General features: G+C 38.1%; 1 protein-coding gene across 1 annotated transcript; it reads right to left on the reverse strand.

Annotated features, from left to right (window-relative positions):
- Positions 1-791: 791 nt before the first annotated feature.
- Positions 792-237,215, reverse strand: KCNMB2 (potassium calcium-activated channel subfamily M regulatory beta subunit 2). Its single transcript, XM_079156379.1, has 5 exons — positions 236,912-237,215; positions 35,382-35,504; positions 17,738-17,908; positions 15,114-15,309; positions 792-2,525 (listed from the first exon to the last, which is right to left on the reverse strand). The coding sequence occupies exons 2-5, from the start codon at positions 35,435-35,437 to the stop codon at positions 2,241-2,243; spliced, it is 708 nt and encodes a 235-aa protein (XP_079012505.1). The 5' UTR covers positions 35,438-35,504; positions 236,912-237,215; the 3' UTR covers positions 792-2,240.
- Positions 237,216-288,358: the final 51,143 nt, after the last annotated feature.

The raw sequence follows: 288,358 nt of genomic DNA on the forward strand, positions 1-288,358 counted from the left end.
AATCCCTTGCAAACCTCAGAATCCTTCAGTGTAATCTGAAGACACCAAAGCCATGGAAATCCCTGCCCTAATGGGAAAGCAAGGTGACAAGTCTATCTCAGGGTCTCAGTTCTTGGTACTGTGACCTTGGGGAAGTGATTTAACATCTCTGAGTTTCAACATTCTCATCTGTAGGATGAGATAATACTAGTGCTCCCTCTAATAGGGTGTTATAAAGCATAAATCAGTTAAAACTTGCAAAGAATTTAAAGCACTATGCCCTGATCTTTCTTCTGGGTAACTATGCACACATCTAAATCACCCAAAGGGGCTCTTGTTGTTTTGGGACTCAAGAAGGTACTAGTTAATATCTGTCTGGTGTCATTCTTTTGAGATTCCTACATCCTTATGTAAAATGTCAGTTGGGAATTTTTAATAAAAATTCAGAGGAAAATTTTTAAAAAATCATAATAGTTTCACTCACACATTTCACCCTTGGATCACTTGAAGGGATACCCAGGGAACACTAAAGATGAAAAATTTGCAGCCCCATTGACCCAAAGATTTCTCTATTATCTTCACAATTGTTTTTAAGATAGAGTAGAAATAGTTTTTTTTTAAAGTGTTTAAAACATTGTATGTATGTGTTTATGTGTAAAAAAAAAAAAAAAGGAAAACTTTTTAATCTCTTAAAATACCTAAAATTACAAGTTTTTGGACTACCATGGGTTTGCCAGCTCAGAATGCAAGAAGTATTCAAATCTTGTGAGTAATGAATTAAAAAAAATTTTAATTACACATCTGAAGTCCTGATCACACCCTAGGGATTTATTTGCTTATGAAAAGTCAAACTATGAATTACAATATTGCAGAATAATTTTTACATCATCAGATTATTTTTGCCATTCATTCCACAAGTGATTTGTAAAATTTTGCAATACCTAAAAAACTTTGATACTACATTACAAAAAGGTACTTAAATATAGATGAGAAAGATAGATGTTTGTCTTCTCCTTTTGACAGTGATAGTAAATAAAAGATGGAATGTTTTTATTTAAAACGAATCCCTCATTTCCCCCCCCCCAAATACAATAAGTAAATAGCAATGTGAAGAAAGGCTTCCTTTAAATCTGTTATTCAGTTCAAATGTGTGTTAAGAAAAAGGTCTTTTCTGTGTATAAAATATAACAACAAAAAAGGGGAATTATAAATAGAAAAATAAAACATGTAGAGGAGACAAATATTCTGTGTACATAGCTTTAAAGTCCTGACAGAGAACACTTGTCAGAGGACAGACTACACATTCCTTAACTTAATCATAAATTTCCGAAGAATAATTCCAATATGTTAATTTACCCCAGTAGATTTACCCATTGAAACCAGTTCACCAGTCTTTACCAGCAAACAGCATCTTAATTTGTACCACCAAACAGTTCAGTTGAGATGGAATAAAGATTTTCACGCAAATATCTTAGTACCACAGATGTTCCTGCATCTTAGAGGAGCACCCACCAACACTCACTCAGTCCAAAGATAATGAATCCTTTGTTGGTATCATCTTTTCACACAGTAGCGGGTCTTAAAATGGAAAAGGGCTCTTAATTTTCTATTTAAATCATAGGAAGCAACTACAGAATTAGCTAATGAGAAAAGCTTATTTTTTATTTTTGGAAATCAGTTTAAAAAATCTAAAGTTGTGAATAAAAAGTAATGAAAGGAAAGTAACTGGCTAGATTTCCCTTCTTTTTAGTCACATGGTAAAAATACAAGGAAAATGCTTAACACCCTAATTAGAAAATCCAGTCCCTTCACTTGCTACAGGGCTCAATTTGATTCAGAAAGGGAAAAAATATTTTTGGCTATAGCTTTAGTAAACAATTAATGATGAAAAATCTTGTCTTTAAGAGATCTGATACCTCAGAACACAGACCTTAGCACATTGATGTTGCTACATTCTTCCATATAGCTTGGCAAATAAATAACTGAGCCCCATTTTGGCGGAAGGAAGGAAGGACACACTAGTTCCAGCAACAAAACAAGACTATGAAAAGAACCAACCAACACAAAACAGTGTTTCTTCTCCTGAATAATAAAGACATCATGTTTGCATATAGAACAGCTTTTGCATTATTGCTCTACACATAATAATATATTAAGGAACTTATAACAGACTGCACGTTACAAACTTAAGGTTCTTTGGTGAAGAATGAAAGAAAACAGTATTTGAGCTTTAAAGAAAACTATTTCATCCATGTTTGCTTTTATCTATTGATCCGCTGGATCCTCTCACAGAGCAGGGAGAGGTACTGTGTGAGTTTCACCATGGCCACGATCACCACGCCCCCAGCCATCATGCATGTGGGCCAGAAGAGTGAGTGGAACAGCACGTTGGAACTGTAGAGTTTGGTTAGGATGACATTCTTCTGGTTTCCTTCTGGGTCAAAATAGCAAGAGAAGTGCTGGTACTTCCTGAAGTTTTCCATGACGACGTTCACCAGGGACATGGACTCTTCAAAACTTTTTTCACACTTGGGTATGTAGGAACACTGTAGAGAATGAGGTAAACTGTTACCAAAATGTGTATGTGTGTGTGTGTGTGTGTGTGTGTGTGTGTGTGAGAGAGAGAGAGAGAGAGAGAGAGAGAGAGAGAGGGAGAAACAGACAGACAGACAGTAGGAGGGGTAGAGTACAGCAACCAACTTAATTTATCAGTGAAATGACCACTGTGGTTATTTTTTTGTTTGTTTTTTTGTTTGGTACTAGGGATTGTATTTAGGGGCACTCAACCACTGAGCCACATTCCCAGCCCTTTTTCATATTTTATTTAGAGATGGGGTCTCACTGAGTTGCTTAGTGCCTCACTTTTGCTGAGACTGGCTTTGAACTCTCCATATTCCTGCTTCAGACTCCCATCTGCTGGGATTACAGTCATGCACCACCTGGCCACTGGGGTTATTCTTTTTGTATTCAGAGTGGTTCCTCTAGAAACTCTAAGAAATCCTTACACATTGCTTAATGTACTGTTTTAGAGTATCTGACCAAGATGTTCCTTGATAATCCACCTATGTATTATTAAATTATCGATTAAAATAAAATCAGGGAAATATTAATTAGCTTGATTTAATCCTCCCATATTACATACCACACACACACACAAAGAAAATGACTCCAACTAGGCTCTAGGGAAGTGTGCTGGGTTTTCATCATTTCCTATTGAACATCCTTCTCCGTGGAATTAGAGTGTTAACTCTCCTGGTTTTGTCTGCTCACGTCTGTTCATGTAATGCCTATAGTTTGCAGTCATACCAATATCAAAAGTAGTTTGTTCTTTTATTTTGGCATGGCTTCCTTTGGTTCTGCCAAGTCACTTTGGTCACTGGTTGCCATCTCTGCCGCATGATTTGCCAAAGAAACTTGCCCCAAAGCAGACCCCAGTCACTCCTAATTTGAGAACTCACTGTGTCTTTCCTTTGATCTTTTCTCCTCTTACGCTTCTTGCTATCAGATCTACACATCACTCCTCTCTATCTTTCTGCACAGTTCTATCCTTTGATCTTTCTCCTCCATGTATCTCTTCCCTTCCTAACTTTATCTGTTCCTCTCTGTTTCCTCTTCCTGTCCTTCTCCTTCTCCATTTTTTTGGATAAAGATGGAATTAAATAACTTTCATGTAGTTTTTAAAATTATGCATTAGGCATATTTGAAGACATTCCCTCCAACTTAAAATGATCTCTGAGGACGTGAAATCTCTGTGACCTGTGTTCCTTGGTCTGTACAGGTACAGTGACAAAACTGACATCATAATGTCAACAGTTTTTTAAAAAGTTGGGGAAAAAGGTGATTAATGTAAGGCACTTTTCTGGGAGATACAAGGCTCCTTGGTTAACTCTTCTCCCCTTCTATGTTAAGCCTCTCTCAATAGATTCTCTGTTTCTTGTCATGTATATTATCAAATGATTAATCCAATTGACTTTCTGAATTAAAGTGATTTCTGAACAAATCACCACTAATCTATATAGTGTTTTAGAAAACTATGCCTCATCTTCAAAACACTATTACTTCCGCTGGAAAATTATCTTAATAAACTGATTTTATGAAAACTACCCATATATTATTGTTAATGGTGACCATAAATACTTGCATCCTTAACTTACAGTGTGATGGGTATCCTCAGTGTTGTGCAGTGCACAACTTACAATACTGTATTCAGAGACACAGATAAGGTGGGCTATGGGTAAATTTTGAGGTACATTGATAGGAGATTTGGGGTGAGGGTCTTGAATTTCAGAAAAATATAGACCTATAGATTTCACAGAAAGATAATATGAAGGAAATTAGATGAGTTCCTGATAATGGGGTGTATTTGAATTGGTCTACCTCCTGACTTTATTAGTGGGTACACAGGCACTTTACTTTGTTTGCTGAGCTATAATCATTGGATTATTTGACTATAAGCAGCAGGAAGTTTCTTTGATTAGTTAAGAATGGAGCATGGCATGCCAGCATTATTATAAACCATGCTTAAAGTGATGTTCTTGTAGCCAGGCCTGGCTGACACCTTGAAATTCAACCATTGAAGAATAAATGTGAGTACACATATCCCTGTGAGTACAGCAGAGTGCTGGTGTTAGCACAGCATGAAGAGGCTGAAAGCATCCTCAAGAAACCAGAAGTTCACAGTGACTTATAACTGAGCATGGTAATTGGCCTGTGACTGCCAGGAAGCAAATTCTCTACCAGGTGGATGCCTCTGGATCAAAAGGCTTTAAGACCTTTTTTTTTAAAATTTTTAAAAAAATTTTTAATCTTTTTAAAAATCTTTTTAAGTTTTACAGATCATGTTTTTAGTTTTTAAAATATTTTTTGAAGAAAAGTATTAAGAAAAAAACAACAAATATGGATAAGTCATTTATGACTGAATTCAAACTGAGCCAATTTAGATTATAAATGCCTCAGGCCCCCGTATATTTTTGTGCCAAGATAGTTTATAGGAGTTTCAGTGGCTAACAGCACTGAGTTATTGAATTGATCTCAATAAAAATGGCATTCTATTAAAAATAGAGGGTTTTTTTCCCTTTTCTTATGCTCTCATGTATTGATTTGGCTTAAGAAAAAAAAATTTAAATGAAACATTTTTTCTGCTGAATGGCAATAATTCTCTTACTAGGTAAGATTCTTCCAAATAAAATTAGATATAAACTACCATTGAGACTATCTAGCAAGGTTGTAATACAGGAGCTGCTTATTAAAGTTTAAAGATGTCAGGGTCTGAAATGTGCACATGTAACCTGGCTATTCCAAACAAGATCTGACTGGGGTCCTCAGGACCAGTGGCACATGTAAGTGAAGCAGGCAGGTGCTTGGAGAAAGGACCCTCTACCCTGATGTTTTTAGCTCTTCCTAACTTGTCACCTGCAACTTTTCAACACACACATTGGCTTCTGCTAGACTGTTAACCACCCATGAAAATTCTACCATATGTCAATCATTCATTTCTTTTTCTTATTGATTTTGTTTGTGATAATGAACGTAGGCAGTGTAAGAAAGATCCTGAGTTGTGTTTAGGACAGGTTACTGTAGGAAAATTGTATGGTCCCTCAGAACCAACTTAATGTATAACAAGGGTTTACTAGAGATTTCCTCAGCAGGGTTTCTGTGAGCATTAAATGATAAATAAGCTATAAAGCCTCCATAAATTTTAATTACCACATTTTCTCTTGGAATATCATATATGTCCACATGATCCTTTAAAATCTTCATGTTCTAAGTCATGAAATGGCTAAGAATGGCTAAATTATCAGCTGCATTATTTCCACAGGGGCAGCTCTGTTCAGTGGTTCCTGTCTTGTGTCCCTATCTTTTTGTCCTGTCCTATCTGCAAAACACAGAATTCTACCTTTGGTTTCTAGATTTCTGTTTGTTTGGCTCAAACTATCTTCCTGAGGCTGGTAGGAATTGGGTGTAAAGATTTACTTGTCTTATGATTTCATCATGTGTTAGGAAGATACTTTCATGTGATTGGTTAGAATATATGGAATGTATTTCAGCAAATGATATTGATCAACACAGTTGGAAAATGTAATGTAGATTGAAAAGATAAAGACCTTAGCATTTTTAGATCTTTTTATTGGAAGGTATGGGAATGGAAAGATTTGACTTTTAGACTATATGTGATATATAACAGAAAGGAACATATTGGTAATTATTTTATATACACAAGTACATTAATATTTTTGCTCTGGTCATTGGTAATGATTTCTTTTGTGCCTTAACATATAATATATAAATCTACCAAACCTCTGAAGGACACATTCTGCAGAAGATTTAACTCACATCTCTCTTCTTAATCTTGAGTTTTGTTAATCAACTTTACTTCTTTTCCCCAATCTTTTAGATACTTGAAAGACAGAAACTATTTTTTGATATTGAAAGCCATAAAGTTGTCCCCTGGCATGACCTTTCCTCTCCTACGTATAGAAACCTGGGTCCTGAATGTGCCTTCTCTGGTCACTGAAGACCCAGCAATTGTATATTCTGTTCAGTTCTTTGGAACATGACGACAATTTCTTAGCTTCACTTCCAGGATCTTTTACATCCACAGTTATATTTTTTTATTCTCATGATGGACAGAAGTTTTGAGAAACTACCTGTTGGGGTTTTCTTATCAACACGCTTCACTAGGCATGTGTGAAGCAGAGTGACATGCCTTCATCCCAAAGATAAAAGATGCAGGGAGGGGCGGGAGCCCTGGGAGTGGGATCTGGTTGAATAAGCTCACTGTCACTGTCAGGAGGAACGGAGTTATCAATTTCTCAGGACCCCGCAGGGGAGGAGTTTGTCCTTCTTTGGCTTTTTTTTTTTTTTTTTTTTTTTTTTTTTTATAAAAAAGAAAGTATCTTATTTCAGAAATGGGTCAGAAGTTTAATGAAACCCCAATCAATATTTATTGAGTGGCAGTAAATATTGTGCCAGTGTGCCTGGTAGCACGCTAAATATAGGCATCAAAATGATAAGCAATACAAGATAGTTAGAAATAGAGAGCAAAAGAAGGGGTGGTTGATGAGACACGACAGGAACGTGTCTAAAAAGGCTTTCATCAAAGGCTGTCCCCTCAGAGAGGATTACAGATTTGTTCTCAACCCACCAGTAACCAGGGCATCCTACTACATGATGTCCGTGAGTTAAATAAACAAACAAAATTGATAATGTGAATACACATTTTTTTCATTCCAAAGTAAGATGGAATTTTTTCTACTGTACTTAAACAATGAATGTGTCATACATATTCATGAAGTACACACAATTTACCAGACTTTGTGTTCTATGCTAGAGAATAAGACATAATCCCTATACTCAAAAAATGAGCTCATCAACTGGTGGCCTTGGGTTACTCTGGCCCACAAGTATATTTTGAACTTTATAGAGTTTTTTGAACACTAGTGATAGACTAATGTTGAGAGAGCAATTGGGACTTTATTTTTCTTTCCTTTTATGAGACTTCCAGATCTTTATCACTTTTAGAATAGTGAATCCTCAAGCTTACCCCTTTAGTTTAGACCTGATTAGTTTGTACTTGACGTTATCTGCTTGATGTTGGCAAGTGGGACTGTTGGAAGTGTTTGGTAGAGAAATGAAAAACAGAATTCATGCTCTGCTATGAAAGTCCATTTTTTTCCTTTGCTGTATTTTTCCAAAGTTCTTACATTTATTATGGCATTTCTGTTTGACTTGGAGTAGAGAATTAACTTAAAAGATCCAGGGATGAGATGGAAGTTGTCTAAAGCCTTGGAATTATTCAATATCTGGAGTAGCCTATGCAGTAGAGTCCCAAGGTCTGCAATGTATCTGATTTGATTCAGGGTGAGTCAGATATCTAATCTGACCTTGACCCTTTGCCATGGTCCTCTTGGCATTGGGAAGCAATAGTTTCTTTTCCCGGTTTTTCTTCTCCATGCTCAGTAACATAAGGTTTATATAAGCTTCTTACAGGCATACTCTTCCTTTCATTTCTCCATGAAGGTGTACCCAGCTGTCTCAGAATTCAGTTTTGGTGAGGATTAACTTTGTCAATCACAGAAGTATTTCTGAATCTGTGGTTGTTATAATAATGTGAGGTGTCCCCCAAAAGCTCATGTATGAGACAATGCAAGAAGGGTCAAGGAGAAATGATTGGGTTGTGAGAGTCTTAACCCAGTCAGTGAATTAATTCCCTGATAAGGGTTAGCTGAGTGGTAACTGAGGGTGGAGAGGGTGTGGTTGCAGGAGTTGGGCATTGGGTGGTGTGGCTTTGGGGTACTATTTTGTATCTAGGGAGTGGAGTCTCTCTCTCTGCTTCCTGATCATCATCTGAGCTGCATCCCTCCACCACGATCTTCTGCCATGATGTCATGCCTCACCTTGACCTGAGTAGTAGAGCCAGCTGTCTATGGACTGAGTCCTCTGAAACCATGAGCCCCTAAATAAACTTTTGTTCCTCTAAAATTGTTCTGTTCAGGTCTTTTAGTCACAGCAAAAAAGCTGACTAAAACAGTGGTCCATAGGCAATTTCAACAAAAATGTAATAAATATCTCAACATTTAACTTGCTAATTATGGTGATGTCAGAGGTCAAGTTTTAGGAAATGTTTCCCAACTCTTTTGTACCATTTTCAGAGTGAGTTTTGCTCTATTTTATATCCACTGTGTGTACACTGGCACTGTATACACAACCATTACCTTCCCTGTGGAGCCACAGAATTATTTACACATAATTCAATTCCTTGCTTATGGTCTTTTACTTGATCCTATGAACTTCTTGGAATATGATGGAATGATACAGATTATCATCTGCTCACCAGAATATGCTAATAGAAGAGTAAATATAAATAAGAATAATAGAATATGGATTTCCAGAACACTTGTCTTTATTCTCTCAAGAGGATTCTCTGAAGTTTTTCTCTTTAGGAGATGGTGTGATGGAGTAGAGACATAAGTTTTAAATTAGACCTAATTAATTGGGAGATGCATAACTGAGGAAATTCATTTTCTAAACTCAGCATCATTACTGTAAAGTATGGATAACAGTAGTACCTAACATGTGTGATTATTTCTACAATTAAATAAGCTAGTTTGTGTAAGATATTTGGCAATACACAGTGTCTGGCACATTGTAAGCTCATGATAAAATTTGGCAATTATTATTTTAGGGGGAATAAATGAGATATTCTTAGTAAGATTTTTAGCATAATGCTGGGCACATAATACATACTGGGCACATAATACATACTGGGCACTTAATAAATGCTGGATCCCTCTTATTTTTCATTTAGAGTCTCAAATTTACTTTCTTTATTCCATACCCTAGCAATGTTGTGCAGAGGAACTTAGGAGCTTTTCATAGAATTTCAGGATTTCATAGCATCCAAAAGCAAAGTTAAATAAAATGTAAGCAGTGATTCTGCCACTGTCTGGAAATATTCTAGTTGTCACAACTAGGCTTGTCACCTAGTGGATTGCTGCTACACAGCTGGGCAGGTCCCTACTTCACCTTCACTGAAAACAAAGAATTATCCTACCCTAAAATCCATAGTGCTGAGTTGAGAAACTCTGGTTTAGATATGTACATTCTCTGAATTTAGAGAAGCTATTAAAACTTTAGAATGAGCAAGAAAATGAAGGGTGATGCTGTTTGGGATTATAAATATTTGGTTAATTTATGAAACATATTCTCCACTAAAAATCATTATCTTCTCCACAAAAGTTATATAAAATATCATAGATGGTATTATACAATACATCAAAAAATGGATATATTTTAATGTTTTACACAACACTACATTTTGAATCCACCCTTAAAACAGATGGGCATTTTTTTTTGAGAATCCTTCTTTAAAAGAAGTTAAACTCCCAAAGAAGATCAAAAGTGAGGAATTCACAAGCAACAATCACAGTGAATTAATACTTAGCTGCTATTTAGGATTCTAGCAACAGCCTTGTGGCCAAGGGAGGCAGGGGCCCTTGAGCCCATTGCAGCTCCCAGAGACCATTAGTCAGCCAATGGCTCCACAAGAGCATGCCAGCTTATCAGCTTAAGCAGCTTTGGTTGTAATGTTGACAAGAGGCTGGGCACAGGGTTTAAAGGCAAAGAAAAAAATATGAGAGCGTGAAAATTTAAAATTAAAATCCATTTGAATGTTTTTCTACAAAGATACAGACAGCTTAATTGAATCCTTTTGCCTCCTGGTGTCTCAGGTCAAACCTTGTCAGTAGTTCCTTATGCATCTCAATAACTGAGTTCAGGGGCTAGGAATGTAGCTCAGTGGTAGAGTGCATGCTTAGCATGCAAGCATGAAGCTCTGGATTTGATCCTCAGCACCACAAACAAAACACAACACACACATACATGCAACACACACACAGACCTCTACCCATTATAATTGACCATTTCTGGTCAGGTTGTGGGAGGGTAACAGAAAGAGAAGGTTGACATTGAGAATACTCTTTTGGCCAGGAATATCCTAAACATTCCTTATGTTGCACAAAGATGGTTAAATGACCTTGTTACATGGAGATAAGTGCATTTTCAGAATGTATATTTCTGATTAAAAGGAGAGGCTATGCAGAGAGTAAAGAACTTCTGGGCCAGGAAAGTGGGTTGAGTGTCTGTCTTTCCTTCAGGAGTGTTGCTCATTGTGGAAGGTAACTAAGAGTCTAAGATCCTGGATGGCACTTTTGAGAGCCTTGCAGAGCTATGGGTAGGAATTATCATTGAAGGCCTATCAAGTGGGGGCCCAGAGAACTCCCCTGCATTCACTTTTGGGTTAGGTCTCTGAAGGTCTACATCTTAGGCACAATCCTAGGAGCAACTTCAACAAGTCCTCACAGGGACTGCACTCAGATTTGAATATCTCAATTTATGAAGTTAGAATGTAGTAGTCCTAAAGGGTTGGTGTCCTCAGGGACCAGGCAGAAACAAATGGAAACACTTTTTAGAAAAGATGGCATCATGACATCATCCCATGTTTAAAATTATTTTTATAAATAATTTAAAAAATATGATTTCCCAAGCCAAAAATATCTAGAAAGCACAAAACAACATAAAAACATGAAAAGAAGAAAAAAGTAGAACCATTACATGGGGACTTCAGATATTGAAGTCATCAAAACAGACTTTAAAACAAATATACTTTCATTTTTTACAATGAAATATTTAAAATACAAGAATTATAATATTGCAGGAAATAGGAAATGATAAAATAAGACCCAAGTAGATAATCTAGAGCTGAAAATAAGAGACATGAAGAGCTTTAGATGAGATTAATAGATGAAACTTGTCAGAGTTGAGGAAAGGATTGCTAATCTAAAGAATTGCTAAGGAGAAAGCCTAACAGATGACCATCTGGAGTTCCAGAAGGAGAAGAGAGAGGAAGTGAGGATGAAGATTGTTTGATGAGACAATGTCTGAGCACCTTCTAAGAAGGACATCAAGAAACAGGGCAAGAAACCTGAGAGCTAAGAAGGCTAAACGAAAATAACCATACACTTTGGCATATGGCTATTAAACTGTAGAAAGAAAAAGGAAACGATCTTTAAAATAGGCTAAGATTACCTTCAAAGAAGCAGAAATTAAGCTGAGAACTGATTTCTGAACAGTGACAATGTTCAATGTTCACCAGATGACAACAGAAACAAAAGAACAGCCAGAGGAGGCATCTTTTAAGAATAAAAATGGAATAAAAATATTTTTAGAAAAGTGAAAACTGAGAAAATTCTTTAGACAAAATATTGCACTAAAATAAATACTAATTAGAGAGTATTCTTCAGGCTGTGGAAAAAGCATCCAAGATGGAAGCTCAGAGATAAAAAACTGAAGAAATTAAAGTGGAAAAATGTGGGAGCCCATATAAATAAATATTTATCATATACAATAAATAAATGTTCACATGAGTATATCTATGTATAATAAAAATGATAATATGTAAGTTGAGAAAAGAACAAGAAGTTAAAATAGTTTAACATTCTCAATTAGTCAAAGCTGCCATTATAATCTCTAGGCTAGATGCTAAAAGAACACTTGATAAGATTAGGTAGTTTCTGAGAAAACAGAGGGAAAAGTAGAATTATAAAAATAATCCAGTGAGAACTTTAAAAATATGTGCTGGATTAGTGGCTGTCCTTACCAAAAAAGAAAAAAAAAAATTATGAAGAAACTTGACCCTACACAAAAGTCCATTCCAGGTGATTGTAATCTATTTGTGAAAAGAAAAATAATAATGCTTCTAGAAGAAAATTAAGGAGAATGACTTCATGACCTCAAGGTAGGCAAAGACTTATTCAATAGAACAATAAATGTACTAAACAAAAAGAAAAAGGTTGACAAATTTGAGTTACCTTGAAATTAGACACATCTTTTATTGAAAGATATTATTCAGAGAATGAAAAGGCCACACAATGGGAGGAGATGTTTGCTGCGCTTAGCCAGCAGAGGTTTCTGATTTAGGCTTAAACAATTCCTACAGTGAATATGAAGAAGGCACAACCCCAAAGAAAAGGAGCTGAGGGACTTGGGTGAACACTGCACACAGGAGCATAGCCAAGTGACCAATAATTAAATGAAAAGGAGCTCGACAAATGTTAGTGATCAGAACCAGAAGGAACCATCAACACATTAGTGAAAGTTCAAATTACAGAAGATTCCAAGTGTCTGTGAAGATTTGGAGTGATAAAAACTCCCATATGCAGTTGGCAGGAATATGGATTGTTACAGACATTTAGAAAACCATTTGTCATTACTTATTAAACTTTAAGATATGTAGACTCTATGATCTCAGGAGTTCATTCCCAGGTTTATACCTGACAAGAAATGTGTCTGCTCGAGCACCAAGAGATATTTAAGAAGATATCCAGGGCACTGTTATTTGTAATAGTCCCAAACTATAGTTAACTCAGAATTTCTATCAATAGTACAATTGGTATATTCATACAATGGAACATCATACAGTCATGAAAATGAACTACAACCAAATGGAATTACTTTGAAAATACACTGTATGAAGGAAGTCAGATATAAACAAAATTATTCTGTATGATTTCATTTATATAATTTTTAAAAATAAGGCAAAAATAAAATATAGTTTTTAAGGATATATGTTTAGGTGATAAAACTACAAAGAAAAATAAGAAAGCAGTTGCCATAATAGGCAAGACAGTGGTTATCTTTGGCAGGGGGCAGAACCTACGGTTATTGAGAGAAGGTATAAAGGGTGTTTTAGAGTGCAGGAAATGTTTCATTTATTTATTTTTTGTGGTGTTTACATGGGAGAATTTCTAATACATAAGCTGTATATTTTCATTTCATTCATGTTTCTGGTTGGGTGTTATAATTTCCATTTAAAAAAAGGTAGTGGGACTGCGTGTGGTGGTGCACACCTGTAATCCCAGTGGCTCAGGAGGCTGAGGCAGGAGGATCGAGTGTTCGACGCCAGCCCTAGAAACTTTGGGAAGCTGTAAGCAACCTAGTGAGAACCTGTCTCAAAATAAAAAGGGCTGGGGATGTGGCTCAGTGGTTGAGCACCCTTGGATTTAATCCCCAGTATCAAACAAACAAATAAAAAACCCAAGGTAGTGGGGCAAATAATCCAAATAATGACCTAGAACATTCTGACAGCAGACAAAATACTGGTCCTAAATATATAACTGGGACTTTTAATGGTAATTTTGCTTCCTATTTATAGCCTGGATAATGTGTTCAGAGGGCTGCAGTGATCCAATGTCAAAATGAGAAAATGGAAAGATTCCTACTTTTTGGTGCCTATTTGAATTTGGCTCCTTTTCAATTCCTTGGATATTTGAAAGTTTTATAGGTATTCATTATTACAGGTCAACTTTGATTTAAAAATCTGACTTGAGGGAAGATCTTGATAAACAAACACTTTGTGAGGGTGTTTGCAGTAGAGATTTAGGATTGCTATTGTTTGTGGCTACTACAAATGAAAGAAAATCAGAAGAAACATTTTCAAATAACATTCTCTGAAATATTCATTAAGGTGAATCCTCAGAGATAGTTGCAAGAATTCTCTGAAGTTTTTATAACTAAAATGCAGGGTGAATTTCAGATATATTGACATATATTCTACTCACTATGTTTTAGTATTGAACCTCCAAGCTACTGCACACCCACCTCCTCCAATAACTAGAAGCTATATTATTTCAGTCCTGGCAATTGTAATGAAGTTTTTATAAGAAAGATAACAGAACATGAGGATTGTATCCTGGAAATAAGAGCTCATTGTCCTATTGGAGAGTGAGTGATATTAGATTGTCTTGGCATATGAAAGTATTCTGCACATCTAAATTGCTACTATAAAACTAAAACTCAATATAACTTAAAATTGATAATGGCAATTTCTACTGAAACTTACTGGTTATCCCAGACCTTCTTAATATAAAATTTATGAAGACCTTTTAACACAATACACACTGTTGAGCATGATTCTATCAGTGCTGGCAAATCCAGCCTCTAAGAACACAACATATATGAAGAAACACACACACACACACACACACACACACACACTTTGACCATGGGTTGAAAATCTGTCCTGTGCTAGGTACTGGGCTCTGTTTAACACTACATGCTCTGTTCTAATTCTCACAATGATCTTGCAAGGTGATTATTTGTTATCATCTTTTTAGAGAAAAGAAAGCTAAGACTCAAAGAGGTTAAGTTATGCCCCCAAGGTCACAGAACCAATTGACAATGATTGTGGAAAAGCAAAGTATAGCAATGCAATTTTATCCTTTTGTTCCTAGGTATATGACAAATACTTAGTTTTCGGTATGCACATCACTAACTAAGCTCTATTACTACTTTGAAAGACCCGGCCTGCTTGTGTATAAATATGAACACATTCTTTCAAATGGAAGTCAAGGCTAACTCTGCACTACTGCAAATTGGGGCATGACTTGTCTATAGCTTGCACGGAAAAAAAGTACTTTCCAGGCGGAAGTCAAATAGTGAGTTCTGTGAATGGAGGAGGCAGGGACTACTTCCTGGTGGTGTTCTTTGAAATGCTGACAAAGGGGAACTTCAGAGAGAGATGAGTGGGGCATGGAGCTTTGTAGGGGTGTGTGGATGCAAGTGTGCCAAGTTCCTACCTTCTGATTGATTTTCATCGTCTCTTCAGTGTGGTAGAGAAGGAGCTTTTCCCCGGAAGAAGTCAGGTTCACGTACACCTGGAGGCAGGGGTACTGAGAGAGTTTCCAGCAGTCTGGCCCACAGCTGAAGGAGCAATTAAATGTCTCCGTGATCGACGCATTCAGCAAGGTACATTGAGTCTCTTCAGTCCATACACTAGAGAGAAAAGGAAAGAGTGAGCATAGGCCAAGTGCTACTGGCAAGGAAGATGTGAACAGAGGGGATGGTTGCTTAGCTCCTGGGCCTAAAGTCTTTTCCAAATCTATAATATGATCTGTCTGTGTAAAGTTTATGCTTTTGAATAGAGCCGCTTTAGGAAAACTCTAACATAGCGTTGGCAAACTTTGGAACCTGAGAATTTTCTCAGTGACTTCCATTGGACATAATATTCTCCAAGGCTCAATTTGTTAATTTCCTTATTGAATTTGCTGATAAGCACAAAGGCATATTTCTTTTTTTTTTTTTTTTATTGTAAACAAATGGGGTACAACTTGTTTCTCTGTGTGACAAAGACACATTTCTAAATAATGACCTGTGCTCGCCCTGTCTTTCTGACGTATCACTTCTTGCTTTGCCGCAGTCCTTACTTCTGCTATGCCTCTCTCGGGGCTTCCTTCACCCCAACCCCCACCCCCGCCCAGTTCGTAGGCAGAGAAGGTGTATGGGTAGAAGAGAGGAAAGAAAAGGGCAGAGTGGCTTGGGGTCCAACTTGAGAGATGGGAGGACAGAGATTTAGTGCCTTAAGGTCATTCTAAAAAGGGAAAAAAGATAACTCCTGGGTTATGCTAAGAGCAATTACTTATTTGAATTCTTTTAATTCCAATTGGTGCTTCACATAAGTTATCTTCTTTTGTTCTCCAACAATCCTGCAAGTTGGGTATTAATTCCTTTTGAAGGAGAGTGAATTGAGGGTCAAAGAAATCATGTAACATGTGCAAAGACATGTAGCTAGTAACCGATCAAAGTTGTGATTCAACACCATCAGGGGTTTCTGTAAGCCCTCACTCATTCTGTTGTGCTGTGCTGCTTCCCCATAAAAGCAGTAGAAAAGAAATCCTTCTGTGCAGACTAATGGGTTAATAAGGATGCCCCGAGGCCTCTCAACTGGAAAGAGTCCAGCTGCCCCTTGGTCACCTTTTATTTTAGAATGCCTTTACTTTTATGATCAAGGTTAACATTTGTAATTAGAAAGTAACACACCAGCAATCAATGCTTTGCTTCAGGATATAAACTGATTACCATAGTGATTGGAAAACAATATGTTTTTGTGCAGATTAATACTCTTTCCTTTTGTTGGACAGATATCCACAGCTTCCTGCACTTTTGCATGTGTGAAATTCTATGACAGAGGCAGGATACTAGACCTGCTCTCCTCTGGTGTGGCAAAACTGTATTTTCCTGGAAAATGGATGGTCATATTTTACTTATACAATGAGGAAAAAGTCATAGATGGTTCCAAGCAGATGTGAGGATTTGGAAGGGGTTTTGGAATCAACAAACCCTGGGGTCCTGAGGCATCAGCGCTTTCATTGAGAAAGAGCACAGCTGAAGGCCATCAGAGAAACAGAGCAGAACAGCCACAAATGTGAAAGACGATGCCTTTATTTCAGCAAATTACTGTATTTCGGCTACATTTTTGCTTCTAAAATGAAGCTGTTAATTTAGATTGAGAAATGAATGCCCCAAAATGGTTTGATTTTCTTTTGGATGGAAACTTCAATTTTTTATTTGAAAGGGTCCTGTTTCTTTAAGCTGAACTGTTGTGAGACTTCCCCCATTAGTTTTAGTGATGCTGGGCTCACCTGTGCTTCAAGTGTCCAATTTATGGTCAACAGTCAGCTAGAGATGCTGCTGGGATTTATCCCATGGCTAACTCAGGAGGGAACATACTAACTGTCTCACTATTTATTTGCCTCCCTATCTATTCAGTAAACCTAAGGGCATTAAATAAAAAGCGTTCAAAATCTGTTATTTTAAAAGGTCGATGCACAGCAGTTTCTCAACCTTGACAGTATATTCATATCCCTTGGGGAGTTTTAAAAGATACTGATGAATAGGTCCCACTGCAAACCTGTTTAATCTAACTTTCAGGGATGATGGTGGGGGCTGGGCATCAGAATTTTTAAAGTTTTTATGGGCTGTGCAGTTGAGACGTACTGATGTGGAGGGAGATGGAAGGGCCACACGGTGGCAGAGGAATGCAGGTGGGAGGAGGCAGATGTGAAGGAGCAAGAATAGGGATGCCACCATGAGCGGGCTATGCCTTTGCAGGCTAGGGCATGGCCACATGCTGAAGCTAAAGCTCTCTCTCTTTCGAACCTCGGTTTTCCTATTTTTATGATAAGGATATTCATACTTACAGTGTAGTGATGAGACTAAAACATTGTAGGAAAAACCTTTGACAACAACAGGCAGCTTACACATAAAACTATCATTATTATTATTAGGTGGCATTATTAAAGATATGTAAGAGGTACTTCTGGAAGTTTTCATTAGGAAAGAAAGTGAGGAAGATGACCTCAGGGTTGACTGAGCAATGGGGGAGGAGACTAGCGGCAGTGTCCCCCCAGCCCAATGGCATTACCTCTGCATATATGAGCGCAGGAGTGTGATTCCCAGAAGGAAGTACATCATGATGGAGCACACCATCATAGCCAGTCCCAGGAGAATGGCTCGGTCCTCTCCCGCCTTCAGTGCTGTGACAGTTTTCCTTTTGTCCAGGAGGTCGTGGTCCCTGATTTTTTGGTAGATATTTCTGAAGTTGAAAACAATGCAGTATTATATAAAGTTCAGAGTGGCATGCCCCTGGAGAGTGGGTAAGTTTCTACCCCTGACTTGCTGGAGCTGAGAGACCCAGAGGAACCTTCTGCACCTGCCTGAGTGCGATCAGATCCCAGCACGTGCCCATCCCCCCACCATACATGTGTGCCCTCTCTCTCTCTCTCTCTCACACACACACACACAAAGCGCACATGCACACATCTGCACCAACCTGAGCACACAGGAACCTTCCTTCTTTACCTTGGGACTCCCATTTAACAGTAATTTAATTTTCCTTTTCTTCAATTCTAGAGAAAGAAAGCAATTCCTCAAACCTCAAAATAACGCTTTGGGTTCATTGACTTTACCATCTATCAAGTCATTTACATTGATGTCTTTAGTAATTTCTGCATACCTAATTGAGCATTAATTCAAATAAATGGCAGCATACATCAGAAATTATCAATTTAATCATGCTATTTCCTCAGCAGGGATAGACAGAGGCTATTTTGATTAACATTTTTTCTCAAGCTTAGGATTGCTTAGGGCTCTTTTGGCTTGAGATTTATAAGCAACATGAAGATGTGGGTTGGTGACCCAGCCTTTTTCTTATATGTGTAAATACTCGGGTGAGTTAGAAAAGTTTTAGTCAACCAGTTTTAGCTGGTCTCCATAACTTTGTACAGTTTTATTAGTACTTTCATTTTGGGTTTTAGAGCAGCAACATAGGAACATGAGACTGATGTCAAATTGTGTCCTGAGTTCAAATCTGAATTTCACTGTTTATTAACTGTGTGTTTACTAATGGTTTCCTGCAAAGTGTGAATAACATTTAAAAGCTTTGTAAGGGCTAAATGGGATATAGATAGGTTGATCATCTTGAAAAATGACTGATGTAGGTATTCAATAAAGGTTCTCATTCAAAAAATGGGGTGGACATAAAATCAATAAAGATATCTCCAACGTAAATAACACTGTAAATCAAATGGACCTAATGGACAACTACAGAATATTCCACTCCAAAACAGCTGAATTTGTCTTTCTCTCATCTGTGAATGGAACATTTTCCAAAATAGATCATATTCTAGGTCAAAAAGCAAGTCATAGCAAATAAAAAATGTAATTTCATGTATATTATCAGATAATAACAGAATGAAGCTAGAAATCAACAGAAAGAAAAATAATAAAAACCACAATAAACATAGGGAGATTAAACAGTACTATCTTAAATGAAGAATGGATCAAAGAGGAAATAAGAATAGAAATCAAGAAATTCTTAAAAATAAACAGGTACAGAGATACAATATATCAAAATCTCTGGGAGAGTATAAAAACAATTCTAAGAGGAAAATTTATAGCATTGAATGCCTACATTAAACAATTAGTGAGGCCCCTCAAAAATAAGTTTATGTTCCACCTCAAGGCCTTAGAAAAAGAAGAACAAACTAACCTCTAAACCAGTAGAAGACAAGAGAAAATTAAGATCAGAGCCAAAATCAATGAGACTGAGAACAGGAAAATAATATACAGGATCAACGCAATGAAGAGTTTGTTCTTTGAAAAGATAAATAAGATTGACAAACCCTTTACCCAAAGTATCCAAAAGAAAGAGTGAAAAGTGGCAAATCAACAATATCAGAGATAAAAAAAAGAGACAGCATTATAGACCCTCCTGAAATCCAGAGGATTATCAGAACTATTTTGCAAATTTATATTCTAATAAACTGAAAAATCTGGAAGACATTGACAAATTTCTAGACACATATGACCTCCCCAAACTGAATCAGGAAGATATAGAAAACCTAAAAAGACCAATATTAAGTAATGAAATTAAAACTGCAATTAGAAGCCTTCCCCAAACAAAACAAAACAAAACAACAACAACAACAACAACAACAACAAAAAAAACCAGGGTTGGGGATATAGCTCAGTTGGTAGAGTGCTTGCCTTGCAAGCACAAGGCCTTGGGTTCAAATCCCCAGAACCGCAAAAACAAAAACAAAAACAAAAACAAAAACACAAAAAAAACAAAAACCAGAAAAACCCAGGACCTGATAGATTCTTAGCTGTGTTCTAGCAGAACTTTACAGAAGAACTAACACCAGTCTTTCTGAAATTATTCCATGAAATTGAAAGAGAGAGAATACTTTCCAATACATTTCATGAAGTCAGTATAACCCTATTAACAAAACCAGACAAAGATGTATTAAAGGAAACTATAGACCAATACCCCTGTTGAACATAGATGCAAAAATTTGTAATAAAATATTAGCAAACCACATTCAAAAACACATAAAAGAGATATTACACCATGATCAAGTGGGTTTCATTCCAGGGATGCCAGGTTGGTTCAACATACACAAATCAATAAATGCGATTCATCACTTATACAGAATTAAGGACAAAAAACACATAATTATCTTGAGAGATGCAGAAAAGTCCTTTGATAAAATTCAACACTTATTGATGTTAAAAATGCTGGAGAAGTTAGGAATTGAAGGAACATACCTCAACATCATAAAGGCCATTTATGACGAGCCCAAAGCCAACACATACTAAATGGAGTAAAACTAAAAGCATTTCTCTAAAGTCAGGAACAAGATAAGACTGTGTACTCTCACCATTCCTATTCAATTTTGTCCTCAAAATATTAGCCAGAGTGATCAGGTAAAGAAAGGAAACAAAAGGGACACAAACAGGAAAAGAAGTCATCAAACTATCTCTGTTTGCCAGTGATATGATCCTGTACCTAGAAGACCCAAAAATCTCCACCAGAAAACTTCTAGAGCTTATAAGTGAGTTTAGCAAAGTAGTAGGATACAAAATCAACACCCATAAATCAATAGTTTTCCTATATTCCAACAGTGATTCAAACAAGGATGAAATAAGGCAAACCATCCCATTCACAAAAACCTCAGTAAACACACACACACACACACACACACACATAGATATACCTATATACACATACATACATACATACACAGACATATATTTGGGGATTAATCAAAGGTGGTAAAAGAGCTCTACAATGAAAATTATAGAACACTGAAGAAAGAAATTGAAGAAGACCTTAGAAGATGGAAAGACATCTGTGTTCTTGGATAGCCAGAAATCAATTGTCAAAATGGCCACACTACCAAAAGCAATATACACATTCAATGCAATAACCATCAAAATACCAATGACATTCTTCATAGAATTAGAAAAAACAATTCTTAAATTTATTTGGAAGAATAAAGAGACCTAGAAGAGCCAAAGCAATACTAAGCAAGAAAAGCAAAGCAGAAGGTATCATAATACCTGATCTTAAATTATATTACAGAATTCTAGTAACAGAAACAGCATGATATTGGCACCAAATGGACATGAAGACCAATGGAACAGAATAAAAGACACAGAGACAAATCTACATACCTATAGCTGTCTGATATTTGACACAGGCACCAAAAATATATCTTGGAGAAAAGACAGCCTTTTAAAAAATGGTACTGAGAAAACTGGATAGCTGTATGCAGAAAAATGAAATTAGATCCCTCTCTCTCACCCTACACAAAACTCAAATTGAAATAGATCAAAGACTTATGAAGTAGACCAGAAGTTTTAAAATTGCTAGAAGAAAAGATAGGGTTAATACTCCACCACATAGGGGCTGGTACCAACTTCCTTAACAAAACTCCCAAAGGGCAAGAAATAAAGTTAAGAATCAATAAGTGGGATGCCAGTAAACTAAAAAGCTTCTGTACAGCAAAGGAAATGATTAAGAGTGTGAAGGAGAGAGCCTACAGAATTGGAGAAAATCTCTGATGGGAGATTAATAACCAGAATATATATAAAAAATACTCAAAAATCTTAACACCGAAAGTATAAATAACCCAATCAATAAATGGGCAAAAGAACTAAACAGAAACTTCTCAAAAGAAGATACACAAATGGCCAACAAATAAATGAAAAAATGTTCAACAACTCTCACAATGAGGAAAATGCAAGTCAAACGACACTAAAATTTCATCTCACTCCAGTCAGAATGGCAATGATCAAGAATATGAACAACAATAAATACTGATGAGGTTGTGGGGGGAAAGGTACACTTGTTTATGGTTGGTGAAACAGCAGACAAGTACAACCACTCTGGAAAGCAGTATGGAGAGTCCTCAAAATACTAGGGATGGAATCATCACATGATCCCACTATCCCACTCCTTGGTATTTTCCCAAATGATCTAAAATTGGCGTAGTATGGCAATACATCCACCTCAATGTTTATAACTGCACAATTCCCAATAGCTAAATGATGAAATCAACCCAGATGCTTGTCAACAGATAAATGGATTAAGAAATTGTGATTCACACACACACACACACACACACACACACACACACATATAGAGAGAGAGAGAAGGGGAGAGAGAGAGAGAGAGAGAGAGAGAGAGAGAGAGAGAGAGAGAGAGAGAGAGAGAGAGAGAAAGAGAGAGAGAGAATTCTATTCAGCCATAAAGAAGAATGAAATTCTGGCATTTGCCAGTAAATGGATGGAAATGGAGAATACCATGCTAAGTGAAATAAGCCAAACTCAGAAAGGTTGAATATTTTCTCTCATATATGGAAGCTAGAGTAAAATTAAGGAAAGGGGGAGGGAAGGATAGGATAACATAGAGAACCAATTAAATACAAATTAGGAGACAAGCAAAAGGAAGTCTAGTAGAGTAGAGGAAGGAGAAGGGAAGAGGGGAGGGAGGGCGGGAGGGAAAAAAGGGGGATGATGAACTAAAATCAATTTCCATACATGTCTGAGTTTGTCAGGATGAACCTAACCACTGTGCATAACTAAAAAAAAAATGGGGTGGGAGCTATGGCTTAATGACATGAATGTTGGAACATCCTAAAATTTCTACTGTTCTCCGAAGAATATCTGCAGGACGGAATGGCAAGGAAATGAATACTATATAAAGCTTAGAAATGGAGGATTGGATTTGAAGCAAGCAGGAGAAGGAAGACAAGGTGAGAAAATTCTGGGGGTGTTGGTGCTTGGGGAGATGAGTGAGAAGTAGGGGTAGGAAGGCAAGGCTTGGGAATTCCAGCCAGACGCACCTTGGGCGCTCTCAGTTTCTATTTTGATAGGGAGCTTTGTGTGGCCAGGCAATGGGAGTGGGAAAAGGAACATTGCTGGCCTATTAGATCTGGAAATAGGACAAATGGAGCACTGAAAACAGAGAAGGAAGCTCTCGAGCCATTTTTTAAGCTTTAAACAAAAGTCAACAAGCACAAGACAGACCACATTTTCCTTTAATATTATTATCACTGTTTACTCATGTTTCTTGGGAAAGAAACCAGAGTAGAATCCAATGTGGAATTTGCAGGGGAAAAAGAGACGCCCGTTATTTGCACAATTGTGTGTACATTTATGGCTATATTTAACTTTGTGCTCCAGAATGACCTTAGTGTTGTTTATGGCTAATGTCTGTTCTGATTGGCTGGTTCATTCTGGAATGATCGTTAAATATTTTGGTTACCTGTAAAAACTCGAGAATGTGTTTAATATATTTCCAGAAGGTTTTAGGGTAGAGTATTTATTAATCTAGTTACCAGTGTGTATGAAATTAATTGTTCAGCTAATTGTTGTCAGCATTATTTTAAAGTTCTCTTCATGAAGTAGTTTATGAAGTTTATCTTTCCTCAAGGAGTGAGGAGGGAGGAGAGCTACAGTTACTTCGATGTCTTCATTCATCATGTTTCATGGCCTGTTCTTCCTGACTTCCTGCCACCCTCACTCACTCTAGGCTGTTTGTTATCATTGCCAGAGAGACTTGGAGAGAGCACATTTTTCATTATCCTCTGACTCACAAGCTCAATGCCCTTGGATTAGCTGGCCTGCCCTGCTTTTGACTTCCACAGACTGGCAACCACCCGCCTTCGGTCTCCCCATTCTTTTTTGAGATTTTCTTTGAAAATTGTACGGTTTACATCAAAGCTCTTTAAACTTGACCTTTTATGAACTTGGGAAAAGAAATCAGTTCCCATTAGCAGCTAAAGCCAGTGGGCAGGAAGACTTCTGAAGCAGGAAAAGATAGGCTGAGACTGAGTGGCTTCAAAGACCTGCTGTAAAATAATAATCCGATGTTACTTCACTATTATTTATCAACATGTATTTAACTCTGATGGCTGCCATTGAGATTTGCATTTCCTGCAGATGGAAACCAGCGAGGAGAGAGCAATAGTCTCCTAGTTCTAGAGCATTAGGCTGTCATGCAGCATTTCTTATGTCACTCTATACTCATAAAATAGATGAGGAATAATCAGTCAGTATGTCACCAGAGCAAGAACCATATAAAAATGATTCAAACAGGTAATATAAAAACAAATCACTATTTGAAAATGATTAACAAATGCTCTTCATATATTCTGGAGTCAGTGAGTTGGGGAAGTGACTGGTTTCCACATGGCTCAAAGGCATCTGGGAAAACAGGATCTTACCCCGTGATATGAAAGTGGTGAGCAGGGTGAGCCACATCCAAGGAATCGATAAATAAATAATTATTGAATTAAAGGATAATTGAAAGGAATGAATGAATAGTTTGAAAGATCAAAATGTTCAGTTAGATCCATAGATTTATCTTGAATGCTGGTAACCTCTTGTTTCTGGGAAGCTGGTCTTTGCCCAATTAGAAGAAAGACATAAAAATAATATCAACATATGGAGGTAAGTTCAATGATGGAATTACTCAGTATTCCCCTTATTGAGGGAACAGGATAGGGAGTCAGGATTGTGGTTTGGGAAGTTTTCCTGGAGTAGCATCCTAAATAGACTCTTCAAGTTTTGTTTGGAATTAATGCAATGAGACAAGGAGTTGAGGACAGTTCAGATGGAAGGGATCACATGAACAAATGGTATGGAGCCTATCAGAAACTACAAGTCTGTAGGTATCACTGGGGTGAGTGTGGGTTAGAGGAAATGGGGTAGATAAGTTTGGAAAGGTAGGCTGTTTAGGAAGGGTTCTGTAAATCCTTCTAAAGAGATTGGCCTTTGTCCTGTAGTTAAATGGGAAGCTGTCAGTGGGTGACATGAGCAGAATTGAGTTTCAGAATGACCATGGTGGCTGCTGTGTGCAGATTAGATTATCAGTGGAGTAAGACTTAAATCATAGAGAAGAATTGGGAGATTGTAACAGTAACGTTGGTTAAGGATGATCAGGCCTAATCCAGGATGGAGGTAGGCTGGAAAGAAGAGGATGTTTGGAGAAATATCTTGGAGATAAAATGTCAGAATTTGGTGATTGATAGAATGTAGAAGCTGATGAGGGAGTGAGGAAAAGGATATGGCCTTAGATCCATGTCTCAGTGCCCAACTCGGACAGCTGGGGTGGGTGGAGGGTGGTGAGGCAGAACCCTTATTTCCTTACACTTTTCAGGTTTCAAAGAGAAGTTTTTTGTTGATCTTGCTAAGTAAGGACGGAGATGTTGATTGCACATTTGTAGATTCTCTCCCCTCCAGGCTTCGGTGTCCTGAGCTCAGGGGGAGGAGTAGCAATTTGATTGATGAGATGGGTGATAGCCTGATACTCAGGGGACAAAATCTATCTCTTTTGGGTGAGTTTGAAGGTCAATGCTCATGTGTGGCACAACCTTCTATTATTTAGAAAATTTCTTCCACACTCTCCTTTGTCTTTCAGTATGTGTGCATCCTGAGCATGGATGGCTTAGAGAAGTGGTCCCTTCCCCACCCAGTTGTCTTCAGTTGTATGTGGAAGGAGCGTGATGCTATGTTTTGGGCCTCAGGCCTACGTCTCAGCCTTCATACTAGGAAGTCTTGTACTTTGGGGGTTGCAGTGCCAATAGCTGAGCTGTTGTTTCATCTTCTTTTAGCTCTTCCTGTCTATGCTCTGTGAATCAACTTGAGAGGAGAGGGGATAGGGCCTTGGTGTGAGACATAAGGGAAGGAGTGTCAGTACAATTTACTGAAGTAGAGAGCTCAAGAGGAAGAATGAGTCTGGGTCATGATTGTGAATTCAGTTTTGGGTGGGTGTGCTGTTAGTAGGTATAGAGAAGAAATTTGACTTTATAAATTTGAAGTAGCAAAACTAAATTTAAGCTCCTTTGAGGTGGTGTTGGCTCCCTGGTGAACCATAAATCAACATGGGGCATAAAAGTGAATATTAATACATATTGACAACAAATAACAGGTATGTAGTCTTTACCACATACACAGGGAATCTTCTGTCCAAATAATTTTAAAGACTGGGAATTATTAATAAATCTTACAAGTCCAAGTTAAACAAAAATCTTTGTGATAATATTCTTGTAAACAAAAGATTTTCAAGTTGGGCCCAATGGCACATGCCTATAATTCCAGCAACTCAGAAGGCTGAAATAGGAGGATCACCAGCCTGGGTAACTTAATGGGACACTGTCCCACATAAAAACTAAAAAGGGTTGGGGGTATAGCTCAGTGACAGAGTACCACTGGGTATAATCCCCAGTATTGCAAAAAAAAAAAAAAAAAGAAGAAGATTTTTCAATTGTCCAATAAAATTTCATTTTTACCCCAAGCGCAATAGTCAACACAGTATGATTGTATTTCAATCACCATATTGGGCACTTCCTTTAAATTTGATGTTTGGACTCATTCTATAATTCATAAGAAATTAGTTATGAGGACACACATACACACACACACACACAATGGACATAAAGAGTACACAGTGCAATAAAGACCTCTCTTTGACCCTCATTCATTTAAAGTCAGATTTCCTTGGTTTCCATTCTATAAGGCGAAAGGTATTCAGGTTAAGGCAGGGCAAAGGCCATTTATGAATTCATTTGTTAATTTGTTAGTCAACATTTTAAGTCTTCATAAGAAGAACTACAAGGAGCTAAGTCCTGGGAACACAAAGTGAAGGAGCCTGACATCCTGAAAGAGCTGAGTGAGATATTAATCATTACAAGGCCTGGTAATGGACTGATTAGAGAGGTGTACAAAAGGGAAGAAAAGAAAGCCAATACGCTGAGGGCCAGTTTGCCAAAGGGTCAGTTACTGAATGGCTAATTCACAAAAAGTCAATTTACTGAAGGATCAGTTCACTAAATGAGTACAATTTGTCTATTTTGCCATACTTTAACAAAGATTTATTTTAAGCAGCATTGTTTTAAATATAATACATGGTATGAATAAATAAAAGACTGTTTTAAGACTGCATTTAAAAAATGCATTTAATCATCAAGTCTGTTCTTACTAATATATTCCTCTTAGCAGTATTTTAAAATTGGCCTGATTTTTTAAATAAGCTGTTTCCTAGTGAGGTTTAGTTTCTTTATAAATATATTAGTCAGAATATATTTATAGATACATCTTTCTTGAGAATATGAGTAAATGTATTCTGTTAATAGATATAATAAACACTTAACATTTCATTCAGGAGCTTTTTAGTTTATACTGATTTCTTTTTCCAAATCCTTTTTAGAGGCATTTGCTGTTTTGTTAACACTTAGGCATCACTCAGGTTGTTGTGGCAATTTCACATTGTGACAGTTTTGTGAACCTGTCAGCTTTATCCATTAACCAAAATTTGTTTCTTTTACCTATTCACAAAGGACATAATAATTGATTTGGGATGGGAATATTTAACAGCTTTTTCAAAATTCAGTGAAATTTAATTTTGTCCTCATGATGTCAGTTTCCTGAATGTTCAGTTTGTCTCTGGTCCTGTTATCCCAATGGGGGCATCTGAGTGAGAATGGTGGGACCTTCCAAAAAAATGTTGAGGAAAACCAACAAAACCCACAGTCTGGCCTGCTGGCCTAGAGAGAGGGGAAACCCAGGCAGGGGAGGGGAGACCAGCAGCCAGAGAGAACAGGAGGACATGGCCAACGTGGGGGCTGAGGGAGGACCAGAGGACAGAGAGAAGATAGGACTGGAGACAGAGGGTGTCTGGGACACAGAGAGGAGTGGAGAGAGACAGGAGGAGTCCCCAAATAGGGGCCCTCTACGGCCTTTCTAGTCTTTGTTAACCAATTTAATGTGGATTATGATAGAACTATGTAGAGTCACAATGATCATACGTAATTTTTGGTTCATTACCAAATTTAATACATTCATCAAAATGATTAGTTGGGAAACGGCATCTTTGGCAAATTGGCTTTAGCCACATTGACTATCTCTGCACTAGGCATCCCTTGATATGAACATTCATGGCAGATGAATTGGCCCAGGGTTACGGTTAGACAGATGAAATGGTTTAGAAGACTGTCATTGGGAGCCATTGCTTGATGTAAGTGATAATGGCTGAGGGTTCTGCGATAAGACTGAATTGGGTCTTGGAAGAACAAATAATTGAGAAGGGGGAGAGGATCTGGGAAGAATGTGAGAGAATGGGGGTAGTTGAGTGTGACTGGATTCCAGGATCTGGTGGGTGGGGGATGGTAATTAGCTAGTTAGATTGAGAGGGGCCAAGAATAAAGGATCTATATGTCCTCTGAGGTTATGGGAGACATTGAGAGAATTTAAGCAAGTACAATAATTATATTTTCACTTTAGAAAGTTCGCTTACATTAGTGTTTGTTGTTTGTTATCTAGAAAGGTTCATATCTCAAGGCAGAGATTGATTCTGAAACTCTTCCAATGTTTTAGATATTAGTTAAAGAGGGATTTTAAAAAAAGAAGTGGCAGAGGAGATGAACAATTAGATCCGGGCATCATTTGTGTTCAGGATCAACTGTTAACCCTGTGGGTTTTAATGAGACTCTAGCTAGTAAGAGAAACAAAAGATGGCTTGGGTACAAGAATATGGGAAGGACAAGAAGACAAGTCTGTGACGGATCCTGGCACTGTCAGAGAGGTGTGGAGGTACCAGATGGGTATGGAAAGAGTCTAGGGAAGATATGAATTAGAAGAAAAGAATTAAGTAGACCTGAAATTACTTGGCTGAGAGCTCTTCAGGAACTTACACATAATATTTAATATACTGAATATTTATATTTATGTCTCTATGGCCCAATGAATATTGAGTTGCTTAAGAGATAGAGACAGACCCCATTCATCTTTGTAGACTCAATCTCTTGCACTTATTAGGCTTATAAAATATGTTTTTATGTGGACTGGAAATAGCTACAATAAGCATAGATCGTGAAGTAACCAGCATAGGGAGGCTGAATGGGCAATTAAAATGAAATAAATCAGAAACCATGGCTAGAAAAGGCTCCTGGTTTCTTGCTTCCCATCAGTGTTCATTGGATTCTACCACCAACAAATTTAGTAGCCTTCCAGAAAAAAATCTTTCCAGGTACTGAGAGCTCTAGTTTCCAGACTTCAAGGAGGATCTCCTTCTGTGGGAAAACATGCAGGGCAGTGGGATACTGGATACCATCTGAGCTGAAATGAGCAGAACTGCTGTCCATTTACGCCCCTGGAGATCCCAACCTGTCATTTTGCATGGCAGAGCAGGAGTGGCCTTGACAATCACAGACATGGTTCTGCCTTCTGTCCACTGAAGTCTCCCACTTTCCCAAGATGTGCTTCTTTGTATGTTTATCCTTGTCTTCCACTAGTTCCAGATTTCATGGATGTTCTTCAAGCTAGTAGGTGTATGTTTAAGGTCCAATTTGAGTAGTTTAGTTACTGTCCTTTTTTAACTCTTTGAACCTGCACATTCCATGGGGAACTATGTTGTTTTGAGTTTGGGAATAAATGGAAGTCATTCTTAACATAGTCGTTAACATGAGGGCTTTTTTTTTTTGTCCATGAATTTAATGTTATTATTACCAATTTATTAATTTGTGAGGCTTTCCAGGAAGTCTCGTAATATTATGAAACTTATTAGATGGATAGGATACTAAAGGTGAAAACAAATCATGAAAAAAAATTAGGAGTTATCTTTTTAGTTTTGTCTTATCAGATCACTTCTGCAATGATATCGCTAATATTTTAATTCTTATTTATTTTTATCTCATTTATTAGCCTATTAATTTTTTATAAAATATTTTAGTGCACAATATAGAAACAGAAAATTATATGAATTGTTTAAATAAATTAGGGTCTCTTTATAACCTAAATAGCCTTTCAGAAGCATTACCTTTATTTTGACCACATTATATGATTTTAGTGCAATAATGGTAGATACAAATAATGAAAATAACTAGAGGGACTATATGTACAGAAATAAAAAGATGGTACAAAGAACTCATAAATCATAGGATAAAATCTGATAGAAATTACGAAGTATTTAGGACTGGGCACTATGGAAAACACTATGGTTCATCTAGTAGATGCAGTTAAGTAATACATAGATAGGAACAAGTAGTTTTCAATGTTTATATTAAGTAAGGAGAAAACCTGAAAATCAATATGGTAGGCATCCAATGAAGGAGGTTATGAAATGATTAACAGAACATACTGAAGACAGTAGAAGGAAGTAAAAATGAACAGTAATAAATTTATTGTTTTTTGCTAAAATATGAGTTAAGACAGATTTCTGAGTCATTGCTTCAGGAGTTACCTTCTCCCTTGGCAATATTCACTACATGTACTTGCTTGTTTTTCTCTTGTTACTCTGTCTTTTGTTACAGGAATCTGTCCCAACTACGAACTTACATGTGTTAAAAAAAAGTTTCTCCTTCATAGGGAAGACTTCAATCAAGGTAGATATTAATCCTATTCATTCAGAGAATGACTCTATGGCAGAAAGATGTAAATTTTTTACAAATGCATTAATAGAAATGTGGTAAGCATGACTTAACAAGTTTATTCTAAAATCTACATGAAGTGCAAATAGCTAAGAAAAGCAAATAAACTCCTGGTTCAAAAAGAATAAGATGGGTATCTTGCTTGATAAAATCAATATATAGAATAAACTAAAATGTGAAGACTCAATTGTGGTATTTGTCCAAGGTAGATACAATTGATTAACAAATCAGAATAGAGATCCAGAAACATATCCATGCACATATGGATATGTAATATGTGTCTTTAGATCAATGGGAAAAGAATACATAGTCCAGTAATGGTGTTGGGGATAACTAGTTATCTTTATAGAAAAAAAGTTGGATGCCTACTTCACTCCTAACACAGAAGTCAATTCCAGATGATTAAAGACTTAATTATAAAAGGTAAAGCTGCAAAATATTTAGCAAATGGTATGGGAAAAAATCCTTTTGAACTTGGAGTAGAAAGGGATTTCATAATGTTCAAAACTGGGCTAAATGAAAATATATTAAAATTAAGAACATATGTTTATCAGAAATCATCACAAAGTGAAGACAGGCCACAAACTGAGAAAAGCTATTTACACACATATAGCAAAGGATTAATGTAGACTTTTGTAAAGAATTTCTACAATCAATAAGAAAATTGAGGCAAAATCCAGTAGAAAAAATCCAGTAGAAAAGTGAGGCAAATATTTAAGCAATCATGTCACAAAGGACTAAAGAAATAGACTCAATCTCATTACTAATCTGATAAATTGGAATTAAAATTATAGTACCTTCTGGATTGAACAAGGTAAAAATTATGCACTCAAGATGAGCTGCAGAAGCAGTGGAAATCACATGTATTGATGTTGGGTATTGCCAGGTAAAGGTGAGGCTGTGTCTAGTTTTGAAGGAACCATTCCCATGTTGGGTAAATAATCCTAAGAATTTCTTATACGCATACACAAGGAGACATGCATTGTTGGTAATGATGAAAAACCTTAATATAACACAGATGACCATTAGAAGATGGAATGAATACAGTTGGTGTATTCATGCAAGGGAATACTACACAACAGAGAAAAATAACTACAGTTACTGACATCAGCATTTGTAAATCATAGCAATGTAATGTTTGGTGAAAAAAACAAGTTGCAGAACAATATATTTGGCATAATTCCATTTATATGAAATCTTGAAAGACTCAAGTAAATATATTGCTTAAGGATTCAGATGAGATAAAAGTCATGAGGAAAAAGTAAGGGAAACACAAAATTTAGGTTATCTTTGAGTGGGGGCGAGATAGGGGTTTTTATGATATTGAGAAAGCATTTTCAAGAGTTTAAAAATTTCTGATTGCTTTATTTCATAAGGTCCTTGGAGGTCATGATAACATTTTTTGTATGTGATAAATATTTCTTTTTGTCAGTTCAAGAGTTAATAAAAATAAACCAAAGAATATATAATAAACACTCAGGTTGCAATGTTCTCAGCTCAGTAACTCCTTTCTTTGTTTCTAAATTAACTTCACTGCTCTGACTTTATTTTGTCACCTGAAATTTATGGATTGAAGTAAGCTCACTTAAAGGAATTTGCTTAGAGAAGAAAAAAATATTCCTTCATATTGTTGTGGAATGGAGGCTGAGGATAGAAATTAGTGTGGTACATTTAGCAGACGATTGGAAAAAGGGCTGGCTTACAATTAAAAAAAAAAAAAAGTAAAATTGACTTGAACTTCTTCCGAGCAATAAAATGTTTGATTTCAGAATTTTCAGTGAAATTTTCCTTCCAGTTATTTGTTCTGCCTGTGTTTAGGCTGGTTTCTGGTGTTGCATTCTCACGAATTCCAGGAAATCCAATATCCCGACAAGTTTGTCTCTGCCATCAGGAAGGGGCAGTGTGGTCTCTGCTTCTTGAACCCTGGCACTGCAGTACGGACGTAACTGAAGAAACCAGGCACACACAGAAGCCAGGTTTGCAGAAGGAAAACAGGGTGGATCAATTACCAGCAATGTGGGGCAGCACTGCCAGACGATCCTGTTAATTTATTTCCAAATAATTAACTTGAAGACCTGAATTATCTTCATTCATTATTGGCCATTATCATCTTCATTGTCATCATGATTACTATCACCAAAAGCATCTTTTTTTTTTTTTTTTTTTTTTTTTTTTTTTTTTGACGATACTGGGAATCGAACCCAGGGTCTCAGGAATGTTAGGCAAGCGTGCCGCCACTGAGCTACTTCCCCAGTCTCACCGTAAGCAGAACAGCAGTTTCTGCTCCAAGTCAGCTTTACAGTTTGAGTCTAATCATTTAGAGTCTGTGAACTAGGCAGCGAAGATGAAGACGTGGTCAAGAAAGAGGCGTGGACCAAAGAACCAACATTCCGGTACGGTCCCCAGCTTAGCGGAGGAGTCCATTGCTTGTATTCGTTGGCTGTTTTTCATTTGTTCCTGTTAACTTTATAGGTCAACCAGGCACACCAATTTCATGAGCTTTTGCCCCCCTGTTCCATGTAAAGCTTGCTGAAAATGATTTCTTTATAGTCAGTATTTTAGTTATTTTAAATCCCATAGTTATTGAAATCATCTTTGAAAATAAAAAAAGCAGTAATTTGTCATAGAATCTTATTGATGCAGAACACTAAGCTAAGTATTTACTCCTTTAAACTTCATAAATATTGCCAACACATCATCGTATGTTTATTATCTTCTTTGATATATAACTTCAACTCTATTTTAATATGATGTCTCCTTGTGAGTTTGGCTGTTCATTGTTACTCTGAATATCTCATTTTTGACAAGAACCTTCGTAAGGCAGTAGGGTACAGGCGAGAGAGTTTGAGCTTAGTTTCAGATTCGGATTCTAACTGAGTTAGTTGTTGGACCCTTAAAGTTATTTCAAAACCATGACCCTCCACTTTCTATAAAATGGGCATAATAACAAGATATTTTATGCAGAACAAGCAGGACACAATAATTTCTTCTTACTTAGTTTCTTTGTAAAAATATCAAAATGTATTTAAAATATTTGATGAGAGCAAATAGAGGGTGAAAGAAATATATAACACTTCAACCACTCTGATAAAGCCTTCAGAACTTCAGGAGGACTGACCATGGACAGTCAGAATATTTCTGTGGGGCAGCAAAACCCTAGGATTTGGTTATGACCCCTGAATTGCAAGGCCTGCTCTCTTACCCTCTAGCACCTTCACTGATAATGGCCTTTTAAACAAAACAAAACAACAAAGAAAATGAGGAAAATTACCAAAAAAACCATGGAATTTTAAAATAACACATGAACTTTTAAAAAGTGTTCCAGCAACGATTGTGTTGAAAGGTGATTCAACTTGAAAACAAATGAAAAGTAATTTGATTAGGCATTGAGAAAAAGCTTGTGAAAACCTAGAGATGAACAAAGAGAGTGGATTTTCAGGGATCTGCTTGTTGTCGTGATGAGCCCTGGGACTTTGTGCAAACACTGGTTGCCTTCTGGGTTGTAATTTTACTTAAACATCACATAATTATTTTTCCACAATTAAGGAAACAAAACATATTACAAAGCATTTGGGAAATAGAGAAGCAAAAACTGTTTTCCTTCAGGACTTAGGCTTGTGTATGATTTTTGAGATTGCAGTAATTGTTTATATGCAATTTTTACACTTTTTTGGGGGTTAATATTATGTCCAAGCACTTTAAAGTGCTCAGTGATTTGTTACACTGTTATGACTTAGCATGCTTTCTGTCATGACGCCAAAGTGGCTTCCAAAATTTTACTTGCAATAATTATTGTGAACAGCTTTGTTTTTGGAATTTTTCAAAGGAATTTTATCTGTAGGGCCATTTGGGTTTTCAGCGGGAAAAATAATCCCTCCAAACAATATTGAGGTAAACCTCCCTCAGGTCCTTCCAGTGCCCAGCCCCATTTATCAACCCTGATTCCTCAGGTTCTGCGTGGTGTGCAACTTGCTTCAGCTGCTCTCTGCCCGTAAAGGAAGCGAGGTTCACAGTTTAGCTTCACCTCAACCAAGTAATTGTACAAGGTCAAAGGGGAAGAGAGAGGAGGAAGAAGACAACAAATGGAGAGAAACTATTTAAAAATGCTTCTAGAATTTTATGAAAACATCTACTCCCTAAACACAAATGAGACAGTTGGACAGATCTGCAGAGCTGTCACCCTGTCTCTCATGAATGCTGCACTGGCCCCTTTGCCTTTCTTCTTGCTCCCTCAATCCTTCCTCACTCCCAGGTTATCCCTGCAACCACTCCGAGGGCTCTCTCAATTTTGCTGCCCTTTCTGAGTCCTCTCGCAGTTTCTGCTTTCCTTCCCTACCACGCGTCCAGTGGTACAGAAACCTGACTTCTTCACATCATTCAGTGTTTATTGAGCATCTACTGCATGCCAGTTAAGGTGCAAGGCTGTGGAAATTCAAGAGACTAAAACAAAGTCTGTGTGGGTAAAGAGGATGATGGGGCTGGGGAGGGGAGGGATTGTGACTGGAAATCAAAAGGCAGAACTGGAGTTAGCTAAGAAGGTCACATGTTTGTGTGTGTGTGTGTGTGTGTGTGTGTGTATGAAGGTCATTTCTGATACGGAACTCACAAAGCTGTGTAGTGCATGTGACGTGACAAGAGGAGGCGGGTCAGGGTTGGGACCCCCTGCTCCTTCACAGTAGAGTGCATTCCACATCTCAAGAAACAAAGCTCAGTTGCCTACTGTTTCCCACTCACCATTCTCTCTGCAGTCAGGTAAAATCTTCTGACAAGCACCCAGGGTCCCAGTGCAGTTACCTTTTCTCATCGTGTCTGTAAGATGAGGAAGTCCGGCCACTGGTCCATATGAACATCTTAGAGGATGGTGGTCCAGGGTCTCCTTTCCTTACGGTGGAAGTCCTGGAGGGATGGCGAAAAGACCTAGAAGAGGTATGCATTAGGGTTAAATCTATTCCTTTGAGTTCTTTGTATTAGCAACCAATAGCTCTCAGAGGATTGACTTTCTTAAATAACACCAGGGTTTTGATGCCTCAGGGACAATAGCTCTCCATGCTGGCTGCACAATAAAATCAGCTGGGAATCTTTTTAAAAACACTGATGTCTGGTCCCTCCTTCAGAAATTTGCATTCCATTTTTTTTTTTTAAAAGCTCCCTCATTGTTTCTAATGCATTGCTAGACCCAAGAGCCTCTGCTTTTAGGGAGGTATGGTTTGGATGTTAAGATCCTGTTTCCTGTGGGTTTGGTGGCACTTTCTGTAATCCTATCGGCTCAAGAGGCTGAGGCAGGAGGATTGCAAGTTCAACGCAAGCCTTTGTAACTTAATGAGGCCCTGTCTCGAAATAAAAATAAAAAGGGCTGGGGATGTGACTCAGAGGTTAAGTGCCCCTGGGTCCAATCCCCAGTACCAAACCAAACCAAACTAAAAAAAAAAAAAATCCTATTTCCCCTATATTGTCTCCTTCAAAATATAATATTGGTATGGTTTCTTACTAGATAGTGTGTCATATTTCCCTCAGAATTTTTGTTCAGATTTGGATACTAAAATTCTACTTCCCCTTTCCTCTTCAAACATTTTTTTCTTTAACTGAGAAATGTGAGAGAAAAACTGTCCTTTTTAAGTGTGCTCTGCTGTTGCCAGTGGGTTCGGCTCTGGAAGCTGAGTCTCTGCCTGAGCAGCAGCAGCAGATACTCAGTGGCTCCTAGGGATCAGGCTTGTAGAATCCGGAGGCAAGGAATTATAAGAATGTTGCATTGTTTTGGTTATGACTTGGCTTTGGGAGAAGTTCTTTCACCTCCAGAGAGCACCAAAGAGTTAGCTATTATTATTATTATTTTCTATATAATAACTTTCCAAAGAGGTAGAAACATGAAATATCAGAGATATATTAATCAAACATAAAAGTTAAGATGATATTTGATGTGGAGTTTCAGTGGTTGTATATCCATATATGGACAAAGGAAAGTTATGTCCGATTCATTCTACTCTTTCCTATTCCCATTCCCCCTCCCTTCTCTTCATTCCCCTTTGTCTAATCCAATGAACTTCTATTCTCCCCCATCCCATTATTGTGAGTCAGCATCTGCTTATCAGAGAGAACTTTGGGCCTATGGTTTTTTGGGATTGTCTTATTTCACTTAGCATGATATTCTCCAGTTCCATCCCATTTACCCACAAATGCCAAAATTCCATTCTTCCTTATGGCTGAGTAATATTCCATTGTGTATATGTACCACATTTTCTTTATCCATTCATCTTTTGAAGGGCATCTAGGTTGATTTCAAAGCTTAGCCATTGTGAGTTGAGCTGCTAAAAACATTGACGTGGCTGCATCACTGTCATATGCTGATCTGATTTTAAGTTCTTTGTTTATATACCAAGGAGTAGGGTAACTGGGTCAAATGGTGGTTCCATTCTGAGTTTTCTGAGGAATCTCCATACTGCTTTCTAGAATGTCTACAGCAGTTTGCAGTCTCACCAGCAATGTATGAGTGTACCTTTCCCCCACATCCTCGCCAACATTTATTATTACTTGTATTCTTGATAATTGCCATTCTGATGGGAGTGAGATAAACTCCCCATCATGTTCAACTACAAAAATGGGATCCTAATTAGAATCAGTTATGCTCCATGTATGTATAATATGTGAAGATACACTCTACTGTCATGTATATTTAGAAATAATAAATAAAGATAAAAAATTAAATTATTATGAACTCTAAGAAAACAAAAAGATGATATTTGACACATTTGAACAAAGGAAGGCAGAGAGGCAGTTCCTTCACAGGTGTAAGTCAATAGTGTATTGATGATAAACATGAGACTAGAAATAATATTGGTGACTGTATACTATATTAGCTACTGTATTTCAGGTGCTTTGCGTCTGTTAGCTGTGCGTAGAGATGAGAGGCCCGTGCAGATATCCATGCTAAGCTTACATCACGAAAACCCTGGAAGGTGGGCAGGGCTGTTATTTTCAGATTATGAGCGATGCTCTCAAGAGATTCAGATGTTTGCTCACATTTAGAAAAGGTGGAACTGGGCTTCAAACCCATACCCACCTGCCTCCCACTCTTGCCCAGTTCTTTTAAGCTGTAGTATGCATTGGGATTGGGACTCTGTGCCAAACCTGATCCAGATTCAGTGGGTCTGTGGCAGGGCCCAAGGGTCTGCATTTGTAACACGCTCTCCTGGGTGCTGGTCTGCAGACAACACTGGGCAAAGGCTTGGAGCCTGTACTCAGAGTCTGTTGTTGGTCATAGGTCCAGTTTCGTCATTAATTAGCTGTGTGACCTTGAGAAAGTCACTTGACCTCTCCAGGGCTGAGAGTTGTTTTAAATTCATACCTGGAGAGTTTGAAACAGATAACCTCTAAGGTCGTTCTTAGCTCCAATATTTTGTGATTCAGTAAACTGAGGAATGAATGTAAGCATACATTAAGTCATGGTGCATTCACTTCCTGAGAGCAGGTCTTGAGAGTGGATCACTGTCTACAACTGGGGTCATCACCAGAAGCACAGGCGCTGGAGCTGTGAGAGGTAGCAAAGCCTCAATAGTCAGTACAGATACAAGAAGTCCTCTTTCCTCCCTTGGTCTCCTAGGGTGACGGAAGGATGAAAGGACTACCTGAATCGATGCCCTAGACAGTCGTAGGAAGATTTAGAAATTGAACCTGCTATTTCTTTAAATGACTTGGATCTGGGTTATTTAAAATTATTTATGTTCCTTTTTGAACATCTTTAAAATATCAAATAGAATAGGGATGAAATGAGTTATTGAAACCAGCTAGCCTTCGGGAAATAAGAATGATTTTAATCTAAGTTGACTGAGTTATTTTCTAAGAAGGAGGATTGGTATAAACTTGCAGGAAGTTTTTTTCAACATGAACTCTGGTGGAATCTTCTGTTCACGTTAGTTATTCCTTCAACTGAGAGAGGGTGTGTGACAAAGAAAAATGGCACAATTTGAGTCTAGGTAAAGCAATAAATTACTAAGGACTGTCCTGCTACTGGCTATTAGCCAGCATTTAACAGACACACCATAGAATTGTAAATGGTTTGAAATGTCAAAGCGAAGGGTTTCAGCGATTTCAGTATATTTAGGATACTTTTCAGCTGTGAGCCATTACTCCAGTGCTGAATCTTGGCTCTGTTGTTTTAAGATGATGGACAAAGGAGGAGATGAAAGATACATTTATTCTAATTGACTGTCGAAAGCTTGTTGGAAAGGACTTAACATCTCCTCAGGTCATTCCAATAAGTAGATTTGGAGTTTCTCCACCCCAGTTTTCTTTCATAAAGCAAACTGTTATTTAAAATCTGCTAAGTTCATTGTTAATTAAGATGAAAGTGTGTAGCTGCTTTAAGGCCAAAGTGTAAAGATTCTGTGGAGGTTGAGGAAAAATTCTCAGGCTTCAAAGAAACTCCCAGAATTCAAGCTATGTTAATGGAAGCTGGTTTGGAAGTTCTTCCCAGCTCAAAGTCCCCCTGAACTCCTTAAGTAATTAGCTCAACTCTGCTCACTTTATAAGACAAGGAATATTTCATTTGAATTGTGATTTGGAAAGTGATGCTGAGAAGCAAAAAAGTACTTGATGGAATTTCACGATTTGGAATCCTAAGAGTGAAACAGAGAGAGACCTGCCGTGCCAGTGGCTGCAAGGACAGTGGGGCAGGCGGAAGCGTGGGTCTCAATCCTTCACTCACCCGTCTAGGAATGGGGTGAGCCTGGCAGAGCCATGGCTGTGTGATGAGGACGTGTCTGAAAATCAGAAGTCCCAACTGAACATAGTCATCAGGGAGAATGTGGCCATTTCTTTGGCTCAGGAATTTATAAAGGGTCCCTTTCACGTCTCAGCACACTCCTTGCTAGCTTCTGCTTCCTGGATTCAGCTCCTGCCATTCCCTCAGCCTCCCTCCCATACTTGGTGAAGGAGCTAAGCTGTTTCAAAGCCATCTCGGATGTCCCCTCTTCTTCAAAGCCACCTCTGACCCACACAAGCAGCTTCCTCATCTCCACTTCTGTTAGAACAGGTGCAATTTCTCTGCCATGTGCACAAATCTGCCTTCCCTGGTAGTTAGGCTGAGCATCTCCAGGGAAGGTTGGCCCTTATGCACCTGTGGTACAAGGCAGGACACAGAGCAACACACCAGTTGTGTTTTCTGCCTTGAGCTCTAAGTATGCATTGCATCAAGCGACACTGGGACTGTGTACTGCTAACCTTCCTCCTGATCCTTCCCTTAGCTTGGAATGTCATTCCTTCTTTTTTAATTTTTTTTTAAATTTTTAAAGATTGCATTTTGATTCACTGTACACAAATGGGGTACAACTTTTCATTTCTATGCTTGTGTACAATGTAGATTCATACCCTCCGTGTAATCATACATGTACATAAGGTAATGATGTCTGTCTCATTCCACTATCTTTCATACCCCCACCTCCTCCCCACTCTCATTTCCCTCTATGTAATCTAAAGTTCCTCCCTTCTCTTGGCACTCTCCTTGCTAGCTCCCACCTCCATTATGTATCATCATCCACTTATCAGAGAAATCATTCAGCCTTTGGTTTTTTGGGATTGGCTTATTCCACTTAGCATAATATTCTCTAATTCCATCCATTTTCCTACAAATGCCATAATTTTATTCTTCTTTATGGCTTAATAATATTCCATTGTGTATATATACCACAGTTTCTTTATCCATCTAGCTATTGTGAGTTGAGCTGCTATAAACATTGATGTGGCTATGTTACTGTAGTATACTCATTTTAAGTCCTTTGGGTATAAACCGACGAGTGGGATAGCTGGGTCAAAAGGTGGGTCCATTCCAAGTTTTCTGAGGAATCTCCACACTGCTTTCCAGAGTGGCTGTACCAATTTTCAACTCCACCAGCAATGCATGAGTGTGCCTTTTTCATTCCTTCATTTTATACCTCACTCCTCTTCCCTTCTCCTGAATGTCATGTTCCCTCTGTTCCCTTCACTGATTTAGAAGGCAAGGTTCTATTGCTTGCTGAATTATCATTCAACAAAGCTTATGGAAAGGGCAATGTGGCCTAATGAGAAGAGAAGCAAGAACACAGAGGGGGCTTTTGTTGGTTTGCCTCCCGGCGTCACCACCTACCAACTCTGTGACTTTGGACAAGCCAATTTATCATCTCTGGGTTTTAGTTTCCTCAACTGTAAAAATGGAATAATAATACTTGCCTTTTAGGGTTGGTTGTAAAATTAAATGGGACAATACATGCAAAAGAACCTAAGTAGATCATGGCATATAATAGGTCCATACTAAACATCAGTATACTTATTTTTCCCCCCTCCCTTTTATTATACTTAAAAGCAGATGGATTGGATTTTTCTCTTTGTAAACAAAATTCAATTAAGCCTCTTTGTACTTGTACATTGAGAGTATTGATTTTTTTTTTTTTTTCTGTCCAATGGGTCTGGTGGCAGTCAGAGGAAATACTGAGATGATAAAATCTGTAGTACTTCCTCCTTCACCTAAGTTCTGATACCCATCCCGGGCCAGTGCAGCATGAAGACAGTGCCTCTGAATGCTGGTCACACATTAAAATCACCTGGGTGAACTTTTGAAAAATACTGGTGTTGGGTTCATCCCCGAGCAATGAGAACCTCTGTGGGTGGATCCCTGATCTTGATTTATATTTTTAAAAAGCTGTCTAGGGATTTGTGATGTGCAGCCAGGGTGAGAAAAACTGCTACAACCTCTCAGGTTTTAAATTCACATAAGAAGGATTCTTTGTGGATACCCCTGTCTCTAGAAGCTTCAGTTAGAGAGTAGTGGTTCTTCAAGTGCAACTCTGTGCAGTGACTTCTCGATTTTTCTCAGTGCCAGGCCTCGAGGTGACAGCTGCAAGGACAAGTGAGATATGGAGCCAGGAAAGAGCAAAGTGGATGCAGTTTTCTGGTGTCAGTGGCCTTGAGCTAAGCATATAGGAGACGCTTAATGCACTCTCTTTTATTGAATGAGAGAGCAGGAGCCAACAGAACTATTTAACACATAATTACATGCCTAATCTTGCATAAAATTGTAACACTAATGACATCACAGTGGAAGCCCAAAAGGTCACCCTAAGCACAGAAATTTAGGGTGGCTTCTAATGTGTGAGACTTTATTTTGCAGATAGCAAATTATATGTTCTTCCTAGGAGTCGAGTTGTTTTGGCTTCAGGGCTTTTGGGGGAAAAGCCAAATGTATGGTGATAATTTTAGATCTAGGGATTTAATTTAGAAAATGGTACTTATTAGGAGCAGTTTTAATGTCATTTGGATATTTTCCTCCAAAATCAACTAGACACTTTACCTTATTTTAGTTCATTCATTTGTGCATCCATTTGCCAAGTATTTATTAAGTGCCTCCTACGCGCCAAGCATGGTACTGCTTAATGTGAGCGCGGAGATATTCAGTCCTGCATCTAAACAGTGCTTCGTCTGTAGAGGAGTCAGAATAGCAAGTCAACATCTGCTCTATTCTAGATCCTGGACCTGCTCTAGTCAAGACTGCTGTGACTTCCCGGTGGGAATCCCAAATAGTTCCTTTTCCCTCCACATCTTACTTAACCTCTCAACATGCTCACATGCTCAATTTTATATCACTGGTCATTTCCTTCTTCTAAAAATGCTTTCCATCCTTGATAAAGAGGATGCCACTTTCTTGGTTCTTCTTACTCTCCATAATTTCTTTTGTGGGTTCCTGTTTTTCTACCCATCCCTTAAATGTTGATGTCATTTGGGGTCTAGTGAGTACCACTGGACAATGACTACTGGACCATGCCTCACAACAGGAGTGAAGGTCTTTCTCCCCATTTGATGTCTAGGAGACTGAGTAGCCAGCCCATTTGCAGAGGTGAGGAGGAAGTGTATTGCTGAATCCCGTGTCTCTTTGAGAAGAATCAAATAAGAGAATAAGCAATGTTTTAGATTTTGATTGCAAATTGCCTTTCAATTATTGGAGTAACTGTGAATGGACTCCTCTGACTAGAGGTGGGGTGATGGTCACTTGTGACCCTTGTCACATGTGACATAGATCAATTGCTGTTCATGTGTTCATCACGTGTTTGACTTTAGTTCCAGGAGGATGGCAGCTAAGTATTGTACCTGCCCCTTAGCCTGCTAGTGATTTGGCTCTTTGAGCTCAGCAATGGGCTGCTTCCACCGTCCCAGAGGTTCAGGGGTTCCAATCTTCCTGCTGTCGCTGAGTAACTCTTTAACTACAGGTAAAACACTGTCCTGCCCCCAGCATCACCATCTGCGAAAAGATGGCCAGCGAGTTAAACCCTATTCATTTAGTTAATTCAGCTTTTACTTCTCTGACAGGTACTTGTTGAAGATGTTGCTCTGTGGCAGGCACTGAGCGTGGGGTTGGGGATGTGGTGATGGACACAATAGGCTATGACCCTCCTCTTGGGGAACTCATGGTCTAGGGAGGTGACAGACTAGTCAGACAAGTGTGGATGTGTGTTATCAATAAAAGGCTGTTAAGCATATTTGCTAGACAGTGAAGTAAACTTGGCATCACATCTACAGTCACAAGTCAATGGGAAATGACCATCTCAGGGTTTGGTTGATAAAGCTCTGAAATAGTTTCAGGATGAAATCCCAACTCTATGATATATTAATTATGTAACCTAAGTACATTGTTAAATTTCCCTGAGCCTCCTTTTCCTCATCAAGAAAAACAGAGTAATAACAGATATCGTATAGGATTGCCATGCGGATGATTTGAAATAATACATGGCATTAAATAAGCACTCAGTAAATGTTGTTTTTTTTTTATCCCCCTGCCCCAAAGTGGCCATACTGATACATCAAGTCATTCTGTTTGATTCATTTTTACAAAAAAGAAAAAAAAAAAACTTTATAGACGTGGAAAACACATTTCCACATGGTCTTAATTAGTCCACTATTCCATGATTCATTTCTTAATGAGTTTTCAAGTGGATAATCACAACTGAGGTTCAGTTTCATTCCTTCCATGCTACATATTTAAAGCTGGTTTAACTGTTGAGCATTTCAGGAGATTGGGCATTGCACGTCCACAGCTGGTGTGAAAAAACCTGCTCACAACTCACGTGTGCCTCTTAGATTGGTACAAATGACAGATTTATGCTGAAACCCCCGGTTCCTTCTCAGTGTCCATGGTTTAGCTCTTCTATTTCAACTGAGAATCAAGGGCATTAAACTATATGAGTTCCTTATAGAGAAGAACCAGAGATGGCAACAGTACACAAAAACAGGGGCGTCACTTCTCTAGACCCATATATAAATAATGCGCTTCTATGCATTACTTCATTTAACACTGAGAGCAACTCTTACCAAAGCCCTTTCTATTTACCAGACAAAACATATATTCAGAAAAGCAAGTAAAATTTCCCAGGCCATGTGGCTATTAAGTGGTGAAGCCAAAATTTTAGTGCGAGCCTGTTCAAGTGCAAAACCAACGTTCTCTCACACTGTACATTTTTGCTAGGCTCACGAAGTAACAAAATTCGTATCAAAGAAATTATGCTCGTTCAACAACAGTGGCAACATTTAGCTTATTTATTCCTTGTGGATTGCAGTTTTTATTCACATCACCTTTGGAGAGAGAGGGAAGAGGAGATGCAGGAGAAGAATATGGCAGCAGGGAGGGAAAGACAAGAAGCTACAGCGCAGAGATGCAGGCCAGGCCCCAGCCTTGCTCCTCACCGTCTAGGTAGCCTGGGCAGCTTTCTAATACCTGTCTGCTATTGTCTTGCCTTTTTTTTTTTTTTTCATTAAAAAAATTCAGATTTGTTCTTTTTAGTTATACATGATAATAGAATGTTTTTTGACATATCATACATGGAGTATGACTTCCCATTCTTGTCGTTACACATGATATAGAGTTATGCTGGTCACATATTCATATGTGAACATAGAAATGATATGGCTGATTCATTCTACTGACTTTCTCATCCCCATCTCCCCTTAGTCTAATCTGGTGAACTTGCCCCCCACCATCCCACTGCCCTGCCTATTGTGAGTGAGCATACCCATATCAAAGAGAACATTTGGCATTTGTTTTTTTGAAATTGGCTTATTTCATTTAGCATGATAGTCCCCAGTTCCATCCACTTACTGACAAATGCTCTAATTTCATTTTTCTTCATGGCTGAGTAATATTCCATTGTGTATATACACCATATTTCCTTTCTTTATTCATCTGTTGAAGGGCATCTAGGTTGGGTTCCATGGCTTAGCCATTGTGAACTGAGCTACTATAAACATTGATGTGGCTGCATCACAGTAGTATGCTAATTTTAAGTCCTTTGGGTGTATGCCAAGGAGTTCAGTAACTGGGTCAAATGGTAGTTTCACTCCAAGTTTTCTGAGGAATCTCCGTACTGTTTTCCAGAGTGGTCGCACCAATTTGTACTCCTACCAGCAATACATGAGTGTACCTTTCCCCCCACATCCTTGCCAACATTTAATGTTACTTATATTCTTGCTAATTTACTGCTATCTTTTATGTTACATATACATAATGTGTATATGCAATATTTGTATACCTATGCTAATATATGAATATATGTAATATAATGTATTAAAAGTCTCTGCTACATGGGAAGCCTTATGTGTATACTATACTATATCATTACTTGGGAGTGGTTTAAGTACGTATTAGATCTGGAAGATAATTGAGTCTGTATCATACCACAGTTAAATATGTTCCATAGACAATCATAAAAGTGATCTTTAATTTTTCATGGAGAAAGGAGTGGAGGAAAGGGTCAGCCATCTAAGCAGTGTGATCTCTGCCATAAACTCTTGGGTAATTGGCTCACCTTTACTCCTATTCCTCATTCTAACATGAGGGAATTGAAAGAGATGATTCCAAGGTTCCTTTCATTTGAAAAATTTTATTTTGTTCTGCTTTGGAAAATTGCAATCAAGGTCTGCTCCTGCGACTTATTTGACTTCTAATCTGTCTTTGGTTAAATATAATTTCTATTTTACATTCTGTTGATTTCTTAAATGAAGTGTTCAGTAATGCTCATGGGAAATTCAAGAGAGGGGAGATTAAGCACCAAATGGAAAGGCAAAGTGAAAACCCTCATTGATCCTTGTAAATGATTTCTACAGACCCACGTTCCTACTGACTTGGGCATCTAGGGCACAAATCTTGTCTCGTTTCATCATCTCTTTGACCTTATTTCCTCTACCCCCTGTTCTGCATCTGCTCGGATCCCTATCACTAATCCAATAATTTAACTGCTGCTCTCTCCCAAAGGGGAGTTAATGATCTGATCATGAAGATTTCAAGTGTTAGAGCAGCTTGTGAGGGAGATATATTGAGGCCAGGAAAGTACGGTTCACAGACTTGCTCTGTCCCACCGTGGTGGCCATTGGGTGAACTGTAATTAAATCTGTCCACAGTCTCTCCCAGGCGTGTCTCTGCACTGACTGCTGATCATATGTGTAAAGCTCTATTTCTGGAGGAAACCAGCATTCTGAACTTGGTGTTCTCAGCCTCAAACTGAGTCATCCAGCCTTTCCTTCTTGCCAAGTGGATAAAGATTCCTTTGATTTATCCATGTCTTTTCTTGCTGAGTGAAATAGTGGTAAGAAACCATACCTCTGGAGTTGAAGATGACTGGATCGAGCTCCATGTCTTTCCTTTGCTATCAGTATTGTTCTGATTGCAAGTTCATTCACGTCTGAGTCTCAATCCCCTTAGCTATATAGAATTGGGATATTAATGCAGACTTTAACATTTATTGTAAGAATTAATTAAAATAATAGTACTAACATTATCCACGGCTATTTTATATGCAGCTATTTACTCACACATATGCAAATGAATGTTTGCATATGTCATAAATAAATGTTTGTCTACTTATATGTCCTAATATACCTAATGTGTCAAATCAGTATACCACGATCCTGACTGAAGGCAATTGAGAAGTCATTGAATGCTAGCATTTTAAAACTGGAAGATATGTCAGAGATATTCTGGGCCAGATGCCAAGACTGAGAGTAGGTATTTTTTTTTCCTGGATAGTGTTTTTGAGGCTGCAGGTAAAAGGCCTCCAGGAAGCATATAGGTCCAATAGTAGAAGGAGGTTTTTACAACGCAAAGGGCACTGAGCAGGCAGAGAAAAGGCACTTTAAGTCCTACATCTTGCTTTGCCTCAGTGCAAGGCTGTATTTAAAGATTTAAGGAGAAAACAGTAAGAAGAGTAGAGACTTTCTTTTGATGGCCACAGGTCAAAGCAAAACCTATTCAAATGACTTGAAGTCTATGGTGAAAGATACTTGAAAATATTAAATCAGATGTTTAATTCTTTTTAAAAACTGTTTTCATCATTGTATGAAAAAATATCTGATGTGCTAATGATTTTGTTATTGAGGAATGCCTGTTAATAACATAAGTACCTTGGAGTAGTTCATTTAAAAAGCGCTCATCTCCCACATTTTTTAGCATATAGGTTCTCGGGTTCTAAATCATGGACTTAAAACCTAAGGAAACCATCTGAAAAAGTGAGTATCTGACAGGATCCTGATTTCTTTAGTCCACACATACATCCCCAGAAACTCAGCCAATTTAGGAAGGGGTAGCAGGGATTGAGGAAACATGGAATTCTTTTACCTCTCACTTCTACTCCTTTCTGGCTTTGTGACATGGGGTGAATTAATTAACCTCTCTGAATCTCAATGTCCTTATCTCTAAAAGCCAAGGCTTAAATATCTACCTCTGACAATTGTTTCACTAGTAAGCAGGAAGACATGTTATGAATCTGGGCTAGGCATGAATGGATGTGGATTATTTCCCCAAAGGAACGTATCTGGTCAGTCTGTTCAACATCTGCTATTGAGAACCGGAAGAGCTGCCTCTTCTGCTGTAGGGGAAGTAGCCAACATGTGAGGTTGTTTTCTTGGGAAGATGAAATTAATCCAATAAAAAGAAGTGGTTACTGAAATTGACCTTATGTTACAAGGTGCCAGATGCAGACAGGATGACAAAATGACCCATGGGAAAAGTCTAGAGGCAGTGGTATTCTTCCCTGTTCCTCAAGCCCCAGCCTATGAGCCACAAACCCTGTGCACGTATTATCTTAACAGCTCTAGAGAAGCACAGTCCAGTAGGAGCATAATGAAAGCCACCTATGCAGTGTTCAATTTCCTAATAGTCACATTAAAAAGAATACAATGAAACAGGAGATATTCGTTCTAATATTCTCCAATATTATCATTTCAACATGTAATAAAAACAAAAATCAATAATTATATAGTCCCCCCCCTTTTTTACTAAGGCTTTGAAATTCAGTGCATATTTTATGCTTCTAACATATTGCAATGCATGTTAACCACATGTGAAGTGTTCAATAACCACAAGTGTCTAGTGCCTGTTATTTTAGACTTTTAGAATCTGCTGTCAACAATAGTAAAGTACAAAAACAAATCACTATTTTCATTTATTGAATACTTTCCATGTAAAGGGTTCTGTGTTTTGTATGCATTACATTGATCATCCTATCAGGTATGTGTTATTTCTAACCTGCTTTATAGATGAGAATGCTAAGGCTTAGAGAGATTAATGTGCCCAAGGTTATGTGACTTTTTAAGTGGCAATCAATGCTGATCATGCCACCTCTCTTGCATTACTTGAATAGTCTCCTAACTGGCTGGCCTACCCTACAATAGGACATTTTGACAACTGTGTCAAAATAATTACTTCAAATTGTAATGCCATTATTTTATTATTATTGCCAAATAATTTATGTCAAAGACAGTCTTGATCTTCAGCTATTTTTGAGCCTAACCCCCTCTGTTGTGATGTCTATGAGAAACCTAAAATCCCTCATTGCCCTCCCAACTCTGAATTTAGAGGTATAAGGTTGGAGTGAAGTGCAGAGATGGAATAGACACTGGTTCTGGAACTAGAAGAGAGGAGTTGAAGGAGTCTCAGCACAAGGGAATGAGAAAATGTTTCAGAAGAAAATGCTTGTCACCTGTCACCCTGGTTTAACCTTTACATGCTGAATGCACACTGCATCCCACAAACATCTACAATTGTTATGTGTAAGTTTAAAGCATTTAAAAAAAAGATAATTAAAAAAAAGGATTGTTGGGGAAGATGCTGGCATTGTCTCTAGGGGGAATGAAGATTCTTCAGGGAAAAAACTGGTTATAGTTTGGAACAGGGCATAAGCAAGATAAGCCATACCACATAGCAATGCTGCTGTGAAAGACTGTCAGTCTTGTTTCTGAAGGACTCAGGGTCCAGCTTGAAGATGGGACAAAGTTAGGAGAATCTGAATATCAATCAGGCAACAACTAAAATGGAGGAAGTCCAGAAAATGTATTTAACCCATGATTTCATATATTAGTTAAAACACCTGAATTGGTCACCACTAGAAGATGTCAGGGAACCAAATTCTTATATTTTGAAAATTGGTAAGCATAGGGAAACATCCTTCATTCACTCTACATTTCTTAAATTAACTAAATTACTGTCAAACCAAGTAGTAATTGAAATAAATTTTCTCTTTATTGAGATATTTCACCCAATTAGTGAGGATGGGATAATATATTGAAACTGTTACCATTTTGCAACTCTGAATGAGTTGATGCACTTAGACTTGATAGTCAGTGATTATTACCATCAAAAGAGAGATATAAAAAGTACAATATCAATTACAAATAAGCGTTTCCAAGCAAAACCCCAAAGAAGACCAAATCCCACTCCAAATCTAATCAATCCCCTAGACCCAATGAACAATTTATAGAAAGTCAAGAAAACAGAGGATCATGCTACAAAATACTGTGGAGATGGAATTGGTAAAATTGAAACTATGATCAACTCTACAGGAAAAATGATATGGTGTTTTTATTTTAACTTCGTTTAGTTTTAGTGCAATGTTCTTTTTATTTTCAAAAGAATTTTCCATATTTTTAATTGGTGCATTGTGGTTGTACATAATGATGGGGTTTGTTGTTACATATTCATACATGCACACAACATAACTGTATAATTTGGCCAATATCTGTCTCTAGTGATATGTTGTTTTTTTTGGGGGGGGAGTGCCAGGGATTGAACTCAGAGACACTTGACCACTGAGCCACATCCCCAGCCCTGTTTTGTATTTTCTTTAGAGACAGGGTCTCACTGAGTTGCTTAGCACCTCGCCATTGCCGAGGCTGGCTTTGAACTCACGATCCTCCTGCTTAAGCCTTCTGCAATGTTGGGATGACAGGTGTGTGCCACCACACCTGGCAATATGGTGCTTTTAATAAATAAAAGATAAAATAGAGAAGGAATGTATAAATTATATGTGACTTAAAAAGATGTGTTGACCAATTACAATGTGTGGACATTATTTGAATTCTGATTTACAAACTGTACAGGAAAAAAAAAAATCTTGTCCTCTTCTGTTTTTAATCTTTATTTATCCCAATGCGATTCTTCTAGAATTATTTTTCTAAGTATGCATCTAGTCAGTTTGCTTCTTTATTACATTCATTGATGGCTTCTAATTATCTGTAGGTAAACCCAAGAAAGATTTCATGGTGCCCTGTTTCAAGGAGAAAATCATAAATGTGAACTTTAGGGCAGGTTTTCTGGAAGAGGTAACAAATGATAGCCAAAGAAGATGAAAAATATTAGGCAGAGTTTTCTGGGAAAGCAACTGAACAGGCTCACTGGCATGAGCATTTTGTGTGTGGGTTGAGTAGAAGGTTGGAGCCCTTTGAAGTAGAGAGTCCCTGTGGTGGAGATGGAGGTCTAGACAGCTGTGCAAACCAAGTCGGGCAGATGTTTGGTATCTGGGGCAATAGGCTTCTTCATTGCATGCTTTTGCTCTGTAAGTGCAAATGTGAGATGAGGAGGCTGACTTTTAAAGCAGAGATCCTGCTCCTTTATCACGATGCACCTTCCCTTGCATTCCACTCCATGTTCCAGATTCTGAAGGTCAGGCTGCAGCAGAAGCTCCCAGTTGTGCATCAGCTTTAGTGCTGGGCATTCAGAACCAATCACAGCACAGTGTGTCTTGACACTCTGGCTGAAAACTAATGATTAAATGACTCAATTAGAACATCTCTCTCGTGGAGGTGATGAGGAAGCATCCAGTGTCAGGTCCCAGGAGCTGGGTTTGAAGATGCCAGAGCTACAAAGGAGGGACGCTGTAACTGGCTAGTCCAGAACCAGTGGACAAAGTCAGGTGAAAGAAGGAAGTATAGGCACAAAATCTAACATCCAGAACTGCTTTCAACATCCGGTGTTCCTTGGGGTGAAAGGTGATCCAGGACCATAGAGAATGACACTCTGGCTTCCCCTGCCCTTGAGATTTGAGATATGCTTGGCTTTGTGAGGCAGGGAGTAAGTCTGGAACAAGGGGGCTGTGGCACAATGGTGAGAGCTTTGGAGGCAAAAGCATCCTTCTTCCCAGGTTATGCTGTGTGTGTGTGTGTGTGTGTGTGTGTGTGTGTGTGCATGCTTGGGTGTGGGCATAGGTGTGCATGCAGGCATTTCACAGGGCAATGAGTTTGGCTTTGTACTGCTCTGGGTTTGACTCTGCTTTCCAGATTATTGACCACGTGATTTTAGGTTGACCATTAAGCCTTCCTTAGTCAGTTTCCTTATTTTTAAAATGAAATTATTATTGGCACATAGTAAGAATTCAATTTAGTGGCTCTTTTTAATGAATTTAACTCAATGCTTCAGTTGTGTTAAGGTCAAATATAACCCTATTTCTTTTTTTTTCCTGATATTTCTTACTTTACTTAAGCTGACACTTGGGATCAAAATAAAGCTCCTTTTAAACTTCCTTTTGCTATATTGCTTTCAAAGCCTGTTAATGAATGGAAATGAACACTGCAAGCAAATTGTAGAGAAGGAAAATAATCATTGTGATTCTCAAGGAACTGTTACAAGAAACAAAAGGAAGCTCAGCTGCAACTGTCAGGGGTAGCTGACTCTTGAGGGCATTTGGTGACAACTGCCCATCATGAATCATGGGCCAGGGCATTATTTCAGACAGTGTGGTATAAACCTAGATCTAGAATTTACTTGTCACCTGGTGCTGAGGAAAATGAGATGACTGATAACCCAAGCTGGTTACATAAATATTTAAGCTTTTTAGAATTTACCAAAAGCAATCAAATACTATAAATGCCTATTTGCTGGTAAATGATTTAATAAACCCTTTGTTATCTGGGACTTATAAGACCCTTAGAAATTATTTTTCCCCTCTGCATCTCTTGTAATATGCTCAATGAAGGGTTATCCAGTTATTGATTAAGTATCTCTTGTGGGGAACTCACCCTCTCTGGAGACCACCCTTCCCATTGTTAGACACTGTGGTAGATGGAAAGTGTCTCCATAATTTGAGGTGGGATTGGTCTTTCCAGAGTTCTGCTATTGCTCCTGGTTCTACATGCTGGATTTATTTCCAGATGTTTTAGAACAACTGTAACATCTTGGCAACACTTCTTCACTGTGACCTGCATGGAAGTCCAACTATTCTTCACATGATGTGACTTCAATTCCCCTTCTTATTTTGGTCACCCTCTGAGGCCATGCTCCACATACCTTCTCTTTCCTAAAGCATCATGGGCATTATGACATTTATTATTTAATGGTACTGTATATACTTTAGTTAATTTAGTTGCAACACAACTCCTAGAGTATAGACAATCTTCATTCCCATTCTACTTATGAGGAAGGTAAAGCAAAGGAAGGTTTAAACAACCTGCTCAAGGCAGTAAGTGGAGGAGCCAGGACATGATCCCCGCAGCCCAGGTTAGGAGTCCACACTCTTAAACACTGTTTGATTTTATTTTTCTGAATATAGTACTTCAGTGTCATCTGATTAGTGTTGAGGATGGAAAAGTTATCACCTTCTATTTATTTATCTTGAAGTCACATTAATATTCCTGGCTGGTATGGTTGAGCAGGTATATGCAGGGAATTAAAAGTCAAGAGTCAGATTCTGAATTTTGATACCTGCTTTGCAAAAGGCCATGGAGGGGTCCCAGGTTTTATTTTGAAGGTTTTATTTTGGAGTCCTGTTATGTACTAATCATTATTGTTATTTTAAATGTCTTTTCTGTTTTTTTTTTTTTTTTTTTTTTATATATTGGTTCTGGCTAGGTGGACTTTGATTTTGGGTTCTAGACACCCTCCTGCCTCAGTCTCCTGAGTCGCTGTGACTATAAGAGTCCATCACTGTGCCTAGTGCATTAATTATTAGTTTGAAATCCATTATACATTTTTTAAGCAATGGAATAGGACATACAATCATATTTACATATTTGAAATATTACTCTGAAGGCAGTGTTGAGGATAAATTAGATGAGGTTGAAACTACAAACAGGGATGTGGATTGTGATGGCAATAACCCAAGCAAGCCCTGAAGAGGCTGGGGATGAAAGGGAATGAGGAGATCCAGGCTGTGTTTGGAAGGTGTAGAGTCGGGACTTGGTGAATGATTGAATTAAAAGGAACAATGCTAACGAAGAGAGGAATTAAAAATGATTCCAGGCTTCTCGCTGGGAGCTGTGTGGGTGATAGCATCACTCACCAACAGGGGGAATGTAGGGAAGTGAAATGGAAGGTGCTTTGGAGCAGGGTTTGGCTGAAATGAGTTGTAGGAGAAGCCTGTGAGTAGTTGGGGAGGATAAAGAAAAGGAAGGAAGTATCCTGAGAGCACCGCAGGCAGTGGGCACAGCAGACTCAAGGGAAAGCTCTGGGCTGTGGAACCCTGGGATGAATTATCAGTTAATGGATGCTTTGAAGATTACAGGTCAAAGAAAGATCCCTTGATTAAACCTACTCTGGTGGGTGGTGGTCTTCCTCCAGGTGTAGATAGCATGCTGTGGTTTGGCTTTGTTCTTGGGAACCCAAGAGGATAAAGTCCCTGAGCCGTCCTTGATGTCTTCCTGTGTCAAAACTCAGGGAAAAATGATTCTAATTTTCTTTATTGCCTTGTCAGCTGTAAATGAATTTGCATTTACATAGGGACTCACATGTTTGACAAGAACCATATTCATCATATCAAAATGTTCCCCCAATCTTCTAGAAGGGTAGTTATTTAGTACAAAAATAGAACATTTTTTTGCATTGTATTTCTGATGAGAGTAGGTGATTATCTCAAGAAAAAAATTTTCGATTTTAAAAATCTCAATATTTTGGTGTAAAAATGATAGTTAAAATCTATTTTAGCTGCAACATAAATGTTAGGTCATTCCTCTTCAATACTCTTCTCTTGAGAAGAGTTAATTTCCTTTTCTTTATCACTTAAATAGTCTGTGGGCTTTTCATTTACTGATACATTCATTTATAAAACATTTGTTATATAACAGTAGGTATTAGAGACTCTACTGGATGTAAAAGATTAATTGCCTGTTTTCAGATAGTATCAGGAATATGGGAAGTCTTAAATCAAAGGCTTAAAGTATAGTCACACACTTGGTGAATTGGCAATGAATATTAATTGGTAAACTGTTGGCAATTTTTGAGAGCCTGCTTATTTTCATGTGAATTATATATTGATTCTCATTCCAGAAAGTCAAAGTGCTATGACATAGCTCTGAACTTTGGATGTGGAGTCAGGCTGCAAATATCGTGCCATAAAGAAAAAAAAAAAAAAAATGAACCTGGTTCTGGTAGTTGTAGACCTGCTTTTGTCTGAAAGTGGTTTTGGGAGGACCAGTAGTTGAAATCTTTTGGTACGTTACAAAAGAGTTTGTAGGTAAAACTCAGGTCAAAGGGACAAGGAAAACACTGAGATTCTAGATGGAAGGAACCTGTACCATTTGACTTTTAGAATTACACTGCTTATCCATGGTTTTGAGTTATTTTCCTTCCTATCTGTCCACTATGGATGAATCCTTGGTGGTGATAGGGAAGAGGAGGATGGTTAAGTTGTTTCAAGTTTGAATGGAGGAAAAGGAAGTTCCTGCACTTTCAGAAGCACTTGTTGGCCAGTCTGACACTTTTGTCTCCATTCCAGTTGGAGCTGGGTCCCTCGGTTCCTTCCCTGGCTTCAGTTAATATGGGTCTGGGTTGGTACGTACCCATCTCTCTGGGAAGAGACAGGAGAGCAGAGGACTAATATCCCCACAAGAAATCCAAGCTTACCTCTCTATCTGTTCACAAAACTTCCATCTTAGAGCACCTGATTCCTGGAATTCCAAGATTTTTTGAACTGTCATGTTCTAGATTTAATATTTCTCAAGACAATGAGATGGAAAGAAGACAGCATGTGGACCTGAGACCTGAGGCATAGAAGGTTCTGTATATTTATGTTTCCTATTCTGCTCTCCTTGGCTTTTCTTACCTTCTGTCTCCTGAGGGTAAGTCTGAAGAAAGGTGCAGAAATGAAAGTTAGGACTGTATCTGCTATGGTCTGAATGTCCCCCTAAATTCATGGGTTGACATTTATTCTACGATATGATAGTATGAAGTGGGATGTTGGGTGGTGATTAAACCTTAGGGTAGGTCCTCATGAATAGGATGAAGACCTTTATAAAACAGGCTTTGGCCCTTCTTTGGGCTTCTGTCTTCCACCATGTGAGGATACCACAGTGAGGAGAGGTCATCATTGTAGTTTTGGACTTTCCAGCCTCCAAAACTGTGGGAAAATACATTTCTGTTCTTTATCAATGACCCAGTTTGTGTTATTTTGTTATAGCAGCCTGAATGAGTAAGACAGTAACTTAAGCAGAAAGTCCTGTATTGAAACAAATTTTAGTTACTATTTTTGAATGAGAACGCACTGAACATTTTATCTGTGACTGAAGGGACCATGTAATGACTTTCTGTCTATAAATGAGAACTGGTGAATGGAGAACTCCTAACCTTATTCAGCTCAGCAATTATTTCAGCAGAGAAAATAAGGTATCATAAAATTTTGAATGAATGTCCCTGGTGAATTTCTAGATTTCCCAAAGGGAAAGTTGATGTATATAGTATGAGTTACGGAGAAGATTGGGGAGGAAGAGATGGTGGACAAGCATGTGCGGTAATTTCCAAGACATGCACAGTCTCCTCACTACATTTCAGTAATGATCATGCCCTGAATGAAAAGTGTCCCATTCTGCTAAATAAAACATTTGACTGAACATAGAAAATAAATCTTATTTATTACCCTGGACTCAGATTTTTTTTAAAAAAAATTGAGCCTAATTATAGAGCATTTACTGCTGTAAAGGAATAATCTTCCATGCAAATACAAAAAGGTCATATTTGGTTAGCAAGAAAGCATTAAGTGAGAAGTAAATTGTAGGAGATTAATGAATAGGGAATAATAAATGTTTAGTATGTATTAAGATTGGAAATCAGGGTTCTCTAAGGCTGGAGCAAAGGGAAGGGAGGACAGCAGATCTTCTCTCCTGGTTCTATTCCTAACTCACAAAAGATCAGACATGATGGGTGCTCTGGAACCTGTCTGTGACCCTAAGATGCTCTGGCCCATGCCAAGTTTCCTCTTCCCAAGTAGGAACATGTGAGGGGGTCAGTAGCACAAAGTGATGGACACCTGCTCTTTCTGAAACTGTCCATAGAACTCAACGTTTTGAAGTCTTTGAAGTGACAGAGGCAAGTGCTGTGGATACTGCTGGCTTTGAGTTCCGAGGAAATCAAAAGGGGAGTTCAGGCCAAACTAATTCCCTGATGTGGTATAAGCTGTGGTAACCAAGGGCTAAATTAAGCAGAGATGGAAAGTGATTACCACTGGCTTGGCAAAATACCTACTCACTCCTATATGCTCTGGTTCTTTAAAACTTGCCTTGATAGTCTTATTTTATTTTATTTTATTTTTGGGTACCAGGGATTAAACTCAGGGGCACTCAGCCTCTCAACCACATCCCCAGCCCTATTTTGTATTTATTTAGAGACAGGGTGTCACTAAACTGCTTACTTCCTCACTGTCACTGAGGCTGGCTTTGAACTCTTGATCCTCCTGCCTCAGCCTCCCAAGTCACTGGGATTACAGGCGTGTGCCACCGGGACTGGCTCAAATAGTCATTTATTGAGCATCTATTGTACACAAAGCGCTGTTATCTCTATAAATATATTTAGCAGAGAATAAAAGAGACTTTCATAAAACTTCTGGGTTAGATAACAGGAAATTGTAGACATGTGACCATTTTGGCCTAAATAAATAGCAATGCACATGGTTCAACCTAACACATTCATATGAGGATAAAGAGATAAAGACAGTGAGATGGTGAATGGGTAGTGTCAATTGTTGATAAGCACCTTGGGGAATATTACTTAGGGTAAGAGGTGGTGTGAGAGGAAGGGGAAGGTTTGCATACCTGTGGCCTTGCTAGCAGACTGGCATTTTGCTGAGAGCCTGAGTGGGGTGGGGGATGGAGCTGTGAGGTAAGGAAGTAAGGGTTTCACACTCAAGGCAAAAGAAGGGCATCTGAAGACTGAGGTGATAATGTACTTATGTTTACTTCCCGTTGTGGAAAGGAGTAATCCAGGTGCCAACAAGACATAAAGGCTGAGTCACACAGATCTGGGTTCCAAATCTGCTATTGAGCAAGTGTGTATTTTTCCTGGAAACCTCAGTTTCCTCCCTCAGATAAAGCTAATAAAACTATCTGGAGTGTTATCTGTGATTAAATGAGATAATGCACGTAAAGCATCTCGCAGTAAATGTTTTATGTACATTTTGATGATAATATGATGCATACGGATGCTGTTGGAGTGCTTGGCTGCCCTCTACAATACTTTCACATATTTTAACTGATTTTGACTTTGGGAGGGTTTTTTTTTTTTTTTTTTTTTTAACTGAGAACCATTTTATGGTGGTTTGTTTTATATGTTGCTAAAATAATAGACAATCTGTCTCAAACCCTTTCACTAAAACCTTGTGACATTTATGAACTAAATAAAAGTAATTGAGTGAAAACCATGTTAGCCCTATCTGTTCATTGAATTCTGTAAAATCCACAATTGGTCTCCACCTTCTGCTGGCTCCAGATCTGAGGCACCTCTCTTTACCAGTACTTAGGTGCTCTTGTGTCAAGGTAACTTGATGCTCCTGACACTTGCATTTATGAGTCATTAAAACTAGAGGTCTGCCTTGATTGCTGTGCCCAGGTACCTGCAGATGTAACCTACATATTGTCTTCTGATCCTGAGAATTTGGACCCTGCCTTCTTCTTGTTGCAGCCTCTCAGGGCCTTGGTTCCTGCACACCTGCCTGGTGATCAGAAACACCTCTGAGACTGAAATGAGGAGCTATAAAAGCATGAAGGGACCACCCTATAGATCACCTTATAACACTATGTCTGGATCTGCAGAGGAAAGTCTGATTTTGAACTGTGGTTCTAATAAACCCTTGGTATTGCTTTTTACTCCCAAATTGTCCTGATGGGGCGATAAACTATAAAACTCACTGAGTTATAGGTAGATGTTTTTCTGTTAAAAACATCTCAGAGACTTAGTTTCTCAGAGACTTAGTTTCTACATAGTATTTGGATCTAAGTTATACTCTGGTTCATTTATCTATTTAGTTTATTTTGATATCAATAAAATTTGTTATTGTGACTTTATAGCACATTTTAATATGTTGCATAACTAGTTCATCACTATATTTTTTCCCCTTCAAAAAATTTTCAACTCTTACTTATTTTTTTTTTCCAAATAAACTGTAGAAATAGCTTGTCACATTTATGGTTTAAAATGAGTACCAAAATACAGTGAAAACAGGAGGAATTAGTTCCAGTGTTGTCTAGTACAATAGGGTAACTGTAGTCTATAAAAGTTATGATATATTTTAAAATACTTAGAAAAGAAGGGTCTGAAAATCACCTAATATATAGAAAAGATAAATATTTATTTGAGGTGATGGAAATGCTAATTACCTTGATTGCATCATTACACATTGTGTACATGCACTAAACTATCATTCTGAACCTGACAAATATGTATAATATTATGCATCAGTTAAAAATCCTCATAATTTCAATTGGTATTTCTCTGTTTTTTTAGGGGGTTTAATTTTGGCAGAGTTGATGTTTCTTTCTTTGTTTTGTTTTGTTACTGGGGATTGAACCCAGGGTCACTTAACCACTGAGCCACATCCGCAGCCCTTTTTCTATATTTTATTTCAAGACATTGTCTCACTAAGTTGCTCAGGGCCTCACTAAGTTGCTGAGCCTGACCTTGAACTTGTGATTCTCCCTCCTCAGCCTCCTGAGTTGCTGGGATTACAGGTGTGTGCTGCTGTATCCAGAGAGAATCAGCATTTTATCAAATCAAGTGTTTCTTTATTTCCTACCTTCCTGACCATGTTATTATTAATGTACATTGTACATTTACCCTTCTTCTGCTCCACTCACCTTTAGGGATACGGCACTAGTAGGATTCATGGCCTCTTTCCAGTAGTTATTATTGTCTCCCCATGCTGGATCTAATGGTTGCACAAACTGCACCATCTCTCAGTGTCTTCAGCAGGATCAGACTCCGGTCCTGTACTACACCCCTAGAAGGGCATTGTTATTTCCCATTTTACCCTGTCCTGGTGCAAGAACTGGTCATGTGGGGACAAACCACAACACATGATAGAAATACTTTCATTAAGCAGTGCAAACTTTTAGTATTCTCAGTGAACCTGAAAAAGCATTTGCATCATATATACTTTAATGAGAATATAATAGCCAAAAATATCAAATGGTTCCAATGAGTTCAAGGTAAATCAGAGATCGCGCACAGCAGGAGTGGAGCACTAAATTAATAAGGTCAATGAAGGAAGGTACGTTTGAAAAACTGAAGGTGTCTTGCACTGCAAGGGGCAGGCTAATTTTCAACATTATCCTGGAGGTCAGTCGAATGTTCACAACGGCATAAATGTCACCAGATTGGGTGGTGTCTGTCGGGTTTGTTTGCTTGAACTTTAGACAGTCCCTCAGGGTAACTTCATATCTCTTATCACTTTGCTGCTCAATGCTAGGGCATCCTTTGGCATCCTTTTTCAGTTTCATTCATGCAAAAATAAGAGGAATATGTGAAAATTAAAAAAAGCAACAACAAAGTGATGAGTCGGGCTTAGGTTTTCATTTGCTCTGTGAGATGGGTATGGAGCTTTTTGATTACTCTTACTGTTTATGTGAGGGGAATTAAGACACAGGTCAGTAGGACCTACGAGGAGAAAATGCGTGTCTGCTGCCTGAGCGGCAAGGGCTCATTGCTTCTCCCTAGAAAAGGCAGAGCTCCTTTAGGGAAGTGAAATGGCCAAGCAGGCGTCCTGACTGCAAGGCCTCCTGACCTTTGAAAATCCACACCTCCTGCAGGGCACTTCATTCTATTTTCTGCCAGCCAAGAAAAGGTGGTCAAGTTTTGCCTTCTAGAATGTATGTTATTGAAAACATAAACACATGGAATATACATCCCTGCCCGCCTCCTGTGATTTGTTGGATTTAGGATCACCATTTAGAGTGTAGTGTGTAGTCTTCAAACTGCCCTAAAGATTTTATGACTTTAGAATTCTCAAGGGAGCTACAATTTGCAAGGTGGAAACTAGGAGAGCTAGTGTGCTGAGCTGGGAAGAGCGTGATGAGCTCAGCCTCAGGGGTCTGTGGGGAAGGAGCACAAGTGAGGTCAGGTAGGAACTTACTAGGCAGTTGCTTAAGGCTGTGCAGGGTGTGGGGAAACCGCACAGATGGGGCGCTGCTGCAGTTGTGGGGCAGCAGGTGACCCAGGCAGCAAGGATTGGGGACTGGGGGACAAAGCAAGTGCCTAAGAAATAGTTGCTGAAAGAAGTTTTGAGTAAATGGTCCAGGCTTAAATTTCTATCTGCATGTAGTGGGTATTGGGGAAAAGACTTGGTAAAGACCAGTAAATGCATATACTCATAATAATAGACCATAATTTACAAATGACTAGATCAAAGGAGCGTCCTATCCATGATTGGCCTGATAAGAAGTGTGTATGTGGCTAAGAAAGGCTTCATCTCAGAGAGGAAGAGGTGCAAAGCTGCATTTACTACTCCAGCATTGGGTTGCACACATCAGGTTGGTCTTGGTTGAGACTTTGTGGGTGAAGAGACAGAGAAGGTAGAAGGGGATCACTTTGTCATAGCAGCATCTGACCATAAATGTGAGCACATAAACGAACCCCTAGTCACATTCACAGGGGCTGTAGGTGGATGAAGAGGTTGTGCAGGGTACCGGCTCCTTGCATAAGTTCCCACCTTTGTCATTTCTTCTAGAGTTTTACACATGTAATTGCTTTTTAAGAATTTGATTTGTGTTTCTGTTTTCAACATTTTTCTAATGCTAGCCACAAGATGGACCAGATTTATTTAGGCTCCAGGGAATATTTATTGCTTTTATAAATATAAAGGAACATTGTAAAGTTGATATCTACTCTGTTATTCTCTATAGGTCCAAAATTCTCCTTCTGATCCTTGAAACATCCTGAAATCATGAATTTGATACAATCCTTTCCTGTTCCTGTTCTATATATAACGTAACTTTTGGTGTTTCTTAAATATACATACATACATGCCATTTGGAGTGTATACTTTTTCACCACATTCTTTGTTCATTCAACATTATGTTTTACTAGCTATCCTTTTGATACATGTTGGTTCAATCATTTTAATGCTGTTTCTTTGAGGATAATAGTTTGAATTATATTCAACAATTATTTTTTTGCTGATGAACATTGGGATCAGGGACCCTCAACCTCAGTACTATTAACATTTTGAGCCTGATAATTCTTTGTTTTAGGGGGCTGTCCTAGGCACGGTAGGATATTTAGCACTATCTATGACCTCTACCCATAAAACGCAGCTAACACCAATGATGACAATCAAAAAATGTGTTCAAATATTTACAAATGTTCCCTGGAAGACAACCCACTGGGTGCTTTGAAAACCACTGCTTTAGATCACTTCTAAGCTTTCAAAATGACAGGCAACAATGTACTATTTTCTTGGTGATGTTCCTGGTACACATACATCAATATTTCCTTAGGGTAAAATCCAGGAGCTGAATTGGAGTTTTCAGGGTTTGTACAGTCTTTCTCTCCAAAATTATAACAAATAGCATAGTTCTTTTGAAAAAAATCATTTATACTTTTATCTGACATCACATCTATTCTAAAAATTCCACATATCAAATCAAGCATATAATTGTGCACATACTCAATAAATTGTGGAAAAAGATATTTGTTATGTGTTTCCCCTTAAAACCCTTAAAATCTAGCTGGGGAGATGTGGCAGAAGACACAGAAAATTAAATAACAGAATATGAAAATAAAATGATAATTCAGGTTAATCATGCAGTTGTTATAAGGTTGAATTAGATTAGCAGTGGAATTCCATGTATGAAACTTGTTTATGATAGAACTGGAAGAGGGAGACATCTTCTTTTACCTGCAGGGGTGAGGGGAACCTGGGGAGGTGGGATTTGAGATGGATTGTTTTACTTCAGTAAGATTTGGACAGGCAGAGAGGAAGAGGTATAGAGAGGTAGATATGGAAAGTCAGAAAAACATTAGATGTGTTGCAGTGTTGGTGTACTAGATAAGAAAGAAAGCCTCAGGTTAAGGAGGAAGAAAACCCCCTTTCTCTCACCCTTTGCAAAACTTAACTCAAAGTTCAAGGACTTAAACACTTAGAACAGAGACCCTGCACCTAGTAGAAGAAAAAGTAGACCCAAATCTTCATCATGTCAGCTTAGAAACTAACTTCCTTAACTCCTAAAGTGCTAGAAATAAAATTAAGAATCAATAAATGGGATAGATTCAAATTAAAAAGCATCTTTACAGCAAAGGAAACAATCAAGATTTGAAGAGAGAGCCTACAGAATGGGAGAAAATCTTTGCCACCTGCACCTCTGATATAGCATTAATCTCCAGGATATATAAAGAACTCAAAACACTTAACACAAATACCCCAATCAATAAATGGGCAAAGGAACTGAACAGACACCTCACAGAAGAAGAAATATGGTCAACAAATATATGAAAAAATGTTCAACATTTCTAGCAATTAGAGAAATGCAAATTAAAACTACACTGAGATTCCTTCTCATTCCAGTCAGAATGGTAATTATCAAGAATACAAGTAACAATAAATGTTGCAAGTATGTGGGGAAAAGGTACACTCATCCATTGCTGGTGGGATTGAAAATTGGTGCAACCACTCTGGAAAACAGTATGGAGATTCCTCAGAAAACTTGGAATGGAACCACTATTTGCCCCAGTTGTCCCACTCCTCGGTATATACCCAAAGGACTTAGAAATCAGCATATTACAGTGATACAGCCATATCAATGTTTAAAGCAGCTCAATTAACAATAGCTAAACTATGGAACAGTCTAGGTGCCCTTTAACAAATCAATGAATAAAGAAAATGTGGTATATATACACAAAGGAATATTACTCAGCTATAAAGAAGAATGAAATTATGGCACTTGCTGGTAAATGGATGGAACTGGAGAATACCATACTAAGTGAAATAAACCAGTTCCAAAAAGCCAGGTCAAATGTTCTCTCCAATATGCAGATGCTAATACAATAAGGGAGGGGATAGGAATGAAATACTTTGGATTAGACAAAGGGGAATGAAGGGAAGGGAGGGGGAATGAGAATAGGAAAGACAGAAGAATGAATCTGACATCATTACCCTATATTCACATATGATTATACAACCGTTGTAATTCTACATCAAGTACAACCAAAAGAATGAGAAGTTATACTCCATATATGTATAATATGTCAAGATATATTCTACTGTCCAGTGTGACTAATAGAAACAAATAAAAATATATATATAAAGGAAGAGATTATAAAATTTGACCCAGAAAAATAAAGAAGAAGAAGGAAGGAGTAGAAAGGGGCAGAGGAGGGTAGATTCAAAAATTGAATATTTAGAGTAGGAGAGAGGGTAGTTCGTACCTTATAATCACCATCGTCTCAGTAGAAGTAGAAGAGGCATTTAACTAAAAGTGAGTAGAGATGGGATTAAAACTTGATGAACAGAAAGATGTGGAATAGCAACTTTTGAGACGTTCTAGGTATTAGGGAATAGACAAGCGATCGAGAAAATCATTGCCTTGCATAAAACCTTAGAGGGTACTGTTTCAGCTTCATCTATGCAAACACACACTGTGAACACACATGCACACACACCCCACCAGGCAGGTCCTGGCAGAGCTGGTGAGAGGGCAACTCAGGCACTTGCTGAGGAATTGGGTGGGACTGTGGGAGGAGAACTGGGGACCGGTTTTGCAGGAAGTGACTTGAATCATGTTTACTGGAGTAAATGCCCTTTCCTATATCTTTCAGACTCTTTTTAGGAAGTGAGATGCCAATAAAAAATGGGAGGTAAATAAGAAAATGACAGAGCTGTAGGTCTCCACCCACCCACTCACCCTGTATGTTAAAGAGGGGGCTGGCCTAGCTGGCAGGTGGTGGGCCCCTGGTGACATGTACTAGACTATGGTGGCCACAGCAGTGCCCTCTAAGAAGGAAAGAGTGTGCTCTGGGAGCTCATGCCCATTCTCCCATGCTGGCATGACTATGTTTTGGTGCCTACTTTATGAGGACACAGTCACCATTACCTGATTAGCAAAGCGCAATCTGCGAGCAGTAGGGTACAATTTAGGTTAAATGTGTTTACACTGTAATTTAGTCAGAATTCCCATTCTACATTATTCATTCCAGACGTGAAAGAAGAGCAATAAGTTCTCTATTCCTTTTTCTTCTTGTTCTAAATTTAGTTTATTGTTCTCATTGATTGATTTTCATAAGGTCACAGGAAATGTTCCAGTTTACTTGTGTTGGTACAATTATCTGAGCAAGCAAAATAACTTCTTAAATATCCTTTGCTTCTACTTCTATTTTCTACTGTGGTGAACATAATGCACTGAGTCAAGGGGGAGATTTTATTCTTTTTTGGTAGAGTTTAGTTTCAATATATGCACATCCCTCTGGGTAATGCAAACATAAAAATTCCTAGTGTTCAACTACGGATGGTCCTTGTAATCATTCCAGTCTTAAGAGGATTTGTACTGGGCATTAATACTCAAAATAATTAGTTGTTCTGATTCTCATTCTTTGTCCCAAGAAAGCAATATGCTATAATGGTAGGGCAGTAAAAATGTCTGACATCTTTGACAATTCATAAAATATCAGTTTATATAATTCCGTATGTCATCATGTCCCCTGTTACTATGAGTTTATTGGCACAAAGATCAAAATAAGCAAAGTTGTTTTTAACAAATGGGATGTAGATTTTATGTTTGATTGGTGAAATGATAAATGACATAATGGAAAGAGCGCTAGACCATGAATCAAATAGCTGGGATTTAATTCTGGATGTTTCATTTACTGTCTAACATTGATTGCTTAAGTTTTCTTAAGCCTTAATTTCCTTACCTATATAACAATCCTTATCATGGCTTGCATTTTATAGTGGTTTCCAATGAAGTTAAAGTGACTATAATTATATGACTGTTGATTCAGCTATGATAGTTCCCATCTTTTTCAGATAATGAAACTGAGACACTGAAGGGTTTTCCAAGACACACCCCTAGGAAATGGCAGAAATATAATATGATGTGAGGTTTTCAACTTCCAACTTGACTATTTGTTCCATCACTCCACAGTGGTGTGTTTGGCTTCATTCTGTTACCCAAAATTGCTAAGGATCAAAAGACATGCTCTGACCTCCCTCAGTACCTACCCCTTGCCTCCCCTGTTCACATCAGGAGCCATATTGAAGGATATGGAAAATGAAAACCCCCAGACAGTATGACCCAGGAGGAGGAGGAAGGAAGAAGGCAAGACATTCATTCCTTCCCAGTGACAATGGATCCTGAAGGGAGGAGGTGGGTACTGAGTCCTGGGCCTTGGCTTTCACCCTTTCCCATTGCCGATGAGTCCTGGAAGGAGAAAAGCAAATAGTGAAGCTCTGGGTAAGAGTAGGCCCCAGAGGAGGAAGCCAACATTAATCCTTTCCCAGTGACAGTTCAATGACCCTGGAGGAGAAAGATAAACTCTGGACCCTCCATTCTTGCCCAGTAAAAACAAGTCTCAAATTCTCACGAACTGTTTCCTGATTGCCCAACCTGAAACATTCCGTTGAAGAGATTAAGTCATCTCTCAGGGTAACATAAAAAACCCAGACCCCTTCTGTAACCAGGGGCCATTTTCTACCCAGAAAGTGAGCCCCTCCGATGCCTGGCTGATTGACTCCCCTGCTGAATAAAAGACACTGCTGATCCATGAAGTCTGCTCCCTTCCTGGTTATCTGTGCTCTCATTATGGTGCCAAAACTGTTTTGGTTATTTTTGTTTACACGTATCCTCACCCGTATTAGCGTCGTTTCAGAAACCTTGATTTCCAACATCCAATTCCAGGTCAGTGGCGCTCGCTTGAAGCTTATATGTCGTAGGATCCTCTGTGCAGTAGCTTTTGGTATTTCTGAATCCTCCAGCCCAGTGACGCTGCTGCTGGTCATCACCCATCCACCTCTACGTCCTCTCTTCCTTTCTCTCCTTGCCTAAATTCATTTCATGGTCTTTCCTTATAATTCCTGCCTTACAGGCATGCCTAACTTCTTTATTTCCCTTTCTCTGTCCTTATCTGACTAAATTCCAACTTTGGGTGAAAACAACAATCCATCTTTTCTGATTCTGTTCAGTAACAGCCAAACTTTACTGAAGAAAATCACAAAGCCTGACTTACAGGTTTCATCCTGAAGAATGATGGTCGATTTCAAATGGCACTCAACCACCCGCTGAAGTTCCCTAGTGAGTTCAATTTCTCTCTCTTTGGGACAATTCCTATCTTCACCTCTCCTGTCAAGCCTCTCATAGTTTCCTGTTCTTTAACTCAGGATCTTGCCTCTGTACGTCTGCTGGCATCTGTTCTCATCTCTGCTGCCATTGCTCATCGTACATGTTTCTATGTCCATCCAAGATCTTTCTGTTGTCCTCACTCAGGATCCAGTTCTCCTTCACATTTTCAAAGTTTAATCTTCTTAGTTGTTCTCCATCTCTCCCCACCACCAATCTCTTTCTCTTATTCTTTCCAATCACCAGGGCTCTATGACATTCCATATTAAAAAATAAATAAGCCTGGTAGAGTGGTGCATGCTTGTAATCCTAGCGGCTCAGGAGGCTGAGGCAGGAGGATCAAGAGTTCAAAGCCAGCCTCAGCAACAGCGAGGCTCTAAGCAACTCAGTGAGACCCTTTCTCTAAAATATAAAAAGGGCTGGGGATATGGCTCAGTGATTAAGTTTCCCTGAATTCAATCCTCAGTACCAAAAAAGAAAAGAAAAAGAAAAAAGAAAAAAAGGAAAAAAAAAAAAACCCAAAAAGTTATTTTTCTTGACCCTGAATCTCTCATCAGTCACCTAATTCTCTTCTCACCTTCACAGCAAAACTTTCTGATTAGTTGGCTCTACTTGCTGCCTTCTTTCTATCCACTTCCTTTCAGCCTTCAGATACCACCACTGGAAGTTAATCCTCATCTCGCCCTGGAATCTCTTGTTAACATTCATATATTTGGCTAAGATGCAATATAGACTATTCAGGTTTTTGTCCTCAGTTTAGCTGAACTCTTGTTGGCATTCAGTGTGGTTAGCTACTTTCTTCAGAGCAGATTTCTGTCTAGATTCCACTGACATTTCTCTCTCTCTCTCTCTCTCTCTCTCTCTCTCAGTTTTTCTTCCATCTACCTGGTTGTCCCTTCTTCATTTCCTAAGAAGATTCCTCAGTCACTATCTGTTCTCTAGATGTTGAAGTGACAGGGGACATAACCCAGTAGCTTATCTTCTTTTTCAAGGCTTCCTGGATGACCTCATCCATTCCATGGATTTAAATTCCTTCTATGGCTAAGATGACACACTTACACATTTACATCTCTAGACTTGGGCTCCAGACTCATATCCTCATGCCTGACACATGTAAGTATCTACTTGACACTCAAAGTTGAATACATCCCAACAGAATCTTAGATTACTTCCCTAACGTGTTCATTCCCAGTTTACCCAACTCAGGAATAACATGATGTGTCTAGTTTCTCAAGCCTAACATGTAAGAATAACCTTTTATTCTTTTCTTTATAAAGATTTTTATTTAGAGATTGTATTTGTTAGTTAAATCTGCTGTTTGGGCCAATTTAAAAATCCTTACCTCATGATATACCCATCCTCAGATAACTCCAAAATACTTTTTGGCCATGTCTTATTGCTCCACTTTCCTTTAAATTTTTTTAATGGAAATAAAAATTAGTTAATACTAATAAATACAAAGAAAAATAAACCCAAAGAAAGTGAAAAAATTATCATGAAAAAATCAAGTGCAGTTAAGATTTTGAAATATATATCTCTAAAAGTCCCTTTGCAGTCTACTTAGTACCACTTTTTCACATTTTTTGCATTTTTTTCTTGGTGATTTCAGTGTTTAAAATAGCCCCCAAACATAGTGCTGAAGTGCTATCCTTTACTCCTAAGACCAAGAAGTCTGTGCTGTTTCTTAGAGAGAAAATATGTTAGTATATTAGATCATTTTTCATTGCTGTAAGAAGATAATGGAGGCTAGTTAACAAATAGAGAACAGAAGTTACTTAACTAAAACTTTTGAAGTTTGAAGAACATGGCACTGACATCTGCTCGTTTCTGGTGAGAGTCTTCTTAGTGGACGACATTATGGGAAGTATGTATGAGAGGGAGAGATTACTGGTGGGAAAGGAAATCAAAGAGAGAAAAGAGGGGGCAGTCTTGATCTTTATAACAACCTTTCTCGTGGGAATTTAATTGGGGTCTCAGAAGAGCTACGCTAATCCTTTCTAGGGGCAGTGTTCCCAGTGACCTAAATACCATGCTCCCCCTGTTAAAGGTTCTGCCACCTCCTGGATCACCAAGCATCGCCAACACATGAGCCCTTGGGTGACCCAGTCAAGCCATATCCAAACCATGACCTTTCCTAAGTTCCACTTACATACAAGTTATAGTGATGTTGACCATAAATTCAGTGTTCATGAATTGACAATAGTGTATACCCAGAAAAAAAGAAAAAGAAGAAATTGGCTGGTCTAAATGTGATGTCACTATGGAGAGTAACATCTTTGGTGTGTCATGAAGCAACAGACTAGATGGAAACATGACTGAATTTGTGCATTTGTGAGATGATGACTGATTAAAAAGAGTCAAGAAAAACATTAGGGACAGCATTTTTTTGAGCCTGAAAATCAAAGAATTTGCCTTCACCTTACCGAGGGTCAGGAAAACGTTAAACCATTTTTTGGCTAGGATTTTAATTATTTGTGAAAAGCGTATATTAAATAATGTGTCATTAACCACGGTGAACATAAGACATGGTTCAGTGTTGATTGAATGTCCCAGATTTTCAGTCAGAATCTTTGTAATGCTTTTGACCCTGCTCTGCAGAACCTGAGCCCCAGACCCAGTGGAATATTGTTTTGATAACAGACTGTTAAATTCTTCCCTCTTTCACTGCGTTTGTCTTTCTGTCTCTGGTACCATTTATTTCTCTATTCTTCCTTGAGTGACCTGAAATATGATTTAGTTGAGCATGAAGCTAATTTTGAGGTGTGTCTCTGACTTTGACAGCAGGGTTGGGTGGAACTCAGGAGGTCATGATATAGATGGTATAGTCATGCACAGAAATTAAGTTTGCCAAATTCCCCCGGATGAAGTTAATAAATTAAAAGAACAACAGCCCGGAGAGCTTCCTATAGGTACCCTAGAGAATATAAAGAATTTGCCTTCCAAATAATCTCATTTCCTGCCTCCAAATTCATTAATAGTTTTGGGAAAAACCAAAAATGTCACAGCCATATCCTTGACATTTTGCTTTACCAGCCTGATGGAAAAAGTGAGTAAGACCTCACTGGGGCTAAGGTGTTTTTCTCTCAAAATGATCTCAACCAAAAGGCTAGGTAATAGGATACATTTCCCCACTTCCTATTAAGCTTTAAATGAAAATTGAAACAGATTATAGTTTTTAGAGGGAACTTCCCATCCCTAATATGTAATTGAAAATAAAAATGCTAAACCATTAAAAGTGTGAGAAAGCTCACAGTATTTTTTTTTTTTTTAAATAATGACTATTGTGGAGCCTTTTCTTTTGGAAATGTCAGCTTCTTTCGTGGAGCATTTATTGGGTGCCTGTGCATCCCAGGTGCCCAGGCGTGTCTCTGTCACTGGTGCCCCAGATGGAGGAGTTGCTGACACTGCCTTCCTAGGAGAAGGCGCCCTCTGAGATGTTGGTCATGCTTCCCTTCCTGCTGCTGGGAGGCAGAGCCGAGTGTGTCCCTGCCGGAATGGGGAAACGGTCCATCTGCTCTGTGCCAGGCTTTAATTTCCTCACCAGCGATGGCTGCAAGCAGATGCCTGAACGTGGGGTACGCAACGGCCATTTACTCAGAGGCCGTGAGAGAGGAACTTCAGTCAGTCTGTTTATAGCCCATAATACATTATGAGGTCCGAACATGCTACACAGGCTTTCTCTGAAGCTTCAGGGTCTGTGTAGCCCAACCAGATGGAACTGGCTCAGAAGCTGGGTGCACTCAGTTTCTAGCCCGCTGACATGGGTATCCTGCTGTAACCAAGCATAAAGGTGAAGTGAGTTTTTCAAGGTCACTTCACCTTTATGCTTGGTTACATCAAGGTGCCATCTGTAAATTACCCATCTCCCTGACTACTGTGGGGCACAGAAGTAACATCAAATCGTGCTTATTCATTCAGGTGCCGCACAAATGCTGCCTCCTCTGTGGTTATCCAAATCACCTGATTTCCCCCAATAAAAGTAATCCTTCTTTTCAAATTCCACTGCCATTTCATTAGAATCTTTCTTTGGACACATAAAAAAGACATTAGCAAATATTTACTAAATGTGCCCACATCATTCCAGGTACTATTTTAACCTGGAGGACATTATGTTAAGCGAAATAAGCCAGGCAGGAGAAGACCTCAAGATCTCACTTACATGTGGAATCAAGAGAAGGTGAACTTAAAGAAGCATCATGGAAACAGAGAGCAGAATGGTGGTTACGAAGAAGTGGGGGGTTAGGGAGAGGAAATCGGGAGACATTGGTCAAAGGAGACAGAAAATTTCAATTAGATAGGAGGAATAAATTCAAGAGATTCATCATGCACTATAATGATCCTAGTTAATAACAGTATTTATATACTTGAAAATGGTTAAGAAAATAGATTTTGAGTGTTCTTACTACAAAAAAGGATGTCAGTAATGAATATGTTAATTAGCACTATAGAAAATAATGAAGCATATTGAACACTCACAGTGCCAAGTGTTTTACCTGAATTAACTCATTCAGTCATCATCCCAAAACTATTATCATACCTAATTTATAGATCAGAGAATGGCCCAGAGAAGTTAAGAGAACTGCCGAAGGCCACAGAGAGTGTGTGGAGAACCAGGACTCAATCCCAGGCAGGCTGACTCCAGGGCACACACTTCTGGTCACTGTGGTCCTTCCCATGGTAGATGAGGTCCAGATGTATTTGTCAAATGAATGAGTGATCAGTGTTACAGTGTTTTAAAAATGTGTGAAGTACTTTATAAGTTAAAGTCATCACTGCTTTTGCTACAGGCATAATTATTATTATATGATTGTAATTGACATTCTATGCATTTTGGGGGAAAGAGACTCTCAGCATTCTTTTGATGTTGGAGTTCAATAACATATGGTGAACAAAATGCCTGATCAGAAAGCTGGGCAAAATTAGTATAAAAATGCAACTTCAGCAATAAAAGAGCTAGGGGGTAAAAGTCCTTGCATTTTTATCCTTGTCCTTGGGGCCAAGCATTTAGGCCTGTTCTGGGGTCTTCTGACTACTGACCTAAGCCCACAGAGCTTACTGCTCCAAAAGAGTAGCCATGATGTTTATGCTTTGTATCCCAATCGATTCTTCACTATGTTTAAACTTATGGTCAAATCTACTTTTCTTAGTACTTAAGCTAGATGTAGAGTGTCATCTTCAGTTCCCCTTTGCCTTTAATTTGTGGTTGAATCTTGCCCGTTAAATGTTTCTCGAAGACATTCCCTCCCTTCTATTCTGCCATTAACTTCAGTATCTCAGATTACACACCACAACACATTCTTAACTGGAATCCTAGGCTATCATCTGTATTTTCTTCAATCTTTCCTCCATTTTCCATTCTCTAATTTACATTTATGAAGTACACTTCCAGTAGGAACCATTGCAGTTAAAAAACCACTAATGGCTCCCAATTGTGTCCAAGAGTGATCTTAATCTCATTCTGCAATTTGGTCCCAACCTGCCAATGATGTCTTTAGACACCATTTCCCGTCATACTTCCTTATTAATCTCATATACTGTAGCCACACCAAACTACTTACCACTCCTCAATTGGAGTGTTTCCAGGACATATGCCCTACCTTCTTAGTTAAAATAGTTGATCTTCTTCAAGGCACAGCTCAAGTGCCATTTCCTGATCATCCTGAGGCAGACTTAATTGCTATTCCTAACAATCTGTACTTCTGACACTCATTTTATTGAACGTTATGAGGAGGTTCATTTATATTTTCCAAAATAGATTGGAATAGATTGGACTTTAAAATAAATGTATTCATCTTTGTAGCTACACAAAGTCTGGCATAGTCGTTCTATATTTTTAGTTTTTAAATACATAAGACTTATCCTCCTGTATAGACTGTAGATTTTTGGCAGGTAGTGATCACTTACTATACAAATCCGCTTATGTACCGGAGGCATTAGTTAACTTTATACTTGCTTCTAACTGTTAACGTGGCTGTGCTGGTGTCCAAAAGAAAGCCATTGACTCTCATTGTTTTTTCTGGTGATTGATGAGAATGCTATAAGGAGTAAACTCTGTGTAGTCCTGGATGCATTATAAAAGCTCAATAAAGGTAGCTATTTGTTAACTGAATTATAATTGAACTTGGCACATCATTTTGTGTGATTGTGACTTGGCATGAGCCATCCAGTCTCAGGGATTGACCATCTCCCCCAAAACTCAAATGGGTTGTTTAATTCTAGAATACCCATCAGAAGAACATTTCTCTTCCCCTCTTCCCCATTACGCCTTTGCATGCTTGTACCACATCCTCAGTTGCTCTAAAAAGGATAACCAATTCCATAATGCTTTGCAAGTGCTTTCAAATTTGAAAAATTAAAAAAATCGCACCATGCCTGAAGTAAAATAGGTAATGAATAAATATTTGAATATAAACTAAATGAATGGCCTCCATGCTTCTGGTAGGCAAAACAAAACAAAATAAAAATAAAACGCAACACAACAAAACAATTTGTTTACCTGAATTGCTCCTATCTGCCACACAAAATTAGCCTGGGCTCCTAGGCAAGCTTATTGGGGATTGCTGTTTTACTTTAGGGTAGATGAATTCACTCCTCCTTTGAATAACAAGCAGATCCATTAAGAGGAAAGTGTCATGGTGGGTTCAGTCAGAATTTAAAAGAACATGGGCATTAGATGAAGCAGGAAATTAATTTGTCTGCTGGAGTTGATGAGGAAGTGACACTGAGGAATTATTAATCGCTTTAGGACTGCCGGGGTGAAAAATTCCCTCTCCTTACCCAATGAGGTTCTGCAGTTGGGAGATCCATAAACTCCCACCTGAAGAGCAGTGGGAATCAGTGTTCTTGTTGGAAAACCTGACTCTACGGATTGTGAGGGTGTGCCAGCATGCCTGGGTGCTCCTGGCAATATGTGCTGAATGACAAGGTATGTCTTCATAGTGACCTTCACCTACGTCAGAGTGTACAAGGCCAAGAGAATATTAGGTAGCTAGGGAACTCCTTCTGTACCAGGGCCTGGAATAACATGCTATTGGAGTGCCTCTCAGAGTGGAAAATGGCTGACTGGCCTTCCTACTGCTCTCATCACTAGGAAGGTGCAGTGGGGTGCTTTGTAGATGGAGCCTATGGGCCAGAGTAATATGATGAGATTATAAAATAATTACCTACATTAAGATTTGTTTTGGAAAAATGAACAATGTGAAAGTTATACTTAGTTTTACTTTCTTTCCCAAGATCCCTAGTTCTACATATTCTTCTCCCTCACCAAAGTCATTGACTGATGAGACCATGGGACCTTACTGGCAAAGTGAGTGGATTATTATAATTCCTACTCAACTTCTTTTCTGAGTGACTTCTTTAGTAATGAGTAAGAATTACCACTTCTAAGCTCTAAAAGTGGTTAATGGATATGTCTCTCACTATAAATTTTGTGTTTCTAAGATACATGTCCTATTCAGAGGAAGCTCTCCTGTGATTCTACTGGGATGTTCATGTCCATGCCCATGGGATAGAGCACCTGTCTGTCATTTTACATAGTTAATCTGGGTGTCATCACAAAATTAAAGGTAGAAGAAGAAATGCTAAAGTGGTAATTTTATCTGTTTTCCCAGAGGTTAGACACATTTCTCAGACAGTTTTGCCCGAACACATCTATATTCCAATCTGTTCAATTCAGCTGTCATAATTTCACCCCAATTTACCCCTTGCAAACACTTAAAATGCTGTTTTTAATTAATTCTCTGCACTGAGGACTTTGAGCAATGCCAAGTTCGTTAATTATCCAAGTTTATTGCTTTAAGCATTTCCTAGATGCAAATTATGAAAATTCTCAGTGAGTGCCAGCATCGTATCTTTAAAGACGTTAACTTCTCCACCCTACACAGAGCTGTTCTGAAGAGAGAGGGGTGGGTATGCTGGGTATAAAGAGCAGATGGCACAGAATATTTTCTTGATGAATATTTTTTTCTCTCAGCTCATAGGTGACCAGAAATGATCTCACTTACCTTATTTAAACAGTGAGGAGGTACAAAGGAAACCAACTTTCAAGTAAGTTGGACTAGAATTGTTATTGTACCACTTCTCTGAGGTCTCAAGAGGCTTATAGCTCTGTGGTAGGTATTACAATTGGAGACCAGATATAATGATTATGAATGCTGAATTGACCTGTTATAGTAGAAATTTGTTTCTTAGAGTCTCTCATGAGGAAAAGAGGGAAAAATAACTTTTATTCATTTATTTTTCTTTGCAAGTCTTCTAATAAATCATATGCAACCTTCATGACAATTCTACAATAAGCATAAATCTACTCATTGTTAATGATGAGGAAACTAAAAGATGACAGAATAAGGATTTGAACTCAGGTTCATCAAACTCTCACGGTCATTTTTTTTTTTTTTCCTATTAGACTACATTGCCTGTGGGTCACTTGATAAACAGCATTTTACCATGAGGAAGGTCATTAATGAAGTTCTTTGTGCTCCCTTTGAGATTACTGGGAACCATTTGCTTGTTAAATTGTGATCTCCTTGGTTTGTTGCTAACATTATTACTTGTTGGCAAGAGATAAGTTTCTTAAGTACAAGCATTTGTTTGTCTCTCTTAGGAGAGGACAAATTTCAGACAATATTTCAACATAATGAACATAGTGTCACTAACACACAAGGCCTGGGGACAGCTCAGGAATATTTTTATGTTTCAAGGTAAAAATGAAATGTGATGCTCTGTTCTCAATTTTCAATAGTTAGCTTTTATTTGTGGACACTAATCCAAAGCTATTAAAATCACAAAGTTCAGAATATTGTCTGCAGGCCTGCGGGGAAAGGTATGGACTAAAGTTCAAATGCTTTTAGAGAATCAATTAGTACATAAAGCTTCCTATTGAGGAATGGGAAAAAGAATTCTATCATGCTGCCCAATTCCCTACCCCCACGTATAAACCCTCATGTTTTCCTTTGCTACCTTGAAGTTTTGCATATTATTCTTCAAGTCTTACTATCCTTCCAACACCCCTCCCTGCTCCCCCATTCCCTGGCATCTGGCAGTGTTTGAGCTGGCGAGTTTTGTGAGTCGACAGAGCTGTGAAAACTTTCTCTCCTTAGCACATAAGTGGAAAATCTTGATACCGGAATCAGGAGGGAAAAAGAGCAAATGTTTACTAGAGAGAGTTTATTGTGTTTAGCTGAACAAATCCTTTTGTAGGAGATTCAGCTCTAGGATATGGAGTATTTTTCAATTATTTTCTTTTTATTTGCTGTTGTTGAATATAATTTTGGCTGTCATCACTTTGAATGCAGCGATGGCTCCAAGCTGCCCAGAATTTAGACTCTATATATACAGAGAGAAATATCCAAAAATAAATGTGAAGAGTTTACTGGTCTTGGAGTAAACAAACCCCAGATTGGAGTCCCATGTCTGGTAAAAATTAGCAGAATGAGCTTGAATTAGTCACCAGACTTTTAAATACCTTAGTGGCTGAATCTGTAGAATGGGGACATTAGAAAAGTCAAACATATTGCCCGCCATATCCTTAATCCTTTCTGTCTCGTGGTGTTTGAAATCAAATAACCTTGCTATCTACAGCCTCAGAAAACTAGTCTAGGTGGACACCTGTCATAAGGTGGGCCAGGAAACTGAGGGGATTTGTCATGAAATGATGAGGTGGGACTTTAAAAATAGAGATTAGAGCAGAAGCAGGCATGAGGTAGAATCAGGACCAAGAGAGATCATGGTGAGCTGATGTCAGGAGGACTTCAATCAAGCAACTCTGAGGCCAAGCAAAGACTTAGGGATTCAAGGACAGGACTAAGTCAGTTTTTATGTTAGTACAGTCATTAGAATTGTGGGTTTGACAGTGAAATAGAAATGGATTCTTATTAGCTGAGTGATTACCCACAGTTTATTTAACTTCCCTAAGGCTCTGTTTTCTTGTCAAACAAACATAATAGTATTTTAATTATAGGGGTTTTGTGAGGATTCTGTGATTAATACATGGAAAATCCTTGGAAAAGGACTTGGCACTCTGCTAAATCCTGTGCCAGTGTCTGTTGTCATAACTTTTATTGTCTGAGAAGCACCATTCTAAGTGTTTATAGGATTTATGTCAGTGACTCCTTCAACAACTTTGTAAGGTAGATTCTCATAAAAATAGAGACAATAATAACTGTGAGTGAGGGAACCCAGGCACGAAGAAGTTAATTAACATTGTCATGATCACACAACAAATAGGTGGCAGAGCTGGTATTTAAACTGGGGCTTTTAATCAGAAAGAGAAGAACAGAGCAGGGGAGCAGAGCTGTCTGAGTTGTCTGAGAAAGAGCATAAATGAACAAGGTCAGCCTTGGACACTCATGGCTGGCCTGGGTCCAGTTACAAGTCCTGGGGAACCTGGCCATGCCTGGTCCCATTCCAGAAAGCATCCCCCTTCAGGAGAGCTTGCCAATGGGGCTCTTTTCCAAGAATATAACAAAAAGGAGGAATTGATGAGGTTGAGCCAGTGGTTACCAACCCAGGTTCTGTCTTGAAGAAACAAAGGTCATCGAAGATTTTTGTTTCATGCATGAATAGGAGGCATTGTTTGGCTTGTTTACCACCATCCACCTCACATAGAAGGGGCCCCTAAAATACTCCAATCAAATGAGTGAAAAACTGTGGAATGTTAAACAAGTATAAAATGTCATCACTTTCTTCCAGTGACTGATATCACTATTTTCCCCCCAAGAGTAACTCATTTTTCCATCCATGCATTCACAGAAAAGGAACTTCTAGAAAACTGGAAAACTGTGTTATAGTCATAAAATGGTTGCCTTGAATTCCTATTACTTGAAGGACTAAGAGAGCAAAAAGACATTTCAGATTATGATTCTATATTTATCATGTCAACAGTTTATCAAGCACAATGCCTAAAAATAAAATACCCATTATAGCTTCATTTATTGTGAAATACTATGTTATTAACTTGCTGTATTAAGTGCATTACATTCCAAATACAGTAATTTCAAAGAGATTACAGTCTCTTTCCGTCTCTGTTGGTAGTTAAAATAAGATTTAACTTCCATCACTACAGCAAATAATATGCCAGCGAATGTTGACCTTCTTGAGGGTCACATTTCTGGACTCTTTAAACTAAAAACTTTAATGATATTTCACAAATCTCTGAAAATAGATGCTACCCATCTGACCAATGTTGCTTTCTCTTCAAGCAAGACCTTTTTTTTCCTTGTTGAAAATCCTTAGCAAGACCAGTGGTCGATGAAGCCGAACACTTCTCTGGCTTCCCCTTGATCCTCCTGCATCAAATGCTTAAAATTTAATGCTGGAGTTTAAGCACCATGAGCTCCAAAGATAGAAGTAAATGAAAAGTCAACCTTTCAGGCTGTATCCCTGCGCAGGCTTTTGTGTTTGTGTTTTCCCCTAAGGCGAATGAAACAGTTTGCCATCAGAACACACTCCTGTCAGAGGAACTTTGTGATCGACATGATGCCGAGATTGGAAAATGTCACTATTAGAGAATTACAATAACCAGATCTTTCTGACCAAGTCCATTTGTGCCTTCAGGATTTTGTCAACACAGCAGGAGCCTGGGGATTCGCAGTACTTGTAGTAGCACTTTAAGTCTATGTTTGTTTTTTTTTCCCAGGGAAAATTCAGCAGATGAGAAAGCTCAGCTGTTCTGAGAGTCTCTGAGCCTCTGTAACCTTGAAGGACAGTGCTTTGTGGAGTGCAGGGTGGCGGTGAGGGAACTATGTAATCTAATATCCGATATGGTCGTACATGATTGCACTTGTCATTTATTTTATTTTTGTTCTCTGTCCTGACGAAAACTTTGACATGCATTCATGCCTACAATTTCTGTAGTTGACTTATCCTAACATATTTAAATACTTAAAACCTTCCCTAGGATACAGGAAGTTGTGGGTGAGCAAGGGGGGCACTGTTACCTGATGTGGTTACAGGGCCCTTGGATTCCTCTTCTGTTTACTCTGCTACACTGCTAAGGAGGCACTGTGGTCATGTCTTATGTTTTCCTTCTTTTTACTTTTCCTTTTAAGAATCTCACTTATTTTACTGACCAGGCTTAGTCTTAGTATTCCTCTGTGATAATCTTTCTGGTAATAGCCCCGAACTCCCAAATGATGCAGTTTTCCTCACTCTGGACTCCAACCGGCCTCTGAGACCCGCCTGGACAAGGCCTCAATGACTTCCTTCCACCCCCACCTCCCACCCCACTCTCCCTCTATCAGGTAATGGGTTTGGGTAAGTATTGACCAGTATGTGCCATAGCACAGTGATGGGAAATGATATGCTGAAGCCGTATTGAAACAATATTCCAAAGTGCACGAGGCCATCAACTCAAAACCCTTTCAGGGATTCCCCCATCCCCAGCCATATGCTTTGAACCACAGGTTCATTTGTCTGCCTGGATCACTTTGGGAATTTTTTTTGACAGCCCCTAATATACCCCTGTTAACTTAGATGTCAAGGGCCCTTGGATGACTGGCCTGTTGCTGTGCAGAGAGGAGAGAGATGAGCCTCAGGTGTCAACTGAGAAGATGTTAATTATTCCAGTGACCAGAACTGCCTTAATGAGGGTTTACTGGCATTTTTGCCCCAATCTTGGGGAATTTAAACAAAGGATATATAAAGTTTTACTTTAGTTCTCACCTTAACCAAAAATGATCATTATTTCCATGGGTTGTATAATGATGCATTAAAAGCTAAATGGAAATGAAATTTAAGAACTCAAGGCATTTTGAGCTATTTGTTTTGCAGTTTTGACCTTACAGGAATGAAATGGGCATCAGATCAGAGGGGTTTTTACTGGAGCCAAGTCCTGAGAGTGCAGGTGCAGGTCACAGCTGACAAAGACCCCAGCCTTGTTGGAAGAATGTGATGTTCTACTGCAGGTTTTATGAATTTGAGTAGCATTTGAATCTTGCAAAATGAATGTACTTGATTTCCCCAGCCATTCATCGCAGAGTAGTTTTAATGGCTTTACTCCATGAAATACACACTGACAGGGAAATTGCCTTTATAAGATGTTCATGACTTTCAACGCAATGCATTACTTAGTCAAATGTATTTTTATGATCTATATTAACAGTTGGTTAGACTCTTTTTACCTGACCATTTTGTCCATATATCAGTGCATCTGAAATAGTTAAGAAAGATGAATATGTTAAAATTTGCTTTTATTCTTCCACATAATACTCTTAAGAACTGGATGGGTGCTTATTAATTACCCATTAATGTTGGACATCTCTACAGTTAATGGATAACTCTAAATCTGTCCTATGTGCTTTGGTTAGATGCAGAGTTGCAATTTACAAGGGTTGGATTTGAATACTTTATAAGGCAAGTTCATTCACTCAGCAAGCATCTACTGATGGTCTAGACCCTACCCTACACTGGCAACCCTACCAATATGAGGAGAATAGTCTGGACCTTGAAAAGCTTGCAGTTTCATAGCTGAGCAAAGGCCATGGACCTATGGTCTGAAAGCAAAAGTGGGAAGCCCAGAGAATATCAGCATCCTTCCCTTTCACCTCCAGTTCAGAGGTAAAGACTGTAGGGAAAAGAGCTGGGAGAGGCTGGGGAAGAGAAGACCTGTGGTTAGGGGCCAGCCAGATTCAGTTCTGGGGAAGGAAGTGAAGGAGGAAGAATGGGATAGGGCTAACTTGGATGGGGATAAGAGGGCCCTGTTGAAAACTAATAAAATCTACGGGAAAAGTAAAGCAAGGAATATTTCCTCTTTTCCTCCCAGGGGGAGGGAATAAATATTCTTTGAATTTTTGCCATATGACCAAAAATATGCTAGGTGTTTCAAATGTGTTCCCATTATTTCTTAACACAGCCCTATAAGCACATGTCATGTCCCTTTTATAGATGAAGGAATGAGGCCAGAAGTGCTAACTCTCTACCAGTATTACATTCCAATACTCAGTGAAGGTGATGTTCAAGTGCAGGTGTGTGTAACTCCTTTTCACAGGAAGGATGCTGAGACCTCAGCTGCACGTTTGCAAACACATTTTCTTTTCTCTCTCTCTCTCTTTTTCGGTACCAGGGGTTGAATCCAGGGTGCTTAACCACTGAACTACATCCCAGTTCTTTTTATATACTTTTTTCATTTTGAGACAGGGTCTCGCTAAGTTGCTGAGGCTAGCTTTGAACTTGCGATCCTCCTGCCTCAGCCTCACAAACACATTTGTTAATTCAACAGATATTGAGATCCTACTGTGTGCCAGAGTGTCAGGAATATTTCTCTCTTTTTTCATTTGGATTTTAATGCTTCTTTCCTTTCCTCAATTTCTGATTCCCATCTCCTCAAGTTCCTATAAACTTGTTACTTATGAAGAATGAATGATTTTGTATCTCAGGTCTGCTCTTCAGAAAATGATTTTGTGACTTTGAACCTCTGATTTTTCTTCCATTAAGTGTAGGACAGTAAGTGTCCCTATCTTATGATTTGAGTCCTTTTTTTTTTTTTTGAGGTACTGGGGATCGAACTCAGGGCCTTGTGCTTGCGAGGCAAGCACTCTACCAGCTGAGCTATCTCCCCAGCCCGATTTGAGTACTTTTAATGAAATAACAGGTAAGCACAGCAATGGACAGGTGATGGTTTGCTCAAGATCTGTGTATTCACTCATGTGTTCACCAAAGATTCTCTCTCTGCAGCAGAAGATGGTGCAGACACATGTCTCTTTGGAGGAGAGTAGCCCTGCTGAGGGCAATGTTTCTGAACAGTGATGAAGAAAATCCTGAAAGACAGGGGTCCACTGGCTGGCCTCTAAAGATGTGTTCCATGTGGCATGCTCAGTGTTAAAGAAGAAAGGAAGAAGAGAAGAAAAGGAAGCAAAAGAGGAAGAGGAGGAGAAGAAAGAGAAGTTGTTTTAAACATTCAAAATAAGAAAATAAAGCCCAAATTTCTGCATTCTTCTAAAAAAATAGGAAAACCTGTCAACAGTAGTTTGGTTTTTCTACATCAACTGGACTGAGCAGTAGTTGAATCATTTAGGTAAGATTGAGCTGCCTAATTGGGCTGGCCCTGTAGCCTAGTTTGCCTGGACAGTCTCCTTGATGCCTAGTACCCTTATCATTGTTAATTGCATCCCCTGTCCCTCTGGTTTGGACCCTCCAGATTGTTCCCCTCATCTCTCTTCTGCCACAGGCCTTATTCGGGTTGACTCTCCACTTTGTATTTTCTGCCTGCAGTAAGCATTTGAATTTGTGAAACTTTATAAGGACATCTGCTTCCTCTTTCCTGTTTTTCAGTACGTAGCACACAGTTTTTACAAAAGATGCATCAATCTGGAGATCAGCAAGATTTAACTTTTTCACTTTCAGAAGTTATATTCACCCATCACTCTTGAATGCAAGGAAAGAGTAATGTCCTGTTAAGTTATATCTGCCCCGTGGAGAATCTCTACCAGGCTTGGTAATTTGCTGGAAAATTTGGTCAAACCCAGCTTGTTGAAATAGATAATTCATTTGCCTTTGAGGAATTCCTTCAGCTCTGCAATGGGAAAAAATATCTAGCGTTGTCCCCAGAGGCAAATTCTTTGAAATGTTTTAACAGTGGGAATAATACTATTCTCATGGCCATGTGATAATGGTCAGTTACTTTGGTAGAGCACTTTTCCTTTGACAGAGATGTTTATCCTTCAATATGTCACTTGATCTGGATCTGGCAGATGTTTTTATTCTGATTTTACAGATGAAAAGACGACTGAGTGGTTAAGTGACAGAACCTAAAATTACGCAAACTGTAAGTTATAGAAGTGGATTAATCTACTTCTTCTGACTCTTCTCCCCATACTTTTTTGACCCCCGCCCCCACTTTTTCTGGGAGTGTTACTCACTGAGATAACAAATGATGGGGAGGGCACAGTTCTAGAAGAGGAAATGGACCCTAAAGGGTTAATGCAAATGGTTCACCAATGAGCAAACACATCGGCTTTCACCCAGCAACAAAAACACCAACATCCTTTCTCTTGGAGGAGAGGGGTGGTTATTATTTCCAGTTCAATATGTTATTCAATCAATAACATTTATTGGCACATATTTGAGTATTTACTATCAATGATGCCAGCAAATGCAGACACACTGTATCACTCAGTCCTCTTCAAAGAGACTCCCTTGGGTCTCATTGGAAGAAGTCATGACATTGGAGATTCACTTAGTAGAAAAATTTTAATTTAATCCTGAATAATTATCATCTCTGAGCTGTGTTTTCTGATATCACCTTGAATGTGTATTTTATGTGGAGCTCCCTTACGTCTCCTGGCATAAAACCATTAGAGTCTTCTTTTCGTTCATATTATAAATTTTTTTAGTCTATTTCCACCCCTACATTGGAAGCTTCTTGAGTGCAGGGACCATGACATGGGTACCTAGTATGTGCCTAGCAGATGGCACGTATCCAGCAAATGATTATTGACTGAATGTTTAATATCATAAACAAACTTTAAATTCTGTTATTCTTTGGTTTCATTTTTGATCCCACCACCATTTTTCTGTAATGTACATTTCTGGAAAGTAACTAGGAGGAAGTCTGAGATTTAAACTGAAATTCCTTAGGCTCTAGTCTACTAAAATGTAAAAAAAACCCCAAAAACCCGTTTTTAATTCTTCCCTTCTGAAATGCATATCTGAAACTATTAGCTGCCTGATTTGGAGAACCAGAATTATTTGCCACAAAGCCATTGGTAAGTTCGATTATAGAATTTGAGAGAAAAAGACTGGGTCTTAGTCTTCCTCAACGTTTGCTGTTCTTCGGTGAAGCTGGCAGATGGTCTTTTATCTGCGGCTTGTATAATTACCTGGCCTAGTCACACATCATTCACCCTTGTTTCAGTCTTTCAATTCATTTAAAATATTAAACATTTTGTTGTTTGTTCTTTCAAAAATACTTTGTTAGCATTATTGCTGTCTCTGACTTTTCAACTTATTTTTGATGACTCTTCATGGTGGTCATTTCTGTACTTTCAGCCTCTGTCTGCACATAAGCTCCTTTAGAAGCCCTTCTCTGGAAACTGGTCCCCATTCTGAATGTCATCCAAACCCATCCATCAATCTGGTTACTGCATGAGTGAGCCTTTGGTGTTGTGTCAGGTGTCTCTACAGCTCCTGGGGCTTGGTCCTAGATTTTCCTATTTAGCTGCAGAAAGGCAAGGTCCAGAAAGGAAAGAACAGACAGTTTTTTGATGAGAAAGACAACAAATCCCTAGTGGGCAAGAAGAAGGTAGGAGTTTTAGTCTAGCAAAACAAGGGCAGAATTTAGAAGCTGTTCCTTTAAGATTTTAAGTCAACATTCTCTATTACCCAGCATTTAAATAGTTAACTAATCTTTTTAGATTGTTTTTTTTTTTAAAGTTAACTTATTTATATTTAATTGACAAACAATAACCATATGTATTTATGGGATACAGTGTGATATTTTGATCTATATATACATTATAGTCAATCAAGCTTATTGACATAGCATCACCTCACCAATCTGTCTTTTTGTTTGTGCTGACATTGAAAATCTATTTTAGCAATTTTGCAATATGCAACACATTATTATTTACCATGGCTACCATGCAGTGCAATAGATAACTAAGCCTCAGTGCAACTGAAACTGAGTCCCTTTTGATCGACATCTTCCCTTTCCCCATCCCACTCCCTCCTCCCTAGCCTCTGGTAGGTTTTCTTTTCAGTAATGTTATTAAGTCCTCTTATGTGGCATGAAATAGATTTTTTTTTCCAAAAAATCTGTTTAATCAAATGTGTTTATTAATTGAAAGTTATCTTCTTTGCCCTACTGGAAATGCTAGTCTCAAGTAATTGTGCTGTTTTGAAAAAGGCATTTGTTCAACGTCCAGGCAAGTGCTGGTTTTACAGCCTCACCCACCTCGTCATTCACCAGCCTTGTATCCCAGCACAATCCTCTTGGCTCCTCCAAGCTTCAGATGTGTTATGAGGAGTGGAAGGGGAAAGTGTGAAACGTGCCAGGTGTGTAGCAGACAATGAACAAATGGCAGATTTTATCTGTACTTATATAAACATTTTACTGGACTTCACTGAATTGTCTCTGATGGTGGAGTTGACTTTTTAAACCTTCCTTTTCGGTGATTAACTTAACACTTGATTTTTGTATTCCAACCCCCTCCATTAATTCTCAAGCTCTTAATTTGCCTTTTTCACTTTGAGCCTATTTCTGGTTTTATGATTGTGATAAAAGACACAAAAACGATTTAAGAAAACGATTTCAATTTCATTTTTTTAAAGAAGTAAGTGTAACCAGTACTAAGCCTAGTTTGTCCATCATGTCATCTAACATATACAATGCTCAGAAATAGATATTACACATACTTTAGATATGTGCTAGGTCAGAAATACCATATAAAGTTGCAGAAACAGATGTAAAAGACCCAAAAAACTTCACCAGAAAACTTCTAGAAGTCAAATGAATTCAGTAAAGTAGCAGGATATAAAATTAACACCTATATATCAATTGTGTTCTTATACACCAGTGAAAAATTAACTGAAAGAGAAATTAGGAAAACTACCCATTCAAATAGCATCAAAAAATAAAATATTTAGAAATCAATCTAACAAAATAGGTGAAAGACCTCTATAATTAAAACTACAGAACACTAAAGAAAGAAAGTGAAGAAGACATTAGAAGATGGAAAGATGCCCTATGTTATTGGATAGGCAGAATACATATTGTCAAAATGGCTATGCTACCAAAAGTGCTATACATATTTAATGCAATTCCTATTAAAATTCCAATAATGATCTTCATAGGAATAGAAAAAACAGTCATGAAATTCATTTAGAAAAATGAGAGACCCAGAATAGCCAAAGCAATCCTCAGTGAGAGAAATGAAGCAGGAGGCATCACAATACTAGACCTTAAATTATACCATGGAGCTATAGTAACAGAAATGGCATGGTATTGGCACCAAAACAGACATGAAGACCAATTGAACAGAATAGACTACATGGAGACAAACCCACATAAATACAGTTATCTCATACTAGACAAAGGTGCCATAAACATACATTGGAGAAAAGATAGCTAACAAATGGTGTTGGGAAAACTGGAAAGTCATATGTAGCAAAATGAAATTAGAACTATTTCTCTCATCTTGCACAAACTCAACTCGAAGTGGATCAAGAACCAAAGCATTAGACCAGAGACCCTGTACCTACTAGAAGAAAAAGTAGGTACAACTCTCCATCATGTTGGCTTAGGAACTGACTTCCTCAATAAGACTCCTAAAGTGCAAGAAGTAAGATGAGAACTCAAATGCTTCTTCTCAGCAAAGAAAACAATCAAGAACATGAAGAAAAGAGCCTACAGAATGGGAGAAAATCTTTGCTGCATTAATCTCCAGGATATATAAAGAACTCAAAACACTTAACACCAAAACAAACACACAAACCAAAAAGCCCAATTAATAAATGGGCAAAGGAAGTGAACAGGTACCTCACAGAAGAGAAAATATGAACAGTCAACAAATATGTGAAAAAATCTTCAACATCTCTATCAATTAGAAAAATGCAAATTAAAACTACACTGAGATTCCATCTCATTTCAGAAAGAATGGCAGTTATTAAGAATGTAAACAACAGTAAATGTTGGCGAGGATGTGCAGAAAAAGGTTCACTCATACATTGCTGGTGGGACTGCAAACTGCTGCAACCACTCTGGAAAGCAGTATGTAGATTCCTCAGAAAACATGGAATGGAACCACCATTTGACCCAGTTATCCCACTCCTTGGTATATACTCAAAGGACTTAAAATCAGCATACTGTAGTGACGTGGCTACAGTAATGTTCACAGCAGCTCAATTCACAATGGCTAAGCTATGGAACCAGTCTAGATGCCCTTCAACAGATGAATGGATAAAGAAAACGAGGGATAGATGAACAATAGAATATTACTCAGCCTTAAAGAAGAATGGAATTTTGGCATTTGCCAGTAAATGGATAGAACCGGAGACCATCATGCTAACTGAAATAAGCCAATCCCAAAAATTGAAGGACAAATGTTCTCTCTGATATGTGGATGCAAACACAATAAAGGTGTGGGAGAATAGATATTCATTGGATTAGACAAAGGGAATGAAGGGAAGGAAGGGGAGATGAAAATAGGAAAGACAGTAGAATGGATCAGACATAACTTTCCTGGGTTCATATGTGAATACATGGACCAGTGTAACTCCACATCACGTACAACCACGAGAATGGGAAGTTATACTCCATGTATGTATAATATGTCAAAATGCATTCTACTGTCATGTATAACTAAAAAGAATAAATTAAAAAAAAAAAAAAAGATCTGGAAACAGTGCCTAGATAGGTCAAGCTGTTACCCAGTGAGGTGTAAAATAGCCAGAACCTGCACTTATAGTTTTGAACTGGGCTCTTTCCCTCTAAGCCAGGATTCTCTGGAGGGCATTTTGGCTCACACATAAGGAGGGAAATGGATATTATGCAGATAATCTGCTCTCATTTATATTTAGAAAGCGACTTGACTTGCAGACTTTAGTTCTTCAGTTGTCGTTAGTTTTCGTTCTTGCTGACTTTTCTCCTCCCCAGCCTTGGCACACTGGAGTCAAACGCATGTTGGTTTGAGAATTGCCATCCAGGCCATCTCCTGAGCCATTAGCTCTGCCTAATTTCTGAGGGGCTGGCAGGCATCAGACTGGATGCTGCCCAGGTGTAGACCACTTGTCTCCCTTAATGTGGCTTCCCAGTCACTCTGCCATCTTGCTATGCAACAGGCACTTTTCAACCTTATTTGAGTGAGTGTTCAGAAAGACACTAAGGTTTGTTGGGAGTGACATGCACAAGCGTCTTGTTCAATTTGGACAGGAGATCTACTATGAAGGCAAACTTGACCCCTGAATTTTATTCACTGTCCTACAGTGAAAAACTTGAAGGGGCTATTGATCTGATATGGACAAATCGTAGTAGAGTCCTTTGAAGGCGGAAAGGTCTTATCTATTGTATAAGAACCGGGATTTTGCAAATTTGACTCCCAAAGTTAGTAATAACTTGTGTAAATCTTTTGGAAGTTGTTAGAAATGAAATAGAAGTGTTCCTCAGTACACCTTTTAAATTACCAAGCTGTGATTGAAGCCATCAATTAACTCAGTTCACCAACTTGGTAGAAGGCAAAATTAGCATGAAGGATTCTTCTGGAGCCTGACTGCAGGTCTGGCATCAGAGAACTTGAATCTAAAAGTTAGTTTTGCCATTTACCTGTTATTTAGACACAAACAAGTGGTTTCATGTCTTAATCCAGGAACTTAAAGAGACTGGACAAAGTGATGGGTAATTCTGGAATTGGGGGTGCTGACATTCCAGGGGAGAACAGCTGAACAAGTCATTAAGTAGGAGTGTCACTGAGTACCTACTATGTGTCAGGCTTTTTTCCAGGCGTCATGGTGTATCAATAGACCAGACAGCTGAGGTCTTTTCTCTTTTGGTATTTTTATTTTAGTGGAGGGAGACTGAGGAAGCCCAAGAATAAACAAGATACTGTTGGCTCTCTATCTGTGGGTTCTGCATCTGAATTTAACCAACTGTGGATCCAAAATATTTGGAAAAAAATTGCATCTGTATTGAACATGCACAGAGTTTTTTCTTGTCATTATCACCTAGACAATATAATAAAATGACCATTTATATAGCATTTACTTTGTATTAGGTATTACAAGTAATAGATAATTTAAAGTATGTGGGAGGATGTGCATAGGTTATGTGAAAATACCTTGCCATTTTATATACGGGATATGAGCATCTGCAGAGTTAGTTTTGTATCCTCAGAGGCCCTGGAATCAGATCCCCACAGGTGCTGAGAAATGACTGTACTTTCAAATAGTGATTAGTATCACGGGGGAACAAACACCTACTGCCTTCTCGCCTTTGGAGGTCTCACCCAGACTCTTGTCTTCAAGCAGCATCTCTGTGTGATGACCAGTGCTCTTTTTGCCACAGGCAGCATCTCTCCTGAACCCTAGGGTCACTTACACAACATCCCAACCAACACTCCTATTGAGATCAAAATCTAACAGACATAGAACTGCACTTCTCATTTTTTTCCTAGCAAATATGCTCTCTCCCATGTCTGTTATTAAAAACTTCCTCCTTGAACGCACCACATGCAAAACCTCAATCCTTTCTTTCTCTCCTGTCTTGCATCCAACTGGTCAGGAAGCCCTGTTATTGTCGTGATCATCAAAATGTGCCCAGAATCCAGGTCCTTCTCACTACTTCCACTGCCACCACTTCAGGTGTCCACTAACATCATTTTTTATAACCTGAATTATAGCAATGTTCTTCAGGGTTCTTTGGCTTTGATTCCAGAGTCTTTAAAGTCTATACTTAACAAGGGAATTAGGTGATCATTCAAAATCATAAATCAGATCATATCACTCCTCTTCTCAAAATCCTTTATTGACTTCCTGTATCTCTGGATTCAGCATTTAGAATTAACCAACCAATCCAATCAGAAGTCAAAACCTTTACAGTGGTCCGTAAGGTCCTACATGATTTTGATCACCATTGCTGCTCTGACCTCATCTGCCTTGGCTTACTGTGTTCCAGCCATATTGTCTTTCTTGCTATGCTTTGAATACATCAAACATGCTTTGCTTCAGGGCCTTTGTGCTGACTATTCCCTCCACTTAGTTATCTCCCTCAATTCCTTCTGAAACATTACCTGCCCTTTTTTAACTAAAATTGTAAACTTCTGTTGCCTGTCTTCTAAAATCCTTATCCTACTCATCTACTTTTTAAAAAAATCACCTTTCTTTATTAAAAAATTCAAATGTATGCAAGAGTAAAGTAATAATGAAACCCCAAATATGAATCACCCAGTTTTAATAGTTATCGACTATGGTCATCTTTTGACATTTACCCCCAACTGCTACTCTTCACCTCAGGATATTCTGAAAAAAATACGAGTCATACGGTTACATCTGTAATCAGTTTTTTCTCATTTTTGTGGTAGCTCTATTCTATGACGCCACTGTGAACACTGAATCAGTGAATGTGTAACCACTGTTCTTAGGGGAAATATAAAGTTAGGTTCCAGTGAGCCCTGGGTTACAACATTTCCATTAACGGATCAACCCACACCCTTATTTTATATGTGTTTCTGTATAAGTGAATCTCATTTAATATATATTTCTTAACTCTTTCACATTGAACTAGCAGCCAACAGCATAGTAATGTGCCTGGAAGAAGTATTTTCTCTGTTAAGTACATCACAGATGCCTTCTGCTCAGGAACACCAAACAGTCCTTCAGCACTATGCATGGGGTCTGTTTTAAACAGTGAAATCACCAACAAAAATTACAAAAATGCAAAAAAAAAAAAAATGTGGCACTAAAAAGACTGTGAAAAGGACATTTGCTCATAGTACAAAAACTGAAATAAGATGGCAGAGTGTTGCCCTGTTGAGCCTGGGCTGGGAATGTGTACTTCAGGAGACTCAAACTCTTTGCCCCACTGCACATGTCCTTGGATGACCGTGACAGTGCTTTTTTGGAGCATCAACTTTAAGGTCACAAATAAATTTTAGCAAGTTGGCAAATTTGTAAATATAGAATCTGCAAGTAATGAAAATCTACTGCATTTTATTATCTACCTCCAACAGAATCTCAAAAAATAATCAAAAAATTCATCATTTCACCAAAAATTTAATAATTGCTTAATTTTATCAAATAGCCAGTCACTGTTGCATTTTCCCAATATTTGCTATATTTCTTAGACCTCTTTTAATCTCTAGAGTCCCTTTTCATTCCTTTCTCTCTCTGTCTTTTGTTTTTACCTTGAAATCCTCGGTTGAAGAATCGATCGTTTGTTTCCCACCGTTTGGGTTTTTGCTGATTGTCTATCTGGTGTTATAGAACAAGGACCTCTATCCCCTGCATTTCCTCAATATTGATAGATCTGGAGGTTTAATCTGAGTTGGGTTTTATTTGCATTTATTTTTTGACAAGACTACTTTATGGGCTGTGTTTTGTACCTCCCTCAGAGAGCACATAATGTCTGTCTGTCTCTCAGATTTATAAATCACCACTGATGATCGTTTTCTAAATCAGTGACTCTGTAGCAGGGGCAATCCTCTCCCTGCAGGGGACATTTAACAATGTGTGGAGACATTTAGTGATGTTGATAGGAACAGACCAGAGATACTGCTAAATACTCTACTGTTGGGGCTCAGAACATGCATTCCCACAGCTCAGTGCGTATGTTGAGTACTTTGAACTTTCTCCCATCCATGGATCTCCTTCCTCTCTTTCTCCCCCAAGCAAGTCATAGAAGCCAGAATTCCCTTCCCCAAGGTAGATCATAGAAACTAGACCTCCCCTCTCCCAAAGCAAGCCATAAAACCTAGAAAGGTCACTCTCTACCTTCTCCCTTGATGACCCTCTATACAGAGGATCTTGCTCCATACTTGAAGAGAGACCAAGAAGAAGCTAAGCAGACAGGCCTTGCTGGATTTCCCCTTCTATTACCATTACATTATATCATTTTTTCCCAATCACATTTCTATATGGCTGTCCATTATTCATTGAATCTGAGCATAAAAATACACATTTTTCTCCTGAGTCTCTGGGTCTTTATTTCTGAAGGCTCCTGTGTCTCATAAAATTTTAAGTATATAAATGTTATGCTTTGTTCTTGATGGCTTGTCTTTTGCCATAAGAGTTTCAGCTGTGACTCTTATGAAGGATGATTAAATGTATCAAACCTTTCTGTTCCTACATTACAATATACAGGACAGCACACCCACCATAACAAAGAATTTCCAAAATGTTGGAAAAGTCTATCATTCTTGTTTCACTGATGAGATGAAATTCTTTTATATAGAGAAATCTTCTTAAAGTTTAATGGTGTCTTCTATAATCTTGAGGTAAAAATAAATCATACAGAAGTGGCAGAATTTAAACATGGCGATGTCATCTGTTGTCCTGATTTTGGCCAATATGAGCCTATTTAAGTAAAAGTCCATCTGGATCTTCTCTCTCTGTCTTTCTCTTTTTCTCTCTCATATTCATGTTTTCTTTTTCCCATCTTGTCTCTCTTTTTCCTTTCTATACTTTTTAAATTTTATTTGTTCTAATTAGTTGTACATGATAGTAAGATGCATTCATGTTTTGATAGATCATACATAAATGGAGTATAATCTCTCATTTTTATGATTATACATATTGCAGGATCACATCAGTCATGCAGTCATACATGTACATGAGGTAATAATGTATTTCACTCTACTATAATTCCTTCCCCCCTTTCCCTCCCTTCACTCCCTTCTAACTAATATAAAGTAATTCTATTCTCCCCTTCCTTAATGTGAATTAGCTCTTGTATATCAGAGAAAACATCCCGCATTTGGTTTTTTGGGTTTGGCCTATTTTATTTATCATGATATTCTCTAACTCCATCCATTTACCAGCAAATTCCAGAATTTCATTCTTCTTAACAGCTGTGTAATAGTCCATCGTGTGTATGTATATATATATATATATATATGATATATATAGTGATATATATATAGATCTATCTATCTATCTATATATATATGTGATATCTATCTATCTATCTATATATATATATATGTGATATATATATATCACATTTTCTTTACCCATTCATCTGCTGAAGGGCATCTAGGTTGGTTCCATAGTTTGGCTATTGTGAATTGAGCTGCTATAAACATTGATGTGGCTGCAACACTGTAATATGCTGTTTTTAAGTCCTTTGGGTATAAACAGAGGAGTGGGATAGCTGGATCAAATGCTGGTTCCATTCCAAGTTTTCTGAGGAATCTCCATACTGCTTTCCATAGTGGTTGCACCAATTTGCAATCCCACCAGCAATGTATGATTGAACCATTTTCCCCACATCCTTGCCAACATTTATTGTTACTTGTATTCTTGATAATTGCCATTCTGACTGGAGTGAGATGAAATCTTAGAGTTGTTTTGCTTTGCATTTATCTAATTTCTAGAGATGTTGAACCCAAAGCCAACATAATTCTAAGTGGAGAAAAATTGAAAGCTTTCCCTCTAAAAATTGGAACAAGGATGCACTCTTTCACCATTTTTATTCAACATTGTCCTTGAAACTCTAATTTCAGAGAAATTAGACAGAAGAAAGAAATTAACTGTGTACAAATAGGTAAAAAAACAAACAATCACTATTTGCCAATGATACAATTCTATATTTGGTAGATTAAAAAAAATCCCACTAAAAATCTTTGAGAACTAATAATTGAACTCAGAAAATCAGCAGGATATAAAATCAATACCTATAAATCAAATGCATTCCTATATATCAGTATTGAATCCACTGAAAGAGAAATAAAGAATGCTACCCCATTCACAATTGTCTAAAATAAATTAAAATACCTAGGAATCAATCTAACAGAAGAGGTGAAAAACCTGCATAATGAAAACTACAGAACCCTAAAAAAAGAAATTGAAGAAGACCTTAGAAGATGGGATGACCTCCCATGCTCCTGGATAGGCAGAATTAATATTGTCAAAATGGACATGCTACCAAAATGTTATAAAAATTTAATGCAATTCCTATTAAAAATTCCAATGATGTTCTTAATAGAACTTGAAAAAGTGATCATGAAATTCATTTGGAAAAATAAGGGACCCAGAATAGCCAAAGCAATCCTTAACAAGAAAAGTGAAGCAGAAGCCATCACAATACCAGACCTCAAACTATATTACAGAGTTATAGTAATAAAAACAGCATGGTATTGGCACCAAAACAGACATGTAGACCAATGGTACAGAACAGAAGACACAGAGACAATCCACATAAATACAGGTGTCTCAGACTAGACAAAGGTGCCAAAAACATTCACTAGAGAAAAGATAGCTTATTCAACAAATGTGCTGGGAAAATTGGTGAGCCACATGTAACAAAACGAAATTAAATCCTTATCTCTCACCCTGCACAAAACTCAACTCACTGTGATCAAAGACTTAGGCACTAGAACAGAGACCCTGCGACTACTAGAAGAAAAAGTAGGCCCAAATCTTTACCCGGTCCGCCTAGGACCTGACTTCCTTAACAAGACCCCTAAAGTGCAAGAAATTAAATCAAGAATCAATAAATGGGATTGTCTCAAGCTAAAGAGCTTCTTCACAGCAAAGGAAACAGTCAATAATGTGAAGAGAGAGTCTACAGAATGGGAGAAAATCTTTTCCACATGCACCTGGCTTATTTGAAGATTGAAACAAGGGCCATTGTGGCTGAAGCAATGTAGGCGAGGAGACATGCTACCAGGCCAAGTTGAAGACATCATAAGTTATGGTAAAGAGTTTGTATTTTATTTTTTCCTGGAAAAAAATGGAAAGGTCTTAAGTAGTAGAAGACTTGATTTGATTTACATTTTGAAAAGGAGCACTTTAGATGTTATGTGAAAAAATGACCTTTGAAAGGCAAGGGTAGAGACATGGAGATCAGTTACAAAATTATCGAGGTAGATGAGATTAAATGGGTGTTGTATGCTTATATATGTGTGTGAGGTTAGTGACAATAAAGGAGGAGAGAAGCAGATCAAAAGATGAGAAAACTGAAAAAATTCAAGTGTATTCTGACTTCATAATGCAGTTACCATCAATGTCTAGTAGGTTATTGTGATATATACTTATCTTATGGGCAAGGCATGTAATTTGATAATTTATAGATAACACTGAAATGTCAAAGCACATAGTTCCACACCAGCACATGACTGTCATTAGTGTTTGTTCAAAATGTTTTCAGGGGGCTGGGGATATAGCTCAGTTAGTAGAGTGCTTGCCTTGCAAGCACAAGACCCGGGTTCAAATCTCCAGCAGTGCAAAAAAAAAAAAAAACAAAAAAGTTTTCAGTTTCTAACTTCTTGGAACATGGTTAGATTGTCCTGCTGACTCCCTTGTGGTTAGTGGGGACCATAAATTATGAATGAAAGTGTTGTGTGTCATACTGAGCTACAGTCCTTAGTTGTGGATATGAGAGTCTCTAGAGGTCTCTTTTGTGCTAAGATGGTGAGATGATGGTTATTTGTCTGACTGGGTAACTTTATCAATAACTACAATAAGCAGATCTCTCTGTTAACCAGCAATAGACATGTAGACTGATATCCTAAGCCAGTGAGATTTTTTTTTTCTACAGCACAATCTAACCTGCTATTATTGATGCATGACACAAAAAACAAAATCATGAAGACAAGAAATGTCACCATTTTGCAGGAAATGTCTGGAAATAACTATCATGCAAAGACAATCTCTTCAGTCTGTTGAAATACATACAACTAGCAAGCTGGAATGAAGTGAATTGTGAAATGTGCCTGGAAATGGGATAAAAAAAACAGCTTACCCCCAAAGTGGTAATTTATTAGGAGAAGAACTTTTTAAAGGAATCTTTGGCCTGGTTGAATTTTGTTCAGTATTAACCTAGTTGAAAATTCTCACCACAGAAAATACAAAAGTCAGGAGAGCAGGAAGCAAGCAGGAGAGTGGCTGAAAGAGATAAAGGATTGCAAGATCATGAATCGTGCTGGAGATTAAAAAAAAAGAAAAAAAAAGAAGAATGAATGAAATACTTGGCTGCATTTGGGTTGGTTTGCAGCTGCTGAACCTGACTCTGGAGGGTACAATCATTTCAGTCATCTTCCTAATCAATACTGTGAGATGGGATCAAATTGATTGTACAGTACACGAAACACACTCCAGGAGAAGCTGCTGAGACCTAGACACCATGATATATTTGGTGTGACTCGCTTATTTACTCTGTGCCACATTTTGGTCAGTTTCAATAAAAATACAGTTCTGAGGAACTTTTCTTTTTTTCCTTTCACCATGCCCTTGTGTCTCCTTGGTTAGTAAACCTGACTAGCACTTGTTTTCCTTTACAATGCTTGTGCAAGGTTTTCTAACCTGGTACCACATTGGTAACTTCTCTGTTTGTTTACTCTCTATTCGACCTTTGGAAAAGTATGTGCTAGGCCAGAAGAACACACACATCTTTCTCCTAAAGAGTTAACCAGGACTCTAGATGCATTCACAGACCAACACTTGATCCCTTGATTCCCCATGCTGAGAACAGGAGATTAGGTAAGCTTTCAGGAAAATGAGATAAGTGCAAATGATGAAATAAGATAGCATTCCTGAGTAACTTTCCAGGAGTGGAGAAGTTCTCAGATCAACACAGGGTGAGATACCAAGTCGGAAGTGTACAGACACTTTTAAAAATGTGGAGTGTGTCCCCACAGAAAAGGTCACTTTGAGGAGCAAAACTGCAACTTGGGGTGAAGGTAAGCATCCTGTGCATAAAAGGTCCAGGACAGGTGGAGGAGAAGGTGGATGAGAGAGAGTAGAAACCTCCGAGACCTGCTGCTGACAGAGGGGTTGAGGAAGTGCCTCTTGCAAATTGCTGACAAGAACACAAGTTCCTCCCAAAGTCAATCTCATTTCTTTTGTTTCTTGGACAGACAGTGCTAACATGATTCATAACTTGGCTTAGAAATAGTCACCCGTTTGATGGTGTCATGAGCAACATTGCTGGATGCCTCCTGCATGACACGCCTTATGTGAAAAATAAGCAATTGCATTTCCTTTCTGCACTTGCTTCCCTTTCTCCTTGGCCCATTGTATTTCCTAAAATAACCTCCCTGATTCAATGGAAACATTTTGTGGATACAAATATGTCTTTAATGTCCTCTGACTGCCAGATCTAAAGATTATGAATGCTGTTAGGGTCCATGTCTAGGTCACCCATTTTTATTATGTCTGATCCTTGTCCAATTTCTTTAATAAAAATCACAGTCAAGAGACTGATTGGAATGAAAGAGCAATATTAATATGCGCTGATGTTATCAGAGTCTATCCCAGAGCCTGGTGGGAAGTGATGACTCACTCACAATTATGGGTGATGAATGAACGAATTCACACATCACCAGTTCTACACATGAGACCTGTACCTGCTTTCCAAGCACTAAAGGCAGACTGCAAGAAACAGACAAGTTGTTACAGGGTATCAACAGGGTATAAGTGCTGGGTATCTATTGTTAGCCGTATGCATAGAATGTAACAAGAGCTTATAAAAATGATATTGAACTCCACCAGGAAGAAGTTGGATTAGTTTCCTATGACTGCAGTAACAAATTACCACAAACAGTGACAAAAGAACATAAATGTATTGTCTTATGGTTTGGTTGCTCAAAAATTTGATATCCATCTCATGGGGCTAAAATCAAGCTACCACCAGGGCTGGGTTTCTTTCTAGAAGCTCTAAAGGAAAACCATTTTCTTGTTTTTTTTTTTTTTTTTTTTTTTTTCCCCATCTGCTAGGGGTTGCTCACATTTTTTGGTTCCTGGCTCCCTTCTGCCATTTCCAAAGCCAGCAAAATCGTATCTCTATGACCGGTCCTCAGTCGTGTCTCCCTTCAACCACAGACAGAAAAGGTTGGGGACTTAAGGACTCTTGAAATTAACTTGGGCCCACGAGAATAACCCAGAACAATCTCCCTAACTCAAGGTGATTAACTTAATCATACTTGCAAAGTGCCTTTTGTCAAGTAGGGGAACTTATTCTCGGGTTCCAGGATTAAGATATGTACCTCTTTTGAGGCCTACTATTCTGCTTACTGTAGTAATTAAAAATAAAAGGAAGAAAAGCCTCCTAAAAGGGAGCACCATTTATTTGGAGTCCTAAAGGCTAAACTGATATTCTCGAGGTGAATAGGGATAGGGAAGGGACTCTTGGCCAAATGGGAACCTTAGGTTTGATGGGGGCGATATATACTGAGGCCAATAAGACATTGGGAGTTAGAATAGGCATGTCCTTGTTATTTCAAAAGGTATATGAGTATGTCCTGTTACTTCAAAAAACACATAGCCAAGAGTTTTGCTGTTATTACCTTATTAATTATTGTTTAATTGGCAGCCTAATAAGGGAAGGAGGTGGCATTATTAATAATGATAAAGTTTGTTATTTGTTTGATTTTTACTTTCAAACCAGTGGCTGCTAGCCAATACAATGATGAAGGTGTGATCAAGACAGGATGGTTGGGCTGGGGATATAGCTCAGTTGGTAGAGTGCTTAACTTACAAGCACAAGGCCCTGGGTTCAAATCCCCAGCACCGCCAAAAAAAAAAAAGAGGTGTGGTAAGACAGGATGGTAAAGTCAAAGGGAAAGAACAATTGGAATTGTAATGAGAGAGACAATAAAACTGTTCAGTTAATTGTGGGAGAAATTAATAAAGTAGTTGTAGGCTGTGATCTTGAACTACTCTGAATCAACATCTCATATTAACATAAGTGAACATTTTATGTGTGCTATGTAACAGTATGATTTTTATTATATTGAAGCCTTACAACTTTGAAGTTTTGAGATAAAATGCAAAAGTGCTAATACATGTCTATATCATAGTATAACTTGTTATCAAAAGAAGACACAATAGAATAGACACTGGTCTTTGGTCTGTGAAAACAGTTTCAATGTTCTTCAGATTAGGTGTAGAATAAAGAATATCTAAGAAATATTTGAAGAAAAAACCCTACCAACACATAATTCTGTAGCCAGTGAAAATATCTCTCAGGAATTAAATGGAAGAAAAACAATTCCAAATAAAGGAAAGCCAGAGAAATTTGTCACCAGCAGATCTGCTCTAGAAGAATCAGGTTTTTTTTTTTTTTTTAAATCTTCATTTAGAAGGAAAATGATATCAGAAGGAAACTTGGACCATCAGGAATGAGGAAAGAGCAACTGAAATGGTAAAATAGTAGATTGTTCTTCTTTTCATGAATTCCTTAAATACGTTTGCTGGTTGAAAGCAAAAATTAGAACATTTTCATATGAAGTTTTCAATGTGTGCAAATGTAACAATGTAAATAATTATAAAGGGGAGCATAACGTGGTCCATTTGGTATTAAGGCATTTACATTTCATTCAAAGTGGTAAAATATTAGTACTACATAGAGTATTAAGAGTGAATGTATATTATAGGGCTGGGGAGATAGCTCAGTTGGTAGAGTGCTTGCTTTGCAAGCACAAGGCCCTGGGTTCAATCCCTAGCACCGCAAAATAAAAAAAAAAAAAAAAAAAAAAGGAGCGAATGTACATTATAATCTCTAGAATAGGTACTAAAATTTTATGTGATATAGTTAAAACACAGATGTATTAAAAATAAGCACTACAATGTTTTAATATCTCAAAAAGAGGCAGGAAATGGAAAACAAAGGAATGAGAAGTAGAGAAAGCAAATAGAAAATAATGACAGATTTAAATTCACAATTATTTTATTAAGTGAAAATTATCTAAGTACATCAAATAAAATACAGAGAATGTCAGGATAGATTAATAAAATGAACCAGCTACACAATGTCTACAGGAATCTCACTTCAAACAAAATGATACAAATAGGTTAAAAGTCAAAGGGTAGAAATTATATGCCATGCCAACACATGGCATAAGAAATGTGGGGTGGCTGTATTAATATCCCACAAAGTAGACTACTGAGAAAGATTAATTACCAGGCTAAAGATATGTGTATTTCATCCTGATAAAAGGGTAACTTCACTAAAAATAAGCAATAGTTCTTAACTCTTAACGTTTATGCACCTAACAACATTTCAAAATACATATGCAGCAAATTGAAACTAAACCCCTATCTCTCACCCTTCACAAAACTCAACTCAAAATGGATCAAGAACCTCAGAATCAGACTAGAGATCCTACACCTTATAGAAGAAAAAGTAGGTCCAAACCTTCATCATGTTGACTTAGGACCAGACTTCCTTAACGTGACTCCCATAGCACAAGAAATAAAAGCAGGAATCAATAATTGGGATAGATTCACACTAAGAAACTTTTTCAAAGCAAAGGAACCTATCAACAATGTGAAGAGAGAGCCTACGGAGTGGGAGAAAATCTTTGCCACATATACTTCAGATAGAGCACTAATCTCCAGAATCTATAAAGAATTCAAAAAACTTTACACCAAGAAATACAAATAACCCAATCAATAAATGGGCTAAGGAAATGAGCAGACACTTCACAGAAGAAGCTCTATAAGAAATCAACAGATATATGAAAAAATGTTCAACATCTCTAGTAATAAGAGAAATGCAAATCAAAACTACCCTAAGATTCCATCTCACCCCAATTAGAATGGCGATTATCAAGAATACAAGCAACATTAGGCATTGGTGAGGATGTGGGGAAAAAGTACACTCATACATTGCTGGTGGGGTTGAAATTAGTGCAGCCACTCTGGAAAACAGTGTGGAGATTCCTCAGAAAGCTTGGAATGGAACCACCATTTGACCCAGCTACCCCACTCCTCAGTTTATGCACAAAGGACTTAAAATCAGCATACTATAGACATGCAGCCATATCAATATCCATAGCTGCTCAATTCACAATAGCCAGATTGTGGAACCAACCAAGATGCTCTTAAATTGATGAGTGGATAAAGAAACTGTGGTATACATACACAATGGAATATTAGTCATAAAGAAGAATGAAATTATGGCATTTTCAGGTAAATGGATGCAGTTGGAGCATATCATGCTAAGTGAGATAAGTCAATCCCCAAAACCAAAGGCTGAATGATCTCTCTGATAAGTGGATGATGATACATAACAGGGGGGTGGGAGGAGGAAAGAATGGAGGAAGGATGAATTGTATAGAGGAAAAAGATGGGTGGTGAGGGTGTGGGGGAAGGAAATACAACAATGAGACAAACATCATTATCCTATGTACATGTATGATTACACAAATGGTTCAACTCTACTTCGTGTACAGAGAAACAACAGTTGTACCCCATTTGTGTACAATGAATCAAAATAAAAAAAACTGACATTACAAAAAATGAAATTAATAAGTTCCTAACTATAGTTGGAGATTTCAAAATTTCTCAGTGATTCATAGAAATAATAGACAAGAAAACAGTAGCAATATAGAACAACTGAACGACACTATCAACCACCATGAACTAATTGACACTTATTGACCATCCCATCCAATAACAGAGTGAAGCACATGGGGTCTTGTCTTCCTTTTTAAGTGCACTTTGGAAACTCACTAAGACAGGTCATGTTCTGGGCCAAAACAAATGTTAAGAAGCTGAAGAGAACTGAAATAATAAAAATTATGTTCTCTGACGTACTTTTAGAACTAAAGCAGAATAGATCTAGTTTGAAGATATCAGGAAAAAAATCTACAAAACTTGGAAATTAAAATACTCTTCCAAATAAAATTTATCTATTTTGTACATTGAGAACTACAAAACACTGACAAAATAAATAACAGAAGACCTAAATAAATGGAAAGACATACTATGCTCATAAATTGAAAGTCTAAATCTAGTAAATATGTCCATTATCTCTGAATTGATTTGTTTAGTGCAGTTTCAGTCAAAATTCTGTCAGGAGATCTTTAAGGATAGAGACAATCTGGCTCTAAATTTTATATGGACAGACAAAGCAAAAAGAGTAGCTAAAACAATCATGAAAATGAAAAATAATTGGAGGAATTATATTATGGACTCACTCTAAAGGGATAAAGGGATATCAAGGGATAAAGATTCACTGTAAAGGGACAGTAATCAAAATAGTCTGGTGTTGGCAAAGGAATACACATGAAGGTAAATGGCACTGCATAGAGAGTCCAGAAGTTGATCTGTACAAATATTAATATAGCCCTGATTTATTTTTACAAAAATGCAAAGACAATTCAATGGAGAAAGGACAGTCATTTCAACCAAGGTGTTGAAACATCAGCAGTGCATACACGTGTATTTTTAAAAAACCAAAAACCAGAACCTCAATTTAAATCTCATGCTTCCTTATATAAAAATTGACTCAAAATGGATGGTAGATTGAAACTCACAACATTAAATTGTAAACTTTCAGAAAATAACTCAGGGAAAGGTTGTTAGCTAGAATTAGTTGAGTTCTTAGGCATTACACCAAACTGATAAATTATATTTTATAAGAGAAGGAAAATACAAGCTACAGATGGAGCAAAAATATTTGCAAGTTGCATATCTGACAAAAAATTTGTATTCTGAATATATAAATAACTCTCAAATTTCAATAGTAATGAAGAAGAACAGAAGAGGGTGGTCACCTGAGGAATTTTCAGGAAGCAGGTTTATTGACTGCAGGGTTCAGAGGTGGCTCTTGTCTAAGAATTCTTCCTCTGAACAAAGATTTTGGAAATTCTTTGAACTTTATAGCTGGGGTACAGGGGTGCGGGGAGGGGACAGGTGAACTTGGAGGTTCACATATAAGTGCTTCCTCTTCCATCCTCTAGACCAGACACAGGTTTCACAAGTTTTTACCAAGAAAACAGAGAGAATATCTTTTCGAACAACAAGCTTACAGACTCTACTCTCACTCTTTTTGTGTGCAAACCTGGCATTTGTAAGAGGAAACTACCAACCACAATAACCTATGCAGACATTCTGCTGATCTGACAAGAGGAGAAAATTATGGCAAAGATCTTTTGGATGGGGTTACCCGATCTGCTTCAGTAAGAAAATAAACACTTTTTTAAATGTTTAAGCAAAAGACTGGAGCAGCTACTTCAAAGTAGGTATAAGGATGGAAGATTAGCACATGATAAGTCATTGAAATGTGAATTACAACCACGTTGAGAAAGTAGGACCCATCTAAAAGGCTAAAATTGAAACCTACAGACCTTACAGTTAATACCTAGTGCTTGAAGGATATAAAAAAATTGGAACTGTCATACATTGCTTGTGGGAATCCAAAACGGTACAGTCACTTTTTAACACAGTATGGCAGTGTCTTACAATGTTAAACATATAATTACTATATGTCCCACTAATTGTGCTCCTAAAAAAAAAAAAGAAAAGCTTATGTCCACATAAGAACTTATACACTAATGTTTATAGATAGAATAGTACTTATAATCAGCAGAACTGAAACTACCCACGTATCCTTCCAGGGATGAATGGACAAACAGTCGTACGTTCATTCATAGGCAACACAAAGGAACAAACTATTTACATATATGACAACTCAGATGAATTGCAAATCAATTATGCTATTTGAAATAAGCCAGACTCAAAAAGATCGCATATTCTAGGATTTAATTCTGGAAAAGGCAGAGCTATAGGACAGTGTTTGCCTGATGTTCAAGGTAGGGGCAAGATTTCAGTACCAAGTTCAGGGGGAGGAAATTTGGAGACCAGAGGTATTGTGGTGGCAATCACATGTACCTCTACGTGCATTCAATTTGTAGAAAATATAAAAAATAAATTAATTAATCAAAAAGTCAATATTACCATACAACAATGTTTTTTTAAATGAGAAACAAGTATTTGGTAAAGATAGTAGAAACTGATGAGTCTTCTGCATGTCTCCAGTTTACAATGGTGTTCTTTATGTTGCAAAGAAGAAACATAAAAATTGTGAACTTTTTCCACCTGAAAATCATAAGCAAACTTGGAGAAGGAAACAGAGAAGTCAAGTACTGCCCACTGTCCATGATAGCAGAGTTATAATAGCTTCTGAAGTATCAGAAAGGCCTAGAGCAGTCACAAAAGCTGTCATCTAAGTGTTATAAGCAAGGTCCTCCCTATCTGGTTCCTGGGGATCAAAATCAAATGCGGCATCACCACAGACCAAAGAGAAGAATCTTGAAATGGAGTCTCCAGGAATGTTCAAAGTTCCTACAACTCCCTTGTGGTTAAAAGACTCGAGTGAGAGGCAAGCCCTGACTTTGGCCTGCTTGCAAAAATGCCAGCCTCCCCAGTGTAGAATTTGGTATGCTGAAAGGAGAGAGTGTTGATACTGGGTAATTGTGAATGAGTTGGAATACAAGAAGCTGGTCTAAGTTGTAAAACATTGTGCTTCATAAATAGCCTGATGCAGAGAGAACTGATGAAGTCCAGCCTCGTACAGTGATGCTTATGAAAAAGTTACTGGGCTGGAGGCTACAAGAGAGCACCTCAGTTCAGAGGTCCACCCAACCTTTAGACATCCAACTTCACATCCATATGTCACATTAAATTCTATCTCGTTAACACTTGGAGGTCTGCTGCCTTCATGAAGGGACAGAATCCATTGTACTTAGGACCTCAAATCTGTTACTGTGAGTTTGGAGATTTGCATCCCTATAATGCTGGTAGGACCATAGATTTGGTTAGATCTGTAAAATGCCTAAAAGATGCAGAGGAAAAAAAAATCAGATTAAAGCATGCTGTGGTGCCTCATGATGCAACCCCCTGAGATGGTGTGGCGCAGTGGAAAGAACCTGGGAATTGTTCTAAGTCTTTTCTCTGTTCCAACCTAAAATGTGGCTTTGAGCAACCTCTTATTATATTCCAATTTATAACTCAGATAACCTGTGTTGCTTCTGATCTCAAAGCTGGAAATCCAGACCCTCTACCCCAAAGATGAAATGACTTGCCTTGGGTAATGCAGACATTTTGGGTCATAATTGCTTTGAACTCAGATCTGATTCCAGGCTCAGGGAACAGATGAGGAAAGGATCTTGATCTACCTAACTTCTGAGAATAAAAGTTTACTTCCTTGAGGGGAAAATTAGACAGATAGATTGATATAGAGAAAGATTAAATCTTAGGGACTTGGTGAGTTTTTTTTTTTTTTTAACCTGAACATAGGACTATGCAATAGAATGATACTTACTAGATAGGAAACTATATATATTAAGAAAAATCCTTTCTCAGGCACAAAGCAAGAAGTCACTATTATTATATCCCAACCACATGAGTTGGGATTTGCCAGGTGTTATGGTGACCTGGTGTTTCCAAAGAGAAGATCAGACTAGTATACTTTGGGGCCCAGATCAGAGACTTCTGTTAGAAGGGCTGCAAATGAGAAACAATAAAATTATTGGGAGGGAGATGTGTACAAGGCAAACTCTATTTAGAGATGGATAAAGCCTATCTATTTATCATGGATAAAGAAATGTTGTCAATGTTGAAGTCAAATAGATGAAGTCTGGAAGAGGATGAGGGCTTAGTAATGATGGCTTCGCTTTGGAGGTGTTACCAAAGACAAAGCAGCCCTTTTTGTAACCAAAGGTGTCAGATCCAACAAAACTACTGAGTATCTTTTCGCTTCCTAGGTAAGTCTCCATCGCTAACCTGGTGGGTCCAGCTTCCCCAGGTTGTTCTGAGTCTGTCTTACTCATCTGTGTATCTTTCAGTCTGGTCTAATAGAGTGCCTGACATACAGCAGGCGCTCAGTAAGTGCTTCCTAAATAAGTTGATAATGTGGTTTTTGTAAGCTCTAAAGGACCACCGAAAGGATTACTGTGGGGGTCGAGATGATGCCTCTCTGGAGTTGCTTTAATTCAGGCACAGGAAACCGTTATCATGCTTGATGTGAGCAGAGGGAGGATTTAGCTCCACATGTCCCCTTTTCTCTCCGGGAGTTGAAGCAAACCCAGGGGAGCTTGGCCCTTGTGTGCTGGCTCTTGGATAGTCTCTGCATTGTGGTCGTACCAGGCCTAAATCATTATTTGGAGGGCTTGGGAGTACATTCCTGGCATATCATAGCCAAGGAAAGGAATCAATGTCAGCTTGGAGATACCTGATCAAAGAGACCAAGGTATGCGGAGAAGGCTGGGCAGGATGTGAGGAGGTCAGAACCAGGGAGAACAATGCCAAGCAAGGTGGGGTGAAGTCAGTGGTTCATGAACACAGTGGTGCTGGAGGCCCAGAGTGGGAGCAGGTGGCCAGTTAACTTTTGTTCAGCTGAAACTAGATACAAAGATTAAAAACATAATAGGAACACACCTGGGTTTCTTTCACCTCAATTTTCCATTAATACCTGGAAACACCTTGATGTTTACATCTATATGTCATATGTATGCCTGTATATTATATATGTATGAAATTTGCCCAAACCTAAAATGCTAACATGAGCCTGGCAAGCTGATAATTCAATTTATTCCAAAAAATAATATTTCGGTTTTTTAAGCAATGCCTAGAGAGAAAGATTGACTCTATTTGTGAGTATGAACTCCCCTTACTAAATGAACCAAATTAAGGAAAATGAAGGTAGTGTCCCTGGAAGTTCTTCAGACTCTGACCTGAGGTCAAATACAAACTGGTACAAAGAACTCTGGGCACGGCAGTAACTGATGTGCCAGGGTGTGGAAGACCTCTGCCCCTGAGTTGTTCCCAAGGGCTGTGGGTAAGCTCATTACACCCAGGTCCCTTTGTTAAACCATGTAACTAGAACTGTTTGTGGTAGGAAACAAAACTCCATAAGTTAAATACACATAACATCTGAAAAATACCAAGTGCATATCATGTTTAATCAACAATCACCAAATGAATAAATAAAAGGAAGTTCCTGAATAAGAGCAAGAATGATTTCAACTACAGTAGAATGGTGTGGTTTCCAGATAAACTAAATTTATAGCAGTACTCAGGCAACAGAAAGACAGCTCAGTGATGCAAGTCTTGACTTGTCCCTCCATGACACAAACGCTGAATCCTAGCTGAAAACTGTTTGCTCAAAGACACACAGAGACATACATCAAAAATGTATAGGTGAACTTCAAATGAATGGTGTATGCAAAACTCCATTTGAGCCCACAAAAGAGATCTTTCACTATTTGTCTCCAATGACCACCAACCTTCTGAAACAGAGAGACAGACAGACAAAGCTGGACCGCCTCTCTTTCATATCTTTTCTACCCAAATGAACAGAACCGAGGGCTTAGGAGTTAAACTCTCTTCTGTGGTTTTTGCAATCCCCTTAGAATAGAGCTCTAAAAGGAGACAGACAGCTGTTTCAGAAAAGCATGAGGCAATAATCAGCCAACATTGCTTACCAAAGCACAAAGCTCTTGGGAGCACAAGCCTTATTCAAATCAGCCCCAAACTCTTTCTCTTTCTTTTTTAAACCTTCGAATTGAAAAAGTAGGCTGGCACGTTAAAAAAAAAATCTCTCTGTAATTTACCTCCAAAATAAACAAAATGATCTCTTTTTTATTTTTGTTTTTTTGTAATACATAAATACCAGGGCACACATGTTGAATTACCATTCAGGATGAAGAACTTTGGAAGGCTGCAGTTGTTTTTGTTTGTTTGTTTTGTTTTATTTTGTCTCTAGAAGACTAGACTAGTTCCGCCATGAATTCCATGGTCAGTCTCCAGTTTCTCGGAAACCAGGTCAGCTGCAGAGTAAAAACTTTACCAAATGCTGACATGTTATTAAAATGAATTTGAATTTGATTACCATACTACCAGTAGATGCTTTCCCTGGAGCAAAACTGCCCCCCTGCTGGTTATTTGGTCCCAACGGTCCTTTTTATTATTACGACTGTAAACAAACAAACCTTCCCAAACTTGACTCACTCACTTCTGCCTGCTGTTGCTTCTCACCGTTCAGTAGCCACACAGTGCTTTGCCCTGGATCTACCTCTGGACTTTACCCTTCCCCACTCTCACCAACGTTCCCAGACCTAGTTCAAAGCCTCTTCCTCTGTGAAGCGTTGCCTGGCTGTTTGGGAGAAGACTGTGCCTCCATCCTCTGCAGTCTAGGGGGCCCTGATGCCTGTCTGAGGGTCTGTCTCCCCAGTGAGCTCCTCCAGGACAAGGACTGGAGTTTATGTCCTCAAAGAGGATCGAAGACTTGGCAAGTCTCGAGGAATATTCACCGGATGAATAAATGAATAAATGTTGAAATGAAGTACAGAATAAGTCTACAAACTCATAAGCAGTGAAAGAAACAGTGTGTCTGGTATTTCCTGTGTGTGTGTATTTGTGTGTGTGTGTGAGAGTGTGTTACTGGAAAGGAAGAGGCAATTTAAGACTAATGAATTTTCTTGAAAAATTAACATCGAGTTTTTCTGGCTGTTTTTTGGAAGGATTCCATTTCTCATGGACAATAGAAAAATGGTGGAGACCTTGAGAGTTTAATGAAATAATTACAAGATTTTGATATATGAGGAGAACTTTTATTTTTCTTAAAAAAGATAAGCAGACTGTTATAAGGCAAGGAGACAAATGCTTTCCCTCCAGGGTTAATGAGGGCTCTGTAGGCTCCAGCAATGCTCTTACTTGGTAACTTCCATATAGGTTTACCCCACAGGACTGAAATGTTTATAATGAGAGTCATTCTCAGACCACATCAAAAGGTAACTTCCATTAAGTTGTACCACCTGGAGGCAGCTTTGCCTGAAGGTGTGACAGAGCATGGTTCTCAGGTGGGGCACCCCTCATTGCCTGGGGGAAGTCAGTCTAAGTGGTGGAGAGCCTGTGGATGGGATGGGGTGGAGACTGAGGGCAGGTGACAGAGCAGGGGTCTAGTCCCAAGTCTGTTGCCCCCAACTGGATGTGGAACTTTGGACAAGGTAGTTCATAGCTGTGATTTGTTTCCAGTGGTTCTCTAAAGTGAACTCTGAGAACTGTTTTCGCTCTGAGAGTAGGTAACTTTAGGAGTAGGTAAACCATTTAATTTTTAGCTACGATATTTCTTTTCTTATTTTGTTTGCCCATTGAACATTCATGTAGACCAGCTCTACAGAGCTTGTTTTATGTTTCAATTAAGACTGACTTGACTTCACAAGTTTCCTAGGAAAAAAACACAGTTTCTCTGAGTAGTTGCCCATATGCAAATTGAAAGAAAAAAAAATACAAATCAAGAACTGCAAGATGAAGAGGCACTAGCATTTACAGAGTAACCATTACAGGCAAATCACTGTAGATGCTTCCAGAGTCTGCACAGTTTTATCCTGATTTTACAATGAGAGACTGAGCATCAAGACCACTCAACTCAGTTCATATTTGCTCAACCTCTTCCTTTTTTGTCTAATTAAATGTATATATAGTAGAAAGAATACTAAAGAATATAAAAATACGAGAAATATAAAAACTGTGCGTTCTTGGGCCCATTCCCACTAGAACTGAGTCTGCCGTTTGCTTCACTGCTAGTTATAGTTTCTAAAATTGTGACTTCTACCATTTGCTACATCTAAGTCAGAGATGTATTATAGAATTCATATAATAAAATATAAAAATATCTCTGAATAATATAAAGTAACCACTTAAAACTCTGGGTTCTATAAAAACCGAGTGTGCACTGTGATGTGGGCGGAAATCTCTGGAGCCTGAGTCTGGCTCTGATACTTATCATACGCGTATTACTTAACCTCTTTGTGCTTTAGGTTCCCCATCTGTAAAATGGAGATAATCAGAGCAACTGATGCTGTGGGGTTCTTAAGAAAATAGCATGTATCACAAACACCTAATCCTGCAGCGCCTCACACACAGTATGCATGCAATAAGTGTCATTTTTCCATTGGTGGTATTTCCCCACTAGATTGAAGTGCCCTGAGAGCAACGACCCCCATCTGCTTTGTTCAATATCATCAGTACCCGGACCACCAACTGGTACTTGGGAAACATTTAATAAATATTTATCGAGTCAACATAGCATCCAAACTTATTCACATCACTGCAGTCTCCTTCTACCAGACTGTACACACTATTAACAGAGCAATATTCTGAGAGTCTCTTGAGATAGAATCTCAAAATAACGTGAATTTTTGATCAGTTCCAAGTTCCATCCTTTCTACCCAGCATCTATAGTTTATGGCCTCTAGGTGGTTAGGTCCCTTAATAATATGTTAATCTCATTTTTTTTTCTCTTGGGGAAACAGGACATGAAGATGGCAGATTCACTATTAAACTTCTGGTTTCAACGGGAAGGCTAATGTTGAGACATTTTAAAACCTACTTGGCACAATCAAAGGGTTACACTAACAACAAAGTAGAAAACATGGATTTAAATTCTTCATCACAATGACAGCAGCAAACATCTGATGGAGAAAGGGTGGAACTGAAGGAACCATTTGTTTCTTGTCACCAGAACTTTTTAACTGATCTTAGTTAATACCCACATCAGCACAGCATTTTACACCTCCCATCTTATAGACATGAAATCAGAGGGTCAGAGAAATTAACAAACTGGCCCAAGGAAATATAAGATGATTCAAAAGGAGGTCATTTTATCTGAAACCAGTGCTTTCTGTATTAAACCAAGCGTGACACATAGAATATTAAACAAAAATTTATTTTAACCTTATTTTTCAGATTGATCAGAGGTGATGGTAGAAGTGATGTTTGGTTTGTGTTTTATTGTCCAGTGCAACTTTTGGACTATTCTGAAGACTCAGTTTGCTCTTTGGGGTGAAGAGGTTCCCTGGAGGAAGGGGCTTTGCTGGCCAAGATTCTTCCCAGCCCCATGTGATCCTAACCCTGAAGCAGGTTCTTACTCCTTTTGAATTGCTATTCTTCGTCTTCTTATAGGCCTTGCCTTGTGGCTCCTAGGGGGTTGGTGGAAGTCTCTCTGAAGGGCAGGAAGGACAAGGCCAGGAGGAACACAGTCTAGGACTGTGCTAACAGCTCTTGGATATGTGGAAGTTTTGGGAGCTCAGAATTAATTAGGTTCTCTCTGTGTGGAATGGGAGAATAAAAGTAACAGCAGCAGGTACAATATTAAGGATTTTGATTATTTTATGATATTTAATCTTCATAATTAAAATACTTGCAAATATACATGATTAAAATAGAGGCAGTATGGCAGGGTGGCATTTGCACTCTGGAAGACCTGGGTGGGAATTTTTACTCTGTTGCCATTTCCTTACCGAGCTTGCTGTCTGTTAATTGGATTTCATCATATCTACTTGTCTATTGTTGTGAGAATTGAAGAGAGTGAAAGTTAATAAGCTAATGATGGAAAGGTATTAGTGAAGTTTTGGGAATAAAGTAAATGCTCACTTAGTGTCCCTGTGACAACAATTTCTGCAAGGGCCACTCAGTTCATCAGTTCAGCTCTTTACACAGTAGGCACTCAACAAATATTAAACATGGGTTGAATAAATGAGTGAATGAATAATAGGGAAACAGAGGATATATTAGAAGGTCAGGACCTCAGGCCAAGAGGCTGAATCATAACATCAGTCTATAAGGCCATCTAAAATAAAATTAATAAGATTCCCAGGGAAGACTTAACACATTCAGAGTTTGCTTCCTACTGTATTTAGTACTAGGGAGTAGTTAAATATGTTTGTGAGTGTCATCTGCACAGTGGCTTTTCTTTGGTCCAATTTTGTACACACACACACACACACACACACACACACACACACATCTGATTTGGAAACCTCTGAAAACAACCTTAGTTCAGACCTTGGACCCAGTTATAGCCCTAGAGAAGAAAACTATAAGTAGAGATCAGAAATGCATGTCTGATATTATCCAGCTGAATGCAAATCTTGAATTTGGGATTATTTGGAATGAGGAGAATTGTGTCCTCCTGTTAAATGTTTCTCCAAAGTCCTGGACTGTCCTCCACTCCCTCACCTGATCTGGACATGAGTGGCTTAGTGATTACGATGGGGAAAACTTAGGGAAGTCTGGAAGTGAATGTAATTCTGGAGTCTGAGAAAGGTGTGCTCTAAGCGTGAGCTGGAGCTGGACTCTGCATGACACCTATGGCTGGAGGGTGTCATTCAATTCCTGCCTGAGATTCTTCTTCCAGTGGTATTTTTGGTTAACTATATTCTGTCAGGTCCTGGAGGCCACCTGCCCTGACGGGGAGGGGACCTGCATGGGAGGGGTAGTCGTGGTGGCTGGTTGAGTAGCAAAGCTCTGTCAGGCTACAGTGTTCAGAAAAAGTAAGTATGCACTTCCAGGGCTTAGGCAGAGATTTAAGCACTAGGTAGAAATTACTTTTATTCATCATTTCTCTGAAGTCTTTGGTATGTAACTATGAATTCCAGGCAGTAATCATGTCCTCACAATCTCAGATGCTTTATCTGTGAAAATACTTTGCTCCCAGAGTTGTGCTGGGGATGAAACAAGAGGCATGTGAAATGCTTAAATGAACAGCACAAATAAGATCCTGGGAAGACTGGTAAACAGAATTGCTTGAACTAGTGTATCCACAGGTTAATTTAAAAAAATTCTCAACTTCCACTAAAATATAATTTTACTTGACAGTTTCTACTTGACAATTCTGTTTGAAGTCACTGAATTTAACTGAATGAACAAAATTCTATTCCTTAAAAATATTCTGCAATTTAATTTTTGTACTATTTCAGGAGTGCCCTTTCTGATGTCAAATGAGAAAGTCTTACTATATAAAAAACTGAGTTTCTAAAATAACCACATTGTATTAACCCAACTTTTTGCTTTTGACCCAGCATTGACAGTGATTGCTGCTGGAGGCAAGTGTCAGTAAACCTGTATAAAATCAAATGTCCTCTTCCACGGTTCTGTTTCAACACTTTGTCACAGCCTATGTCTGGAAGTTTAATTCAAGACCTCCTCAGAGCTGAAACCCAGGTGACTTAACGTTGGTGCCTGGAAAGCAGGAAGATTGTTGCCTAGCAACCAGAAACATTCGAAAAGATCCAGTCCATCTTCTGTTTAGTGTTCACAGCCCTCTTGATTTTCCAATACACATAGCAGATGTTAAGCCTCCTGTTTGAATTTTAAAGGCATGAAACAGAGTAGTGAAAAGTGGAGACAGCATTTTCATTTGCAAACTAACAAATTGGTTTCAGTTCCAAATCTTCAGGAATTTGCAGAGGCTCATTTCCTTCCTGTTGATTTTTTTCCTTCTTTTCCCTCACCTAAATAGAGCTAGTACTTGAATATTTTTCCTCCTTTAACCTGTGAGAGAAGTTAAGCTTCTTACAAGTGAGGGACATTTGCTGAGAATGTTGATTAAAAAAAAAGAAAAAAAGGATACAAAAAGACATCTGAAAAATCATCCATTTATTTATTCTTTCTTTCACTCATTGGTAAAATAAGAAATAAAATGCAGTATTATTTAATAATTATGAGCCAGAAATCAGACAATCTTTAATTCAAGTGCATATCCTCAATCTGAATGGCCATGTTTGAAGTTGTTTAGCTTAAGTTTTAATTTTTTCATAAAAGAGAAAAATAGACCCTTCTTTATAGGGACTTTATGGATGAGAATTCAATAAAATAAAGTAACTAAAGAGATCAACAAAGTGCTTGGCTTGGTGCAGAGGAAGCTCTCAATAATTTGTAGATTGTACCATTGTAGCTGTTGTAATTTTTGTTGCTAAATGTCCTCTCTATGCCCACTGTGATATGGAGGTTTCCATTACTTGATGGAATGAGTGCAGAATCTGCAGTCAGACTACCTATATGTCCCTAAGCAAATTTTCTTGGGTATAAAATGAGATGAACAATAGCATTTTACCCCATAAGTTGCTGTAAGAACTAAAGGAGAATTAAAAAAAAATCAAAAAGCAAAAAAACCAGCCCAATGCCAGGCACATAGTGTTAGCGCTTTGTAAAAGTTGTCTACTATCTACATTGTCACTATTATGTATCACTGCCACTGGAGTTACCAAGATGAATAGATCATGGCCCCTGTGCTTGAGTAGTCTTCTGGAGGTACAAGCAATTGTTGGAGTACCCTTAAAAGTAATTATCTAGAAGGAAACAGGTACAATAATGGAGGTATAAACAGAAGGCTGCAGAAGCCTCACTAGCGCATTACCCTCCTTAGGCAGCCATTGGACTATGGTTGTGTTGAAAGATAGACTTTCACATGTGAAAATTTCAGCATATATGATTCATGAATTGGTTAACTTCTAGTAGGAATAGTTAGGGGTTCTGTCCAGGGAGAACAAGCAGAAAGCTTTTCTAGAGGAAATGCTAAGGGAAAGCAAAGAAATGATCTAATTAGTTAAAGTTTGAGCAGTTGCCTTTCTTGGACTACCCCAGTGGGAAATTCAAAACAATTTAAGGCCTGGTTGGCTGCCTGTGATTGGCTGAGCAGAGCTTCAGTTTCTTTTAATTTAGCCACCTAGGTTTCCATTTGCTTAGATAGGAATCCAGGACATTAGAACCACCTTAGTCTGTTGGTCTCCCATTTAACTATTTTAATAGTCTTCTCACTTGACTACACATTAGAATCACCTTAAAAATTACTGATGCCTAGATTGCCCTCCCAGAGATTCTGAGAATTGGTGCTGAGAATAATGGGGCATCAGGAGTTTCTAAGGCTCTTGGATGATTTTAATGTGCAGCCAAGTGAAGACTTACAGCAAGGTAATCACCACTTACATTGATCATGTTTACTGCAAAATTGACACAAGTATCTGAAGGGAGCCATGAGGTTCTTCTCTTTGTTATCTTTCCCCATGCATTTCAGAATAGGAACTGCAATAGTAGTGCAGTAATTTGGTTCTGGAATGTCTCCCAAAGGCTCAGGATTTAATGGCGTAGTCTCTAGCCCATGGCATTATTGAGAGGGGGTGAAACATAAGAGGTGGGGCTAGTGAAGTCAGGTCATTGTGCCTTTGAAGGGATATTAGGATCCTGGTCCTTTCTCTCTTTTGATTCCTAGCCACTATCAGGTGAGCAGCTTCCTCTGCCATGTGCTCCTGCCATGATGTACTGTGCTGTCACAAGCCCCAAAGCAACAGGCCCGTCTTGGACTGAAACTTCTGAAACCATGAGTCAAAATAAACCTTTCCTCCTTATAAGTTGATTCTTTCAGGTAGTTTTTCACAGTGATGTAAAATTGACAAACACAAGTAGCAATACCTCTGATTTCCCAGATAATAGTACTGGCATTAATACTAATTCTGACATTTTTTATCATTTACTTAGAATATATTGTGTCATTTAATTATACTAACAACCCTGAGAGTTGTTGTTTCATCTTCTTTATAGAGACAAGAAAACAACAATTATAACATTTAACTAGATTATGAATCTCAGAGCCAATGAGTGGCTGATGTCTCTGTGCCCCTCAATTCAGCTATAAGTCATCACTTTATGCCAGAGCCCTGAAACTGGACCCGGAAAATCAGTACCATTCACTACTTGCATGCTCCTGCAGGCCTTTCTCCTACAGTCACTTGCAAATGAAAAAGACTAGGTTAGTTAGCTCAGTGAGACTCCAGTGCTGGGTTTGTGTTGGTTTCATTTGTTTGTTTGTTATTTCCACAATCCCAGAGTGCTGGGGACTCGAACCTGGGCCTCCAGCATGGGAGGCAGGCACTCTACGAAGTGGGCTATATGGCCTGCTGGGTTTGTGTTGGTATGCTAACTAAGTCAAGTTAAGTGTACTGACATCTTTGGTGGGACAAAGCCTGGGATCTCACTGGGGACACAGGAAAATTGGTGTGGACTGTAGTATGGACTTGCAGAGGACAAAATGGGGGCTGGGCAGGTACTGAGAGCAAGTTACCATTAGAGCTGGGGAGAATCTGGGATGCAGGCAGAGTTGTTCATATGTATCATGAGAAGCAGCTGGGGTCTGGCATAGAGACCATGAGCCAGGAAAGAACAACTTCCTCCTTTCTGGAAGTTTCTGAAGATTCAGAAGTGCAGGCCTGGCTTGGGAGTCAAAGATTATGAGGTTAGAAAGATAAGGGAGACAGGGCCAGACTTCTTATTTAGTGAAAAATTATCTGCATCTATTTGGAAGTAGTGTGGGCCTGCTACATGCTCCAGATTGTTTCTGCACACTTAATAGGACAGGGCAGTGAGAGATGGTTGATGTTTTCCTACTATACAAGGGTCTCTACTTGCAGAAAGGAACCTCAGCTGTTGTGCAAAGAGGTCCTTCTGTGCCAGCCATTTTGCATCTATTATCTCACTTAATTATAATATTCTTATGCACTTTGAATTATCATGTTCCTGCTACAAACAAAAACATTAACCCTCAAAAAATAAATATTTTGCAGAAGATGAAGCAGGTGGAAATTTGAAAACTAAGGAAATGCCTCCTGCCTGTAGCCTGACACCAAAGACAGAGAGGAGATCACGGAATATGGGAACTCCCAGTTTATGTTTTAGAGTGGGGATTCAGATTCCACCTCAGAGGGCTAATGGTGAGTTCCCACAGACGGAGACTTCCCCCTCTCTCTCTGGTCTGATGTGGTAGTGGAAGCAGGGGCTTGATAAATCTAAGATCAATGAATGTTTCCAATGTTTGTAACCTTCCCCCTCTGCAGCACTATTTTTAAATTTAAATTCTCTTTATCAGGAGGGAATGATGCAGTATTCCTCCTACCACTAATTCCCAGGTATTCAGCATCCTATTTCTTGGAGGAGATGGTTTGGACTCTGATTTTGATGTTTCCTTTTAATTGTAATTATTTCAGATGTCCTTATTCTCAATGACAATTCAAAATCTTAGAAATGAATGATAATAATGTTTTGTTAGCAAAGAAAAGACTATTATAGACAACTATAAAAAACATTCTGTTTTTAGTCTTTCCCAAAATACAAACATCATAATCCTTCTGGGGTGTGCGTGTATTGAGCACTCATTCTCCAGCCTTCTTTCCGGTGTGATTAAGCCCTAATTTGAGCACTTCTATAATCATTGATTTTATGAAAATAAAGCCTACTCTTGTATATTACTTGGAAGTAGACAAGGAAAAAACCATGCACAATTTCACAGCATTTGTCACATGTCCTCACATAGGCTAGTCTTAGTCTATGAAATGTACTGAGGGGAAGGTCTGGCCTCATTACTGACCGGTTTCTGAAATACCTAGTTGATATTTCCTAACCCCATGAAGCTGCCATACAATGACAGCATGGTTTTCACAGACCTGGGATTTATTCTCTTTGTTGCTTAGAGCAAGTAGTGACTACTGAGGAATGTGTCTAAGGAACCACCCATACACAGATAATGCTGGGCTGAAGGATCTCACGGTAGGTCTCTGCTTAAGTGTCTGGGATGAAATCTCCAGGGATGTATTTAGTGGGCTGGTTCCCAGGATATGGGTGGTTTAGGATCCCAGCTAAGGTGAATCTCTTAATCAGTAAAGGAAATGCCTTTCTTTATAGAGCAATGAGCATCACACCCTGGATCTAGAGGGGGATTCCTTCAATTTATAATATAGTTTATAAATATATTATAAATATAATTTATAATACAAATTTGAGATATACAGTTTTAATAGTTGACAAAGTATTTTATGTCTAGATAATTTTATTAAAATTGCCATCTCCATGAAAACAATTAAATTCCAAGTGTCAGGGTAAAAAATGGCAGCCTATGTTTAATTTGCTGTATAAATTACAAACAAATATTCTCTGATGGTTAAGAATAGGGGTGGCAGCCTCCAGGGAGAGAGGTCATCTAATAAGAGATAGTTTCTTTTCTGTTTTATACTAGTGGTAAAATATTTGGGGCATCTCCCCTGCACACATTCCACATATAAAAACATCCTATATATGTGTTCCTAGGTATACGGAGCTGTCCAATATGGTAGTCGTTAGTGTCATTCACTACATTCAAGTACTCGATAACATGTGGTTTAGTTTTCTCATTATAAAACTGATTATTGGAGAGTTCAGGGCTGGGGAACATTTCCATCATATCAGAAAGATTCTCCTGGACAACACTGCTCTAAATAAGCATCCTTATGAGACTCAAGAGATAAACTGACTTTCTCCAGTCATAACACTAGTTAATGAGAGAACCAAGATTAAACTCTATCTCCTTTGTATCCTGCTCAGCTCCAGCCCCTTCACAGGGTCTTTTAACTGAATGATATTTGAATGACCAGAGCATTTTGCCACCAATATCAAATCCTAACTCCTATAGAATGAAATTAGCCTATGTCCATCTGCCTGTCTCTCTCATATATTTGATAAAGTTGAAGAAACCAGCTATGATGAAGGTAATTAAGCAGAAATAAAGGAGTAAAGGACACCATGCACCTGCTCTGTAGGAAGCTCTGGTGTTAGATACTTTTAATAAGGGAGGAAGCTGTGGTGTATATACCCTAATTCTTGCTTCTGTACTCAGAGATTTGACAGTGATTGTCAGTGATGGTCTCAGACTGGGTTCATATCCCTTAATTAACAATTTTTAGCACTGACACTTATGTAGAAGTGAATGCTATTGGAATTTAAGGGAAAAATCATCAGATGAAATATATTTTTGCTTTGAAAATTCCCTACTGATTGTAAACAGCATTAAATGAGCTCAGATTGGCTGTTTACAGTAAAACCCTGTAAGGTAGGACCTTTGGCTCTCATTTTATACTCAACCAGGAAAGCGCTCTCTCTATTGCTTTAAGACTTTGTTTCAAGTATTTTAAAGCATGAACAGTTTCTAGAGTTTCTTTTTATAACACTACTCCTCAAGAGGATGTTGTTTGTCGGGGATGAGTTGCAAAAAGAAATGAGTTCTTATTTCTGTGTCTTGTGTGCCATTTGCTCCAAATATCTTCTCAGAGCTCTTCCTACATCTCAATGATGTCAGCTGTGGAAGAACCTTTAGAAATCTTACGTTCTGTAAGGAAATGGTCATGTCATGATGGCAAGCACATCTCTTTACCATGTAGGACTTGTTTTCTTTTTTGAGAGAGGAAGGTGAGGGGCTAGCACTACCTGATGGGATAGCCTGAAAAATCCTCTCTCTGAACTTAAGTTCCAGGATCTAGTAATGTAATTACCCATCCTGGGTTGGGGGATGAAAAGTTGGAAGGGAGCTTGTCCATATATTTCCCAAAATATTAGTCTAGTAATTGAAGATGTAGGCTTAAAATGGAATATCAGAGAAATTTGATAAATGTTTTAGACAGGGAAGCAAAATTATTTAGTTGATAGGAGAAAAGTACTCAATTGAGTGTGAGAGGTGAGATCACCTTTTTTTTTTTTTTTTTAAAGCTAGTTTTGTATCCACAAACAATTAACATGTGCTTAGTTTTCTCATTATAAAATTACTACTACCTGATCACTTTGGCAGTATGTTTTGGAGGAGATTCTTTGTATTTCCTGCAAGTTGGTTGAAGAAGATGGCCTCTGAGCCTGAGCCTACTATCAAATCAAATCTTCCTTGGGCGAACTCTCCAAAGTGTTGAATCAGAGTGCATTAGTTTATGAAGGAAAGTCATATTTTGTGTGAGTGGTCTGTTCTTAAAGATTTTGTATAATGCATAATTTGAATAATCCAAGACCAATTTTCCCAAAGCAATGAGTATCGAAAAGGAAAGTGCCTGCGAGAGTGCAGAAATTTACATCCACTGTGGCAATTCCTTCCTGATCTCCTCTCTTCTTGTTCCTTCTTTGCCTTCTCTTATTTTCCTCCTCCTCCTTTAGTACTCTTCTTCCTCCTGCACTCTGTCCCATTCTCTTTTGTCTCCTTCAAAGATGATTTTATGTGTCTAGGTTGAGAATAAGCTATTCTTTTGCTCTCTTGCTCCCCCCCCCCCCCGCCAAATCAGCAGCTTATTGTTTCATGGCAACATTTGTCCTTCTGTTTCATTTGTCCTTCTGTTTTCTGTCCTATTGTTTCATTTGTCCTTCTTTAAAGTGTTTTATTATATCAAGCCTTTGTTTCAAAAGTATTCATGTCAGAGATTTGTTTTTACACTAGTACCATGATTTGATAAATGATTAGAAACTTTGTTATAGAACATAAAAAGACTGTATATAATCATTACAGTGAGTGTAAATATAACATCCAACTACTCACCAGAATCGTCTGCCAAAGTTTGAATAGATACAACCATATGGTTTACTTAATTCTGGCAAAGGATTATAGCTATTGATGCCATTTATTGACAGCATAATATAGTTTATCATTCACTTGGTTTGCTAACTTTGAAATTATATGATTCTTGATTTAAAAATATAGATTTTAATTAAACAAAATTTTTCTTTTATTGTGGGGGTTGGGACGTACCAGGGATTGAACCCAGGGACATTTAACCACTGAGCCACATCCTCATCCCCGTTTTTAATTTTTAATTTTGAGACAGGGCCTCACTAGGTTTCTTAAAGCCTTGCTAAGTTGCTGAGGCTGGCTTTGAACCTGTGATTATCCTGCTCCAGCCTCCAAGCTGCTGGGATTACAGGCATGTGCCACCATACCCAGCTTCATCAAATTTTCTGTACTATGCTATTTCAAATTTGCACAAAATGTTAATCATACTACATTCTAAGTAACATGTAAGTGTGCTTACCACTCTTAGAATAAGAGTTTCTCCTATTGTTGGTTAACACTGATTTATAGAAACTTAATTTTAATACTTTTTAAAATTAACAAATGCATATAAGACAGTAAGTACTTGAGTAAATAGATTATCCTGATTTCTTTTAATTTGCGAATTTTATCTGAGGTCTAACTACACATAAGCTAATAATTTAACTGCTGTGAGAGTCCCTGACGTATCTATCCTCTTTTCCTTTGGTGAGTTTCCATGGTCATATGTCAACTTTTCAATGGAGATATTGTGGAATAGTGGTAGGAACATGTGACTTGAGTGAGTGGGCCCAAGTGGAAGTCACAGTTCCACTATTTACCCCTTTAGGACCTTAGAAAGACACCTAACCATGTATCCTATGTTATCTTTCCAGGCAAAGGTACGGGGAGAGAGGTATTTTCCAGATGTTATGGTCTGGATATTAAGACTCTGCTGAAGATTTGAGAGCTAATGCAGTAATGTTCAGAGATAGGGCTTTTGGGAAATTATTGAGTCATGAGAGCTCTTGAGCTCATCAATGAATTAATCCATTGATGGATTAATAATTAGATGGTGTTATTAACAGGTGGTAGACACTGTAGGAGGTAGGGGCTAGTTGAAGGAGATTGATCACTGGGTTCATGCCCTGGAAGGGTGTATTTTGTTCCAGTCCCTTCCTGGTTCTCTTCTCTCCTTTTCAACTGCTGTGAAGTGATGAGTTTTCCTTTATATACCCTATGTTATCAGACACTGCCTCACCTCAGATCCAGAAACAACAGAATCAGCTGACAATGCACTGAAACCTCTGAAGCTAAAATAAAATGAATCTTTTCTTCTTTAAGTTGTTTTTCTCAGGTATTTTGTCACAACAGAGTATTCGAGTACTAAATGAAATTATTTGGATGACTTTGTCTTATTACTCCTAAAGTGCTATACAAAATTTCTAGGTGATTATTATTACTGGTAAGCATATCTTCTTTGTTTACTATACAGAACACCATAAAATGGGAGGAAATTTGTTAACATGCTCACTACTACCAAGTCAGTGTATATAGCTGACTATCTGAAACCTTGGGATTTGCATCCAGGAATTCAACCAAATACAGATGGATAATATTTGCAAAATTTGCAATGTTTCCTGCCATTATTCCCTAAATAATATTGTATAACAACTATTCACATAAAATTTGCATTATATTAGGCATTATAAATAATATGGAGATGATTTAAGTATAAAGAAGGATTTGTATAAGTTATATGCAAATGTTTTGCCATTTTATATAAAAGACTCTAGCAGCCACAGGCTTTGTTATCCTTGGAAGGTCCTGGAACCCATCTCTATTGACTGAGAGAAACTTTATTTATTTAATTTTGTGATGATGGGAATCAAACCCTGACCTTTTTACATGCTAGACAAGTGCTCTACCACTGAGGTGTGTATTCCCCAACCTGTATTTAATTTTTACTATCATTTTTGAATACAGAATATAACAAAGTCACTATAATAGTAAAAATTTTCATTCTAATATGTAATGTGAATCATTTTCTTTAACTCTAAGTTTTCTGTCACTTCATTTAAAAGTTCATAATATGTATAAATTGCTTTGAAGACTTGATTTGACTTAAGCTAAAATGATGATGATTTAAGGTTTGTTTTTCTGTTTTATAATTTTAAACCTTACAGAGCATTTTTTTCACATGTGAAGTACTTACTGAAACATTTATTATTCAAATAAGAATAAGCATTAAAAGCAAATCAGGTACATAATGGTATTCAAATTTTTGATGGAAATATGAAGAGGGTTCACCACATTTACTTAAATCTTGTTTTATTTTTCTCATGTTTATTAACTTTCCTTTGTATCTTTTATAAGAATTAATTTATATGTAAATATTAACAAATAAAAGTTCACGAGACATGAAATTTGTTAGAAGTTCAATAGTAAAAATATTAAATATTACAAATTCTATCTTTAGTAAATTTTTCTTTCTTTTCTTTTTCCTTTTTGCTTCTCCTTTCATTGTTCTTGGAATTGCAGACAGTATTGGCAATAGTATAAACATAAAGATATGAATCTTCCAGGTATAATGGAATAAATTATAAATATAAAAAGCATTGTTGTGAATCTTCAACCTCAAGTTAGCACATTTATTTGTTTTTATGCTAAATGAGTTCTATTTCTGTGTATTCTTTGCACTGTAAATTCAACATTTTTTTTCATCAAAAGAATTGTTATTTCCTGTGTTCTCACTTAATTTGGAGCCCATGGTATCATAAACCAATAAGATTCAATGACAAATTTCACAAAATTGTCATAAAAAATATGATTATATACTTGTATTGTTCAAAATTAAGGCTACAACTTCCATAACTAGCTTTGTCTAGTTTAGAGATGAAGTAACAAAATTTGTGTCATAAGACTAAACCTCAAATTACTGTCTATAAAATCTCTTTCACCTCAGCCCTCAAGTTCTCTTTGGTTTCTGTCTTTCTAAACAGTTAAATTCTGAGAATTCTTAGCTGAAATGTAAAAGCAAAAGGAAGTGTTGTCAGTAGCATCTCCCCCACTTAATTCTTGATTCCCAGTTTTTCTCACCCTATTTTTCTCCCCTCATATTTTATTAATAAGTTCAGGAATATTACTCAAACTTTAATTGATGGAGTTACCTTAGTAACAGTGGGCTTGCAGTTGAAGATGTCAATTGTGTCAGGCAGAGGTATTTTTCCTTCGAACGGTATTCCTCTGTAGTTTCTCCTTTAGAAGGAAAGCCTATTTAAAATAAGTAGTTTATAGAAGTCTTCTGTTTCCAAAGGCTTTTGTATTTTCCCTTTTCTTCAAATGTTAAGGGTATTTTCAGAGAAGAAAAAAAATTATAAAAGTACTGAAAATTTCAGTATTCCTTTTGTATTTTCCTAATAGTCTCTAAATATCCCTAAAATTTCATTCTAGTATAGTAGTTTCCTAATAGTCTATATTGATGATTACTTAGGAACAAAAACAGCAATGAAACTTTATTTTAAAGACCTCTGGCTACTTCTACAATTTTTGAAACTCTGCTCTGCTGTGCAATTGGCACACCCTCCTCTAATAGTTTTACTCACATGATTCCTGGGCATTATGCTAATTCCCACAAACAGCAGGACACTTCAGCATTCTACGAGATGCATGCCTCTCTTGCTATCTTTGTAAAAGTCTTTGTCTAGTCCAAGGCAGTTGATTCCCACTGGGCAGCAGTGTGGATACTTGAACTCACAAGCAGGAGGTATATTACAAAAGTATGATGAGACTCAGTGAGGAAATTTGGGGATATGAACATTAATCTTCCTTTCATCAGGACATGAGCCAAAAAATTTTTTTGATCTGACTTTTCAAATTAGTATTCATGAAGTTCATTCTAGTCTCGTGGAAGTAAATCAGGGTCAGCCCTTTTGAACGGCCCTGCCTTCATTTTGGAAAAGGTTATGGTTGAAGCCAGATATATAGAGGTCTCCTTATTTCTCATTTCCAAGATCATCCTTGCACAAATTCCTAGAGGGGAGTGCAGGACTCCTCTGTTTTCCTTAGTCACCTCCATTGGGCCACTTTGTCCTTGAATGGTGTTTGTTTTCCCAAATCAAGGCTGTTCAAGAGAAATTCCACTTTCATTTAAATCTGTTCACAGATTCAATAGAGGGACACTTGCTAATTTTCTTTCATGGTTAAAAAACAAATAAATGAAAGCTGTCGCACTTTGCATAAATTCATAATCCACAGTTGGTTGGGAATGATTTGTTCTACTCTTAGGAGCAAGATTTCCTGAATTAGGCAGATATAGGGTATCTAACTGATCCATCAGGGAATCTTGTTAGTAACTAGCTTTTCTTGTTTGATGATTTGTGTTTTGTGAAGTTTTTACAATTAAAGTGAAATAAACTTGAAAGTTTTATACTACATACAGATATGGATGTAGGGACATAACAGATAAAATGATTTGATGGGGTTCTGGACATGGTATCCCCAAATATAACACCTTGATATTTTAGAAATGGCGGAAGCAGAAAGGGCCCTCTCATCTTTTCTCTCTTCTCTGAAGCAGCTCATAGAATCTAGGAAGGATTTTTCTGATCTCCAGAATAGATCATAGGACCCTCACTTGAGGTACCCTTCATATAACCAGAAGAAGAAACCTCCTGATCTCTGAATATAAGGGGACACAGAAAAATCTGAACAACAAACCTGTGATGTCTATCCTAGTTTATTACATTCTACTACTTATCCAATCATACTTTTCCACAACTACCCATTTCTTTGTCAAACCTAGCCTAAAAAAGAAATGCATATGTTTATTTATTTATTTGGGTCTTCGTTTCTTTATGAAGTCTCCTGTAGCATGCAAAGTTTAAATTGAATAAATTTTCATGCTTTTCTCTTGCTAATGTATTTTTTGTTATAGGACCCTCAGCCATGAATCTAAGATGAGTGAGAAAAGGTATTGCTCATTCCCTACATATTAAAAGTACAATTTCCTCATTGCAAAAGTGTGAGATCATCAAGGATCTCCTTCCTTCCCTCTCAATGAAATGATTGGGAATGGGTTTTGGAAGAATGCTAGTTGAATTTATGAACACTATTTCATAATAATTTTGTGAGGGTGTGAGGTTGTGGTACCCAGTGCTTTTAGTTGATGCCTGGTGGCATTTACTCTGATTAAGCAGAATTTGCTACTTGAGTGGTACTTAAATCTAATTTGAAAGGGTAAAGGATAATTTACTTAGAAAATATTAAATGCATAATTAGATGCTTTACTAAGTTTTTTTCTTTTAGGTTCTACATATCATGCTTATATTTTCAGAACAAAATCATTTGAAAGAGGCAGCACTGGCTAGACAACGTAGACATTATTGATGACTTAATGGTGAGGAGGTAAAAGTTGTGCAGTTTTGGAATTAATAACTTCCTAAGAAAAGTCTTCCCACCTGCGTATCAACAGCCTGTGAGGCAATAGGATGGTGTTATACAAAAACAAGGTGAATCAAATATTAAATATTAATTTCTTAATTTATAAATGGAAACAGTGCTGATGTGACTGGCTGATTTAGCATGGAGGATGAGCAATAATTAGCAGCCTTGATCTCTGGATGCCTTTTGATGGTGCTAATGCCCATAGGCTAATGTGCTAACCCCATTCCTCAATGTCAAAAGGCACTCCTAGAGTCTATGAAAACTTTACTAAAAGAATCATTGTCAAGTGTGGTTTCTTTGGGGTAAACTAGGGCATTATCATTCTTAATTATGGCATGTTTCATGAGTTTTTAAGACACTGACAGCTACTGATCTCAATCCTGCCTCCACTCCTATTTGTCAAGGACAGCTAGTGACAGAGTCTGCACATGAATATAAACCCAGGCTTACCTCACCTCAGAGCCCTTATTCCGTACCAGATCACTCACTGTCTTATAATCAATAAACCTCTCTTCTCAGTCTGTGACCTCATACCCAGATGGAATTATGCAGAGGCAGCCAAGCCTGCCCAAAGGAGCTGTCCAACACTCAAGGTGCTGAAAGAGTGTTTTAAATAGGTGGAAGATCTGGGTATTTGTTTAGGTAATAAGGGAAGAATATAGTAGCTAGTGTTTTGATGAGTATTTGATAAAGCTAATAAATAAGAATCATTAAGTTGAAGGAAGAAAAGCTTAACAAATATGGTCTTCACTGTCTGGTACAACAGCCACTAGCCACAGAAGTCTATTGTGCATTCAAAATGTGTCTAGTGTGAGTTGAGACACAGTAAAAGTGTAAAATAATACATATCATAATTTAAAAACTTAGTATAAAAAGAAATGTAACATATCTCATTAATAATTTCCACATGGTTGCATGTTAAAATATTTTAAAAATATTTTGGGTTACATAAAATTAACCATTAAAATTAAATTCAGCTATTTATTTTTACTTTGCTTTAATGTGGCTATTAGTCAATTTAAAATTACAGTGTGGCTCACATTTTTGGTTTTCATTTTATTTCTATTGGACAGTTTTGGTATAAAGTTTGTACTTGAATGGAGTAATGCTTAGAAGATACTGAAGGAAAGATTTGAACAGGCAAGTCACAAAATAAAACTTGTGCTTGAGGATTGTGTCCTTGTGGTTATTGCAACACAGAAAAAATTTCAAGAAAAAGTCAACAAATGGAGGGAAGACATGACCAAAAACAATTATTGTGTACTGACTATGTACCAAAAATACTTGTCTATTTTCTCTCTCAATCTCCACTGCAACCTTGGTATGTAAGTATTCTTTCTATTTCACAGATGAAAAACTGAGGTTTAGCAATGGTAAGTAACTTGCCCCAAATTACTTAACCTAGTGAAATAAGATTGGCGTTTCAAACTCAGATCTCTCCATGTCTTTCCATTTGACTAGGAAAGTGGAGAAAAATGGTAGGAGCGACTGGAGACAAGACTCTGAGGACAGGAAACACCTAGAAAATACTGCAACTGAATGTTAACAGGCTCTGAGAAATGACTGGCACAAACAGTTAAGATAAAAGATTTAAGCAGTCCTTAGACTCAAGACATCCAGGAATACAGAGAAGGATGAGACAAAGTCCTCATTCCTAAGTTGGTGTTTTGCTGATGAGAAAACACTGTTCTCCCCAAATCCTTTCATGATTTCCATCCAGTAGAACATGTCTGGGGAACTCCCACTGCATGCAAGACACTGTGTAGTGTAGGAGGCAAAAAGAACTGCAAAATCTACTCCCTCGTCCATTTTCTACTTGGGAAGGTGAGAAATAAGCCTCTGAAACTGCTGAAAGGTAATAAGGCTGGGGGCAGTGGAAATAATGGTACCTGACTAGATGTTAGGTCTAAGTTATTTCTGATCCTGGGTCTTCAGTATGGTCTTGTAAAAATTACTTAACTCTCCAAATGATCAGTTTTCTTATCTGTAGAGTTGGCGTATTATATCTCCCACCTTTTATGGTGGTTATTGTGAGGACAAAAATCCAAAAGGGACAATATGCAGATGCTCCTGAACTTATGATGAGGTTGTGTTCTGATAAACCCTTTGTAAGTTGAATATATTATAAGTAAAAAAATGCATTTAGAAACTTAACCCATTGAACATCATAACTTAGCAACACAGTTCAGAGTTGAGTATGAGTTTACCTTTGTGATTGTATGGCTGTATGGGAGCTGTAGCTAACTGCCACTGCCATGTATTACAAGACTATTAGACTGCATATTGCTAGCTGAGGGGAAAAAAAATTGAAATCCAAAACCCAAAGTATGGTTTCTATAGAATGTGTATCACCTTCACAGCTATGTAAAGTTGAAAAATTCTAAGTCCAGCCATGTAAATTGGGGACATTCTGTGTATGAATAAGGCTTGCAAATTGTAAAGTGTCATATCATATTTGAAAATTCATTTATTAACTATTACTGGGCTGGGCAGATATAGGACTATAATTCTAGGGGGCCACTGTTAAAACCACAGATGCTGTCAGGCTTCTCTAATTCATTCCTGGTAGCACCCAAATGATTAAGTTAACTATTCAAGAAATTATTGAGCACATATAATTCAGTCATATTTTATTAATGAGACCACCACAATTCTACATAGGGGTGACTCTATAAGCAAGTCTGAGAGGAGGGTCTGAAATCCATGTCCTTGACAGGCTCTGTGCTCTGTCTAAAACTCCCAGAGCCCAGATGACTGTATATTTGTTAAAACTTCAGAGATTGCAATAGGTAGGTAGGCTTAGGAACTGCTGCATTAATTCTTGAAAGTCTTAGGTGTCTTGTGAGACAGCCCAGGGCACTGACTGTGAGAACATTCCTGATTTGCCTCCTGGAGCTTCTACTGATTGGCCACAATCTTATCCTGCAGGAACACAGATGTAACCTAAAAATCTTTCAGTGACAGCCTTTCAGATACTTGAGCTGATCTTCAGGGGCATTCATTGAAGATATCTGGGGCCCCTTCTTAGAAGGCATACTCTAACAAAGTCTTCAGACTCTAAGGCTATTCTTTCTTCACTGGGACACATTTTGCTGAGAGAATAGGGAGGAAAGATTTAGAGAATGTGTTCCTGAACAAGGAAGGGGGTGAATGAGGAGTGAACAAACCAACAGAGAGTGTTGTTCCTTGTGGATGCCTAGACTAGGTATGCATAGAAGCCAGAAGACAGCCTGGTGGGAGATATCACAGCAGAGACTCCGGCAGCTTCAAGGGTCAAGAAGCAAAATTACAAATTCCTTGTATTAAGATCAGGTTCTAATATTTCTTTATCTAATACATTTGGTTGAAATTATGGTAGTTGTGCTCTTATGTTACTGCATTTTCAATACATGAAGTGATAAAAAAATCTTCAAAAATAAAACCAAAAATGGTTTGTATAACAAGCAGCTCATGTGATTAACAATCAACTTCCAGATAATTCAGCTAGGAGGTGTAGAAGCTGTCGATGCTGCTGGAGGAAATGGGAGATATGTGCTTCTAGTCAGACAGGCCTTAAAGAGGCCTCTGGGCCTCACTAGGCAGCTGCAGGTAGAATCATATTAAAGGAAAAGGCACATCCCCTCCACCCCTCCAACTCCCCTAACCTTATCTCTCTCCCACAGGCTTTGCAACAATGTCACTGGGATTAGGGAAGCTGTGCAATCTCATCCCAGAAGAAGAGGGTGTGGGAAGCAGAAACAATCAGCTGCTAATTTGTGTGCAGGGGGATGCTCCAGGGCCCTTTGAGGTTTCCTGATCTATCCACTTGAAAACCTGAAGTCTATCTCCCCTTTCTCACTGTCACTGGTCAAGGTCAGACTCTATGTTTTTGCCTACTCATTGGGGGGAAGTCCTGAAATGTGTCTTTATATGACATTTCCAAGGACAGAGGAATCTTGTGAATGGAGGCATTTTAAGCCACCTTGTCTCAAATCCTTCTTGGAAAGGAATGAAGGAAATATATATCCAAATCAAATGGTAGATGCTCTGGAATGGTGTATAGCTCAAGTTATACTGCATTAGGGAGTTTTCAAGTCTCAGATCTCTGTAAGTACTTGTCAGACTATTTGTTCTGGATTTTAGTCATCTTTATTTTAACTGGTATCCTCCCAGAGGTGAAGAAGGGTAGAGTAAGTGGGCTGGGCATGAACTTGGGTATAATTTCCCTTTGCTTCCAAAAGTTCTTGAAGTATATATGTGCTTTCTCCCACCTGACTCGGAGTCCCCTCTTGAACATAATCCTTACCACCAAATACATTTCTTCTGACCTAAGTCAGTATGCCACTCAGTGTGCCTTGTGTAGAATTATGTATCTGTGTGTCTATATTCTCCAATATGTTGTAGACTCTCTAAGTTGAGGGAATACCTATTGAAAATCATGGAGTATGCTGGAGATTTTAATACTCATTCATTTCACTGATATGCCAGTGAAAACTGAGCTTTTTCTTAATAATATGCCATATTAGTAATATGTACTAATGTACCTTTTCTTTTTTTGGAAGGACCCAAAATAAACAAAGTGAACAAAACAATTACAGCATTATTAAATGTTAAGAAGAGTATAAATAGGGCACTGCGATAGAGTAATGAAAGATAAATTGAATCTTGTAAAGTGGTGAGAAGGTCACAAACATGCTAATGACTGTGAGAAGCCAGGATGCATTCCCACATTGTTCCAGAACTTGTTGGTGTCCTCTCCTGAACTAACTCAGTGCCTGACACATTAGAATACCAAAGAGTTTGCAAGTTTCTCTGTCCTTTCTGATAACAGGTGGTCAGAAGAATGTCCAAGGGATGAGGTCTTCTAAGTCTCTGTGTACAGGTGACTCTCAGTGTTGTTGAGGATACTTACTGGACAATGTCAGAAATGAGGTGATAAGAAACGTTTGCAAGGTAACCCCATTTTAATCAGCCATTCCTATCAGACTGAAAATGATATTCTGGTTTTCTCCAAAATTATTGCCAAGTTCTCCTTCCTTCTATTACCTTCCTCCCATTTCTATGCCTTTGTGGCTAATTTCTTACAAACCAAGGTTCTCTTACATAGTATACTATAGACCAGAAGTGGCAGGAGAAGGCCTGGAAATGAAGCATAGAGCTCTCGTGGGAAGAAGAAGCAAGCAGGACCAGGGAGGAGGAGGAAGAAGGGTCACTGGTCCTCCTGTATGTCATGTGTGAGCCTCCTTCCCCTGTCTCATCTCTTGATCTTTCCATTGTCCTTATTCCCCATTTCATTTTGTTGTGCAAAGTCTGAAGTTGTCCTCTGTGTAAATGTTCTTCTTATGACTTCTACTATTCTTGGTAGGAAAAGTAGTGTTATTTCCTAAATGATAAATAAATTGAGGATGAGGAGAAATCCTTGAGTAGGGAGGCCCTCTGTGAATTGATGTCAACAGGGAGGGTTTGGATTTTCCACTTCCAGAATCCTGGCAACTGTTTTTGTTTTAGTTTGGTTTTACATGTATTAACCATGGCAAAAGTTGCAACATGAGAAAATGAAAAGTTGGGCTAGAGAAGCCTCGTCTTCTAGGACAGGTCAAACCATTCTCTTTTGTTGTGGTGAAGGGGCCAGGGTACAGGACAGGGGCAGTTGGCTCTGGGCTCTGACTGTCTGAGGCCGAGCCCTTCTGCTGTGCAAGGTGGCCACTCACCTCCTCGGAGTCTGTTTCCTCCTCTGACACAGGACCTATGCCTTCAGCACTCTTGGGAGGATTCAGTGAGGTAGCACTGTTGAACTTGGTTTATAACTTGTAAGTCACTCAACAAATGTGAGGTATTATATTTCCATGATATGGAATGGTCAGGAATAAGTGAGTATCGGGCAAAACATAAGAAGATTGTGTAGAGCACAAGTATGTCGGCTCTGCTTGCCAGAATCTGTGTCAGGTCTCAGGGGGTGTTTTAAGGACATTTTCTGTGAACCATTAAGTGGCTTATTTTCTGCCTCTTTATGACTTATGTTACCTGGGTGCCAATGAAAAACTCAATCTTATGGTTGAGTGGCAACTTGAGGAGGAGGGAAACCCAGTAGGCCAAGATGCTCCTTTGCAGAAGCACTAAGGTGTACTTGGAGAGAACAGTGGAGAGGAAAAGTGGAGGCTAAGGAGGATGCGAAGACAGACTGGATATCAGGGAGAAAGGAGAGTGATGAAGGATCCCCTTCCGGTCTGGCTGGTGCTGTCCCTCTGTGTGTGCATCTGTCTCCATATATTTGGGCATCTGTCTACCTTTCTGTCTGCCAGAAACTGGACTGAAGCCCTACACCTGGTGCGAAACCCTTGTCATCAGTGCCTACAGGTTAGTTTTAAGACTCATTCCACTGAGCATGTCCAGGCTCTTGGACTGGAATTATGCCCTGGGTAGCCTCTGGTTCTTCCTATGACCTGTGCCCAACCATGATGCCAGCTTGCTAACCCTAACCTGCTTTCCTTCCCAAGCATGAGTACTTCCTCTGAAGCCCTGCTTCAGTCCAATACAAGGTCATTAACATGGGCTTGGGGTCAAGGACACTTGAATTTGAATACTGACATCATCCCATTCTTGCTGGGTGACTTTCGTCAAACTGATTAACCATTCTGAACCTCAGTGTTCTCGTCTTTGCAATGGGGATAAGTGTTTTGAGTACTTATGAGATAAATATGAAGTAAATAACACAATACACAAGGACCTGACATAGAATACAGGGCTAAAAAATGGGTGATATTATTATGATTATTCCACATGTAGAGACTGCTGAGAATAAACATGTCTATATGCCCGACAGAGTCCAGAGACTCCTCCATTCACTGGATCTGAAATTTTACATACCAGTCCTCATTTTGTAATGATGCCATGGACCTTATAATTTATACTCTGGCCTCTGTTGCACATGGCTATTTCTAAAACTGTTCTCTTGTGTCCAGAAATGTTCTAAAGCAGAGCAGATCATTTTAGTTATGCTTTTCCAAGAAAATGTATAAACACTGATTAGAGATTCTCTGTGTTTGTCAGAGCAAAGTCTTTTTTTTTTTTTTTTTTTTTTAATGTCTAAGGAAAAGTGCTCAGATGCTAACTTGCACTCTTTACATACTCATGCTTGCCCTTGCTCAGGTTCTGTCCTGAGTCCACCCCAAGCAGGTGTGTCAGAAGTTCTGACATCTACAGAAATCAAGCCCTGTGGGAAAGCTGGCGAGTCATCCTTCCAAACTGAACTTCACCTTAGTCTCCTTGGACTGCCCTCAGAAACACAGTAACTGGTACCTAGCTCGATGCCACATAGGGGAATAAAGTCCTTTATTTTTAAACTCCATCAGGTTCTGGAAGACCTGGCTGATGTTTACAGCTCATTTAAATACATTGAAGTTTTCACAAACAATTATTAAAGTTCTCATTAGGCTTTTAAATCCTGGATAACTTTTAAATAGAACAGGTTGATGAGTGAATTAAAAAATGAATCAAAATAATAACTTAAAGTTATATTATTTTTCATTCACCATTTCACAGATATTTACTGCCAGACACATAGTGCTGAAGATTGAAAATAATATTTAAAGAAAAGAGCCCTGCCCTTGTGGAGCTTCCTTTCTATTGTAATAATTACAAAGGAAATACACAAGGTATTTGTTGTCTTTTAACATATTATACACTATAGGGAAACATGAGTCTGGGAGGGAAGATAGGAAGACCAAGAGCAGTAATTATAATTTAGTGGTTGAAGAAAGTCTGGCTGAGAATTTGAGTGAATCACATGGAATTCTGGGTAAAGAACATTCTAGGCAATGAGATGGGAAAAAAAGAGAAAAAACCCCTCTTGCTGGACCAATGCTCATCCTGTTCCAGGAATAGCAAGGGGATCATTGTGGCTGGCTAGACTGAGCAAGAGGAGAGCAGTAGATGAACTCAGATGGTAGCAGCCAGAACCTGATAGATCTGGGAGGCCACGATAAGGATTTTATATTCAATTCCAAGAGAGTTAAGTTTAGGGAAAAGGAGGACCATGATCTGACTTGCCTGTTGACAAGATCACTGTGACTGCTTTGATGGAATAGACTGTAGAAGGGTAAAAGAGAGGGACAGAAAGACCTGTAGTAATAGGGTAGTTTGTATTAATATGGTAGACAGGGCAGTGTCAGATTATGGCTCTATTTTAAAGTGAGTGTCAGTCTGACTTTATGATGGACTAAATGTGGAGAGGAACCAAGGATTCCTCTAGAAGCTTGGCTTGAGCCACTGAGAAATTATCATGCATGAAAAGATTGTGTCTAAAATTGGTTTGGAAGAAAAAAAAAAGAAAGAAACTGACATTCAAGTGAACATACTGAGCTTACGCTACATAGTGAAGAGTCTAGTAGAGATGTTGAGTAGGTCTATGTATCAATAGTAGAAATGTAAGGATTTGTGAGTTTACCAAAGGTATCTAAAGCCATGACATTAGATGAAATAATCCAGGGAGTGAAGGTAGGAAAAGAGAAGAGGTAGGAAGGGCCAGGAGTAAACAGAGAGGGCTAGTGGGATGAAAAGAAAATCAGACAAGCCTGGTGTTCTGGAAGCAAGTGGAGAAGGACTTTGAAGACCAAGGGAGGGATGGAATCAGCTGTGTCAAATCAACTAGTGTAAAAAAAGTGAAACATGAGAATTAATATTATGTTTTAATAAATAGAAGTTTTGACAAACTTAGCAAAAACAATTGGCAGAGTTAAGTGGGCAAAAGTCTAACTGCAATAAATTTAAGAAAGAAGAGGAAGAGAAGAATTGATGAGTGAGAATAGGAAGACTTTTAAAGGATCTTACTATTTTTTTTTTAAATATAAGGCAGTTCCCATAAGGGAGCAGAATCAATATGGAAATTGGAGAGCCATTGCCTAGCTTTATGCTGATGGTAAAGAGTCCTGAGGAAGACAGATATGCTGATGTGCTGTTGGGCTTGGGATCTAGAGCACAAGGCAAGGATTCTCTTGTATGGGGCCTGGACAGTTCATTTACAGTAAGAAGAGGAAGGTGGAATTCACGTATGGGGATGTTGGTTGGTGGGCGAGTATGATGGTCCTTCCAGTTTCCCCCTGCCAGTGAAATAGGAATTAAAGTTATCAGCTGAGAGTGATAGTACAGAAATAGAGACTGGAGATGTGAGAAATAGTAAGATATAAAGTAGAAGGATATTACATTTTGCAATGAACCAGAGAAATGTAATGCACTTGCCCTTAGGCCTGCGTGAAGTTTATGGTTATAAATAAAAAAGGAACTATTTTCCATTGTATACTTGTTTCTGGCCATATTCAACTACATGGACATAAGTGCAAAGTGAGTGCAGAGTTAAATTTAACCAGGGTTGAAGTCTTATCATGCCAGTGTGATAAAGAATGAGAGGGGCAGGGAAATTAAGGACTCATGCAAAGAAATGATAAAAGAAAAAGCAAATAAAATCATTAGTATGAATTCTTAGTGGGCAGGAGAGAAGATAAAATAAAGACAAGAAGAAGGCAGAGGACCATGAAAGGTAGTATGATGAATGGATTGTGGACTTTGGTGCTAACATCTGTTTTTGGTAAGGTGAAAGAGAGAATGAGCCAGAGATATAGGAGATGGTGGTATGAGAGTGGGATGCTGCAAACTTAGATTCTAGGTATGTTGCAGGCTTTGGAGGACAAGTCAAATCCTGGAGGGGTGGCCCTGAGTGAAAGGAGCTGACACAGGAGGAAGAACAATATCTTTGAAGGAGAGAAGTTGCAGGAACTGAAGGGTCAGGGTTTTGGAAGGCTCATCAATGTAAATGTTGAAGTTACTAAGAATTTAAGGAATTCCTCTAGTTTAGGTAAAGATATCATTAGTTTAAGATGCACTATTGACTTCTGCACAGTCAAATCAAATGTTGTTCACAATGGAATTTCACTGTGGGTGTATTAGTGGATGAAGAAAACGTAGTATGTATACACAATGGAATATTCCTCAGCCTTAAAGAAGAATGAAATTATGGCATTTGCCGATAAATGGATGGAGCTGGAGAATATCATGCTAAGTGAAATAAGCCAAGCCCCAAAAGCAAAGGCCAAATGTTTTCTCTGATATGCAGATGCTAATTCACAGTAAGTGGTGCAGGGACTGCTAGGGAAGAATGGAGTTGCTTTGGATTGGTTAGAAGGGAGTGAAGGGAGGGGAGGGGACATGGGGGTAGAAAGGATAATAGAACAAATCAGACATTGTTACCCTGTGTGCATATATAGGTGTGATTCTACATCATGTACAACCAAAAAAATGAGAAATTATACTCCATTTATGTATAGTGTGTCAAAGTGCATCCTATTGTCATGTATAACTAGAACAACAACAACAAAAAAGAGGTCAGTGTTAGCATAAACCATGGAGCATGCTAGGTGCCTCTCTTTTGCACATCTATAAGCAAGCTTTGTGTTCCACTGTGTAGCATTATACTGCAGTCATCTTTTTTCTTATCTGCTCTCCTAACTCAACTGCAAACTCTTCAACAAGGACATTATTATTCGTCATGATGACCTAAAGGCCAGCACAATGTTCCCACTGGTGCTCAATAGCTATTTGTTACCTATAGCACATGAAAGTCAAGAATACTGACTCTTAAGCTCAACAGACCTGGGTTCTGGCACCAGCTGCCTCTTATCAGTTATATACCCCTGCAAGGGATACATGAGCCCATTTCTTCATCTGTACAATGGGCACAATGTCTCCCCATAGAGTTGTGGTGAGGAATCAGAAAGATAAAACTTTACATTCAAAGTGCTAAATGTAGTCATGGCACATAGAAAAGGTTTAGCAAACTACAGATGCACAAAGCAACAAAATTTTATTTTCAGGTGATTTCCAGTGTGGTGCACTCCCCCCAACCAGCCAGCCTGGACTGTTCAGTTCTTCAGAGAAAAGGGGATTGAGAGGAAGCTCTAGGGTCTCCAGGTCTCCCTGTAACATGCCCAGGGAGAGCTGATGAAAGAATAATTCCTACTTTTACTAGTAAAGCAGTCTTCTCCAGTTCTCTGAGCCAAAGGTATACCCCTCTCAGTTCTTGCGGACCAGGACTGTAGTGTCTCGGTCTCCATGGTTACCCAACGAACTGCAAGAGTGTTGGCAGTTCCTGCTTCATGATTACATGGTTGTATTACATGTCGATTAAGCCAGAGTACATAGATATGATAAATCCTCATTTATAAGCACAGAAAATGCTATTTCATCAAATTGTACTTAAGGAATTATTCCTAAGGTCTTTATTCTCAGGAAAACAAGGACAAACACAAAGCAGAATGCAGCGGGCTAAAATGTACACTGTCTCACAAAATGTAGCCTTCCTCTCTTCCTTATTAGGCCCCTCAACCTTTGACTGACCAGAAAACCGTGCTGTGGATCATCAATTTCACCTCCCGTCTATATTTTGTATTTTCTCCCTAAGCTCAGGGCTCACTGCTCTGAGGCTCTGGGGGCTGAGATAATGAGTCTAGACTGCTCATTTACTCTGCCTAGCAGATGGGAGCGCCTGTCATGTGGACAGACCGCCTCTCTAGAGGCTGGCCGGTGGTGGTGTATTCAGATCCTCTTTCTCTTTCTAAATGCCACAAGGTTACTCAATAAGGGAGAGCTTGAATCAAAACATCTTCTGTCAACCCTCAAAGCAACTGAAAAGTGCCTCTTCTTGTACTCTAGGTTGAAATTTTAATGGAATTACCCTGAATTGGTAACTCAAATCACAAGAATCTTTCAGTGGACTTAAAAGTTTTGGGAAACAATACAGGTGTTTGGATTTTTTTCTAGATCTCTCTAGATCTCTTCACATTCAACCAACATCAACCAAGTGCTCTATTTCCTTGCAGCCTGTGTGTCTGCATGTGTGTGTGAGGGATGGGGTGTGTATACAATCTTCAGGAGTTAATTCTCTTAGTGTAGGAATCAGAATGAATCTGAAACTATTTTCAATTCCACAGCAGATTCTATTGTCACCTATTATTTGCTCCCAACTCTCTATACCCAGGCATCCCAGTAGGAGGAACCAATCTCCTTTCCTCACATCCCTAGTGGACTGTAAGTGTTGGGAAAATATGTGCAGTGTGAGTTAGAAACCTGAACTTTAGCCCCAGAGCAGTTATCAACAAATGGATAGCTGTGGGCAGATCATATCGCCTTGCCCAATCCCAGCTTCCTTCTTAGCAGAATAAATAAATTAAGCTGATTTACAGCAGAAGCGATCAATGATTAGGCCTTTTGGCTAGAAGCTGGATGACTTAGTTCACATTCTGAATTTAAACTAAAAAAGTGGAATGACTTGGGGCCTCAATTTTATCACCTGTAAAATGGGGATGACAATGAACACACTTGTTTTAAGAAAAATGAGGTGATCTGCTCTACAGTCTTCCCTTGAGTTTAACGACAGGCTATGCTCCTCAAGTAGGTTTATTCAGCTCATTATAAATCCACCCAGCACCAGTACAATAAAGACCTTAGAACACCGGCATGTAGCATGGAAATCATTAGCTGTTTGTCATCATTGTTATTATTAGCGCTCTAAGGAGTTTCCCAGTTTTAGATTTCTCTTTTGTTTTATTTAACTTTCCTCACTTCTCTAGTTCCCCCTCCCTGATGTCCGGTCTTCCAGAAACTCTGGTTGTCACAGCTGGGGTTAATGAGATGCTGCAAGACACCTGCAGGTCACGGGACAGCTGCTTTAGCTTGAATGTTGAAGGTCCCCAAAGTGCATGTGTTTGGGGTTTGGTCCCCAGGGTGGCATTACTGGGAGGTGGTGAACCTCTAAAAGATGGGGCCTAGTGGAAGGTTTTAGGTCCTCTGGAAATGGCCGCGAAGGGGATCGCGGGATCCTGCTCTCTTCCTCTCCCCCATGTGCATCAAAGCCATGAGGTGAACAGTCTGCTTTACCATGTGTTCTGGGCCATGCCACCTTGACACAGGTCGAAAAGCAATAGGGGCAACTGAAACCTCAGGCCACAGACTGAAACCTACAAAATGGGGAGCCAAAATAAACCTCTTCCTCTTATAAACTGATTATTTCAGATATTTGTTACAGTACTGGAAAGCTGCCTAACTCAGCAGCCAACAAAAATTACCCTGCCCTTGAGGGAATGCTGTGGGGGAGGAATTTAAAGGCTACTTTGAGAGAGTCTCTTTCTTTTTCTTTGCCAAATTAGTCTCTATTGGCGGTGGTTGATGTCTCTGGTTCCATGTGACCAGATGTGGAGGAAGGCAGTGATTCCCATTTTATATCCTTAACTCTTCAGTGGGAAAGTTCAACTGATGTTCCCCTTCTTCCAATTAATAATTTCCCCCTCTACTTTAGAAGAAATAGCAAAAACTTGCTCCGGTTACCTGCAAATATATTTTTTTCCCTATGTTTCTTGCTCTTCCCTCATCTCCTGTGGTTTCTACTAAAATCTTAGCCTGACTTTAAGATTCACATCAAATATGACTCCTTACATGATGCTTTTCCAAATTACATGTGTCCTTTTTACCTCTGACTTCCAGAACCTGGTGATTTTATGTCTCATGACGTATCTCATAAACCACCCTGTAAGATAGGTATTGATACAGTTGTGCAATCACTTCTCCTAAACAATAAGCTCCTGGAACACAGGGATTGACTCTTATTTATCTTTTACCATGTGTAGAATTGAGCACAATGTGTTGCGTACAGTGTAGTCTCAAATAACATTTGTTGACTTATGATACTGTACCTGTCCACAAATTCCACTGCCCCAGCCACCAAGGGCATCGCAGTTGCCCAAGAGGTCCCTAGACCAGCATTTGGACTCTGTTTCAATGTTCCTAGCTATTACCATCAACCCCCGCATCCCTCCCCTCCCTTCTGTTTCCTCCCTGCTTTTCTGTTGAAGGTTAATTGTTTTCATTGACAAAATCTTCTGTGATACACTTCATTTGTCTGTTCTCTTCTGTTAACGTGTGAGCTATTTTAAGAATGCAATAGAAGGTGGCAACTGCTATTTATAAAACAAGAAGCAGTTCTGAATTCCCCTGTGGGTGACGTGCCCATCTATCTTCATTTATGTTTGAAAGAGGTGTTTCCTACAAGCCTGAATGATTTTCTTTTTTTCTATCATACCACCCACTCTATTCATTTCCCCAACATTGAGGATTTTCATTTTATTTTTACTCTGGCTTTAATTTTACATTTGATTTGGGTTCTTCTTTTCTTCTTTTTCTTCTCATAAGAAGCAGAGGAGAGGAAAACCCAACTGAGCTACGTAAATATCCTTTTATGAGTTGGAGCTCTAGAGATGAGAGCCTTGTTACTGAAGGAAAAATGAACATTCTGCTCCTGTGATTTGGTAATAGAAATGTGCCATTTTATAAAGTCTTAAGTTATTTTTTTTTAAATCATGGTAATATACAAACCACCTAATGTTAAAATCATTTGTTATAGAAGGACAGACCGTATGGGAAATTGCAATAAGTACTAAAAATAAAAAGTTTTATTTGTAGTGCTGATGAGTTGAATTAAACTTGGGTCTACTGTCACATGCTGGTGTCCACACACATAGGTAGCAATTGCGATATTATCTTACACACTGTGGCATTGCTATTAGATTGACACACAAATTCATAACTTCAGGATCAAGAGAGCAATGAGATTCATGACTTGAGGACTTTAAAGAACTTCCAAACTTGGTCTCTTGACACTTCTTCTTCCCTACTGCTGAACAACCTCACTTCTGCTAGGACTATAATTTTCAAGACAATTATATGTCTCACTTCCTTGAAAACTTTTGTCGATTCTCTGTTGTGTACAGCATGGGGTCCAAAACTCATCAGAGTCTCAGAAAAGATGCTCATACTCCACTCAAATGTGTCTTTAAATTCAACACACATTTAGTTTAGGCACAACAAAATTCTTTCTCTTCTTTGAACACATTGTGGACCACTCTGTGCCTTTGCTCTTTTGAACAAAAGCTTCCTATTTCTTGAAAGGTTCTGCTTGTCACTTTCCCCAAGTTCTCTTGACATAATCCCTAATTGCTTCTATGAAGGAACTGAATACATGTGAAAGGGATTAGAAAAACTTGATGCAGATCAGGGCTCAGTAAATACATGTTCAGTGACTGACTAGCCAAATGAGTTTGCAAATTCCAAGAAAGATCTGTGTCTTATGAATGGGTTCTATTCTGAAGGTTTATGTCAGTTTAACCCAGTATGACTATTAATGCACATAGAATATTGTTTTATGTGAAAACAGATGCATACTTTCTCCCCTTAAAAACTCAGGGACAAGAGAAAGCCCTTTTACCTCAACAGTTCTCATATTAACCATCTCCTGTCCCCAAGGCTCCTGCTCTATCAGAAACTCTGAAATAGGGGAAAAAAATGGAAGTTTGGGCAGGAGAGCTGATTCTCAAGAGGATTGGCTTTGTGGAGCAGAGGCCTGGTAATAGTAAAAGTTCTGTTGGAGTATTAGTTTCTGAGAGCTACCATAACAGAGTACCACAAACCAAATAGTGTAAATAGTATAAACTTATATATTTACAATCTGGAGGCTGAAAATCCATGACTAAGTTATTGACAGAGCTGGTTTCTTCTAAAGCCTCTCTCTGAAGTGGTAGTTGGTCCAATTATGTTTTCACATGATGTCATGCAACATGCTGTACAAAAAAATACTGAGACTGGGGAGTTTGTAATCAATTTTCTCATGGTTTAGAGATTTGGGAAATCCAAGTAAAGGTACCAGCAGTTGATGTTTGGTGATAGCCTTCTTGTTGCATCCATACCTGTTGGAAGGTGGAAGGGCAACAGAGCCCAACATGGCACTGAAGACTTTTTGTAAGAACCTTAATCTCATTCATGAGGAAGGAACCCTTATGGTCTAAGCACTTCTTCAAGGCTGACACCTCTTAATTGTATCACACTGGCAATAATGCCCGAATTTTGAAGGAGACATATTCAAACCGTGGTACTTAGTTTCTCTCATGGGTGTCTGTGTCCTAATCTCCTCTTCTTATAAGGACACCAGTCATATTGGATTAGAGTTTACCCTCATGACCTCATTTTTACTTAATTACCTGTTTAAGGACCCTCTCCCCAAATATAGTCACATTCTAAGATACTGAGGGTTGGAATGTCAACATATGAATTTGGGGGGCACAATGAAACCTATAACAGATAGGTAATTGGGGCAGCAGTGGTAACTCACAGGAGCCCTTGAAGGCAGGAGTTGTGCAAGCCTTGACATTCTTTCACAGCAGCTCATTCATGGTGGGCATCTACTGGGTGCTTTGAAATCGAAAGACAGACTCGTAGAAGTAAGATTCTGGTTATGTCCCTTCAACATGTGGACTTTTCCTCTTGGCCTTTTTCCATATTTGAGTTTATCTGCATTTTGTTGATGTGCTTATTGAAATGTTGAGAATATTTCCCAGGATCAAGGATTGAGGGCTTCCATTGTGAATTGGCAATAGCCATGATTTTTAGAAGGTTTATTTAACTAATTTTAAATTCATTTAACTATATTGCCATATAGGCTACCTTTCTCTACAAAGATTGTGTGTGTGTGTGTGTGTGTGTGTGTGTACTGGAGACTGAACCAGGGACCCTTTACCACTGAACCCTAAGCATGTAATTTTATTTTGAGACAGAGTCTCAGTAAGTTCCTGAGACTGACCTTGAACTTGTGAGACTCCTGCCTCAGCCTCCCTGATAGCTGGAATTACAAGTGTGTGCCACTGGCCCCAACTATGAAGGTTTTTTGTTAAATGTTTATTTTTTTCCAGGGTATTTGTGACATTTTTATTGATGTGTTGATTGCCAATATGATTTCTAAGAAGGATTTGAGGCTGCTCTTAAAATGTAGACACCGTATATCTATAACTTCATCTTCCTCTCTCTCTTTCATGACTGGTTGCAAACCTAAGTAGTGTGGATCTGATGACCTTACTTGTTCTTAGTGAACCATGCTCGGCCCTAGAATTGTCATTCTCCTAATTGTCTACAAACTCCATTTTAAAGTGATACTTCATGAATGTTGAAATCTACTGTTGCTGCTGGTCTGCAGCTCTTCAAAGGCACATAGTATTCTACAAATTAAATAGGCACATAGAGCTAAGGTGTGGAGGCCAGATCACATATACCTACCAGCACTGGCTGAAGTCATAATAGAAAGGGCTCATGGGGGATGCTGCTGCAGGACAACCACTCTGGTTTTTGTACTCACAGGAAGATACAGTGAAAGCTCTGAGATATGAGGCAACAGACTTGTGTGTCTCGGTATCACATTTGGTTTTTTACGGGCATTATATTACATGCTTAGGTGTTCACATATTCAGGAGTATCTCTCATGTAGAAGGCAAACTCTGTGATGGTAAGAACTTTGCCTGTCTTGGTTGCTTCTTTATTGCCAACAATCAGAATAGTTCCTGATACTAAGCAAGTTGGTTAGATTCTCAGAGGCTAAAATTGCTCACATGTCAAATGATAATACCAATATTTGTTCTGTATAATGTCAAGGTCATTGAGAACATCTAAAGAGCTGTAAAAGCAATTTGTAAGTTGTAAAGTGGCTTGTAAAGATTCAGTAAACAGTTATAAAGGTAAGTGGTTTTGAATGACAGGAAACAGGATTAGGAGACACTATATAATGAAGGGCCTTAAAGTTACATGAGGACCTCCATTTTGTCAGAGCACGAAACTTTAAAGTAACCAGTTCATTCTCTAGACTGCCAATTCAGCATTTAAAATTGTTTTTTGTTATTTTTAAAACAAATGTTGAATTTGTTTATAGAATCCTCAAATAAAACAATTATATTTTAAAGGACATATAATTGTTGAATTTATAGGTGGTGCATAAACCCATTTTCCCTTGTTAATATACTCTCTTCAACTTTTGACACCCCCTCAGATGAATTCTTTCTATGAAGGAGTCCTTTGGTGAAACCTTAAAGGTTACTGAGAATTCCTTGAAGCCTTTGTTTAAATAATCACATGAAAAGATCCCTCTTAAACTCCTCTGTCAGCAAACAAATGCCACAAAGCAGAATGAATTTTACACCTTTTGGGAGCCCATTAATTTACTTTCAGTGGCATTAAGTAATGAACAGTCTTATAGCAAGGTCACAGTTCCATTTTAAATCAACTATCCTTTCTCATGTATGATACATGAAGCACATTTCTCGCTCATGGCAAAATGTTTTATTAAAATTATTTCCTTTGTTCTTTATTTTAAATAGATGGTCCTTGTGACAATAAAGATTATCTGCATGGTGTCTCTTTAGGACATCCACATGTAATTATAGTAATAGAGCTTCATCTAATGCTACATTAATTTCCTTCCATCATTTGCACCAAGAAACTTGCCTTTATTGCTAACACAATTTCTTCCTTCCTCCTTCCTTCTTTACTTCCCTCCCCTTTTCTTTCCTTCCTTCCTCTGTCCTTTCCTTCCTTCCTTTCTCCTTAGCTGTAGGAGATTTATAAAAAGAACAGTAGAAAAAATAAACTTCTGGCATGGGGAGCCTTTCTGAATACTCCCAGTACAAAGGATCCCTGATAGATACAGATCCTACAAAGAAAATAGGCCAATCTTCATGCCCCATCTCCATACCATGATTCTATTGTTCAGGCATTATTTATAAAAAAAAAAAAAAAAAATCACATGTGATAGCAAACAGGAGTGCATTCCTCAGTTGTATGACTTCATGTGGATTACCATAAAATGCTCTCAGTTGATCTGCCTCTCATCTTTGCTTCCTGTAACCCACCTTTTCTTCTGTTGCCTGAGAGATTTTTTTAAAATGACAATCTCATCATGTCATTCATTCTATAAACCTAGTAAAATTCCAGTCTTGGTCTGTCTTCCCCATCTCTGACATTCACAGGGCTAGCCGTAACATGATCCTGAAGGTCCCAGTGTCCACTTGGAGCTTCTCTGAATGGAGATGAAGATCCTTGACCATCAGGAGATTCTGATGTGAAAACACTATGTACACTGAAAAGTGAAAAGTGCCAGGACATACAAAGTCATCAAGGTATTATCTTGAACACCTCCCACTTTCTCTTCCCTTTGTACATGGTCACTGGGAACAGTGAGGTCATTTATCTTGGTCTTCTCTTTTTTTCTTTATCTATTTTGGTGGAAGGACTAGGAGTTGAATGCAGGACCTGATTTCAGATGCCCATAGGGAAATCCCAAATTCATGAGTTTTGTGTTCACTGTGAGAGTGCTGCATTGACAGTAATGCGTGACACAAAACGAGGTAATGCTGCTTTCTTTTGAATGCAGTGATGGCACTTTTGCTAACCGGTAGGTCCATAGAAAGAGCTTACACAAAGTTTGATCTTTCTAATAATGTGAATGATTTAAGGAATGAAAAAAGAATGTCTTTAATTTGTACTTTGTTAAGCCTCCCATAAGGTTCATGGGATCTTCTGTCAGAAAGAAATCGTTTGGAGATAAGATTAAGAATGTTGTTGCTTTTCCAGAAGGTAGCAACTTAAGAGGAGTAAAAAAAGACATCATCTAGAAAGTATCAAGGGATATTTTCTTGGTGGTGGGTGAGATGTGGTGTGGTGTGGTGTAATGGCCAAGAGCCTGGGTCCTAAATTCACAATTCTTGGGTTCCAACTTTGAAGCCCCTTTACATGCTAAGTAAGAAAACTTATTAACGAACCTTAGAACTCATGCCTCTGGTATCATACTATTCTTGATTTCTTTCCACATTGACTCTAAACTTGAGACCTGAGTAGTGTGACCCAAGCAGAGGCTTGAAGAGTGCTTCTTCACGCCCTTGTGTCACCAAGTGAAGAAACGTGGGTTAGCCTCCTTGAAGGGGAGAAACGACATGGAGAGAAAGGTGCTGCTGTCCTAGCCTTCCTGGATACCAGCAAGCCCAGAACCACATGGAACAGAGATGAACCATCCCAGCTGAGCTCACTTGATGACCAAAGAATTGTGAGCAAAGAAATGATGATTGTTTTAAGCAATGATTATCATTTTAAGTTACTGTGTTTCAGGATGGATTCGTACATAGCAATAGCTACCTGATGCACTAGATGATGGAGCTGACTTAATTTCTCTTGCACCTGTTTGATGTGTCCAGGTGGGGCTACTGATTACTAGAGGTTGGGAAAGGGTGGGAGGAAGAGGGAATGGAGGAGGTTCAATAATAGACCCTAAAACAGAAAGGATGAATACATTCTAGTGTGGTACAGCACAGTGGACTGATTATAGTTCAAAGTAACCTATTATATATTTTATAAGAACTAGAAGAGAAGAGATTGAAGCCTTTAAACAGAAAGAAATGATGAGGAGATAGAAATTCTGATTATCCTGATTTCCTGGGTACATGCTGTGTGCAGGTGTTCAATATTACAGTGTACTCTGTAAAATGTGTACAGTTGTTACATGTTGACCAATCAATCAGTGGTGCTCATTTTAGTAATTTAAGGTTGTTGTGAAGATGAAAGGAAATCATCCCTTTAGAGATCTTGGTATAATAAATAAGCATTAGTTATTGTATTTTACATCAGTAATTATCATGTTATAGTACTTTAAAACCCATTAAATTTGGGGTGAAATAATATAATTTTTTTAGATTTCTGGATTAGTTTTTTTCTTTTGTGGTGTTGAGGATTGAACCGAAGACCTCAGAAATGCTAGTGCAAGATCTACCACTGAGATATAACCCCAGTTATTTTCATATCTTATTTGTTGCTCCAAAGTTCTCTGTTAGATGTTATTATCCACATTTTATATACTTGTGAAAAAGCAGAGATTAAATAATATGTTTCACAAGCAAGTGTTTTCTAAATCTGGATTCTTTGTATGATATAATAGATGATACAAACTCCAGTTATATTTTTAAAGTAAAATGTCACTGAAGGAATAATGGACCTCCTGGTGTGCATGGTGTCCATGGCCCTCCCTCATCCTGGACCATGGTTTAATAGCCTTTGATAATCTGCACCATTGTTTATTTCATTTTTATCTTGCATTTTATCTTTGCCTCTAAGTTACTTCAAATCCTTTAAAAAGTTGATGAGAGCTGGGTGTGATGGCACACGTCTATAATCCTAGTTACTGGGGAGGCTAAGGAAGGAGGAGAGAAAGTTGGAATTCAGTCTTGGCAATTTAGTAGGACTTTGACTTAAAATAAAAAATAGAAAAGCCTGGGAGTGTGTCTGGGTGGTAGAGAGACCTTGGGTTCAATCCCCAGTGCTTCAAAATAAATAAATAAATAAAAATTTAAAAAATTAATGAGTCATTAAAAAAGAATATAAAATACATTATATATATATAATATATACCTATTTATATACATGTAGTGACCTACCCCTCAAAATATTTATGATATCAACTCTGAGTAAATGGCAGTATGTGAAGGAAACAGTCTGGCAAAGGGTATTCTACTTTGAAGATTATATACATGAGAAATTTACAAGAGAAATTATATACAAGAGAAATTTATTTCTGTTTTTCTGCAGTCATTTAATGATTTTAGTACTTTAGAATACAAACACCTACGCTCATGATCATGAGAACAATATTTATTTAAATACAGAGTTAGTGTCTCTGGAATATTCTGTGACTATCGGAGATGAATATTGACAAGATTACTGAATTTCTTGTTAAATCTCAAAACCACTGATTATCTTCTAGATTTATTTCATGCATTTAAGTTTTTGTTTACTCATCTATAAAATGGCATAGTAACAGCTACTTTGTCTCATTATGAGGATTATAGATTTAGTAATATATATTGTACCTGCAAAGTGCTTGGAATAAAAGAGGCAGTCAATGAATCAAGGACAAATAGAGCAGAACTGATCAAAGTTCAGTGTATGTCTTCATTGCCTGGGGATCTTGTTAAAAGTCAGTTTCTGATTCAACAGCTTTGGGGTAGGGTCCAAGATTCTGCATTCCTAACAAACTCCCAAGTGATGGGGATGCTTCTGGTACACGGTTGTACGCGTTTGTCGGTCCACACTTTGGGTAGCATAAAGAGCAGGAGCTGGAAAACTCGGCCCATGGGTCAAATCCAGTCAGTGGCCTATTTTTATGAAAGAAGTTTTTCAAGACACATCCATGCTCATTTCTTTATATATTGTTTATATCTGCTCGCACATAGGGTGGTAGAGTGGTTTTGAGAGAGACTGTACAACAGTCCAAAAAGCCTAAATTAGTACCTGACTACAGAAAAAAATACAGATACAGAGCATTGTAGGTTCATAACATCTTAAGGGGCAACACAGTACTACTAAAGGGAGATGAAAAGATCTGTCAGAGCAGTTATGTTATTTTAATGGAGCCCACAGGGACCACAAAATACTATGAAAGAAGATGCCAGGAATGGGTAGAACGTGGTCTGTGAGTGTCAGGCTCTGTGCATGTGAAGCAATAGGCGCTGGTGATTAAGTGAGCAGCTTTGGAGCAGCTCTGCCTTTTATCAGCCCTGTGATCCTGAGATGGTCATTTTAACATTTCTGAGTCTTACTGTGCTCATCTGTAAAGTGGAATTCATTAAACCAGCTTTTGGTTTCTCTTGGGAAATAAGTGATTATGTATGAAAGACAATTAACCCATAACTTGCCACAGTAGATGATAAAGCAACTGTTACTAGGACAGCCCAGAAAAAGGGTTCTTGCCAGCTGTGAGAAGCATGGTACTCAGAGTCAAGTGGGTAGCTGTTTCCTGGTTCCAGATGGTCCTCCCTGGGAAAAGGCCTTGGAGAGAGCCTGGTCCCAGCCAAATGTACTAGGTTTCATGGCAGACTGCCAGTCCTGATGGTAACATTCCAAAAACAAAGATGTAAGCCTTATTATAGAGGGAATATTCATAGCAATAAAAATAATGACTACTTTTAGTTGATCATTTACCTATCGTCAGGAGCTGTAGTAAGCATTTTGTAGACATTATCTTATTAAATTTTTCTACAAACTCTGCAATGTAATTATAGTTTCTCATATCATATAAGACATGAGAAAACTAATGTTTAGTCAAATTAAATAATTAATCACGGGCATTAATCCAAGTTCAGCCAGGTACTAAGTGGCAGAACTGGCTTCAGATCCAGGACAGTCTGATTCAAAACCTATGCTCTTTCTACTTGACCACAGGATTGGTTCTGAAGCTGCAGGATGGAACTTTAGCTGGGACAACTGAAGCTTAGTATAGAGACAAGGGCTTAGGGGCTCACCGTCCATCTGTTGGAGATCAGCCTATTGTGGGAACCCCAACTTTGCTCAGTTAGCTGGTGAAAGGTGGTCTGCTAGAAACACAGCCAGGCTCCCTTGTAATTAGATGGAAAACTGTGTGAGGCTTGGACTGCAGATTGGATGGGAGTAATGGTAATGAGGATGTTCATAGCAAAAATTACCACGTATGCCTTGATGGGCCATGTGGCATACCCACTATCTCATTTAATTAACTTTCCTATGAAGCGGGAGCCATTCATTTTAAGAGTAGGTGAGTAGCTTGCTCCTGAAGCCCATGTGCTTTTCATTACAGGTCAGAGCACACACATAAGCTGAGCTATGAAGCACAGCAATTGACCAAGTCTGTCTTGGTTCTGACATTAATTTACTGAAGAGCTTGGGTGAGTCCTACATGCCTCTAAGTTTCAATTTCTTTATCCTAAACAGGAGGTTGTACAAGAAAACACCTTGTGAATATTCCAACACTAACATTGTAAAATTCTGTGAAATTGACATCAAAGTTGAGTAATATTGCTATTTGGAAGAATATTTAACTTCACATAAATTATAGTGTTAAGGAAGTTGTTGAGGGCTTTAATTTTTGAAGTTCTTAACATTCATACAAACATTTGAAGGTGAGGGAACTTCACATCTAAATGTAGGTTTGTTCCTCACAGATGTTTTGTCTGGCTGGCAACCTGAGGATGTAGAACATTCTGCTTTGAAGTCAAATTGCATAATATTATGCTTCTGTGATTTTCACCTGGCAGTTGTCACATCGGATCTGGCCTCCATTCTGGAGACGCACACAGAATTCCAGAGTGACTGCTTCACGGATGAGCTGAGTTTGCTATTTGAAATGTTGAAAACATCCTTAGCCTATTGCTTTTAGAACACTTCTTTAGCAGAGGAGAGGCCAGAGGTAAATGTGTGTCTTTTAAAAACACCTTCACTTTTCTGTTTGGATTTCTGTTAAGGCTCAAATTCAGGCATCTGCCTGAAGAAATCACTTGATATTCTCAATGGTCTGATGGAGGTGGAACTGTCTCCCAAGAATGTCATTCATGCTCACTAAGCACTGTGCATGCCAGGCTAGTGAGAGAATCCTAATTCAGGAAGATAACATTCTGGGCATGTTGTAGGTCTTTGGTGTAGTCATCTGAACAGTTCTTTAAGTGTGTTATTATTCTGGGCATCATTTACTGAGCAATTTATGCTATGCATGATTTGGTTCTTGAGTTGTGCTAAGGAAAGTGAAGGCATGGCCCTCTGTGTTCTCTGTTGATTGGCTGGCATGCACTCCATCTAGACTGGGAGGCAACCACCATACATCAATGAGTCAGCAAAGAAATTCAGTTGTTAAACCAGTGCAGGAGAATGTGACACAGAAGTCTTAGCTCAGAGGAAAGGGAAAGCAAAGGAAGCGAAGGATCAGTGAAAGTGTTAGGAAGAGCTTCATAGAGCAACTGTTTCGAGTTTTCCAGAGAGTATAACATTTGGGTGCCAGAGAAAAGGGAGGAAGTCATATTAAGACAGGTAATGTTACCAGGATTCAGTAATAAAGGTTTGTTTATCTTTCATGAGCAAATGGTTTTGACTTTAACCCCTCAGTGATAAAAGACCAGCAGTTGGTTGGAGCAACACTTTGTTATTATGAAAAAAAATCTGTTTCTTAAAGTGAATACTTTAGAATTTTGACAAGTGGATTGAGAAGATAGCATATTTTTGACAAGATCCTTCCCATCCTCTTTCTTTTCTTATTTTCTTCCCTGGACGTATTTCTATACATTTGAGCAGGATGGGATTCTAAAGTGCCAGTTCCAAGATGCAAGTAATAGCAAAATAAGGCTAGGTCAATGTCAGAAACTTGGAGGGTGTGGAGCAAAACATTAACCAGGGAGCAAAAGCATACCTGGTTACAGGCTGCAGGCATGACAATCATTCCATCCAATCATGCAAGGAAAGCTTGCTAGGTGCTCAGTTATTTCTTTTTAAAATGAGTCTCTGGGAGGTAGGCTTAGCTATCCCCATTTTGCAGGTAAAACCCAAGATTTAGAGAGATGATGTAGCTTGATCCAAGCTCACATGGGAGTAGAGGTGGGATTTCCCAGGTCAGTCCACCTCCAAAAACTAAACCCTACATTATGAGAGCAAGAGACCTCAAATCCATACTGGAGTAAACTCAGAACCTGCAACTAAAGATGACTGACATCTTTCAGAAAAATTAGAAAAGAACACTGGGAGCTGGAAAAATGAACTCAGAGACCTGTCCTATGTGGCACAGGATCTTTCTGGATCAGCGTAGCAGAATGAAGTGTATACAGAATCCAGAATCAGACTGAAGTTTGCTATTGCCTCTGCCTCTTATTGGCTGTGAAACTCTGGGCGAGTTGCTTCCACTGGATGAACCTTATTTTACTTATCTTACAGGGATTTGGTGACAACCGAGGTCCTTAGAGACAGAGAGTAGCTAGTAGACAAGCAGTAGAGGGCCAGCACATAGTAGGTACTCAATCAGTGAAAACTCTGAAAGGCATGCTGTGTATGCTGCTCAACTTAGGGGCTCTTTTTCTGTTTGTTTTTCCTTCTTTGTTTCTTACTCCGAGGAAGGTCCATTTAATCATTTTGATACATGCTATTCCAACTTCACCCAGGAGACAGCATATAGGCTGGCATGAGTACAGCATCCTTGAGACAGTTGAGAGAACACCCTGTCACCTTTTCTATTAGATCAATTAACACATTCCTGACATATGCTACACCATCATTATTCAAGATGAATCCTCAGGTGATAATTCCCACTTTATAGGAATGTCATTTCTATTCAGCATTCATTAGCATTAATGCTTATTAATCTATGAAGGAAAAGAGCTTGCCTATTCCTGGAGAATAATTTTTGGGAACTCTTAGCTTTCATCCTGCTGGGGTTTACTTGTCAGAAAATGACTTCTATTTGCATTTAAGAGGCTGAAGATATCTCAGTAGAAATTTAACACAAATTCTTATTTAGACTAATGTAATATAATTGAGATCTTATTTAGCACTATGTAGGTGCTATTTACATGTAAGACTGTTTTTCATGTTTACATCAGATTGACATGTCTGATTAGGAAATGATTACTGTCATTTTCAAAAGGGAAAAAATTTGTCCTTTGTGGGCATCTTTTTTTTAATGGAGAGTATACCCAGTTCTGCTTGGTTTTATAACTGTTCTGTCCCCAATTAAAAGGGGACTGATGTAACTGTGCTGAGTCCTCTTGTTCTCCTGGGAAGAAGGTCAGTTCTGACAGCAGGATGCAAAATTTAGGAAGTCTGAGAAGCCCCTAACTTGATTTAAATTACTTCCCAACATTGGATTTAAGGGAATCCTCAGAGGACAGAGTCCTGTCCTTAGGAAGTATGGGTCCCCAAACAAGGGCAGGTGGGCACTGTTAGCTGGCCTGCTGGAGCCAAAGGTCTGACCTCTACTGCCTCTGGAAACTTTGATCTTCAGACCAACGAACAGTACTACCATCACCACTTCTGTGGGCTACCTCTCTTCCCATAGTTTCTTTTCAACTCATTTTGTCTTTCCCTGGGAATACCCTTTAGAAAATACTGAGGAAGCTCAAAGGAAAAGCAACCAAGGAGGGTCTTTAGTCTTCTTGCAGGTGTTCCGTTCTTTCTAGTTACTCTGAAAGACTTTCTTTTTCAATATCTCAGCACTCCATCTGGGTTACAGCTGTGATATTTTATTTCCAATTCCTCTTTCTACTCCTTATGGATGAAATCCAGAGATCATTCTGCACCAGCTATTTGTCATTGAATTTCTCACTTTTGCTTTGAAACTGCCTTATTCCACTTTAAGTCTGGACTTGGGTATATCCTTATTTATACAGCACTACCATATTTACAGGAGAATTAAAATTAATACTTTGGCATGCAGTATTAGTTTGTCCAAGACTTTATTTCCCATGGGAATATTTAAATAGGTTTTATTTAGCCCTTCCCCCTGCAAGAGAGCTAATATTTAGTGAACATTGTGCTGAGCACATTATATACTTAATTGTATCCCATTTAATTTTCTCAACTGCCGTCTCAGATAGGAAACACTGTATTCCCCATATTGGGAAGGAGGAAACTGAGGCTTAGAGAGCCTGTGAGGTCAAAGCAAGGAACTGCAGGGGCCAAAAATTGAAATTCTCTCTGACTGTACAGCTGACTCTGAAACAAGTGCTCCAACATCTTCCAGAAAGACCAGCAATAAAGCTTAACTAGCTTTTGTTAGTTGAAATATTTTTGCCTGTCTATGGTTTTCCTCATTAAAATTCTCAACATTAAAAAAACAATAAAACCAAACAAATAGAATTCCTAGCATTTTTTTTACCCCAAGTACTAGAATATAGTTTAAAGTGATGTCCCCAAAGACACTATTTATGTAAATTGCTTTGAAAAGTGTAAATGGTCAATTTGGCTTTTTGTTGCTATTGTTAGGGTTCTCTATCTCATTGATATTTTTGCCATTAATTTTTTATCATTTTCTTCCTCTTATTTATTTGGGTTTCCTCTATTGTTACTTCAAGTTGAATATTCAGTTCAAATTTTTGGATCTTCTTGTTTTGTGCTAAATATATCCCAAACTGCAAAATTTCCTGTAAATTCTATTTTAGCTGTGTCCCTCAGATGACATGAGATGCTTTTATTACCCTTCAGCTTAAAGTATTTAATAAATGTGCTTTCATAAAACCAAAATCTTTGAAAAGGCAAACTATAGGTAACAACTTATGACAAGACTAATTTAAAAGAAAAGGTGAAAGTACATGAAATCCAGAATGAAATAAGGGAACTAGCCACAGATATAAAAAGAGTTGACAATATAATTAAAGGAGTAAGGTGAATCTTTGCAGGTCAAAATATTGGAGTGGAACAGAATGGATGAATTTATAAAAACATACGGAGTGCTAAAATTGGCTCAGGAAGAGAGTTGGCTATATCTGTAAGCTAAAGCTTGTAGATTCAATCCATTTTACAGATTAGCTGAACCAAACTTACAGGAAATAAATAATTTCAATCTTGCAGAAAATTTTACAGATATAGGATAAAAGTGTAAATTTATCTAATTTTATTCAACTAGGATGATATTGAGACTCAAGGCAGATAAGCATAGTATATACCTGCACTCACAAATTATAGACCAATTTCATGTATGGTTATTGATGCAAAATTTGCAAAGGAAATAAGAGCTAGCCAAATTCAACAGTGTATTTTATAAAACTCATTGTCAAGCATGACTTAATCCTGGAAGCATAAGGATGATCTGATATTAACAATATATTAATGTAATTTCATACATTAATATGTGGAGGAAAATTATACTACCCTCTCAATTGTTGCTTTTGTTCAAGAAAATAAAAAACACTTGATAATGTTGTTTATGCTATATAAGAGTCTCTAGAGAACTAGGCCTTCCTCACCTTTCTAGAAACTGTCAAAAGGTTGAAGCAAACATCACAGGTAATGAACATGCTTTAGAGTCAGGCACAAAACAAGGCAGCCTCTGTCTCTACCACTATTCAGTGTAGGGCTCATTATCCTGGCTGTGCAGTAAGAAAGGAGATAAAGGAATGAAGGTTGAAAAGGAAGAGGCAGAACTGTTATTGGAAAATGGCATGAGAATTTCCATCAAATATGTGAAAGGATCCACAAATGAATTAAGAAAACTAATAAGAGTGTTTAACAAGTTACTGCATATAAGACAAATTCAGCATTTTTTATATTAGCAAAAATCAAATGGAAAATATTATCAAAGGGTTGTTGATGTAAAATGTCTATATAAAAATTACCCTCACAGAATGCATAGTCTTATTATGGATAAAATATAAAATTCCATTAAAAAACGTGAAAGAAATCTGGATAAATGGAGTGATAGAATTGATATTGTTGTAAAGGTGTCAATAATTCCTAAATTAATGTATCAATTAATCAATTAATGTAAATTCAATTAAAATACCAGTCGAATTTAAAGGGGAACTTAATAAGTTGACTTTAAAAAGTATATGAAGAGGGTTGGCGATTGTAGCTCAGTGCTAGTAGAGTGCTTACCTATCATGTGTGAGGCCCTGGGTACAATTCCTAGCATAGCAAAATAAATATAAAAACTAAAATAATGAAAAATTAAAGGGTCAGACAAAGCTGAGACATGTAAAAATAAATCAGAGCTAAGCAGTGTTTAGAAGTAAGTCAAGATGAAAACAGAATGTTTCACTTAAGAGCAGTGTTAAGAGAACAAAGAAAAAATTCCTTTATAACACAGTATTTTCCTGTATGTCACATATTGCATTCATCAGCTTTCCATTACCATAACAGAATAAGATAATCAATTTAAAAAGAGAGAAGGTTTGCTTTGGAGGTTTCATGCTTGGTTGGCCCCATTGCTTTGGGGACTGTAGTAAGGCAGTATATAATGGAGGGAAGCAAGTGAAGAAAGAAGCCAGTTCACACCATGGCCAGGAATGAAAGAGAAAGAGGAAGAGGCCAGGGTCCTACAGTACCCTTTGAGAACACACCCTCAATCACCTAAAACTGCCCACTAGGCTCCTTCTTCTAAAAGTTCCAGTGCCTTCCAATAGGGCCGTGGACTGATCCCACATGGGTCTTTGGGGAACATTCCAGATTGAAATTATAGCAAACACAATGCAACATCTGTTTCAAGAATACACATAGTCCTAAATGAATATAAAAATAGAATGAACAAGCATCTATTAAATTCTTTAAAGTAGGTGAATATGGTGCAGAGGAGTTTGGGCATATTGATAGAAATACAAAGGCAGAAAGAGAGGAAGAGTGTGTCTTATACTAAGAAATCTGAATACTCTAATTTGTGTACTTGAAATAAAAAATTAATACTGTAAAAATGACATATTTTATACAGTATTATATCAGAATACTACTGATGCTTGTTTCAGAACACTAACAAATCATTCTTAATCATTTAACTTAAAACAAGACCTTTATTCTTCTTGAATTGTTAGTAAATATTTGTTCAATGATTATTTTCCCTACTATACTTGAAGGAGGTCAGGACTAGCTCTATGTTATTTATTTCTACATTCCCAGCACCTAAAACATCATTGCTGGCCCATGATATTGGTTCAATAAAGTTTATTGAATAAATAAATAAGACTGGCACGTTTATCCAAAAGAACCCAAAATCAAGCCTATTTAATGACAAGTCCTTAATGTGCTGTAGGTAAAAAATACATTCTCATGTGATCATCAAAACATTATGCTGTAGGCTTTCCCATTTGGATTTTGTAGATGACAAATCTGGGGAACAGAAAAATTAAATAACTTTTCTAGGTTTATGAGTGATGGAATCAGGAGTTTTAACACTGATCGTTTTGACTCTAGAGTTCTTTTAATTATAAGACATTGTTGGAATCTGGTAGAAAGCAGCTACACACTTTTTCTGGTATATTTGAGTCTCCAAATTTTGCTTTGAGTGTATTTCTAGAATATAAGAAAGGAAAGATAGGGGAAAAAAATCCATATAGGTAGTGAGCTTCAGCCACCTGATAGGAATCTGTTCCCTTTACTTTTCCTTATAACTGGCATTTGTTTGCAGGAGAAGTACAGCAGAAGTGGTCAGGAATTAGCTCAGGACTGGAGAGATTATAAACTGATGCACGAGAATCAAAATATAAACAGACTTTATAGCTGTCTTTTTTATTACATCTATTTTCAATTACAGTATGAGATCACATTTGTTTTCCTTAAAAATTTTAGCATTTATTCAATAATACTACTTAAGGAGAAGTTGATTCAGGGTATTAATAATGTGAATATGTAACAAATGTTACCACTGAAAATGTCTTTTTTAATAATAATAATGTGTCTGTGGAGTTGGCATAGTTATTATTGAAGTCATTTTTCTCCTTATTGAGTGGAGAATAAGTGTTCTCTAATGAATTCTGTCATCATGGCCAGACCAAGTTCATTAACAGTGTGACACACTATTAACTTACTACCCAGAGTAGTGGTGTGGGAAATGGACGCCACTGAGTGCTTCTTCCACCGTCTCTTCGGCAGTCCTAACTGACTGGGTCTTAGAGCTTCTGTCTCAAAGGAGAAACTTCGGCAGTGCTTATAGTAGTCGATCCTGACTCCTTGACAGCGAATGTCATGCTTTCCCTGGGCTACAGCATCAGCATCCCTTGTCCCATATCGTTTCTTTTTTACTCCTCTTTAAGGCAGAGAGACAGATGCTGTTTTCCCTTTAGAGATTCAGTCTGCTCTTTTCTGGCTAGTGTACCTAAATTATACTTAAATCTAGACCAAAAATGAGTTAAACCAAGCTTTATAATGTGAAGGAAACAAATTAACATCCCTGATTATTCATTACAACCTGTGTCAGAGATATTGAGCCACTGCCAGGTACTTGCCTGTTTCCAGAGCTCAATAGAGTCTACAGCCCCGTGCAGGTGGTAATGTGCCTTGGGCTCCTCCTTACAGCTGTTTGATTTCCCTGTGATCTTGAAACTGTCTCTGCAGTACTCTCATCTAGTTAGGGACACAGATGCCCTCAGGAAACAAATGTTCCAAGGCCCACTTCTCTGCACACTGTCACCTTTTGTGATCCAAATCAGACTGTCTTGTGTTCAGACCAGAAGTTTCTCTTTTGAAAGTGACAACTTTGAATGCGAGATAATGCATGCAGGTGGATGCCTATCTTACTCTTCCCTGGAAAAACATGTGTCCTTAGAGTGTGGTTCCAAGAGGACACCATAAACCCTCTCAAAGATGACAAAAATTTCTGAGAGCTGTTAATTGCTAAGTACTTTGTCTTCTGTTAAAAGTTTAATATGCACACTAAGACACTGATATTTTGACAGGTGTGTTTCTCTTTCACCACCTTAGTCAGAGAACACCTGCTATCTACCTGTCATGCATACCTGCCCATCTCACCTGGCATTTGCTCAGGCCCCTAGAGCTCACTTTGCTACCCACTCAGCGGGGCAGGAGTGCCATTAATGCCACACCAGGAGAATGTCTAACTGGTGATGGGGTAGATAGCTTCACTTTCTCTGAGGTGTCCCTTCACACTGGCTGCCTGGGCTTCCCCATCTGCATTCCACATCCAGGGCCTGTGCTACCTGCTGGCTTGATAAAGCCGCCTTTGCTGGCTGCTTTTCCTTCTGGATCTTAATTGTTTCCCTCTTGTAGGTGTTTCTTTCTCCTCCCCAAGAACTGACTGACACTGGAATTATTGTCTCAGAAGTTTGCTTTTGGAGGGATTCCAAATAGGAAAGGCAGGGGGAGAAAATATGAGAATCTTGGATCATGAACAAAGGAGGGGAACTATCATTAGAAAAAGAAAAGAAACATTTTTGAAACCAGAACCTATCTTTTAGGGTCTAAAGTAATAGATATTTTCATATGTATTTCTCCATTTAATCTGACAATTCTGTAAGGTGTATTATTATCCCCACTTTATAGGCAGGTAAACTAAGGCTCAATAAAATGAACTTGCCTTAAATGAACCTAGCTTTTAAGGGATGAAGAACTTTTGTTCATAAAGAGAACATTTGGTTCCAAGTTTGGTATTTCATTTATAAGACCATGTTTACCTGCTACCAACTGACTGGGAGAGGGTGCACATGAAAGGAGGGGGTCTACAGCAGAGACCGACGTAAGAGAAGAGGAAAAGCCGGTACTGTGCACGTGAAGATAAGCCTTTAGCTGAAGGGCAATCTCTGAGCACACTAGGGAAAAAGCAGCCCTTATCAGCCCTTCCTCTGTCAGCTCACTGCTGCACCAGAGAGGAAAAGGGCCTGCCAAGCCAGGCAGGACAAGTTCCAGGATGACTCAGGACAGGCATAAGGCCTAAGTATGACAGGGCACCGTGGTTCTTGTAAAGCAGTGTCTGAGCATGCTCCACACACAGTCATGTGGCACCATGGGGGCTCTGGGTCTCAGAAGTTAGTAGGGTGAGTTTCCGGTGCTCATACCCACCACACACCTCGCTCTAACATCAATACTCCAATAACAACCACTTCTGCCCCTTGGCCACAGGTGCTCTCTCAGAGGCTTTGCACAGAGGTTTCCTTTGTCTGGGATTCTCTCCAGGTTCCTTTCATCTGGAAGTTCCTCTTTTATGTTCAGTCAAGTATTGTCTTCTCAGGAACCTTCCATGACATAGGTCTTTTGGTTAAGTACTTTGTTTCAGCCTTGCTCATTTGAAGCCTCCCACAAATAATAGGGGCTGACCCTGTGAGGGTTAGGCTGGAGGGTCTGAACTTTGAGGCATTTCTGTGACTTGAACCTCTTGTTTCCATAGGCTGGGAAGATGGAGGAGACCTAACTTTTAGCTCCTGGAGGACATGGACTTTATCTTCTTTGAAATTTTTACTTTGAGATAGTTATAAATTTGCAGGAGATTGTAAAGAAATGTGCAGGAGGGTCCCATGTATCCTTTTCTCAGTATCCTCCAATATTGGCATCTCATACAATGGCAGTACAATATAAAAACCAAGGTACGGATATTGCTATGATCCAGAGTGAATTCCAGATTCAGCAGTTAAACAAGCACTTGTGTGTGTGTGTGAGTAGATAGTACTATACAAGCTTATCACATGTTTAACCTTGTGTAACTACTCCCACAACCAAAGTACTTACCTGCACCATCATCCCAAGACACTCTCATGTATATCTTTAAAGTCACTGTCATTCCTTCTACTTCTTTCCCTAACTCTTGGCCACCACTAACCCTTTCTCCATCTCTAAAATTATGCTATATCACGAATGTTCCATAAATGAAATCATGCAGTATGTGTCCTTTGGCTTTTTTCATGCAACATAATTTCCTTGAGGTTTATTTAGGTTGTTGATTGCAGAGTATATCCCTTCTTATTCCTGAGTACCCCAAGGATCTGACTTTTTATTTCTGTATTATTTACATGGTACTCTACACATGATTGAGCTCAGTGTCAGTTATATGTGAAAAGAACGGACTCTGCAAATAACTCATTATGTCAAATATCTTGCACAGTGGTGAAAGCACAGTTGGTTATCTTCATGCCATTTAGAACAGGCAATATTTTGACCTTCTGATTCAATTCTGCCATCATGAGCCTCTCTGAATCTGGTCTCCTCATTTGACTAGATAAGAAGAGGATCACATAAGACAAACAGAACCACTATATTTTGTGTGCAGGCAAAATCAGGACAGGTTTCGAATTGGTGATACCAGTGTAACCTCAGTCGTAGGAGTCTTGTTCACCCCACATTATTTTCATCTCAACCATGGAATTAAAGAACTTGAGACTCCAGAAAATTAAATTGCATTAGTGATGGAGTTAAAGTATAGAAATCCGATGATAGGATATCAGAGCCTCTCCTTCTTAACTTACACTTCTGATAACCGTAATGCTTCCTGTCTCTATTGCAGTTTTGCATCTATTATTTTGGTTAGCTCTGAATTAATACCTTCCAGCAGATGGGGAGTACATGGTGATAGTGGTGGCGGGTGTTATTGTCATTGCACTTGATAAACCAGACAACAGACCTACAGAGGTGTCATCTGATTTCCCCAAAACTGCACAGTGCTTATAATGAATGAACCTGGCTACAACTCTGATTTTCATTCTACATTCACCAGATTAGAATGCTATTTCTCGCAGGCAAGTGAACTATTTTTAGAAAGGGAAAAATCTTTTCTTTTTTCTTGGAGATTATTGTCATCATTTGACTTTCACAAACTCAATGTCAAAAAATCCCATAGATGTGTTTCTACATTGTTCACTTGCTGAAAGCCAGCCTCGATAAAAACAGAAGCTCTATCTTGATTGTTTTTCCCCAAACAAGTCTTAGAGACACTTAGAATAAACTACTGCATGTTATTTCATATGATTGCTGTAATTTATTTTACCTGGGGGCAAAATCTTAGCTATTTAGGAAGTCTTCAAAATTTTTCCAGATGGCTTAATTATAACATTTTAGGAACCAAGAGTATAAAAATAAAGTGGATAAATAAGCATAATTTAGAAATAGATGAAAAATAAAAGTCAAAAGGAAAGTTTGAGTCTTTAAAAATGAGAGCTTCTCATTCATGATAAAAACACTCAAAAACTAGGAATACAAGTGAGATTTCCTCAGCCTGATAAAGAACACATACAGAAAAACTACAGTTAACATACTACTACTCAATGATGAGAAACAACACTTTCCTCTTAATATTGGGAACAAGGCAAGAATTTTCTTTCTTACCACTCTTATTCAATATTGTACCAAAAAGTTAGCTACAACAGTAAAACAAGAAAAAAATGTATGTAGTTTGGTTTAAACAAAAAAGGACTTTATTTATAGATATTATGACTATCTATACAGAGAATCTCAAATAATTGACCAAAAAAAAAAAAAAATCTCTGGAACTTGTAAGTGACCATAGCAAGAGCACATGATGCAAGGTTAATATACAAAAGTTAATTGCTTTCACATATTCTGGGAATGAGCAAATGGAATTTAAAATAAAAAGCAGTGCCACTTACAAACATACCATGAAAAGAGATAGATAGACATCAAACAAAACATGTAGATGAGCTATTTGTGGAAATAAATCAAAAGAAAATATAAGAAAATTGAGAAATATTCCATGGTCATGGGTTAGAAGACTTGATATTGTTAAGACATCATTTTTCCCCCACTTAATCTATGTGTTAACCTATAGAGTTAACTAACACAATTCTAGTCAAAATCCCCCCAAAATTATTCTGTAGATATTGACAAACTGATTCTAATATTTATATGGAAAGGTGAAAATCCCAGAATCATAATCCAGAGCTGAAGAACAAAGTTGGAGGACTCACCCTACCCAATTTCAAGACAGCTGATAAGTTAATCAAGACAGCATGGTATGATGAAATAATAGACACATAGATCAACAGAACAGAATTAAAAGCCCAGAAATAGACCCAAACAAGTACAGTCAACTGATGGTTAGCAAATGAACAAAGACAGTTCAATGGAGAAATGGTGGTATTTAAAAAAAAAAAATGGTGCTAGACCAACTGGACATCCATGTGCAGAATGAACAAACAAAAAAACCTAGATGCTTTTCACAAAAATTAACTCAAATGGATTTTACATCTGAATATGAAACTGTAAAATGTCTACAGTAAAACACACGAGACAATCTAGGTGACCCTGGGTTTGGTGATGAGTGTTTAGGCATAATACCCAAAGCACAACCCATGACAAAAAAACCGATAAGTTATCTTTAATTAAAAAATAAGAGCTTTGGTTTTTATTATAAATATTCTCTTAGCTCTTGGTTCTAACAAACATATCCCCAACTGCTATCTAGCCTTGTTGTTGGTAGTTCTGAAACTTGTCCTAGAATATGGTCCTTTACTTGCTAGCATCCCTAAGGCTCAATAAATCCCTCTATTTCAGAGAAAATGAAAAAGAACTTTGGAATTATGAGTCAAGAATTAATTTTTGAATGTAAATAATATTAAATTTCAATCCATATGAGTTTTCAAACATACACAAACAAAAGGAGGAAACATTTCTAGGCATTGAGACAATAGAGTAGGATTTGTGTGAAAGTTTTTTCCTTTTTAAAATTTCAATATTACATGGCACCATATTCCTTCTGGGCCAAGGGAAAGCAACTTATATTTACTGAGCACCTGTTCTGTGTCAAGTATTGTGCTGCATGACTGCAAGAGGAAGCATCTTCCTTTCCCACCTTCAGCCACTAGGTTAGTACATGCTCACACTGCTTACGGATCCCATCCATCACTCCATACAGAAGTAACAGAAGACTCTTCTGCAAGTCATGCAAAGCAAGAATTTGGCCAAAATAATGGAGAAAACCTTTAGGTGTAGGTGCATGTGTTACAGTGGGTCCCTTTCTTCAATATTCTGAGAGGCCTTAGAAGTGAGGGATGACTAAGATAGAATGGAAGAATAGGAAGGAACACGAAAGAGGAGAATGAACAACCAAGAATCAGTCTGAGAAGAGGTCCTTTTTCTCCAAAAAGAAAGCTCCTCTTGAAAGTGAGGAGACTGGGGTTGGATTATACAGATCCTATTTCATTTATTTCTATTAAGAAAGACCACACAAGTAATAGAAAAGAACAAAGGAAAGATTGAACACTTATCTAACTCTAAGGCCACTGTTCTTTCCTCTTTACCTACCAGAGGCAGAATGGTATAGCGGTTATGTGGGTAGATTCGAGTGTCAGTTTATTGTGGTTCACTTTCTAGGATTTCCATTTGTTAACTGTGTAACTCTGGATCATTTATTCAACATATCTGTGCCTCAGTGTTCACATAGGAAAATCATAGAACCTCATTAAATTATTAGGAGAATTAAATGAGACAATTAATGTAGAACTTTTAATACATTACAGAGTACTTAATAAAGGAAACTATTCTAACATGACTTTGCTTTTTTCATAAAGATCAAATAATATTTTAGGATGTTTTCAGATTCACATACATCAAAAAACATCTATCCAGAACTTGGAATCTTGGAAGACCCACAAAGAAATTGTTCAGTAATGCTATTTTAAAAAGCTTGTATGGAAAAGATTCTAAGTAATTTGGTGGTCTTTCTGGTAAAGACCAGAATATTCTCTAATTCATATGCTCTTTCCACTATCTGATAAAATGTATTTTTTTTTTTTTTCATGTTGGTCTCCTCTGATGAGACATTCATCAACTTCAAGCAATAAAGGGATTAGGGCCATACTATCTACAAGGGACTACATTAGTTACTCAAGGAGCTTGCATTCTTTTCAAGTATTTTTTAAAATAAATATTTTAACATAAAAAGTGAGAAGTGCAAAAGAGAGGTGTAGATTAAACATCATAGGCGTCAGGAGGCAGATGATTGCCTCCTGCAGGAAGATGTAAAAAAGCTTCAGAGAAAAGAAGAGGTGGCAATTGATTAGTGTCTTGACACAATAGTAGATTTAGACATGTGGAGATAATGAGGGAGGCAATCTAGAGGGGAATAAAAACAGGAAAAAGTATAGTGGAAGAAAAGTGAAATTCACTTACGAGTGTGTGTGAAAGGAGATTAGAAGGAAATGAACAATGATAACAACAAAAAAGGTCATTGGAACCAGGCAGTAAGAACCTCAAAAAGCAGTCCAGGGAGTTTGGATTTCACGCACAGGTTAGGAAGTACAATTCAATGTGCTTAAGAGAGGCTCTGACCTGCCCTTTGGGAAATGACTCTGGTGGCTATTTACAGAATGGGCTAGAAGACAGAGAGGTGAGGAGGTGAATTAGGTATCATGAAAGAGAGGTATCGTGAAAATTCACAAGGAGGACTGAACTAAGGTGCTGAAGGTGAAGAGGACATGTCTGTAATAAATTGTGGAAGTAGGATCAGCGGAATCAAGCCCGCTTTGGATGAGTCTCTGAAGAGAAGTTTCTAATACACATTTGGGTTGTTGTGGAACTTGGGAAGTTTGGAGTCCACTTTATAGAACTTCTATAAGTTGCTGGAAAGGGCGAAAATAACTACCATACATATGCTTCATTATGGGCCTTGGGTTTTTTTCTACCACCTTTATGATTGACTGGTGCCCCTAGCTTCACTTTGTAAATTTGTTAGTGATTTCTTCCTAAGCCATCTCTTCCTGTGTGACCTACATTTTACTTATTTCAGAACATTTCCTTTCACTGAGTCATAGGTTAGAGTAACAGGTGTGGGATCTCAGGAAGTTTCTCATTCTAAAATTTCACCTTATAGATGAGGAAACTAAAGATAATATATCTAAGAAGTCCATAAAGGTTATTAGATATTGATGAAGAATATCCTTACCACTCTTCTGACAATATCCAAATTCTACTGTGTCACAAGATACCTTGCTCCAAAGAGCATGTGTGCTATAAGATATTTCTGCCCACCCCTGTGTCACTGGAAACCTTTAACCTCAAGAAAAGAAACAGCAATGCTCAGAAAAGACCCAATGATAGAGAAAGATAGTTCTTGGAAAGAGGCCCCAGATGGCTGGCTCAAGTTACCAGGCTAGTTTTGCAGATTTGTTCCACACAAAGATGAACAGAACACTGGAATCCTTAAGGTTCCAAGAAACTGAGGGAGTGGACTTTTATTTCTGATTACATATTTTTAAAGTTTCCAATACACAATGTATCACAAGGTCATGCATTAGAGCACGGTCCCTCTATTTCTTTCTCTAATGATATGCCTGAAAAACAAAATTCATCTACACTGAAGAAATTTATCTACACTGAAGAAATTCATCTACACTGAAAAAATATTTTGTGTGAGAAGTAATTTGCTGTGATACCAGGGTTGGGGTTGGAAATCTTGGAAGATATGAGACACTGATTTATTGTCATAGCTGAGTCATAGATTTCAGCCATGTCAAGTACTCAAACAATGAATTATATTTATTATATCTAATTTTAAAATCATAAGTCCAAAATTAGTTTGGTAAAAATGAACAAATCATAGGCAGTATGAGCTATGTGCAATATACCTTTCGTGACTCTAAGAACTTGTGATGTCAATCAAATTGTGAAACCCTAGCTCTTCATTAATAACAGTTGTGTTATTACACTAATGATTGAATTAATAGGTAATAAACAATCATCGAGTCATTGAATTTTTATAATTGTAGTTGTTTATTGCTTCTTAGGCTGTGAGATTTATAAGGATAAACTAAAATATAATTTTATGACCAAATTTTAAAAAATGTGACCATATAGACTCAAAGGTGAGTGATTGGTGTTTGAAAGAGACACAGAGTATGTATCTGATCACAGATTTTATTTAGCTCTCTGCCCTGACCATGCAGCCTGGAGAAAGAAGGAATGTGACAGAAAAGTGGGCAGAGATGTGCAGCAAGCACTGAGACCCTGGTGTGAGGAACTCTGCTAGATGCTGAAAGATACTCCTTCTGATCTACGTGACATGAGACCTCTCAGAGCTTCTCTACTGTAGCTTTTTCTGAATTTGTCTGGTGTTTATCCCCTCTACCTAGTGTGAAAACTGAGCTCCTTGTGAGGAAGGTGTGTGTTTGAGTGTGGTAAGCCCATGTAGGGGGTGCTATAATGATTGAAAAACAGAACCCCATGTCTGTTGGAATCCTGTCTTTGTAACCCGTGTGTCCCCTCACCTCATCAGCCTACTGGTGAGGAAGAGAACTAATCAGTATTTTTGTATCCAAATTGTGTTCATTCTTTGTTGTCCCCAGTTCAAGCAGACTGGTAAAATTTCCTTCTCTGGAGGGGCCTTGGCTCACCTCCAGGGCTGCTGAACACTTACTTGCTCTACCAAGTTTTTTTCTAATAGGCATTGCTGGCTTCCCTTCAGTCTTCCATGGAAAGAGCCCTACCTGACCTGGGGTGCTCTCTCCTGCTGTGTCCCAAAGCTGACATATCATAGACTGAAACAGAGATCATTTTCTTTGATAGTCACAGTCCAGGAGCCTCAGTGTGTTGCACACAGGGTGGGGAGAGGGTCAAGTTCTCGGTGGTGCTCTGATTGCTACTGCCCTCTGTGTTATCTCCATCTTTCCCATTTTGCCCCAACCCTGGGAGACAGGCCCACTTCCTCAGAGCTCACAGTTCAATAGAGGCCTGCAGGGTCACAGATACTCACAAACTTAACCTCAGTCACTGGAGTCCTGCCTTCTTAAACATTCCTCCCTGAGATATCACATCAGAAAGATGGCAGCTGTCTATTTTGGCTATTGAGGGAGTCTAGTGTTATGGGGCGCTACTTAAGAACAGACCGATCACCACTGAGAAGTCCAAATTTGAGAGTCTTTATTAAGCTGGCCAGCTGACTGTCTCACACAATGCCCCAAAAAATGGCTATTGGGAGAACAGCCCCGACCACAGGGTTGTAGGGGTTCTTATACCAAAAATCACGTCAATCATAAGTGTCCATTGCTATGATTCAAAATTCCAAACTAACATCATGAGATCATCAGCAGAGGGGGAAGTGGGTCAAACTGACCCTTACCTAGGTGCAAACTAAAGAATGGTTGCTAACATCCACACAATTACCGTTTACATGGTACATTGGTTAAAAACAATAGAGGTCAAAGGAGAGCAATTTTTACTACATAGGAGTTGCCATTGTATATACTTAAACATGTCACGCTAAGTAACTGATGATGGGTATAAAGGCGGGGTGTTCCCATGGGAGAAACTTATTTCCTACATAACATGGAGTCTCAGAGCAAAATGGAATCTGTTTAGTCATTTCCCTTAGAGTCTGGCCTATAACATTCTCATGGAGCCAGATCTGTCAGCCCATCACATCTAGCATCAGTTTCTGTACCATTGGAACAAACTATCATCTCAGTTTAACCTGGGGGGAGGTGAAGAGCATACTGCATGCTGTCTTTTTAACTTGATCTACTCTACTCGCTCTTTGTTCTACAATGCTATTGTTCATTATGGAGATAAAAGCAGAGAGACAAACCCAAAAGTCAGACAGAGCTCTGTGTTTGGAGCCTCTCTGTTGAGATGTGTACCTTTCCTGAGGCATCATGCTATTCCTGTTTCCAAAAGAAGTCAAACCAGCAGAATAACTACATCTTGCCTCCCAAATGACACAGAATAATTCATAGTTCAATTAAATTGCTTCCAGACCTGTTGCACGGTCAACCTGTTGCAGTGAATGCAAATTAAGTAGCCCATATTTTTATTTTAAATGAAAACATTTTCTAGGAAAGCTGGAAACAAGGCAGGACATGGAGCTGTGGCTAGAACTGTAGAATTGCTGCTTTTTCCTTATGAGAGCTCACATCCAGATCCCCTGAACTGACTGTGTTTGCATGACTTGAGAATTGTATTAGTATGGTTAACTCAGGAAATCCAAATTAGTTAGCCAAAGGACTGGCAAGATAAGATGAAAGCCATAAATTAAATTTGTGTTAGTCTTTTTTGATTCACTTTCCCTCACCAAACCTTTTGACCTGAACAAACAGCACATCTGAGATGTGAGTTTCTTTTTCTTACTTTTTATCTCCACTGGGTCTACTCTATCCATTCAACCAAACATTCATCCGTACACTGTCCACTTTGTGCTAGTTAAACCTAAACATGCACAAAAAAGGAAAAAATTTAAAATGTGGCAGGGACACAGGCCGAAGTTGGCTAGTTTTGTCAGCTTGAGGAATGAATTCATGTTCTTTCAGCTATGAGACCTGGGTTCCTTAACATTTTCTCTTAAGGTAGCTGTGGCTAACAACACTAATAACCCACCAGTCCCTTTTCGACCTGTGTTAGGCAGGCAGCACCACTGTGAATGACATCCGTACCAGAAATCTCAGAAGGAACTAAGAGGTTTATCAGTTACTGAAAGGAAGGAATCTGAAGTGGGAAGATGACCAAGGGGGCTGGGCCTTGAGCAAGTAGTAATTTTCACCTTCAAGGACCATGTTAAGCACGTTAAGAAGAATGGAAAGGGTCTTTGCCTTCCATGAAGTTGAGTTATCTGAAACTTTTGAGAGTTACTAGCTTTCCAGGAGACAGTGGAAACACCTCCTCTGTATTAGGGATGCTGTTTTGTTGAATTTTATGATTATTTGTAGTTTAACTGAATTTTTGGTTTGTTTCTTTGCTCATGTCTAATACCTCAAGAACTTAGTATTATCCAAAAAGGTGTTTCACAATCACTTTTCAGATAATTATCATTTATTTCCTAAAACACTGAATTTGATTAGGCTTTGGTGAAATTTTCCTAAAAACCATTCTAGTATTTCTTTTTTTATTTTTTTAAATATATGCCAGCCTTACTATACACTTTTCTAAGTACTTTGTTGCATTTTTTTTCATTCTAGCATTTCTGATCTAAAGAAGAGAGTTCACTAAAGTAAGAGAAATTTTGCTTGGAAGATCTGAAGCTCAGATCTCCATTCCCACATCAATTTCCATCTGCATCATACATAATGACTTCTGCTTTGTATTTGGGAAGAAAGAGATAGGAAAGAGAAAGAAAGGAGGATGGGGGAATGGCAAGGAGTCTGTTAACCTCATACTTCCTTGGATTGTAAACTGACAGCCCATAGTATGGTCATAGGACCAAAAGTTAGTTTGACTTGCTTCAAGAAAGAATTTTTGATATTTCAGACCCAACCCATGCCTAGGTGGGGTTCAGGTGACAAAGTATGGCAAAGAGAATGTAAAATATTGTTCCCTCTGACTGGAGTCAACAGAACTCAACAGTCCTTGACTTTGGCATTACTTGTATCTCCAGAATTCTTTTCCAGGCTGGCTTACAGGTGGCAATCTTGTTGAAAGAGGATGCTGGGACACTTATTTTGAAGTCGACATTTTGTTCAAACATACATTTTAACTTAAATTGTGTGTTTACTTGGCAGTGGTTAATAGGAGAGTACTGATGTAAAGTGTAGGGAAGGGATGGGACTGAAACCCACTCAAATCATTTTCTGACACCATCTTTCTGTGATTGTCTTGGTATGAAAGGAAATGACTCATTGTCATAGAGACTCCTGAAAATAGATTTGTGGAACTAGACTTCATGGTCATTCATACATGGAAGTAAGGGCAGGAAAGAAGCAAAGCAGTGGACATGGGAATTGAATAAGAGCCTCCCTTAGCACTGGAGATTCAGAACTGTCATCCGGGCATAGCTGTAAATGTGAAACTTGGTGATGCTTGGAAGCAATGGCAATACATTATACATTAGCTCATCTTTCCAGGTTGAAACCATCACCTATATACCCTGGCTACTGTGTACCAATTTGTAATGAAGAATTGCCCTTGAAGGGTACAGAGGTATTGGTGCATTTTACCTAACTCTAAATGAGTCCTAACTTAATGAGGAGGTTCCTCTGGAAACTTCAGGTTGACTATTTCCATGAGTCCAAACTTACCACTTCTCCTCCTTGACCTTTCATTCGCTTGTGAATTACTTGCATTTAGTGCCTATTTCTTTGAGGTCAAAGGATTTGTCTTATCGGTCTTTGTGTATGCATCAGTGTCTGGCACAAAACCTTTACCATAGAAGGTGCTCAGTCAGTGATATAACACAAAGTACCAGGATGATTATGATCTTTGAATGTTGATAGCCTTGTTTCCAGAGCAGGACCTGTTTACACTGTTTTGGGTATCTCTGATACAAGACCAGTCCCAACATAATTTCTTGTCTGTTATGCATCCCAACCCTCTCATCCTCATCCCAATTGAATCACACCCTATAGATAGGCTTCGTGCTATGATTGCTCTTGAACTTGACCTTTCTTAGATTTTTTTGATAAGGGATTAGCTCTTCACAACTCTCCCTTTCAGTCTCTCTGCTCATTAATATTTCCTGCAGAATTGCTTTTGGCTCACCCTTGCTTTCTCTACCCAGAAACTTCTATTGATGATAAACAAATCTCCAGGGAGAAAGTGGTGTAAACGGATGTACAAATGTAGGAAAATTTAGGACCATCTATACAGAGAAGAGTAACTCAACGTGGATGTAAGCAAAAATGTAGAAAATGAGTAAAAAAATAGAAGTTTGGAAAGCTAACTAATTGGGGTCTCAAATAAGGAATTTGAGGTCACAATGCAGATAATTAGGAGCCATTTAAATTGCTGGAGAATAGAAATCATCTGAATAAAAATATTCATTATATATTAAATTCAATTAGTTAAATTTACTTCAGTTAAACAAGTACATATTATATTGTTGAGATCATGTTAGGAGAAAGTACTTAAGTAGACAGAGATCTTATAATGAAAATAGTTCATTCTCTTGGCCATTAGTAATGTAAAACTTGGTGTGTGTTTTCTTAGATACAAACATGATGGTTGTAATACACACAAAATTGGAAGTATTTGTTCTAGAGCAACACAAGTAGAATTTTTTAGAAAACATAGTCATTTGATCCTTTTATCTGAAACAATTTCCCTTCTCCCAAATCCCTGGAAGATACGGTGTTCCTTAATACAAAACTCAGAAATGTTCTCCCATGGTAGAGTCTGACCTGTACTTCTAGAGACTTTTGCAGTTGCCTCTTCCAGTAACCATTCTTTAATTCATTTGAATCATATTCTGAACTGGGTACTTAAAAACTCCCTATCACGTTCTCTATCGTTTTAGACTATCATTCCTTGAGAATCTTCCTGGATCACAATCATCAAACCTCATTCTCTAATCTCAGAAAAGATGACTATTCTACCCTTTGCTGCATTTTGATTACATTTATTCTCTGATTAGTCTTCCATGTTGTAGAAAGTTAAATGGCAAGTTAAATGTACTTTAATTGGTGGAAACAGGAATCATTATTTTTCTTTTCATAAGGTTTCTTTTCAAGAAATATTTACTTTCAAAGTCAAGTGGAAATGGAATCTGGTATTCACAGAGGAAAGTCAAGTACTCTTGACTTACTGGGTTCAATTTTCCTTGCAGCCTTTAAACATTGCTGCAGAGTCCAAGAACAGAGCATTTTGGGAGATGGGAGCAAAGAAGCGCTGGGATAGGGCCAGGAGAAAGTTGCTGTATGAGACATAATGACCTAACTCTAAAATTACTCACATGAGAAGTTTGGTTATGAGGGTATTTTGCCACTGTTAAAAATAGGAGGAAAATCTCATGCAGTTAAATTAGGGATAAGTCATTTTCTTAATTAAAGCTGGGCTAAGTGGTTAGTTTGCACTTATCGGCATTAGCCAGAAGTCATGCTAGTCACTTCCACATGCTTACAGCTGGCCTCTTTAGCATTTTCTGGATGTTCAAGTTTCAGTTTTTTCCTTCCATCAAAATTTATATTCTTAGCTCTTCTTTGGAAAAATCAGTGACTGAAATACAAGAGCAGAATATTTGATTGCTCTGGTTGCTATCTCCATAATATCAGTTTTAGTCTTGGAGAAGCAACAACATAGTCAAATACAATGTTATCACATTAGCATGATCAGGTTTGAAATGGCTCATAAAATACAGGTGGTGATAGAACAGCATAATCGGCAGCTGCAAAGGCCATTCTTTCCCTCCTGTGACTGTAAATCAAATGGTCACTGACAAAAAATTATTAACAAAAGGTTTTCAGGGACAAAGTTGAGAAGGTGGTTGAACATTTGAAGGGAAATTTGTTTTGTGTAGAATGTTATTATAAAAATGAAAGAAGTCAAAATGAGGTGTCATTTCTCTGATGGTCTTGTGAGAAGGAATGTTGAATTCCCTGTTAAAAAAGGACTAGGGGATTTCAGCATCAATCTAGTCATGAAGCAGTAGGCCACAATGCCTTCCTAGGATACTTCTTCTAACTCCCTAAATGGATATTGAAAGCCACACATCAGATTTTAAACTTTCTTTTCAAGGGCCAAATTAATGTAATAATATAGCATAAATTTGTCTTAGAATTTTCTTTGTAGTTATACACTTAGGAGAAAGTACTACCAGATAGAAACCAAATGATAAAGACTATCATGAATGGATATTAAGGATTGCAATTTTTCTTTCTGATCACATCAGAAATTTAACAGAGAAAAAATGAAATGAATTTCAAAATTTACAAATAGTCTAGACAGCTCAAGCTAGTAAACATTAGTGAGACTATCAATAAGAGTGTTCATTTTACAAAAGAGACATAGATTTTTTTACTTTCCTATTCACTTTTATAATCTTGAATTTTGCCATTGGACAGTGTAAGGTAACAGGATTATAGTAATAATGATCATTGTTGAATGTTTTCCACGTGCTACGTCCCTGAACAAGGTATTTTGCTTACATAGTTTATTTAATTCTTCTCACTCCCATGTGAGGGAGATTTTATTATTATTTTCACTTTACAGATAAGAGACCAATGATTGGAAATGTTAAATAATGCAGTCAAGTTTAACAGCTAATAGGTGGCAGAACTAGTGTTTAAACTCAAGTCTCTCTGACTCTAGGACTCCTTTGCTTTTTTGCAAGATCTCTTATGTTGTCAAGTGTACATTGCCAGGCAGAAAAGTTTACCAAAGCATTTTACACTATTTTCCACTTTCCTCAGTTGTAAGCTAGAATGAACTCAGGCACTCAAGTGTCTTCAATTGGGTGTCCATCAATATGGTTTCCCTGACTGGTTTCTTTTAGGAAAATCATCCATTTTTTGCAGGTCTGTTTCACAGTCTGATAAATGAGGGGGAGGAATGTCTCCATAACACTAATATTTGTGGCAAGATAGAGTCTCATTTTATAGGACAAGACTTATCAAGGTTTCACATGTCAAGGTTGATATATTTGAAGGGACATGAACAGAATATTCCTGATTTATGTGAGAAGTGAAGGCAAAGTATAAAATGTGTACTGAGCACATTCTCTGTGCCAGGCCTGTAGGCACAGTATCACTTTCAATCCTCTTGATTTTGCAGATGAGGAAACAAGTGTAGAAAACTGAAGTGACTCACTGCAGTCCACCTATCTTGTGGGGGAGGCATTGGAATTTGAACCCTGGGCTGTCTGGCTCAGGACTACCCTTCTTCTCCCTATTTCATTCTGTTCTAGGTCACATAATAACTCAGTACTTTTTTGTATCAAAGCCTGTTTTTTATCTTCCAAATCAAGACTTTGCTATGGATTAGCAAGTGAAAAGCTGCTCAATTCTTCCAAGACACTCAAATTCAAGATATTATGGAAATCACTAACATAAAGGTCGAGTGGATCATACCTGATAAATGATATATTGTCTCAATGAACATATTTGAAATGGAGAAATATAATTCTATGCAACATTACACATCTCCACAGTGGAATTCAGCCATTTTCTTTAGTACAGACATTTTAGTATAGACATTTTGCAGCTGTAAGAAATAAATTTCTGCATTACCAAAAATCCAAGGCAATAATGAGAAACATTTTTTAAGAAGATGACTTGTTCATGGGCTAGGTGTCAACCAACTAAGAGGCAAAAAAGAAACGGATACCCTTTAAGCAGGGTGTTTGTTTTTGTTTTTGTTTAATTCTCTGAGGCTTGATTAAAGAAAGGCTGGGATCTGCTCTCCTTGAATGCCCTGGCATTGTTCAAGTCTCCCACGGATTAGGGGCCTTGGGTTAGCTAACAGCTCTGTGAATTGGGCCCAGAAAGAAACAAGTAGGTGCTAATCCACGTGAAACTTGAGGGACTGAAGGGGCAGCTGTGTCTGATGTAATTCTCATCCCTGTGGTGCTGTTATTTTTAAGCCATCTCTCAAGATAGTTCCTGGGCAGGTACTCTACCTATGAGATATATCCAGCTTTGTCCTGCACTCAAGGAAAGAGCTTGCTGGGTTATACCTGATCCCATTGTTACAAAGCTGGGGCCTTCCAAGAAACTAAGGCAAAGCAAAGACCCTCTCTTCAAACCCCAATTCTTGCTACCAAGTCAGAAAGATTGCAGATATGTTGCTTAGAGTTCCAGGAATGAGTTTATTGAAGGGATGGGAAAAAGGGAAAGCAGACTCTCTCAAGGGAAAGAGTGGGTCCTCTCAGACAGAAGAGAGGCAATGTGCCTCTCCTACACTCCAGTTTTATTGGGGACCCCAGAGAAGTTTCCAGAGAGTCCTGCCCAGGTCCATCTCTTAACTAACTGATAGCAGAGTGACAGACTCATGTTGGTCCCTGTTGACTGGTTCTAACTTGGATTCTTAACCATACATTCTCATAGATTTTATGGTTATGAGGAACTATCCTTATCTCCCAGAGTTTTAAGATCTGGTCACTAAAGTTTCCCCCTTCAGGGTAACTTAGAGTTCTTTTATCAACATTATTTTGGGCCTACATTTCTCCTGTAGTGAACAGGTAGTTTGTAACATATCCTGTCCACTTAGGTCAGGTGAGGCCACAGGTAAATTGCTCTTGGAAAAGAAAGCATGTGGGGGATCAGCACTATGGGCCCATTTTATAGAATTGTTCTCTTAACCCCATATTCCCACCATCCTCATCTGTCTGTTCCCTAACAACACCTTGAGAACATCCTGGGTGGCTCTAACATGTCATTCTACATTGAGGCCTTCAAAACAGTCCACCAGTGGCAACTTGTAGATATCTCTAGGACACTTTTCCAATTAGGAGTTGGTGTAGAGGCAAATAATGAACAAAAACATGGAATGAATGAAATAAACTTGTTGAATTTTAAATCAAAAGTACAAATTATCCTTTTCATTTTCTATTGAACAGAGAAATGAAACAATGATTTTTAAATTATCATTCTTAAACCCACATGCCCATATGATCTAGTTAGAACTGGTAATTGATCTATTGAACGGGAACTAGTATAGAACATCAAACTGTTTTCTAAATCATACATTAGTCAACTGAATATTGTTCAAATAGAGTCCCTCATAATAAGTGTCTGTTCACTATCAGAAGCTTTAGCAAAAATGTAATTTGGAGAAGATAGAGATTAACTTTGTTTTTGTGGTCCTTATTTTTTATATATAATTTTCCATTGGCTTTGGACTTTTCTAGTTTAACTATCTCAAGCAGAAGTACCTGTGGGTTAAGTTTTTCATACTCTGATAAATTTTCATTTAAAATGTCTCAGAGTTGCTCTTATTTTAGGCCATTTTTCCAATCTGATTGTAAGTCCAAGAGGACTTTCAACTTTTTTTGGTGTTTAAAGCCTATAAATCTTTAATAATCACACATAACAGTCATCTTTTACTAAGGGTTCCATGTTTAGAACTTCGAATGTTACTTTATGTTTCTTTTTCCTTGATAACAACTGAATAGCCTGTTTGAGGACACCTCTAGTCTCTGTATTTCAATATTCATGTGACTTCTCCTTTTATTCTTTAAAAATATGCATTTTTAGTTGTAGATGGACACAATATCTTTATTTTATTTATTTTTTATGTAGCACTGAGGATTGAACCCGGTGCTTCCCATGCTCTAGGCAAGTGCTCTACCACCGAGCTACAACCCAGCCCTCTCCTTTTATTCTTAAAGAAAATGAGCATATCTGTATTATAAACACATCTGCTGTACCTCCTGAAGTTAAGGGAGGATAGTTTTTGAGGCCCTCTAAGCCTAACTGTCCTTCCTCCACTGGACTGCTGACTCTAAAGCCAGAGCCATGAAACTCTCCACTCTGTGACCCCAGAACCTAAGCTGTATCTGACACATAGCAGCTGCCTTGAATGATTAATGAGGGCTGTATTTTCCTCACCCTGCCTATTAGTTAAGCGAACTTTTTTAGGACATTGAATCTGAGATCCCATTACAGCCTGTATGTGCATGAACAGGACATCTGCCTTCTCATGTCCCAATTTCTTATCCTTACATTGGGAAAATGATATTTTATTTTTCATAGGGACTAAAGGAGATATATGTGAGAAATCCTGTATTAAAATCAAACTTAAAAAGGGGAGGCTGGGTAGCTTCATGGTAAAACTTGTGCAAGGCCCTGTGGTTCCAAGGCACCACAAAAACAACATCATCATCATCATCATCATCATCATCATCATCATCATCATCATCATCATCATCATCCCTGGACATCTTGTGCTTCCCCCTAAGTACTTATAATGCCTATTGTTTTCCTTCATGAGTTTGAGTGTTGTTTTCTTATCTCATCTATTTTTCTTTTACTGCTCTGTAAACCTCTCTACCCTGCGTCTGGTTTTCCTCTGACTCTATATTTTCATGTTTTTTTAGAGTCATGTGTAGGCCCATGTTTTAAAGTACTCCTAGACCCCGTGGAGTCTCTGGGCTCTCCCAAGTATTACAATTTGGTTTAAAGGAGAACCTTAGAGCTACCACACAGCACTCTGCTAGCTAAGTAGGAACATAGATCCCATGCAATCTGGTTTGGTCTTTTCCTTCAAGCTTTTAAAGCAAGCTTGAAGTCTGGTTTTCAAGGGTTGTGTTAACAACATAATGGCATAGAAGGAAATTACTCATGTTAGATATTCTTTAGTTTGATCTGAGGAATTATGAATTTGTGGATCATGAATTAAGGATTCATTTTCAGTATTTTCAGGATTTGCTAATAAACCAACAAGGCCTTGAAACCTGAATTTGTGAGTGAGTGTGAGTATTTACACACACACACACACACACACACACACACATTTTCTGCATGAACTTTGATGGACTGAAAATAGCTGAAGTGATAATCACATTGACTATTCATCACCTTGGCAATTTGACATAAATTTTTAGATAAAATACCCCATTACTGAGATTGAGAAACACACAGTTCTAATTGTGGTCTTCAAATCTGGGCACTTGAGAACAAATAGATATTAGGCTATCATAACCAGAAGTGTGAAGGGGTTTGAAGGCATTTTATAAACAAAACATTAGTTTTTAAATGGGCAGTAATACAAGCCTTCTTGTCTTTTTGATATTTTAATTTATTATCCACTTAGTGTTCCATATGTTTGGAACTCTTTAGAGCTCCATCAAAATATCTTTTATTCTGGGAAACCCATCCCATCTGCCATTATGCTGTTTCCTTCCTTGCAGCTGATTCATGTCTGTGTCCTGGCTCAATCCTTCCTGTCACCTTCACGCTCTTTAAGAGGCATACACTGCAGTGGGAATAGTGCTGGTCCTAAATCTGACTTTGGAACCAGTCCTATCTTAGTCTGTCCAGGCTGCTGTAATAAACCACCATAAATGGGTGGCTTGTAAACAACAGAAGTTTATTCTCAGTTCTAGAGTCTAGCAAGTCTTAGTTCAAGCACAGCAGATTTGATGTCTAGTAAGGGTCCACTTCCTGGTGCATGGACACTGTCTTCTCATGGTGTCCTCATGTGGTAAAGGGGAAAGGGAGCCCTTCAGAGCCTCTTTTATAGGAACTTATTCCCACAACCTAATCACCAAAATCTCACCTCCTGATGCTACTGTATTTCAGCATATGGTTTCTGGGGGAACACAAAAATTCAGTATATAGCAGGTCCTAAGAAAATGATTTGACCTTAGACGAAGCATTAAATGTTTTGGAACATTTTAAAAAATTGATCAGTAAAACACATGTGCTTAATTTGATAACATCTAAACTGTCATAAACTTTATGATTCTTTAAGTCATAACTATTATATCATAGTTATCCCCAAAGATGTTAAGTTGATGGAATTTTTAGGCTAATCAAGAATTCAAAGATAATTTAACTAATTGGAGTAGTTTTGCTTACTAGGAAACACATAGATTAAATTATTTATGTTTTGTGAAATAAGTTAGACAGCAGTAGAACTGGATTCTGGACTTCCTTTTATATAATGCAAGTAACTTCAAAATATGTGTCGTTTATAACTAATAAATCAGATGAATGATTTGGTAAAGGAAATGCTAACAGTTATTAATTAAAATGAGAATTTTCTGGATTTGTATAATATAAAAAATCAAATCTTGTCATTCCAAACTTTTTAATTACATTATATATCTTTAGTTTATTTTAAAAATATCCATAGGGGCTGGGGACATAGCTCAGTTGGTAGGGTGTTTGCCTCACATGCACAAGGCCCTGGGTTCAATCCCCTGCACCACACACGCACACAAAAAAAAATATCCATAGGCCATTTAATATTGTACTGAATTCTTGAACTTAAATCTTAAGGTAAACTTTGGTTTTGAGGAGAAAACCATTGATTTCAGACATTTCAAAGTGCTCCTGGCTGCAGGTTATAAAACATTCATGGTTCTTGGTTACACTGAGTATTTTTAAACCAGGTTTAATTGTTTCTTTCAACATGGTTTCTTAGAACAGCACTCAGCCTCTGTTTGTGGCATTGCTTTTTTGCTTTGGAATTCATTTTATAATGCTTTGTCCCTATATTACTTTCACGTTCCACTTCTGCTGCATGTCAGCACTGTGGTTGAATTTCCTTTCCCCCACCCCTGCACAGAGTTTACATTTGTCAAGGAACCACATTCTTACTTCATCCCAGCTTCATCCCAGCGGGTGAGACTATTGAGTAGAGGAGGGCAGGGAATGAGGACCTGCTGAGGAGGCGGTGATGAGGGGAAAAGATCAGAAATGGGATGCCCTCTGGAGAAAGAAGTGAGCGGAGTACCATGTTGAGTTAGCCTGCTGGGCTTCTCTGGAAAAGTGCTTCTTCAGTGGCCTTGGGATTGCTCTGTGTCTCCTTGGCATAAGGACTCAGGTTCCAGGGCTTTGAACTGTGTTCTTGGCACTCTCCTTTTAGACCAATATAAGTGCAAAGTCATTTCACTTACCAGCCTTCCTAGTTACTTTCCCATAGAGATGACATTTTCAAATGTCCATGTATACAAAATTAAGGTGTGACACTCGAAAATCAGCAGTAGCACAATAGAATTTCTGCTGCATAGACTATGGCACCATCAAAAGTCTCTTATCAAGAAACCAAAAACACTCCGTAAAGTCACAGCACCACCTTGATTCTGAAGCCAGGTGATCCCTGACCTCTCTGGCAAGTCTTCTCTGTAGGTACAGGATACTTCCTGCTGGAAAGGCTCACCCACTCTGTTCATTTCTTGGGTACTTCTAATTGCCTCTATGATTTTTTCTTTTCTTTTCTTTTCTTTTCTTTTCTTTTTTTTTGCCCATTCCTCAGATTATCTCTTTGCTTCCCCAAGATTTTGTTCTGGGGCTTTTCTTTCATCTGCATGTTCTCTCTGGATCACTTCTGCAGCTCTGATCTCTATCACTGTACCCTGCCAGGATGTGAGCCTCTGCCTCCAGCTCATTTTTCTATTTCCTTTATCTCCTAAATAATATACATTTGATTAACTACTTTAAGTGCATTTGATACATGCATTTGAAATAATATTCATTTGATCATTACTTTCTATTTATGAGATTCATAAATAAAACCCTCAGGACCCAAATACCATTTTCTACCCCCAATATGCTCCCCCTGTAGCCCCTTGCCTCAGTGAGTAACCCAGTTCTTCTGCTTCTGCACTGCAAAGCCCCCATCACCCTCCAGACCCAGCCAGACATTGAGAACTGTCAGTCATACAGCCTGACTCACTCTGTCATCATTCCAACTTCTCATCTAGGCCATTACCCACTCTTACTATTAACTGCCACTTGTTTTCTTTTCTTTTCTTTTTTTTTTTTTTTTTCTTTTTGGTGGCAACGAACTCCAACCTACTCTCTGCATTGGTGGTTTACTTCAATTATATCCAACCTCATCTGCCTTGTCCCCACACTGCTTTCACACTCCACTTCCACTACATGTCAGTCCCGTGGTTTAATTTCCTCTCTCTTTTACCCCTGAACAGTGCTTACATTTATCAAGGAACAGCATTCCTGTTTGTTTTGTCCCAGAGGGGCGAGACTACTGAAGAGAGGAGAGCAGCATCCTTCAATATACGCTCTGCATTGGCAGTTCTCAATATGTGGTTCTCCAGACTAGCTGCGTCAGCATCATCTGGGAGCTTGTTCAAAAAAAATGTTCTCCAGCAAAGCATCAGAAAGTCGAGGGGTGGGGTCATCTGTTGGTGTTTTAGCTAGCCCTCCAGGTGGCTCTGGTGCTTGCTAAGATGTAGGAACCTCACTAACCTCACCTGGCTCACTTCATGTTTGTTCTGCTTTCCCAAGACCTTGGCCCAGCACATCAGTCCCTCCTGCCACGAGGCCCCATGCACGCCATGTTCCCACTCTTCCTCTTCACCTGGAAGAGTGCTCCTCCAACCTCAGGCTCTGTTTAGATGCCTGCTCCCCTGAAGAGCCTGTAGCTGTAGTAGGTGTGTCCCTTTGTCTCCCTGCACGCTGGGGATTTGGACCATGTTTATTCATTCACTAATGCTTTATTTCACTAAAGCTATTCAGCAAACCAGAATTATCCTCAACACATAGTAGGTGATCCACACAAAAAGATTTTTTTAGATAAATGGCTTAGTTGGAGCCCTGTGTCACTCTGGCTTCATGCTGCTCTATAGCCAAAGGCTGCACCGACTCTAGATTGACAATCTCTTCTAATTCCCCAAACCCACACTTCCCTGTATCCCAGGCCTTGGCCCCACCACTGAGCTGGTGGCCAGGGTTTTATCCCTGATGCATCCATCCTTCTTCTGCCTTCCTCCTCTTCTATATCAAGATAGTCAGGAAGACTGTTGAGAACAATTCTGGTAGAAGCCTTACTTGGTTTAGTTTTGTTTGGATATACACGGCATTTACAAATACCCAGAGGTCTGATAATTCGGCTGGCAGAGGACCCTTTCAGTCAGCCCCTTTCCTCCATCCTTCCTGGAAGCTCCACAAGATATGGGCAATTTCTGGGCAGATAATTGCATAATGTCTTTACTTTTGTTGTCTTTGTTCTTCTGTGGTCCCAGCTAATTGCTTTATAGAGTACCACCCTTAGTTAGCTCTCAACTTCTTCTAGAACCCCTCTCCACTGAAATGTAAAACTTAGCAACTGGCTTTTGCAAAGCACAAGGCAGAATTTATTGGTGGTGCTCTAACTTCTGGAATATCAGAGGAAGACAATAGGTCCCTTGGGCAAAAGAGAAGACTTCTTTAAACTTCGTTTACTCTGTAATTTTAAAAGAGGGCTCTTTCTGAGAAGGGACTAGGAAAATGCGATTTGAAAATTTTTTGTATATTTATAGAATCTTTCCCTGAGTCAGTTATGGATAGGGACATTCACTGACCCCAAGATTATGCTATCCAAAGAGTTTTGTGTTATTTGCATACAATCCAGGGCTCCTCACAGGACCACTGCATTTTTGGAAAGCAGTGGTGTTTGGGGTGAGGGGAGGGTGATCCTTGAGACCTTAACAAAATCACCAGCTCCACCTCTGATCCGTCCCTGCCCCTGGTTGTCATTCCTGCAGCCCCTGCTCTGGAGTCTCCATCCCTTCTTCTTTTTTCTCCAGAGCAGCAGGACCCTCCTCACCTTTTGTGAAATAAGTTCTTAAACAGAGTTCTGTTCTATAAAATAGATAAAACTACTTTTTTAAGTATATGTTTTTCAATGTGTAACTTTTGCTATTAAAGGTGTCAAAGTATTCCTCAACCAAAAGTAAAAATAGAATTACCATATGATCCAGCACTCCCACTTCTGGGTAAATGAATTGAAAAGAGGGTCTTGAAGAGATGTTTGCACACCTGTGTTCCTAACAGCACTATTCCCAATAGCCAAAAAAGTGGAAGCAATCCCAGTGTCTGTCCATAGATAAGCATATGAACAAAATGTGGGCTGTGCATACAATGCAATATGCAGCTTTAAAAAGGAAGGAAGCTCTTCTGAGATTCCTACAACATGCAGAACCCTCGAGAACATTTTTCTATGTGAAGTAAACTAGTCACAAAAAGAGTAATACTCTCATTTGCAGAAGCTGAAAGAAGTTGACCTTAAATCACAGCAGTGATCACTACTAGAGACTGACAAGCAGGAAGGGGTGATGGAAAAAGGGAGGTTAGATTTGATCAGTGCACATTGTGTATACCTGTATGGAAATATCACAAGCTCCATTAATATGCATGATTAATATGTGTTAATTAAAAATGGATGGATGGATAGACAGAATAAATAGGCAAATAGATAAATAAGAATCAGACTATGCTATGCATGCTATTTTCAGTTCAAATAATTAAACTTTTTATAAGAAAAGAGAAAAACAAGATAATGTTACATGATTCCAAGTGTGTGAGCTCTTTCGAGTAGCAAAAGGCACAGAAATAAAATAGAATGGTGATTGTCAGGGACTGGAGGAGGAGAGGGAAGTGGGGAGTTTTTGTCTGGTAGGTACAGAGTTTCAGTTTTGCAAGATTAAAAACTCCTGGAGATTGGCTGCATCATGTGAATATTCCTTTCATTACTGAATCTTACATTATAACATGTTTAAGATAGTAAATTTGTTATGTGTATTTTACCATCATTTTTTTAAAAAAAGTAAATGTACAAGATAAAAAAGAGCCATGTCTGAGAAAATATTTGAAATCTGGGATTGTGGGTGGCCATTCATTTTCAGTATTCCTTGTGTGCTCTGTTTTAGTCACACTATATGCTTGAACACTCCTGTAATCTAGTGACCCTCCTTTACCTATTTTTTTTTAATAGCTCACTGTATAATTTAAGGCTACTCACCACCTAAAATCTCAGAAGAATTCTTATTGAATAGATTAGAAACATAAAGTCAACCATGTTAATGTGTTAAAATTTGGTCTACATCATACTCAATTTTTTTGGTCAGGCATTCTTTTTAACAGTAATTAAATCAATGTTTCAAATGTTGCAAATCCTAGAGTTTTGATGAACCACAGTTTGAAAACAACTAATCGAATAGACTATGTTAATATCTTACCTCATTTCCTCTCTCTCCAGCAACTCTTCACACATCTGCTGGACTTGTCTTTGTAAACACAGAGTTGACCTTGACATTTCCCTGCTCAAACACCCTCAGCATAACTCCATCTCTGTAGGGCAATGCTCTGTCCCAGTTGTCCCTAGGTAGCATTGAAAGTTCCAATCCTGAGACCTTCCCAAACCAAATAAATCAAAATTTCTTGAGATAGGGTCTGTTTCAAAAGCTACCCAAATGTAATGTACAGCCAGAACTAGAACCCACTAACTTGGAGGAAAGTGTACCCATCCTTAACCTGACAGAGGAGGCCTTTGGGATTTGATCTTTTCCCAATTATGCTTAACTTCAACATGGTCCCACACACCCCGGCCACATGAGGTTTCCTGAGCATGTGACCCCTTCCTCCTCCTGCTCAGGCTGTTCCCTCTGGCTCTGGCTTTTTCATTCTATTCCCTGATAGGTTGAAACTCCACTTGGACAACATAGCTCAAATATCACCCAATTTATGTTGGTTAGTCTGTCCCGCTTCCCTGACTCCTTTTCTCTGTCGAGCAAATAAGTAATTGTAAGGGTAACTTTCCCACATTGTCTCTCCTTCACTAATTTCTGACTCATTATTCATGTTTATCATGAGTAAATTTCCTTACCAGAACAAGTGAATGAGTGAATGAGTGAATGAATGCATAAACATAGCACCTTCTAGATTTCTTAGAAGTCTGAGAACTCTAGCTCTGCATAATGATTCATATTCTATATGTATTTATTATCTATAGTTTGTATCAGAAAAGCGCTGCTCTATAGCTGCCACTCAGCTGGACTCAAACTCAAGAGTCCTCTCTAAATCCGCAACCCAGGCCACCAAGCACTTTCTAGGTGAAATGCTTTCCACATTCAGATGGTGAGTTTGTAGTGGAAAGGTCTGATGATCTGAGCTCATGACTGTGCCCTAGAGAGAGATTTTGAGGCTGGTTAGACTCTAAACTTGAGGGTTTGTTTACCTTGTTTTTTGTCTTATATTTCCCTCATCCTTGCTGTCAAATTTCTCTTTAAAAGTTTAAAAATCTGAGTTCCTTTGAAGGCTGCATGATTCACCTTTCTTGCTAGTTATCCTCCTCCAACATTTTGTCATTTGGAATATTGCAGAGCCAACACAACAAATGGAGTCTCAGACAAGGAGAGTATAAACAGGGCCAGTTTTTACTAGGATAACTCCACTGAAGAGGGAAAGATGAAAATTACCATCTAAGTACCTTACCCATAACCACGTCAATCACAACCCATGGCAGTGAGAAGTGGTGAATGGCACATCATTCAAGTATATTTATGTGAAATTACTGACACTGTGGTACTCCAGCACCTCCATTATTTCTGCTTCAAGAGTCTTAATGCAATGCATAGTGAATGCTGTGTTTGTTATGTCACTGCGTCGGTAAATGGAAATGACAATGTGACTTTGTCCCCACTCTTATGCTGCGAATGCCAATTTTATACCAATCAAAACTTTCCCTTTGATTATTCAGTGGGTCTGACTGTGCCAACTCAGTGCTATGCTCAAGTCAGGAGAGATGAAGCTAGAGAGAGGCGGATACCATTACAGGCTAGCGTTACTCTTCCTAGCCCATTTGTCCTATGGGTCATTTTCTCCTTCATAATAATAATATAGGAAATAAATTTTAAACTGGATGTTAATGGAATGGTTATTGGGCTGTACATTGTGTATCTTTGTACCTATTAACATCCCAATCAACATAGCATTCCAAAGTGCCCTGTAATCATAATGGATTCAGCAAGGCAATGATTTCCAACTGACTAAGGAGTTCCTTTATGATGTGGTAAAAATCCATAATGGGCAGGAGCCCTAAGAATGTCAGCTTGTGACTTAAACTCCTCCCTATGATGCCAGCTTAGGGCAGGTAGCTTGAGACTGTCTGATTACTCCTGTTGTTTTGTGAGTCCCCTCCGGATGTGTGGCATCTGTGTGGAGAACAGTGACAGGGACACCTGGGAAGATGGGGCCTCAGGATGGAATCCCCACTGCTCTGCTCTCTTCTCCAGCCATATGCCATAAAGACACCTTGACTTGAAGCAAACAGTGATATGGATATGCTAACAGTAAGAGGTTCTCTAATATGTCATAACTTTAGGTTTGGGTACAAGTTTATGGGAGCCATTTTGGAAACAGATTTAGGGTCTGGTGCAACTTTGAAAGTTTTGATTTTTAGACATATGAAGTTCTTTGCAATCTGGGTGTTAAAATATCTGGTTCATTCCTGGTTTTCACTAACTGCAACAAGGTTTTGACAATTCCCAGGGTGGCAGTGCTGGGGAGGTGGGGGTAGAGAATGACAGAAACCGTGGTTTGTTACATCTTTAAGGCAGAAATAAGAAACAATGAAACTCATCCAGTGGGGAAAATAGACTATGATGTGGCTCATGTTTGATGAGAGGGGCTGGGTCATGATGAGGGGCAATAGTGGTGCAGTGTAAGGGAAAGAGCTAGGTCTTTGGAATTATAGAGACCTGCATTCCTACCTCAACTCCTACAATTCTTCATCTAAAATAATTAGATATTCTGAGTGTGTTTTCTCATTTGTAAAACAGAAAAATATGTATTTCTGGTAGGGTCATTATGCTGCTTAGATAACAAGGTAAAGGCCATGGGCATAGTAGTATAACATTAATGGGATTTGTTCTTATTCTGAACTATCATTTGCTGAGGAGAGGTGGTTGAAGTTGCAAATAGGTCATCTGGGTCTGGATGGAGGACTGTGTGAGTAGGCCTTTGATTAGTTCATAAAGGATAAATGTCCAAAGGGTTAGGGTGGTGTATCAGGATAAGGATGAGATGTCATCCTCAGTATCTCTGGAACAAATCTAAGCTCCAAGGTAGCAAGGACTGAGAAAGAGGTAGCTGGACGTTGAGTCTAGATACATTCTCAGGGTCATTGTTCCCCTCCTCTATAGTGCTTCTTTGGAAAGTTCAAGGTCCAATGTTTGGTGTGAGGTGTTTCTAGGTGATTAAACCCAGATCCCACAACACAGTCCAGTTCACTGGCTGAATGGTGTCCAATAAAGATCATTTATTTTCTCAATCTTCACTTGGAAATGCAAAAAAAAGACTCATGCTACTTGTCAATCTATGAACATTTTATTGGCACCAAAGCTAAGCAGGGTGAAGACTTCAGACTCCTAGTTCACAAGCGGAAGTGGGGCCAGTCACTCTGACGCCCGTGATTCAATTCACAGTGACCTATTCATCAGCTCAAGTAAATCACTTCACCTCCTGAGCCTCTGGGGATCAAAAGTTAAATCAGGCCTAATAATGCCAAACTGCCTAGTATGTGGACCTCACGAGAAACAAAATGAGAGAGATAATGGAGGATAAAGCACCCTGGGAACTGGAAACCATTGGGTGAGGACGTGAGAAATTTTTAATGCATGCAAACACCTCTTAGCTCTGATACCCATCTAAAACTTGACAGCCTCATCAGATTGATGTATTGATTTTTGTTTCTTTTTGCAAATATATGACCACTAAGTCACAGTGTAACAAGACACGAGTAATTCAATATTATAACAGGCAATTTTATTTACTGTGTCTATATTATCCTAAAAAATAACTCCATCAGGAGTGTGTCCTTAGAAATTAGAATTGCCAACACATTTTCCATAGGAGAAAGTATTGAAGATGAAATTTCCCAAATGGTACTAAAATGAGAACTTTATTCACTTTACTGTGCAAATTTTGGTCAGTATCATTCATTCATGTATCCATTTATCTCACTTTTTCAAGTTTTTCTAATGTGTTCACATTCCTCTTTTATATCTATATTCACTTATAAATAATGTCTATATGTTAACAGTTTTCAAATTAAGTTTTCTCAATGAAACTTCCCTCTTCAATTCCAGGCTCATGTACCCAATTACCTCCAGACATCTCAAATTCTGCACATGCATGGTTGAAGTTCTCCTTTGCTACCATCCCTACAAACATGCCCCTCCTGCTGTATCTCAGTCAATGGACACTGCAGTTTTCCAATTGCTTTGACCCGAACCTTGAGTGTTACCTTGATCTCTTCTTTCTGTCTCACTGTACATCAGTTCATCAGAAAATTCTATTGACTCTGGCTTCAAAACATATGTAGAATCTCTCAACTTCCCATTACCTCCACTGCTTCCATTCTGATTTCTCACTCAGGTTAAAGCAATTTCCTCCTAACTGGTCTCTCTGCTCCTGATCATCTTCTTCTTCCCACTCATACAAACATTCTTACCATGGCAACCAGGATGAGCATTTAAATACAAAACGGACCATGCCAGTCCTTTCCCATCCTCCTTCCACTGACATGCCACTCCACTCAGCGTAGGTCCTACACTGTCTGCTCTATTTGCTGCCTCTAATCTTATATACTAATATTCTTCATTTTGTTTTTGCTTCAGTGGTCTTCCTGCTATTGATCAAACATTTCAGACAGATTGGGTAGGTAAGGAGGAAGAGAAGAAGGCACACCAAAAGAAGAGAACTGTATCTTCAAAAAGGTGGTTCTCAAAAAACTTGGCATGCACGGAACCTTGGCATGACTCTGGGGATATGCAGATATGAGTAAAAAGAGAAAGTCTAAGCCAGTTAATGAATCTTAGGTCATGTCAGGTGGTCGGATTTTATCCAATAGTAATGGGTAGCCAATAAAAAGTTTTAAGTACTGGACTGACATCATCACATTTGGATCTTAAGAATTTAAGGTGGAAGATGTATTGAAGAGATAAGAGATGGAATTGGAAGGGTAGTGGAATGACAAAGGAAACGATGCAAAAACCCAGTCTATGGTAGGGGCCTTGGTAATAGAAGGAGGAGGATGATCAATAGTGATTCAGGAAGTAGAACATGCCACACTATAGACATTGAATACCATTGGTTTAAAACAGATGGTCCGAACCAATAGAATAAAATTTTGTTACCAGTTGGATTTCAGAGTAAATTGCAGCTGGGAGAATTCAAATCAATGACTCAAAAAACTACCTAGAAATACGTTTAGGAAATTTATGTTATTCAATGAAAATGCAGACTCAGAAAGGGCCAAACCATGTCTTTTGATGCAGTATTCTCTGATTAAACTCTATAGCATATTTAATTGTGGATTTCAAGACAGGAACTGAGTCAGGTGATACATGACTTCTTACTGGTTTGCTTATTTTATTAGACACTTCTTTCATTTCTGGTACTTGTTCCCAGATGTATCGTTTTCCATTTTACACATCATAAATATGTACATAAATATTTTAAAAGTTTCTGTTTCTCCAGGTTGGCTATGTGCCGCAAGGTGGATAATAGCTCTAACTGAAAAGTATGCGGGTAATAAACTACTCTGGCCTCCAAGTTTAAATTAGTATAAAACTCAGGAACAGCAGGTTAAGGTTGGCAGGGACTTCAGAGATCATCTATAAAATCCCACCCAACACCAGAGTCCCCATTGCCCCCACCTCATTTTAAAAATAAATTGGATGATGAAGGGATTTGCCAAGCCTCATACCTTTGGTGGCTAAAACATTTGGAGTCCATAAATGATGTTTCTGAGACCATAATGCAGTAAAGGAGCCACAAAAAAAAAAAAAAAAAAAAAAAAAATGACTTTGGTGATAAAAGCCCTGAAGAGCAGCTAACTATCCAAACCCTTCTTACAGAAATTCTGATTCAGTAGAAACCTTCATTTCTCAAGAATACCTACCTGCCAAGATGCTAGTACGGCTGGTCTATATACCATACTTTGAGAATGACTTAAATGAAACAAAACAGACAGGTACAAATGATGAATTTACCAAAACATCTAGTCCTGCCATTTAAAAAAAAAAAAAAAAAAAAACTTTTTTACTAATAGCTGTTTTTATGGAAAACACACATCAATCATCAGAGTGCCCTCTGTGACTGGGATCAACATAGCATGATCATAACAAAGCCAACTGTATCTTTTCAGCAATTCGAATCAAAATTCTCCCAATTTTGATGCATTTCAAGTAAGAATAATTCCTTAGGAGAGTCTGAAGTAAACATCAATATTAATATGGTGTTTTTGTCCTGATGACCCTCTGCCCTATGAAGAATCATGGTCGCTCTCTTGCAGGAGGCAGAGGCTGAGCAGTATTACCTTCGGGTTCTGCGTACTACTCTTGCTTTTCTATGGTGTGAAATAATGCAGTCAATCTATGCCTTCAGACATACTTTGCTTGAGGGGTGATGTGGAAGGATTGACCCGAACATTATCTTTAGCAGCTGGTATGATTGAGATAATTGTGACCCTCCATAAATATTGCACATTAAAAAAAACCATGGACAACAACATATCCTACTGATATGCATTCTTTGACCTCACATGGAAAGATACAATCTTGAATTGGGTTATTATAAAAGATTGCATAGGGATGAAACAGACTTTGGGAATCATCTAATCCAGTAATTTTTACCAAAAAAAAAAAAAAAAAAAAAAAATAGTGACAGAATCCTTTTTTTCAAACAAAGTTTTATATAGAACCTCCAAATATAAAAAGATAAAGGCAGAGCTGCTCTGAATGAAGCTGGAGGGGGAGAGAGAGAACTGAGCTTGATCTTCTCAAAGTGCTGAGGGGCTGACATGATATTCTACCTCAGAGTCCCAGGGATTCACAGGAGAGCACTGTGGGAGACCTATCCTGTCATTTTAAAGGGCAGTAACTATGCCCAAAGAAGTGAAAGGATTTGCTTACAGCAGAGAAGGACTGGGGCCTTCAAGTTAGAGCAGAGTCCAGGACCAGAGGCCAAGCTGTACCACCCCCTGATAAGGACACAGGATTATTGCAATGCTCCCCCAGCAGTGGAGACCCAGGTCACATGGGTTGCTTTTCTGTATCATTAGAAGGACTTGCTTCAGTGTAGGTTTCCTTAGAGAGGATTGGTCCAAAGCAAGGATAGATAGGGATTGTTACCTGCCCCCTCCCTCCCAGAAGATTTAGAACTGAGCACAAGGAGCCCATCTGGGGAAATGGGCTCATTTATGTCTACCTTCAAACTCCCTGTGTAAAATATTTGGTTGCAGAAAAAGATGGAATGATCCTTGAAGAATGGGATAGTAATGAAAACCTGGAGGCTCTTGCCACCACACATAAGGGTGGTAAAACTTCACAGTCATCTCTTCCTTTTGGCAGTTCTGTATGCACTTTGATTCCTCAAATGAACATTTAATTTTAATCATTCAGTATTAACCATATGTAGAGAGGGCCAGGAATTTTCTCTGGCTGTCTCAGTTCTTGGGGGCTGACAGTGAGAGGGTGAGAATGACTTTATGTGAAGGCTCCTGAAAAGGCAATTTCTGAGATGGTAGTTTCTTCTCCATCCCAGATTGTACCATGTCTTACAATTTTCCCATGTAAAATTCTGAACAACCTGCTTCAGTCACTAGTCAATGCTCTGCTTGTTTTAGTGGCTTGTGGCTCATGAAACAGCATAGGACACTTTGAAATAAAGTTAGTAGACTTTTTTTTTTCCTTTTATTCGAATAGGGACTAAGAAAATTTCTATTTGGAGAGAAAAGAGTATACCATTCCTATTCCAAAAATTTAAGAGCAGTATAATCCTCATTCTATTTTAAAATGTGGTTAAAGTTTTAGAGGAAAGTATGGTGTTGGAGGTCTTAGGCACTTGAATCAGATTCTCTGGGTTTGGGTAATGTCTTCATCAATTACAAGCTGTGTGACTCTAGGCAAGTTACTTAATTATTCTGTGCCTTAATTTGAACTATGGAGGGGTGACCATAGTATTCCTACTTCCTAATGTGACTGAGGATTAAACAAGATAATATAGATAGTTCTTGGAAAATTGACTGGCACATATACCATTCTCAATAAAGGTCAACTATAATTATTTCCAAGTGGTAAGACAATGGTGATTTTTTCCCCCTTAATTTTCCAAAAAAAAATTTTAATGCAAATGTTATATGTTGTGTTATGGAAAAAAAGTGAAGCATCCACATTTCAAAATTTAAAATTTTTATAAAGTTTCTCACTTTCCCAAACCCAACATCAACCAAGCTGAGGTTCAATGTTTGAGTGAAATGGTGTGTTTAAAAAAGGAAGAGGAAGGGATGGAAAAAGGCATAGGAGAGCTGTTTCATCCACTCCTCTTGCAAGTACCCATCTTCCAATTCTTTCTTCTCCACTGACCACTTGTCCCTATGAACTTCTAGCAATGAACAGTGAGAGAGGAGAGAGGACTGAAGGAGAAGAATGAGAATGTTTTGATACAGTTCTCTGGTTAAAACCTTCCCAAATCTCAAAGTGATGACATTGTCATCTCATGATTACCCTCCCCCCCTCACTGTCACCCAGTAACTTTCAGTGATTGATATAGGCACAGATCTATTCTAATCTCACTTCTTTGTAGGATGGACTAGGAGATTATAAAAAGGATTATCTGTGCTGGATGAACAATTACAAATGCTATGCCTTTCATTAGGGAAAAGTAACAAGGAGTTCTGAGACCGGACTTTCTCCTGGTCCTGTCACTTCAATCAATTAACCAGCAAGGATTTGCTGACTGGTTACCTGGCCTGAGCTGTAGAACTGGCCTGGACAGGTCACTGCCCTTTCATATGGGCTCCTGCAGTCTCTCTTCAGATATGAAGGGATGCTGGCCAGGTTTGGGCTGAAAGGACACTGTGATCTGAGTCCCTGTGATCTGCCAGCTCTTTCTGAGCCACCGGGATGACCCTTGGAGATGAGGAGGTAGGGTGTGGAGGCAGCACCCCGTTGAATCAGCACAAGCTCTGGTGTGTGTTTGTGGACTCAGGCAGAACCCAGGGGGCTAGGGACATTTAGTTATTTTACCAGGTACTGTGTGTTTCTGTCAGAAATCTGAGGTCTGGAAATGTGGCATTTCCTGATTGGAGGGCTTAGAAGGTAGAAGATGAGCAGTTGGGATTTTGGAGTCAAAACTCATTCCATTTGTTTCATAGTAAGTGTTTGTTTTAAATAATTTTCTTTTTAGGTAATCTAACCCTTCTTTTTACTAAAGGGTTTCTTTTAAGGCCATAGAAGATGGTTTAAAAGAAATCCTAATAAGTGTTTAGTGTTTGATTTGAGCCTGAGGGGAATCTCTTAATTCACGTCAGCTCAGTTAGGCCATTGAATAGATGTGTGACCTGAACATTTATTAGTTGTTGAGCACTGTCTATGTGCCAGGTCCTTGCTATGCATTTTATGACCATTATCTTGTAAATCACACAAGATAGTCCTTTGAGTGGATCTTTGAATTCTTTCCTCGAGGAGTTGTGAGGCTTAGGGTCCTGCACTTGTTGCCAAAGGTCCTAACGGTGGTGTGCTATTGGTGGGTAGCTGAACCTGGATGTCTCAGGTGTGAAGTAAAAGTTATAATAGCTACCTCCCAGGGCAGCTCAGAAATAAATGTATGCATGTATTTATTTATGTAAAATGTAAATACACATGCTAGGTATAGATGTACATAGATAAAGCATTAAATTAAAAATTAAAAATTTTATATATATATATATATATATATATGCATCTGATACATACGAAACATCCAATAAATAGCATTATCTTAGCAGGGATCATCTTTTTTCAAAAAACAACTTGCTTCTGTAGAGCAATAAGAGGACATAGGAAAGCTGAGAAGTAAAAGTAGAAACTTTCATTGGAGATTTGCTAGCACTTCTAGGGCAGAGTTCTGGTTGCTCTCTACCATCTTCCTGTTCCACGTTCTCTGAAAATTGCTTCTGCTACTCAAATGAATTCTTCACTAGTAAGCGTATTCTACGTTTAACCCAGGTCCAGTGACAGGACTTCTAACTTCTCATTCAAATCATAGTGGAAATGGGACTCCCCCCTGCTCCAAGCACCACCAACCTCGCCATGGGTGCATTTTCTTGCTGGGCCAAGGGCCTAGATTGATCTGGTCAAGATTACGTCCCCTGGTCTGCCACAGTACTAATGTAGTGTGGGGGCTCTGTTACCTGCATCTCTTTGTGAACCCAGACACAGTTCCCTGGATGCCTAATAGAAAGATCACTGGAGCCTGGCTCTGTGCTGTACTTCCAATGACTCTGGAGGCTAAGGTAGAAGGCTTACAAGTTCAAAGTCAGCCTCAGCACAATTTAGTGAGGCCCTAAGCAACTTAGCGAGACTCTATCTCTAAAAAAAAAAATACAACAAAGTGTTGGGGATGTGGCTCAGTGGTTAAGCCCCTCTTGGTTCAATTCCCCATACCAAAAGAAAATTCACTGGAAAAGATCATTGACCCACTGAATTGTATTCATTAAGGGAGAAAAATCCTTGAACTTCAAGGGTCCTTCTTTTACCCTCTATTTCCTAACACATCTCAGACTTTCTCAGCCTGGGATAATTCTTTTCTGCTGGAAAATTTATTAGGGGTTATCTATTAAAAAATGGATAAATGAAGATATATGTGGAAGATTTTCCTTAGTAGATAGAAAAATATAGCATAAAAACTGAAGTTAGCACCCATATTATTCCAGTAGGGGAACAGGTAAAAAGACCAATGAAGCAGAGTAGGATTCAGATCATGCCCTCTGTCCCAACTACTGTGATACATGATAAATGTGGCATTTCAAATCAGTAAAGAAAGAGAAAACTATTCCACCATATGTATTTTTTTTCTCCATATATATATATTTGGAGAAAAATAAAAGAGTATATTCCTCTTTGATATACAAAATAAAATTTAAGTAGATTAAATTCTAAACATAAAAAACTATGTTGTACTCTAAAATGTGTGGAAGAATAGTTCTATAATTTTGACATTAAACCCAGAACTCATAGGGAAGAGAATGGCATATTTGGCACTATATGTATGTAAATATAGAGAAAATTACTCAGTAGCATCCTAGCAGTAGTTAACACTTGTGAATGTAAGAATGCAAAAACAACAACAACAAAACACATGGTCATATGTTATGTAGGGTATTAGAAAAACATTTTTAAAATGTCTCGAGAAAACATCTATGTATTTCATATCTATCTGTTGATCTGTTCACCATCTATCTATCTCTGAAAACAGGGTGGAATCTTTAAAAACTATATAATTTTAACTTGCTTCTGTCCTATTTCTTTTATTCCTAGAGATTACTTGTTTTATCTTTATAACTTGCTTCTAGAGAAACCCTCTTCTTCCATCCCTTTTTCCTTTTGTGAAAAAGATGATAAGAAACTGCCTTTAAAAATTGACTTTTAAAGACAAACTTTATTTTAAACTGAAATGTAATGCTGACTACAATAGCCCATTTTTGGTCTCCTTGACATGTGTGATTTGTTGCCACAATTACTATTTTGTTTATTTTTTTCTGTCTGGTGGCATATCACAACATTCCTTTAAAAATTGGTTTTCTGCTGGTATTTATGACTGGAAATTATTTTGAACTCCTGTTTGAGGCCAGGGAAAGTCAGAGTTGGAAGGACACTTAACACCTACCTACTCAAATCTCCCATCCCAAACTCGAATTCCCTCCATAAAATCCCCTCTTGATCCGTCAGTGTTCTTGGGTCAGCTTCTCCAGCTTGTGTGAATAAGGCAAAGATCAGAGAACAGGGCAGAGCAACAGCATGAAGGGGAGTTGTGACAACCTCCACACCCTAGAATCCTACTGCCCTACTAATTTACCACAGCTCTGGACCATACCAAACAACTAAAAAGTCAATTTAGATAAGTTTTATAAAAGGCTCCACATTGGGGTGAAACTTATGTTCTACAACTCCCACCAAGTAATAAACTTACATGACCGCATTAGAACATTTATGAGAAAGAATTATTCCTAAATTATCAGCTCACATTATCCTATAAATGATTGCTTTTGCTCTCTCTCCCAATAGTGCAATAATATCTAATAAAGCAGTTTGTACACGTTTTAAGTGAGACTACAGTGCCCCAGAAAACTATCATTATATTGCTTTAATAATATGAACAAAATTATTCAGGAAATTTTATCAGATGCCCAAATTTCTAGATTAAATCCGAGTCAGCCCACCCTACATCTGTAAATGAAACGAATTAGATTGAACCCTGAAAATAGTGCTGTATGAAGTATCCCAGGCTTGGCATATTCAAAAACCCAGATCAGATCATAGAATTTGTTCCCAACCTCTGACTCTTCTTCTCAATGCTAGAAACAATATCTATAAAAATTAGGGTCTCTAACAAAGAAAATACAGGGAAAAGTAATGATCCTACCTTTGATGCATGGTGCTCATGATATGAAAAATAAAAAAGAAGCTCTTTAGTCTAGTGAAAGGGATGGTTAATATAATAGTTTGGACTTAAATGAGGCAGATTGCTCTGTGAAAAAAAAAAAAAAAAAAAAAAAAAGAAAGAAAGAAATGACCCTGAGGGAAGAAAACAGACCATCAATTTCATCATGCATCATGTGGGACGGAAGAGCCATTTAAATTAGACTTTGTAGAAGTATGTTATGCTAATGCTGTTTGCAACAAGTGCTGCCCAAGTCTTAAAACCGCAAGCACTTTCAGAGTTGATAATTGCCTGGAGAGATAATCTACTTTCTGTTCACTGAAATCTAAGTGAAGAAAAAGGATTCTGTCCAGAGAATTTTAATTTGCCTGGAAGCCTTAATCAGATGACAATTATTTCCTCTGTGGACCCCTTTCTAAGTCTGTCCAAAAAAGCCAAGCTGCTAAAGTCAAAGTGTTAGCAGACAGATGCTCCTTGTTAGAAGAGTGCTGTAGGAAGATGCACACAATACATTGTACCTCGGGTGGTTTCTGTTTGTTTTTTGAGGGTGATAGAAAGAGGTTGTCGCAATCTTTGCCAATGAAAAATAGAAGGTATAATAGTTAAATCATGCTTTGATCAACAGAGTGAGTTTGAATGGGTGCCATTTATTTGTTATTCATATAGTCCAAATCAAACTATTTGGTTCAAGATCCAGAAACAGGGATGACTTTTCATTCAGACTAGCTATTGGTGTGGGAGGGAGGGCTTGTGTGCGGCAGACTGGGTGAGATCTGTCCTGTAACATTAGAACAACTATTGCCTGCAGCAAAGTACCCAACAATGTCTCCCACTAAGCCTCATCAATTTATCTAGGTCTATAAATGTAAGAATCCTCTTATACTCCAACCTTGGACCAGTTTCTGCTTTTTGTTCAGGGATTTCTATGGCAGATAGTGGACTTCTCTGAAGCCACTAAGCTGTCTCTTGGCTGAGATGTAAAAGCCAAGCCTGGACACACTGAGCCATTCTTTTCATGGACTCTTGAAGTAGGGGTTAGCACCTATCAATCAGGACAGTCCTTTGACCAGCTGCCATTTGTCTTCTTTACATCTCTTTTGTCTGTCCTCTTGGAGAAGTTGAACATCACGAACAAGACAGGACTACATCATTTTTTTGGCTAAGTAAATAATTTCAAACTAGATTTTTCTGGGTGGGTCAGACGGTTTAGCCTGGGACTTCATAGACCCCATTTTCATCCTTCTCCTTACACAGCACCACTTTGAGTCCATAAGTATATATAATTATAAATTAATGCAGTTTAGTGAACAACCTGCCTCAGGCTCAAGGGAAGGAGCTGCAAACTCTGGCCAGGTTCTTCTTCTTTCCTTCCCTATTCAGTATTTCAGAGCTTTTGGAGTGCTTCTATATGCATTATCTCATTTGTTCTTGAAAACAGCTCTGTTTTCCATCTCTTAGAGAGGCTGAACCTCAGAAAGGGTAAGTAAATTTGACTGGTTTACACCGTCAGTAAGTTTCAACAGGGGGAAGAAAATTTATCTACTGCTTCCAAATTCTGTCCTCTTGAGGTCATCATGGTAAAAGATCCAAAGGCAAATCATTATTGTTCTACTAACTTAGTTGTATTTGAAATAATTTGAATTTCGGTATCAAATATTCTGACTACAGAATATAATCTCTAACTACTGAATTAAATAACATTTTGATAAGTTCCCAGTCAAGAAGAGATTGAAAATCTCTATTATTAAGTTTCCTTTTTAATATTTGTATAACTTAATTCTGGTATAGATGAGAAAGTAATATTTAGCCAGTAATTAGTATAACCTAATGCATTTGTTCCTTTTAGAAGGCAAATGGCAAATGGATCATATTTTAAATAGTCAATTATCCTGTAAGTATAGTGATATTTATTATAACTTTTTTATTTCTGAAAAATGCATTTTAATATGTAGTAATAACTCTAAGATAAGCCTTTTTTCCATCAAATAATGTGAACTTTAAACCTCTTCACTTAAAATCCTAAACCATACATTGTATTGAGCTCAAAACACAATATTTTTCTTTCTTACTGTAATCACATGAATGTACAGAAAATTATGCTATTTTAAGAGGACTAATATCATTGAGACAGTATATCATGCAGAAATTTTACCTACATCATCTCTTTCTATCTTCAATTTTGTTTTGGGGGGCTAAGTCTCAGACAATTTAAGTAACTTGATCATGAACATAAAACTGTTTTAGTGGTAAAAACAGTATTCAATTCTGGGTCTTCATTTTTTTTTTTTGTACCATCCTGCTTCACAAAGTAAAATAACTTTAATTCTTAGACATGTGCATATAAACAAATTCAAATACAAAGTCTTCCTATCTTGGGGAAGCTCAGGGGAGATACAGAAAATGGATATAGAAAAAAGGTCATTCTCCAGGGGAAAGCTCAATGTAAATGAACTTTTAGAGAGGAGTTAGTGATGGATGGAGGAAGAGGTCAATAAAAAATGGGGGGGGGGGGGGCTATTGAATGGTTTCACCTGGTATTTGTAAAACCATATAATCCCTTATCTTGTTATTATGTGACCAGTGTTACAAGGAATAAATTGAAATATTTATCAGCTATGTATGTTATTTTATATTAGTGCAGGGTGATATAGAAAATATGGCAAGTCAAGAATGGAGCTCAAAATCTGGGACAAGCATCTGATTTGAAAAATATATTACAACTTATTGTGGAAATTACAAAGTAGTTAGACAAAATAAGCGGTAAAGTGAAGAGACTTTGATTTTAAATAGTGTTCCAAACAGTAACATAAATATATGTATATAAAGTTGTTGTTTTTTTCCTCAATGAAATTCAGACTTGGTAAGGTGCTTTCCATTGAAAATCACTAGCACTTTCGGATTACTCAACATTTCTGAAAAATTAGATTGGTGACTGCCCACTTGGACTGGAACTTGCTGTTCTTCCCTTTACTCTATACTAGTCTTGGTTCTTCTTATTTATATAAAGTCTTTTGGTTAACAAATGCTTTTACATCTTTCATTTCACATTGACTTTTACCCTCTAAATAACTCTATGGAGTAGGAATTGCAGCAAGTTATAATCTTTTCTCACTATCAATAAATAGTCTATTTTCTCAGGTTGTGCTTTCTACATTTTTAAAAGTTCCTTATTCACAACTTATACTAACTAGCCCATACAGACAATTCCATGACGGCTCAACTTAGGGTCTTTCTACTGTATAATGAAAGAAACCCACTTAGTAGAAACCCACTCTTCAGATTTTGAATTTCAGTTTACTCTGGGAAAGCAATCATCAGCACCATACCCTCTACCCATGCTGGACGACAGTGAACCACAGTTCCCATCAACCTTGAAAACAAGAATAAACAGTCAGTACTCTATTGTGTTGCCAAGCTAGGCAAGGTATACTAAGTGCATTGACTGACTGTATTTTCAGTTTACATGATGGGTTTACCTGGGTGGAACTCCATGCATTGAAAGCATCTGTGTATTTTAAGCATGATATGTTAATTTTAATCTTAGTTGGGGGAAGTATTAGTGTAATAATTCAGCAATCTTAACACTTATGGTATTATGACTTAATCTACTCCCACAGTACCCTACTTACTCTGCTCTCCTTACAGGGTACCTTTTCTTCTGCAACCACCCAAACAAACCAGCATCTTGTTCTTTCCTACACTCCCAGTCATTCTTATTGTGTATTTTAATATTTCCATAGCATTTATCACCAGCTGGATTTGTCTAGTTTGTTTATTTTTCATGTTTATTGTCTCTCCCAACTATGAAAGCATCATGAAGATGCAGACTTTAAAAAAAAAAAAAAATTCTTGTTTACATTGTATCATCCAGTGTGCATGAATGGATGTGTGTGTTGAGTGAGAGAAAAAAATCTAAGGGGTCATGATTTGAATTTTGTGATCCTTTGTACCTGATCAAAACTGATCAGGTAACTGTTGAGGATCTGACTCAAGGGATGGCAATCTTTGGTATCACAGAGATGTCTAGCATGGGCTGGTATAGGTGGAAAAACAACAACAAATAAACAAAAACCTACTACAGTTAGGTTTTCTACCATGGGAATTTGAACCCTGACACAAAAAGAGAATCGGTGTCATGTGATGGCTATGGAAACAAAAACACAGAGAGAGAGCAGTCCTCAGAATCTGAAGCCAGGGGAGTAAGGATGAGTTGAATATGAAGAAGAAATGCTCCAAAGGCAGAGAGTGCAAATATATACAGGGGAGGAGAAAGTTCACATGATTCTGTTGCAGGAGGAGTAGGAGGGTGGTGGTGGAACCAGAGAATGAAGAGGCACCAGCCCTGCTGTCTGGGTGCTCAGTGTAGCCCCATCTCCAAAGAAGCTTCCACTTCAGGCTCTTCCTCAACAGGGACCTGCTTGACATTTCCTGGTTGGTGATATTACATGTGTTTCCCTGGTTCCATCAAGAAGTGGACCACTGATCTTACATCTGAAAGTGCCTAATCCTAAAACCCTTCTTGATGGCTAATTCAGAATGCAACACATTCCATTCTGTTCTTGGAAAAATCACCTCACGTTATAAAAGAATCTTACAATTTACAAATTATTATAATATATATTATGGTGTTTGCTGCTTGCAGCACCTCCTCTCTCCATAAAGTGGTTCATGAGTTCTTCTAGGTGGGAAATTTCTCTCTTATGTACTTGGCTATAACTTTGATTGCTCCTTTAGCATGCATCACAAGTTTTGTTTGTTTGTTTGTTTTTTTTTTTTTTTTTTTTTTTTTTTTTTTTTTTTGTACTAGGGATTGAACTCAGGGACGCTCAACTACTGAGCCACATCCCAGCCCTGTTTTGTATTTTATTTAGAGACAGGGTCTCACTGAGTTGCTTAGCACCTCAACTTAGCTGAGGCTGGCTTTGAACTTGTGATCCTCCAGCCTCAGCCTCCCGATTGCTGGGATTACAGGTGTGCACCACCATGCCCGTCTGCATCACAAGCTTTATTTGTGTAAATGCCTTACTTTTGCTACTAGACTCTAAGCAGTTAGAGGCAGTGTCTCTCTTATAGTATTTAGTTTCACATCTTAGGCTACTTTGTTGCTAAATAAAATCTTTGTTCAAATACTGAAGCAGTTTGAAGCCTGAATGTGAAGCAGTTCTACAAATTCGGAATGCAATTATCTATACTACCAAATTAGACCCTGAATTACACACTTTTAGAGATGTTATTTAAAACATTTCTTTCCTGAAATATACTTTTGGTTTTATGTGTACAGAATCTCTTGTATGAATTTGTCAGTAAAGTTTTAAAAACCACCAAAAATGGGAATTCAATTATAAAATTAGTAAACTTAGTTCCAGATGTTTCTTTTAGTTTTTTTCTAAGCCTTTGCTTAGATATTTGTTCTTTTCAATCCTGACCCCTCATAGTATGCTTCAGTAAGTTTCTTTAGATACGGTCATTGCTTTTCTTCATGTGTAAATGGTGTTCTGAGGACTGGGTCTGGGGTGAACACTGTCATTATCCAGTGGATCTCCATTTGCCTAAAAATGCATTATTTTCCCTTTGTTTCGTCTTGCCATTTTATTTTTAAAGATGTAGCACAGGAGGAGAGGGGGAAGCAAAAGACAACCAAAATGGGTGATGTTCCAAGTCTTCCTCAAGGGCAGTAAAGATAGGTCTGGAATTTTGCATAAGACTAGTAAATCTGTTATTCTCACTAGGTGCAAGGTTCTAAGCAACTCTGTAACCTTAAACTGAGCTGATATGTGTGAGATCCTCAGTAATCTTACATTAATATTAATTGAGAGTAGGGTCAAGGATGGACCAGAAAGAATAGCACTTGGTCTTTGGTTCTGTCCTTGAGAAAATCTAATTTTCTGTTTCCTTAGCTACTCTGGTAAATGGGTATTCATCCTTTCATTGTCCAGTGAACATGTATTGAGCACCTGCTATTTTGCTATGCACTGTGCTAGGAACAGGGTAAATAAGACAAAACATTGAAGGAGACATAAAACAATTGATTGCAAAAATCTTGTGGTAGATGCCAAGGTAGAACCTAACAGTTAACTCTAATTACTACATGCATGAAGGAGAGAATCATAAACCTGCTTAGTGGAAGAGTGGGAAGATACTCAAAGAATTTTATAAACAGATATCCCAGCTGGGTTTGATAGAAAAAGTAGTGTTCAGACAGAAAAAGTACAAGATGGCCTTTTAGAAAGAAGGGAGGTGATGGGTCCCAAAGCTTGGTGATGCATAATGATGTGGAATGTGATTGCAAAATTGTTCTGGATAGCTGGAAAGAAAAAGAAGAGAGTTGGGGAAGGAGTTTGGAAAGAACAAAAAGGAAGGTCATCCTAAAGAACACCTTCTTTAACCTGGGAGCCATTGGAGGGGTTAAAGAATAGAACAGCAAGGCCAAAGTTTATGCTGTGAATTCCAGGATCAGCTGTGGGACAGAGAGATGATGTTACAAGTTGATATGTGTTGTCAGAGCACTTTAGAGCAATACTTGCAAATGAAATAGTATTGTACTACTATTTGCCATTATATTCCCTGATGCATACAGTGATTCTGAAGTTCAGAAATTCAACATTATTGGTTAAATTAAGTTTGAGAGTATAAATATATTCCAGGAAGTACATTATGCCTTCCTGTCAGTCTCCCTGTCCATCTCTCTCCTTCACTTTGGAAGTGTTAAACTAAAGTGAAGATATGCTGCAGATTACAGGAACACATGTGATAGAAGAAGGGATAGGATTAGGACCCAGGTGAATGGAGTAGGTGTTCCTGACAGGTACACAAGGAATGGTGGTATAGAGCATGAGTCAGAGGAATGGGTTGAGACCTAGTTCTGTTATTGACTACTCACATGATTTTGAAAGCAGTTATTGATTTCTCTGAACCTTTGTCTTTTCAGCCTTAAAATGGGGTACTGATTCCTGTTCTATTTTATAGGTTTTCCATGAAAATCTATTGAAGATAATAACAACTCCTCAACTTATGCATTCTTTCAAAATCAAGGTACTCCTGAAAAGTATGACTACAATAAAATAAAAAAAACAATTTTATCACTAGTGAGTCTCCAAAATGTCCTAAGTGCAAATGTGAATTCTAGAAATCATCTTTCAATCTCCAGGCTTTCTACTGTTTGATTTGTTTTCCATTCTAAATTGTTGTACAAGTGTAAGAATTTTTTTTTTTTTTGGATTTAAGATTTACCATTCTGAATGTTATACAATGATTATTTTCTCCAAGGCAATTGGCAATCTCTCAGAACTAACTGCATAGACATATACAAAGGGTAAAAGGGTGATTTTCCAGCGGACACTGAGTGTGTGTATGTGTGTGTGTGTGTGTGTGTGTGTGCATGTGTATGTGTATGTAAGTGATAATTTAATACTGAAGAAAGAGAATTTCAGGTGGAATCATACCATTTGTTTATTTAACTGTTGCAATTGGTTTATAAAATTATATCCACAAGGTGCAGGTGGATCTACAGAGGTTGCCTTACTTACAAATATTCCTTTCACATTCATTCCCCAAGACCTTTGTAATTGGATGTTTCCTGGGAGGATACATTGGCAACATTAGAATTGTGACCTCAATTTCTGTGCTATTTGAGGTAACTGAAATGTATATCTTTAGACCAAAACAGGTTGTCAGAAAAAGGAAATTCACAAAGAATTTTCTTTCTCTCTTTGTTCTTAGAATCCCAAGATTTGAAATTCCAGCTACTGCACCAGGTTCCTGGCCAGTAGATGGCTCTCTACTTTTTTTTTTTTTTTTTAAACCAGTGTGCTGTCCAATGTACTGAATTCAGTGATTCTGAGTAGCCTGTATCAGGATGATTGGAGTAATGATACTTGTGACAGGTAGTTATGGGAGTGACAACTGTAGATTTTGAAGCTATTTCTTCTCTAGTTAGGCAAACTGGAATGGAGAGTTATCTTGAACCTTTCTGGTGGGTTTCCTTTTTTCTTAATTGAGTTGAAAGCTCATTGAAGTCTCTTGTGCTTGCACATCTACACAGGCCTTTGCTTCTGCCCTTAGTTCTCAACCATAATGCAAGTTAAAGCTGTGTTAATCCTAAATTTCAAACTGTAGACAATGCCTACAAAGCTTAATCAACACACTTTGTCACACACTCAATTACAAAGCTCTATTAACACACTTTGCCAATGCCTCTTATGACTGTTAAACAACCAACACAAGAAAAGTCTGGGCTTCCTTTATTTTATACAAATAAATTTACATCTTGTTCCAATTAACATTAAATAAAGTATTTGATTTCTATATGCTCATATGATACTAGTTACAGGGTGAGTTACAGAAAAATGATTGAGGAGCAAGCTTATAACTTACATATATACATGCGGGGCATCTAAAAAAAGTAAAGCATAATATTGTTATGAATTATAGATTATATTTGGAGGACACATAGTCGTTCAATGATTTAAAATTAATGGTTAATTTGTCAGAGAAACTATAAACAGCTTTGACATTATGGATAAAGTACAAAATGTTTTAATCAGAAGACAGCTGGCCTTGCTCCATAGTGAAAACCTCTTAAAGTCTAAATCTCAGTTTCTCAATTTGCAAGGTGATGACAACATAATGTCTATTTCATAGTTTTGTTGAATGGTTAAACTCTATGAGGTTATACAGGTAAACTTTCATGTAAATTATGAAGTAAAATAGTACGCTTTTAATGTCAAATCTCCTTTTCTTGTTACCAGACTCCATGGATTCTTACATATTCCTTCTTCTCTTTGTAGAAAAGGAAATTGCTATATTTCATATTGTTCCTGACAAACAGTTCTTTGTGAAGTTTGGGATGCTTTAGCTGGTTCCTTTGCTCCTTTTCTACTTGCTCTTTGCTCAAAAATCAACTGTTCAGGTTTTGCTCCCTCCACAATAGCTAGTGACAATTATGTGGAAAGAACCGAGAAATAAAAGCCTTTGTTATACTGCGTTATTAACAAAGGAAATTTTTATTTTAACAAGAGCAAAAAGGCATTATCATTGCTATTGGTCACTGTCCAGAGAGAGCTTGGGAATATTTTAATTACAATGAACTTCTATTGTAGCAGTGTTCATTTTAATAAGATGACTTTCTAGTCATATCTTCCCTGAAATATTTCCACATGTTGTCCTCTCCTTTTCTCACTTTTCAGACTAAGTAAAAACCATTTTAGGGAGCATTTTTTGATTGTGGGCACTGTGAGTGATGAATAAAGGATGTGTAAGAGCATAGCCCTCCTTTGCGATTTGTCTCCCTAACATTATTGCAAATGCAGGAAAACTAGAAAATCTGAAGGAAGTTGCTTAGAAATGAAATTTTATTTTCACACAGGAGTTTTGAGGTTTTTAACTCTCTTAGAAAGTCAAAGACAACTCAATCCATTTCTTCAAATGTTTACATTTGTATAAATTTTTACAGTTTACAGAGTGGTTTTGTGTAAACTATTCCTTTAAATTAACAAGTGCCTATGGTACTCAGTGCACCACATTGTGAGGTGAAAGCATGTTTTCCTACTCTGAGGATATTTAAATCCTGAGGAAGTCTGGGGCATGTAAACAACTGACTACGATATTATGGGAGGCACCAAGAAAGGATGTGAAAGTGATTGACAGTAGGGAACTACAAATGCCGTCTGTTAGTTTGTCTACATCCTTTTCTTTGGGAAATTGCTCCTTTCTTTCACCTAAGATCTCCCTATGACTATAAAAGGGCACTACTTCTCTTCCCTCTCCCAGATATGATCACATGAACCAAAGTGGCAAATCAGAATGTGCTGTCCTTATAACCATTGTGCTTGCTCACAGGATCTTCCAGGTCATATTAAATAGTTTGCTCAATATTCTAAGAGCAGTGAAGAGCCATCAAGGTATTAAGCAGGACAAGACATCTGCTCTTCGTAAGGGAACCTCTGACAGCAAAATAGAGAAGAGCCAGAGAGGATACCCAGAAGCCAGCTGCAAGGCTGTGGCAGCAGTACAGGTGATGGCAGCCTGGACAGGCGGCAGCGAATGGCAGAAAGGAGGCCAGAGGAGACGTGCTTAGAAGTCATAGCATAGAGCTGGTGATGTGAGACAGTGGGCAAAGCAGAAGTGAGGGCAAAGCAAGGATAATCATGGATCCCTAGCAAGAATAACCAGACAGGTGGTGAGGTTCTGGAACAGGACTACTGTTCCCTTTCTTCAAACAGCCTTTCAAAATTGCAGTCTGTATTTACTTCTTCCAACACACACACACACACACACACACACACACACACACACACACACACACACACACTTTTTTCCTTTGAAATCCTCTTCTCCCTTGATTTTGTGTTTAACTATTTAACTTACCAGCCTCCTCCTATCCTATAGTTCTTTCCTATCTTTTCTTTGCTGTCTCCTCTTTTTCCTCCTTTCCTTTTCTAAACTTTTTCAGCAATCTTGAATATCATCTGTTGCACTTGAATTCCAAGCCATCTCTCCAACTTGAGTCTCGGGTTGCACATTACCTAGTATACATTTCCTTGTAGACATCTTTAGACTTCAAAATCAGTTGACAAAACTAAACTCAAGTCAAGACCTAATAATTTCACTGCTGTCTTTGTGTGGAGCCAATCAGATCCAAGAAGGGTTACTTGAAACCCCTTTTAAGGTAATAATTTGGATGTTTGAAGACAGAACCTCTCTGCCCTTCTGAGGACCCAGTTTGATGCTGCTGGTGGCTATTTATTTCTAACACATGGAGAAAAACTTTAGAAAATGCAACCACTCCAAAAGAAGAAGAGGCAAAAAGTGAAGAGAGAAAATTTGTAAACAGCTGGACTTAGCTATGTCAAAGCAAGTCAACTCCTGGTATTTTTTAATTTATATTTGCTAATATATTTCATATTTACTTGGATGTTTTTAAATTGTGTTTCTGTCATTTATAATCATAAGAGTTCTGAATAAAACAGAAATTCAATTCTTTTGAACAGTGTCTTAATTTTATATTTCTACCAATCATCAATTTATTTATCATCAAAGAATTCTCTGTATATTCCAGTTTTGAAAATGCAGTGATTGATTCAATAGTTTGCTCCTGGAATTCTTTGTAACACTGAAGAGCTACTAGTTATTCTGTACTTTTTCTCCCTTACCTTTTATTGTTTCTTTATAGAGCTATAAAATATTGTGAATATTAGGCTGTTTGAAAATCCCCAAAATCATAGCATGAATCTCATCAGAATATTCTGTACTGTTCCAAAGAGGGATTTCTTTCTCTGACATTGTGGGTTTTCAAGATGTCATTGGCATTTATGAGTGTATATTCTGGAGGCATTCATATTTTGTCTGTGATTTCAAGTAGACAAACACAGAAGTGCCATTAAAGAAATGAAGCAGACATACATTTCCAAGCTGTGTAGTCACACGTGGAGTAGTATAGTGACTGATTGGACCTGTTTCAACAATTACTCAATAATTGAACTCAGATCTTCCTGAATCTATAGCTGCTACTCTTAGCACAGTGTCATCATTAAGAACGTAACGTGTGCTTTGCAAAGATTAAATAATGCTTGTGCTGGCTACAAAGAGTCTGAACTATCTGACCTGGTACAAGAGTTTCCACATGGCTCTTTCTTTTGAATTATGTCTGCCTTTTAGAAATTTTCCCCTTAGTATTAGAATGAGAACTATAACTCTTTACTGTTGTTAGTGGGAGCAAAATATGCCCTTTATTTCTTGATTGCCTCTTATCTGCTTGAAAGCTAAATAGCTATGCTAGGATAAGTGATCTCAGACCTTTGTGTAACCATGTGGAGACAATAATGATCATGACAATATTAATACAGTGGTCACTCATTGCATATCTTCTGAAAGATACTAGATGTGGTCTACTTACTCTTCAATTTTAGACATTTCTATTGATTGCTCAGGACTTTTTCCCTTTGTTTTCTAGGTCTCAGGTAAATTTCTCAGGTCTCAGATAAATGTTGACTGATAAATAATACCATCTTAAGTAAGTTGCTTAGACATACACAAACACATACACACATGCACGTTCAGCCATAGGCACACCCAAATAGGGCAAGGACAGATTTCCATCAACAGAAGAATGAATAAAGAAAATGTGGTATATATACCAAAAGAGTTTTACTCAGTCATAAAGAAGAATGAAATTATTGCATTTGCTGGTAAATGGATGAAGCTGGAGAACATCATACTAAGTGAAATAAGCTAGACCCTGAAATTCAGGTATTGAATATTTGCTCTCATATGCAGAAGTCAGACCAGCATAAAGGGGAACAAAAGCAGGGAAAGGAGAAACCCATTAAAACAAAGGGGAGATCAGTGTAGTAGAGAAAGGAGATTGAGCAGGGGAGGAGGGACATGGGAAGAGAGGAACACTGGAATGAAACTGATGAAATTGTTTTAAATACATATATGAATATACCACAGTGAACTTTCATGAATATCTATCATGCATTAATTGAAAAAAAAACTATAAGTAAATAGAATAAAGACTGGTAGAATAGAGGAAGGGAACTAGGTAGGGAGGAGGGGAGAGAAAGGGGAAGCGCTGGGGACTGAATTGCAGCAAATTATATTCCATGCTTGTATAATTATGTCAAAATGAACCCCAATATTATGTATAACTATAATGCACTACTAAAAAAATAAAGAGAAATATTGGCAAGGATAAAGATGGGAATGAGAAAATCCAGGATGGTGGCGTGCCAAGGACGCCTTTGATAGAGTCACAATGTGCTAGTTTAGAAATAATTTAACTACTTCCATTAATTGCCAGAAGGTTTGAAGGCATCTTATTAATTCATGTGATTACTCATTATTATGCATCCTCAGTGCCTAAAGCTAGAAAAGATAGGAAGTTTATCTTTAAACAAATGCTTCTCAATTATACCAGCACCAATGTGTTTTGCTATAATAGTTCCCTTGGAGCCATTAGGTGGCTAATCTGCAGAATATGAGTACACATTTTAAAGCACAAGGCTACCTGATAACTTCAGCAAAGTTTTTCACTGTATATGTATTCTTAGTAAAATGGCTTTTGCTTATATATTCCCATCTGAGAAACATTAATAGGAATTTTTGTACATTTACCTAAATGTAAAGGGAATGGATTTTGATGTTTGTTCAATTTTCAAAAAGACATTGGGGCTGCAGATATAACTCAGAGGTAGAGAGTATGCTTTATATGTGCAGGACACTGGTTCAGTACCAAAATAAAAAAGTATTTACCTAATACTTTTCTCCTTTCTGCTGACTTTGGGTTCAAAACAGAAAACTGAGATTGGTTTTCTGGAAGGAGACAGGATGTACTAGCTAGATGGACTGATTTATTTGTTTTGGTTTGGTTTTGGAGAAAGATTTTTTAGTGATTTGTACATCATGATCCATGTGAGTTTTCTCTGACCTGGAGCTGCCAAGGAGGTGTGTCATGTGTACATGCTTGTGCCCATGTATGCATATGTGCACAGCATGCATGTGTGTTTATGATGAGGCTAGATGCTTCCTACACACATGCTGGATCACTAAACTTTACAAATGTGATTCAATGTGTTCATATTTGGATCTGCAAGTCTCTAGTAGAGAATTAATATTATAGCGACCTGTGTATCTTATGGATTGTTTTCTCTTGCCTTTAAGGAAGAGAAAAAATGTTGTAATGAAGACTATACCTTGAAAAGATATTGAACTACAATAAGGATTGGCAAGTAAGCCTTAAGTATTTTAAAGACTCCATATATTACTATTTGGATACTTTGAGGGAAGTTCTCATAAGAGAAGGAAAGGCCTTAAAGAAATCTATTCCAACTCTCTTTGGGTGATTTGGTTTATTTTCATGATATTCCTTCTACCAGTAAGCATCTGTCCTACTTCAAGGAGATAAGTTATTATCATTTAGTTTAATTTGTCTACTTCCAATATTCTTGGAGCTTTGGACATTTTTTTTTTTAGTTTCTTATTCTTTCCTAATTACCTTGTTTCAGAATCTCATTAATAACTATAATCAACAGTCTTACTAAATATTGTAGTATTTTCCCAAATCTAGCTCTTCCACTTGCCATGAGATTCATACTGTGAGGGCGTGATTTATTATAATCCTGATTCTCAGGAGGACAGTACCTGAGGAGATGCTGAAGGTTGGAATTTGGAGATACATACTCATCAATAGAGCAATTGCAAATGGTGTCACCCATGGTAGCTATTTGAACAGGACTCAGTCTTCTGGGCTAATTAAACTGAATAGTTAGAACTGCTGTGAAGAACCACACTCTTAGGAGAACAAACTGATGTGACACAACCTTGTTTTGTATCATCTTCATGTCTAGGGGTGACTGTTCATTCTTTGGCAGAAGAATGTGTTTACGGTTGCCGACATGGCCTCTATCCATGCCTTAATTGATTTTTCCTTGGAAAGCTCTCACTTTTTTCCTCAGGTAATTCTGTTGTGCATTATTTTCCACCCTAGACAGAATGAACTCATTTTGGGAGGGACAACTTCCAAACATAACTAAGAAGTAGATTCCAGAGCAAGAACTATGGCAAATCACAACAGCCAGTGGCTGCTTGTGTGACTTTGGGCTCATTACACCCTTCCACATTTTTAAATGGAAAGTACATATTTACTTGGAATAGTTAAAATGATACAGAAGAACAGAAAGAAGAATGTGGTATTTCCCACCCCAGACCTTCAATCTCATTCTCTGGATATAACTACTGTGAAGCTCTTGCTTTGTTTTTTTCCAGATGTTTCACTACATTCACACAGATATATATATGTATTATTAATAAAAAGTTGATTTTACTATATATTATACTTCCTATCTTGCTTTCTGTACTAAAAATATTTCTATGACATCTTCTGAATGAGTTTAGTTTTTTGCATTTCAATAGTTTTATTTTGCTCAAAGTGTTCTAGGATATTGATACATCATAAATTATTTTACCCCAAATCTTTAGATTGTCTTCTAACTTTTAAGATCACAAATAATGCTGCAATAAAGAAAATTGCACATAATATCCTTGCATATTTGTGAAAGTACTTCTGAGGAATAAGTAGCAAGAAACTGAATTGCTGAGGCATTAATTTTGGTCCTTAAAATTTTTGATAGGTTCTTCTGAATCACTCTTCAGAACATTTTTATTGATTTGTAATTCATCAAGTTTATGAGAGTTGAGCAAATTTATTAAATTCATCTTTAATTTTCTTGCGTGAAAGTGGTACTAAATTACACTTTTTTTTCTCATGGATAACATAATGATTGGATGAGGTAACACATGTCAAGCCCCAGCTCTGTGTGGGACCAAGAATAGGTGCTTGATAAATCTTCATTCCCAGTGTTTCACTTCTCAAACTGCTCAACTTCTCAAACTGCTCAAATCATCATGATAAAGTTGTCGATTCTGTATGTTTTTTTTTTTTTTCCTGTTTTCCAGCAAGATTAAATGTACAATTCTCCACACTCTAATATTCAGATTGACATCAGTACCGGGTTTCTCATTAGTTAGTTTTGGTCACCACTGTCATATTAGTCATTGTCCTTCTGTGACATATGGCACCTATCATAATCAGAATCTCTAAGATGTCTATACAGTTTTCTTGTTGTGATTCTTCATTTCCCTACTTTGGAGTTTTAAGACATGGAATTCTATTTTGAATAATTCAACATCAAAGTTTCCACATCTACTTGATCTGACCAAAGATTGGGAATGTGGCTCTGAGAGATTTCCAGATCCTGACTTCTGATGTTCTTCATTAACATGCCTACGTTACCCACTCCTTTGTTGGAGGACTCTGGCGGCGCTCTGATATGTCCTTTCCAAAGTGCTCATGTTTCCAGTGGCACCACCTTACTCTCTAGGAGTGGATATACACTCCCTGTACTTTGTTTTTCAGGAGGATTTACTTCCTAACATTGGTTAATTGTTACCTCAATGCTGGGAAGAGTCTCATCTGAGAAGTGAGATATTATGCAAGATTGTTCAGGAAAGGAGAAATGTCTTTCACTTCAAATTTTGATGCACTATGACTGATTCCAAGTAGTACTGGTATTCTTAGAGAACCATCCAGATCAGGACCATGGTAACTCAGAGTCTGGGTGGGCTTTTTAACCATGAGAATGCTGCCCCTCAACTACTTCATGAATGCTCTCCTTCCAGTTACCCACCATGGAGACAACTCATTTAAGCTTTAGACAGCATGGAATCTGAAGTCCATCTCATTTTACTTAATATACAGCTCTGTAATGCTTACTCTGTGCAGACTGTTCTGTGTACTTTACAAATATTTACTCACTTAATCCTTAATGTCTGCCCTATTTTTCTGGCTCCACTCATTAAAGGAAGATAAAACATTTCTAATACCTTTTCTGTATCACAATTCTCTAATACCTTGAAGAAAACCACTAGATATACTTTTTCTTAAATTACAGATCCCAGTTCACAAAGTCATTCCCCTTGTTACTGGGTAGTGAGTTATTTCACATCCTGACCACTCTCCTCTGAATGTCCTTTGATTCGTTGATGACTCTTTTAAGACATTCTGGTCCAGATGTGTTTTGCTTGGCACAATGTCATTTTAATTTGTTTTGTTTTAAAATAAAAAAGAAAAAGGAATTTGAGTGCCTTTCTGCATGGCAGGCCCTCTCCAGCCCCAAGTTTCCATCGATACTCATTGTCTTTGTTCTAGCTTCACTCAGTGTAATCTCCAAAGGTGTCTGAGTTTGAGACCTCTATAAAGTGACATGTCCAGAACTGAAATCTAGGCACAATCTGGTCAGCCACAGCTCTGTCAAAGAGTTTCTTCAGGGTATTATGCTATCAATATTGCCAAGTCAGATTTGTCTAATAGCACATTCCTTGCAGGGCTGTGGTGGGGAGGTACTGGGGACCAAACCCAAGGTCACTTTACCACTAAGCTAAAACCCTTTTTCTTTTTCTTTCTTTTCTGAGGCAGAATTCTCTTCCCAGAATCTTCTCACTGGGAATCTCAACTTTCTCTTAATTCTGCAGAACAATTTAAGACTGGCTTCACTGTGCCAGACTGGTTGTTATCTCCTTAGCCAACAACAGACCCTCCACTTATCAGGAGCTACTTTCCATAGAAGGCAGCAAGTGATCACGGTAACTGAAGCATTTTTTGTAATACAATAAAATCACTTATTTTAGATCTAGTCAACAATTCTGACCCACTCTCTCTTCTTAAAGATGAAAAAAAAAAAAATCCAGATCCAGAAAGATCACACTAGTTAACTCAGATAACACAATTAATAGAGAGGTGGGCAGAGGTCCCAGTACTGGGGCTTCCCAGGTCTGCAGACATAAAATTGTTGTATATATGATGTTCGTAGAACATATATATGTGTGTGTACATGAGCTGTCTCTAATTTTAATTATGGTAAGTCCTGGTGACAGTATTTTAGATTTGGCCTTTCGTACACCAAAGTGGATAACTGAATTCAAGGAAGTTCAATCAAGATTGTGACTGTATGGGAAAGTTCTAAGAAATGCCTGAAATTCCTCTGATTCACTCTGTGGATCCTACCATGTTCTTTATCATGCCATGGCTGGTCTTGTGTTGTGCATTGATGATGGTTTTGTCATTTGTTGGTGTCATTGGCCTTGCATGTATGGTGTACATCATGGAAATTGTAGCTAAAAGGATACTGTTTTCCTTTCCCTACTGGGTTTTGTCATAAAGTACCTTTTGGCTCTTCTGACAGAGATCATTTACAAAATTTATTTTTAAAAAGTGCATTGAGCATTTCCAGCTACACTAACATAGGAATCTATTGCACTGTTATTACAAAGTGGATTTTAGAGAGGGAAAGACCTTATGAATCATCTAATCTGATCCTCCCCTACTTTTAACCATGAGGAGATTTAGACTTGAAGGGGTCAACCTTTTACTAGAAGTCATAGAGGCATTTTGTGTCAAAATCAAGAACAGAACCTGGGTATCCTAACTCTGGTCACACAACTTGGTACGTCTTTCATGTAAAAGCAAATAAAAAGCCTGTTTCTCAGCATTGTTTTGTTTTTATTGATAGTGAAGGGGATCATGCACCACTTACAGTAATCTCTTAAGATTTTATAATAATCCTTGCATTATCCTGTTAAACTGTTGTTGTAGCTCTGTGCTTAATAGATTGGAATCTATTGTTCATATGCCATCTTGTTCCTGTTCAAATAACATTATCCTTATGACTAAATTTATGGATTCATACTTAATTTCATAGCACAGTGAGATGATAAATCATTAGAACAAAGAGTTTTCATTTGTGAATTTATTTCAGTAGGTATTTCTCAAGTACCTGCTCTGTGCCTGGCACTATCCTGGCACTTGTGGGATTCAGAGGCAATACAGACATAACTTTTAGCCTCAGATAACTAATATCTGTTGTGAGCTTCAGAGAGTCCATGAACATCTGGGGGAAAAGGCAGTGTTGCTCCTCAGGAGGTAGTATAGTGTCGTGGGCAAGGGCTGATTTTGAGGTCAGGCTGTGCTGGGTTTGCATCTGTTCTGTTATTTACTAACTGTTCTCTTGGGCAAGTAACTGTGGTCAAACTCAGTGTTCACATCTGAGGATAAAAATAGCACTTACTTCATCGAGTTATTTTAAAGATTGCATGAAAAGACAAGACAGAAATTGCTTAGCACATGTCTGACACATAGTTCTCACAAATGTTAGCAAAAGTTTAAACCCTTCATCATTTTTATGTCAGTGACATCTCTATCTCCAAAGCACACTACAGAGCAAAGCCAATTACCTTAACACATTTAGAGGAAGAACTTTGGCTTTGGATCTTGAAATATGTGAATGTTATAGATTGATGGGCTACTGTTTGATTGATCTATTTGTGTAGCTCACTGGAGCCCATTTGCCTATAATATCAATCTCAACCTTTGAAGAAGAGTCCTAAGGGTTAGATAGGGAGGGTGAAGTAGGGGATATATATGACTTTCCCTGGGTGTTATCTTCCATTTAATGATGAACTATTTGTTTCTTGAGAAGTATCCTTGGATAGAAGTCACTTCCCTTTGACTCTCACTGTTTCCTGTTCATCTCAGGTTCTCAGACAAAGGCCTCCTGATTGGTTGTCCCACCTGGACAGTCTATATATTGTTGTCGCCAATGAGTTAGTCCCTCAGAGAAAGAAACTGAGCCAAGGTTCTGAAGTATTTTGGAGAGATTTTAAATACTCTATTAGGTGATCTATGATAGTCACATGAACTAATTATTTGCCAAATTCTTTCTCTTTCATTCTTCTTGCTTTCTTTGCTTTCTGTTTTTGCAGTTTTCTTTCTTTACATACATATTCCCTTTTAAAAAAAAATCAGGGCAAACTAAATATGAGGAAGGAAAATGAACTTAATTCATTGTACAATCTGAGAAAATAAATCATGGCTAATTTGAAATGAAATGTTTCTTAAACAATTTTGCAGCCAGGCTATTAATAATCATTTTGCAAAGTGTGTGACATACACCAGAGCATATTGGAATATTAGGGGTCTGTGAATTGCTGTCAGTTTAAATTTGTACACATTTTCTCATCACTAAAAATATTGTGATCTAATTTTCAGAAGAAGAAGAAACCATACAAAATAATAGTGTTGTTAAATGTTTCTATGAAACAATTTCTATGCCTGCAAAATTAATTAGAGTTTCTAAACTACATATTGTATTTGTATAATTAAAACCAGGGAAGACTCGGGGCTTGTTGACTAAAACAGTCAATTAAGAGGATTTTTTCTAGTCATCTAGATCTTTGTATCCATTCTCTCATGCAGTTTGCATGTCTAGACAGAGCTTCTTTTAGAAAATTTATCAAACAGAAGAATATTCTGACAGTAAAATAATTGAAAATTTGAAAGGCTGAGAAAAATCATAAGACTCAAATACATTAGAGTTGAAACCAAGACTTGTGAATTAACCCCGCTCCATTTTATAAAAATATAAGAAAATGTACACTAGAATTAGTAAAACACCCTAAGTCCAACTGAGAAAAAAGAGTCACTTCCTTATGAAAGAAAGCACTCCCACAAGTTCTCATGTACTTCTCTGCTCCTGAGTTTGCAGTCATGTAAATAGATTGTCCCGAAGCCAGGAAACATCGCATTTTCTATAGTTTTCAATCTTACAGTCATATTTTGAAAAATCAACCCAATATCATTCTTTTTAAGTGTAGCATTTGTCTGCATAGCAATCATCAATCCCTTTACTAGTTTAAAGGAAAAGATGTAAAATAACCGCATTAATCTCTGGGAGATTCAGCTTACCTACAGTGCTTTACCTCTCGGCTTCCTTGTGCTCTCTCTCTCCCTCAGCATGCCCCCAGGGCTCCTGTGATGACTGCAATAGTACATTGCACACTTGGATAGGAGAAAAGAAGGATAAGTGAAAGTTGCCCAGCCACCTTTGTGCCATGATACAGCGTAGCTCATTGGTCAGTGCCGACCCTGGCACTGCAGAGTGTAGGGACAGAGCATTCAACCGTGTAAGGTAAATAGCAACTTGCCTACTGCCACCAACCAAAGGTAGTGAAAAGTCCACTGAAGTGCAGAGATGGGTGTAGAATATTTACTCCAACATGCCCTGGTTTTACAGGTAAAGCATCTGAAGTTGAGACATAAATTTATTTATAATTGAAAAAAATCTTTGGAATTATAATTCATGAGATTGTTTTTACCATTTTAGAAATTTTGGTAGAAGAGTGATGGCAAAAACTAAAATATAAAAGTCAGACATGAAAGGGACTTAAGAGGTGATCTAGTTCATTCATCTTGTTTTGCACAGTTAAATCACTGTTCTTGCACTCCAGTCAGGCAGCAGGGGAGACCCAGTGATCTTGTCCCTATATGCACTACTGCTTCTTAATTACCTAGAATAAACCCTTTTACAGGTTTTCAGACTCTATTTTGCTGGTGCTGTAGGCTTGAAAGTTTCCCTTTTTCCCTTTGTTAGGATTTCAAAGTACTGAGTGTGGCAACTGAATTATTATTGTTGGTTATCTGTGTATTCTATGTGCAATTTAAAATTGGGTTAGTTTAAAACGAGAAACTTCACATTAGTCATAAGAAGTTCTTAAGAATTCATTCCAGTCCACAAGTAATAGCAATAAAGAAGAAATTGAACAATTTTTTTTCTCTCTTGCAAAGAGCTGAAAACAATTTATGTATTTTCTCATAAATCCTCACAGAAGAATGGTAGCCCTTTAGCTAATTGGGAGCCTCAGTCACACAGGTCAGGAGCAGAATGTGTACAGCAACTGCCTAACAGGGAGTGGGGATCAGAAGGCTTTATTTCAGGGTCTCTGGTGCTACGAACTTGCTGTTTGGTGGTGGTAGAATTTCAGAATTTCTTTGAATCTCAGTCTATTCATAATTTAAATGGGAGGAGTTGAGCGAGGTCATCTCCAAGACTTCTCCAGGGACAAGTTCACAGAGATTTGAATCCACAGTTTAGAATTTTCTTACTATTGATAAACCTGCTTCAAGTTTTCCCTAAAGCTCTATAGCTTTAGCATTATTCTAGCTCCTTCCTGATATTATAAGTTTTCCTTTTCTTTTTCTAAGAGGAACAAAGAAGACAGTGATCAGTATTACCTTTTTTTTTTTTTTTTTTTTTTTCGGTCAGGGGGTGAGGTAAAGGAGAGAATGAATGAATCATTGATGGGGCAGTTGCTTTACTTATCCCTGGAGGAATCCTAATAGGCTTTTTTCTTATTATTATTTTTATTTGGCAGTGCTGGGAATAGCACCGTGGCCTTGTGCATGCCAGGCAAGTGCTCTACCACTGAGCTATATCCCCAGCTCAAATCCTAAGAGATGCTCAGGATGTTTGATGCTTCTTTTATGACCCAACCATAGTCCTACTCCACTTTCTACTTTTTCAGATGGAAGCCATCCATATCGTGAGTTCTTTCAATGTCCTTCTTTCAAAATGTTTCAGCTTTTACTTAATCTTGTCTCTACTCCTCTCCCCAATTGGGATGTCCTCATCTCAAAGGAAGAAGGTAGTCTTTGTCATTTCAGAGAAACCTTCTAAATGGCCTTAATTCAAAGCCCAATTCTTCACTGTTGGTGATTGTCATATCTAGATGCATAGTAGAATCATCCAGGAAAATTATTAAGTAAAGCAGGTGCCCATCCTATCTAAAACTGTAATATGAATCTCTGCAGATCAGGACTGGACATTAATATTATTGTAAATGTTCTAATGTGAATCTTAGAACATTAATAACCAGTGTGCTAGGGACCCGAGTCATTAATTAACCTTTGTTTATTCTTTAGTTTTAATCCATTTTTCTGACTCCTTCCTTCCAAACTATGAATGTACTCACCCTCCAGTATCCTAATAAAACACCTTCCCTTGTCCCTTAGGCTATGATTCTGTGCATGTTTTCCCTTCTCACTTCACCTTCTCAATAGTTCTGCTCCTGCCAGTCCAAGAAACTGACTTTTTTGCCTTCACCATATGGCCAATAAAGTCTCCAACTCCTCATCCTCCCTGGGCTCTCTTTAGGGCCTGAACACCTTTGCCTTTGTGAAATTCTCTTTTCTTTGGGCTTCTGTGTTTCTGTAGTCTGTTGGTTTTCCTCTCAGATCACCAGAGTTTCCTTAAAACTATGAGTACTCAGAGTGTAGCTGCTTCTCACTGTTGTTCTTTACTAGTCATTTTTTTTCTTTTCTTTTCTTTTTCTTTTTTTTTTTTTTTTTTTTTTTTTTTTTTTTTTTTTGATATCAGGGATTGAATCCAGGGGCACTTAATCACTGAGTCACATTCCCAGCCCTTTTTGTGTTTGTATTTAATTAATTAATTAATTAATTTGGTACTGGGGATTGAACTTGGGGGCACTCAACCACTGAGCCACAACTCCAGCCCTATTTTGTATTTTATTTAGAGACAGGGTCTCACTGAGTTGCTTGGAACTTTGCTTTTGCTGAGGCTGGCTTCAAACTCTCCATCCTCCTGCCTCAGTCTCCCAAGTTACTGAAATTACAGGTGTGCACCACTGTGCCCTGCCATTGTTTCTTTTAAATTCTTGATCTGTTCTCTACCCCAAAGTGATGTCCTAAGTTGAAGTGATCATATCCATGAAAATGGCCCTGAAACCTGCATCCCTCTGCATTGCAAGTTATACCTCAGGGGAGACCTTCATCTGGATGTCTTTCCTCCACCTCAAACTCAAAACGTCCCAGACTGAGCTTCTTCATTCTCTGTGGATTCTACTCTTTCTCTGTGACCTCCCACTGAACTCTAGTAAATGCTGTCCTCCCAATTTTCTGGACTTCTAAACTCTGGTTGCCTTTCAGCCTTCTCTCTCTTATTCACTCCCCATATCCCCCATATCTATGAGTCTTGTTGTTTTTACCTTTGTAACTTTTAACCCATCTATTTCCTTTCACTCTTTGTAATTATTTTCAAGCCCTATTTCAAGCCGGAAGTCAAATATCAGTCTTTCATGATTCCTTTTCAAATTCCCAGACAAAATTAAGTTTTCTCCTCCTTGATGGTCTTTAAACACTCAGGTATGAAATTTACTGCATTCTTATTTTTAATATATCATTACATATATAGTCTCCACCACTTAATTGCAAAACCCTCAATGTCAGAGACCAGATACTCTTCACTGATGGAGTTAGTATCAAAAACAAGGGATTTAAAATCTACCTGAAAGTTATGGTTAGGATATGAGGTATCCCCCCCACATCAAAGCTCCTATGTTAATGAGGGAATGGTCAGAGTTGAAATGATTAGAAATGAGAGTTGTAATCTAATCGGTTCATTCTGGTTTGAAGAAATTAGCCTGTTGGTAACTGTAGGTAGTTGGGGTGTGACTGGAGGAAGTAGGTCACTGAGGGAGTGCCCTGGAAGGTTCCAGCTTCCCTATGGCCCTTTATTTCTTTCTCTCTCTCTGCTTCCTTGATGCCATGGACATAGCATTCCTCCACTACACCTGTCTGACGTGATATTCTGCCTCACTTTGGGCCCAGAGCAATGGAGTTGGCCATGATGGACTGAACCTCTGAAACCATGAGCCAAAGTAAACTTTCCCCACTCAAAGTTGTTCTTATCAGGTATTACAGTGATGAAAAACTAACAAACACACTGAGTAAATAAAAATATCTCCCTGCACCCATATAGCTACAATGTAGTGCAAATGGTTATTTGCCATACAGTACAATGGTGGCACAGGGCCTTGTGAACATAAGAGATGCTTTAATAGCAATGGTTAGTTTTGACCACCCATCATACCAACACATATTTTTCATATGCTGTTTTTTTAGAACCTCCCAACAAATATGCAAGATCAGTATTATGAGAATCCATTTTTAAAATGGGATAAACTAATGCTCAAAACATTAAGAGACTCACTCAAATCAACGGTACTGAAAGAGCTGGGGTCAAATTCAGGTGTAAAAATCTTATTCTATTAACACAAGGTGATTACAATAGATTAAATAAGATCTTGTATCACATGCAGGGAGTTGATGGATCAGGGAGGAAGGTTTTTTGGTAGGGGAAGTTTTATGGACAGCAAAGAACCGTTTTGTTGTTGGAAAAGAATAGGATGTTCTGTCCAATCTTTCTTTGGATTCTCATTATTCTTGGAACTTCCCAACTGCAGAGCCAACCAGAGCAGCAGGCAGCAGGGAACTTTCAGTTCCAGCACATGGGGACACTCTTTCAATGTGCCAGCTCCTCTTTTCTGTCAGTCTACTCTTGGTAGCATCTCTTCATTCTAAAGGTATTGTCTTTAAGAAATCCCAGATAAAATGACAAGGACCTTGGACTTGGTCACATGTTCTCACCAATTGCTGAAGGAGAATTAGACAGCCTTCCAAAGTCCTCTCTATTGGACTCATATCCATAAAAAGTCCCCTGTAGAGAGCAGAGACCTGTGTTCATACACAACACCCATATGCTTTTAGGAACTTGCTGCTTTCTTTAGAGCACAGTAATCAATACCAATTTGAAAGCAACTTTAGGGCAAGGGAGCATGCCTTCTAATCTCTTTTATCAACTTTAGTATCTCACTAGATCACTGACTCTGAATATAAATTATACTTATTTCATAGAAACTGTGAATTTAACTTCTTTATTTCTAAGAGAAGCAAAACGCATAAATGCTTTCTCATGAAAGGGGACCAATAACTGGTTGTTAAAAAGAACACAGTTAAATTGATTTCATTTGAGTTACCTGTTCTCACATCAGAAAATTAAAAAGGAAAGGAGTTGTCATTTCTAATACGGTTCTAGGTTATTTTGATAAGATGAACATTTTTTCATTTTAAACATGAATTCTTTGGAACACTCTTAATGTCACTACCATTTTAAGTTCTGTTCTATAATAATGGATAATGAATAGGCATGGGGTTTTGGTACCAATTGTAGTTTCAAGATTTGGCTCATAAATATTTCAGGTTTGAATTCTTAGTAGAAGTCCACTCAAATTTACCCACAGCCCTATGATCTGAAGATTATTATTTTATATGCTTAGTGTTTAGAATTTCTTTGTAATTGTTATTTAGAGTACAGACTCTGGAATCAGGATGATAACATCTGAGTTTGAATCAAGGTCTTAACATATCACTCTGTAATATGGGGCAAGTTGCAGGAAATCTTTTTGTTTCAGATTCCTCATCTGAAAAAAAATGATGAAAATAAATGATTTTAAAAACCCTACACAGAGCTTTGTCATCAGAAAGAGATAAGAGAATTATAGAAAATGCTTAGTATAGAACCTGACAAATAACCAAAATATCAGCTGTCATTTTAATAGCTTTTGTTGAAGCAATTAGTCATGAGTGTATTGATTTTCAGTGATTTCTTCCAGTTATCTATCCTCTTTTTTGTTTTGGGGAAAACCAATCTGAACCATTCCATAGTCCCTAGGAATCTATGAAGCTGGTCACAGACTGCTTAGTACAAAATGACATTCCTATGCTAAGCCAAGAGCTCAGTGTCTTATTCCCCCTCTTTTTCTGGCATCCTTGTGGCTTACCCATGTATCTGTTTTCAGTAGGCATTCCTAAAAGTCTACCTTCACCAACATCTAGTTCACCTTTCAAATTTGTTTTTTATTGGATCTTGTAAACACATCCAGACCACTACTAACTCCAATCATGGTTTTCTTTTGTTTTTGGTTTTTTATTTTTTTTTTTTTTTGGTTTTTCTTTTTTTCTTTTCTTTTTTTCCTAGCATGATGCCAGATGGCACTTAGGTAGGATAATAAAGGAAATCTGTTTCCTCTCATTTTATGTATCTGTCATAAATCTTAACTGGGAATAAACAGCAATTTAGAAGTTCAAGTTTCAGGTGAAGGTTCAGATTGAATTTCACTTTCATGTTTTGTTAAAATTGATTTGCTTGTGTGAATAAGAATTAATGCAGTATCATTATAGGGGAAGTTTTTTGACAAGCAGAGACAAAAATCCAACCAAGATAACACTTCACGGGACATTTCTTTTTTCTGCTTATCTTTATTGAAGCACTACCAGTAATAAACCCTTGGGTTTTATTATGCCTTTGAAATATGGATAACATCTAACTCTGATCTACTTAGCAAAGAAGAAAGAAATCCAAACACCATTATGGGTGCTGTCAAAAGTGACTGTGGTATTTATTCACAAATCTAGCAGACTACTGAGGCTTAAAATGTGTAACATATTAAGTCGTTGCTTTTGAATACAAATTATAATAATTTCAGGGTAAGAGTGTGTTTGAATTTCTATAATTTAAGAAAATTCAAAAGCAAAGATAATTTTTATATTTACTTGAGTTGAAACAACTACCAAAAACAAACAATCAAGCAAACAAACCCCAAAATATTGTATGGAAATGGAAATAACTGTGACCAAAATTCTACCTAATCTAAGGAAAGGTAGATTTTATAGGAAAGATTTTACAGGAAAGTAGCCCATGTACTATGTGGATGAGATAAAGACAAATTTTGGAAAAATGAGAATGAGAACATAAATCTTATTGTGCCACCAATATATATGGGGTTATGGAAAATATTAGGTAACAAGCATTGGGACATATTAATATTTTATCTAAAAGGGGTTTGCAGCCTGAATTTTAGAGATTGGTGGCAGACAAGCCGAAGCTTTTCTGTTTTGTTTTGTTATTCAGAAGATAAGACTGTAGGAAAAATAGAGAAACAATTTAAGGATATGTTAAGGAAAAATTGTGAAATCTGTTATAAAACATTCTGCTTTATTTGCCTGAATTTTCTTTCTCTTTCAATGTTTCTTGGTGTGGAAATTTGTGGTAGGAGCACTGTCAAATAAATTGTTCTTTACCATCGCCATTTAGAATCTTATCTGTAAACCTTGGTCTGCATCTGGATGAGGACCAGCATCGTGCATCCAGGATTTGCTTAATGGGTATGGAGAGAGCAAAGATAGAGGTTAATCCACAGGAAAGCAGATTGCCTGGGTCGGCTGCCCAAGACCTTTGTGCACCAGTCCTCTGCCTCCCTTTGTTCCCCAGAGCTCTGGGCGTAGCCCTGTTAGGACCTCACAGTCTATTTCTAAACAGCTGGAGCATGTGCATGTGGGCATCTAGCCAGATAGTGCGTCAAATAGCCAGCAGGTGTCAAATGTGATGTGTGAAGGCCTGGGGGTCAGGCTGCCTTTGCTCAAACCCCAGTTTTACCACCTATGAGTTGTGTACCTTGGGCAAGACAACCACACATTGGAGTGAGAATCTTAGGGTTGTTCTGAGCATTAAAAAAGAGCATGCATGCAAAATGCTTATTGCAGTTCTTGCATTTAATAAGGATTTGCAAGCTACAGAAGGTATTGTTGTTGAAAGTGACTTTATCTATAAAGTGCTCTATAAATGTGTACCATGACTGACTTTTGTAAGCTCTTATTGTTATTGAGTAACCATACGAAAATGAACAACTATTTCTGCATGGTTTTTGCCCTTACTTGTCTCTGGAAATGTGCATGTCTTGGTGAATCAAGTTCCAAAGGCAGAGGTCATGGGTCCATCATTAGGCCGAGCAGTGTGGTCTGCAGTTTAGGGCCAGAGGAACTGAGGAAGAGGTACTGGCTGTAGGACTTCAAGTGTCTTTTAACTTTAGTTTTGCTGTCCCCAAATGGAGATGATAATGTCCATCACATTGAGTTGTGAGAATGGAAGGAGCAGGAAGTAGAGGATTTCAGTGTACCATCTACAAAGTGGGGTAAGATGTAGCTCATAAACTACCAAGAAGCCTGCTGCCAGCTCTTCAGAGAGCAGTTGTGCTGTTTTTGTGTCCTTACTGGCCCTGCATCAATCGCCCTCACTCTTCCTTTCCTTTGGGAGAAGATGATTCTTTGAGGGCATCCTTTCCACCTGCTCAGTCCTTTAGTGCCATTGTACCCTGGTTTTGGTTCTTTTTTTTTTTTATTTAGGTACTGGGGATTGAACTTGGGGGCACTTCGCCACTGAGCAACATTCCCAGCCCTTTTTATTTTTTTATTTTGAGACAGTGATTTTCTAAGTTGCTGAGGCTGTCCTTGAACCTGCAATCCTCCTGTCTCAGCCTCCTGAGTAGCTGGGATTACATGTGTGTGCCACCATGTCCCACTGGGTGTGACTCTTCACCTCTTTCTGGAAAATGATTTTCCCAGTTTTGCCACTGGATTAGTAAAATCCCAAATTACAAAATACAAAGCCCTTCCTCTTTAAACTCTGTAAGATTTGACAAGACAACCCACTCCCACCTTGACAACCACAGGCTCCCTTTCCAAGAGGCTCCTAGTCCTGCTCTGTGCTGGTCATCTTGTGTATGTGATTTCATTTAACTTACGCAAAGCCCCCATGAGCTAGGAATTATCAGAAGAAGAAACTGAGGCACAGAAGTGTTAGTGGCAAAAAAAGAAACTCAAATCCTATTAGCTCTGAGACTCCTTCTCAGACTTTTCTCATCTTCTTAGTTTCCATTTGTAATTGTTCTCATCTCTTAAAACATCCAAAGCACTGTGGGCTTTTCTTAAGGTTTTTGTCCCACTCCTAACTCAGAGGAATTGACCCATTTCATGAATACTTTGTAAACATTGGGGACTTCTTTCAGCTTACTATCTTGGTGGACAACGTGTTGTTGTTTTTTCAACAAATGAAGCATTAGACAAGAGAGCTCTTCCTTGGACTGATAAGTGTGAAGTGTTAAAGTAAGAGCACTAGAACTACATGGATTCCTTCTGGCTCACTTGTCTTTATATGTCAACATAACTCTGACTTTCTTAAGTATTTCCTTTGGAGCCCGCATGGTGGTGCAGCCTATAATCCTAGTGGCTAGGGAGGCTGAGGCAGGAGGATCACAAATTCAAGACCTGAGCAATTTAGTGAGTCTCTAAGCAACTTACAGAGGCCCTGTCTCTAAATAAAATATAACAAAAGGACTGGGGATGTGGCTCAATGGTTTAGCACCCTGGGTTTAATCCCTAGTACCAAAAAAAGAAAATAATTCTCTTTGGGTTCATTGGTCATAGTTGTTTGTTTTTATTTTGTTTGTTTTACCCTAGTGCATGGAGGAGAAAGATGGCTGGACACAAAATATATAGACTTTTCTTAAAAGTTGTATTTGAAAACATCATTTGTATTTAGATTAATGAGAACAAATCCTAGCCAGGGTGGAGTGTAATGTGATTTAGGTAAACTCTTGGTAAGGCAATGCACAGGAGAGAAATTTGGAAGGTTTGTATGATGCCCAGGTGGACCATAAACAAGAAACAATGAGTGTTGCTGCTTTTCCTGCTGACCTTTATTTAACAGAACTCTCTCATTAGAAAACAGCTTGCTTTAGCTTATTGTTAACATTGCTGTTTGTTCACCTGCTCTGAAAAAAAAGAACAGTTAAGGATCAGCATTGAGATAGATTGATAGTTTGCTTGCGTGATGTTGTTGCTGTTCTCTCTCTTCAATTCAAATTCTCTCTAATTCTTCTCTCTCTGCAGGGCAATAATTGACACCATTGTTATATTCAGATACAAATCCAGTGGGTAAGGGGCTGACATGTAAAGTGAATGCAAAACACAGTATGGGATACAACAATATTTTAAAGGAAAGTGTACTAATATATAGAACACTGCTAGATATAATGAAAGACCAATTTTGTAGGTGAAAATAATTAAACATTAGTCATTTCAGGTGGCTTATCTTTTCATAAGACTCCTCTGCTTATATTATCCAAAATTCTATAGAATAAGTGACATGATCCCAATTAACAAAAAGGTAAATGGTTTGCATAAAGACACACATTAGACATGAATTTGGAACCCTGGTCAACTTTCTGTCAACTCATTACTTTATAAAGTACAGCTCCTGTTTTTAATGTGTAAATAGAAGAAAGAAAAATAAAAATTATTTGTGTATAGTTATGTGGTAAGTTAAGTAGCAAAAAGTAAAACCGATTGAAAGAGTTCAAAGACTGGAGAGGCACCTTCTGTCCTAGAAGGCAATGAATAGAAAGGGAAGAGGGAAAATGGGAAGAGAATGAGAGACCATTATTAGGAAGGGACCATTGGAGATTGGTAGAATTTTGACATGCAGAAATGACAGGGGAAGGAGACTGTTAGTCAGCTTTCTGTAGCTGCGACAAAATGCCTGAGAAAAGCAACTTAAAGAATGAAAGATCTATTTTGGCTATGGTTTCAGTCCATGATTGGCTGGCTACATTGTTTCTGAGCCTGTGGCAATGCAGTACATCATAGCAGAAGAGCATGGCAGAGCAAAACTGATCACTTCATGGCAGCTGAGAAGGAGAAGGTAGGGGAGGGAGAGAGGGACAAGGGATAAGATATGTCCCCAAGCATATGCCCCCAAAGAACTACTCCTTCAATTAGGTCCCACCTCTGCAGTTTCCACCACCTCCCAATAATGCCATCAAGTCGTCAATCCACTGTTGAGGTCAGTGATCCAATCACACTTCTTGAAACCCTCACCTCTGAACATTGCTGTATTGGTGACCAAACCTTCATCACATGAGACTTTGGGGACATTCCAAATTAAAACCATAACACAACTTTCCTGGATGTGTGAAATTCCTGGGCTAAGGGAAGAGGCCTGAGTATGAGATAGACGTGTTTGAAGGGTGGCAAGCAGTGTCCTTGGTGTCCTTCAGTCACAACCCAGGACAAGAGAAGTGGGTGGAATAAAGATTAGGCTAGAAATTTATCAAGAAACCAGAAGTCGGAGGATCTTGACATGCTGTCTTGGGAGACAATTTACTTGGTTAAGTGAAATTCAAAGGTCTATGATCAGGGAAGATCCACAACCAAGGTCATGCTTTGGGACTATTCATTTGGAAGGTCTGTGTAGAAGAAAAGGATTGCAGAACAATTTTTTTTTCAAAATTTATAGATGATGGATCTACCTATGATGTTTGGTAATTTTCAGGCCTACCCCAAAAATTCCTATTAAATACAGGTCACTTGAATTGATTTTTTTTTTTTAAAGTTCCCCTGATAATTCTTGTGCAGTTGATTCAAGGACTGTACTTTGAAAAATATCAAAGAAAGAAGTGAAGAAGTGAAGAGATTAGTTAGTAAACTATCTTATAGTCAAGGTGTGAGATCACAGGGTCTTTATTTGGGGAGGAAAAGGTCCCAGATGCCAAAAAAAAAAAAAAAAAAAAAAAAATGTTTTGAATGAAGAATCAACAGGACTCAGGATAATTAGTATATAGATGGAAGAGGAGTCAATGACTTTAAAACCTGGGAGATTGATGGTATAATGACTAGAAAGGTGAGACAGGGATGGAATTATCAGGTCTTGACAAGAGTTTAGTTTTGTCAACTGTCTTTTGAAGTCTAAAGATGACAGCCACAAGGAAGTGTCTACTAGGTAATGTGCAACCCAAGACTCAAACTGGAGAACAAGGTCACAGCTGGAGAGATGGCTTGGGATTCAAGTGCAACAGATGATATTCAAGATTACTGAAAAAATTTAGAAAAGGAAAAGAGGAAAAACAGGATCCACAAAGAAAAGATAGGAAAGAACTATAAGTTAGGAGGGGGGCTGGGAAGTTAAATAGTTAAACATAATTCAAATGAAGGGAGGAGAGGATTTCAAGAAAAAAACAAAACAAAACAAAATAACAAATAACAAAAAACCATAAGTGTGTGTGCGTGTGTGTGTGCATGTGTGTGTGTCTATGTGTGTGGCAGAAGAAGTGAATATAGACTGCAATTTCTAAAGACTTATTGAAGAAAGGGAACTCTAGTTCCTGTTCCAGAACCTCACCATCTTTCTGGTTATTCTTGCTAAGCACCCATGATTATCCTTGCCACTAACTTCTGCTTTGTCCACTGTCTCACATCACCAGCTCTATGCTATGACTTGTAAGCACGTCTCCTCGGCCTCCTTTCTGCCATTCGCTGCCTCCTGTCCAGGCTTCCACCATCTGTACTGCTGCCGCAGCCTTGCAGTTGGCTTCTGGGTGTCCTCTCTGGCTCTTCTCTATTTTGCAGTCAGATGTTCCCTTATGAAGAGCAGATATCTTGTCCTGCTTAATACCTTGATGGCTCTTCACTGCTCTTAGAATACTGGGCAAACTCCTTAATGCGACCTGTGACATCTTACCTCATGGCTCTTTGCTGCCTTTCTAGCCTTCTCTCCAATCACAGTCATTTGCTGTGAATCTCCAGCCACATGTGATCCCTGTCCTCAGGGAACAGTCCTCATCTTCTCTCTGTGTCAGGATTTCTTTTCATCTAGTTTCTTCTTATTATTTTTAATTACTTTTCCCTCTAATAAGCTCCATAAGGGCACGAAACTCAATGTTCTTTTGTCTCTCTCTCTCTCTTTCTCTCTCTGTCTCTCTACCTCTGTCTCCCCATCTCTGTCAGCAGACAGACATGTCTGCTTGTCTCTAGCACACAAACATGGATGCACACACACAGCCCACTTGGTAAGCGCCAAGCCAATGTGCCAGGCTTTGGCCTTTACACATGCTTTGCCTCGGCCTGGAAAGCTTTTCCTCTGGCACCTGCTGCTTTCTACTTGCTCTTTTTTCCACTTCTCCACTTTTCCACTTAGCATCTCCATCATCTCTTCCTCAGAGAAGCTTTTCCTGACACCCCTGACTACATTAATGTCTCCAATTAAAAAGCCTCTCAGCGCTTATTACATCTGTAATTGTATATTTATTTGTGAGAGTATTTGAATAATGTTTTTCTCCTCTAGGACTATAAACTTCATCACTGGAGAGGGAGATTATTTCTAATTTGGCTCAGAATTGTAAGCCCAGTACTCCTCATGGTTCCTAGCCCATAGTGGATGTTCAATAAATATTTGTTGAATAAATGAATGAGCAAATGCAAATGTGAAATGAGGACTATCTATTAAAGTACAGCAAGATGGAGAATAGATTAAATAATAACATAGGCATCTGAGCACATTCATAGGCAGAAGGGAACCTTCTTTTACCAAACATACTAACCACCATCATATGCCTGAAATCAAAATTACACAGAAGACAACTTCTCACACAGGCATATAAATCAGAGCACATCTGTTTCCTTTATACCATTTTTTTTTTCAGTTTCAGTTCAGCAGCTACCAAAACCACTTGTCAATGGGGAAATAGACCTAGTAGATTGAGAAGCATGTTATAATAGACATTCGCTACTTGGTTTTGTCTGTACCAGGGATATTGTTTTTTTCTTCTACCTTCAAAATACTTTCTTAAATTTAGAAATATGTTATCTAAGCCATCATTTAGCTATACACTTTCTCTCTCTCAACAGTTCTTTAGATTTATTCCAACAAAGAAGTGGTGTCTATGCTGTTCTATTTTTATATTTTAAAAGCAAATAGTTACCTTGAGTTGTCTAAACAGACAGCCTCACAGGCTGTTCCCAAGTACCACACAGGATCAAATAAAACCACTAGGAACCAAAGTTAATCCAGTCACTGGTCATCCTCACAGGGAGGAAGAAAATGGTCTAATCCTATTATTTTCCCTCTTGGATTATACAAAAAAATTTCTTCTGGAAGTCAGGTTATTTTTTTTTTCTACTAGTTTCTTCATTTGGAATATACTAGGAGATGTACAAAAAAAAAGAAAAAAAAGAAAGAAAATCCAAGACAATCAATTATTCCAGAATTACTATAGAAATAATCCCCCTGAAGAAGTTTTAGCTCACTGTGATGGAGCACATATTCTTCCTGTGGCCTGAAATTTTCTAATGCTTATGCAAAACCAAACTCAGGACCTTAAGGACTTAGGAGTGAGAGCTACCAACTGCTCTTTCTCCTTCTCATAAACTGGCTTATACAGCATGTCCAGAATGAGTCTCTGCATCTGATGCACAGCAAGAAAGAGTCTAGATTTGCATTTGAATTGATGGCTATTTTTAACTTTCTCAGAGTTTCACTAAGAAAGATATTTTGCCTCTGTGGATCAGAGTTATAGAGTCGGGTACTTGACCTTGACCAGCTTTTCAGTGAAAAATCGAATGAAAACAAAAAGTCTGATTAAAAACTGAACTTATTATTTATAAGGTCCTGAACTATATCTCACACCTCAGTGGAATTCCTAGACACAAGTGGCGTAGTAAGGACTTGATTTTTGAAGTTTCTAAATCGAATCCACCTTTGTAGGAATTCTAGAAGGACTGTTTTTGCAAATTATTTCCAATCATGGAAATGCCTGTGAGTAGTATGATCCAGTAATGAACAGGTAACATCAGGACTCAGGAGTGAGCTCCTCTTCCTTCCTCTTCCATAAGAGGTCCACTTACACCACAGTGCACAAAGTGATTCTGTGGAATTAAGATTTATGTGGTTTCTAGACCATTAAGTACCCATTTAAGTAGCTTGGTAAATGAAGAGAAAATATTTACCTGATTTCTCTAATATGGCCCTGCCTCAGGGAAGGGTGAAGAGAATATTCTATATTAGTAAAACCATTACTTTTTATTAATGTAGTTATATATATATATATATATATATATATATACATATATATGTATATGTTTAGCAGAGTTCTTTTCAGCTGTGAGTTACAAAACCAGTGTCTGTTCTCAGTAAGTTTATAATTGTATTATCTGAATTCAAAACTATACTATAAAATTTCAGTTACATTAAAAAATTTTTTTTATTTTTTACAGACTGCATTTTAATTTATTGTACACAAATGGGGTGCATCATTTCATGTCTATGGTTGTGCATGATGTAGATTCATACCATTCACGTAATCATACATGTACATATTTTATATTCCAGTACACTATTACCACATATACCTCATATCAGTTTTACACAGCCCTTGCTTAACTATTCTTTTTTATTTATTGAGTGAATCTATTGAAAACTAAAAATGAACTCCCATGTCCAGAGTCTTTTGGAGGTTTAATTTCATAGTCAAGGGAAACACCAAGGTGACAAGGAATCTGCATGTTGGGATTCATCTGACATTTTCCCTATTTAGTTCTAATGCTGGCAAATGTAAACCAAAGTCCTCCTGTCCAGCATTCCAACCACCTTCTCTTTCTTCCCTGAGACGTCAGCAGATTTGACATCTTGACAGCGGACTTATCCCCCACCCTCAGCTGAAATTCTCACCCTGGCTCATCTGTCACCAGGCTTTGATGAGGAGGGGGCTTAGGCATTTGCAATCTGAGCTGTCAGATTCCAAGGCAGCTTGGAGTGAAGTTCCCACCATGTGCTTTAGAAAGATAGGGTAGCGGCTGTGGGCCAACAGCAGAGAGGAAGGAAGAGAAAACAGAAAGAGCATCTGTTACAGATAGAGAATATAAAGAGGTGAGAGGCCAGGTGAATGAGAGCAGGTCCAGGGCTTATTATTATAAGATAGTACCACTTAGCATCCTGTTTCTGAGGTGTGTGATTTACTTGTCCACATGGTCCTTTACCCTCTTTACATCAACTGGACACTGAGAAATCCAGTATGCACATCACTGATTTGTTCAAGAAACCTATTGAACACTAACTACTACAAGAACTCTGCTCTGTTCTGTAGCAACCATGACACAGTTCTTAACTTTCCAGAGACTTACAGTTTAATATGGTGGGTAGAAAGACAGAAGTAAATGACCCAAAGACCACAGCACCGTGTGATAAGGCCATGGTGGAATTATGCACAGGGCATTCTTGGAACAAAAGGTGCAATATCTCATGAAGATTATTTAAAAAAAATACCTTTAAACTGTGACATTTTTATGACAATGGCACCCACCCCACACTTTTGGAGAGATACTACTGTTGATTCTGGTTGCTGGAACAGAAGTAGATTTGAGAAATATTAAAGGAAATCTCTACAAGAATACACTCATTAGCTGCAGAAATGAAGCTCCAGGGATTCAAAATACAAGGAGTTATTTGGTGCAGGCTGATGTTCAGAGTTGAAGAAAAGGAAAAGTTCACCTATGTAGTTGATCAGTATTTGAGAGTTTCTCGATAGTTTAATTGGAGGCACTGAGATTTTTATTGGGCAATTAAATGAAACACCCTTTGCATTCACAAATTAGTCAAGCTAAATCTGGAATAATTGATGATGCTAATTGCCTCTTTTATGCACATTGCACACTGAAGTCACATTGTATGATAGTGCATGTGTCTGGCCAAAGCGGCGAGAGCATGGCCAGAGTGAAGAGGCCTGAAATTTTAAAACTGGAACTTGACAAGACTGAGGGAAGGTTCTTGGTTTAAGTTTTGTCTCCAGTACCTGTATCTATAAAATTGGGTTTGGTATGTCAGGGAGGCAGACATTTTCCTTGATTTTTCCAGAATTACTTCTTTCTTTTGGGGTCCAATAAGAAATGAACCAACATCACATATCTTAGGAAAATCTGTCTCTGGTTCTGATCAGCTGCTCCATAGCCTTGAACTACTCTATTGATGCTAATGACTCAAATTATGCCTAGTGTATGAATCTGGAGATAAGGAATACCAAGAAGTAAAAGGTAAAATACCAAGAAGTAAAAGGAGGGCTGGGGATGTGACTGAGTAGTGGAGCCCTTGCCTAGTGGGTGCGAGGCCTGGCATTGTAAAACAAAAACCAAAGGTGATTTTTAAACAAAATCTCTCCGTGTCATGCAATTGATGTTCACGGTTTCATCTTAGATAATGGTAGTTAAGTGCAAATAGACAATATATAGTATGTACTCAGTTTGTGCTAATACCTAGCCCTAGATGATTTTATTTAAACCTTGACCCCATGAATTATGTGCTATTTCTATCTGCATTTCTGCAGAGGAGAAGGAAGCTCAGCAAGCTAACCAACTGAAAACAGACAAGACTGATACACAAACTAAGGTGTTCATAAATGTGAAGCTGGTTCCAGTGTTCCTTTATCCTGCATGTCCAGAGATGGGGGTTTCTTAATTTGCAACTTCCCATTCACTTAGTTTGTTTATGGAAGTTCCAGCCTATGTCTTGTCAAAGGAAGGAGGATGTAAAGCACCCCTATTGTTCACAGCAGGGGAAAAGCCTCTTCTTCAGTTTCTCCCTTAAAAGAGTCCCCTAATCACTGGCAGCCTTCAGTCACTAAATACATTAAAGATGGTTCATCTGACATTCTGTTTATCAAGAGTCTGTATGACTGAAGGGAGAGAAAATTGTGATAGCTTACTGGATTTTTGACCTTGAGCAATTTGGTTAACTTCTACACACCTAAGTTTTCTTATCTGTTCAATGGAAAGTATAATATTAACTGCTGAGACATGATCTGAGGATTAAATGACAATAGTGATGGAAAAACTATTACTGCTTAGGCTTCTCTTCCTCTGCCAGGTACTCTGATGGGAAAGTGGCACACAGATCACATTTAATCATTAACCCAAAGAGGTAGAGATTACCACCATCATCAAGTAAGTACCAATGAGAAAACCAAAGCTCAGCAACATTTTAACAACTTGCCCAAGATTTCCTACTTATCTCGCAGAGAGAGTCAGATTCAGACCAAGTTCTTGTATTCTTAAAGCCTGTGCTTATCTCAGATGCCATGTCCTTTTCATGGCGTACCACCTCTTTGACTATAAAACATCCTAGAAATACTGGACTTTATCATTTATACCCAACTTGGACAATAAGATTATTTTATTATACTTTCATTATTTGAAAACACACACTTTATGAATGGTACAGCATCCCTGTTAAATAGATCATGAGGTTGTTCCATGCTGATTTAGGGAGAATGAAAATGAATAGTACAGTTATTGATTATTATTGGTTGGCTCCTATTGCCATACAAGCTACTTGGGGCTTCACCTGAAAGGCATACTGACTCCAGTTCCAACTTCTAAACTGGTTTTGTCATTCCTTCCCTGACCAACAAGGGAGAGCAAAGAAAATATAGACCATGTTTATATCCATAGTCATTTGTATAGGAGATCTGTAAAGATGTCCTTTTTGAAATAGAAGTCATCTTCTGGATAAGATCAAATTCAGGCAAATTGAATTTGTATTTGCTTTGACATAGATTGGAATCAGTGATGTGATTTTCCCCCCTCCTGTGCAGAGAGGATGAAGAAAATCATCTTAATAAATTTCCTTGACTTTTTTGAAGGTGTTCAGTATCTGTCACTTTTGGAAAAAGCAATAAGGTGTTATGCCACTGAACTCTGACTCTAAGATTGAAATAGTTACACTTGGAATCTAATGCTACTAATGAACTTTGATGGGGGAAAACATTCAATTTCTATGTTGAACAACTTGTTCATTCATTTGGCAATTGCTTATTGTGTGCCTACTATATAACAGACCTATTCTAGATGCCATAGAACAGCAGGGAACAAAGCAAGACCCCTGCTTTCATCAGGTTTACATTGTAGCAGGGGAAAGAAGGACAAGGGATACTTGACCTATAACCTGTCAGGGATATTATAGTGTGCTGTAGAGAACAAGAAGGCACAGGCTGGGAATGAGAAGTAAGCACAGTGGTGTGTTTTAAAAGATGGTTTTCAAGGAAATCTTCTCTGATAAAGTGACTTTTTAAAAAGAGACCTGAAAAAGTGAAATGACTACCTAGCGGAAGAGCTTCCTGGGTGGCAGGCACAGCAACGTGGAGGGCTGAAGGTTTAAAGTGTGTTGTGGGTTTGAGCCCAGGAAGCTCTTGTGGCCTAAGTGAAATGGGAGCAGGACAGTGGTGACATAGGAGGTAGGAAGAGCCAGATAATTCCAGGGCCTGTGGGCCGTCGCAAGACTTGGGCCTCTGTCTGCAGCTGGATGGGAAGACTAGAGGCTTGTCAGCAGTGGATATGATTTAATTTCAATTTGATATGACCACTGGTGTTGCGTATAGAATTAAATGTAATTAGATGTGTGTATAGGAGCAGAGGGGAGACAGACAAAGAGATTGATTGTGAAAAAAGACAATAATCTGGGAGTTGGTGGTCAGCCGTGGAAATTTAATTTTATGTATAGTTTAGGTACAGTTTTAAGGTAGAGACAACAGGATTATCTAACACATGTGAAGGACAAAGAAGTTTTAAAGAAGATTCCCAAATTTTTCTTCTGGGCAAGTGGAGTAATGAAATTTCCAATTACCTACATAGAGAAAATATGGAAGGAGGATATTTTATGTGGAAATTAAGAAATGTGATTTGGAACATGTGAAGTGTTAAGATGATTGTAAGTCATTTAAGTGGAAATGTTACGTAGAAAGTTATGTAAGTCTGAGACTGGAAAGTAAGTCTAGCTTAAGGATTGGAATTTGTAAACTGTGTATACATAGTTTCTAAAATTTAATGACTGGATCTGACTCATTCAGAGGTTAGTGTAGATAAAGAAGAGATTTCTAGTTGTGACACAAAACACTCCAACATTTTAATATTTAGCAGATAATGGAGAATCAGAAAGAGAGTTCTTAAAACTTATGTATTCATAAAGCAAGTAGAAATTATACACACACACACACACACACACACACACACACACACACACACACTCTCTCTCTCTCTCGCTCTCTCTCTCTCCACACTCTCTCTTTCTCTCCTTTAGTAGGAAACCTGAGTGAAGAGGTGGGAGTCACTCTCTAAGGAAGGATAATGCTGTTTTTCTCATGATCTATCAAAAAATCCAAGGAAGCCATGGCCAAGGAATGACATCTCTGCTCAGTCTTGCTTGGACAAAGAAATCACTTTGGAATTTGGGGTGAAGAAAATGATCTAAATGAAGTAGGATAATGGGCAAAGATGGCAATGCGGTTTGAAAAAGAAATACAGATAAACTTTCATGATATATCATCTTGTGATTATTAATATACTACATGATCTTTGAAAAATGAAAACTTTAGTAACAGTGCAAATAAAGAGTACAAAATGGATTTACCATTACACCCATCGATGAGATAACTGCTGTTAATATTTTGGTGAACTTTTTTAGTTTTTTGTTCATGCACGCATGCATACTAACAACATTAGGGTTATTGTATGTACATGATTGTAGCCTGCTTTTCTATTTGATATAATATCATGGATTTTTTGAATATTCATTTTAGATACTTGGGTGGGAGAAGGGAGATGATTGGAGAGAAGACTGTGTTAATGTGAGAAATGTCTTGTCCTGTCCCATGTCTTTCAATAAAGAGGGATGGTGACAGTGTGTGTGTATGAGACACAGAACAAGATGACTCTGAACTCTCAGTTGTGGTGACGGATACGGTGACTGTGCTGCCCATGAGGACTAAGTGATACTGACTCAAGCTTTGCTTATTTTTTATGTCAGGATGGATTCCAGATTTTCCTCTTGTATAGCTGGGGGATTGCTTTCTTTACTAGATATAGCAGCAACCTCAAGGAAAGAATGTCTGGGAATGATTTGGTTACCAATGTAAATGGGCAGTGAGATTAATTTGTGACACTAAGTAGACTGTTTGACTAAATTACTTGGCTTGGCTTTTTTTTTTTTTTTCCACGGCTGACAAGAAAAATAATCACCTTTCTCCTCTGGTTTTCATTTCTGTGGGGGATACAATCAAGATACACCAGTAAGATTTCATATAGCAACGTTTTCCATAAGTCCATGAAAATGCTGAAAAATCCTCTGTGTTTACCAGTGAAGTGCTAACAGCACAATCACAGCAAGATCATTTCTCCCATTGACAAGTTTGATGGCACGAATTACCTTTAAAGTTAGTATTGGATCTGATTAGTTTCAGAAGATATTGGTAGGACCAAAGCCAATAAAAGTCCTCCTAAAATTAATAAACACAGTAGAAATCATATCCTTTTGTAAACTTCTGCCTTCACCAAGTAAAATATGTGTGTGTGTGTGTTTCTGTATATTTCAAACTCTTTCCTTCTATAGATAGGTTTTTGACTGGTGAGCTCAATTGGCTAGAGAATGGGATTTGACAAGGTCAAGGTCACGCATCCACTGGCCACAAAAAAGCAGAAAACTATGCCATAGTCATCAATTGCACCAGGAATCCTACACAGTCCTTTCATGGATATGTGCGCTGGGTCACATAAGAGATTTAGCGTGAGAGTATAGCTGGTTCAGAAACATCCATTACACTGTTATGAAAAGCAGACACACAACCTCAGGCACAAATGCCACCCGCTATGGGGCAGTGATTTCAACTTTGCATGAGAACAGCAGTATATACCCAGAAGCTCACAAATGCACAAACTCAATTGCATCAGAGAAAAGCAAAAGCCCCACTTAGCCTTAATTCCACTATTTAGCTGAAAACAAACATACTGTAATTGTCTTTCACTTTTGGTTCTAGTTAAATCTGCATTAATACTGAAGTTGTAAACTTATTTGAAGAATACTACATTCTTTTACAAAAATGCTATCATATTTTACATCTTTACCATTCAATGTAATCAAATCAATGTATAAGAACACTGAGTTTTTAAAAATAGAAAATGATATCTTTACATCTTGGAGTTCGTGAAGTCCATTGGAGAAATAAGAAAACAGTACTGAGGATCCACTCACTACGTTTCTACCACTTCACAGAGAGGGTCATGTGCAATGACAAAGACTGAAAGTTGCACCACAGACCAAGTTGGGAAAACACAGGTTTCTGATCATTACACTTTTGCTTCAAAGATCTCAGTCTGTGATTTCCTGACATTTCCTTTTCCGATCCAGTTCTACCAATCCCACATAAAGTACAAAGCAGTGTAGGTGCCTCTGCAAACCTACTCATTATCCACTGGACTTTGGAACCGAACTGTCCCTCTCCTCTTTCAAGGAGAATTGTGCTTTTATGCTGTTCATTTAAAAAAAAAAAAAAAAAAAGGTAAAAACGTGAAGACCATAACCTCTAACGAATCACATTTACATCTGCAGCCCCGGCAGTTGTTCAAAAGCAAGAGCAGGCACAGAGAGAAAACCCCTTCTTCAGTCTAAAACTCTTAATCTCCTTTAGCAAAACCAATAATACAAACAGTGTGGATCAGCCCTTCAATATGCAAGATGGACGAAGGTACTACCCAATTTTCTTCTGTGATAGATTAAACCCCAAATAGTTCTTTTTGAGGGAAATCCGTCATAATCTTCCAATTTCTCCTTTCAAAAACCGCACTCTGAGTACGAAAGCACATTGACCATAGCCCTAAAATATTTACCTAACAGGTTTCAGGAGCCTCCTCTTTATTTTTCTTGGACCTTTATGCCTCCCACCCGCCAAAATCTTCACTCAACCCTCCCACTCACCCCGCTGGCACCACAGATAGGAAGCAAAGTGTTTTCTCCGTGACCTCTAAGCTTTCTACTCGATGGGAAAAGCAACGTGGAATGCACACTCAGCAGGCTACGAGCCAGCCTGGAGCCGGTTCCTCCTCGAGGCATTTCTGACATAAAACATAATACTATCCACTGTGTTTTGCTCTAAGCAGTCTGTCTCCCACTCCCCTTCCTGCTTCTCACTCCGCACCTGGCTGCAATTCGTGACCCACACAGCACAGAGCAAACAAAAAGCACGGAAACAGCAACAGATTCCTTTGTTTTACATGCAAATCCTACCTCCGGTAGTTGTCACATCTTCCTCAAAAGCCACGCTTAATTTTTAATGACAGCGATCCAGTGTAGTCTTCCAAGTAGCCACGGTAATCATCGTTACCTCTCGTGCCTAAAGCCTTTGTACACCATTAATGTCACAACCCTTGCTAACTCATAGCTTTAATACTCCTTGCTCAAAATGTCTGAAAGAGTTTGGAAGGACAATAGGAGTGACAGGCACGCTAGACAGCCATGCTTAAAATTAGTTGTCGGAAGCTCCGTTGAAGCTGCTTCATACTGTTTTTAAAGCGTGCAGGAGGTAGGATTTATTAGCCTATGATAGGCATGCTGTTTCTGTTTTTATTAAATACTGTAATAGGCTGTCTGTTAGCAATGCTGTGATAGGTCCAGCATCACTTCCCCACTGCTTTCGAATTCTCATATTAAAAAGGGAGAGAGGACTCAGACTTCCTTCCCACAGACACCACCCTGCCTTACTGGATCAGATTTCCAAATCCTCCGTAACTACAGGAGAAAGAACTTTTGTAAATAGGTATTTCTACCTGGAAAGTGAACTTGAGAATAAATGCTGTTGGATTTTCTTACTCTTAGCAAGGGGATCCCGTTCTTCCCAGTTACAAAAATAAGTGATCTCTAGAGTTAGGTAAGAGAATCAATCCAAATAAGAAAAGTTCTCACCAATTATTGAGGTATGATTTATGCTATATGTTTACAGGAAATCTCAAATTACGTATCATGGACTGAATAGACCAATGGGTGCATTTAGTTATTATTACAAGCTGATTTACAAAGCTTTTGGTTCTTGTTTGAAGCGGGCACTGCTGTCAGAAAGCAAAGAATGAGTGGTGGGTGGAAGGGTGCGCATGTGTACACCACCTGGATCCATTTTGGACAGTCATGATCATGGAAGATGAAAGAGGAATTTCTTACCGTTGGCCAGACAGGAGGATATTATGTGTCTAGAAATGCTACTCTGAAAAGTTGTGTAAATACCTTTCCAAAGGGAGCAGAAAAAGTTCTTGGCTCCCCGAAATGAGGAAAATGTTTTATGTTCTAAGTACCCAGATAGAGTCCTTTCTTTCTGCTTTTATTTCTCCCTTCCTGAGACCCCAAGTGCAATACTTTTGTAGTAGTTACTATGGAAACTGAGTGGTCTGCTCTGGGGGAGGGGCTTAGAGAGAGTAGCAGATGTAATATGGATGGAAATGTGGTATACTGTCCTATACAACTAAAAAAGAACAGTGACTAACAAACACTGCAAATAAACTCCTAGAACAAAACCTCAAAGGGAATGATTGTAAATCATGATTATTTAATTACTAGTAGTTTTATTATCTAGACATGCTATAATGATTAAATCATAGTATCTACTATTTTATTATATGCAAGAACTGAATATCTGAATCGTTCAGATGTCTGATAAAAGGGAGACACTATTCTTTTACCTTTCTTTTTCTAAACTTCTGGTTGTTGGTTTGAATATGCCCTGATTGTATGTGACTTTTAGTTGTTACTTGACTGGTGACAATTTCTTCTCAGGAATAAAATGTGATTTAGGGGAAAAATCTTTTTGTATCATGAACCATAATCCTTATAGTGATTTCCTTGGGGACAAATCAAAGTCAGAAAACACTTACTACAATTTGAATTTCAAAAAAATAATCTGTGCCCATTTAGTTGGTAGGACAGAGCAGACTTTTTGTATTTTTCAGTTCTTCAAGTAGAAAATTACGTTATGTGTCTAAGACCTTCGCTACCTCATGATCATGCGAGAGAAACTACTTCTTATCAGAATAATTAAATTTTCACAGTTGTAAGGATAGTGAGGAATATAGAATTATTGTCTTTAGTACCTCAGTTTCACAGTTTGTAATGGGAGAAATTTATACCAGAACAGTAAGAGCACAAAAATCACAAAGTGAAATTGTCCAGAGGTAATTCCTCAGGATTTTATGTAAATACTGTTTTTTGTAAGCAACCATATCATCCAAAAATTTGTAATGGAATAAGGATTACTTCAGGGGGAAAGTATTTGTGATATTTTTGTAAATGATGGGAGAAGAATATATGAATTGTATATCCCCAATTTTTTTGAATATAACAAAGTGTGTAAAGGATAAACTAAATACCTTATAAGCACCACACATATGATTTGGAGAAAAAGAGAGACAGAGGAAGAGAGGAGAAGGGGAGTGGAGAAGGAAGGAGGAAGAAAATATCCCAGGTGGAAACCTCTCTTTAATCCTACTGTGTTAATAATACAAGAGATGATTGGGTAAGATTTTAATTCTGGGATGAAGTGAGAGGGTGGCACCGGGGCAGGGATGGGTTAGTTGAGCTCTGGGGAGGCTCATTCCTGGAAGAGCAGAGAAAGTGGGTGTCTGGACCTCTGAGAATGAAGGAGGAGGTGGCTGCCACATGAGGTTCCTGTGAATTCAGGGGGAGCGCAGTACTAGGTGAGGATGGTGTATTAGGGTTGGGAGGGAGGAGCAGGAAATGAGGAAAGGAAGCTGAAGGGAAGGGAAGAAGAGGGAAAGACAGGAGATCTATGAGGAAAAGAGAAAGGAAAGAATTTCTCCAAGCTACATGGCCCTGGAAGAAGGCACAGACTTTGGGATAAAGAGACCTGACTTTGAGACTTGGTTCCATTTGCCTGTTGGAGTCTCCCAGGTTAAAATGGATCAGCAGAATGGCTGTTGCCGGATGAGAGTGATACGAAGCAGGGCATGTGATAAGGCAGAAGTCAAGTTCTTTATCAAGTAAAATGTTGCAATAAACATTAACTATTACTGAGCAGGAAGAAAGAGGACAGATAATTTGAGAGGAGAAAAGAGGAGGAAGAAAGAACTTTGAAGAAAAGGAGGCATGAACAGAAAAGCAGAGAAGGGCTGGTGGAAAAGGGAATTTCTCCGATTGAGACCTATTAGAGAATTTTCTTCTTCTGTTTTGTTTTCTTGGTTGCATCCTAGTAATCTTTGCTTTAGTTCTATCCCTTTAATAAAGTTACAGAATAGCAAGCATCTTTAGAACCCACGCCTTCTTCAACAAGAGGGAAACCTATGTTGCATTTGTTAAAAGCTTGTTCTACCATTTCGAACACAGCTGATCTGAGGATTCAATTTAGTAACTCTCTAAGTGTTGCCTTTCTGTGTAGTTCCCTGGAGAAGGAAGTTTGGTTAGCAGAAGGCAGGAACTGAAGTGATATTTCAGAGCTATATTACCAAACACATTCGGCGAGAATGCTCTGTGCATCTGTAACTTGATAACATTTCCACAGCATCTGCTCTCTGAATGCACATAAGAAAACTTGTTCTGCAAAGAATTTGTGTGTGCTAACAAATATTAGGTTGAGAACTGGAGACTGGGTGAGAACGATGTGATCGCACACGCACAGAATTTGCAGTTTCCATGCACAGCCAGCAAGTGCAATGGTTTAATGAATGGAACGATGAATGCATAATTTCATTATGAGTCATCACGATTAAAATGAAAATTTGATAGATACATAAGTAGAAAATGTAGTTATCTGTTACAGACACAAGTGATAATTATATTTTGGAGTATGTAATTTATGCTTTGAATAATACAGTGAGTAAGTGCATTTGCCCTGTTGTGACTATTTTCTAGGAATGACAGAAAAGTTTGTTCAGAAACAGCTTCCTTCCTGTTGTTTTCCTGTGCACACTGAAGCTGACTCACTCTGAAGTGATCTTCAGTACCACTTTAGGAACACAAAAAGGCTTTCTCTAGGATAAATTCAAATGCTTAGCCATAGAAATTAAAAGACAATCATTGAAGAAAGCCTAACGGATAGCAGTATCTAACTTCTGATTCAGAAAGGAGTGCTTTCATTGGTCTGCATCACGTTTCATAAAACCCTTCCTTCTGATTTGAGATTTAAAAATTGTTAATGAAATCTGAACTTCCAGAAGTTTAAATTTATACAGTATCTTCACCCATGTCCTAGTTACTCCTCAGGAAAGTTATTGGAAAGTTGAGCACATATTGATAACCCCATTACCATCTAGGAAAATGAAGCATGAGGGAGGTTCAGTGATCACGTAGGTTCTTAAATTATGAAAATTTGCACTTAGCTCCTCACCTTTATTCTGGTTAAAACTTTTTTCTTTGTGAGATCCAGATGATGGATTTATTTTTTTATTTTAAAACTTAAAAACAGAGACTAGAAAAAGAAGCCACACCCTGGGAAGAAATGTTTGCAAAAGATATACGTGATAAAGGATGGTAATCCAAAATATACCAAGAACACTTAAGACTCAACAGTAAGAAAATGAATGACCCAATCAAAATTGTGCCAAAGATCTAACAGACACTTCACCAAAGAAGATATATAGATGTGAATAAGTATCTGAAAACATGCTCCAGATCATATGTCATAAAGGAAAGGCAAACTAAAACTATGAGTTCCAACTACTCACCAATTATAATGACCCAAATGACCAACACTGATAAGAGCAAATGGTGGCAAAGATCTGGAGCAATGGGAACTCCCATTCGTTGCTGGTGGGAATCCAAACTGGTACAGTCACTTTGGAAGACAATTTGGCAATGTTCTATAGAACTAAGCAAACTCTTACCATACTGCTAGCTTTGAATATGTTCTCCAAAATTAGTGCATTGGAAGCTTGATTTCCAATGCAAAAGCATTGAGAGGCAGGACATTCAGAAGGCGATTAGGAGGGCTCATGCTGCTATTGGGGAAATGGGTTAATTAGTTATGGCAAGAATGGGTTTCAGATAAAAGAATGAGTTTGTTGCCTCTCTCTGTCATTGTTATGCACTTGCATGCACAGGAACATGAACATCACATGTTCTCTTGCCCTTCCTTCTTTTACCATCCAACATAAAGTCTCTTGCCAGATGTGGGCCCTTCAACCTTGAACTTCCTGGCCTCCAGAACTGTATGAAGTAGATCTCTGTTCTTTATAAATTACCCAGTCTCAGATACTCTGTTACACCAGCACAAAACAGATTAAGACACACATGATCCAGCAATCTGGATCCTAGACATTTGACCAAAGGTGTTGAAAACTTATGTCACACAAGAAAGCGACACATGGATATTTATTTGTAGCAGTTATATTCATAATTGTCAAAATTTGAAAGTAGCCAAGATGACTTTTAATAGTTGATAAATAGTTGATAAATAGTGAATAAACTGTGGTAATCCAGAAAATGGAATAGAATTCAGGGCTGAAAAGAAATGAGCTATCACAAGCTATGAAGTGACATGGAGGAGACTTAAATGCATGTTAATAAGTGAAATAAATCAATCTGAAAAGGCTACATGCTGATTCTAAGCATATGACATTCTGACAAAAGGCACAACTTTGGAGACAATAAACAAATAAGTGTTTGCCAAGGGATGAGAGGGGTGGGAAAGCTAGAGTACAGAACAATTTTAGGTAGAGAAAATGCTCCGTAGGATACGATAATAATGGATACATATCATTACACATTTTTCTAAGCCCATATAATGTACAATATCAAAAGTGACCCTAATGTAAACTATTGATATTGGGTAATTATGATGTATCAATGTAGATTCATCAATTATAATAAGTAGAGGGAGCTATGCATATGTGGGGGCAGGGAGCAGAAGAGGGGGTATGAGGGAAACTTTGCATCTTCCTTTCAATTTTGCTGTGAACCTACAAGTGTTTTTTTAAAAATAAAAGTTTTATGGAAATCAGTATGGAGATTAGCAATCCTACTCCTGGGTGTATGTCCAAAGAAAATGAAATCAGTATGTTAAAGAGAAATGTATACCCCATGATTATTGCAACCACTATTCATAATAGCCAAGAAATAGAAAGAAACTGTCAGCTGATGAGTGGTTAAAGAAAATGTGGTACATATACACAATGAAATACTATTCAGCCATAAAAAAAAATAAATCCTGTCATTCGCACCAACACAGATGAAATTGGAGATCATTATGTTAGGTGCAACAAGAAAGGCAAATACCCTATGAGCTCATTTATATGTGGAATATAAAAACAATGATTCGTAGAAATTGTAAGTAGAGCAGTGAGAGTGAATCCTGCAGGAACCTACCTGACCCCCTGCCTTATAGCAGTTAATCTTACCCCAACATTTCATGCAACGAATTTCCATTTGATATGTGTGTGATTGAAATGGGGAAAAGGAGGCAGGCGATAATAAAATATGCATAGTCATCGACCAGCATTTCTAGAGTAGTAGCAACATCCTGCCCAACAGTCTGCCTCCACCACACGCAGACGGAGATGCTCCCCAGCTCCGATGCCCATGGGAGAGCACTCATGAGCCAGTCTGACCACTTTCGAGCCATCATTCTCTGACTGAGCCCTTGCATTTGGCAGACAGGTCATGAAGCCTGCCTTACCATCCTTCTGAAGTCTGTCAGAATATTGGACATAGATCAACTTTAAAAATAAAACATAAAATAGAGCATTGACAGTTGTTGGAGTTTTATTTCATTTGGATTCTCCCACTTACAGGCCCAGCCACAATCTTCGTTCTTACAGGAACATGGACTACACGAATCTGGCACTCCAGGCTGCTGTTCCTGTGTACCCTCAACACAACATAGCGTTAGCGCTACCTGCTGCTTTTAATATAATAAGTTAATTAAAAGACATCTGTCTTCCAACACAGTAAAACAAAAACAAAAAAAATCCATAGTATGCAGAAAGCCCCAAGGGTGGGTACAAAGGACCAGGATGTATATTGGTGTTCACATTCACATATATTTTATTAACTCACTGTATGCTGCTAGATTCTTCAAGTGAGGGAAGAACCATTGGACAAAATTCTTTCTAGCCAAGTGTGAACATTCATTGCTCTATAAAAAAAGACAGCAGAATCCTGATAAATCTTAGGTCTTTGCTAGGAGGAGAACTTTTAAGAGTTTATTTTACTCTAGAAATCAGGGCAAGTCTTAATGTGTATTTCCTCATTTCATAATTTAATTAGAAAAAAAGAATCTGCAAAGTGGAAGTAAATACATACACTTATCTACTTACTGTATAGGTTAGATAAGGTGGCAGCTGTACTGCCTGCCTTTTCTCTGCCTTAAAAATAAAAACTAAAACAAGTCCACCAAATTCTGTTTTTAATTCTAAATATAAAAATGATACATGCTTACTACTGAAAAATTGAAATATACAAAAATTGCATGTTACATTGAAAAGTATAAATATTAGAGAATACAAAAAATGTTTTAAAGTCTATGATCTTATAATCCAGAAATAATTTCTATTATTAATATTTTAAAAGTTAGGATTATATTGTATATATAGTTTTATGTTTAATGTACTACTTTTCTCCTAAATATAAATGTTTTCATGTTCCTTTGAGATCTTTTTAATAGATAGTATTTCATCTATTATTTTATTTTATTAATTATATATAATATTTGAATAGTAATATTTTGTTATATGGACAACATAATTGGGTTGTTTGAACAACTCTCTTGGTGAAGACTGAGGTTATTTTCATTTTTTGTTAGCATAACATGTTGCTAAAGTACTCGTACATTAATCTTTGCCTACTTCTCTGATTATTATTTACTTAGGAGATAGGGGCTGACATGTTGAGCATTTTGAAGGCTCTAAGTTACTCCCTTCAAGGGTTGTCCCCTTTCCATCCTCCCACTGAGGCAAAATCCTACCCCTGCTGAATAGTCATCCTGCTGGAAGAGGAAGCTTTGCTCCTCTTTTACGTGGAGAAGCTTATTTCACTTTCTTTTGGCTTTGGGAATTGAAATGGAAGTCAGGTGTCATGTAGCAAGAAAGGAGAGAGAGTAGGCAAAGGAAGAGGGTAACTAATGTTGGCATTTTAATTTCAGATTCCTGGAGTGGGTATGTTTTTATTCCCACTGTGGGGAGAAGGAAGGTGAAAAACTGCAGCAAAGTCAGCAAAGTCCTGCATTCATGTTGTGGACTCTCTCCTGCACAGAGTCACAGGATTCTGATGTACAAACACAATACAAACACAAATCTGCAGATTAAGTCCGTTGTGTCTTCCTAAAAGATTAATTTGCATAAAGACTTCGAGTACAGGAGTTTTGAATTGTTGTATCATATGAAGATTTTTTAACACGTGCATAAAATCAGCTTCCTAACATCATTAAATCCAGACTTTTTTAGGTAAGCTCAACAAATAAAATATCTTTATGATGAGAAGTCATTGGGAACCTGGGACTTTCCTTGTCTTCAGGTAAACTCTTATGGCATTAGTCAAAAAGAAGAGAGAACACATCTTCAGTGAGAACTGGTACAGAAAGGAGGTGTGTGTGATTTCTTGAAGAGAAAGTTAGAAGCAACCCTATGCTGTTATTATAATTATTTCCTACCATTCTATGATTCAGCAATTTTGGATGTTACACACACAAAAAATTACCAACACAATCAGATCGATATCCTGCCAATACTTTAATTAATAAAAATGTTAATTTACATGAGCTCACACTTTAATTCCTGCCAGTGAAGTAACTCATATTGCGTTTGTATGATTTGAATGCCATTCCTAATTTATCTTTTTTAAATATACTAATTATAAAATTGTGTTTTCAACTGAATAGTTCAAAACAGGACATTTTTTAAACAAGCTTGAAATATCAGAAAATATGCAAGAGTGGAGCAATTTCAGAATAACTTGAAATTATTGAGATATGTGTCAAAACTGACATCCCTAGAGCTCTTTACAAAGCACTTGATAGCAACAAGTTTGATAGCATGCTTTAGCTAAGCTTAAAAAACATGTAATGAGAGCCAGCAGCACTTTTCAAACAAGTGTAGGAAGTATCAACATGTTTATTTAAAGCATAGATTTATTATTATGGAAATGGAAAATGATATTTTTTCTTATATGAGAAAACACTGGATAAGTAATCCCTGAGGCCATCATTCTGCAGAGATATTTAAAATCCTATCACACAATTTTTTAAGAAAAAGGATCACCAGAATTTTGTCAGAAAAAAAGAAAAAGTCCTGGCTAGAAACACTGTAATGGATTATAAAATCAAGCAAGTCATTCAAAAATTCTTGACATCAAGTTTAAAGTGTTACCTTTTCCATTTCCTTCGGAAGATGAAGCTCATAGGATAGAAGATACTTTGGTGAAATCTTAGCCATGGATGTAGTCAGATGGTCATTTTGTGAAAATTAGAAAAAAGTCAAGTTTTCATCAGACATGTATGATGTCTTCTGTTAGAAAATTGACCCCAAAAGTAGAAGGGGGGAAAAAAAAAACTATGGAATATATGAATATGAATGTCAGTCCTGAAATTATGTAGTAGAAATTCTGCATGACCATGTGTGGTAGGATGGCATATTTGCACCAATAAGTGGTAGCATAGCCAAAAATAATACTGCCAAATTTGTGTTGAGACTTTACTATCTTATGTTTTGAGAGTCACCTTACTATCTTCTTATGTTTTCATGATAACTTGAATGTTGTCAAATTGTTTATTTGATTTTCCACTGTGAACGATCATGTCTATGATGGTATTAATTTGCAAGTTACTTGATGCCAAACAAATAGTGAAGAAATATTTAGTAAGTGATAAATTTAGTAAAAACAATAGCAAGGAATAAAATGTAGTAATGAAGAGGAAACTCTATGATAAAGTAAATTGAATGTAGCTCATTTCTGCTCCTGTCCTTTCTCCAATCAATTGATGGCTCTGTGCAGGAGCAGCCTTAAACCCTGGTGGAGGTCCTGTGCAGAAAAATGTAAGGAATGAATAAATGTCTGGAAACTGCTGGAAGTCATACTACAAGAACACGAAATAGCATATTGTTGGAAGACTTGACCTATGGAAGTCATGAATTTCTGGGGAAACTTCTTATTAGGATTTGTTTGGTTTTTATGGAATTCAAAAAGGAATGAATTAGCAAAATATGCAGGGTGATTTTTTTTTTTTTGACCTAAGCCTAGGAGTGTACAGAGATATCTGAACACAAGGAGGCTGATTTCAGGTGCCCCAGGAGGGGGCTGACACTCTTGCTATTACACCTAGTGCCCAAGGGAGTAGAGACTCAGAAGGCTGCAACTTGGATCCTCCAAGGATGGCATGTGATCCCCAGTCAGACAACAAAGAAAATAACAACCCACCTACGGGGATTTAACAGCAAAAAAGAAAAAAGGTTATCCCAAACAAATTGAATACATGGCCAGCAAAACAGAGCTTCTAGAGGATGACAGTTCTCTCTCTCTCTCTCCCTCTCTTCTCTCTCTCTCTCTCTCTCTCTCTCTCTCTCTCTCTCTCTCTCTCTCTCTCTCTCCCCCCCTCCCCTCCCGTGTGTGTTTAAAAGAGAGAGAGGGAGAGGGAGAGGGAGAGGGAGAGGGAGAGGGAGAGAGAGAGAGAGAGAGAGAGAGAGAGAGAGAAGGAGAGAAAGGAAGAATATGTGTGTGTGTGTGTGTGTGTGTGTGTGAGGGGGGGGAGACAGGGAGAGAGGGAGAGAGAATGCACAAACAAGGAAATTCAAATTCTAGCCACAGTTTTTAAAGCTGGATATGTGGTTTTCCTACTAAACTATTTTATTAGATATTGAAGAAGCTGGTCACTGTTGAGATGGAAGATCAAGTGCAAGATATATTTTGAGGCACAGAGCAAAAATATAAAGATGCAGAAAAAGATAAGAGACTGGAGGATTTAATACAAAAATCCTAGCAGGTAAAAATAGGAACTACAGGAGCAGAAGAAGGAAAGTTAAAGAGGCAGTTGTGGAGGGCAAACTGTGTCACGCCATAATGTATAGAATAGCAGCTTTCAGGTTGTGCTTAGCACTGAGCTACTCCATTTTGAGTATCAGTGGTAGGGCAGGATGACTTGGCAAATTGTCTGGGCAAATAGATAGCCACTAGACATTGGAAACACAGAATTTATGGAAAGGGATAACCTTGAGCTGCACAGCTCAATATAAGGCACAAACTGATAAATAAATAGATTGTGCTAATAAAACATGAAAACATGTTAACTTAGCAAATTAAATCAGAAACACAAAGGATGCATGGGTATATCAAACTTATATCAGAAAAATCAGTCCCATGACCTTATCGATATCTCCAGATATAACCCGCTCATATGAAAACCATAAAAGAAGAAGCACCCAATATTGCTTAAGGTGGCACACAACGATCTGTCATCATTCCATCTGGCAAAGGCATCACCTAAGAGGTCTACAGGCCTCAACTCAGCTCAATTTCCCTGATTCACATGGCCCCCTGCCTGTCTTGGGACGCTGGCCCTATAATAGTTCTGTACTCTGATAGTACTTTTTAAGTTCTTGGGCTGGTTCCTAATTTTATCTAATTATTTATCTGTAATAATTCATTTGCATTTAGATCAGCTTTCTGCCTTTGCGTCCAGTACACTTTACGGAAACCCTGTGACTGCCTTAACGCTTCTGTAGCCTTTCTGTAATCTCCATTTATCATTGTGTGAAGTATGATGTGTGACCTGAGTGCTATAGATATTAGAAATTGAGATTTTTTTTTATTGTAAACAAATGGAATACATGTTGTTTCTCTGTTTGTACATGGAGTAAAGGCATACCATTTGTGTAATCATAAATTTACATAGGGTAATGTTGTTTGATTCATTCTGTTATTTTTTCCCTTCCCACCACCCCTCCCACCCATCTTTTCCCTCTATACAGTCCTTCCTCCATTCTTGCCCCCCTCCTGGAAATTGAGATTTTTATAAAATAAAATATTTAGGATTTCATGTTCAAAAATATCGAGTTTGGGGAAAGAAAAGGTAGTCATTGATGGAATGGAGTAGTACTGCAAAACCTAAATTAACCAGAGAGAGAGAGAGAGAGAGAGAGAGAGAGAGAGAGAGAGAGCGCACACTGCAATGGATCAGCATAATCAAATTAAAAAAAATTGGAAAAAGAAAAAAATATATATGAAATAAATAATTAAAGTAGAAAGTAGAAGCATTTTCACTTTAAAATAAAATTAAATATTTTATTATTTGTAAATGAACTGAGTTCTCCCTTTAAAAGACAGATTGGATGAAAGTCAATTTAACTCATATATATGCTATCTACAGAAAAATGAAACAAAATGATAATAAAAACTGATGAAGAAGGAAGATAAAGAGGTGGAAAGAGATAGCAAAAAAATATAAGCTAAAAGAAAGTTGCAATATTAGTGGCAGTTGATATAAAATTAAAAGCACTAGAGAGGCTATAAATAAACACTACATACTGATAAAACTGATGTCATTTGAAGAAGCTAAAATGATCATAAACCTATATTTACTCTCTCACCACTTAAAAGTCATCTATTAGTTAAATACATAAATCAAAAGTTATTAGAAACTTGAGGATGTTTAAACATTATAATAGATGACACTATTTTCCCTGTAATCTATTATAATTAAGTGATAGCTCCATCTAAGAATTGGACAGATCGAACAGACAAAATGCAAGTAACATCATAGGAGAATTGAATGTCACACATCAATAAGTAGCTACAAGAGAGGATCCATATTTTAAATAATTTACAACTACAAAATGATCACAGTAATAATGATGATGATAATTAGGTACTTGACTAACAAAGAAAAACTTTTCAAATTTTCTAGAGTTTGAAGCTCATGAGCCATATTCTTTGATCAAATACAAATAAAGGTAGAAATAAATAATACAGTGATGACCAAAAAAGGGTAACTTTAGAAATAAAAGAGCAAATAAACAAGCACATTTCTGGATTACCACTGTATCAACGGAGGGTCAAATGGAAATTCTTAATTAAACAGAAAACTACAAAGGGAGACACCTGATGGTATAACTTACTACACTGAAAATGTGCAGCCTTAAACGTCTTTACTGTTAAAGATGAAACATGAAAAACCAAAGCAGGTGGCACACGCCCTGGAAGAGATTAGCAAAGTAAGTGAAAAAAGAAGCAATAATAATAAAGTAGGAAATAAGAAAATTAAATAAAAGATATATCTAAAACATTAAAATTGGACTGGAGGGTATACCTCAGTGATGGGGCACTTGCCTAATATTAACATGGCCCTGGGTTGATTCCCAATACAAAAAAAAAAAAATTAAGACATTAAGAAACTAATAAAACTCACATACTCTCCATCAACATGTTTAAAGAAAAACCACAGTGAGCAAAAATATATGGTGACGCAAGATAAAACTATAAATATAGAAGATTAAAATGACTATAAGAAAATCAAAAATTTTGAAAACTTTGGTGAAATTGATAATTTCCAAGTGAAATACAGTTTGCAAAGATGATCTCAAAAGGAAAAAAATGCTTTCATCACAATAAAACCAACTATCACAAAAGAGATTGGTTAGACACCCAGGCATGTGTAAAATCCAGAAGCGCATGTGTTCACCACTGAAATTTTATCTAAACCTTAAAGAACAAATAAGTCTAAACCTATTTCTAATCTAGACCATAACAAATAAGAACTCATTCAATTTGATTTTTGTAAAGTCAGAATAACTTTAGAACCAAACTGGATAAAATTACTCTGAAAAAACAACACAAAACAAAAACAAACCAAAAATTCTGGCAGAAAAACAGTGCAAGGAGGGAAAGAAAACTATACATCAGGTTCATTGGTAAATACAGATCCAAAGATTGTAAATAAAATATTAAGAAATAAAATAGCCATGCATGAACATAATAGTGTATTGTGTAAAAGTAGGATTTATTCAAGAAAGATAACATCTATCAATCTGTCAATATAGCCTTAAACAAATTCAAAGGGAAAGCCTTATGATCTTATTGAAAGATGTTAAATGACATTTGATAAAAGTTACCATCCAATCAATCCTAATAGAATTTAAGTAAAAAAAGAAGAAAACTGCTTAAAAATAATAAAGACCATTTACCAACACTCCACAGCAAATATCCTAAATGTGAAAATCTAAAGTAATTTCAGTTAAAATAAGTAATTAGTTAGGGATCCTCATCTTACTCTTCTTTTTTTGTTCACCACAGTTCTATTTAAAAAAATTGAAAAATTAAGCTGTTTTTGAGTGGTCCTTATCTACCTTTTGAATTTTAATTTTCTTCACTTAACATCAAGATTATTATTCATCTGAATCTGCTTTTAGGGGCTCCTCGCCATCTAAAAAATCTGCTTCAACAGTTATCCTTTCTTTATGGTAAAAACATTCAAAATCTTTTCTCCTAGTTTTTGAAATATGCAGTCTATTCTCATCACTTATAGTCACCCTGCTGTGCAACAGGACACCAAAACCAATACCTAAGTGTAGCTTAGTACCCATTGATCAAATTTTCTCTCCCTTTCCCTTACTTTCTCAGCCTGGTAACCTCCATTCTACTCTCAATTTCTCCAAGACCAACTTTTTTAGATTCCACAGGTAAATGAGGTTATGCAGTGCTTGTCTTTCTGTGTCTGGCTTATTTTACTAAATGATCTCCAGTTCCATCCATATTGTCTTTTATCACAGGATTACATCATTGTAAGGGCACAATAGTATTCCATTGTGTATCTATACCACATTTTCTTTATGCATTCATTAACTGATGGATACTTAGGTTGTTTTCAACTCTTGGCTATTGAAACAGCTGCATGACATGGGAATGCGGACCCCCATCCCTGACCCACTCTTGAGCTTGTTTTATACCCTTTTGCTTTTGCTCATGCTGCCCTCTTCTCCTTCCATGCCCACTCATGCCTCTTCTCTCTTTCATCTGGGGAGTTGTCCTTTTGAAGACCTGACTCTTACTCCCCTGGGGATGCTCATGCATTTCTCTAACATTGCTCATAGGAAATGCTGCTTAAGCATGGAAATGGGATCCTATTTTCTTTTGTAGAGCCAGTATTCCGTACTGTGCTCGGCACATAGAACATGTGCAATAGACGTTAACCAAATCCATGTTGAAGAGATGAAGGAATTCTTGAATACTAACAGGCCCTGTTGCCTCACTTCCTTTGGTTTTACTCTTCCTCGAAATGGTGATGGTAGTGACTTCCTGCTGAGAGGCCCACTCATGACGATGATAAAACCTGTCTATTTGTGTATGCATGAGTTCTCTTTTGCTTTATGACCCACATGCACACATGGCAAATGGTGCTGTTAATGGATTTGACTCACGTTCTGCTTCATGAATTGCCAATCGTGTCTGTATCTGCTAGACTATTTGTTCATTTCTTTGTTTTTGCTGTTGTGTCCTGACAGTATGGGTTGAGGTGGGAGCAGAAGAGATGTTCCAGAAACTCTGCTAAGTGACCCAGAAGAAGACTTCACCTTGTGGATAATGTTTCATGCAAATTATCTGGTGTCTTGCTGGGGTGCATTCTTTGGATGACAACTCCCTGGATACTTTTGACAGCAGTTGCTTGTAGAGTATGCACCTTTAGTACTCTAACTACAATTCTTGAGATTGTGTAGGGGAAATTTTCTCCTGAATGGATTCAGAGGCGTTCAGTAGGTGAGCTTGATTCTACAGCTGCTAGAATTTGCTGTTTCTTGTTTTTTTTTTTTTTTTTTTTTTTTTTTTTTTTGTCTTCTGCTACCTTCTGTCATCTGCCGTTGTTGCATGGTCCAGGTATTCAGGAGTTTCTCATTTTCTATAAACATGCCTCTGTCATCCCCTTCATTTGTCTGGTCATTAGTTATCAAAATGTTGATGATCTGACTGACCATTCCTCAAAGTCCCGTTCCAGATATTTTCTTCTCTAAGGGGAATGAGAAGTAGCTAATATGTTTTGTCACTGTTGTCTTATATTTAATTGCTTTTTCCTACCTTGGGTTACTCTGCAAATTTTTTAAAAATATGTTATATATTTATACTCAATTGCCAAGTTTATTTGAGTATTTAAAATATACCTTATGGAAATGAATGCCACACTCCCCAACCTTCGAAATTCATTTCAAGTTCCATCTTGTTAGGGAAGTCTTTCCCAGACTTACCCAGAACAAATTAGGATTTCCTTCACTATGCATGTATTTTATCATGTATTACTTTTTATTTGAATTGTTTGTGTCTCTTTTACTGAGAAGCAAAGTTGAATTAGATCTGCCTTTTTACTCTCATAACCTCACTTAAGCACAATTTACGAGTGCTTAAAAATTAACAGGGTCTCTGTAAAGACATGTAGCCCGATGGACTGGCTACTGCTTTGAATTCCTTATATCCATGTTGGTAAATCCTGAAAGAATGTAGGAGAGTGATGCTAGCATTTTCTCTAGAAACCTAATTGAGCAGCAAAAGCACTGGACTTAGAGTTAGAAAAGGTGAATTTCAGTATCACAGCTGCCATTTTAGACCTTTGCATACTGCAATTTGAAACATCACATTGGAAGAGTCCTGTGCATTCAACTTTCCCATCTGTACTATGGGAATACTAATATGTCATGGCCACCTCACAGGAGTCTTGTGAGAACCAAACTAGAGCACATCTGAGGGTAGTTGATAAACTGTAAAGCAATAAACAGAAAGAGGCTGCTTCTGCTCATTTTGACACAGTCCATGTACACAGATAGATCTTATGACATGTTTAATTTAGTACACTTAAATGTCATGTAACAAATGATTTATCACATAAACCATGTACAGCACTTTAAAAAAGACAATGAAATTGATTTTCCTTTTGGGTCTAATCAAGGCTTTGTAATTCCTCCAGGATGGAAATATGACAGGCTACAAACAAATAGAATGTACATAATGCATGTACATAATTGGAGATCCTTTTGCAAAATTCATTGCTAACTGCCTCTTCAGTTTCTTCCTTAGGGGTACTCAAACAGAGCATAGAGCCAGAAGTATCTACATTATCCACCTACATTCTGAAAAGTTTGGCACTCTGGCCCTTCATTAGTTTCTGGAACTGCTTACTTCATCACATAGGACAGGCTGGTTTTTTTTTTTTTTTTTTTTTTTTTTGTTTGTTTTTGCTATGACCTTAGATTAATTAATTTTAGACCAATTAGTGGCACCTATTGAAGTACTTGGGGCTAATTTGTTCATTTCATTTTTAAGAAGATGCAAGGTTCTATTATGCTTAAAAAATTTAATTTCATTCTCATGTTGCCTTTTTCTTTTTTCAATTACAGTTACCTAGTTTTTTAGAGCTGATATGCTAAAAACTGAACATGATAAAAAAAAAAATACTGACTAGTTTTTTGGAAAAGGGCAGATAGTGAACTGAAGGACAGAAACAAAAATAGACTAAAGAGGAGCCAAAATAAGTTTTGTAAAACCATTGCAGACTTCCTTACTGAACTCTTTGAGATGTCATTGATTCAAATGTTACCCTGATCACAAGACTTCATTCCACTTAACAGCACTGGCTGCGCCCCTAGGCTAACATTTATTTTCAAGCACCATTCTTGTTTCAAAAGCTGAACTAATTAACATCATATGACACTAAAATAGTTGCTTGTTGTTGCTGATGGGGTATTAGCTCAATTAATGGAAATTAATAGAAATCTGGGAACATGCCTAGAGATTAAATAGAAGACCTAAGAACTATAATGGTAACTTTATAACAGAAGAAACTATTACACAATTAATTTTTCCAGAACCCTAGAGTAGATTCAGGGTTTAACCTGGAAATACCTGCCTTTGCGTCTAAGTTTAACCATTTACTTGTGTGGGAAGCAGAGCAAGCCCTTTCCGTCTGCGTGTGTCAGTGTTCTCATCTATTATAATACGTGAATTGTAGAGCTATCTTTAGATTCAGTTCTGTGAAATTCCTTTGAACACTCTAAAGACTACAAATGCCAGTGAGTGTTATGGTTATTGCTTGTCAAGATCAAGCCCTATCAGAAAAACCTAATGTCATTTAGATCAGAATAGTTTTGGTTCCTTTAGATGCCAATTCTCTTGACCTTGGTGATGTTTCTGAATTGGTCTTTAGCACATCAATCCTTATGGAAACGTGGCTAAGAACATGTACAATTCCTAGGTTTGTTTCTAATCTCTGTCTAGAAATATAATGTGTAAATGGCCCTGGAAAATAAATGATAGACCAGGGACATAACAAGTGGTATTCAATAGGAAGAAGTCTTGCAACCAGGGTAGGTCTCATTTCAATCAATGACACAGCAGAGTTCCATGAAGAGTACCAAGTTGTTTAAGCACACCAATGAGAAGGTTGTATAAACCGGACTCTAATACTTAGATGAAAGATTCAGAATTCAAAGTGATACTGGAGATTGAGAGAAGAGAGTAGCAACAGACACAACAAAGATGTGCCTAACTAGGAGTAGAAATAGACACAGGATGTCAGAAGGTTCAGATGAGTCCATATTTATGGCAGAGGGGAGCCCTTGCTATTCGTGAGGACACAGGGAGAGAAAGAGGTTCTGGGTAGTTATCAGATTGCCTGTGAGTCAGCAATGCGGCACTGCAGCTAGAACAGCCAGCCGAGCACTGCAGGGCCCGGCAGGAAGGTGGCACAGAGCAGAGTCTGAAGGTGCAGCTCCTTCAGAAGGAGACAGGATGGCCCCCTATATGGCAAAGTAGGTTGGAGAGTACAATTATCTGAAAAGTGAATACTGTATCCCCAACTATCCTAACCCCCTTTATGAAACTAGTATTTGTCAGTTGTTACAAAGTTTCAGAGTAGTTTAAAGACATACTGACTTGCAAGTGATTCTAACTCTTGATTAGGAAATTCTGCAAGTTTCCTACACAAAAGGATACTGTGCCTGCAGATCAGGGTACCATGTGTCTTATTCAAACTCAAATCCTTCCCAGATAGTTCCTTTCCCCAGCCCAGGACTCAGCTGAAGCCTCACTTCTTTGTGAAGCCCTTTTTGACCTTCCTGGGTAGAGTTACATCCTTTGTGCTTGCCTCTGCTGCATCCAGTACATTCCCCTGTTAAAGGCTCATTAATCACTCCTGATAGAATTAGAATGTGAGCTACTTGATGGCACAGATCAAATCTTATCCATCTTTGTACTCCCATTACCGAGGAGAGTCCCTGGCATATGGTGTGTACTCTATAAATATTTATTGAATGATCAAATGGAGGAATGAATGAATGAAGGTAAGGATACAAACACAAGGTCTATGTGAATAGATTTATTTAAAAAGTTCTGGTGATTAATCAGAAAAAGGAGACTCAGTTTTTCTGCATTTCATAGTGTACTACACAGGTGGGAAATTATATTTAGGCAGAATTTTAAGATTTTCTAGAGCCCTATAAAAAGAAGACCTGGTCAGTAACAATCAACATCCTCTTTCCTGCCTTTACCTTCAGAAGATGAACTTCTCTGTAGAAGTGATTCAAAAATTTAACTTGGGAGGATATTTCTGTTGTCATACGTTCACTTAACAGTGAAAAAGAATGGGAAGTCAGAACTTGTATTTCTCAAGGCAGCAATGCATAAATATATCTTTCTGACTCTATTAAGTCTTTTTTCTCATGCTAAGATTGATCAGAGGGAAATAAAAGTCGTTGTGTTAGCATTGCCTCCAAATGTTCTGTCTCTTTCCTTTGAGTGAAGCATTTGGTGCCTGTTGAGGATTTTAATGATCTGATCCCGACTGAAGTTGCTGATCTCTAGATGTGATTTCCTCTACCCACCACTTTTTTTTGTTTCAGAAACAAACAGAGCAACAGAAAACAGTTTGTTTGCCCAGTGGCATGTGCTAAAAACCCAAAACAGTGAACAACTTTTCCTTCAGCTCGTTTTTAATATTTATCTTGCCATGAGTACATTCAGCCTGTCTTTAATGTTGTCAACATGTTCCTAAACAGGCTGACTGGGGCGTTAGCAAACATTGTCAGCAGGAAATCTCCCACCTATGACAGCTAAAGAAGACTCCCCTCCAAGAACTGAGTTTAAAAAAACACATATTAATTTTTTTAAGTTTTAGAACTCTCAACAAATTTATTAATGTCATGATTTAATTATCTGCTTAAAAATGTTATGATTTTCACAGTGTCTTATGACTCTCTTCATTCCTTTTATTAACAAATGAGTTCCGGATAGTTTAATTGTCACCGAATCCTTAAGAGTCTAGAAGATGTCATTCATCAAATAGTCACAGACATCAAACTCTCAGTGAGGGATCTGGTTGGCAGTGGTGAGTCTGTTCTCAGGAACCAGGAACTGGACTCCACTGAATGAATGATGACTCTGCCATGTCCTAACTCTGTGACTCGGGAACAAGAGTTTCTGTGCCTCAGTTTCACCATTTACTAAATAAAGTTGACATTATCCTTTACACAGAGTTAGTGTCAAAATTAGAATTTTGGGGAAGTTATCTCCATGTATACATGGTGTGTCAAAATACATACTGCTGTTCTGTATAACTAAAAGGAACAAATAAAAAAATTTTAAAAATAAAACAAAATTTTAAAAATTAGAATTTTTGCATGTAAAGCTCTTAGTAAAATTCCAGATACATAGTAAATCTTAGACAAATGTTGGTAATAATGGTGATAATAGAGTTAAAGATGAAATTTTTTAGCAGGCAGAGCTCGTTCATCAGGCACATCCCCCAACTCCTTTGGTGAACTCAAATCCTGCTCATAAAAATGAATTCTAGCTTTTTTTTTTTTTTTTTTTTTTTGGTACTGGGGTTCTTTACAACTGAGCTACATCCCCAGCCCTTTTTATTTTGAGACAGGGTCTTACTAAGTTGCCTAGGACCTTGCTGGCCCTTGCTTAACTGCTGAGACTGGCCTGGAACACGCGATGCTCCTGCCTCAGTCTCTGGAGTTGCTGGGATTACCAGTGTGCTGCACCTGGCTATTTCCACATTTTTGGATGGGAAAGTTCTAAAGATTTTAAGATGCTTATTTTCAAATTTCTTGGAAAGCACAAAATAGCTGAAAGATGTTCTACTGGCAGCATTGAAGACAGCTCAACTGTGTAAATCTAGAAGATGCAATTTGTTATTTATCCTGTGAATCTCCGAATGCATGCCTTATTCTTTTAGTTTATTTAAACACTTAGGTGATAGTGAGATTGCAGGAGTCTAGTATCCACTGCCCTACGTGGTTGAGTGGTCTTCTCTTAGTCTCTAATGCCCTGGAAACAGTTTTTGATAGTAGAATAAAAAGATGTTACTATTTTAAGGTAATTAATATTTTGCTTTTCTTTGGCAGTAAAAACAGGACTCAGCCAGATGGCACATGTCTTTTTGGTTAGAAACGTCATGTAATATTTTGAATGAAGAGATGTGGGGGTGGGTAGGGAAGAGCTGTCGAGAACAGCTTTTTCAAATCACACCAAAGCATGCAATATGGGTTTGGAAATGGAGGAGGAAATGAGTAAACAAGTAAGGTATTTTTATTACCTAAGAGCATGAACTTTATTTTCCTGAGAAAATGTGACTTAGATCAAATTGGCTATGCAAGGGCTGTGGAATTTTGTGTGGGCGTATGCATTGGTCATATAGCAACATGAAGACAGTAACAATTCTTGACAAGTTGGAGCTGGGGTCTGCAGGGTGGCTTAGGAGAATGCCACCCTGAGGCGCCTTCCAGAAACAGACAGGACAGGCAGGAGGCAGGTCTTTGCGAAGACGCTGGCTTCCCCTGCAGTGTTGGTCTCCTTTCATCACACGCTGGTTGATTTGAGACTCTTATAAGTCCCCTGAGAAAAGCACCAGAGTGACAAAAGTATCCCCACAGTGTCTCAGAGGCTGGTGGGGATGATAGGACATAGCTCCCTTCTACATATGGGAGCCAAGGCTCAAGCAAGGGAAGAAGAAGGCCTGCGTCTCTCTCCTATCTGTGGTTGCTGGTGCAAGTTACACTCGAACCTAAGCCTTTCTCAGTGTGACGTGCTCAGGCCTCTGCGGATGACCTTGTCAAGGTGCCAGAGAACCAGATGTCTGAGCCACAAGTGATCCTCAGAGGTAATAAGTGGCTTTTCTTGAACACCTACTATGTACCAGAATCTGACATGGGGAATCTTTGCTCCCTTGGTAAATTCTCAAGACAGGTATTACAATTTTATTTGAACCACAGGAAACTAAGGCTTCCAGTGGTTGAATAAAAAAGCCAGTGTTAAACTGAGCTGTTATTTAAACCTGCATCTTTCTGAAACTAAAGCCCACTTTCTTCCTGGTGGTATTGTGGGGCTTTTTAGGGCATGCCTGTGTCTTCCGCCCTTTTCCCACTTCTTCTAACATCAAGGTGAGGCTGAAAGGAAATAGTTACATGATAAGACTAAATGTAAAGATTTTGATGTGGCACAAAAAAAAAAAAAAATCAATATTATTCCTAGCTTATATTGTCATGGTGAAGACATGTGGAAAGAACATTAATTTGGAATCTATGCCACACAGTGTTTAGTTCAAGTCATGCTATTATAAATCTGTGGTTTTGGGGAAGTCATTAAAACTCCTCTGTGCTCCAGTCATTTCGAATGTAAATGAACAGAGGACTAAATGATTGATTCACTAAACTTTCCTCCAGGTCTAATATTGCATGATTTTTTAAGAGTCTCAAAGGACTTCACTAACCAGACCTGCACCCCACTCTACCCTACCCACAACCGCCCTTTTTTCATGGGAAATGGTTCCAGTACACAGACTGCAGGTAACTTATTTCTGATCCTGATTGAGAGAGAATATTGCCCTCTTGATTAAGTCCTCAGTTATGCTGTGAGTTGATCCAGGAACACATTTTTCAAGTAGTTACCAATACACATGTAGATAATTAACTTACACAGACATTTGGAGGCATAATACGATGCTTGGAAATATTATCTGATGCCAGGAATGTTTATTGAAGATTCATTTATTTCCCCAATTGGCTGAGGTGTGAGGGAGAAAGAAAAGATACTTTCATGGTTTTATGTGCTCTGTGGGTACATTCTTAGAAATCTCCCTAGCTTTATTATTTGCTTTCTAGACTCATTAATTCTGCTGAGATTAAAGAAGCAAACGTTAGTGAGAGAGAATTGAAAACTCTGAAAACAGCTATGCTAACACGTGTTTTGCCTAGAGAGTATTCATAGCGGCTGATAATGTTGAACCATCCTGAGCTTGGTTTCTCTACACAGATGGCCACCCTCTGTAGAGACCTTAAAAGATAGGCATTGCCATTTCTTTAAAATCTGTTTTATCAACACATCACTCACACTATCATCTTCCTTTTACCAGCAAAGTAAAGAACCTCACAGAACTTAGGTTTTGTGTTCAAAGGAACTTACTGTTTATGCAGAAAGTATGACATGAGCCAACTTCAATCTTATTAAAAGACCTGCTGGTTTTCCATTCTGTTCCCTGTGAAAGGGAGAATATCCTTATAGGAGATTGTGAAGGGGTGACTTGCAAGATTAGCTATCTCTATTACTCTGGATGCTTCTCATGCCTGAGCCTACCGTGCCTGTGAATGGGCTGTGTGGGTGCACCAGCTTTCAGTTATAAACCAGCTCTCTGCAATGGTTTCTCCTGAATCCAGTATGCATGGCATCCCCACCACCCCCGATGCCTTTTGCTCATTTTCTACCCCACTGTTTCAAAATCTTAGAACCACGAAAAATTAAAGGTCATCTGGTTCAACCCTCAATTTCACAGATGAGAAAAGGACACTCAGAGAGGAAGTAATTTGCCCAAGGTGGCACACTTATCTGAGGTTCACTTAAGAAGAGAGTCCAGTCATAATTTGCTGCACTCTGTATCCTTCTCTCCTCTACTGTAAACTATGATCTGTCTGGGTGACATTAGCATAAATTCAGGCGTTTGGAGCCATCAGAATCCAGAACTTTGTCACTGCCATGCAACAGAAGTATAGGCTTCACAAACGGGAATTTTGAAGAGATTGTATTATTATAGGGAAAGATTTTTGTGGCATAGGGTTTGATCTAGATACATTTTAGAACAAAGAAAGCATCTTTCACTGCTGCCTCTAGCAGATTAATTTTAACATGGAGTTTGTCATTTAAATCTGTTAATCAGTTGGGAACATAGTGGTTTCTATATAAAGCAGAACTCACCTGGATTGATTATTTTCTTCTGTATTATCAACATTCAACCAATACTTAGTACATATTTTTGCTATTTTAGGAAAACATTATTTTACTTCTAATAATCCTCCCATGTACTTATCTCTGCCTCTTTATTTTTGCTCTGGCCTCTGTTTTCATTTTACTTGTTTTCTTAGAATACACACACATGCACACAACTCTCATTATGTAAGTAAAAATAATTTGAAAGTTTTGATGTATTAGTTTAGAAATCTAAGTGAAACCTTTTTAAAGAGTATTTTTTACTCTTTACTGCAGGGTATGTCACATTATTGCTTAATATTTTCAGGCTAATTTTTATTAAAATAATATTGTCACTGGTTGACTTCTCTAGCAGTAAACACTGAGACAAAGTTTGGAATATGTATTAAATTTCTAGGGCTGCCATAAAAAAGGTATCATAAGCAGAAATTGAAACCTTAAACAGCAGAAATTGACTGCCTCACCATTTTGGAAATTAAGTCTGAAATGGAGGTATAGTAGGGCCACTTTCTTCTGAGGGCAGCCAGGGAAGCATCTGTTCCCTGCATCCCCCATAGCTTCTGTTGATTTGCTGGCAATGTTTGGGATTCCTTGGCTGGTGGTAGTATCATTCCAAGTTCTGCCTTCCTTTCACATAGCACTCTCCTTGTATGTATCTGTGTTCAAATTTCCCCTTTCTGTAAGGTCACCAGTCCTATTGGATTCAAGTCTACTTTATTCCAGTATGACCTCCTCTTAACTAGTTGTACTGATAACGACTCTGTTTTGCAATAGCATCTCATCCTGAGGTACTGAGGCTTAAGACTTCAACAAACGAATTTTGCGAGGCATGCAATTCAACTCATAAAGTGTACTGGATGTGTATCTATGAGGCAAAGAGGGAAGGAGCATCATTGGGTAGAGAAGATGTTAAACTATGACAATAGGCCCTGCAAAGCCTTGGGCCATCTGGTGGCCGATGCTAGAAGGCATATTGCCCATCAGAAGGTCCCTCGATAGGACGCAGTGGGCTTTGCACCCTGCCTTACTCTGTTGTCAGGTGTGGGCTGCCCAGCAAGGACTTGACCCTGGTTGAGAAAACTCTCTGAAGTAGAGACAGACCTGGAAGGAGCTGACAGCTTAAGGCAGGCTATAGACCTCAAGCCTCGTGTGTATAGCAAGTTCTCCTGTAAAGGGGCTTCTGGGTAGCACCTCTCCATATCTACCACAGATGTAGTAAATGTGCTAATCTTCATGGGGTTAAAAAAACACCTTGATCTCAAAAATATTAATTTTATAAAGGTATCTCCCTTTTCTGCTTAAGTGCTTCAAGTGTGTCTATTGCCCGTAGTTTCAGGCCTAAGTCCCCTAATCTGTTTTTCCTGGAATTCTGCCACTGGGCTCAAATCTGTGCTTTCAGTCTCTCCCTGCTCTTCTGCAACCCCTGGTTTATGGGCTCTCTGAATTTTCTTGATGCAGGGCATGACTGTCCTGTCCCATTCTTACCTCCACTGCTTTATACAAGTGGAACTTCTTCCTTAATTTCCTTTGCCTGTTGAAAAGTATAGAGAGATTGGGAAGGTGAATTTCAGACCAACTGAATAGGATTTGAAGCCCAGACTAAGAGGTTTGTAACTAAATCTATAACCTAATCCTGGAATTGGTAAAATATAATTTACAGTTCAAATCCAGTCCACCATCTGTTAATATAAATAAACTTTTATTGGAATGTGGCCATGCTCTTTTGTTTACATATTGTCTGTGGTTGCTGTCATGCTGCACTCTGCTCAATAGCAGAGCTGAACTGTTAGACAGGACCATATGGCCCACAGAACCAAAAATATTTACTATGACCCTCTAATCCAATTTTTCCTTTATGCTTGAAAAATCACCACCTTCCTCCTGCAGTACTCTAAAAGTTTTCCACTATTACTGGTCTCTCCAACCTCCACACACATAAGGCACATAGTAATGTTACTATATTGGGATTTGTGTTTCCAAATTCTATGTCCTATAAGCCCAGCCTATGATTCCTGTGAGCAGAAATAGTGCCCTCATTTTATTTTGGGGTTTCCAGATATGGAACATCTGTTGCTAGCATGGAGATTAGTATCCCTTACTTTGAGGCAATTTGTTGCCATGAGGAAAATGGGCTTTGGAGTCCAATAGACCCAGGTCTCCATGTGTGACCTTTGGAAAGATACCTACTTTCTCTCAGCCTCAGACTGCTGCTTAACCTTGCTATGGTTTTCACGATTTTGAGGTTAACTAGAGTAGTATGGGTGGTATTTGGCTCAGAAGATAGTCATTTGTTGCTTGCTAAAGCCAGGGAGAGACACTAAAGCTCACTCCTGCACTAAAACACAGTGGAGCAGAAGACATTGCATAGGAGGCATTGCAAGGGTGACTCATTTACCTCACATATACAGATGTGCAAGAACAAGAGGAGCAGAGAGGGCTCTGAGATTTTTCAGTGAGGATACTAATAGCATTTGAAGCGTGATAGATAATTCTCTGAGGGAGTATGGTTAGTTTTTCTGTTTCCTTCCCAGTAAATGTCAGTAATGACCCCAAGAAACACTGTGATGGCTATAATGGCCTACTCACATTCCAAAGGCACGAGGACTACTACCACTTTATTTGAAACCTGTAGTGTAGTGAACACACTACAAAGGATGCTGTGGGTTTTGGCCATCTCACAGATCTCTAAAGAATTGAGAAGACTTTTAGTAGAACTTTTACCTGTTTTGCATCATTAATATTTTGTTTGAAAAAATACCAATAGCTAAAATTTTGGAAATTAGACAGAATTTCAGTTATACAGTGTAAGTCAAATATTGTTTTATGATAAATGTTGAACACTAAACAGTTTCAGATAAATACTGAGAGTCATCTAACTGAAGGAGGCATGAAGGAGGCATGGAGCAGGCAGAGTAACAAAATTGTAAGGATTCCTGTCCTATCAAGACCAATACAGACCCTTCTCCATCAGCAAGTTATGGACACAAAGACCAACAACAGGCTGTAACATACTAGTAACAGAAAATGTGTTTTGTATATACACATACAATGGAATATTATTCAGACACAAAAAATAATAAAAGCCTGTCATCTGTGACAACATGGGTGGAGCTGGAGAACATTGTGTTGAGTGAAGTAAGTCAGGCACAGAAAGGTCCATGCCACATGTTCTCACTTAACTACTGATGTTGAACTTAAAAAAAAAAGTGACCTCATAGAAGTAGAGAGTAGAATGGTAGTTACCAGAGACTGGAGAGGTTGGTGGTAGGGGTGATGAAGAGAAGATGGTGAATGGGCACAGGGATGTAGATGGATAGAAGGAATAACTCCTAATGTTCTACAGCACAGTAGAGTAACTGGTTGACAACTGATTGCATATTTCGAAACAGCAGAGAAAAGTTTGAATGTTTCTAATACAAAGATAAGACAAATGTTTGAGGTGGTGAACGTAGCCTTGCTCTGATCATTGCACTTCGTGTACATTACTGGAATATCATGTCGTATCCACAAATATGTACATTTATGTGAAAAATTGAAAAACAAAAAATAATATATAAATGCATTTTTTTCACCTGTGAGGAAGTATGCATTACATACACACTACTTCTCCTCTTGCAACAAATTATCATGATAGGCCTTACAGAGGCAAAACAGTCTCATGGAAGTTGAATAATGTCACCACCCTCACATTGTCGGTTAGTGACTGAACTTGAATTCAAACTCATATTTCACAATAAAAATCACATACTTTCTACTCCACTAAGCTGTTCAATATTATTTGTAATTTGTTCTTCATCTAACATATCAAATTAACAAATATTTGTATTGAGCGTATTGCTATGTTTGCTAAGCTTATGTTTTTAAATGTCAAAAACTGTACATGGCATATTGCATATGAGAAATTTTTCCTTCCAATCAATCCACATTTTGTCCTTATAAAGATTCCCTTCAGGTCGTTACGAGATGCTTGCCTTGGGGTGACTCACCTACATTTGCTCTGTCCTGGAGTTCAGCTCTAGAAATAGATCCATGGGGCCTCTCTCTGTGACCCTTATTACTCTGGGTTTGTACAGGTCAGGAAGAGAAGAAATAATATACAAATCAAACATCTCCACAGGGTCTAGTTTTTCTTCCTAGTAAGTCTGAAGAATGGTTCTGGAAGCAAATAAAGTACTGTTCGAAAATGAAGGACTCCTGATTTCCTTAGCCAGAATAAATGTGTGACACTTATAAAATCTCTGAGTCAAGCCTTCAGATGATAGAGTGTATTGATATTGTTAAATAAACAGGACAAGTCGATTGATTTTCATCTACGAGACATGTGAGACTATCTTGCAAAATCAGCTAATGTACCTAATCATGCACAAGAAGTTAGACATGAGATCTTTATGTGTACATCAATAACATGCCATTGTTATGGAACTCAGATACAGGGTTTCCCATTCTTTGCTTATAGCACTTTCCACCCATACATTTCATCTTTGACAGCACAGCAGAGGCATGTGATATTTCTTATTTATTTTCTGTTTTATCACATAGATCAGTTGCTGGGAAATGCCATAAAGAAGTTTCTCTAAATTCACTTAAATTGCTTAGACAAATTGCTCCATCAGTTCAGGATATGAAGTTCTATAGGAATTGTAGATTTATGACTGTATTTTGGTTTATAGTGTTTCAGAATTTCATTGTCTTCTTTCTTGAAGGATGTTAAGGAGATTGGGTTAACCAGTTCTAGGCAAAAGCGATTCTGGCTTAAGTCAGAGGTTTTACAATTTTCCCTTTACTCCATTCCAATACGTGTCCATTTTCACATGGTCATAGTAAAAAGTGGTCTCACAAAATGAAATCAACTTTTGCTGGGCGAGGTAGTGCACAACTGTAATCCCAGAGGCTTGAGAGGCTGAGGCAGGAGGATTTCAAGTTCAAAGCAAGCCTTAGCAACTTAGCAAGGCCCTAAGCTACTTAGCAAAACCCTATCTGAAGAAAAAAAAAAAAAAATGCTGGGGATGTGGCTTAGTGATTGAGAACTTCTGGGTTCAATCACTGGTACCAACTAATCATCCAAGCAACAAACCCAAGAAATCAACCTCCGTGTGATTGAATGTGTACTTGTAGCTGGAAGGGCTGGGTATGTTTTGCTTTTTCTTTGATCTCTTGACTGGCTGAGTGGCAGTGGGCAAACCGTGGTCAGTCTGGGCTCAGGTTTTCTTAGGTATAGATGAGCATGTTGGAAGGGGCATGGCAGTACTGAGTACATCACCCCTCTACTGTCTTGTGTCATGCTGGGTGGTGGACACCAGGCATAGCTCTTGTGCCCACAGAACTTATCTGACTTCACTTGTCCTTCTCCTCAAGAAGTTCTAAGCAGAATTTCCTAATTTATGCAGGGCAAAACCAAATTGTTATCACTTGTCAAATGATTGGGTCCCGTTAAAAAGTTGAAATATTAGACCTTCCTAGGAATTTTTACATATGCAAAAGGTTTCCTATTTCATGAAAACAATGAATTCTTTATAATAATGCCAACACAAAGTTAGCAGAATAGGAGAGAAGATTTGGGTAAGGGCCAATGATTGGTTGAGAATTTCTTGATATTCTTCAAATCACATTTCCTAAACATTATCCTATACTACCTACCTTCCTAAACCTCATTCATATTAGACTTTTGAAAACTGTGGAAGTTCAGTTGTTAACTTAAAAGTTTTCCTATTACTTAAAAGACTGAATAAAATTAGTCACTGCTTAATATATATGCCAAGACTTCAGTTAGAAATAACCATATTCCACCCCACTTTTTATGGGAAATGGATGTGAGAAGAATTTTGCAAAATGTATAGTACCAATAGAAGAGTCATTCCTTAATATTTAATTTTACCTTTTTGCCTAATGTTCTAATGATATGGAAAACCCAGTTGAAACCCTCATGAATGATTTATAGTATCATTTAAATCACTTTATTGAATGAAAGATGGACATTTTTAATCTGGGCATGATGAATATCTCTTATATTAAACAATAAATAACAAAATAGTCCTTAGTGTTGTATTTTGTGAGAGAAAAATACTTTCTAAAATACTGTTATTACCTTTTCATTTATTTAATCAATCAGGAGTCTGCTACATTTTACAAAAACCTCTTCCAGAAAGGAAGAAAATTATGAGTACAGTGGTTGAGCTAACTGCCCAAGGTTACATCTCTAGAATGTCCTTCAGCTGTTTCTTGACCTTGTGTTCTAAGTTCTTTTACTTCTCTTTTAAAAACTATTTTGGAGTTAATTGCCAAGAAAAAAAAAAAAAAAGAAAATGAAATCTGAATTAGAAGCAGTGGGTTCTAATTGAGAAAACTGAAGAAAGATGAAAAAACTGAAAACTAAGAAATTTTTATTAATGTGTTTGTGTTTTTTAGTTTAAAAGAACTTGAAAACTGGCTTCAAATCCTTAGAATTTATTATTTTCAGAGATGACTTGCTCTTTGTATTTACTAGTAACTTTAAAATATGTTGGGAACACATAAAGAAGACTCCCATTTCTGACTTCCAACCTCTCTCACTCTCTCTCCTCCGTCTCTCTCTCTCTCTCTCTCTCTCTCTCTCCCCTCTAATCCTGATTCCTATTCTCTGTCTTTGGGAAAAGTATTAGAGCTGATCACAAGAGACACGTATTCTCTGGCTGCCATTTATCTTGTACATACTGGCGGACTTGTTTGTTTTTCCTTTTGATGGGATTGTGGCCTTTTATAAATTATAGGCAGGACCAAAGAAAACACCTGTTGTTTTTCCATATGGCTCTTTGTTTCTATCTGACTCTGGGTCACCTTTAAACTCAATTTAGCCAAATGACTCATGAAACATTATCATAATAGTACCCCAAACATGCTCACTCCTCACTGTTATGCCAAAATCCCTATGGCTCAGGGCCTGTGAATTTTCCTGTATCCTCATTGGGATTTATTTCATACCACCTACTGGCCATATTTGTTAACTTTAATATAGCCATTTGTCATAAAGCACACAAATGGGTGGGAGAAAGGATGTGCTAAAATGAAAAGAGCTGAAGCTTTGGAATTGGACAGACAGATATTTTTTTTCCTGGCTCTATCTTCTACTAACTTGGCTTGTGCAACTATCTTGATCTTCCTGAGACTCAGCTTGCCCATCTGGAAAATAGGAATAAGAATCTTACTCAGTAGCACCTAGGAAAGTACCTGATACATAACAGATGCCCCAAAGTGGTTGTGATGATTATTATGTTATTGGTATTATTATTATTCATCTGATATTAAACAACAAAAATCTCGAATATGGAAAAGGCACAGAACTTGACTACTTCCATTCTGGTTTAGTTGGAAATTACACACTTTTTGGAAGGGAGGTTCTATAGGTCTTTTATTTTATAAGGTAGAAAAAAGTCCTGTGTCGCTGTTTTAGTGCTATTCTATTCAGAGTATTACATGGTTAAATTTATACTGACCCATAGGATTAATTTGCCTATCGGCCCTTCCTTAGGAGGTGGTAAGCGCAAGCAACACGGCATAACCCATTAACTCCAATTTTGATCTCTTTTAATGTAAAATTCAATGAGCAAATAGTGTTTACTGTATGGAATTTTGCTGCATACCCTCCATGACTGAAGTGAACTCCTTATGTTGGTAGAGGTAGCCTGAGGTCAGTGGAATTTCTCTTCATGATTTATTTTTAAGAATCACTTAAACCCAACCAGAAATTCAGACTCTTCATTCATTCAGTCTAGGCTTTTAGAGGTCATCTTTCTGAATCTCTACAACAATAAAAGTGATATTTGTGGAATGACTACCTTGTTCCATATGCTAAACACAGGAGAAACCAAGACAGCTTGGATAAAGGCTCTGCCTCATATTGTATTGTTGACTTCCTAGTGGGGAAAGACAAACATAATTAAATGAGATGAATAATCATGCAGACAATCTGGTGACATCAATTAGGGAAATGAGAGAGCCTGAAGGCAGAGGTGGGAATCCCAAACTCCTTAGTATGATATTCAAAGCTTTTTCTGACTTTGTACTAGTCTAATTCCCCAGCCTCTTCTTTACCATTTTCCTTACTCCATGCCCACTCCCCACGAGTACACATTGTGCTCCGTGTTGTATTAAGCAATACAGTACTGTATTAATCACTATCATGTATTAAATTATATTTTTGTGTGCCCATGAACAGTTCTATTACCCCAAACATGCTATCAGTGAGGAAAACAACAGCAATTAATATCTTCTAGGCAAGAGGTTAGTTCCTCACTGAGAGTTTTGTAAGTCACATCTCTAAAGTAGCTTCCTGATCTCCTGAAGGAGAAGCCTAAGGAACTCCATGTTATTAGCCAATCCAGGGAGCTGGCAAATGTCTTCCCTGGAGAGCTTTCTAAAAGCAAGAGAGGAAGTCTCAGTGGGGATGAGCTTGAGCGCATTCACTCTCACAGTAACATTTTCACGTATGGGAAAATTGTGAAGATTGGCCTGACAGCAACATTTATGTAGTCACCATCACAGACTTGCTTCTTGAGTCTGATGTGAGCATGGATGAGAAGCTCCCGGCAAAGACTTTACATGCTGATCTCCAGAGGCACGTTTGCAGAAACACAGTCCCACAGGAACATGTTTGAAACGCTGGTCCTCTGTCAGGAGAAGTCAAGCCTGGAATGTCTGCTTCTTACTCTCCATTTCACTTGTTTCTACATGCAGTCTTTGGTGGCTTGCATGAGGTCACCCGTGAGGAAATGACCTAAGCTGCCTGCATAAACTTGGAAAACTATCAGACATGTTTGGTTCTCACTCACCTGGATAGCGTGATGATGGCAGTGGCCAGGTTTGGATAGTCAAGTCCACAGGTGCTGTCAGGAGTGATCTACCTGCTAAGATTCTATCCATTTTTCTCCAGTGAAATAAGGACACTTCAACATCATTTAGAAGGGTATCTTTAGGCAATTATTGAATATGGTTTTGATATGAGATTGGTCAAAGGAAGCCAGTCTGGCTGAAATTTTCCATTACCTGAATCACTCCCACAAAATGCAGTTTGACAAAAACAAAACAAAACAAAAAAATATTTTTACTTACTTTTAATGATGGCCAAGGTACAGGGTCAGATTTGACAAGGTTTAGGAAGGATGTTGAGTTGTGAAATCAAAAAAAGAAAACAAAACATAAAAACAGGTCAAGAAGTATTTATGTGTGTGCAGGTGTATACACATATGTGTTTAATTAATTAATTACCTTTTTATCTTTCATTTCCCTTTTCCCCACCATCAACAAAACAAATGAACAAAAATGGACTATATCCCAAGATAGAAATTTCATGCTCAGGTAGATTGATAAAGACTAAATGAATGCTTCAAACACTCTCCTTGTACTTTGGGATTGAACCCAGGTTTTCAAGTATGCTAGGCAAATATTACCACTGAGCTATACCCCTAGCCTAATATTTGCATTTTATTAAGACTAAATCCCTTGTTGGGAGATGTAAGGGCCAAATAGAAGAATGTTTAAATCAGATGCAATTACTTAATTATTATTATCATTATTATTATTTGTAGAAAACTGATTTAATGAGAGCAAAAGTACTTATAGTCATGCCACCCCAAGAATTTGGCAGACTGTATCCATGCCTGGTGGGCAAGGATTTATTTCTATGCTCTTCTCATACAAAGGGAATCTGGCAGTGTGGAGGAGGGAAGGAAAGAGGTGCTTCACAGATTTTGTGCCTTCATCTGAGGTGGGATGCAGGGTAGGCATAAGGCAGAATCTGTGAAAGCTTTTAAGGAGATTTGATGGAAGAAAGAGGTTAGCCTTCTGGGAAGTGATTGAACGTTGAGGTTAGGCTGCTACCTAAATTTCTCACATACAGAATTTGGATTATAGAAAAATTGAATTCTAGGTTTTTGTTATTTATATACCCTTAATCAAGACATTTAACCTTTAAGGAGCTCAGTTTCCTCATCTATAACATAAAGAGATTGAGCTAAATAATCTTGAAGATTCCCTGAAACTCTGACATCTATGAGGTTAGAAGCATTGATACTGAAGATTACAAATATTATGTATTCATTTCCCTTTTCCCCACTGTCAACAAAACAAATGAACAAAGTGGGCTATATTCCAAGATAGAAATTCTGCACTCAGATAGATTGATAAGGACTAAATGAAGGCTTATTCTTTATTATTTCATTATTCTTTGGGACACACTTGAGCCAATTCATACTATACCTACTCCCCAGTCCTAGCCTTCTATTCTTGTACTTAGAAAAGAATAAATCTCAGCAGGGCCAGAGTCTTTCAGGTCCATCTTGGATGGTCCAGCCTACCCACCCCTGCCTCTCTTTGCCCCATGCCTCTTCTGTACCTGCACCCTCATGGAAGAGCAGTGGTTCTCCCACAGCACGACCCTCTCCCTTACCTTCATACCTTAGCACACTGCCCCTTTGCCTGGCACCTCTTGTACATTCTCCAGGATCCACCATGACAAGAAGTTCTAGACATCTTTTCTTCTACCACTGAAAGCAGTCTTATTTGGCTGACTCTCTCTTTGCTCCCTCACATTTGAACATGTTTCCCTCATCTTAATTTTCAGTTGTTTATACACCCTTGTCTCCCACTAGTCTGTAAGCTCCTAGAAGGCAAAGGTCTTATTTATCTTTGAATTGCAGAGCTGAGCATTTTGCCTGGTACTAGAAAATACTCAATTAATGTGGCTGAATGAATAAATGAATAAATTATTTAACACTATTCAGGGAGAAAACACAGAGACAAAACAACATCTTTAAAAGACAGCCCAGACACATGTCTGCTTTTTCTAATAGTCTATTGCAAATGACTACTCTGTCACCTTCCCATTGGGAAGAATCTAACAGCAGAGGCAATACTAATCACTTCCCATTTGCATGCAATTGTCAATTTTCCTGAGCCGCATTCAGCTGGTAGCAATGGCGTGTAATCTGGTCTCATCCATTGGAGAGCATTCGATTCTAATAGCTACCTTGCCATAAGTAGGAAATGCGTCATGCACAAGCTATTTATTTCTGCACCATAAACTTCTAATGTTTCTTTAGGCTGATGGGTTTTGTATTTCTTGAAGTCAGGAGATGATCCAAATATTCTTTTCTTCTAGGCAATGTCTTCGATTGTCCCCTTCCCTTGTGTCACCCTCCGGTCCCAGTGCTCAGTGGAAACCTGAGATTTCTGGAGTTAGCAAACCTTCTTTTCCAAGATACTGCTCCCTCTTTAAAATCAAACACAAGTATCCAGAAGCTGACTGGAGATTGCAGTTGGCAGTCCCTGGAGTTTAAGCCTCACAGGTGCACAGTTCTCAACTTTGGGACACACTTGAGCCAATTCATACTATACCTACGCCCCAGTCCTAGCCTTCTGATATTTCTTCCTCTAATGCTCTGTGCTGGGGAGCAGAAGGGTGGGGAGGGGGACTGTAAACTCGGGATGGTGGTTGCAGGTGGCTTTAGCACAGAATCACTGATGCCTCAAGATCAATTTCGAGGCTTGGTATTAAGATGATCCTGGGTGTGAACAGGAATGAATTGGATATGATCCTGAACCCCATGGAGACCACAATCAGGTGAGGAGACAGATAATTGAATTGTAATACAGTGAGATAACTGCTAACAGAGGAGCATGTTTCATGTCATTATCTCCAGAAACCTGAGAGGAGTGGGTTGCAGTACACAAGATATGATCCCTTGATTCTCTTGAATAACTGCTTTAAAAAAAAAAAAATCTGTTTCTTCATAAGGCAGTGGCCAAGCTGCTCTATCAGATGACTGAGTACATTTATCAATGCAGGGCAAGTTGAAGAGGAGGAAAGAGCTATGACCGTAGAGTTAGAACCATCACTAAGGCATTCACCCTCCACCTATATGAGGTATGGATGTCATAGAGAAGAGACTCCCATGTTGCCCTGAGGGGCTTAAATTTGGTGGAGGTTATAGATATTTCACCTGTATACAATCAAGTTTTTATTGATATGGTACAAATATTTATACAGCATAGTGGGGATAAAGTGGAGTCTGAGTAAGTGGGCAATGTGTGTATTTTTATGCGTGTTTGTGTGTGTGTCTGTGTATGTTGGAGGTGTTTTTAAAATTGAGACTTGGAGGTGAATTGATATTTACCAGGTTAACAAGAAGACAAAATGACATTCTAAGAAGGATGGTCCTAGAGTTCCAGACCTGATGGCTCTAGTGGTCTAGAAGATGTAGACATGTGCTAGGATTGTTTGAGAGGACATTAAATTTGGTCTCAGCTTGGGTATGTGGTAGGCATTAACAGTCTGAAGTCTGGGTTCTAACAGGTGATCAGAGTACAGAGGTGGTGAATCCAGGCAGTTTTCACCCAAGAGGCAGCATGTGAAGTGGAAGGACCTTGGACATCAAGAAAGCCTGTAAGGTACACATCATCTTACCTTTTTACAGGGAAGATAATAAGGCAAAATGAGAACTTTTGGAATCAAAGCTATTAGGTACAGGGTGGAGGGTCACATAGGAGCCAAGAATTATCAGCAAATTCCCACATCTTTGGGCAGGTTAAGGAAGTTTTTGAGGTCATAATGTTGTTGCAGGAAACAGACTGTTCGAGAAGCAGCAGCATGCAGCACTCAGAGGGGAGGAGAACTGTAAACTTTATTTTACACAGGAGGGCACAGGGGAGGTCAGACTTCAAATTCTGAGTGGCTATCACCAGTTTTTCACATTTATAGGCTATCTAGTGTCATAAATTTTCTAGTCTAAAGGATACATGGTTGTGCACAGGTTTCTAATGGGAAGCATGTTTACAGAAGCAGAGTTCATTAAGGGGAAGGACTGGCTCCTCTTTCAAGGCCTTAACTAAATCTCTAGCCTTGGGCCAGGAGCCTCTACAGGGGCATTTTACACTTCAAAGGAGTAGTTAGATTCCTAGGGGAAGTCATTTACAATCCAAAAGGTTTACCAGGTTCCCAGAAGACTAGAAATGGGAGGGGAACTGTCCCTTTCCCAGGCACTAATACAACAGCATTCTTATTTCCAGGCCTGGGTCTGGCACCCATTACAATGTTATGTTACTGAGACTTTGAAGGAGAATATTGCAGAGATTTATTGATGGGCCAAGGATACAGCTCCAGCTGTGGAAGCCCCTGAACTGCTTCAGCCAGGATGGGCTTAGGAGCTGCGGAGAATGGAACATGTGATCCACATGGAGACCCACCATTAAGAGGTTCACCCTCCATCTAAGTGAGGTGCTGAGGTGACAGAGAAGAGCTCCCATTTCCTTCTGACAGAAGAGTGGGTTTTCTTGAATCATCACATCAAGTGTCAGAAGTACCGTCCACAGTCAGCCTTCTGCATGGCCAATTGGGGCCTTCAAATTGAGTTTTTTTTTTTTTTTTTTTTTTTTTTTTTGCGGTGCTGGGAATTCTCTACCAACTGGGCTATGTCCCCAACCCTAGTTCATGTTTTCTTGATGGCCTTATTGTTTACTTTGATTAAAAAAAAAAATATGAAATGTTCTGCTATAGCAAGCTCTTCCCTGTCTCTGGGATTTCCTTTCCACTTGAAATAGCTGGAATGGCTTCTTTATTTTTATGTAAATTATATTCTTCACTAAGGAGCTATTCAAGCCCTATATCTCACCCATTCTTTCCTCTGGTTATTTTCCCAATTTCTCTCCAGAGCAATCAAGCCCAAGTGAACGGCAGGCTGTTCCTCTCTTCCCTTATGCCAAGACATTTAGAGTCAGGGTCACACCATTAATATGTAAGTATTCCTGTATACTTTTGAGGATATTGACTTTATCTCCTTAGATAATAAACTACCATAGTGAGCTTTTATCCCTCACATATTTTCATCCATTCCTTAGTACCTAGAATCACACTGGGGAACCACATGGGGTTAAATACAGGTGTGTAAATTGGCCAGAAGCTTGAAATAGTTTAGAGAGGTGGATTTGATTTCCCCTGAACATTTAAAGACTTATATTTGTTTGAACATTGGTAGCGTCTTCTTTGTATTATAATTAGTCATATCAGTTTTCATTGCTTATTATAAAGAAATTTTTTTCTAACCAATGGTAATAACATTTTTATATTTCCTATCATATTCTGTGTGGATTTAGGGCTTTCCACCATTAACAACAACCAATTTGGAGTAGAATAGGTCAGGGAACAATGATGAGTAACAAGGATCAAGTTGATTTCTCCACTGCAGTCAGAGAATTTGCTCTACTGGGTTATAAAACTTGGACCTTAAAAGTCATCTGGGACCCTGAGAATTTTAAAATCACTATCATTCTTGGTTTGAGTGTTGAGACTTCTCTAAATGAGCAAGAAAAAAAATTTCCTTATGATAATTCCAAGCAAAATTAAAAGATCTTTCAATAACTATGATGGTATTTTAAAAGCTTGGGCTGTGAAAGTAGGATGGTCATGGTCACTTTCTTCTGCTCTTTCACTTCACCAGAACTCTGGAGAGAGAAATTGTTACTATCTCCATCTTACAGAAGAGGTCTAAAATCTGTCAGAATTGCCTGTAACTTGGGTTACAAAAAAAAAACAAAAGAACAACACTTTGGTAGAAGTGACAACCGGCTTCTTAGTCACATTCACCAAATGGCATCAGGGTTAGTTGCTGTCAGTTCACAGTGAAGCATTGAGACAGCTTGGGAATAAAGGTCTGGGATGAACAGGTTTAGTGACTTGCTAGCTTTGTGACAGAGAAAATCATTTAACCTTTCTGATTGTCAGTGTCTTTGTCAATGTAATACAAGAAGGCAACAACACCCATTCTGCATGTGGCCCAGCAGAACACCAAGCACTAGCAGACACTCAGTAGCTGTAACTATCTGTTATTTTAAAGAATACAGTGTAGGGCTGGGTTCAAAAGCAGCATGATCTGGGGAGAAAAACAGACTCTGAAGAAAGATCTGGTATTCAATTCTGGTTCTTCCGCTTATTACTGGCAAAAATTGGCAAATTACGTATCAACTCTGAACTTCAGTTTCCTCCTGGGTAAAATGAGGGACATAAGAGCATCAACCTTAAAGTATTATCAGGAAGGTAATAGAGTCAAATACATAAAACCCCAAGTATAATACCTGCTACTTTGTAAGTATAAAATATGGTTATTTTTGTTATTATTTAATTTCATGTTCAAATATTAAAGAAAGAAACAGTATGATTATTCCTAGGCCTTTTAGTTGTATCTGGGGAATCAGAGGTGAATGTCCTTCTTACCATGGAGGCAGAGGGTTTCACCAGTGGAATACCAGTAAATGAACAACCATCTAACACCCACTCTCTCCCTATATGCTGCCTAATGTCCTGATTTGTAGTGTTTGCTGAGTTTCATGGTGCAAATGTCACCGGTGTGGCATCACTGAACACAAGACTGGGGAGAGATGCTAATAAGCAGCTCTCATAGCAGGTCAAAGCCTCCTAGCACACAACTGTGTTTTCTCCTCCTGGGACCCTTGTAATACATCAGGGCTGTAAAATCACATCAGCTGGGTTGCCCCACAGATATACTGATGATATATTTCTATTTAAAATCTTTTGAAAATCTATACTCCAACAAAATAGAAAATTTCGAAGACATCAACAGGTTTCTAGAGACATATGAATTGCCTAAACTGAACGAGGAGGACATAAACAATTTAAATAGACCAATTTCAAGTACTGAAATAGAAGAAGTCATCAAAAGCCTACCAACAAAGAAAAGTCCGGGACCAGATGGGTTCTCAGCCGAGTTCTACAAAACCTTTAAGGAAGAGCTCATTCCAATACTTCTCAAAGTATTCCATAAAATAGAAGAGGAGGGAACCCTCCCAAACTCATTCTATGAAGCCAATATCACACTGATACCTAAACCAGACAGAGACTCATCAAGGAAAGAAAATTTCAGACCAATATCCTTAATGAACATCGACGCAAAAATTCTCAACAAAATTTTAGCAAATCGCATACAAAAACATATTAAAAAGATAGTGCACCATGATCAAGTGGGTTTCATCCCAGGGATGCAAGGTTGGTTCAACATCAGGAAATCAATAAACGTAATTCACCATATTAATAGACTTAAAGTCAAGAATCACATGATTATTTCAATAGATGCAGAAAAAGCATTTGATAAAATACAGCACCCCTTCATGCTCAAAACACTAGAAAAAATAGGGATAGTGGGAACATTCCTTAACATTGTAAAGGCCATTTATGCTAAGCCCAGGGCTAATATCATTCTAAATGGTGAAAAACTGAAAGCATTCCCCCTAAAAACTGGAACAAGGCAGGGATGCCCTCTTTCACCACTTCTATTCAACATCGTTCTTGAGACTCTGGCCAGAGCAATTAGACAAACCAAAGAAATTAAAGGGATACGAATTGGAAAAGAAGAACTCAAACTATCCCTGTTCGCTGATGACATGATTATATATTTAGAGGAACCTGGAAATTCCACCAGAAAACTCTTAGAACTCATAAGTGATTTCAGTAAAGTAGCAGGTTACAAGATCAATGCCCATAAATCCAACGCATTTTTATACATAAGTGATGAATCTTGAGAAAGAGAAATTAGGAAAACTACCCCATTCACAATAGCCTCGAAAAAAATAAAATACTTGGGAATCAATCTCACAAAAGAGGTGAAAGACCTCTACAATGAGAACTATACAACACTAAAGAAAGAAATTAAAGAACACCTTAGAAGATGGAAAGATCTTCCATGTTCTTGGATAGGAAGAATTAATATTGTCAAAATGGCCATACTACCTAAAGTGCTATACAAATTCAATGCAATTCCAATTAAAATCCCAATGATGTACCTTACAGAAATAGAGCAAGCAATTATGAAATTCATCTGGAAGAATAAGAAACCCAGAATAGCTAAAGCAATCCTTAGCAGGAAGAGTGAAACAGGGGGTATTGCAATACCAGATCTTCAACTCTACTACAAAGCAATGGTGACAAAAACGGCATGGTATTGGTACCAAAATAGAAAGGTGGATCAATGGTACAGAATAGAGGACACGGACACAAACCCAAATAAATACAATTTTCTCATACTAGACAAAGGGGCCAAAAATATGCAATGGAGAAAAGATAGCCTCTTCAACAAATGGTGCTGGGAGAATTGGAGATCCATATGCAACAGAATGAAACTAAACCCATATCTCTCACCATGCACGAAACTAAACTCAAAATGGATTAAGGACCTCGGAATCAGACCAGAGACCCTGCAGATTATAGAAGAAAAAGTAGGTCCAAATCTTCACCTTGTTGGTCTAGGACCAGACTTCCTTAACAGGACTCCCATAGCACAAGAAATAAAAGCTAGAATCAACCACTGGGATAGATTCAAACTAAATAGCTTTCTCTCAGCAAAGGAAACTATCAGCAATGCGAAGAAAGAGCCTACAGAGTGGGAGAATATCTTTGCCAATCATACTTCAGATAGAGCACTAATCTCCAGAATCTATAAAGAACTCAAAAAACTCTACTCCAAGAATTCAAATAATCCAGTCAACAAATGGGCTAAGGAAATGAATAGACACTTCACAGAAGAAGATCTACAAGCAATCAACAAACATATGGAAAAATGTTCAACATCTCTAGTAATAAGAGAAATGCAAATCAAAACCACCCTAAGATTCCATCTCACCCCAATTAGAATGGTGATTATCAAGAATACGAGCAACAACAGGTGTTGGCGAGGATGTGGGGAGAAAGGTACACTCATACACTGCTGGTGGGGCTGCAAATTAGTGCAGCCACTCTGGAAAGCAGTGTGGAGATTCCTTAGAAAACTTGGAATAGGACCCTCCATTTGACCCAGCTATCCCACTCCTTGGCCTATACCCAAAGGACTTAAAATCTGCATACCACAGAGATACAGCCACATCAATGTTCATAGCTGCTCAATTCACAATAGCCAGACTGTGGAACCAACCTAGATGCCCTTCAATTGATGAGTGGATAAAGAAACTGTGGTATATATATACAATGGAATATTACTCAGCCATAAAGAATGATAAAATTATGGCATTTGCAGGCAAATGGATGAAATTGGAGAATATCATGCTAAGTGAGATAAGCCAATCTCAAAAAGCGAAAGGACGAATGATATCACTAATAAGTGGAGGATGACACATAATGGGGGGGAGGGAAGGGTTAGTGTTAGGGTTAGAGTTAGGGTTAGGGAGGGGGGCAAGTATGGAGGAACTACTGTATAGAGGGTAAAGAGGGGTGGGAGGGGTGAGGGGAAGGGAAAAAATAACAGAATGAATCAAACAACATTACTCTATGTAAATTTATGATTACACAAATGGTATGCCTTTACGCCATGTACAAACAGAGAAACAACATGTATCCCATTTGTTTACAATAAAAAAAAATAATAAAAAAAAAATAAAATAAAATCTATGACCATGAATTCTAACTGTGATAGAGTACTCATAAGACTGGGAATCAGGTTACTTGGGATCTAGCATTGACCCAGTGACTTTGGAAAAATCACTTAATCCTTTTGAGGTTCACCTAAATCTGATACCTGGAGAGTTTCTAAGACTTTTTCTACATCTAAAAGCCATTCCATTATTCAGTGATTTCAAAGATACATTTTTTTCCATTGCTTTTTTAGATTACTTGTCTCTTGATCTTAGGACAAATGAAGATATTGTGGATTTTAACAAGCTCTGTGGAAAAAATTAAACGTTCTTTATCTTTATAGGTCCTGATGAATATTTATTCTCTGTGAAAGGAATCTTATTGATCATTACAAAAGTACATTCTGAAAAGACCTCTTCCAGTGATCAGTTGAATAAAGTGGGTTTTTCTTCCCTTTCAGGGTTGTTGTCTTAATCTGTTTTATATTGCAGTGATAGAATATCTGATGTTCAGCAAAAAGTAAAGAAAAAAAGAGATGTATTTGGTGCCAGTATTTGACAGGTTCTCCTGGCTGTGTTATAACACGGCAGAAAAATGGAAAGGAAAATGGCCACATGAAGAAGGACCAAGTGTATGGGATGGTCCCACTTTATCTCAAACTGCTCTCTTGAGCAATAACCCACTCCCCAATACCAGCACCAAACCCTCCAGATGATAGTGCTCCATGATCTAATTGCCTTCCACTAGGTGCCACCTCTTAAAGTTTCACAGCTTAACATCAACACACTGGGAGTGGAATGTGCAGCATGTGAATCTTTGGGGGACAAACCCCATCCAAACGAGAGCAGCTCTCATGTGGTTTCCACCCAGGAAAGCAATCTGAAGGGTATAAAGTGCTGCCCACTCTTAAGGTATTATTTTAAACCACTCTCAAGGCCTGTTGTATATAGTAGAAATACATTTATACTAAAAATAAAATTTAGTATTTTCTTTTTTAAAACCTACTACACACATCATTATGTGCTATTTGTAGTATTTGCCTGATAAATGATGATTCCATGCAAAATGATGACATATTTTAAATAATTAATGATCCACATGTAAAGTGTGATCTTGATAGTAATTATCAGGAATATACAAATCTGGTGCTTTGCAAGAACTGTTTATAAATGGATGAAATGCAAACTAAACAAGAGGAGATTTTATTTTATGTTGTATGTGAATAATGCCATCAGATATTTTAAAACACTTGGCATTAAAATATTTAGAATACAAATAAATAAAAAAATTAATTGTCTAAAAAACAATTTAAAAGGATATAAAAGTTATCAATAAGTAATTTATCTGTTTTAGAGGTTTATGCCACAAATCCACCATTATTTTCTTTTCCTTTCTGCATAAGCAATATTTGAAAGCCTAATCTTGGAAATACCAAAGAAATCCACTGGTTATGTTATTAGTGAACAAGCTGTCAGCAGTTAGGATGAAACTATCAGATTATATTACTGGTTATTCATTCATTCCACGAATATTTCTTAAGCACTTACATCTGTTAGACACTGTTAGACACCATGGAGATGGAAAGATGGATCAGATTGGATCTGGTAGTGCATTAAAAAATATGTTTACCAGACCCTAAAAGACACATTTCTGTGCTAATTTCTAAAACCTGTGATGTTACAATTTTTGTAAAGTGTGTTTCTAAAAATATAATTTAGAATCCCAAGATGAAGAAACAACTTTGGGTTGTCCAGATAGTCCTTAAATCCACAGACAAATGTTTTTATGGGGAAAAGGCCGAGGGAGATTCAACAGACAGAAGAAGAGGAACAAAGTGACCTCAGAGGAAAAGATTGGAGTGAGATGACAAGTCAAGAAATGCCCACAGCCACCAGAAGCTGGAAGAAGAAAAAAAAAAATTAGCTCTACTCTAGAGCTTTCAGGTGGAAGGTGACCCTAATGACACCTTGATTTCATACATCTAATCACTAGAACTATGACAGAACAAATTTTTGTTGCTTAAGGCACCAAATATGTGGTAATATGTTTAATAGCCTCAAAAAATAATGCTGATCATGTCTTCAAGGAAGAAAACACATGTCCTTTTATATTATATTGCCATAAGATTGGTTAGAATAAGCTTTGAGAGTAAAGAGATAAATTTCTATCGGGGTATCAGGACATGTTTACCAGAGAAAGATGGATTTGGGAATACTCTCAGAGGTGAATAGAATTAGGGTTTAGAAATGGGGAGTAGATGGGGGGCTCGAGGGTGGTGGGTGGGCACAGGTTGGGTTCCTGGGTCTGGAATGGAAATAGAGGTGGGCAGGGAACTCCAGACAGGAGGAAAGAGGAAAGTTGCAATCAAAGGCCTGTAGGCTATAAAATGTGAGTCCTCAGAAGATAGGGCCTTAAGAAAGTGTTGGTGCATAATAATTAGAATAGTGGGTTTTGTTGTGGTGTACCTGTACATGCACACAACATAATTTAATCAAGTGAATCCCCCAGTTCCTTCTTTGCCCTCAGCTCCTCCCTCACTTTGACCCCCTTTCTCCATCTTACTTGCCTCTCTTCTATTTGCATGAGACCCCCCCCCCCCTTTTTTTCCCCTCTTTTTTCTTTCTTGCTCCCACATATGAAAGAGTGTGCATAGATCCGTGGGCTTTCTAAGTTTGGCTTCTTTCCCTTAACGTGATGCTTTCTAGTTCCATCCATTTTTCCTGCAAATGACATATTTTCATTCTTCTTTATGGCAGAATAAAACTCTATTGTGTATATATCCATTTATCTGCTGATTGATGCCTACGCTTTTTTAAAGAGGTAATTGAGGTAAGATGAGGTCATATGGCTGGACGCTAATCCAATATGGCCATGACTGGGTCCTTTGTAAGAAAAGAGGAGTAGGACACAGATAACGCACAGACTGGAGGCATCCATGAGAGGACACAGAGAGGTCCACCTCTGGGAGCCAAAGAAGGGCCTCGGGAGGAATCAAACATGCCAACACCTTAATCTTGGAATTCCAGTCCCAGAACCATAAAAATGTAAATTCCTATTGCATCAGCCACCCAGTCTGTTATATTTTGTCATGGAAAACTCAGCAAACTAATACAGGGGGGTTGTACTAAGCATGTTTTGTGATAAAGCAGTGTTCTACCTGGAGACTTTTGATGTGTGCCAGCATTTATTCTCATGGATAAAGTTGAGGTTTACCTTAATATAAGATACCAAGTTTAGCTTCTTGACATCCCAAAAGGAGGTAGATCATTGCCATGTTCCAACTACAAAAGCCTGGTGCAACTTAAAGCACAAGAATAATATCAATTTCATAGTTGCTATCATATTGCTTCTTTCCAGGATATTAAACAGAATCTTTTCTGGTTCACAAACTCCATGCATTTTGTTCCTGTCTTCCTCATCATAAATAACAATATGGGACAGATGCTGCCTTTAGGTGTTTGTTGACTGAGTTATAAAATATGACCATTGCCTGAGCTTCTGGGTATCCAAACATAGTAATCCATATTGCTCTTTTCCTTCCTAAACCTGTCCAAAACTTACCCATCAGTCAAGCTAATGTCTGATTAAGGGCGGGGGCCTCGCCCTGAAGGTGAACAGCAGTTGGGAAGTGAATGAGAAAGATACATACTATCCCTGTAGTTCAACCTGCAGGTTTCTGACTAAAGACAGTATTGTTGAGTCATAAGGATTGGTGGTATAAAGTGACTCAGAATACCACTATTGCCCTAATGGATGCCCAACCAAATCCCCCAGAGGCTAATGTGACATTCTTCAGTTTTCTCAAAGGGGGAGTTAAAATTTGTGGACAGCAAAGGAGTTTAGAAAACTCCGAGTAGGATGGACTTTTTTTTTTTTCCCCTAATTCATACGTCTTTGTAGGTCTCACGGAAAAACATAGAGAAGGAAAGATCCAGGCTTTTGAGAAGCTGGTGATTGATCTGGAAAGCAAGTCACATAGTTAACAGCTTATCAATTATTATAAATTAGTGTGGAAAAGAATGAGATAAACTTAGCTGGCTTGCTGTGGGGCATGAGACAGCAGGTTATGGTTGAGTCTATTAAATTTAACAAGTGCATCTGATTATTTTCTGAAGTGTGCTCAACAATGAGCCAAGTGAGATAGGAGCTATAGAAAAAGTGTATGACCTTCCTCTCTGTCCCAGAGAGCTTATGGTCACCTGATTAAATGAGAGTTGGATAAAACAACAAGGTGATGAGAAACTGTTCAAATGTATGGTGTCACTATGTGCTTGAGAATTCAGCATTTTAGAAAATTAAGAAGACTATATAAGCCTGTTTTGTTGTAGAAAGTTTTATGGAAAGTAAAGCTTGGGAGACACACTCATTCATTTATTATTCATGCATCCTCCATTCTCAGAGTACATATTTAAGTCCTATGCCATGTTCCAGGTTCTGATAAAGTAGTGGAGAAAATAGATATGGTCCCTACCCTCATGAAACTTATAGTCTAGTAGAAAAAAGAAATATTACTCACATAATTGCAATTATAAACTGAGCTAAGTGCCTTGAGGGAAATATATGGAGAAGTACATAGAGTGATATTTAATCAAATGCCCAAAGGACCAGCGAGAGAGTTCCAGGTCATGGACAGAATCTTAGTATAGGAGAGAGCATGTGCAGAAACTTGAGTTGGAGAAGGAAGGCCCCTTCCATCTGCAGAAAAGCAATAAACCAGTATATCTGAACAAGGAGGGTGGGTTGGGGGGGGATTATTTTCCTGATGCTTTTGAGTTCCTGAGTATCTTTAAGGAACTGGTGAAAGTTATGTAACCTCTCTTAAGGAACATGCTCTGCATTCACAATTCAGAAGGTTCACAGATTTCCAGAAATCTAGGTATGAACTTCATAGTAAAGACTCCTGTCTTAGAGACAGATGTGATTGGGATTGACTCTCAGGAGGGGAAAGGATTTTCAAAGCATGCGAGTTCTGCATGATTGTGGGGAACTAGGCAGTTTTATTAGTCTTTCTCTTGTTCAATTTAATGCATTCAATTCACAAAAGTTGAGGTGAATAATAAGGCAAGGGATATTTTGTTGCTTGTGTGCATGTGTGAATTTTGAATAAGTTTGCAATGCTAATGGTGGCATTTGCCCTTTAACTAATAACTTCTCTTCTTTCCCTGGCTGCTTGGCTCTGTCTTTCCAGAGTAGTGCCCAGTAGAACCAGTGAACTTGCACAATGTATAGGGCTATGGTAGAGAAATTGACTCCATGGCATTGATTTTCTGACTCAAAGGGCTTCAAAAACATAAGTAAGAATATTAGCAAAGCTGTTGAATACGAACTATTTTCTAATGAATTTTTAATTAGTATTTGGTCAGTTGAGCTAATCGATTTATAAAATATATGGAAAGAAAGGCCTATTAGAATAGAATTCATGTTTAGTATGTTAAACCTTTCCATAAACTTCAAACTACATACTAGATACTTCTTCTGAATTGGAAATGTAGGTAGGCAGGTATGCAGATCCCCTGTGGAGACTATTTTCAATATTAATTATCTTGCTGTGCCTTAAATGGTTTTTGTTGGGGTGTTAAGAGGTTTGTGAAGATTAGACTATTTAAATGGCAAAAATCAATTTTCCTGAACTTGGACAGTCTTTTGCAGTCAACTGTAAAAAGCCAAAGGGAGTGGAGAAAGGGGAGTTTTGTGTATCTTGTTTGTTCTTTTCCAAATGTGAAAACAAACTAAATTGTTAGAACAAATACGTCTGAGGAAAAGCAATTGGTTTGGAATGCATTTGCTTGTCTTAGGCTGAGGATGGACCAGGTAGTGAGAGGAATCTGGCAGTCATGGCCAGAGCTGGAAACTTCCTAACGAACTGAGCTTCTCAGGCAGAAAATATGAGGTAAGTGTGTTCAGTGGGATGGCTCAGAAGAGGAGCTGAAATGTGCCCTTAGAAAAGAAATACTGTGTATCTTACTGCAAATGTCTTGTACTTCCCCAGGCAGAGCTACTGTATAACCTAAGCAAAGTTCACTTTAATCCAGCAAGTAAGTACACCTGTAGTCAGAAAAGACCTGTGCTGGGCTCTGTGCTGAACCTGTTCACAAAGAACTTCCCTTTGGGCAGAGGAGAGATGCCCCAGGCATCAATAAAATGGGTGCGAAGCAGGTCATGCTATGATCAAAAGTGAGTGCTATGATCAAAAGGCTGAACATATGGTAGGCTCCTGACACCAGTTTGGTAAGTGTATTGTCCCGTTCAGCCTGCCATGATAAGATACTGTGGATTAGGTGGCTTAAACAACAAAAACTTATTTCCTCACAGTTCTGGGGCTAGAAGTCCAAGATATGATGTCAGATTAGCTTTCTCTGGAGGACTCTCTCCAGTGCTTGTAGATTATCTGTCTTCTGGCTGTGTCCTTACATGGGAATTTCTCTGTATGCATGGGCAAAAAGATAGATCTCTAGTGTCTCCATCTCCTCTTATAAAAACACCAGTCCTTCTGGATTAGGATCCCACCCTTATGACCTCATTAAACCTTCATTACCTCCATGAAGGCCCTGTCTCCACATATAATTACGTTGGAGTTGTGCCTTCAACATACAAATTTTGGGAAAACATAATTCAGACAATGGCAGCAAATCAATGTACAAAAGGGAATAAAAATGTAAGTTCATAGTGCTATGAAAGGAAAGATTCCTTTTGACTTGAAGTAGGGACATTTTTAGAGGATTTGTGATTTGAGCTGCATCTTGAAATTGATGAAAACATTGACACAAGTCTGGAGGGGAGCTCTCTTGTGCAGAGGACATGGTTTAGGGAATACCCAGAGGTCTGAGAAGGCAGAGGAACCATGTGGGAAACAGGGACTGGGCCAGGTTTGCACATGGGAGTGGACTGTGCAGGGGAGGATAGAGAAGATTATGGGGTCATTCATGGAAACGCCTTACTATTCTGAGGGCACTGAGGAGACCCTGGTTTTGAAGCTGGAAGTATCATGATCCCATCGAGATTTGGGGAAGATCACTTTAGCAGATGGGATAGTTGCAATGGATAAAGAATAAATGGTGGGGAACTCAGGTAATGTAGGGGTGTGTGCCAGGCTAGTTCAGGCACAGGTAAGAGCCAAAGGAGTCATAACCCAGACTCCGGGTTTTGGGTAAATGCAGACTTGTGGTGAGCAACCTGCAAACTCGTTTATTGCAGGAGAAACCGTACATTTTATAGACTTTTAACCCAATCACAATGTGCCATGAAGGATCAGACCACCAGGCCCCTATACAGGTTCCTTTGGTAACACTAGGTTAATTTGGGGATAGTTGTTTACTTTCCTAAGTGACCAGAGCGGAATGCTCCTCTCCGTGAATGTGTGAAGGTTTTCCTTACACACTTGAGACATTCACAGCTGCTAGCCAAGACTTAGGATTTCTCCCAACAAGGTAATCAATACCGGTGTTATGGTTTGCATGTGAGATGTCCCCCAAAAGCTCATATGTGAGACAATGCAAGAAGGTTCAGAGGAGAAATGATTGGGTTATAAGAGTCTCAACCCAATCAGTGAATTAATTCCTGATGCAAGCAGCTCCCTCTGCCACGCTCTTCCGCCATGATTTTCTGCTTCACCTCAAGCCCTGAAGATTGGAGCCAGCCTTCTATGGACTAAGACCTCTGAAACTATGAGCCCTCAAATAAACCTTTCCTCCTCTATAATTGTGCTGATCAGAGCATTTAGTCACAGCAGTGAAAAAGCTGACTAAAATAACAGGTGTCCCTAAATGCTTTTTTCACAATGCCTGATAACACTGTTCTCCTGTTGCCCTCCAAGTATCCACATAAATTTCTATGGTCTCCTGCCTCCTCTGGACTGGGCATTAGGCTGGGGATCTTTAATTAACAAGGAAGTGGTAGGGAATGGAGGTTAATTTGGGAGGAAACACTGGAATTACCAAACAAAGAGACTTCAAAATACACCAGCCACCTGACAGTGCCCCCATGCTCCTACCCCACCCGTAAGCCTCCACCCCTGGATTCTGAAGTCTCCTCCTGGAGAAGTCTGTGCCCCTTCCCCACTTCCCAAGAGGGATCCCTGCCATGGACCAGCTGAATGATCCATGGGAGGTGCCATTCTCTTGGATGCCATGGGAGCAGGGAGAAGGTTGAGAATCGGTCTACTGGAATGTGGACTGAATCCCATTCTTCTCTTCCACTCACACCCACGGAGTTCCACTCTTATATTTAAAGGCAGAGAATAATTTGTTCCTGGTGAACTGCTGCCCCTCTTCCCTTCAGAATAGAAACATTTAGGATTCGAGGAAGAGGAATTGAAGAACTGTTATCACAGATTAATTAGAGGATATTATTAAGAATGGAATTAATCCTCCTATCTTGTCTTTCTGTAGCTCATGAAAACAATAGGGAATCTACAAGAATAATTCAGAAGAGGAATCTGCTGTTCGGACGAACACTCCACCTGTAATCTGTTCAATTCCTGTTTTGGTTGTTCTCTCTTTGCCCTCTTTCTCCTTTTTAGTCTTCCCCTCCGATATCAATCTCTGTATCCCATCTTCCTCTTTCCCCACCCCTATTCTTTTTTTTTTTATTTTAAATTTGTTATGATTAGCTATACATGACTGTCGAATGCTTTTTGACACATCGTACACAATGGGAGCACAACTTCCCATTCCTCTGACTGTACATGGTGCAGAGTCACACCAGTCATAGGACACACAGGGCAATAATGTCTGTTTCATTCTGCCATCCTTCCCACCCCCTCACTACCTCCCTTCCCCTCTCCCCCCTCTGCCCATCCCAAAGTTCTTTCATTCTTTCTGACCCCCCCCACCCCATTATGGATCAGCATCCTCTTATCTGAGAAAACATTCAGTCTTTGATTTTTTTGGTTTTTGGCTAAATTTACTTTGTATGATATTCTCCAGCTCCATCCATTTACTGGAAAATGCCACAATTTCATTCTTCTTTAAGACTGAATAATATTCCATTGTGTATTATATGTACCACATTTTCTTTATCCATTCATCTGTTGAAGGGCATCTAGGTTGGTTCCATAGTTTAGCTATTGTGAATTGAGCTGTTATAAACGTTGATGTGACTGGGTCTCTCTAGTATGCTGATTTGAAGTC

This window comes from Sciurus vulgaris, assembly GCF_902686455.1.
Source record: "Sciurus vulgaris genome assembly, chromosome: 10".
NCBI lineage: Eukaryota > Metazoa > Chordata > Mammalia > Rodentia > Sciuridae > Sciurus > Sciurus vulgaris.

What these genes read in the sequence shown, in the direction of transcription:
- KCNMB2 (XM_079156379.1), bottom strand. Translation starts at nt 35,437, where the DNA reads ATGTTCATATGGACCAGTGGCCGGACTTCCTCATCTTACAGACACGAT. An exon ending in TACAGACACGATGAGAAAAG is followed by an intron (nt 17,909 to 35,381) that starts GTAACTGCACTG and finishes TTTCAACTTCAG; the next exon opens with AAATATCTACCAAAAAATCA. An exon ending in CTGCGCTCATATATGCAGAG is followed by an intron (nt 15,310 to 17,737) that starts GTAATGCCATTG and finishes TTTTCTCTCTAG; the next exon opens with TGTATGGACTGAAGAGACTC.